Source organism: Schistocerca serialis, chromosome 2 (genome assembly GCF_023864345.2).
Source record: "Schistocerca serialis cubense isolate TAMUIC-IGC-003099 chromosome 2, iqSchSeri2.2, whole genome shotgun sequence".
Taxonomy (NCBI): domain Eukaryota; kingdom Metazoa; phylum Arthropoda; class Insecta; order Orthoptera; family Acrididae; genus Schistocerca; species Schistocerca serialis.
Genome location: NC_064639.1, coordinates 650,135,881 through 650,424,238, shown reverse-complemented (window position 1 = coordinate 650,424,238; position 288,358 = coordinate 650,135,881). Strand labels below are relative to the sequence as shown.

The 288,358-nt window shown below is 41.4% G+C and overlaps 1 protein-coding gene across 1 annotated transcript; it reads right to left on the bottom strand.

Annotated features, from left to right (window-relative positions):
• Positions 1-68,198: 68,198 nt before the first annotated feature.
• On the bottom strand, positions 68,199-192,867 carry LOC126456309 (NPC intracellular cholesterol transporter 1 homolog 1b-like). Its single transcript, XM_050092060.1, has 24 exons — positions 192,779-192,867; positions 185,786-185,974; positions 179,356-179,506; positions 172,996-173,122; positions 172,703-172,898; positions 167,076-167,171; positions 155,639-155,856; positions 155,452-155,550; positions 155,142-155,311; positions 154,861-155,055; positions 139,271-139,472; positions 138,855-138,971; positions 137,341-137,521; positions 134,666-134,793; positions 118,319-118,573; positions 110,713-110,876; positions 101,207-101,283; positions 97,355-97,485; positions 88,890-89,043; positions 88,769-88,823; positions 86,751-86,982; positions 76,410-76,523; positions 69,765-69,927; positions 68,199-68,251 (listed from the first exon to the last, which is right to left on the bottom strand). Exons 2-24 carry the CDS (start codon positions 185,952-185,954, stop codon positions 68,199-68,201), a joined length of 3,447 nt encoding a protein of 1,148 aa, XP_049948017.1. The 5' UTR covers positions 185,955-185,974; positions 192,779-192,867.
• Between the last annotated feature and the right edge of the window lie 95,491 nt (positions 192,868-288,358).

The window sequence follows — 288,358 nt, the reverse complement described above, 5'->3', positions numbered from 1 at the left end:
CATCACAATCCCGAGCCGCGACCACCGACAGCGGGTGAAAGTCAGCTTTATATCAACGCAGCATAATTCCAAAGCGCAGCCTCCATACGCTAGACACATCATAGCAGCACATGTGATTACCTCCTATGACAGTGTAGCACACTGCACATTGCTCCTCACACAACATTACCAGCCCTTTAACTAAACCTAACTACACATCCCTGCTCTCGTCTTGTCGCGTTACCAGCCATCTAAAACCTTTTCAATATTATTCTTACTTTACAACATTAAAAAAAAAAAGATGTAATTTACACCTCCCACCGCACCTAACCTCACACCCGTCCCATCATCACCATATGCAAACGTCCTCAACCCTATCTTGACACTCATATATCATCCCACAAACCAGCCCTTCAATCAATTTACCATTCTCATCCCCTCTTTTCGAATTACAAACGTAGCCCCTATCTAAACACAAATCAACTCATCTTTCTCGCACTTTCAACAGTAAAATTAATTTTACACACACCCAGAAGTACCAAACGCAATTAAAGAGTAAAACTTTTATACAGAGCATCAAGCACATACAACACCCACAACAATATTCAAAGCCTGGTCCATATTTACCACCTCCACCTTGAGTTACATATTATTACCATTGCCGCAACATATTGCCAGCGTTCGATTTGTACCTATTTTTCCGCTCTTAACTGTTGTCACTAGCGGTCGAATATCACTGTCTATAGATTGCATAAATTTCCACATAAAAAAAATCTCGCCCCGCCGTTTAGAGACTCCTATATCCGAACACATAGCATCATTCAACTATCACTTGCTCTTATCTAATAACTCATCCATCAGGTCTGGGGGCAAGGTCACCCCTTTCTTTCTTTCTTTCTTTCTTTCAGCAGCAGACAGCTATTTTTTTACAGTAGTAGCTAAACTGCGCCATCAACTTAACATCACCGTTCGCAAAACATATCTTCAAATACGTAAACACACTTACTCAATTACACAGCAGTCCCGCTGAGGACATGACCTTCAATATTACAGTTCTTAATCCAATAACCACCGAAACAAGTACTAAATGCTCAAACTAATCCCATAGCGCCTTACAAAGCGAGTGTCCGAGCGCCGCCGGCGGCATGTCGAAGCCACATAGCTGTCCATCTAAGCAGCCGTCCACTCAGCCCCAGGACCAGAATGCTGAAGTGGGCTCTCCCTTTACCCGCTCTCCAGCTATTGTCTAACGACATACAGTGCACAAATGGATTCCTGAATTGCGCAGATCTCTATCTCGCCCTTGCATCTCCAACAGGACATGTAAACAGTGTCTCCCCCAGCCAGCGAACCCGACGTCATTCACTCTTCGCTGACAATTTCCACTCGCATACATAAAACCATATTCACTCCTGCCAAAACTCACTTAATAATAAAAAAGCATTCTCCCTTTCTAAGCATAGATAAGTATGCATTTATCTTCACCCATCTGATCTCTGGAATTTAAGTCAAAGAAAGACATATCTGTTTCCTTCTGCAACCTGTCTATAAACAGAACAATCTCACTTACTACAACAGGACCTTGTTTTGACCATTCGCCGGAAATGCGTGCAATGTTGTTCGCCTCAAACTAGGTACAAGTACAGCAGATCCTCAACACCCTATCATCTTTATCCTCTATGATCAAACAGTGAAAAATTCACGAAGGCACCAATGCGATCCACCTCCAGCGCGGACAAATGGAATTCACAATACTCCCCCAAATAACTCAGAGTGCGACCATCCAAGAATTCCTAACAGCTCGCCAAGTCCGACACCTCGAACTACAGATGCCCATATGAACAAGATCATATTAAATATACACACGCTGCAGAGACCCCTTTAAAGTTTGATCACCCATACTCTAAGCGAATGAGAAGCTGCCTCTGGCCCTTGTTCAAAGTGTTTTCTAACACGCTTTTGCACATTGCCGAGCATTTCGTCTTTCTGCCGTGACTTCGATGTCATTGTCTGATTCTAAACAGACATTAACACGGACTGATGCACGGCCTCTCACAGGAAACTATACCTTGCACCTTGTAAATCATATTCTTACAGTCGATAGCATAACATTGAATGATTTTAAATAAAGGACAACCACAACACAAGGAAACTAGAAGAGCCTGCTGGCGTTGTAGCGACTTCCCTCGAAAGTGATTGACCACTTCTTTATTTAACTCATATGTCACAGTCACTGAATAGTTTATAACTCTGCATTCCATTTCTAGTGATTGGTCATTTTTGCACACAAGTACGGGATCACCGTTTCCGGTGCTAGCAACCCCGGAAGTTGCGGTCCATCAACCAAAATTTGTATCCCAACTCAAGCAAGCATTGTCAGTCAGTCATTATGTCATACCCAATGCACAGATGCGATGGATAAGAAGCCACCGATCTACTGTAATATTATCCATCACAGGTGATATCGCGAAAAATTTTACAGTAAGTCCAACACTGGCCAATCACGTGACAGCTTGTTTTCTTAATTTCAGTATCATAGCTAAACTGTACATCCTCTACTTTGCAAGTATCATTGCGAACATTCATAGATGACTGCTCAGCAAGTCCATTCACACTTAATTCTCGAACACATAAAGACGATCAAATTATACCAGACAACGCTGTACATATTTCTAAGACCTCGCGCATAGTACTTGATCAATCTCTCTGCGTGTGGCGGTCACAGAACTATCTAGACCTCTTACGTTAAAAGACCATCCTCACCCCGGCATTGACCAACCTACCCCGCAACATCACTACCCAATTATTCCTCAACCGAGCAGACGAATACAGCTACACTCCACCTCTCTTGACTGACTAGAGCTTTCCTAGTCCTAACCCCTCCAAGTGCAGCACATTTCTCGAAATGTAACCAAGTCTTGGAGCTTAGCACACCATATCGATCTATACTAACAGATCTCAAAGTGCCTTAGTTTAATAGCATACAGTTAAGAAGAACAAGAACGGAGCGATATTTATACACAACGTAGTTCGATAGATTTTTAAGTAAATCATCCAATCTATCATGTGTAAAGTATTGTTCTAGAGTCCATGATCGGTGCATCGAAGGTTCCGGTAGGAGAGAGAGAGAGAGAGAGAGAGAGAGAGAGAGAGAGAGAGAGAACATAAGCACACACACACTCCTAAGACTAGAACGTTCAGCACTTAAAAACGGGCAACAATCTTAGATCGCTTACTTTTCCGTCCTGTCAGACATACATCCTTCTCCCCGGTCACCCTACGCTGAGCTATCTCTACCCCAATCGTAAAACTTTTCCTTTCTATGATACGAGCCCAACATAGCCCTGCAGACACGTCTAGTGCCCAATGATCACACCAGATCACGAGTCAGAAATAATACTATTACCCCATCAGGTCTATATAAAAATGATTGTTATTAGCAGCCGGTACATCTTACAAGTAAACAGATACGCATAACAGCAGAGCCCAACATGTGAAAATTACAAGTCATCCCGTCACCAACTCTGTAAACACCCGTCTGTCGGGTAAGTGTGTACACAAGGAGTACAGCCCCTCACAAATACCCACAGCTAACTTAGTCATGACGCTGAAGTCTCGATTTTACATCAAGCATGCGACAGGTTGGGGTTCGCGTAATTCAAAGTGCGTTTAGAGGAATGTATCAACTTTCATCAGACATGAGATGGAAGTCCTCTGATGACCAACGGGTTCACCGTTAACGACCGCAAGTAGACAGTGCTTTAAACCACATACCGAACATGTAACCGCATACGACTAGAACGCTGGCTATATCACGTGACTAAAGCATCCAAATAAAATACTGGAAAAGAAATCTACCTTCAGCAACTTGTCCTTCTCTAGAAAAAATGAGTCAACCTTTGAATCGTACCTAGTTGTAGCTCTGTCTCAATCGATCATCCCGTACACCCTCTGGTATCATTTAACACAGATGTGAGTAAGTTTAGACGTGAATGATTCTCTGTCCTCCTGAAAAGTATCAAATACAGCATTCAACTCGCTTGTATCACTGCTAACTCAGTAGACATACACTATAATACGAACTCAACGCTTCGATGTCATAGTTTTCCTGCATTCCTCTTGTTGCCGCATACTTGACTCCATGTACAAATTCCCCCCTGCGAACCAGAAGATAAGCAAGTACGTTCTCATTTTCACCGCGTTTCGGTGTATATTAGGTTAGTTTATATCTATGCGCTAATCAGTTTTCGCATTTCTTTCGATATTATGTCAGATCCATCCATGCGACCGCGACATAAAGTATCGTTTTGTGTTCTAAAATACAAGATAAAGACATGTGCTACTGTGATGTGTATGGAGGCTGCGCTTTGGAATTATGCTACGTTGATATAAAGTTGACTTTCACTCGCTTTCGGTTTTCGCGGCTCGGGATTGTGATGGATCGCGGTCCTGGACGGTGCTTTGACCTCTGACGAGCGCGTTGACCGCGCCAACTCAAGCTTGCGGAAGCCGAGCAGGGGCTGTGCGAAGTCTGAAATCAGACGGTTGCGTGACTTCACGATCCTGTGGGCAGGGTGCGGAGTGAGGGATACCTGCGCACGTCTGCTGAGTTATTTTGCGAGCGGATCTGCAGGCTCTGCTATACGTTATTATGGCAGTTTATTTAGTAGCAGTTTGCTATAGTGTGTACTGAAATTATGATTGGGTGCGTGTCTGTGGGCTGTGCAACATGGCCCAGGGCACATCTGGGATTGGTGTTTTGTGATAGCATGATAGATATACTGTATGGTTAAATAAGTTGTTCGAAAAAATAAATAGAGTGTTCTCAATGATTACACGCGCCTGCAGCACAGATCAGAGTGATTGGCTTTCCGTCACCATCTAGGTTGCATCCTAGTAGTAAATGTTTTCCCGGCCGCATTAATCGTGTGTGTCAACGAGCTATGAGCTATTCTGACAATAGACGTGAAGGCAGGTCCAGAACTGAGACGCCGGCGGTATACATGAGAACAACAATTCAGCTTTCACACGTGCCGGCTGTCACGAGCGCCCGGAATCTGAACTTGGCTGGAGACTCTGGGACCCCCTTCCCCCCCGGCCGCACGCGCGTGCGGCCTGCCTTGGAGCGTAATCTAAGGCGCATAGGCGATATCAATATCTCCGGTGATAGGTGCGAATGCGACTGTGTTGAGGTCATGTTTGGGGGAGAACGAGCAGAGACTTTTGGTCGGTTTGGCAGCTGGGGGTGTTTGGGCGCGTCTGTTGCACTAATTTTGCGAGCATGTCTGTGCACTGTGCGGTGCTTTATTTGGAGAGTTTAAGAGTACAGAGCTCGTCTGCTGATATTGTGTACTGCACTATTTAAGAGCTGTTTGCTATTGTGTGGTGAAGTTAGCAGTTGTTTATCTGTTTGTGGCCTATGTCAGATGACCACATTAGAACCAGTGTGGGTGTTTTTTGACGAATATACTCCACGACTAAATAAAAGGGCTCCAAATAAATAAAGTGCAGCCCTTCCTTACTTCCCCGAGCAGCACAACGCTGTCTGAGTGGTTTTCGCGCAAAAACTACAATCTGGTCAGACTGTGAGTGAGTCAACAAATAATTGGACAAATTTATCTCTAAAGGAGTTAGAGGTCTGGATTGGAATGAATATCTTGGTGGATGTGGTTGTGTTGCCACGTGTAGTGCACTATTGGAGTTCAGAAACTGCCTCATGTCAGCCTTACATATCGAAACCTATAAGATGCAAAAGTTTGAAAAAGATATGTCCCAAATAAGTAAAGTACACTCTTTCCAGCTTCGGTCAGCCTATGGACTTAAATTATTTCCGAAAATTAGGAGTTGTTTGGCTATTTGGACGTAAATGTTTTGCATTATTTACGAGCAGTTCGCATTTCTGTAGGCTGTGCTATGATTTATTTTTAACCGTGTTACAATTAGCAATCGTGTGTCTAAAGCATTTAATCGAGTTACGTAGGAGTGTTTTGCAGGTCTGTATGGTGTGGAACATGTCGGTGTGATACATACACTCCATTCCTAAATGAAGTAAATAGGTTCCTCCATCCATGGGCCTGGTGCATGGTGAGTCCTTTTACCCGATACGTGTAGGAAGAGGTTGAGTGCTGGTGACTTAGTTTAGTGGTGATGAGCTTCGTTTGCAACAATTTTCTTAGGTTGGTGGGATGAGCGCAAGTGAGCTTTGTTTACTGGCAGATTTCAAACTTGGCGCTGGTTCCTAGGGAGAGGTGGCTGTATGGTCCTCGAAAAGTAGTTGAAATTAGATAGTTGAACACCTTTGCATACGTATATGAAATTGTAAATTGAATTATTTAATATGATTAAAAACGACATGGAATTAAGTACTTAGGTATTTACAGAAGACTATGTCCATCGCGTGTATGGAGGGTGTGTGACGTAAGCGGGGTGGTGGCGCAGCGATTGTACAGTTATTGGGCGCGCGCGAGAGAGAGTCAATTAGCGAGTGTTCTAGTGCAGACCAAACGTGCTGGTATATAGTCATGGCGGATTCCACTGTCGAGCAAACTTTGCCGCCAAAAGTGTAGCACTGCGTTCTCACTCGCACAAGGGCACGTGTTGGACGGTGAGCAGTCGGTATCGACAGGTTTGAACGTGCCCAGAGAAACCACTTTGGCTCCAAAAGTGTGGCAGGGAACGGCCGACCGTTGTGCGATTCAGCTCCGAGGCAAACAATTTTGGCGGGAAACATGCGGAGGCGACGACTACACGTGGTGAGCGGACAAGGGACCGCTGTGACGTCAAACACGGTAAGTTACAGCGTGTCCAGCGTAAACATGTTTACGACGTGGGAGCGATCGCTGGGTTCGCCCCCAGAGTACTGGCAGTCCAGCGCGAGTGGCCATCCGCCTCACGTGACAGGCGTCGGCAGTGTCTCCGTGCACTGCCCAGGGGGTGGCGAGGATTTGAACTAATTCAGTTGGAGCGCGGACGTCGTGGCGACTGCACTGCGATATGAAAGATGTGTGTGCTGACTGTGTTGGAGAACAAGTGATGACCGTACTGCTTGAAATAAAGGTTTCAGTCCCTTACCCCCTGCAAAATGGAAGGACGTGACTTACGTTACTATAAGTGCAGTTCAGTATTTGACGCGATTATGATAGGCTACCAGTGAAAAAAGATAAGTAACAGAGAAAGTTCGTAGGTGTGATCAATTATGGTGTTGGGATTTGAACTTGTGATAGATTTTTGTTATGGATGTCAGGAAAATGGCTTTTTCGCCGAGAAAATCGGACATCTTGAATAAATAATAAATGATAATAATAAATAGAAGTACAGTTTTTGAGACATTATCGTGTTGGAATTTGAATTTGGCGCAATTTTCAAGTGGAGGTAGGCGTATAATAAATAGTAATAATAATAATAATAAATGATAATGAATGATAATAATTGATAACGAATGATAATAAATGACAATGAATGAAATGAATGTTAATAAATAATAATGAATAATAATAAAGGAAAGTAAGGTTTTGCAGCCATTATCGTGTTGGAATTTGAGTTTGGAGGGAATTTTCTAGTGGAGGCAGGTCAATAATAATAAATGATAATAAATAATAATAAATGATAATGAATGTTAATAAGTGGTAATCAATAATAATAAAGACAAGTACGGTTTTTGTTTGCATTATCCTGTTGAAAATCAAACTGCCCGCCATTTTTTCTTCTGGAGGCTTAGGTTAGTGGACATAGCACTATTGGTCTATTTTCCCGCCACAATTTAAACTTCCCGCCATTTTTTCTGGAGGTTAGGTTAGTGGACGTAGCACTATTGGCCTATTTTCCCGCCAAAAGCCGCCATCTTGGATGCGCTGCTGCAAGTCTACATGCCGCTATCTTGAATGACGTCATCGCCGCCATCTTGAATAAATATGGCAACAATGGAGGGTGGGGTGACACAAACCTTGTCCCACTACTCGTCTTGTTTGTTGGATTGTTTTTTTTTTCACAATCTGTGCAATACCCCCTAACATGCAGTAGTGCCTAACTGTGCCTTGGAGAGGAGCATCATCATCATCTTAAGAAGATATATGATTCCACACAAAAGAAAATTTTACAGAATTTTCTGTATGTGTATTTACCCTCGTAGCAACCATGGAAAGAGGCAGTTGCTTCTTTTGTGACAGTCCATCACATGCCCTGGACCGTTGTTTCCAGTATTTTGCAGATGACGCACACGGCTTCCCTCCCTTAGTTTAACTGATGACTGTGACCACAGTTAGAACATCCCACCACGAAGTTAAAATGAAGAAAAATGAAACAAGTTTGCGAAATCATGAAAGCAGGGGATCCTCTACGGATGGATAAACGCTACTAAAGAGATAGTTGTCATTTTTATAGACGCATAAACTAGTACAATGTGAAACATCCTGTGTCGTCGTATATGATACATAACCTAACATGGTACAAACTGGCACAATATAACGATATGCAGTGATGTAGGTATGCTGCAGAAGTCGAGCAAGTTCTCGACTTCACATTGCATACGCACAAATAAACAAACATTCATATACATTAGACTTTGTTAGTTTTTGTCTGAAACATATCATCCCAAAATTAAATTAAAAGTAGTCCCTATCTCCAGGTTTTGTCCAGTGTTTTCGGGAGGTTTCCCTCGGTTGTAAGGTAAATTGCAGAATTGGAAATCCCCTCTAATTTGGACTACCACTGCCCCAATACTAGCTTTATTACTCGAACAGCCCTTTGTAACCAGAGACGAAAGTAATAAAATAAAATAAAAAATAAAAATAATTTACAACCTAACTCTCCGCATGCGTAAAAATGAATAATAAAAGTCAATTGTTTATCAAATGATAATGGTTAATAACAGTGTAAATCATGATTTTGTGAACGCTGAGGACACTGAGTAAAGAGTACACTTTGGAATGATGAATTTGCTATTTAGTACCTGTCACTATAAACTGAAAAGTAATGTACATAAAATAAAAAGAGGAGCCTTGTGAAGCAACCCGTGTTCATGTGTAAGACTTATTTAAGATATACATCGTAAAATCATTAAAACTGGGTGATATTCACCCTTAGATAAAATCCGCAGCTATATTGAAAGCAAAATATTAAACAGACGCGACATTGTTTGCTTATAACATACATGATGGACACTAACATAGTATAAGTCATGATATCATGAACTGTACGTTTCCGATAGTTGTGGACAAAACTATTTTTTTTCACCTATTTCATGTAGACCATTTCGTCTGCTAATTACACCGCCTGGCAAAAGAAGTAAGGCCTCCACAAGGGGAGTAGGAAACGAAATGAAACTTCGCGGGTGGAGATGGTATGTGATATTATTATTTACAAAGAACTTAGCAGTATGAGCCCACTTATCTGTATGACGTTGCACACTCTCTGTCTCGGATACATGCAGTGATGAGGTTGGCAGAGTGTCAGAAACTCATTACATCCTCTTCTGAGGCACCTTAGCCCACAATTGTTGTAACTGGTCCTTGATGTCGTGGATGCTGGCACTGGGACAGATCCGACGTCCAATCTGGTTCCACAAATGTACCATCGGAGCCAGATCGTGGTATGATGCAGGACGCGGGAGTATCACAACACCACGCAGAGAGTTCATAGAGACACGTGCTGTATGTAGACGAACATTGTCCTGTTGAAAAATGGGGCCATGAGAGGTAAAACATGAGGATGCGGTATGTCCGTAATGTATCGGGCCGTTAGAGATCTCTCTGACGCTACTAGCCGTGACCTCAACCCATACCTAATGGTTCCCCACATCCATGACACCAGGAGTAACATCGGGTGCCTCTCCGAAATAATGGAAGGATGGAACCTTCGCCACGTCATCGCCATGTTCACCGACAATGGTCATCCAAGGTAATGTAGACCTTGCGATTCAACGCTGAAGAATGCGATGGCACTGATGAGCAGTCCATGCTTCCCGGTCATGACACCACTGCAACGGCAGCTCATCTCTTTGTGTTGTGGTGATCATGGAAATGTGTGTGTGGGACGGTTATTCCCTAGTGCAGCTGCTGCTAGTCTCCGACCAATGGTATGGGATGACACAGAATGTTGCAGGGAGTCCATTAATTGTTCTTGGTTGGCAGGCACAGATGTGAAGAAGTTACAATGCGTGTGGCGCACAATATGGTGATTCCTCCCTCGCAAGGGCCAGATGGTGTTGACCAGAACCTTGACGACCAGTATTTCTGCCCTCACTTTCCAATGTAGTCCAACATCTAAACACTGTCACATCCAAATGCCCCACAAATATGGATATTGCACTATTCGACGAGCCGGCCAAATGGAGATCCACAATGAGGCCCTTCTTTAACTCTGTCAGATGCTGATAACGTTGTCTCACATAAGTATGTGGTATTTTCGTGTCCTTCACAGCTCTCACTCAACCTCTTACTCCATATAACCTACCAGGCCTGGTGTCAACACTAACACGAATAACACTAATGCACTCCAGTGGCCTTTCGACTTATTGAAAGGTATATGTGTGTCTCTCTCTCTGTCTCTCTCTCTCTCTCTCTCTCTCTATGTGTGTGTGTGAGAGAGAGAGAGAGAGAGAGAGAGGGAGAGAGAGAGAGAGAGAGAGAGAGTTTGTAAGAAACGTAGAATACTCCCAAAAGTAGTGACAAATGAGCCCCAATACCTTGAAGATATGCAGAATTTATATTCCTAATGCTCAAGAGAACAACTTAGGGACGTTATCTGATTCGAAAAAAGTAGAAAATAGCACACACTTTCATAAATTCAGCTCAACGAAAAAGATAGAGCATGCATATTTACTATGTACCAGTAGCACATAAATGAATATGTCTGTGAATACAATAGATTATTTTAAATCTGTGTTAGCTTTCCGCTTGTAGCGTCCAGTTGTGCCATGGGCGTTGTCTCCCTTTTCGCGTAGACACAAATTCAGATTTTAGAACATAATTAATTATCAAAACGATCAGTTGTAATCCCGATTCCCTTTGTACGTAACGTTGTATTAGATAAGCGAGGTGACACAGCACGACGCACATAGTGCCTCAGCAGTACATGATAAGATGACCTACTTCATATAAGCACCGAAACCTAATTACGATGTAGAGAATACTGTGATTTATAATTCCCAGTGCTAGCACTGCATTCGAGTGACTTCATCAGAATGACTGTGACTAGCATAGTTAACTTTCAGAAGACAAAAAGAAGACGGACCAGCAGCACGACAGTTTCAAATAGATTAAATATAAAGAGTGACACGATTCATAAGAAGTGAGTTTAACAAGTAATATAATGACTTGAAGGATAAGACAAGAATTTCATAGCCTTGTGGGGGTACTCCAAAGAACAATTTCAAGATTCAGCTTGATACACACATAAAAAAAAAAAATTTGCATCACCCCGGTTCCCAGAACTCCTGAAGATAGACATTGACTGTGGATACTGTATCACAGGCGCAGTCTCTCTGACTGTTCAGAGATGTCACTTGCTGCCCAAAGATGTAAACAACCAATATTAGACGGAGGGGGTCCAACAGCCGATCAGTTCCAGTCATTCCACCAGGAAGGAGATACACAGCTCGTGTTGTCTGTCGTCCAGCCGTGCCTAGACGGTCAATATCACAGTTCGATCGCTTCCACATTGTTACTTTGTGCCAGGAAGGGCTCTCAACAGGGAAAGTGTCCAGGCCTCTCGGAGTGAACCAAAGCGATGTTGTTCGGACATGGAGAAGATACACAGAGACAGGAACTGTCGATGATATGCCCCGCTCAGGCCGCCCAAAGGCTACTATTGCAGTGGATGACCACTATCTACAGATTATGGCTGGGAGAAACCCTGACAGTAATGCCACCATGTTGAATAATGATCTTCGTGCAGCCGCAAGACGTCCTGTTACAACTCAATGTGTACAATAGGCTGCATGATGCGCAACTTCACTCCTGACGTCCATGGCGAGGTCCATCTTTGCAACCACGACACCATGCAGCGCCGTACAGATGGGCCCAACAACATACCGAATGGACCGCTCAGGATCGGCATCACGTTCTCTTCACCGATGAGTGTGGCATATACCTTCAACCAGACAATCGTCGGAGACGTGTTTGGAGGCAACGTGGTCAACGCCTTAGACACGCTGTCCAGCGAGTGCAGAAAGGTGGAGGTTCCCTGCTGTTTTGGGGCCGACGTACGCCGTAGGTGGTCATGGAAGGCACCGTAGCAGCTGTAGGATACGTGAATGCCATCCTCCGATAGATAGTGCAACCATATCGGCAGCATATTGGCGAGGCATTCGCCTTCATGAACGACCACTCTGAGGGATCTACGTCGAATCGCCGTTGAGGAGTGGGACAATCTGGACCAACAGTGCCTTGATAAACTTGTGGATAGTATGTCACGACGAATACAGGCATGCATCAATGCAAGAGGACGTGCTACTGGGTATTAGAGTTACCGGTATGTACAGCAATCTGGACCACTACCTCTGAAGGTCTCGCTGTTTGGTGGTACAACATGCGATATGTGGTTTTCATGAGCAATAAAGAGGGCAGAAATGAAGTTTATGTTGATCTCTATTACAATTTTCTGTACAGGTTACGGAACTCTCGGAACTGATGTGATGCAAAACTTATTTTGATGTATATAAAATGATTTAGTCTCGCTCAATTCCTTAAACGTTGGGCGGATAGAAGCAGTTTCCTTCTCAACGTCAGAACTCAGAGAAAAGTGCCTCTTCGACTTCACCATTCCCAGCTTGAACAAGAAGTGACCAAGATTAATGACGAACTACTTTCAATCAAACAGGACCACATCTGCCACACGCGCGGACTTGCCAAAGACTTAAGTTTGTCAGATTGGTCAAGCAAAGAGATTGCTAAAGAGCTTGTATCGAGACTGGTTTAAGCTAGATCTTATATATTATAGAAAATATAAACCTCGCAATAGCAAAAGGGCAAAATATGCTGTGAGAAAATGAAAATGCTGAGTAATAAGCACCTTTCACTGTCGCAGAGAATTGCAGTTCTAGTCATTTATATATCTGTCTATGGTGTGGATGATTACGAAGTTACATCAATATCCGGCCACGTCTCGTTTTGTCAAGTGGTTTCTTTGGGATAAAAGATCTCCCTAGCTTGTAGGCATACATTGTTGTCTTCGTTTCTCTTATCTCATCTGTTTTAGAATCGCAGTTGGCTTTAGTATCGGGTACATGTACAGGAGATATTTTGTGTTGATTTGTGTCTGTGGTATTGTTATATCTTTTGGCATGTTTCAAGCTGGAATGATTGTTGTATGGTGGCTTTGTTAATTCACATTATGTTTTGTACCTCTGATTTGAAGACTGAGCACACCGAAACGTGTTATAACATGGAAGAAAAAAAAATTTGCTGCTGTCTAGTTGGAAAGTTTCATTAAGCGCTTAAAAAGATCCCAGATCTTTGTCACAAGTGATCAATGACAGAATTAGTCATTGCGTCGGAAGTAATTTCCGACGTCTGCCGATGTCTAGAAACGTGGTGGAAAGGAACAGCTTGGTTTGGTAGGGTACCTGTTTCGTTCAACTCGTCTGTGGAATGGAAAAAGCAGTGACTGCCTTCAAGCGTATCAAATGTTATCATTTGTACTGGTGGATATCGCACACTCATCAGCGTTTCATTGGTAAAGATTCAGGCCAACATGAAACCCTCGTCGTAAATGTGATGTGAAAAACAGGGACCACGGTGTGCATCGTGGTCCGTTATTTCACACAAGGCAGTGGGGCAGTAACTGTTGCAGGGTGTCATCGTAGTTACCAAACGAGCGTTATTCCAGGAACAGCCAGTACGCTTCTTGGTTTAAATATTACGGATACGCATTTAAGTAAAAAATTATTAATTTTGACTTAGTTCCCTTCAAAACTAAATGATTCAGAAATAGAAACGGAGGGCACAGCCACAGCCCTTCTCCTCTCAAATGAAACCAAGGCGGCCATAGAGCATGAATTACTAGACGAGAATTTCTTACTTTCATTTCCTTCCTTCCTAAGTGAATGCAAAAGTCTGTTTAGAATTATAGGCGATACTCAGAATATACACTGAAGCTCCATTAAACATGTAGGCATGCATATTCAAATACAGAGATATGTAAACAGGCAGGATACGGCGCTGAGGTCGGCGATGCCTATATAAGACGCGTGTCTGGCGCAGCTGTTAGATCGGTTACTGCTGCTACAATGGCAGGTTATCAAGATTTAAGTGAGTTTGAACGTGGTGGTGTAATCGGCGCACGAGGGATGGGACACAGCATCTCCAAGGTAGCGATGAAGGGATTTTCTCGTACGACCATTTCACGAGTGTACTGTGAATATCAGAAATCCGATAAAACATCAAATCTCCGACATCCCTGTGGCTGGAAAAAGATCTTGCAAGAACGTGACCAAAGACGATGAAGAGAATCGTTCAACGTGACAGAAATGCAACCCTTCTGCAGATTGCTGCAGATTTAAATGCTGGGCCATCAACAAGCATCAAAATGCGAACCATTCAACGAAACATCATCGATATGGGCTTTCGGAGCACGACACAAAGCTTTACGCCTCGCCTGGGTCCGTCACCACCGACACTGGACTGTTGATGACTGTAAATACGTTGCCTGATCGGACGAATCTCGTTTTAAATTGTATCGAGCGGATGGATGTGTACGGGTATGGAGACATCCTCATTAATCCATGAACCCTGCATGTCAGCAGGGGACTGTTCAAGGTGGTGGACGGTCTGTAATGGTGTGGTGCGTGTGCAGTTGGAGGGATATGGGACTCTTGATACGTCTAGATACAACTCTGACAGGTGACACGTACGAAAACACCATATCTGATCATCTGCATCTATTCATGTCCATTGTGCAGTCCGACGGACTTGGGCAATTACGGTAGGACAATGCGACACCCAACACGTCCAGAACAGCTACAGAGTGGCTACAGGAACGCTCTTCAGAGTGTGTACTCCCTGCCGCCGTTGGATCAGCAGCTGCCAGCAGCAAGTTGTATACTCCTAGCTTACTTATTTGTTACATAGCTTAATTCTTAATTTATTTGCGTGTTTTTGGGTACTTGCATTGTTTAATTCATAAATTTCGGCGTATTATAGTATTTGAGAGTTGTAGCATCGCGCTTTAGTACCTGAATAGTGTAAATTCGCGTAGTCGTCTGTCTTCTGTTTTTGTTTTGAACGGCCAGTGTCGGTTGGTCACAGTCAGTGTGCTCCCTGCCGCCGTTGGATCACAACGGGAATTCCATTGTTAAATGCAGAGGAGAGAGCAGATAGGTGGAAAGAATACATTGAAAGCCTCTATGAGGGTGAAGATTTGTCCGATGTGATAGAAGAAGAAACAGGAATCGATTTGGAAGAGATAGGGGATACAGTATTAGAATCGGAATTTAAAAGAGCTTTGGAGGACTTACGGTCAAATAAAGCAGAAGGGATAGATAACATTCCATCAGAATTTCTAAAATCATTGGGGGAAGTGGCAACAAAACGACTATTCACGTTGTTGTGTAGAATATATGCGTCTGGCTACATACCATCTGATTTTCGGAAAAGCATCATCCACACAATTCCGAAGACGGCAAGAGCTGACAAGTGCGAGAATTATCGCACAATTAGCTTAACAGCTCATGCATCGAAGCTGCTTACAAGAATAATATACAGAAGAATGGAAAAGAAAATTGAGAATGCGCTAGGTGACGATCAGTTTGGCTTTAGGAAAAGTAAAGGGACGAGAGAGGCAATTCTGACGTTACGGCTAATAATGGAAGCAAGGCTAAAGAAAAATCAAGACACTTTCATAGGATTTGTCGACCTGGAAAAAGCGTTCGACAATATAAAATGGTGCAAGCTGTTCGAGATTCTGAAAAAAGTAGGGGTAAGCTATAGGGAGAGACGGGTCATATACAATATGTACCACAACCAAAAGGGAGTAATAAGAGTGGACGATCAAGAACGAAGTGCTCGTATTAAGAAGGGTGTAAGACAAGGCTGTAGCCTTTCGCCCCTACTCTTCAATCTGTACATCGAGGAAGCAATGATGGAAATAAAAGAAAGGTTCAGGAGTGAAATTAAAATACAAGGTGAAAGGATATCAATGATACGATTCGCTGATGACATTGCTATCTTGAGTGAAAGTGAAGAACAATTAAATGATCTGCTGAACGGAATGAACAGTCTAATGAGTACACAGTATGGTTTGAGAGTAAATCGGAGAAAGACGAAGGTAATGAGAAGTAGTAGAAATGAGAACAGCGAGAAACTTAACATCAGGATTGATGGTCACGAAGTCAATGAAGTTAAGGAATTATGTTACCTAGGCAGTAAAATAACCAATGACGGACGGAGCAAGGAGGACATCAAAAGCAGACTCGCTATGGCAAAAAAGGCATTTCTGGCCAAGAGAAGTCTACTAATATCAAATACCGGCCTTAATTTGCGGAAGAAATTTCTGAGGATGTACGTCTGGAGTACAGCATTGTATGGTAGTGAAACATGGACTGTGGGAAAACCGGAACAGAAGAGAATCGAAGCATTTGAGATGTGGTGCTATAGACGAATGCTGAAAATTAGGTGGACTGATAAGGTAAGGAATGAGGAGGTTCTACGCAGAATCGGAGAGGAAAGGAATATGTGGAAAACACTGATAAGGAGAAGGGACAGGATGATAGGACATCTGCTAAGACATGAGGGAATGACTTCCATGGTACTAGAGGGAGCTGTAGAGGGCAAAAACTGTAGAGGAAGACAGAGATTGGAATACGTCAAGCAAATAATTGAGGACGTAGGTTGCAAGTGCTACTCTGAGATGAAGAGGTTAGCACAGGAAAGGAATTCATGGCGGGCCGCATCAAACCAGTCAGTAGACTGATGACAAAAAAAAAAAAGTTAATACATTCTTTGCGTGTTTCCCTTGCGTTATCTAGGCACGGACTTGTGTTTCAGTAACTGTTGTTCAACATCGACTAGAATGGACAGGGACTGTGATTGCTGTGTTCGGATGAGGGCTGAGTTGGCGTCCCTTCGCTCACAGCTACAGGCGGTGCTGACTTCAGTCGCGCAGCTTGTGGCTGTTGCCAATGGGCACCACTGTGGGGAGCCAGACTTTGGTGTCACGAGGATGTCAACCACGTCCCGTCTGCCCCAGATCGGTCTGCCGCTGTGGTTGCCCCGGTTGCTGCCCGCAGTGGGGCTGAGCCCTCGCCTGTGGTTGATTGGGAGGTCGTTCCAAGGCGTGGCAGGCAGCGAAAGACGCCCCTGGAGGCTGATCAGAAAGCCTCCCCGGTGCGTCTGACAAACAGGTTTCAGGCACTGTCTCTGGCTGAGCCAGATGCGGCTGCCTGCCCTGTTTCAGAGGATGATTCTCAGCCTTCAAGGTCCGGGCAATCACAGAGGGTGGGCTTATTGGTAGTTGGGAGCTCCAATGTTAGGCGCGTAATGGGGCCCTTAGGGGTATGGCGGCTAAGGAGGGGAAGGAATCCAGTGTGAACTCCGTGTGCATTCTGGGTGGAGCCATTCCTGATGCGGAAAGGGTCCTTCCGAATGCCATGAAGAGCACAGGATGCAGCCAGCTGCAGGTGGTGGCACATGTCGGCACTAATGACGTGTGTCGCTTTGGATCTGAGGAAATTCTCTCTGGATTCCAGCGGCTATCTGATTTGGTGAAGGCTGCCGGTCTTGCTTACGAGATGAAGGCAGAGCTCACCATCTGCAGCATCGTTGACAGAACCGACTGCGGACCTTTGGTGCAGAGCCGGGTGGAGGGTCTGAATCAGAGGCTCAGACGGTTTTGCGACCGTGTTGGCTGCAGATTCCTTGACTTGCGCCATAGAGTGGTGGGGTTTCGGGTTCCGCTGAATAAGTCAGGAGTTCACTACACTCAGCTGGCGGCTACACGGGTAGCGGAGGCTGTGTGGCGTGGACTGGGCGGTTTTTTAGGTTAGAAGGCCTCGGGAAAGTACGGGGTGGGCTGCAATCTCAAAGGGCGCATGGTAAATACAGGACGTGCTTGGATCAAGGAACAGTCGGAATTGTGGTTGTAAACTGTTGTAGTTGTGCTGGGAAAGTCCCTGAGCTTCAAGCGCTAATAGAAAGCACAGAAGCTGAAATCGTTATAGGTACAGAAAGCTGGCTAAAGCCTGAAATAAGTTCTGCAGAAATTTTTACGAAGTCTCAGACGGTGTTCAGGAAAGATAGATTAGGCAGAATTGGTGGTGGAGTGTTTGTGTCTGTCAGTAGTGGTTTACTTTGTAGTGAAGCCGAAGTAGATACTCCGTGCGAATTGGTATGGGTGGAGGTTATACTTAACAGCCGAACTAAGTTAATAATTGGCTCCTTCTACCGACCCCCAGACTCCGATGATATAGCTGCTGAACAGTTCAGAGAAAATTTGTGTCTCGTAACAAATAAATACCCCACTCATACGGTTATAGTTGGTGGAGACTTCAACCTTCCCTCAATAAGTTGGCAAAAATACTTGTTCAAAACCGGTGGTAGGCAGAAAACATCTTCCGGGATTGTCCTAAATGCTTTCTCCGAAAATTATTTCGAGCAGTTAGTCCACGAACCCACGCGAATTGTAAATGGTTGCGAAAACACACTTGACCTCTTAGCCACAAAGAATCCAGAGCTGATAGAGAGCATCATGACTGATACAGGGATTAGTGATCACAAGGTCGTTGTAGCTAGGCACAATACCGTTTCTTCCAAATCCACTAGAAACAAACGCAAAATAATTTTATTTAAAAAAGTGGATAAAGTGTCACTAGAAGCCTTTCTAAGAGACAATCTCCATACCTTCCGAACTGACTATGCAAATGTAGACGAGATGTGGCTTAAATTCAGAGATATAGTAGCAACAGCAATTGAGAGATTCATACCTCATAAATTGGTAAGAGATGGAACTGATCCCCCATGGTACACAAAACAGGTCCGAACGCTGTTGCAGAGGCAACGGAAAAAGCATGCGAAGTTCAGAAAACATCTTCCGAGATTGTCCTAAATGCTTTCTCCGAAAATTATTTCGAGCAGTTAGTCCACGAACCCACGCGAATTGTAAATGGTTGCGAAAACACACTTGACCTCTTAGCCACAAAGAATCCAGAGCTGATAGAGAGCATCATGACTGATACAGGGATTAGTGATCACAAGGTCGTTGTAGCTAGGCACAATACCGTTTCTTCCAAATCCACTAGAAACAAACGCAAAATAATTTTATTTAAAAAAGTGGATAAAGTGTCACTAGAAGCCTTTCTAAGAGACAATCTCCATACCTTCCGAACTGACTATGCAAATGTAGACGAGATGTGGCTTAAATTCAGAGATATAGTAGCAACAGCAATTGAGAGATTCATACCTCATAAATTGGTAAGAGATGGAACTGATCCCCCATGGTACACAAAACAGGTCCGAACGCTGTTGCAGAGGCAACGGAAAAAGCATGCGAAGTTCAGAAAACATCTTCCGAGATTGTCCTAAATGCTTTCTCCGAAAATTATTTCGAGCAGTTAGTCCACGAACCCACGCGAATTGTAAATGGTTGCGAAAACACACTTGACCTCTTAGCCACAAACAATCCAGAGCTGTTAGAGAGCATCATGACTGATACAGGGATTAGTGATCACAAGGTCGTTGTAGCTAGGCTCAATACCGTTTCTTCCAAATCCACCAGAAACAAACGCAAAATAATTTTATTTAAAAAAGTGGATAAAGTGACACTAGAAGCCTTTCTAAGAGACAATCTCCATTCCTTCCGAACTGACTATGCAAATGTAGACGAGATGTGGCTCAAATTCAAAGATATAGTAGCAACAGCAATTGAGAGATTCATACCTCATAAATTGGTAAGAGATGGAACTGATCCCCCATGGTACACAAAACAGGTCCGAACGCTGTTGCAGAGGCAACGGAAAAAGCATGCGAAGTTCAGAAGAACGCGAAATCCCGAAGAATGGCTAAAATTTACAGACGCGGGAAATTTGGCACGGACTTCAATGCGAGATGCCTTTAATAGGTTCCACAACGAAACATTGTCTCGAAATTTGGTAGAAAATCCGAAGAAATTCTGGTCGTATGTAAAGTACACAAGCGGCAAGACGCAGTCCATACCTTCGCTGCGCAGTGCCGATGGTACTGTTACCGACGACTGTGCCGCTAAAGCGGAGTTATTGAACGCTGTTTTCCGAAATTCCTTCACCAGGGAAGACGAATGGAATATTCCAGAATTTGAAACACGAACAGCTGCTAGCATGAGTTTCTTAGAAGTAGATACCTTAGGGGTTGCGAAGCAACTCAAATCGCTTGATACGGGCAAGTCTTCAGGTCCAGATTGTATACCGATTAGGTTCCTTTCAGAGTACGCTGATACAATAGCTCCCTACTTAGCAATCATATACAACCGCTCGCTCACCGATAGATCTGTACCTACAGATTGGAAAATTGCGCAGGTCGCACCAGTGTTTAAGAAGGGTAGTAGGAGTAATCCAACGAACTACAGACCTATATCATTGACGTCGGTTTGCTGTAGGGTTTTGGAGCATATACTGTACTCAAACATTATGAATCACCTCGAAGGGAACGATCTATTGATACGTAATCAGCATGGTTTCAGAAAACATCGTTCTTGTGCAACACAGCTAGCTCTTTATTCGCACGAAGTAATGGCCGCTATCGACAGGGGATCTCAAGTTGATTCCGTATTTCTAGATTTCAGGAAAGCTCTTGACACCGTTCCTCACAAGCGACTTCTAATCAAGCTGCAGGCCTATGGGGTATCGTCTCAGTTGTGCGACTGGATTCGTGACTTCCTATCAGGAAGGTCGCAGTTCGTAGTAATAGACGGCAAATCATCGAGTAAAACTGAAGTGATGTCAGGTGTTCCCCAGGGAAGCGTCCTGGGACCTCTGCTGTTCCTGATCTATATAAATGACCTGGGTGACAATCTGAGCAGTTCTCTTAAGTTGTTCGCAGATGATGCTGTAATTTTCCGTCTAGTAAGGTCATCCGAAGACCAGTATCAGTTGCAAAGCGATTTAGAAAAGGTTGCTGTATGGTGTGGCAGGTGGCAGTTGACGCTAAATAACAAAAAGTGTGAGGTGATCCACATCAGTTCCAAAAGAAATCCGTTGGAATTCGATTACTCGATAAATAGTACAATTCCTAAGTCTGTCAATTCAACTAAGTACCTGGGTGTTAAAATTACGAACAACTTCAGTTGGAAAGGCCACATAGATAATATTGTGGGGAAGGCGAGCCAAAAGTTGCGTTTCATTGGCAGGACACTTAGAAGATGCAACAAGTCTACTAAAGAGACAGCTTACACTACACTCGTTCGTCCTCTGTTAGAATATTGCTGCGCGGTGTGGGATCCTTACCAGGTGGGATTGACGGAGGACATCGAAAGGGTGTAAAAAAGGGCAGATCGTTTTGTATTATCACGTAATAGGGAAGAGAGTGTGGCAGATATGATACGCGAGTTGGAATGGAAGTCATTATAGCAAAGACGTTTTTCGTCGCGGCGAGATCTATTTACGAAATTTCAGTCACCAACTTTCTCTTCCGAATGCGAAAATATTTTGTTGAGCCCAACCTACATAGGTAGGAATGATCATCAAAATAAAATAAGATAAATCAGAGCTCGAACAGAAAGGTTTAGATGTTCGTTTTTCCCGCGCGCTGTTCGGGAGTGGAATGGTAGAGAGATAGTATGTTTGTGGTTCGATGAACCCTCTGCCAAGCACTTAAATGTGAATCGCAGAGTAGACATGTAGATGTAGATAAACACTTCCGCTGACCACCAAACATCCCAAACAGGGACGTTATTGGGCATATATGGGTTGTCTTGCAATGTGCTGTTAGAAGAGATCTCCACTCCCTGTACTCTTACGGATTTATGGACAGCGATGCAGGATTCATGGTGTCAGTTCCCTCCAGCACTATTTCAGACAGTAATCGAGTCCATGCCACGTCGTGTTGCGGTACTTCTGCGTGCTCACGTGGCATTATAAGGTATTAGACAGGTGTACCAGTTTCTTTGGCTCGTCAGTGTACTAGTTCTCATGGCGTACATAAGAATTTTGTTTAGCTTCGTACAACTATTTACAAGGTCTCAAATGAGAGGTAACTTCAGGTGTTGAAATTATCCGAATTGTAAATTATCTGCTTGAAAGTATTAATGGTTTTGGTGTGAATTAAATTTTCATGAAAAATTGCACGGTCTGGCACAGAACCGCAAGTTTAAAATACAGAGATTGTCTTGTTAATCAAAGATGTTACATTACTTTGAACGGTTGTTGAAAAAAGTGAACGGTGAACTTCGATTATTGAGGCTAGGACAGCATTGACGTCACTGCTGCATAGATACCTCCTTACCTGGAAGCAATAGTACACACGAATAAGAGGAGTGTTGTGTAAGGGATGTAATGGAAGCTCTACAAAGTCACTTCTGAGTTAACTGCAGTAAACTATTACAGGTAAGTCTTAATTTTTTCCTATCCGCGTAACACAATATTTACGGTCCCGTGCACCACGAACAAAACAGAATTGATGCAGTAAGAATACCTGTAGATGAAGGCGCCAGATAATACTTTAAAAAAATTCTCCTTTGTCTGTCAATCGCGATTATTTGAGTATTTCAGTTTTTCCCTGAACGATTGTTACTCGCATGTGCTCTTACCTGAATTTTCTTTGTGTGACAGTTCCCCTTCGCACCGAAATTGTGGGTTGATAAACCTATCGACGGTTATTGTAGCTGGTGGCAATTACTGATAAATTCACTCTCCTCTTGGCTTTCCATGAACTATTTATTTATTTGCCTACTTCGCTGTTTTGCGCAAAGATACAATGAGACATGGAATAAAACAGTTCTTTGTTCATAAGAATAATTTGCTAACATGTTTTAGAAGTTTTGATGAGAGCACATTGTAACCTATACCATAATATGGGCTGAAATTTCACAACACGTTGTGATGATCAAATTAGACATGACAGTGAACATAGTGATAATAACGAAAAAATGTTCAGTTATTTACGGTAAGTGTACGTTCTATTTGGATACAGAATCTCTTACTACAAACAATAGAAAATTTGTTTTTTTTCTCTATCAGAAGACAAAAAATGAAACACTGTATCACATATGGAAACAACTTACGATAATGTTTGTCCACAGTATAGTACACTTTATTTACATTGTATCTTCTAAGGAGTACTTAGGTAAATACTCTGCAAACCGCTACACAGTGCAGGGGGGAGGGTTCAACGTACAAATATTTTCTATTCCGTTAGCATACTGAGCGAGGGCAAAATGACTCGACTCTCCCTTGATTTTTTTTTCTCATCATCTCTACGTGAGATATATGTTGGTGCCAGCATATTGCTGATAGTCATCTCCCAATATAATTTGTCTAAATGTACTTAACAGCGTTTCGCGAAAACTACATCGTCTTTCTTCAAAGTATTCCCATTTAAATTTCCGAGCATTTCCGTTACACGTTCGTATATGGGCTATACCGACCTGTTATGAGTCTCTACCTGGTTCGATGCCTGTTGTCATGCCTACCTGATAAGGACCGTAAAGGCTGGAACACTACTCCAGGAGTGCTCACACTAGCGTCGTGTACGCTGTTTCCTTTACAGATGCACTGCATTCTCCCGGAAACATTCTAACGAATCTAAGTTTCCATTCACCTTCCCTAATATGGATTTGATGTGTTCGTCCCGTTCCATGAACCCCTAAGAACATTTTACTAAAAGCTTTCACTTTTTTCTTTTACATGTAGCAGTTACCAGTTTTCTCAGCTAACAGAAAGTAAGGACGTGTGTGAACTAAACGTCTCGAAAATGTCAAGGAATACTAGAAATTACAAGCTGTGTTTAACAAAGGATGCTTTTTAATTGCTCGCTTGAGTACTATCAACGTGCAGGTGCATCTGTACTGACTGTCTCCAGAGATAATCCCATCCACGTGATGGCATCCATTCAGTCGGCTGATCGTACTTATTGTGAACAACAACGATTCATGAGTCCACAGGCTGAACTGCAGAACACTGGAAGTTGAGTAAATCAAGACGGAAGGGGCAAGACAGCCGATAAGGAAAAAAGGAAAGACTAACTTTCTCGAACTGAAGTGGAAGCGACCGAAACAAACAGCGTTCCGCTCATTTACACGCTCGCATAGTCGTAGTCTGCAGACCTGTGTTGACAACCGCATTGCTAAACGAAGTACTGATGGCTGTTTCCTGAAGATGGCCCAGTAAGCCGAAAACTAGTTAGAAATAAACAAAAATAAGTAGCGCAGAAACAGCGTACTTGTTATTCAACCTACAATACGGAATTGTTCTACCAAGACGTAACGGAAGAATCCGTAAATAACATAACGGTGTGTGTACATTTTATCATTTTACAGCTTATAAATTATGACGTTGCCTAAATTGTGAAATTTAGTTGCTATTATAGTTGTTTAATGACTGCTTGACAAAAGAAATTCTAGATTTTCAAGCAGATGTTTTTAAAATGAAATTATTTTTGAATGACAATTTCTCACCAGTCAAACCAGAGCAATGTACTGAGCAGGAATGCATCTTTGGTGCGTCAAAAATAATGGTGACAGCAAATTACTTTGGTGACGGGGGGGGGGGGGGGTGAGGAAAGGAGGAGAACGCAATAAATTGTGACCGACCCCCCCCCCCCAAACCCTGCCCCGCCCCCCCAACACAATCCTGATTAACCGCCTGACCATGGTTCTTAAATAAATCGCACTACACATGTACGTCTCCAATATTAGGATAAATGCTTTATCAATGATGTGTACCTCTGAACTGCAATTTCTTGGCAGTTATACAACAGTGATTTACAAAGCACTGATGTAAACAAATTACTGCTGTTATATGAAAATTTTTAACCATTTTGTTGTTATCATTAATATTTAAATTCTACGAATCCTTGGGAAGCTCAAAATGGTGTTGACGACAAGTCAAGAACTTGGGGTGGGAAAGGGAGGGGGGAGGGCAGTAATAAACTTTGATTTCCCCCCCCCCCCTCTCCCTCCTAGAACCGAACCTTGGATCCACGCCTGTAGATTCGGTGGTCCGACAAGGAGTGTGGGGTTTCAATCTGTGAGCGACTGACTCATAAGAAAGTACACACAGTACGTTTGGTGAGGAGGTGGTGCTGAGTCATGTAGTCTACAGGGGGCCTACATATACATCTACATCCATACTCCGCAAGCCACCTGACGGTGTGTGGCGGAGGGTACCTTGAGTACCTCTATCGGTTCTCCCTTCTATTCCAGTCTCGTATTGTTCGTGGAAAGAAGGATTGTCGGTATGCTTCTGTGTGGGCTCTAATCTCTCTGTTTTTATCCTCATGGTCTCTTCACGAGATATACGTAGGAGAGAGCAATATACTGCTTGACTCTTCGGTGAAGGTATGTTCTCGAAACTTCAACAAAAGCCCGTACCGAGCTACTGAGCGTCTCTCCTGCAGAGTCTTCCACTTGGGTTTATCTATCATCTCCGTAACGCTTTCGCGATTACTAAATGATCCTGTAACGAAGGGCGGTGCTCTCCGTTGGATCTTCTCTATCTCTTCTATCAACCCTATCTGGTACGGATCCCACACTGCTGAGCAGTATTCAAGCAGTGGGCGAACAAGCGTACTGTAACCTACTTCCTTTGTTTTCGGATTGCATTTCCTTAGGATTCTTCCAATGAATCTCAGTCTGGCAACTGCTTTACCCATCTCAATCAACTTTATATGATCATTCCATTTTAAATCACTCCTAATGCGTACTGAAACACCCCCGTTTAAATTCCTTATTGGGTTTTGTGTAATTTACCGAAGGCGCCAAACAGTTAATTTATGATTAAATGACAGTGTGCGTAATGGATGAAAGGCTATCGGTTTTTCTGCTGTGGTTTCGGGGGTATTTCAACCGAGTGCGGCTGTTCTGAGACTGAATAGTTATTGATTGAAAGTTGTCTATTATCAAGGACCACAAAGGTTGCGATGTACAAACTGATATATATTTCCTACTAACACACAAATTCTGAGGCAGTTGCTACCTTCGCCTTACACGTCTAATTAGAATTATATCTTTTTATTGGTTGCTGATTTTCAGTACTTCGTCACACGCAATGATGATGGTTAACATTCACAACAACCCTCACTGCAATCCATGGTTGTTGCTGGCCGACGCGGTTTACGCGAAACACGTAATCCGGCACTTGTCACTTTCGGTTTCATATCACTCGCGAATCGGCATTAGTGAGGGTCAACCCCACGACGATCAGGGGGACGTGCTCACTCGTCATACTCCGGTGAATTTTACCGTTTACAACTCACTCGACCACCATTCTTGCCCGTCTCTCCCGCACTACGTCTCACTCGACACTCCAGTACTCCTCTCACTCGACACCAGTCTCACTGCCTTCTGCGGCGCTCGACAATCGACCCCTGTCTACTATCGACCTGGGCGTCGGATACTAGCATCTATGTTCGTAGGATCACGGATCCCTTACAGTACTCCCAGATAATTTATGGAATTAACTGCTTCCAGTTGCTGAGCTGCTATTTTGTAGCTAAATGATAAGGGATCTATCTTTCTATGTATTCGCAGCACATTACACTTGTCTACATTGAGACTCAATTGCCATTCCCTGCACCATGCGTCAATTCACTGCAGATCCTCTTGCATTTCAGTACAATTTTCCATTGTTACAACCTCTCGATATACCGCAGCATCATCCGCAAAAAGCCTCAGTGAACTTGCGATGTCATCCATAAGGTCATTTATGTATATTGTGAATAGCAACGGTCCTACGACTATTCCCTGCGGCACACCTGAAATTACTCTTACTTCGGAAGACTTCTCTCCATTGAGAATGACCTGATACGTTCTGTTATCTAGGAACTCTTCAATCCAATCACAAAATTGGTCTGATAGTCCATATGCTCTTTGTTCATTAAACGACTGTGGGGAACTGTATCGAACGCCTTGCGGAAGTCAAGAAACACGGCATCTACCTGGCAACCCGTGTCTATGGCCCTCTGAGTCTCGTGGACGAATTGCGATAGCTGGGTTTCACACGACCGTCTTTTTCGAAACCCATGCTAATTCCTACAGAGTAGATTTCTAGTCTCCAGAAAAGTCATTATACTCGAACATAATACGTGTTCCAAAATTCTACAACTGATCGACGTTAGAGATATAGGTCTATAGTTCTGCACATCTGTTCGACGTCCCTTCTTGAAAACGTGGATGACCTGTGCCTTTTTCCAATCCTTTGGAACGCTACGCTCTTCTGGAGACCTACGGTACACCGCTGCAAGAAGGGGGGCAAGTTCCTTCGCGTACTTTGTGTAAAATCGAACTGGTATCCCATCAGGTCCAGCGGTCTTTCCTCTTTTGAGCGATTTTAATTGTTTCTCTATCCCTCTGTCGTCTATTTCGATATCTACCATTTTGTCATCTGTGCGACAATCTAGAGAAGGAACTACAGTGCAGTCTTCCTCTGTGAAACAGCTTTGGAAAAAGACATTTAGTATTTCGGCCTTTAGTCTGTCATCCTCTGTTTCAGTACCATTTTGGTCACAGAGTGTCTGGACATTTTGTTTTGATCCACCTACCGCTTTGACATAAGACCAAAATTTCTTAGGATTTTCTGCCAAGTCAGTACATAGAACTTTACTTTCGAATTCATTGAACGCCTCTCGCATAGCCCTCCACACACTTCATTTCACTTCGCGTAATTTTGGTTTGTCTGCAAGGCTTTGGCTATGTTTGTGTTTGCTGTGAAGTTCCCTTTGCTTCCGCAGCAGTTTTCTAACTCGGTTGTTGTACCACGATGGTTCTTTTCCATCCCTTACGATCTTGCTTGGCACATACTCATCTAACGCATGTTGTACGATGGTTTTGAACTTTGTCCACTGATCCTCAACACTATCTGTACTTGAGACAAAACTTATGTGTTCAGCCGTCAGGTACTCTGTAATCTGCTTTTTGTCACTTTTGCTAAACAGAAAAATCTTCCTACCTTTTTTTAATATTTCTATTTACGGCTGAAATCATCGATGCAGTAACCGCTTTATGATCACTGCTTCCCTGTTCTGCGTTAACTGTTTAAAGTAGTTCGGGTCTGTTTGTCACCAGAAGGTCTAATACGTTATTGCCACGAGTCGGTTCTCTGTTTAACTGCTCAAGGTAGTTTTCAGATAAAGCACTTAAAAGAATTTCACTGGATTCTTTGTCCCTGCCACCCGTTATGAACGTTTGAGTCTCCCAGTATATACCCGGCAAATTAAAATCTCCACCCAGAACTATAACATGGTGGGGAAATCTACTCGAAATATTTTCCAAATTATCCTTCAGGTGCTCAGCCACAACAGTTGCTGAGCCAGGGGGCCTGTAGAGACATCCAATTACCATGTCTGAGCCTGCTTTAACCGTGACATTCACCCAAATTATTTCATATTTAGGATTTCCGTCAATTTCCTTCGATACTATTGCACTTCTTATCGCTATAAACACGCCTCCCCCTTCACTGTCCAGACTGTCTCTGCGGTATACATTCCAATCTGAGTTTAGGATTTCATTACTGTTTACGTCTGGTTTCAGCCAACTTTCTGTCCCTAGTACTATATGGGCATTGTGACCGTTTATTAATGAGAGCAGTTCTGGGACCTTTCTATAGACGCTCCTGCAGTTTACTATTAGCACATTAATATTGTTATACCCTGTCGCATTTTGCCTACTCCTACCTTGCCGCGTCTCAGGAGGCGTCTTGTCGGGCCTAGGGAGGGAATTCTCTAACCTAAAAAACCCACATGTGCACTCCACACGTACTCCGCTACCCTTGTAGCCGCTTCCGGAGTGTAGTGCACGCCTGACCTATTCAGGGGGACCCTACATTTCTCCACCCGATAGCGGAGGTCGAGACATTTGCAACCCAGATATCCGCAGAATCGTCTGAGCCTCTGGTTTAAGCCTTCTACTCGGCTCCAAATCAGAGAACCGCGATCGGTTCTGGGAACGATACTACAAATAGTTAGCTCTGATTCCACCCCAGGAGTGAGGCTTTCCGCCTTCACCAATTCCGCCAACCGCCTGTACGAACTGAGGATGACCTCTGAACCCAGACGGCAGGAGTCATTGGTGCCGACATGAGCAACAATTTTCAGTCGGGTGCACCCAGTGCTCTCTATCACCGCTGGCAGAGCCTCCTCCACATCTCGGATGAGACCCCCCGGCAAGTAGACAGAGTGAACGCTGGCCTTCTTCCCCGACCTTTCCGCTATTTCCCTAAGGGGCTCCATCACCCGTCTAACGTTGGAGCTCCCAATAACTAATAAACCCATTCCCCCATGTACCTGCTCAGACCTAGCTGAAGGAGCGGCCACATGGCCACTCACAGGCAGAGCGGGCGATGCCACACGGCCAGCTTCCACATTGACCCTCCGCCTCGTGCGCCCGAACGCCGCTGAACCCCCCAGTCCCCTTGGGGAGAGGGTGGCCCAACCGTGCCCGGTACCTGCGAAGATGTCTCGACAGCAGGGACAGTGGGTGAAGCATGTAACACCTGGGGTGTACCATGCGACGCACCAGACTCCCCACTGCCGCTACACTCCGAGGCAGCAGCCTGAAGACGGCTGACCGCGGCCATCAACACGTTCAGCTGTTCGCGAACAGTGGCCAGCTCCTCCTGCGTCCGTACACAGCAGTCACACATCCTGTCCATCCTAAGAAATCAATTTACTGTAGAGATTTAATCAACTTTTAACTAGACTGATAATTCACTAAAGGCGGCTGATAGTTGACTAAACTGTGATTGCTAGACACTTCTTGTAGAAAACAATGAAAATAGCACTACCTGTCTCTGGACTGTATTGAAAACAACCACTAGCACTACTGGCACTATGGTTGACTAAAGGGACTCTCTCTGACTGTATTCAAAACAAACACAGAAATCTGTGGAATAGTATTACTAGCACTCGACAATTAAAGCTTCCTAAAAGCAAAAATACACGGAAGAAGAAGTTACAAGTAAGAAAAATACAGTTAATACTTAAATTAACGTAACTCGCTGCACAGCAGACATGAAGCAGACGGCAGTTACGACGACACGAAATGCTTGTTTCTTTTGTGAGCTTTGCTCTTTGTGGGACTGGGGCAGGTGAAGGATCTTGGTATAAGGCGCCGTTTTGACGAGCATCTCCTATCAGCTTTCTCCGAAGTGACCGAGCGAGGTGGTGCGGTGGTTAGCACATTGAACTCGCATACGGGAGGGCGTCTTTTCAAACCCGCGTCCGGCCATCTTGATTTAGGTTTTCCGTGAATTCCCTATATTGCTTCAGGAAAATGCCGGCCTAGTTCCTTCGAAAGGGCATGGCCTGTTTCCCCATCCTACCCTAAACCGAGCTTGTGCCCCGTCTCTAATGACCCCGTTGTCGACAGGACGTCAAACACTAATTCCTTCCCTCCTTCTCCGAAATGAGTAGATATTGAAAAGTGTTAAAAGGAACGTGAACAAGTCTAATTACGGCCAGCTACAATACAAAACAGACGAGATGTCGGGTGATTTGAACGATAACAGCTGGCTCTTTTGGCAGTCCGTTTGAGTCTCTGCCTGTGCAATCATTCAAGGACTTCGTTATCATTAATGCTCTGCGTCATGAGTGAAGCAGATGAGATGAGGAGGAAAGGAAGCTAGAGAGGAGTAAACACTGGGAGTAGTAAGGAAAGGAGAAAAAAAAACTATCGGCAAGGGTAGTGGGAAACGACCTTGTGACTGGCGCACGGAAATGCAACGCGATGCGCCGTGATGCAAGTGCCGGTACGCACTGCTGTGTCGCAAGGTGACGGAAAGTGGAACAGTTACGCCAGCGCTGCCTCTCGGCCGATCAGCGAACCAGCACAGAGGTCCGCGGGAGTTTCAAATTCCATAATTGTTTCCCGCTTCACCCCATCTGTCACGTAAGCACCCAAACGCACAGAACAGAGATGTTGTCGTCACTGTAGACTGACTCCGAAAATCAAACGACTATGGTAAGCTTTACCAATACACACTCTGCAGATTTTAAAATTCATTGCATCTTTAGCATAGGTAGACGTCGAAAAAAGCATAATCGATTTTATACACACGTTTCATAATTATCTTAACATTTCGCATTCGGTATCTGGACTAAACTTGGCTGAAGCCTTTGAAGAGATAGTTGCAATGGCACTTCCCTTGTATGTGACAAGCGTCACATATTAGACGTCACTTTTTTTCTGTTTGTGATAGAAAAAAAAAGGCTAGCGATCACTTCCTTTCGCTGCTGTACTGCGCTTGATTGTAGAACCGAGCCTCTGATGCAAAAAAAAAATAAAAATAAATAAATAAATAATAAAATAAATAAATAAATAATAAAAAATAAAAAAAGAAGCTGCGACACCATCGCGTAGTGTCTTCCTAGTCAACATGAAAGTGTCCCGAACAAACATAAAATTTGGGGCTTCGACATACAGCATATTAGCGATTTGTGCCACACTGAACTATTTTTAGAGACGAATTTCTTCCGTTTTCATTTCTTATGTCATATGTTTATTCTTCGTTCACTTTTCGGCTACAAACTGCACACAGACCGAGCGAGATGGCGCAGTGGTTAACACACTGGTGTCTCATTCGGGAGGACGACGGTTCAATCCCGCGTGCGGCCATCCTGATTTAGGTTTTCCGTGATTTCCCTAAATCGCTCCAGACAAATGTCGGGAGAGTTCCTTTGAAAGGGCACGGTCGATTTCCTGCCCCAACCCAACAAACTGCACTTGTGTGCAAAACTTCAGGACGAAAGTAACTTTCGCATGATGTGTTACTGCGAACTAACATAGCTCGATGAAACTTGGATCGTACATAGAAAGAACTGCCATTGTATAGTACACGATTGAACCGAAAGAAATGAAACGAACATGTATGACACATTTATTCAAAGAAAATAATTAGATTGAAGCCACCGCGTTTAATGATGGTCATTTAGGGGTTGGGGGGGGGGGGGGGGAGAGGGGATTGGCAAGACCCGGGGGGTTATGGAGTATTTTTGATATTTTGGAAGACTAATGGTGACTTGCAAGTAGGCATAAAAAAGATCCAGTTCCGACCCTGCCAAAACCTTACGTAACACCGACTTTTAAATTATTTTCTTGAAAGAAAAACACCTAACTGCCCTATATTTTTCCCCTTCCTCAGAGCTCGGAGGGAGGGGGCGATCGCTTCGTCCCCCCCCCCCCCCCTCCCTCTCCCTTGCCCATGGATATGGGCGCCCTTGAAACATATCGGTAAAATAGTCACACACTACGAACATTTCCTACGCATACGATCCTAGATCACGACATAGTTGGACTGCTCTTGGTGGAATAACTACTAATCGGCGGATCCATATCAACCCACTGTACTACTGTGGTAGGGAAATGGATTTTGATAAGGTCTCAAGGTCTCTTGCCTCGTTTTGACTCAGATGGACAACAACTGAGAGTGGAGAAAGTCGCACTACATGATCAGAAGTAGTCGTCCATTAAACAAAGGGTCGTTTCTCTGTAGATCAAATATCTTGTTGATCGCCCATGAAAGCGATCGTTACTGGAATATGGTCCAGAAATGTTAACTTAGCAGGTCCTATGTGAAATTAAGTAAACATGTTCTAGGTTTTTAATTCAGTGGCTTAACTGAAGGACTTTGTGTGACACAGTTGGTATAATCATCTGTTCTGATTCATTTGACTGAATATAACACTTTTTTCTTCTTTCGAGAAAATGGTAAAGCAGCAGTTGATGATTTTGGAAGCAAACGTTCCCTAAACCAATTACCTGTTTAGAGGCCCTGTATGGTATTTAAATCACAGTACGCTTCTTCCCAACAAGAAACAGTGTGAGATTCCCTTACTTTTGTTACGACAAGGCACTTAACATTAGTACTGAAGTTGTAGGATGTGTAAGGAGCCTAGTCCTATATTGCCACATCAAAACAAATAGCATCTAATATTTCAACTAAACTGGTACCTTCCAAGTGATTTAGTCGTACCAGCACTGAGGCAGCACGTAGATCTTGAGCCTACGGCAAGTTGAAAAACAGTCCTACGTACCTCCTCTGTGTGACATGTCACTGATCTCATTTGTACTAAGATTGAGGTACAAGCGAGGTGCCTATTTGCTTTCACCGCCATGAGGGAATGCATAAGTTCAAATAATGTTCATCAACCTGCAGTGTTCTACAGTTGTTGTCCCCTGTGCAGAAAACAATACGAAGGCCGTGAATCCGTTATCTTGAGGCGGTAAGAAACTCTTAGCGAGGAACTGATTTTGTGTGAATAATTACATTTCCAATTAGTTTGTTTATATGGGATGTCACATTTTTTTTACTGGCAGAACACGAGAAACTGCACAGTTACATTCCACTTTATAGTCACAAATAATTTCCATCCTTCAACAAAATAATGAACAGCTTATTTCCGTAATTACTATCACCCTGTTCTTAACTACATGTCCATATAACCATATAATGCTAATAAAGTGTTAATCTCATGCCTACCGCGGCAGATAACATTTTAGATTAGATTAGATTTACTTTCATTCCAATTGATCCGTAGTGAGGAGGTCCTCCAGGATGTAGAACATGTCAGAAAAACAACAATACATGACAAATATTTACAACTCAAACAAATAAGCTAATGTACCATTCCACAGGTCACAAGTGGAATGATCGTCATTTTTTAATGAACACTATATGAAAGAATCATTTTACAAATACTAATGCACTGAATTTAAAATAAAAAAGTTTATTTATTTATTTATAAGGTGATAAACGTGTAATACAACTACTATAATACTTATTTATAATGAACACATTACTGCACTGAAATGGTGCAGAAGCTAGATTGTACTTACACACACACACACACACACACACACACACACACACACACACACATACACACTTATTTACAATGAACTCATTACTGCACTGAAATTGTGCAGAAGTTATATTGTACTTGCATATATACACACACAAATCAGTTGGTTCTACTGAGAAATTCATCAATGGAGTAGAAGGAGTTGGCCACCAATAAATCCTTTAGGCTTCTCTTAAACTGAATTTCATTGGTTGTTAAGCTTTTTATGGCTGCTGGCAAGTTATTGAAAATGTGTGTTCCTGAATAATGCACACCTTTCTGCACAAGACTAAGTGACTTTAAATCCTTGTGAAGATTATTTTTATATCTAGTATTGATCCCATGAATTGAGCTGTTGGTTTGAAAAAGTGATATATTTTTAATGACAGATTTCATTAAAGAATAAATATATTGGGAAGCAGTAGTTAGTATCCCTAGTTCCCTAAACAGACTTCTGCAGGATGTTCTTGAGTTCACACCACATATAACTCTTACTGCACGTTTTTGTGCTTGGAAAACTTTAGCTTGGCTTGATGAATTACCCCAAAAAATAATCCATTATGACATTACGGAATGAAATTAGGCATAGTATGCCAGCTTTTTCATTTTTATATCCCCTATGTCTGACACGATTCGCATTGCAAATAGAGATTTGTTAAGACGCTTCAGCAGTTCTGTGGTGTGCTTTTCCCAGTTGAATTTATTATCAAGCTGTAATCCCAAGAATTTAAAACTGTCCACTTCTTTTATCTGCTTGTCATCATATGTGTGTCCTCCGAGACTGTCGAACCAGCTATGATCCTTCCAACCGAACCACTCCGCCCGCCATCCAAGTTAGTCGCGATCAGAAGATCACCGAAGTACTTCGTCTGCCTTTCCGTTTAGCAATTTATTATTCTGCTGGTTGTTAATACTTGTGAAATAATGGAATGGCAGCACGCTATTGAGAGATATTTTAATATGAAATGCTGTTTAGTTTGTCCAGTATTAACAAAAGATTATCATTTTGGCGCGAAACTTCCGAATGCAGCCGCCAGTCCCGGAAAAGGACCACAATTTATGTGGTCTTTCTCACTATACCGGTACCGAACAAACCATCTGTCATCAGTACCTCACACCGCATAATGTCATTTGCCACTTCTGCATTCTCAATTGCTCTAAGAAGAACTTCCTGTATCTGAATATGATGCATGTAAAGCCAGACATATTACAAGCCCATTGCTTTTGCTGTGAGGCTTTAATGGGACTGCAAACAAACAGACTAAGGCTCTCGTCTCACATAAATAATGAGGTCTGTACTTCTTTTTTATGACGCAGATATTTCTTATTACAAGCAATTCATCACATAAAAAAGCATACTGAACAACAATGTTGTGTAACCACATGTGCGCCTACAAAACTAGCTCGCACTGTTAATTCATTCTCACTACACAAAATACAATTCTTTATCACTTTCCGAATCATTAACAAATATTATTAACGTATCACAAGCCAAATTGCACTTTCCTGAACTCATAGAACGATATGGATTGCTCCCAGATACCCGAACTTGGGCGCACACTTCATCCCATTCGTCTTTTAACACTCACAGTCAGCACTGAACTGAAATCATTTACCGCGAATCACTTCACTACTCGGTCATTCGCAACGTAGCCAATGACACAAAAAGTAATTCGGCTCTCTCTATTAAATCAGTTGTTCGCATAAAGTTGCCAATAAAATGATGTTTTAACTGTGTAATGACAGTGCAGTAACAGAGGTTCTCCGATACTGTTATGAACCAAATCTGAATATTAACTTATAATAACGTGAAACACGATTTTTGGCACACTGGCCAGAAGGCAATCCCTCCATCATTTACTACAGAAGTCAATCAGAACAGAAGTCGCTTCAGTTGGTGCAATTTTGCATGAATGCTTTATTCAAATAGCAGCATCTGTCGTCAAGGGCGTTGAGAGCCAGGACTAGGCCCATGGCAGGTTGTGCGACTGGGTCCCATCTCCAAGTATAGTAATCCAGTTTTATGGTTAGTTTATAGAAGGTTTGACGAGATTTAAACATAACACAGTTCGGGGAGATACATCAAAAAATACCCATTGAGATGAACTATAAAATAAATTTCTTATTAAACTCCAAACATATGTTCACAAATGCAGTTGGTGCCATGGTATCATACTATAGGTGCACTAGATACTGCCGGCGGAATTCGAACGAACTGAAACTTCCTGACAGATTAAAACTGTGTGCCGGACCGAGACTCGAACTCGGGACCTTTGCCTTTCGCGGGCAAGTGTTATACAATTTTTTGTTTTGTTTTTTTAATGAGTAGGTTGTGACAAGGCGGGCAGGGATCGGAACCCGAGGTCTGGCCGCGATGTCTTCCCCCTCCCGTCCCTGAATCACTCCCTCAAAGTAGTTTTTTGATTTATTTTTATTTTATTTTATTATTGTTATTTTTTATTTTACTAGGAACAGGGTAAATGAACAAAGGATCTTTATTGGTACAAACTTAAATACAACAGAAATGCCATCCCTCCGGCATTAAAGAACACAAGACATTACACTCGTACAAGGCGAGCAAGTTTTTTTTTTTTTGTATGAACTAAGGTGTAGGAAAAAAAGAATAATAATACTGATGTAGGCTAAGAGGTGTGAAGCAATATACAGTGGAGTGGGGGAAAAGCCTGTGTGTTCTGGAATAGTGCATAAAAGAAAGGAGGCGCGTGTCCACGCGCCTACTCCACTGTGGATTACAATATAGAAAGTAGTGCGGAGAGTCTCAGATGTCAGCAGGGGGGGGGGGGGGGGGGGGAGAGCTGTCGGCGTGTGGCACCAACCAACTGAGCGGGGGTGACGTAAAGATCCATGTAGGTAATTGGCGAAGAAGGCGCGGTAGTGCGGTCGGTGTTCGACTGCACTGTGGGCGGTTTGTAAGTACTGCCAGAAATCAAGGCGTGATTTGTCGCCAGCATTATACGTGTAGGTGATCGTCCATCCCTTGACCCATACAATCGCATGATTTTTGGTGGCGGGGAAATAAGTATCCTCAGGATGGATAAAAGTCCATGGGTCAATAGAGTCCGGCGGAACGGGGAGGTAACAGGCAACGAACTGTCGGGCAAGTTTCCAGACGCCACTGGTGGCAGCACAAGTCAGTTGATGGACATCGTTATCCATGAGGTGGCAAATGGGACAAAGTGGAGAGTCCGTTAGTCCGATGGCATGAAGACGTTGGTTTGTGGCGAATTTTGCATTTGCGACTTGGTACCATGTTGCCCGGACGTTGGAGGGAAGAAATGGTTGGTGGATATGACGCCAAACCATGGGCCACCGCGTGGACGGATGTGTCAGTTCGATATTGTTGCTGGATATGGAACGAAGCAGTGGGGTGTAAAAATCTTTAGGTCGAGGAGGACGCGTGGTCGGTAAATGTGTGTGAGCATAACTGAAGTCGACTATGAAATCAGAAATGTGTGTCAGATGGTGCTTGATGTGTCCGACTGGTACTGGTGGTGCTATGGTCGCGGGCACAAGAATTTCCAGCAAGCTGCGTGTAAGGGAGGTGCCTCCGTGCCACTGCTTGTGGATGGTGGACATGTACAAGGACGCCGCTCGGAGTCGCACATTGACAAGGCCGAGGCCTCCCGCTCGCGGGGGAAGGGTGAGCGTGTCGTAGCGGACCTTAAAGAGCGTACCGGCCGTAAGAAAGTATCCGAAGGCAGCCTGGAGGCTGCGTCCAATAGTTGATGGCAGCGGGAGGACCTGTGCGATGTGGACCATTCTGGACGCCACATGTTGATTGAGGTATTGGACACGTTGTAAAGAATAGAGTTGCCGGAGAAGATTTTGTCGCACCGTCGTGCGGATAGTTTAGAGTGCACGCCGAAAATTGATGGCAGCGGAGCGGCGCACGCTGGAAGTGAAAATGATACCAAGGTACCGTAGGTTTTGTACACACGGGAGAGGTGCTAAGTCGTCGTGTGAGAGGCCGCGTCATATGGGCATCGCGCGGATTTAGCCACATTCATGTTACTGCCCGCTGCAGTTCCGTACGTTGATGTCAAATCAAGTACCGTGTGTGTTTCACCCCGTGAGCGGATCAAGAGGAGGAGGTCATCCGCATACGAACGACATCGAAAACTGTGCTGTCGCAAAGTGAGACCAGAAAGGTGGTTCGTCAGACTCCCGATGAGTGGCTCCAGGCTTATGGCATAGAGTAGGGTCGAAAGTGGGCAGCCTTGCCGTACGGAACGCCGGATCGCCACTGGTCCCGCCACACGGCCATTAACCTGAATCAGCGATTCGGCGGTGCCGTACAGGCGCCGGATGACGTCGATAAAGGCTGGTGGAAAACCCATGCGGTTCATCACTGAGAACAGAAAAAAATGCCGCACTTTGTCGAATGCACTGTCAAAATCAATGGCAACCACCGCGGCGCGGAGTCTGGACGCCGCTGCCAGGGCAATTAAATCGCGACATTCTCCCGTGGCCGTTTGTATATTAACTGAGCCGCCCGGAGTTGTCTGTTCCGGGGATAGAATGCTAGGCAGGACCTTGCGGCATCGCGTTGCCAGTAGGCGTGTAAAAATTTTATAGTCTGCGTTAAGCAGAGTCAGGGGACGGTAATGGGCTGTCGTCACACCTGGTGTCGGTTTGTGGATGGGTATAATAATTCCCGTGACAAAGGACGGCGGTACGGCGTTTCCCATCGTCATCAGTTCATGAAACATCGTCGTCCACCGTGATGCCATTAGTGTGAGGAAAGCGCGATAAAATTCTATCGGAAATCCGTCGACACCAGGTGACTTATTCAGAGCACCTTTTTTGATTGTATCGTGGATTTCGTCACGCGTAATGGGCTCCGTCAGCTCGTTCGCTTCGTCGCTGGTGAGGGTGCGAGTTACGTGTGGTAACACAGACCCCTCAGAGTGGTTGTTGGTAGTCTCCTCCTGGTACATTGTGCGGTAGTGGTCGACAAAGGCACTGACGATTTCAGCTTGGAAAGTGACGTGCTGGCCGCGACAGGTGTTGATTTCGGTGATGAGTCGTTGTCGTCGATGTTTCCTGTCGGAGGCGATATGATGCATTGTGGGATGTTCTTGGCCCGCCGAATCTTGACATCGGGTTCGCACCATAGCTCCCTGCAGTCTGCGGCGTGTCAACGTTGCAATTTGAGCCTTAATCCTGCTGTGTTCCCTCTGGGTGTCGGGGGTGGGCGGTTGAGCGTCCAGGTCGCGGAGAACTGAGTAGAAATAGTCGGTAGTGTGCCGGCGCCACGTAGCAACTTCCTTTCCATGTCCAGGCGCGTCGCCGTGCCGAACTTCCCAAGTGTCGCGGAGCAACAGATCTCGGACGACAAGACGCAGTTCTTGACAGGTGTTGTAGTGGGGCACTTGATCTTTAGGATGCAAAACACAATTAAAATCACCCCCAAGCAAGTAATGGTCGCAGCGTCCAAGAAACAAAGGAGCGATTTCTTCTGAATAGAAGAGCGCCCTGTCGCGTCTGCGGGTGGAGCCTGACGGAGCGTAAATGTTGATAATACGCGTCCCCATAACGGTGACGGCCATGCATCTGGCAGATGGAAGGTATGTGATATCGGCCACTGGAATGCCTTCTCGGGCGTAGATGGCTACGCCGCGTCCCAGGTGGTCACCAGGAGAAGGATAAGTGTTATATCCCGCGACGTCTGGAAGTGTGGCCAAGTGTACTTCCTGTAGCAGTGCGATGTCGACGTCCGACGCCCAGTCGGCAGCAGTTAAAGTTTCACGGGTGAGCTAATGGTGTTAGTGTTGATGCTCGCTATTCGGTAGGTTTGGAGCCGTACCCCACCGTGGAGGGGAACTCCACCGCCGGAGGATGAAGAGGGCCGGGGCAGTACTTAGGTAAGCGACGTTCACATGTGGCCCATGTCTCGGTAACACGTTGAAGACATTCGGGATCATGAAGATGGGAGGTGTTTAGCTTCCACGGTGCACGACTACGCCAGACCACTTGCTTGGGGAAGAGAATGTTGCAGATGTAGGCACAGGCGCGTAATGGGGCCCCTTAGGGAAATGGCAGCAAGAGAGGGGAAGAAAACCAATGTGCACTCCGTGTGCATACCGGGGGGAGTCATTCCAGATGTGGAAAGGGTCCTTCCGGATGCCATGAAGGGTACAGGGTGCACCCATCTGCAGGTGGTCGCTCATGTCGGCACCAATGATGTGTGTCGCTATGCATCCGAGGAAATCCTCTCTGGCTTCCGGCGGCTATCTGATTTGGTGAAGACTGCCAGTCTCACTAGCGGGATGAAAGCAGAGCTCACCATCTGCAGCATCGTCGACAGGACTGACTGCGGACCTTTGGTACAGAGCCGAGTGGAGGGTCTGAATCAGAGGCTGAGACGGTTCTGCGACCGTGTGGGCTGCAGATTCCTCGACTTGCGCCATAGGGTGGTGGGGTTTCGGGTTCCGCTGGATAGGTCAGGAGTCCACTACACGCAACAAGCGGCTACACGGGTAGCAGGGGTTGTGTGGCGTGGGCTGGGCGGTTTTTTAGGTTAGATGGCCTTGGGCAAGTACAGAAAGGGCAACAGCCTCAACGGGTGCGGGGCAAAGTCAGGACATGCGGGGACCAAGCAGCAATCGGTATTGTAATTGTCAACTGTCGAAGCTGCGTTGGTAAAGTACCGGAACTTCAAGCGCTGATAGAAAGCACCGAAGCTGAAATCGTTATAGGTACAGAAAGCTGGCTTAAGCCAGAGACAAATTCTGCCGAAATTTTTACAAAGGTACAGACGGTGTTTAGAAAGGATAGATTGCATGCAACCGGTGGTGGAGTGTTCGTCGCTGTTAGTAGTAGTTTATCCTGTAGTGAAGTAGAAGTGGATAGTTCCTGTGAATTATTATGGGTGGAGGTTACACTAAACAACCGGTGGTGGAGTGTTCGTCGCTGTTAGTAGTAGTTTATCCTGTAGTGAAGTAGAAGTGGATAGTTCCTGTGAATTATTATGGGTGGAGGTTACACTAAACAACCGAACTAGGTTAATAATTGGCTCCTTTTACCGACCTCCCGACTCAGCAGCATTAGTGGCAGAACAACTGAGAGAAAATTTGGAATACATTTCACATAAATTTTCTCAGCATGTTATAGTCTTAGGTGGAGATTTCAAGTTACCAGATATAGACTGGGACACTCAGATGTTTAGGACGGGTGGTAGGGACAGAGCATCGAGTGACATTATACTGAGTGCACATCCGAAAATTACCTCGAGCAATTAAACAGAGAACCGACTCGTGGAGATAACATCTTGGACCTACTGATAACAAACAGACCCGAACTTTTCGACTCTGTATGTACAGAACAGGGAATCAGTGATCATAAGCCCGTTGCAGCATCCCTGAATATGGAAGTTAATAGGAATATAAAAAAACGGAGGAAGGTTTATCTGTTTAGCAAGAGTAATAGAAGGCAGATTTCAGACTACCTAACAGATCAAAACGAAAATTTCTGTCCCGACACTGACAATGTTGAGTGTTTATGGAAAAAGTTCAAGGCAATCGTAAAATGCGTTTTAGACAGTTACGTGCCGAGTAAAACTGTGAGGGACGGGAAAAACTCACCGTGGTACAACAACAAAGCTAGGAAACTACTGCGAAAGCAAAGAGAGCTCCACTCAAAGTTTAAACGCAGCCAAAACCTCTCAGACAAACAGAAGCTAAACGATGTCAACGTTAGCGTAAGGAGGGCTATGCGTGAAGCGTTCATTGAATTCGAAAGTAAAATTCTATGTACCGACTTGACAGAAAATCCTAGGAAGTTCTGGTCTTACGTTAAATCAGTAAGTGGCTCGAAACAGCACATCCAGACACTACGGGATGATGATGGCATTGAAACAGAGGATGACACGCGTAAAGCTGAAATACTAAACACCTTTTTCCAAAGCTGTTTCACAGAGGAAGACCGCACTGCAGTTCCTTCTCTAAATCCTCGCACAAACGAAAAAATGGCTGACATCGAAATAAGTGTCCAAGGAATAGAAAAGCAACTGGAATCACTCAATAGAGGAAAGTCCACTGGACTTGACGGGATACCAATTCGATTCTACACAGAGTACGCGAAAGAACTTGCCCCCCTTCTAACAGCCGTGTACCGCAAGTCTCTAGAGGAACGAAGGGTACCAAATGATTGGAAAAGAGCACAGATAGTCCCAGTCTTCAAGAAGGGTCGTCGAGCAGATGCGCAAAACTATAGACCTATATCTCTGACGTCGATCTCTTGTAGAATTTTAGAACATGTTTTTTGCTCGAGTATCATGTCATTTCTGGAAACCCAGAATCTACTATGTAGGAATCAACATGGATTCCGGAAACAGCGATCGTGTGAGACCCAACTCACTTTATTTGTTCATGAGACTCAGAAAATATTAGACACAGGCTCCCAGGTAGATGCTATTTTTCTTGACTTCCGGAAGGCGTTCGATACAGTTCCGCACTGTCGCCTGATAAACAAAGTAAGAGCCTACGGAATATCAGACCAGCTGTGTGGCTGGATTGAAGAGTTTTTAGCAAACAGAACACAGCATGTTGTTATCAATGGAGAGACGTCTACAGACGTTAAAGTAACCTCTGGCGTGCCACAGGGGAGTGTTATGGGACCATTGCTTTTCACAATATACACTCCTGGAAATGGAAAAAAGAACACATTGACACCGGTGTGTCAGACCCAACATACTTGCTTCGGACACTGCGAGAGGGCTGTACAAGCAATGATCACACGCACGGCACAGCGGACACACCAGGAACCGCGGTGTTGGCCGTCGAATGGCGCTAGCTGCGCAGCATTTGTGCACCGCCGCCGTCAGTGTCAGTCAGTTTGCCGTGGCATACGGAGCTCCATCGCAGTCTTTAACACTGGTAGCATGCCGCGACAGCGTGGACGTGAACCGTATGTGCAGTTGACGGACTTTGAGCGAGGGCGTATAGTGGGCATGCGGGAGGCCGGGTGGACGTACCGCCGGATTGCTCAACACGTGGGGCGTGAGGTCTCCACAGTACATCGATGTTGTCGCCAGTGGTCGGCGGAAGGTGCACGTGCCCGTCGACCTGGGACCGGACCGCAGCGACGCACGGATGCACGCCAAGACCGTAGGATCCTATGCAGTGCCGTAGGGGACCGCACCGCCACTTCCCAGCAAATTAGGGACACTGTTGCTCCTGGGGTATCGGCGAGGACCATTCGCAACCGTCTCCATGAAGCTGGGCTATGGTCCCGCACACCGTTAGGCCGTCTTCCGCTCACGCCCCAACATCGTGCAGCCCGCCTCCAGTGGTGTCGCGACAGGCGTGAATGGAGGGAGGAATGAAGACGTGTCGTCTTCAGCGATGAGAGTCGCTTCTGCCTTGGTGCCAATGACGGTCGTATGCGTCTTTGGCGCCGTGCAGGTGAGCGCCACAATCAGGACTGCATACGACCGAGGCACACAGGGCCAACACCCGGCATCATGGTGTGGGGAGCGATCTCCTACACTGGCCGTACACCACTGGTGATCGTCGAGGGGACACTGAATAGTGCACGGTACATCCAAACCGTCATCGAACCCATCGTTCTACCATTCCTAGACCGGCAAGGAAACTTGCTGTTCCAACAGGACAATGCACGTACGCATGTATCCCGTGCCACCCAACGTGCTCTAGAAGGTGTAAGTCAACTACCCTGGCCAGCAAGATCTCCGGATCTGTCCCCCATTGAGCATGTTTGGGACTGGATGAAGCGTCGTCTCACGCGGTCTGCACGTCCAGCACGAACGCTGGTCCAACTGAGGCGCCAGGTGGAAATGGCATGGCAAGCCGTTCCACAGGACTACATCCAGCATCTCTACGATCGTCTCCATGGGAGAATAGCAGCCTGCATTGCTGCGAAAGGTGGATATACACTGTACTAATGCCGACATTGTGCATGCTCTGTTGCCTGTGTCTATGTGCCTGTGGTTCTGTCAGTGTGATCATGTGATGTATCTGACCCCAGGAATGTGTCAATAAAGTTTCCCCTTCCTGGGACAATGAATTCACGGTGTTCTTATTTCAATTTCCAGGAGTGTATATAAATGACCTAGTAGATAGTGTCGGAAGTTCCATGCGGCTTTTCGCGGATGATGCTGTAGTATACAGAGAAGTTGCAGCATTAGAAAAGTGTAGCGAAATGCAGGAAGATCTGCAGCGGATAGGCACTTGGTGCAGGGAGTGGCAACTGACCCTTAACATAGACAAATGTAATGTATTGCGAATACATAGAAAGAAGGATCCTTTATTGTATGATTATATGATAGCGGACCCCCCCCCCCCCCCCCCCCACCCATGAACCATGGACCTTGCCGTTGGTGGGGAGGCTTGCGTGCCTCAGCGATACAGACAGCCGTACCGTAGGTGCAACCACAACGGAGGGGTATCTGTTGAGAGGCCAGACAAACGTGTGGTTCCTGAAGAGGGGCAGCAGCCTTTTCAGTAGTTGCAAGGGCAACAGTCTGAATGATTGACTGATCTGGCCTTGTAACAATAACCAAAACGGCCTTGCTGTGCTGGTACTGCGAACGGCTGAAAGCAAGGGGAAACTACAACCGTAATTTTTCCCGAGGGAATGCAGCTTTACTGTAGGATTACATGATGATGGCGTCCTCTTGGGTAAAATATTCCGGAGGTAAAATAGTCCCCCATTCGGATCTCCGGGCGGGGACTACTCAAGAGGATGTCGTTATCAGGAGAAAGAAAACTGGCGTTCTACGGATCGGAGCGTGGAATGTCAGATCCCTTAATCGGACAGGTAGGTAAGAAAATTTAAAAAGGGAAATGGATAGGTTGAAGTTAGATATAGTGGGAATTAGTGAAGTTCGGTGGCAGGAGGAACAAGACTTCTGGTCAGGTGACTACAGGGTTATAAACACAAAATCAAATAAAGGTAATGCAGGAGTAGGTTTAATAATGAATAGGAAAATAGGAATGCGGGTAAGCTACTACAAACAGCATAGTGAACGCATTATTGTGGCCAAGATAGATACGAAGCCCACACCTACTACAGTAGTACAAGTTTATATGCCAACTAGCTCTGCAGATGACGAAGAAATTGAAGAATGTATGATGAAATAAAAGAAATTATTCAGATTGTGAAGGGAGACGAAAATTTAATAGTCATGGGTGACTGGAATTCGAGTGTAGGAAAAGGGAGAGAAGGAAACATAGTAGGTGAATATGGATTGGGGGACAGAAATGAAAGAGGAAGCCGCCTGGTAGAATTTTGCACAGAGCACAACATAATCATAACTAACACTTGGTTTAAGAATCATGAAAGAAGGTTGTATACATGGAAGAACCCTGGAGATACTAAAAGGTATCAGATAGATTATATAATGGTAAGACAGAGATTTAGGAACCAGGTTTTAAATTGTAAGACGTTTCCAGGGGCAGATGTGGACTCTGACCACAATCTATTGGTTATGACCTGTAGATTAAAACTGAAGAAACTGCAAAAAGGTGGGAATTTAAGGAGATGGGACCTGGATAAACTAAAAGAACCAGAGGTTGTACAGAGATTCAGGGAGAGCATAAGGGAGCAATTGACAAGAATGGGGGAAATAAATATAGTAGAAGAAGAATGGGTAGCTTTGAGGGATGAAGTAGTGAAGGCAGCAGAGGATCAAGTAGGTAAAAAGACGAGGGCTAGTAGAAATCCTTGGGTAACACAAGAAATATTGAATTTAATTGATGAAAGGAGAAAATATAAAAATGCAGTAAGTGAAACAGGCAAAAAGGAATACAAACGTCTCAAAAATGAGATCGACAGGAAGTGCAAAATGGCTAAGCAGGGATGGCTAGAGGACAAATGTAAGGATGTAGAGGCCTATCTCACTAGGGGTAAGATAGATACCGCCTACAGGAAAATTAAAGAGACCTTTGGAGATAAGAGAACGACTTGTATGAATATCAAGAGCTCAGATGGAAACCCAGTTCTAAGCAAAGAAGGGAAAGCAGAAAGGTGGAAGGAGTATATAGAGGGTCTATACAAGGGCGATGTACTTGAGGACAATATTATGGAAATGGAAGAGGATGTAGATGAAGATGAAATGGGAGATATGATACTGCGTGAAGAGTTTGACAGAGCACTGAAAGACCTGAGTCGAAACAAGGCCCCCGGAGTAGACAACATTCCATTGGATCTACTGACGGCAGTGGGAGAGCCAGTCCTGACAAAACTCTACCATCTGGTGAGCAAGATGTATGAAACAGGCGAAATACCCTCAGACTTCAAGAAGAATATAATAATTCCAATCCCAAAGAAAGCAGGTGTTGACAGATGTGAAAATTACCGAACTATCAGCTTAATAAGTCACAGCTGCAAAATACTAACACGAATTCTTTACAGACGAATGGAAAAACTAGTAGAAGTCAACCTCGGGGAAGATCAGTTTGGATTCCGTAGAAACACTGGAACACGTGAGGCAATACTGACCTTACGACTTATCTTAGAAGAAAGATTAAGGAAAGGCAAACCTACGTTTCCAGCATTTGTAGACTTAGAGAAAGCTTTTGACAATGTTGACTGGAATACTCTCTTTCAAATTCTAAAGGTGGCAGGGGTAAAATACAGGGAGCGAAAGGCTATTTACAATTTGTACAGAAACCAGATGGCAGTTATAAGAGTCGAGGGACATGAAAGGGAAGCAATGGTTGGGAAGGGAGTAAGACAGGGTTGTAGCCTCTCCCCGATGTTGTTCAATCTGTATATTGAGCAAGCAGTAAAGGAAACAAAAGAAAAATTCGGAGTAGGTATTAAAATTCATGGAGAAGAAATTAAAACTTTGTGGTTCGCCGATGACATTGTAATTCTGTCAGAGACAGCAAAGGACTTGGAAGAGCAGTTGAATGGAATGGACAGTGTCTTGAAAGGAGGATATAAGATGAACATCAACAAAAGCAAAACAAGGATAATGGAATGTAGTCTAACTAAGTCGGGTGATGCTGAGGGAATTAGATTAGGAAATGAGGCACTTAAAGTAGTAAAGGAGTTTTGCTATTTGGGGAGCAAAATAACTGATGATGGTCGAAGTAGAGAGGATATAAAATGTAGGCTGGCAATGGCAAGGAAAGCGTTTCTGAAGAAGAAGAATTTGTTAACATCCAGTATTGATTTAAGTGTCAGGAAGTCATTTCTGAAAGTATTCGTATGGAGTGTAGCCATGTATGGAAGTGAAACATGGACGATAAATAGTTTGGACAAGAAGAGAATAGAAGCTTTCGAAATGTGGTGCTACAGAAGAATGCTGAAGATTAGATGGGTAGATCACATAGCAAATGAGGAAGTATTGAATAGGATTGGGGTGAAGAGAAGTTTGTGGCACAACTTGACCAGAAGAAGGGATCGGTTGGTAGGACATGTTCTGAGGCATCAAGGGATCACCAATTTAGTATTGGAGGGCAGCGTGGAGGGTAAAAATCGTAGAGGGAGACCAAGAGATGAATACACTAAGCAGATTCAGAGGGATGTAGGTTGCAGTAGGTACTGGGAGATGAAAAAGCTTGCACAGGATAGAGTAGCATGGAGAGCTGCATCAAACCAGTCTCAGGACTGAAGACCACAACAACAACAACATGATAGCGGAACAAACACTGGTAGCAGTTACTTCTGTAAAATGTCTGGGAGTATGCGTGCGGAACGATTTGAAGTGGAATGATCATATAAAATTAATTGTTGGTAAGGCGGGTACCAGGTTGAGATTCATTGGGAGAGTGCTTAGAAAATGTAGTCCATCAACAAAGGAGGTGGCTTACAAAACACTCGTTCGACCTATACTTGAGTAGTGCTCATCAGTGTGGGATCCGTACCAGATCGGTCTGTCGGAGGAGATAGAGAAGATCCAAAGAAGAGCGGCGCGTTTCGTCACAGGGTTTTTTGGTAACCGTGATAGCGTTACGGAGATGTTTAATAAACTCAAGTGGCAGACTCTGCAAGAGAGGCGCTCTGCATCGCGATGTAGCTTGCTCGCCAGTTTTCGAGAGGGTGCGTTTCTGGATGAGGTATCGAATATATTGCTTCCCCCTACTTATACCTCCCGAGGAGATCACGAATGTAAAATTAGAGAGATTAGAGCGCGCACGGAGGCTTTCAGACAGTCGTTCTTCCCGCGAACCATACGCGACTGGAACAGGAAAGGGAGGTAATGACAGTGGCACGTAAAGTGCCCTCCGCCACACACCGTTGGGTGGCTTGCGGAGTATCAATGTTGATGTAGATGTAGATGTAGATGTCGTGCTGTACACCACCTGACGGCGTTGTCAGCGGCGTAACGATGCTTCCGTCTGGGGTAACTCTGTCCCCAGCGTGTGGTCCGGGTTCTCATCGACGTCCTCACTCCACACCATTGAAGGAGGACGTCTCGTCGGCAGTCGCAGCGGTGGAGTCCATTGGTTCAGGAGCACCTGGGCGAGCCTGTAGAGTAGGCATCGACACAGCCGTAGTCGGCGTCATGGTGTCGTCATTCGTATCGTCATGCAGGTTCTCCATGGCCTCGTCTGGTCGGACGGACTCTGGAGCAACAGGGGGAGGCGATCCGTCTCGTTCCGAGACCGTACGGCGCCTCCTCTTGCGCCTCTTAGGTGAACGTTGTTTGCAGGTTCGTCCCTCTGTGTCTGAAGACGGAAGGGAGTCGCGTCGCTCTGGGAGGAAGGCCGTCGCGGGAACGTCAAATGAAGGGGCGTCCATATGTTCAGGCGGGTGGGTGTCGGAAGTCGTCGCTGTTGGGAGTGGCGCCGGAGTAGCGTCAGGCTTTGAGCGCGACGTGTCGGCCCCGGCGGTATCCGTAGCAGCTGGAAGGGTCACCGGTACATGTTCCGACGGGCGACGGCCGGTGGGAGGAGAAGAGAGCGCCGATGCATAGGTGATCGGTAAAACCGTCGTCGGGGCTGGAGGTGCCACGGTAGCGGCTGGCAATTGGGTGATTCGTCGCTGAAGACACTCAGATCTGAGGTGGCCTTCTTTGCCGCACCCGGAACAGGTCTTGGGTTGGCCGTCGTATATGACAACTGCGCGGCACCCGCTAATTTGCAGGTAAGATGGCACGTGGCGATTGAGATCGATGGTGATCTTCCGTACGCCGTTAAGATCGGGGTACGTTTGGAACTGCGCCCAGCGTTCGGCAGTGTGGCCATGTACAGTGCCATAGGGACGGATAGCCGCGATAACGTCTTCTGCCGGGAGCTCGAACGGGAGTTCTAAAACTCGTATGGTGCGCATTCCTAAGCCTGCATGGTTGACAGTGACCGCTCCGACATTGCCGTCGGCGTGGCAGAAGCGTAATCCATGGTTGGTGTCACGAAGTATTCTTTCACATACCGCGTCATTGACGACTTTGACGTACACCGTACTGCTTAATATGGACAAATGGATGCCCAAGATGTCGGAAGCTGGGATCTTAGCAAAGTCGCGTAGGAAGCGTTCTACTTCCAAGGCCTTTGGTCGTTCGTAGTCATTGCAAAAGGTGATCCGTAATGTGGATTTCCTAAAACGTTTGGCCATGGTTCTAGTGCACGTAAATGACGGCCGCTGGAATGTAAACAACAGCGAGCGCGCGCGGTCCGCAGGCGGAAACAACAACACGTCCGCACTGCACGGCGGCGAAAGCTGGACTGTCATCTGAGCTACCCAAGCACGACTCACGCCCTGTCCTCACAGCTTTACTTCTGCCAGTACCTCGCCTCCTACCTTCTCGGTCCGGCACACAGTTTTAATCTGCCAGGAAGTTTCATATCAGCGCACACTCCGCTGCAGAGTGAAAATCTCATTCTGGAAGCATCCTCCAGGCTGTGGCTATGCCATGTCTCCGGTACTTATCAGTAATACAGTGTCTACAAATGCTTCGTTTTCTGAACAAAAGTCAGTGTTCTACTTTCACAGTTATTCTTACCGTGTAAACAATGAACTATTTAAGTTAGTTTGTTATTTATTATAAGTCACAGAAAATATTCTCTGAGATTTGTTTACTTAGTTTAGGGTATGAAAATAAGTTACATTGTTTTTCTGTGAAAGCATGGAAAACAGGCTTCCTAATTACAGAAATGACACTGAAAGTTAAATTTCCTGCTTTCAGTAAGTAATTTTTTCCCGAGCATATTTTCTGCATTCACATTTTTGATTTCCACACACATTTTCAATCACAATTGCTATAGACTGCGGTAGCTAAAAATTCAAATAACATTTATAAGTAAATTTGCAATATTCGTTGTATTAAATTACAATAATTTCCCAGAAAGAAAGCCGTTTGTAGCAAAAACAGTTTGTAGCACACTTGTATGATGCGTCATTGCCAAGATTGTGTTGTAAATTTCACTTAACTTGACACCAGTACGACCATGTCTTCTGTTTTCCACTGCGGCTTTGAAACAACTAGTACTCCAGTCGGATGAATAATGGAATGAGTGTGCAAATGCCAAATATATCGAGGAAGAATACCAGCGTCATGACGCTTTCATGGAATAGAAGACTGAAAGAATAGTAATAAATATTGGTTTGAAAAATATTGGCAAAGAGAGTTATCAGAATCCCAAGACCGCCACACTAGGGAACTGGATGATAGCTCGACTGAGAATTGCTCTGTAACATATTTGGAGAAAAGCAAATCATTGGCCAAGCATTCCAAAATGCGTGACCACCAAGATCACGAAATTTGAATGCTTGTAATTTCTGGCCGTGGGTTACCTGAAAGACAGGGTTTATCAACAGGACACGAACACACATTGGAGTCTGAAGATGAGCATATCAAGGGAGGTAGCCAATATCCCAGCCATGATGTTTCAGGCAGCAGTGTATCAATTCTAGGGTAGTTTCAGGCTATCGTGGATGTAGATGGTTGTTACATTGAGCAACATTTGGAAGTTAAAAAGTGTTTCTTTGAATGGTTAATTCGTTATTCCGTTTCTGCATGTCTTTAAAAATGTTTCCACAAAGTTTCATTGTCCTATGTTCACTCGTTTTCAATGGGGGCGGGGGGTGCTCACGAGTAACAAAAGTTTAGTTACAAACAACTTGTATTCTGAGGTTCAAATGGTTCAAATGGCTCTGAGCACTATGGGACTTAACATATGTGGTCATCAGTCCCCTAGAACTTAGAGCTACTTAAACCCAACTAACCTAAGGACATCACACACATCCATGCCCGAGGCAGGATTCGAACCTGCGACCGTAGCAGTCGCGCGGTTCCAGACTGAGCGCCTAGAACTGCTAGACCACCGCGGCCGGCTGTATTCTGAGAAAATATCCATTATTTGGACAATCAGTATCCTGAGAAGAAACGATGAAACCCAAGCCTCTTTCACCAAGAGATAATGTTAAATCAAGTAACATGAGACTTCCCAGGTAAGTTGGTTATCCCACGCACGAGCAGAAGAAAAAAATTACCTCTATTCTTCCTAGCATCAGCATTGTGAATGTATCTCTTTCATGTCATTTCATTTTTTCACTTTTACAGGTCTTCCAGGGCAACTACTGAATATACAAGCAGATACATTTTCTTTTGTCTTTACTCTTGAATGCAAAGTATTTTCTGTATATTGCTTTTAAAATCACCTTGTGATGAAATCAGAAGTGCCTCATCTTTGAATATTGTTGGCAATCCTATGATATTATAACGACATTTTACAGCTGTTGCTGTGTACATTTGGCAGAGAAAGATTATAAAGAAAGCAAGTATTCGACTCCATGACAAGGTAGTTTTAGTGCACTATGTTGAACATTGAAGATTAAATGCAAAATAGAACTGCATGCATTTCACCTATAAGAATCATAGAAGTGAAGAACAGAAATGGAAAGCAAGAACTAGATTGTCTATGCTGGAGCTGGGAAATGTTTTTCTGTTTATTGTATGATACAAACTAGCTGAGTATCCAACATTGCCTGGCTACGTATTTATTTCGGCTTTATTAGCCTATTCTTTTCCACTCTCTTTGTCCATCTCATCCTCTTTCCTTTCTATGCCTCATCTCCTGTCCCCCCCTCCCCCCCCCCCCCGCCCCCGCCCACCCTCTTCTGCCAATTTCCTCCTCTTCACTTTCTCTGTCCATCTCTTCCTCTCCTTCTCTCTCTCTCCTCTCTCTCTGCCATACAATGATATAATGTTGCAGGTACATTCAGTGACGTATGTGGATACTGTCTGCTAAATATGTTGCGAATAAAGCTAGTATCAAAGAAGTAATAAATTTGAATGGCATACCAGATGTGACAGTTTTACTGCATGAACAGCGACAGTGTAATACCAGTAAGTAATAAACTTTATCCCTTTCATCGTTTTGTGGGGATGTAAGTGGGGAAAATTTTTGTGAAGATTCGAAATTATGTGTAAAATAATTTGTTATTGGATGAATAAAATCTCGGTATTTGAGAATCATGACATATGCTTTTTTCTCCTCCACCCTCATTCTTAGTCCCACAGCAATTGTTTCGAGACAGTAAGTGAGATGTGTACCAAGTTTGGGTGAAGTAGGTCAAGTAATTTTGGAGGAGATGTGGAACATTTATACATACATTTTTATAATATGTACAAATACCTTTCTTTCTGTGATATGATTTTAATGAGTATAGCCAACAGTGTGTCCTTAGCTACTCTGAAGCTACCAGTAAAAACCCTACAAAAATCAGTCTAGTAGTTTTGGACATTGGTGTGTTCACACAGCCAGCGGGAAAGTTCTAGTGAAACATTAAAATACAATATTCTTTTTTCTGTCATCTGATTTTGGTGGACTAAAGACTATACAGTGCCCCAAACTATGGTCAAGTTACCTGCAGAAATCCCATGAAAATTCGTCTAATAGTTTCAGAGATTAGTGTGTTTAGAGACAAACAGACAGACATAATGGTTTTATAGATTTGTGTTAGTATAGATAGCAGTCTGATATTTTCCATCTGAGCACCATGGGAGATCCAAACTCTTGAGAGACTTAGTAGGCCCCCCATGAGGCCTGGTATTTGGGAATTTTGCCCCTCCCCCCCCCCCCCCCCTATGCCTTGCTCCACCATATGATGTCATATGTCTGCTACTGTACCTTCTCTCAATTGAAATGTGATATGTGCGAATTAGCAATGGCCCCAAGAGCCAGAAGTGTTACACATGGCATGAAGATTATGGTGTGGTATTGTTTGTGGATTATACAAACCCCTGTGGGTAACAGAGGTCACCAAGCATGAAAAAGGAATCATGTTAAAATCAAGAGATGGAAAACCCATGATGGAATAATGACAATAATGTGAAAAGGGTAGTTGCTACTCACCATATAACGGAGATGCTGAGTCACAGTTAGGCACAAAAGAATGACTCTCAGAAAGTAAGCTTTTGTCAGAAATGGACAACACACACACACACACACACACACACACACATGCAAATGCAACTAACTTACATTTGCATTTCCTTGAGTGTGTGTGTGTATGCGTTGTCTTTTCTGACGAAGGCCTTGACGGCTAAAAGCTAACTTTCTGACAGTCTTTTTGTTGCATCTATCTACAACTCAGCATTTCCCCTATATGGTGAGAATGATGCTAATGTGTGTAATATGGGCAGTGTGGGGGTGGTAGAGACTCCTGCAGCCCCTGGATACCATTTTGTAACCCATATAGGTTTCCAGTTGTGTATGCCTCATAATGACTCTGCCTTAAACACTACTAGGAGTTTTTGAATATTAGCAGTCCATAGCATGAGCCAGCAGCAAGGACAGGTATTAGAGGTGACTCATGGAAGAGCATCACATAAATATTAAAAAATCTAATTTGCCAATTATCCTACTAAAACCTACTTACTGAGTTTCTAGAACCACTATCAAGTGAAGAATTTGAACATACTTTTCAACCTCCTAGGTATTGCTTCTGTGGTATTCTAAGGACAAGATTAGTCAAATTATAGCACATCCAGAGGAATTCAAGGAGCCATTCTTCCCACATTCCATTTGCAACTGAACTGGAAGAAATGCTAACAAGTGGAAGGGCCAGTTTATGGCTCAAGTGACACAAGTGGCTGCTTGGGACACTAAGCTGAGAAGGAAGTCATAGGAACCCAAATACAATATTTGCATACAGAAGGAATCATAATTAGTAGCAACAACTGACTCAGGAAAATGTATACAATAATAGAAGCAAAAAGTTCCACTAAATGTGGGTCTGTAAATGAGCCATTTGCGAAATAATTACAAATGTGTGGTTAAAAGCCATCCTTGATTTCAGAATGAAGTATTGTATTAATAGTACAAACATATTCGAAATGTAAGTTTTTTGCTCATGTCTTCATCTAATTGGGTTCAAATTACATCCAAGTCCAACCTTAACAAGAAACACAATTCTACTTCAACAGTTACATGTTACTATTTACTGTACACTCATACCAATTAACGGAAGTATTCCATATGCTGTCCTCACATTTGGATGCAACACTGGAGTCCTCTCTGCAGCGAGGTACAATTTTCAATTTTTTTTCAACCCCCCCCCCCCCCCATGGTCCCCCATTTCCCTCAGTATCATCTAATAAATTTTGTCAAGACTGTCAATTCTCTCATCCAGTTCTTCACCCATATCAACTGGAGCACTGTACACTTCACTTTTGAGCTGACCCCAGACAGAAAAATCCAAAGGATCAGATCAGGTACCCTGGGAACCAAGGCACCCTGGGAACCTATCCATCTAGCACCATATTGGTGCACTAGATGTTGTCTTACATCAGCAGCAAAATGCGCCAGTCAGTGCCCATCATGCTTGTACAATATTCTCCATTGTTCAGTCACTGTAAAGAAACTTCTAAGGGAGAACTGACAGAGGTACTCAGGGTACCCTCCACCACACACCGTCAGGTGGCTTGTGGAGTATGGATGTAGATGTAGATGTAGAAACAGAGATTACTGTATAATAGATGTAAAACAAAGTGTATGGCTATATATATATAGAGAGAGAGAGATGCCAAATGAAACACTTACCGCAGTCAAAATAGCAATACATGATGCTTTCAGTGACTACCAAAGCAGAATGTTGTCAAGTTATATTTCACAAAACACAAAGAAATTCTGGTCATATGTAAAGGCTGTTATTACCGTCAAACTTAGTATTCAGTTCCTAGGAAATGAGACAGGAACTGAAATTGAGGGTAGCAAAGCAGAAACTGAAATGCTCAAATCCATTTCTAAATGTTTCTTTACATAGGAAAATCCAGGAGAATTGCCCCAATTTAATGCTTGTACCACTGAAAAGATGAATGAAATAAGTAATAGTGTCAATGGAGTTCAGAAACTGCTGAAATCCGTAAAACTGAACAAAGCTCCAGGGCCTGATAGAATCTCTATCAGATTTTATACCAAATTTGTGGCTCAGTTAGCCCCTTTTCTAACTATAACTCATGTAGATCCTTTGCACAAAAAACCATGGTCAGTTCTTGGGAAAAGCACGGGTCACTCCTGTCTACAAGAACTGATCCACAAAACTACCATCCAATATTATTGACATTGATTTGTTGTCCTGGGCTCAAACATAATGAGCTATCTTGAACAGAATGACCTCCTCCATGCTAACCAGCATGGATTCCGAAAATGTCGATCGTATGTAATGCAACTCTCACTTTTCTTATATGACATACTGAAAGCTTTGGATCAAGGCAGTCAGGTAGGTGCAGTATTTCTTGATTTCTGAAAAGGATTTGACTCAGTACCACACCTACACTTATTCTCAGAAGTATGATCATGTTGTTGTTGTTGTGGTCTTCAGTCCTGAGACTGGTTTGATGCAGCTCTCCATGCTACTCTATCCTGTGCAAGCTTTTTCATCTCCCAGTACCTACTGCAACCTATATCCTTCTGAATCTGCTTAGTGTATTCATCTCTTGGTCTCCCTCTACGATTTTTACCCTCCACGCTGCCCTCCAATACTAAATTGGTGATCCCTTGATGCCTCAGAACATGTCCTACCAACCGATCCCTTCTTCTGGTCAAGTTGTGCCACAAACTTCTCTTCTCCCCAATCCTATTCAATACTTCCTCATTAGTTACGTGATCTACCCATCTAATCTTCAGCATTCTTCTGTAGCACCACATTTCGAAAGCCCAAACTATTTATCGTCCATGTTTCACTTCCATACATGGCTACACTCCATACGAATACTTTCAGAAATGACTTCCTGACACTTAAATCAATACTGGATGTTAACAAATTTCTCTTCTTCAGAAAAGCTTTCCTTGCCATTACCAGCCTACATTTTATATCCTCTCTACTTCGACCATCATCAGTTATTTTGCTCCCCAAATAGCAAAACTCCTTTACTACTTTAAGTGCCTCATTTCCTAATCTAATTCCCTCAGCATCACCCGACTTAATTAGACTACATTCCATTATCCTTGTTTTGCTTTTGTTGATGTTCATCTTATATCCTCTCTTCAAGACACTGTCCATTCCATTCAACTGCTCTTCCAAGTCCCTTGCTGTCTCTGACAGAATTACAATGTCATTGGCGAACCTCAAAGTTTTTATTTCCTCTCCATGAATTTTAATACCTACTCCGAATTTTTCTTTTGTTTCCTTTACTGCTTGCTCAATATACAGATTGAACAACATCGGGGAGAGGCTACAACCCTGTCTTACTCCCTTCCCAACCACTGCTTCCCTTTCATGTCCCTCGACTCTTATAACTGCCATCTGGTTTCTGTACAAATTGTAAATAGCCTTTCGCTCCCTGTATTTTACCCCTGCCACCTTTAGAATTTGAAAGAGAGTATTCCAGTCAACATTGTCAAAAGCTTTCTCTAAGTCTACAAATGCTAGAAACGTAGGTTTGCCTTTCCTTAATCTTTCTTCTAAGATAAGTCGTAAGGTCAGTATTGCCTCACGTGTTCCAGTGTTTCTACGGAATCAAAACTGATCTTCCCCGAGGTTGGCCTCTACCAGTTTTTCCATGCGTCTGTAAAGAATTCGTGTTAGTATTTTGCAGCTGTGACTTATTAAGCTGATAGTTCGGTAATTTTCACATCTGTCAACACCTGCTTTCTTTGGGATTGGAATTATTATATTCTTCTTGAAGTCTGAGGGTATTTCGCCTGTTTCATACATCTTGCTCACCAGATGGTAGAGTTTTGTCAGGACTGGCTCTCCCACAGCCGTCAGTAGTTCCAATGGAATATTGTCTACTCCGGGGGCCTTGTTTCGACTCAGGTCTTTCAGTGCTCTGTCAAACTCTTCACGCAGTATCATATCTCCCATTTCATCTTCATCTACATCCTCTTCCATTTCCATAATATTGTCCTCAAGTACATCGCCCTTGTATAGACCCTCTATATACTCCTTCCACCTTTCTGCTTTCCCTTCTTTGCTTGGAACTGGGTTTCCATCTGAGCTCTTGATATTCATACAAGTCGTTCTCTTATCTCCAAAGGTCTCTTTAATTTTCCTGTAGGCGGTATCTATCTTACCCCTAGTGAGATAGGCCTCTACATCCTTACATTTGTCCTCTAGCCATCCCTGCTTAGCCATTTTGCACTTCCTGTCGATCTCATTTTTGAGACGTTTGTATTCCTTTTTGCCTGTTTCACTTACTGCATTTTTATATTTTCTCCTTTCATCAATTAAATTCAATATTTCTTGTGTTACCCAAGGATTTCTACTAGCCCTCGTCTTTTTACCTACTTGATCCTCTGCTGCCTTCACTACTTCATCCCTCAAAGCTACCCATTCTTCTTCTACTGTATTTATTTCCCCCATTCCTGTCAATTGCTCCCTTATGCTCTCCCTGAATCTCTGTACAACCTCTGGTTCTTTTAGTTTATCCAGGTCCCATCTCCTTAAATTCCCTCCTTTTTGCAGTTTCTTCAGTTTTAATCTACAGGTCATAACCAATAGATTGTGGTCAGAGTCCACATCTGCCCCTGGAAATGTCTTACAATTTAAAACCTGGTTCCTAAATCTCTGTCTTACCATTATATAATCTATCTGATACCTTTTAGTATCTCCAGGGTTCTTCCATGTATACAACCTTCTTTCATGATTCTTAAACCAAGTGTTAGTTATGATTATGTTGTGCTCTGTGCAAAATTCTACCAGGCGGCTTCCTCTTTCATTTCTGTCCCCCAATCCATATTCACCTACTATGTTTCCTTCTCTCCCTTTTCCTACACTCGAATTCCAGTCACCCATGACTATTAAATTTTCGTCTCCCTTCACAATCTGAATAATTTCTTTTATTTCATCATACATTTCTTCAATTTCTTCGTCATCTGCAGAGCTAGTTGGCATATAAACTTGTACTACTGTAGTAGATGTGGGCTTCGTATCTATCTTGGCCACAATAATGCGTTCACTATGCTGTTTGTAGTAGCTTACCCGCATTCCTATTTTCCTATTCATTATTAAACCTACTCCTGCATTACCCCTATTTGATTTTGTGTTTATAACCCTGTAGTCACCTGACCAGAAGTCTTGTTCCTCCTGCCACCGAACTTCACTAATTCCCACTATATCTAACTTCAACCTATCCATTTCCCTTTTTAAATTTTCTAACCTACCTGCCCGATTAAGGGATCTGACATCCCACGCTCCGATCCGTAGAACGCCAGTTTTCTTTCTTCTGATAACGACATCCTCTTGAGTAGTCCCCACCCGGAGATCCGAATGGGGGACTATTTTACCTCCGGAATATTTTACCCAAGAGGACGCCATCATCATGTAATCCTACAGTAAAGCTGCATGCCCTCGGGAAAAATTACGGCTGTAGTTTCCCCTTGCTTTCAGCCGTTCGCAGTACCAGCACAGCAAGGCCGTTTTGGTTATTGTTACAAGGCTAGATCAGTCAATCATCCAGACTGTTGCCCTTGCAACTACTGAAAAGGCTGCTGCCCCTCTTCAGGAACCACACGTTTGTCTGGCCTCTCAACAGATACCCCTCCGTTGTGGTTGCACCTACGGTACGGCTATCTGTATTGCTGAGGCACGCAAGCCTCCCCACCAACGGCAAGGTCCATGGTTCATGGGGGGGAGTATGATCATATAGAGTATCAAGTGAAATTTGTGACTGGATTGAGGACTTTTCGGAAGGGAGGATACAGCATGTTACCTTGGATGGAGAGTCATCGTCAGATGTAGGAGTGACTTCAGATGTGCCCCAGGGAAGTGTGTTTGGATCCTTGCTGTTCATGTTGTATATCAATGACCTTGACCTCAGACTTTTTGCAGATGATGCAGTTATCTGTGATGAAGTACTATCTGAAAGAAGCTGCATAAATATTCAGCCAAATGATGTGTGGAAAAATGTTCTTGAATCAATCCTGAGAAATGGTAGCATGTTAAGTGTGATACCTTCTGCCATGCTTTTCACAATGGTTAATGGACAATCTATGTAGAAGTAGACATCTGTTGTTAGATCGTAAGCACTTGATCTGTAAATCTGCAGTATGTAACGAAATGGTGGTTCACTCATTTCCTTCCGTGTTCTGTTACTTTTAAAGAGGGAACAACAGTAACATATTGACGTGTTTATCCACACTATCAGCAGTGTGAATGCTGCTACTGAAATACTGTAAGAATATGCCCTGTTTCAGAAAGTCAGATTTAGTCTTCAAAACCCGCAGCAACATATTACTGTAGCTATGACCTGTGTGTCTGTTTGGTGCCTTACATCTCTTGCACCATGCCTCACTGTTATGTTCTACATCTTCTTCAGCATTTCAGCCTGATACCTCAAAGGGGGAAGCTGACAAGCTATTGTCTGAGCTGTCCACCATCCCTCATATGCTTTTATACTTTCTTTGATGGAAAGAGCTGTTCTATTCATGGACCTTATACAGTCACATTCCTTCATTATAGTTCTTAAATTTTCTATACTTTCATTACTTATTTTGTTATTTTGCTTACATCAATACATTCACATTCACTTTTGAAAAGCCCTCATCATGTTTCCGCCAATTAGTTACAGTTATTCCTTACCGTCTTATATGCTCCTGAAGCCAGCACATCGGCATAACTTAGATCAAGAATGTCAGTATGTACAACAAAACAAATCAGTTTTTAAGATACGGGACAACTGTTACATTATTTCCATGTCCAATGGCATTTGATGTACTTCTACCTGACTAGTGCACTCACTTATGTCCCTGCATGTAGTCTGACTGTATTTGTTGGCAAGTGATAGTTTTTATCTCTGATGATTACTGTAACACAATGTTGTCAAAGAAATTCTGGTCATATGTAAAGGCTATTATTGGCATCAAAGTTAGTGCCAAGTTTGCAGCAAATGACACATGAACTGAAACTGAGGGTTGCAAAGCAGAATCTGAAATGCTTAACTCTGTTTTCAAATATTCTTTTACAAAGGAAAACCTAGGAGAATGCTCCAATTTAATCTTTATACCACTGAAAAGGTAAATGAAATAAGTATAGGTGTCAGTGATGTTGAGAAACAGCAGAAATCATTAAAATTGAACAAAGCCCCAGGGCCCAATGGAATACCTATCAGATTCTATAATGAATTTGCAGCCGAGTTAGCCCCCCTCTTCTAACTATAATCTGTTTTAGATCCTTTGAACAAAATACCATGCTTGGGTCTTGGAAAAAAGCACAGGTCACACCAGTCTACAAGATGGATAGTAGAGGTGATCCGAAAAACTTCCACCCAATATCCTTGACATATATTTCTTGTAGAATCTTAGAACATATTATGAGCTCAAACATAATGAGGTATCTCAAACAGAATGAGCTCCTCAGCACCAAGCAGCATGGAATGAAAAGACATCAATCATGTGAAACCCCACTCACACTTTTCTCACATGACATACTGAATCGTTTGGACCAAGGCAGGCAGGTAGAAGCAGTAATTCTTGATTTTTGAAAAGCGTTTGACTCTTTATATTGCATATTAATGACCTTACATAAAATATTATTAGTAACATCAGACTTTTTGCTGATAACACAGTTTTCTGTAATGAGGTAATGTCTGAAAAAAGCTGCATAAGTATTCAGTCAGCTCTTGATAAGGTTTCAAAGTGGTGCAGAAGTTGGAAAAAAGCTTTAAATTTTCAAAACTGTAAAATTTTGCACTTCACAAAAAACTATAATATCAGTGAGGTACTGTGAAAATCGGCTCACTCATACAAAGACTTGGGCATAACACTTTGTAGGGATATGAAATGGAATGATCACATAGGCTTAGTCGTGGGTGAAGCAGGTGGCAGGTTTTCATTTATTGATAGAATATTGGGGAAGTGGAATCAATCTGCAAAGGAGATTGCTTACAAATCACTTATGTGACCAGTTCTAAGAGTATAGCTCAAGTGTGGGACCCATATCAAATAGGACTACCAGGGGATGCAGAATGTATACAGAGAAGGCCAGCACAAATGCTCATAGGTTTGTTTGATCCATGGGAGAGTGTCACAGAGGCACTGAAACAACTGAGCTGGCAGACTCTTGAAGATAGACGTAAACAATTATGATAAAGTTTATTAATAGAGTTCCAAGAACTGGTTTTAAATGATCACTCTAGGAATTTACTACAACCTCCTAGTATTGATCACATAGGGATCGTGAGGATAAGATTAGAATAATTAATGCATGCACAGAGGCATCCAAATGATCCTTCATCCTGCGCCCCATATGTGAATGGAATGGGAAGAAACCTTAATAACTGGTACTATGTGATATAACCTTTGCTATGCACTTCATTGTGGTTTGCAGAGTATAGATGTAGATGTAGCTACAAGTGGTAGCCATATAGATTTAACTACAAAGGGCATTCAAAAAGTTTTGCATAGTCGTCTCTAATTTTTTTATTTTTTGCAGGAGGAGAATGAAATTGTTTGTGGACATACTTGGAACATTTAGTTGTAAGTTGGTGTATAAAAGTATTTTCTTTTATTTACAGGTGAGCCATAATGGACCGTGAAGTAGATGTCAGGTTGCGACAACTGTCAGTGATGGAGTTCCTCTTCAAGACCGGCAGTGACTCTGCCACATCAATTCACAGGAAGTTGCTCCCTGTTTACGGGGAGGACACAGTGGATTACAGCAGTATACAGCAGTGGTTGCAGATGTTTAAATATGGTGATTTCTTTCTACTGGACAATCCACGATGCAGCAGACCATCGATGGCAGTGAGTGATGTGAATAAGGAGACCATTGATCAAATCATCCAAAATGACAGATATGTGATGACATGACAGCTTGCTGAAATGACTCGTTTGTCATTGGGTAGTGTTGTATCACTGGTACAGTCACTAGGGTACAGAAAAATCTGTGCTCGTTGGGTGCCTAGATTATTGACAAGAGAAATGAATACACATTCTTCCTCATTGTCGATGGTCTACCGCATCATGGATTGTCCAGTAGAGAGAAATCACCTTCTTTAAACCTCTGCAACCACCACTGAATACTGCTGCAATCCAATGTGTCCTCCCCATAAACAGGGAGCAACTTCCTGTGAATCCTTGTGGCAGTCATCGCCACTTTTGAAGAGGAACTCCTTCACCAACAGTTGTTGCAACCAGACATCTACTTCTCGGACCATTATGGCCCACCTGTAAATAAAAGAAAATACTTTTATGTACCAACTCATAGCTAAATGTTCCAAGCATGTTCATGAAAAATTTTATTCTCCTCCTGGGGGGGGAAAAAAAAAAAAAAAAAAAAAAAAAAAAAAAAAAAAAAAAAAAAAAAAAAATTTAGAGACGACGGTGCGACTTTTTGAACACCCTTTGTATTACATTGAAATAATAAAGTTACATAAATAATTTTTTGTTTGCAGACAGGCACAATTGAAAAACACTTACATATAGCTTTTGGTCACAGCCTTCATCAGTAAAAGAGAGACACACACCTTTCACACACGAAAGCAAGCACAACTCACGCACGCATGACTGCTAACTCCTGCATCTTGGGTCAGAATACTCTTGGAGAAAGGAATCTGGGGCATTAGGTGCAGCATCAACAATGCATGTGGTCATGAAGTCTGAATTGTGTGCAGACAATTATTGAAACAGTGTGGCTCCGAGGTAGATATGGTTTGGAAGGTAGTGAATAAACACAGGAAAGGAGAGGAAGAATGGACACTGAGAAGAGTAGTGCTATAGAGAAGAGTAACAAAGGAAAATATCACAGGGCTGTAGGATGGAAGAAAGGATTTTGGCAAATATTGAACAATGGAAAATTCAGGTAGGAATATCAACAATGTAGGAAAAGACAGATTGCTATTTACCCTAAAGAAGACATGTCAAGTTGCAGACAGACACAATTAAAAGACAATTACATATAGCTTTCAGCCACAGCCTTCATCAGTAAAAGAGAGATGTACACCATTCACACACAGAAGCAAGCATACCTCACGCACACATGACCACCAACTCCAGCTTCTCAGGCTGGAATGCTGGAGCTGGCGGTGATATTTGCATGATTTGTTTCCTTGTGTGTGTAAATGGTGTGTATCTCTCTTTTTACTGATGAAGGCTGTGGCCAAAAGCTATACGTAAGTGTCTTTTAATTGGCCTGTCTTCAACTTCATGTGTCTTATTTACAGTGAGTGGCAATCAATCTTTTTCTACATTGTTGATATTCCTAATTTGAGTTTCCAGTGTTTAATTTTTTTGTTTGGTTGCAGATACATATCTGCAGGCTTGGTAAACACTGAAATTCTGATGCCACAGTATCATATCATGCCACTGCAAACATGTTACAGCCCATAGACAAAGTGTCATATCATATGGTAATTAATTTTCTGCATTTTAAGGAGAAGAAAGTTGCAAAATTCCATGCTGAGTTGGTGGGACAGAGTTGTTAGGTGGTGTAAATGCTTCCATTATACTCAAGCAAGTCTGAATGATAAAGAACAAAGTGGCAGACCACCTCTCTGTGAAGAACTGTGAATTGCAATAGACATGGGGGCTATGGTGCTTGAAGACCAGCATATTGCAATTGAGGAAAAAATGAAAATTGTAAAATTCAGTCTTGGATTAGTTTACATGTTGCACAAGTCAGACCTGGTAGGAATGTCCTGGTGGTCTAGTGATACATAACATATATGGAAACTAAAGGACCAGGGACTGAATCCTGGTTGGACCATCTCTCAGTGATGTGAAAATCTGCAAGGGAGAACACGTTGTTCAGATTCCACATTAAACTGTAGTCCCCTTTCCCCATTACTATTACTAGAATAGGTTGGGGACAAGAAAGTTGGCGAAATGGTATCTGAAGCCAGATTTTGTTGGCTTGTGTCATTGCCTAGGAATGTTGATGTTCATCCTGCATATGGTCTCATCTTAATATTTATTCTTTCTACTGGCTAAATACTTTATATTATGTTGTTCTTACCATAGATCTATGAGACAAAGATATAAAGATTTACAACTGTCAATATTTTGATTTTAGTGAAGAAAGGGTGGCATGGTACTTTGGGGCCAACTTTAAATATTATCAATAGTACATCATTGATATGGAGATAATGATGGTAGTGTAGTCAAATTGCATGGTACAGCTACAGTCATAAGTTAATAACAGAATAACAGACAGTTGGTGTTCACATTTGCATCCTGGTGACAGGGTTGGGGAAGGGGGGGGGGGGGTATAACAGCCTAGCAACAGGAAGGGCATGTGGTCACCCCTTAAATTAATCATACCAAATCTACTAATAACCACATCAGTCCTCTGCCAATATGGGACAAAGGCACAAGAAGTCATTCTATTTCACATATTATTAACAAAATTGGAGTATTATGGTGGAATTATTAACATCGACATTGTACATACTGTAATCTGCCGAGCACTGTTGGCAAGCAGGGTGTGCTCAGCCCTTGTGAGGCAAACTGAGGAGCTACTTGATTGAGAATTAGCGGCTCCAGTCTTGTAAATTGACTTACGGCTGGGAGAGTGGTGTGCTGACCACATGCCCCTCCATATTTTCATCCTGTGGGCTGAGGATGACATGGTGACTGGTTGGTACCATTAGGCCTTCCAAGGTCTGTTCGGATGGAGTTTAGTTTTAGTCCATATCATAAAACTCTTATATTGTAACACGGGTGAAACTTGATATAAATTTTGAAGGCATTCACTTTATGGGAGTTTCGTGTTATCTTGGAATGTCAATGTCTACCTTATATCTGGTGTTGTGTTTTTGTTTATTGGTTTTTGGGACATGCCCATACAGCTGACTCAACAGTGGAAAGTCAATTATGATGATGCTAACATAAGGACAACACAACACTTCATCCCCGAGTAGAGAAAATTTCCGACCTGGTTGGGAATCAAACCTAGGCCCTTTCATTTAACAATCCATCACACTGACTTTGCAGCTACTTAGGGGGTTGTCAGTGTTGTGTTTGTGAATTGTTTCCCTGATGATATATTCTTTAATGTTGCTTCTGGTAGAGTGGAGACAAGTAGATATACAGATTCACAATTGTTAGTATCCTAAGGATGGAGGGCATCAGTGCTCTATAGGGTCAGCTTTGCATATTGCTTCAAAAAATTTTTTAAATTTTTTTATGTTATTGATATGAGTAGGTGATGTGAGATACATGACTGAAGGGGCATGAAATATGTCACATGGAGATTATTATTACTGGCCACATCTTTCAGTTTCCACATGAGGTCTGACATTTATGAGAACTTTTTAGAAACTTGATTGACATGCTCTTCCCAATTGAGTTTGTTGTTCATATGCATCCCAAAGAGTTTGACACATTTACTTTCCATATTCTCAGACAATCCTAACATAAGCTTTAGGTTTTGTTTGGATTACAAACAAGTTTATTGGCTGCAAACCAATTTAATGCAGAGGTAAAAGTTTCTTGCATTATCTTATCAAGAGTTGGGATGCTGTGATGGAAAGTAAGTAAAGTTATACCATCAGCATAGCAGATTACAATTGGTGAAACACTATGGGGGAGCTCATTGATAGTCACAATTAAAAAGAAGGGGCCTAGGACTGAGTCCTGTGAAGCACTCACAACATTTTTTACTAAGGAGGATGTCTATTTTTAATGGAGACAAACTGTCTTCTGTTGTTTAGATAGGAACAAATTACTGCTAACGTAGAGTTTTTACATGATAATACTCCAATTTGGTTAGTAATATCTTAAAAGGTATGCAATGTCACTGACATTGTCTTCTTTTTCTTGCATATTAGATCCACATTGGTACAGTGTCGATATGGCTACTAACAGATTTGACATGTTTAAGGGTTGGCTGCATGCCCTTCCTGTTGCCAACTTGTTACCCCTCCACCCCCCCCCCCCCCCTACACCCCCACCTCACCTACAGGATGAAAAATGTGCATCTAACCCAAACTGTCTGTGTATAGTGCTATTTATGTGGAAGTAAGCATAAGATTTATTTCTTTTTCTCTTTTTTATACTTTCCTTTCTTCACCTGCCCTAAATGTTTGGGAATCATGTAAGTGAGGTGGGTCTTCTCTTCCAGCCTGTTATTCACTTAAGAGGATGTGGAAAACTGCCTAAAAACCATCCAGGCTGGCCAACATACCAAACCTTGTTGTTAATCTGCTGGTCCCAGATTCAATCCACCATCTCCCCATCTTACAAGCAGCGCTTTAATATGCGTGGCTATCTGGGCAGGTTACATAATACAAGTAACATCAGCTTTTGAAAACTGTTGAAGTCTGGTCAGTAGTGTGTAGAAGAGCTGCAGTGGTATTTTTTACCTAGCTGAAATCCATTGATTAATTGAATGTACATGAGTGATTCAAATACTTCTGAGAACATTGGCACAACAGAAACTTGTTGAGAACACTGGCACAACGAAAACTGGTTGGTAGTTCCGAAGAGTTGCTTATCAACCTTTCTGAATACAGGGATAACTTTGAGACTTTGAGTGAATCCAGAAAAATTCCATACATTAAACATTTATTAAAAATAAAACATAGTGACTTATCAAATGAAGTATTCTTGTAACAACATAATTAGACATCCAGAAGCAGTCCATACTTTTGAAATTAGATAATTTAGAAACAGTTTTACAGCCTCCAAGTTCTGGACAAACTGCTTCATGTAAGGGTTGTCATACAACTCCAAGAGTAGGTTGGTCTTCACATTAGTGTGATAAGCATTCTCAGTCTAATACTTGATGATGTCATCAGTTGTCCAATTGTGGTTGTGGTCCGTACTGTTACATACTTCTCCATGCAAGAAAACTGAATTTTGAATGATTGATAAAGCTGTAGAAAATTGCCGAGAATATACTAAGGAATAAGTAACAAAAACTGAAGGTATTAAATGGTGTGTATAATAAATTTGTTCAGTGTCACATTTATTTATAGTTACTAGGAAATACTATCTCAAGTCTTCTTGAAGCATGCAACACTGTGCATGCATGCAGATGACTAGCACTGCATGAGATGTACAATGGTAGAGTCTTCCAATGAAGCAGCCAATCATAATGCAGGAATATATGTAGGGAAACTGATAATTAAAGATGTGAACTTCATTAACAGGTCAAAGGCTTTTATTAGGACCTTCGCTACAGTGTTGTCTTTCAGAAATTTCTTCCAACTTATTGATTTCCAATGTTCTCTCTGAGAAATAAAGAAAAGTTAATTACTATAACAATTCAGTCTTCTTACACCTCCAAGAGATGCAAGTGAAATACAGGAGCATATAGTCCTGAAGCATGCATGTAACTGTTCGTTTTTACAATAATACTTCAAATTCTGCTATTTTTTGTGGCATTAGCATGTGGAGCTTCTTCCAGTAGTTGTTTCTAATATCAGTGATAATGACACTGAAAGCTCTAGCTGTGATAATCACATAAAACAATTTCCACAGTGAAAATATTATTGGTTATATAAGTTGCTCTGAAGGAACATTTGATTCTTGTGAGCATGATTGTTAATGAGTATATAAATTAACAAAATAATTAATGCCAGCACATCAGATGCATTTTCATTTCAATTTTACAGATCACAGAATATACTGCATGCTGGTGCTGGTCAGATCACTTAAATGAGGTTAATGAGGTAGCTGCAGCACAGTATCGTGAGGAACAAAACACACACACACACACACACACACACACACACACACACAAATGTGACACCTCGGAAACCTTCAAAACATCTTGAAAACCTTCAAAAGTGCTACACAGATTTCATCAGTTCATTTGTTAAATGTGCTCCATCTTAGGAGTCTGGACACAGGTTATGCACATACAGATATCATATCCACAGCTGCCTCTTTATTTGTTCACTTTGCACCAGTTACATGTGGTATTTGTCGATTGATGATACCATTTCACTGGTTATGTAGATCTTGTAATGTCTTCTAATGTTGGATTGGTGTTCTTGTTTGGTCCTGAAACATCAAGAAGTGAAGAGACTTTATATGTTTAGCTGCTTCAGAAAAAAATCATGAACAAGCATGTTAGTGGAATAACACTTCTTCATACTATATTTCTATGTAATGTGACAGGAAGAGTGATAGAGAGAGAACACTGTCTCCATTTTAGTGTGAATGGGGGAAGATATACAGTGCGTTGAATCATTTTACAGTTGCCTAATCAGTACAATTCTATTATTGTATTTGTTTTACAATGTTTTGTACTGGAAATGATATTGTTTGCAGACATGAAACATTTCTAATGTTAGCAGGACCGGTAAATTACCAATGCATATAGCCTACGACTAAGACACCTTATACTTGTAACCTTGAACAATACTTACTATTTCTACGTTAATGGAAAGTTCTGACAGAATATAAATAATTTAGGAGTAAAGGTAACAAATCACCTAAAGTAGAGACATTGAGTCATTGACAGGCACATAAACAAGACATAAAACATGCTAGCTTTCAGATGAATCCTTTTCAAACTAGAGTACACATACATGATTGCTGCCCCTCCTCCTTGCCTCCCCCCTCAGACACACACAAACACACATGTATTTACAGCTACACTGCGCTGTCTGAACACACGAGACCAGTACTGCAGTTCTAGAGGCTGCCTGGGGTGAGTGGTTGTGTTGGATGGAGTGGAAACAAGGGGAAAGGTTCTGGGGAATGGGAGGGATGATTGGGGAAGGGTGGCTGACATCTTGGAGGGAGGCAGCAGATGTACAGGGCAGGAATGCAAGAGGGAGGAGAGGCAACTGGTGCAGGGGATAGAAGAGTGATGCGCAGGCACCGGTGTTGGTCAAGTTCTTGCAATGTATGATGATCAAGGCATGGGGAGTATGTTGGGAGATGGTTATAGAACAGAGGAAGGGGAGACTGGGAAGGAGGCTGCCTGAAGTGAGAGTCATGGGGCAGGGTGGAGGCATATGTGCCTCTCTCTCTCTGTGTGTGTGTGTGTGTGTGTGTGTGTGTGTGTGTGTGTGTGTGTGTGTTTCTCTTATTTTTAATGTATTAATCATTAACTTATGTACTTTTCACATTAAGGAACTACTTGACCATACATTGTGCTCTTACAAAGTAAATAACTAACAGTTAATACAATAAATATTACTACTGTGAATGTCGTTCTTTCATTAAGAACATTGATAAGGTGCATTTAGTCACAGGTGGCATTAAATAGAGTAGTCAACTGTACATTAACAACATATCAAAGTAATCTTATTTGTCACCGAGTTTCAACACTGAGGGCCTAGTATACTTATGTCATACCTGAGGTCAGTTGATGAGCTAGTAAAATAGTTTCATAACTTCAGAATGAAGTATTTATTTGATGACAGCAAGATGATGTAGAAAAAGAATGTGAAACTTCAATTGGGCAACATAAAACAATACAAAGTTCTGCTATCCATTACTTTTTGCGACAAATTGCATAAATTTTAAAACTATAAATAATAAAATTTTGAAAAAAATTCCTTACCAATATAGCTAAGCAACACTGGAAGAAAAATCAGCCCATGTGCTGCTCCTATCAGCACGATTCCAAGATACATTCGGAAATAGAAGATTTGGAAGATCTCAGTCTTAGCAAAAGCCAGCACAAAAATACCAACAATTTTTGTCAGCGTAATTCCTGACAGTACCTGCAACAGATATTTGATTGATTAATAACATATTATGTTACATTTTAACACATTTTAAATGATTTCCTACAGCTATGTCTGTACTTTCAATATCAATGGTGTACTGTCAGAAGGATTATTATTAATTTCTCTTATGCAAAGTGCACTCAACATAAAATTCACAATGGCTCTCGAATTAAGTAAAGTGCTACTATAGCCAATTAAGACATATATCTTACATATCTGGTAAGTATTTCAGAATAAGTTATACAGGTTATATGTACAGTGTGGTTTCAGTTGCCTGAGACTGCAGTCGAGTGTGTGAGTTGTGTACGTGTGTGTGTGTGTGTGTGTGTGTGTGTGTGTGTGTGTGTGTGTGTGTGTGTTTGCACGTGCACATGTGTCTATTGATGAAGGCCAATGGCTGAAAGCTTTCATTGTGAGAGTCTTTTTGTTGTGCCTATCTGCGACTCAGCATCTCCACTGTATGGTGAGTAGCAACTTTCCTTCTCATAATACTGTAAAATTAATTCAGCTGTCAGTTTTGTGCACAACAGAACAGGCTGACTTGTTCCACATCCCAGAAGGATCTCCTTCATGATGAGATTAATGGAATATGATGATGGAAGATGGGGAAGGAATCCAGTATGCACTCTTGTAGTGCCTCGAGAATTTTGGGGTAAATTCTAGAGACACTCAGTCATCCACCATCTTGAACACTCGATATTTTAAGTATGAGTGTGGGAGAGTGGAGACGTATCTACCATGCCACCAGTTTTTGTATGTGCAGGATGGACATATATATTGGGAGAATACTGCAATCGTGGCAGTCGATCAGTGCAGACAAGTGTTTGCCGCTTGCACAATAGGAACTGTATGTGCTGTACAAGAAGCAAACATGCATTATTCTTTGATGGTGTAATGATTGTAATTGTTATGAACAAATAAAATATGAATTGATTTGAGACTCTTAATTCGGGTGTTGGACATGCCACAAGCAAGAACTGTCTTTGAATTTCTGGTGGTTATTAAACTCACCACATTGTAAATATACTTAATTGTATCTGACAGTTAAAGATACAATTGACTTGCAAGAATTTGTATTCTTATGTGATACTTGTGGAAATGGAAATGTACCAGAAATGAATTGAAAGTATTATGAGTGTACATAGTAATTTCAAGATCAGAGAGGGAGAGGGTGAAGAATTTTTTTTTATCCCTCTAACCAGCATTATTCCTTCAGAGAAGAAGTTGTGGAGATCAATGCAGCCATGTATCCAGAGAAGAGGTTTGCCTGAATGTTTCAAGTAAGTCATTTGTAGTAAGAGAAGTGTGAAGTTCGCAATCCAGCTTTGCATCGCTTCTCTTGTTGCCAAACTCTTAGACTCCGTGTGCATACCAGGAGGAGTTATTCCAGATGCAGAATGGGTGCTTTTGGATGCTACAAAGAGCACAGGGTGCAGCCAACTGCAGTTGGTGGCTCATGTCATTATTAACTATGTGTGTTACTTTGGATCACAAGAGATTCTCTCTTTGGTTTCAAAGTACCTCAACTGATACTATTATAGTTGGTGGTGACTTCAATCTAACCTCAATATGTTGATGAAAATATATGTTTAAAGCCAGTGGTGCACATAAAAAGTCATCCAAAACATACTGAATGCTTTCTCCAAAAATTATTTTGAACAAAAATCAAACAATGGAAAATCCAGGATGAAATGTAACAATATTATGAGAAGGCAAGTTGCTGCTCAATATGTACTGGAGATGCTGAGTCACAGATAGGCACAACAAAAAGACTCTCACAATTAAAGCTTTCAGCTATTAAGGCCTTTATCAACAATAGACACACATACAGGCAGCACTCCGTGGTTTCAGTTGCCTGAGACTGCAGTCGTGTGTGTGAGTTGTGTGCATGTGTGTGTGTGTGTGTGTGTGTGTGTGTGTGTGTGTGTGTGTGCATTGTTGATGAAGACCTTAATAGCTGAAAGCTTTAAGTGTGAGTCTTTTTGTTGTGCCTATCTGCGACTCAGCATCTCCGTTATATGGTGCATTATTTTGAACAATTAGTTCAAGAACTTACTTGAAGTGTAAATGGTTGTGAAAACATATGTGGCCTGTTAACAACAAATAATCCCTGAGCAAATAGGGAGCATCATGATGGATACAGGTATTAGTAACCACAATGTTGTTGTAGTGAGACTGAACACCATAACATCTAAACCCACCAAAAATAAATACAAAATATATCTATTTCAAAAAATAAAAAGAAATAAATAAAAAAAAATAAATAAATAAAATAAAATTAAAAAATTGATGCCTTTCTAAGAGACAGGCACCATTGCTTCCAATCTGACTATTTAAGCATAGACCAGATGTGATTTGAATTCAAAAAATAGTATTGACTGCAGTTGAGAGATATATACCAAATAAATTAATAACAGGTGGTACTAATCCTCCATGGTACACAAAACAGGTCAGAACATTGTTAGAGAAACAATGAAAACATAATGCCAAATTTCAAAGCATGCATAATCTCCAAGGTTGATGAAGTTCTACAGAACCTCAAAATTTAGTGTGAACTTCAATACTTCAATGCAAGATGCTTTCAACAGTTTCCACAATAAAACTCTGTATCAAAATCTGGTAGAAAATGCAGAGATATTCTTGTTGTCTGTAAAGTACACCAGTGGCAAATGCAGTCAATCCCTTCACTGTCCAATAAAAATGGTCATGTTACTGATAAAAGTGCCACTAAAGCAGTCATTAAACACAGTTTTCTGAAATTCCTTCACCAGAGAAAAATAAATAAGTAATCAAGAACATCTGCCGACAAGAGTGACTTAAAAGTAGATATCCACAGTGTAGCAGAGCAGCTTAAATCAGTTATAAAGATACAGTCTCCAGTCCAGATTCGATACCAGTCCACTTTCTTTCAGTGTATGCTGAAACAATAGCTCCATACCTAGCAATAATATATAACTACTCGCTCACCTAAAAATCTGTACATAAAGACTGGAATGTCAAACCAACACCCAAGAAAGAAAATACAAATAATCTACAGAATTACAGACCCATACCACTAACATTTGAGAAATATTGAATTTAATTGATGAAAGGAGAAAATATAAAAATGCAGTAAATGAAGCAGGCAAAAAGGAATACAAACGTCTCAAAAATGAGATCGGCAGGAAGTGCAAAATGGCTAAGCAGGGATGGCTAGAGGACAAATGTAAGGATGTAGAGGCTTATCTCACTAGGGGTAAGATAGATACTGCCTACAGGAAAATTAAAGAGACTTTTGGAGACAAGAGAACCACTTCTATGAACATCAAGAGCTCAGATGGAAACTCAGTTCTAAGCAAAGAAGGGAAAGCAGAAAGGTTGAAGGATTATATAGAGGGTCTATACAAGGGTGATGTACTTGAGGACAGTATTATGGAAATGGAAGAGGATGTAGATGAAGATGAAATGGGAGATACGATACTGCGTGAAGAGTTTGACAGAGCACTGAAAGACCTGAGTCGAAACAAGGCCCCCGGAGTAGACAACATTCCATTGGAACTACTGACGGCTGTGGGAGAGCCAGTCCTGACAAAACTCTACCATCTGGTGAGCAAGATGTATGAAACAGGCGAAATACCCTCAGACTTCAACAAGAATATAATAATTCCAATCCCAAAGAAAGCAGGTGTTGACAGATGTGAAAATTACCGAACAGTCAGTTTAATAAGCCACAGCTGCAAAATACTAACACGAATTCTTTACAGACAATGGAAAAACTAGTAGAAGCCGACCTCGGGGCAGATCAGTTTGGATTCCATAGAAATACTGGAACACGTGAGGCAATACTGACCTTACGACTTATCTTAGAAGAAAGATTAAGGAAAGGCAAACCTCCGTTTCTAGCATTTGTAGACTTAGAGAAAGCTTTTGACAATGTTGACTGGAATACTCTCTTTCAGATTCTGAAGGTGGCAGGGGTAAAATACAGGGAGCGAAAGGCTATTTACAATTTGTACAGAAACCAGATGGCAGTTATAAGAGTCGAGGGGCATGAAAGGGAAGCAGTGGTTGGGAAAGGAGTGAGACAGGGTTGTAGCCTCTCCCTGATGTTATTCAATCTGTATATTGAGCAAGCAGTAAAGGAAACAAAAGAAAAATTCAGAGTAGGTATTAAAATCCATGGAGAAGAAATAAAAACTTTGAGGTTCGCCGATGACATTGTAATTCTGTCAGAGACAGCAAAGGACTTGGAAGAGCAGTTGAATGGAATGGATAGCATCTTGAAAGGAGGATATAAGATGAACATCAACAAAAGCAAAACGAGTATAATGGAATGTAGTCGAATTAAGTCGGGTGATGCTGAGGGAATTAGATTAGGAAATGAGACTCTTAAAGTAGTAAAGGAGGTTTGCTATTTGGGGAGCAAAATAACTGATGATGGTTGAAGTAGAGAGGATATAAAATGTAGACTGGTAATGGCAAGGAAAGCGTTTCTGTAGAAGAGAAATTTGTTAACATTGAGTATAGATTTAAGTGTCAGGAAGTCTTTTCTGAAAGTATTTGTATGGAGTGTAGCCATGTATGGAAATGAAACATGGACGATAAATAGTTTGGACATGAAGAGAATAGAAGCTTTCGAAATGTGGTGCTACAGAAGAATGCTGAAGATTAGATGGGTAGATCACATAGCTAATGGGGAAGTATTGAATAGGACTGGGGAGAAGAGAAGTTTATGGCACAACTTGACCAGAAGAAGGGATCGGTTGCTAGGACATGTTCTGAGGCATCAAGGGATCACCAATTTAGTATTGGAGGGCAGCGTGGAGGGTAAAAATCGTAGGGGGAGACCAAGAGATGAATACACTAAGCAGATTCAGAAGGATGTAGGTTGCAGTAGGTACTGGGAGATGAAGAAGCTTGCACAGGATAGAGTAGCATGGAGAGCTGCATCAAACCAGTCTCAGGACTGAAGACCACAACAACAACAACAACCACTAACATCAATTTGCAGTATGATTTTGAAACATATACTGAGTTCGAACATTATGAATTACCTTGAAGAAAATGATTTATTGACAAATAGCCTATTCGGATTCAGAATATATCATTCTTGTGAAACACAATTAATTTTTTACTGTCATGATGTAATGAGTACTATTGACTGGCAATGTCAAATTGATTCCAAATTTTTAGATTTCCAGAAGGCTTTTGACACTGTTCTTCACAGGTGACTTCTATTCACATTGTGTGTCTATGGAACGTAGTTATGTGACTGGGTTTGTGATTTCCTGTCAGAAAGGTCACAGTTTGTAGTAACTGAAAGAAAGTCATCAAGTAAAACAGAAGTAATATCTGACATTCCCCAGGGAAGTGTTACAGGCCCTCTGCTGTTCCTAATCTACATAAACAGTTTAGTAGACAATCTGAGCAACCCTCTTACATTGTTTGCAGGTGATGCTGTCATTTATCATCTTTTCAAGTCATCAGATGATCAAAATCAACTGCAAAACAATTTAGACAAGATATCTGTTTAGAGACTGCTAACACTATGCTTCTCTGCCAACTTCTAGAATATTGCCATGTGGTGTGGAATCTGCATTACTAGGACTGACAGAGGACATTTGAAAGGTTCAGAGAAGGGCAGCTCATTTTGTATTATCACAAAGTAGGGATGAGACTACCACAAATATGATACATGAACTGGGTTGGCAATCATTGAAACAAAAGTGTTTTTCATTGGGCAGGATTTTCTCATGGAATTTCAATCACCAACTTTCTCTTCAGAGCATGAAATTATTTTGTTGATGACCACGTACATAGGGAGAAATGACCATCATCATAAAATAAGAGAAATCAGAGCTTGCACAGAGAGATTTAAATGCTCATTTTTCCCATGAACTGTAAGAGCGTAGAACAGTAGAGAAACAGCTTGGAGGTGGTTCGATGAGGCATCTAACAGAAATTTGACTGTGTAATCATGTAGATGTAGATGTATGGTTTGAAGAATTTCCACCAGGCCCAGAGTCCTTTATGAGGATTGGTGAGTATGGAAAATTTTCAACACCACTAGTAATGTTGATAATACCATTAAATTTTACAAAGATACAACTGAGTGGAAGCAATTTGAAATGAATTTCCCCTGTAAAATTAGCATTTAAACCTTAATTTTTCTGTTTTTAATTTTAGTCTGAATGCCATCAACATTATTTCCTAGACACTAGCTTCAGTGCACTCACACTAAATTTTCTGGTTTTATTTTATTTTATATAACAACATACAGGTGAGAAACAGATTTCTGCAAGTGAAGGCATTGTAATGCTATGCAAGAACTACGACCATAAGATACTGAAATATTCTTCAAAAATGAGTAATAAAAACTACTTGTACGTTTAATGAAGTTTGTGGTCATGAATAATTAATCAAATGTTAAGCACACACATACAAGAATCTATTTAGTATTTAAGGGTCTCAACTTCTATGAGCCTGGTAACACTTACTGAGCTGCCAATCTTAGTAAGAGCATCTGCTGCTCGTTTATTGCTCCCTGAAAGAGTGGAAACAGTGTAAGCCCGTACAATGTGACTGCAGAATTCCACAGCTATACCAACACCCTGTGGGATAAAAAAATGTACATGTTGAGTAACAGAAATATAGCAAAATGTATGCATTTATCAACTGCCATACATCAATACTCTCAAAATGGAATAGGCAATTACATAAGGAGTGAGACAGTGGCTACACACAAATAAAATGGAATAAAGTCTTAGGCCATTGTCCTAAACGGGTACTGCATTTAACAGTTCTTCGACAGCTGTGCACCAGTAATATACTTGGGGATGTGCAAATTAGCAGTTCTGTAAGTTTGCAGGTCTGTAATATTAAATGTTGTACATTTAGAGAAGGCACTAATAAGACTTAGTAGAAATAACTGGTACGTCATTATAGTGTGGAATTTTTGATATTGGTTTCGTCCTGGTTAGCACTAATTAAGGGTAATTCAAACCCCCTCACAAGTTTCTCCTCTACAGTAACATTCTGATCAAGAGTGGATGGACATGCAGTGACATATAAATTCAGATCCATTTCTCCTGCATGAAACAAGTGTGACCACCATATGAACAGTAATAAACCAAACCTATCACCCAGTTTTAGCCAAGAAGGGAAAAGAATAGTTTTATACAATCAGAAATACTGACTCAGCTGCACTATTCAGATGTAATTTATTGGGGGAATAAGGGGGAGAAGTTTTCCAGGGACACACAGTTGGGAAGAAATTTAATTCTTTTCTGGAAGAAACTGGCTGATAAGGTCCATGTGCCATAGGCATTGGGGAGGAATGTCTTTGCTAGGATTGTGGATGGCGTCTACAAGCAGCTGATGATCAGTAAAGACAACAAACTCGAGATCTTCAATATTGTTGTGGAAGCATCTGGCTGCCTCATAGACCATGAGAAGTTCGCAGTTGAATGTAGACCACTTGTGTTGTGTCGACAAAAGTTTTTTGGAGAAAAAACTGAGAAGTTCAATGGAATTGCTGGTGTCCTGTTGCAAAACCGTGCCTACTGATGTATCATTCATGTTGGCAGTGATGGAGATATGGGCATTAGGTACGGGGATTGCCAGTGTGACAATGTGAGTGAGGACAAACTTGAGGACCTCGAATCTTTGGATTATGCCATCAGTTGGTAGAACTTTCCTCATTCCCAAGGTGCTTTTCCGATTAGGGTGTTGGTAAGCAGAGCCTTGATGGGGGCAGCATTAGGGAGGTGATGGTGATAGAAGTTTATAATGCCTAAGAATCTTTGCAGTTCACTGTAAACCATGGTAGAGGGAGGTTACACATAAACTTGACAACTTGTTGGTTGGATGCCCTCAGCCAGCACAGAATAGCCTAGGAAAGCTAATTGTGACTTCTTGTGGTTGATTTTTGACACCATAGCTACATAGTGGGGCCTGGACTTGAGACAAATGCTGTTCATGTTCCTCACGGGTGGAGGGAAAGATCAAAATCTCATTCAAACTGCAGGTTCAACAATAAAGAAACAATAAACAACTGCCAAGTCTAAGTAACATTTTGGAATCCATATGACATGAAACAGTACTCCCAAATGGGGTAATTAACACAGTCTTGGGGATGTTGTCCTTGAACATATGACTATGGTGGTACGCTTTGTGGCAATCAAGTACACTGAACACTTGTGCATCACTGAATATGTGGAATTGGATAATTGTCTATAATAGTGCAAGAGTTCAGAACTCTGTAGTCCCTGCGCAGACAGAAAGAACCATCTTTCTTCTGGATGAGCTGCATGGGGGATGAGCAATTTTTACCTGATGAGCATATAATGCCCACATCATTTGGTTCAATGACATATTTTTGATCGCTGCATTATTTTTTGGCTTTGAGGTGGCAAACCTTGTGTTCAAGAGGTGGGTGCACCAGGAGGAATCACTGGGGAGCAAAATGTCACTGATCTCAGAGTGCTGTGGATGTGCAGTGCCGGCAAGAGCATGGGCATAGTTGCTGGGTGTCATTGGAGTGTGGTAAGTGTGTGGTAGTGAGCTGATGTAGTGTCTGATGAGCTGGTGCCAGTTGCATGTGTGGTGTCACCGCCAGACACCACACTTGCTAGGTGGTAGCTTTAAATCGGCCGCGGTCCATTAGTACATGTCGGACCCGCGTGTCGCCACTGTGTGATCGCAGACCGAGCGCCACCACAAGGCAGGTCTCGAGATATGGACGAGCACTCACCCCAGTTGTATGGACGACATTGCTAGCGACTACACTGACGAAGCATCGCTCATTAGCCGATCTGATAGTTAGAATAGCCTTCAGCTAAGTCAAAGTCTACGACCTAGCAAGGAGCCATTAGCCTTACATAGTTTGATAGTTATCGTATGAAATGTCTCATCAAGAACACTGTATACAAATGGTGGATTAAAGTTAAGTATTCCAGCAGCTACATACTTTTCTTTATAGCTTTTATGAAGTATCCTGTTTCAGACCATCAAGTCCGACTGCTTGCTTAATGGCCGCCTCCCTTAAATAATGTGCGTAGTGTTGGCAATCTGTCAACACTACAGCATGGATGGTGCAGAGCTCAGCTGGTGAAGCACAGTGTTGTAAGCTCATGAGGCATTGGAAGTATAGTGCCTGGGGATGTAAGCTCAACAAATGATGCAGTGAGTTGAGTTGCTAAAGTGGAGCACTTGGAGGGAGGATTCCTTCGTGGGTAACAAAGGAGAACAACTGAATGAGCATATGATTAGGGAGTTGGAAGTGTGGTGGAGCAATGAGGCAGATTGCATATTTGGTGATAAACCAAAATGTTAAAGAAAGTCTGTGCAAAGTACAGATTCAAGATCTGTTGCATCAAGCACATTGACATCAGACTCGGCAGCACATAAGGTTAGCTTGGTTGGAGTTGTGCTAGTGGGGGCTAACACTGTAGAAATGTCGATAGTCTCTCTGCAAGTATCAATTATGAATCTTAAGCCTGTTGTGAGACCCACCACGTACAGACAACACAACATAGAGTTGACTGCCTGGAGTGGAGGTGGTGTTCGCCAACTGTTATTTCATAAAACACTATGTGGAAGCAGTGCAAAATGGGACACCTAAACGAGTCCATGAGTAGGGTTTGAAGTGTGTATGGAGGTCAGCGTGAGAAAGTAGTTGTGTTTGCTGCTCACACAGGAGCTTAATGACCCACAAAGTCCATAAAGTGATGTCAGGAAAGAATTCCACATCAACCAATGCCTGTGGGCAGCTCCAGAGTTCAGACGCAGTCTGAAATTCCAAGTTTTCTCCATGTATAATGTGGTGAACAACTTAGGATGGGAAGTGCACCAAATTCTCAGCTAACAAGGCTTTGGCAGCAGAATTCTTGTGGTGGGTAGGTGGGCGCAGAAGTAGGTCATTGATGAGGTTCGTGTGATCGTGCAGATTGCTGACAAGGCAGATAAAGTGTGAGTCCTTTTCCAAGATGCTGTGGAGGTCAGAGAGGTTGTTGGCCAAGATTAACCTGATCCATGGGTTGTTTTTTGAGAGGGACGGGGGGCAGTTTAAGTAACCTGCTTGTCAGAACATGCTGAGGTGTCGAGGGTGACGAGGCACTGTGAGTGGCTATATCTTGATTGAGATGTGGGTAGTGTCCCAGAGCAGCACCCAAGTTTGTCTCAGGAGAGGGGGTCAAGAAGATGGCCCCTCTTGATACTTGACCCAGTAAATATGAGAGCACAGTTGACCAATGTGTCAGGGAGGATCATGGTCATCGTATGCAGCAGTGGTGTGCTTTCTTGCAGAGTGGGATATGATGTGATGTGTAGCACCTGACTCCTCTGCCAGGAAAGGGGGGGGGGGAGAGGAGAAGGGGGTGGAGGCAACATTTTGCAACTCGGGGGGTGTGGAGGAGTGGTAGGTCATCACTGGTAGTACAGCCATGATCTGAAAGATGATAGTAGAAGATGCGTAGTATACAGAATCGGAGACTGTACAGCACCTTGAGTGGCATGTTGAGTGTAGAGGTTCAGTGGAACTTGTGGAGTGCTGAGATTAATGTGACTTTGCTTAAACACCGAAGACAATGCACTTGGTTTGTGCCTCTGTTGAGCTTGGATAGGTTAGAGAGCTCACTTGTGTAGCGTGATGAAGGAATTGTTCCTGTTCCATTTTAACAGTGGTATGAGGTATGTGGTACACCTGAGATGTGATGAGAGAACATGGAGTTTGACGAAAACAACACACTGTCACTGGAATAATGTGCAAAGTAGCAGATGCAAATAAGGAGTCACCAATGAGCTAAATTATGTCTCTTTGTTGTATGATGAAGGAATGGAAACCACCAACTCAATATATGCTGAAGACCAACTTTTACTACAGAACTGTAGAACACACCCACAAAGTACAAATGTCAGAGAAAAACTGTACAAAGATAAAGATGGCAAAGATCATACATCAAAGAGTTTACAAATCAAAACTCAAAGGTGCTGTTTTTGAGCTTGATAGTCACCACAAATTCAAACCAAAGCTGTATGAAAAGGAAGATGTAACAGTTTTCTATATGGTGTGTGTTTATAAAAAGATATCTTATAAAGACATGTTACACAGTTAAAAAGCTCATTCATTTAACAGACATTTGCATGTTTTCCTTAGAAATGAAATACCCAATTTGCTTGAAATATTGATGAGAAAATTTATTAGTGACTCAGTTATAGGTACTGAAATATCATTTTCTCAACTGCCCCCTTTGCATATGGTGGCAGCTTCATGAGAGAATAAATGTTGCGATGGGATACCAAGTTTATTGTATCATATGAATTATATAAAGAATTTGTATCTGGCAGTTGTAATGATAAAGAATGGTTTGAGGAAGCTGCATATTTTTTTGGAACTAAAGAGGCACAGAAAATGCTTTGAGGTGATGGCAAAGAAAAAAAAATGAACCACAGACAGAAATGCTAGCACTTTGTGTACTTTCACTCAATACTGTTATATAACATTTTCTTGTGGAACAATGCAGCTGAGGTCAAAGCAATATTTACTCCACAGAAACACAGATAAAAAATATTATGTAAAGTTGATCAATGAACATTTTTCAGATGCCTCTTCAGGGACCTTGGGATTCATACACTTACGTGCCAATACTAATGACATTTGTGGCTAATAACAAGTGTGAATGCAGGGTGAACTTAAAATTCATGACCACAATACTAGAAGTAAAATCAGTTTCCATAATGGCTATGCATCACTGTCTAGGGTTCAGAACAGAGTTTTTTACTCTGGTGCCAAAGGTTGCCAGTTGACATCAGGCAAGATATCGAAAATCCCCATATATTCAGAACTAAAATAAAAAATAGCTCATTAGCCATTGCTGCAGTTTATCAGGATATCTTGGCTTAGTGATGACTTTCTCAATAACTTTAATGTTTATGTTAAACAGCTATACTGACAGCTGATAGTGGTCTGTGTAAAATTATATACAGTGGAACCTCACAGCAAGCATAATTCATTCCAGAATCTTGCTCATAGTGCAAGGCACTTGTTAAGCAAAACAATTTATCCCATATAAATTAATGTAAAGTATGGTAATGCATTCCAAGCAGAAAAATCACTAAACGTTTTATGTTATTCATGCAATTAATTCAAAGAAAACTGTACATACAGTATTGTGCACTATATTCATAATATATAACTAATTCTTTTTTACTAGTAAGCTGTCTATAGTCATCTGTTTCTGCTGATGTTTCAATACTTGGGAAAAATGCAACACAGCATTATTGTCAAATAAATTGGTAGTGCGTGTAACCACTGATTTATTGGGATGATGATTTTCATTGTAGGATGCAATCGATTCCCATGCTTTCAGCATTTCTCATATTGTGTCAGGAGATTGCTGCTGCACTGTTACTGCCCCCTACTCCCCCTCTGAAGAACTCCTTTCCACAGTTTCCTGCTGTGAAACACACTGCAGTTCCATAAACTCTTTGGTGGTCATTTCTTGGCTGTAATCTTCCACATGCTCTTTCATATCATTGCTATCCACTCCTAGTCCCATGCTCTTGACCAAAGACACAATCTCCTTGACTACAGGCTCCACAGGCACTGACTTCAATGCCTTCAAGTCACATTTGACAACATACTTCTTCCAAGCAAAAGTGAGAGTTCTCTTGGCACAGGCAACAAAGTTGAAGTGATATTTCCAAAACTCTATGAGAGTGAGATAGGTAGTTCCAGTTAACTCAAAGCTGTGCTCAAAGAGTGCTTTAGTGTAGAGCTCCTTAAAGCTAGAAATAATCTGCTGGTCCATAGGCTGGAGTAACGGAATGGTTTTGGGAGGCAGAAATTGGATCTTGATGAATTGAAGTTCTTCAAGAAGGTGGTCTTGTAGGTCTGAAGAACGGGCACGAGTTTTGTCTGTAACAAGCAAGACATGGAGTGGCAGATTCATCTCAAGCAAATATTTTTTCTCCAAAGGGCCAAACACTTCATTGATCAAAAAAAAGATCATGTGTCACTCAAGCTTTGTTGTTGGACCTCCACATCACATTTCACCTTCTCTTCTGTACTTTACACTTCTTCAAGGCTCATGGAGTTTCTGAAGAGTAAACAAGCTCTGGTTTAGTTTTCAAATTGTCACTTGCATTGGCACAGAAGAGGAATGCGAGTAACCAGGCAATTCATTCTGCTCTGCTGTTATAAAGGTACACTTCAGCATCTTTTACCAGAATGGACCTGTCTCATCACAATGAACACCCTGTTGCAGCAGATAACCATCAGAATCTATGAGCATCTCAAAGTTGCTGATGAAGTTCTCTGCTGCCTTTGTGTCAGCTGTACCTCACAATTCTGTGGATGCCGGTTCTTCTCTTAAACTTCTCGAATCACCCACAGCTTCCCTTAAACACTTCTTTGACCACTGATGATCCTGTTATCTTCTTAACAAGATCACCAAAAATATTTCTCGCCTTCTCACAAATGATGTTCTTGTTAACAGTGTCACCTTGCAAATGTTTTTCATTTATCCATATAAGGAGCAATCTTTTGACATCATCCAGAATATGAAACCATTGTTTACATACTCTTTTCACTCCCATTGAAGCACCTATCTGCTTAATCTTGTCCTTGTTCTTGAGGATCGTGAAATACTTGATGTAGACCGACTGTATGTGCATGCTAAATCAGCAATATGCACACCACATTTGTATTTTTCAGTGATTTTATGTTTCATTTCTAAGGTAATTTTCTTTCTCTTGTGGTTGTCTTTTTGCAACTGTATCTTCAGGGACATTTCTATGAAGATTATTAAAACTTGCACATAAAAGAACACTTTGTAAACACAAGTTAAGAAAAATGTATGATCACAAGCTGCACTAAAATTGTAGCAGAAAGAGTGCTAAACCAAGACTGCAGTACATACTAAAGATATTGTTCATATGCTGCTGCTGACAATGAAAGGTGTTCATATTGCTGAACATTTTCGCTGCCGCTTGCGAATGCCCGGTGACATCACACAAAATAATTGTGCGAAACATCACTCATTAAGTGAGTCTTTTTTTACAATTTGATTTGCTCATTATGCAAATTGTGCATTATGGGAGGTGCTTGTTAAGTGAGGTTCTACTGTACATGCTTTGCTTGAAGTATTATAAAAGACAGAAGCTGGGTATAATAAGAGAATGAGCAGTGACCATTTTTCAAAGTAGCTCTTTCTCCTACTTCACATGTTCATTAATTCTCTCAATTATCAGTGTGAGTGAATTAGCACCAGTCATAAATGTTGTTTGTATACTTTATAGTAAATATCCTGTAGCAGTTACTTCTACCTGAATTGAATCAAGGAAATATTAATGCCATAAGGGAGGGTCTTAATGCACTGTTAAATAGAAGTGACTTAGTTAGCAACAAGGAATGAAGAGGAGGTAGAATGCTACAGAAATATATACCTAACTTGAGGCATCATTTAAAAAAGAACACACACATAAGAGTAAGATGAGAGGCTGACATGGACAAAATGAAAGAAAAAAGGATGAAATCTGAATTTTGCATAAGTTGTTGATACTCAGGAGAAGGGCACAGCTCCTGGATAAGTTACTCAAGGTAAATGAAATACTGACACTTTGAAATTGGTGTGTAAGAAAAACACAGCGGGGAAAAAAACATGTTTAGATTTTGTAGATAGTAATGTAATTATTAAATACTGATGACCCCTAGTATTACCCATTGAAGTGAACTGGAAAACTGGCCAGGGTGGCAGCACTGTTGTGATTACACCAGTGAAGCAGGGAGGGGATGTGATAGCATACACTTCCAATATTCTTGCTATTGGAATGCTGTCACATGCTATATGTCTGTATGCATCACTGAGTGAAACAACCATTTTGAATAGAAACAAAGTGGGATGTACAGTATATCTCACCTTTGCTGCTCATGATGCTTCACTGGCAGTATCTGCAAAACTGTTTTCCCTGGTTATGTCTTTACCTTCCTCAACTGTGTCTGCTGGTTTGCTGTTTTGTTCATAAAAGGTTATGTCAACATTTTGTTCAGATCCATGATGACTGATTTTTATTAAATTTTCAGGTTCCTTATCCATGAAACTCTGTCTCCTTCAGTAGTCGTAACACACTTTCTTGACACAACATATGGCTTTTCTAGTCTTCTAATTTCACAGCAATAAATGAAGGCTGCCCTTCATGGTATATTGGTTAGCGTTTGTGGCCAATATTGTGTAGGCCTGTGGTCCAATTCCCAGTGTGTAACAAGGTCCATTCAGCCTCATGAGGCCAAATGAGTAGCTACTTGAATATGAAAACACTGGAACTGATCTGCTAGTTGCCAAATTGGTGTCACATCGAAAGGCCTGCATCAGGCTAGGTAACATATGACATTTATTTATTAGGAGTGAAAGGTAATCAAGATGGTTGATGTATTACAACCGTGGTCTTTATCCTTTAGGTCTTTGTGGTATGAGGGAGGGGAACCATTTTCTTGCAAAATTTTGTCATTGGAGTAAACAGGAGGTTGGTCCATCATAATTAAAGCCAAGATATTTGGCTTTTCTTTTTTCAATGCAATTAAAAAAAAGTCTGTCCATTTCTGTAGGATAGTCCAAAGTTTTGCTGTTTTAGTCATACTACAGGATTTGCTGCCTAATAACACATTTATCCACATCACTAGTTAAATATTTACTGTGTGGATTTTGCTTCTTCTGCTGAATTCTGCTCTGTTAGGCATTGTGTCCCTCCTACCACAATCTGCACAAGTTTGATTTACGTAACTTTTGTTTGTAAACATTTGCTTGCACTTTCTGTTGCCTTCTCTGTCAGCGCACTGTCACATCTTTCAGCTTCTTGTTCTCATAAAATTAATGACATTAAAAGCAAGCCTGCGTGCAATGACAATTCCTACCACCACTTTCTCTGAAGTAAAAACATGGGCTACTTTGAACTGGAATGTAGCTGTACCTACTCATATAATTACTTTGGTTCCCACTACAGCCAGGTCAACAATTCACTTTGCTGAGTAATGTATTGTGCATATCTTTACCAATTGTTTACTAGGTTTAATGTTTGCATTATGCTGATATTAAGTACATAACTAATCATCAAATATGAACTTCCCAATGATCTTGGAATTATTTCAATTGAATGTCGTTAATTTATTCTTTAATAATGTTTGTAAATGACAATGAAAATTGGTTCTAGATAATTTATGAGGCAACCAAAGCCTCTATTCATACAGTAAATAGATAATTATTTAGTTTGATGAAATCATAGGTTGTTACTAATACAGAAACAGTAATTTGATGAAACTATTTCTCCAAAGTTGTGTTTTTCAGATTTGTCTCTCATCCCTGAAGAATTTTCTTAGTATTAGGGTTGATATACTATGGTGAGAAAGGGAATGATAAAATGAAATTTGGTGCTGATGTATCAGTGGATGATCTGAAGGTTTTTCCAGCTATCATAATGTTAATTACAATAAAAATACAATTCACTCAAATTAGAACTATGCAACAGAACTGAACTTTTATCATAAATTATACTATAAATACCTTTAATACACAGTATTAAGATTCCACATTAATATTTATTTAATAGTTCATTATGAACTGGCTTTCGGCTTCTTAGGCCATCGTCACATAACTGACCTGATGATGGCCTAAGAAGCCAAAAGACGATTCATAGCAAACTATCAAATAAATATTATTGTGGAACATTAATACTGTGTATTCACAGTATTAATATGTCTATATTTCTTCAAGAAATGACAGAATGTCCCATAAAAATTATAATACTAGTTAAAATTAACAAATGAGTTTATTCATTATACTTACAACAACAAGATTTACAAGGGAGACTGCATTTAGTGGTACATCCCACCATACCATGAAAGCAGCGAGGTTAGTCACAATCATGGTAACCATAATGAGTATGATGACAGATGAGAATATGTTAAAGCCCATGAGAATAAATGACACTATGAACACTGCCGATAAAGAGTAGCCAACAGAGTTTATTGTATCTCCTGTAATTGTGAGATACTGCTCATAAAACACATAGAAGACACTGAAAAAAATAAAAAAAATGCATGTAACAGTTAAAATATACGTTCGACTGAATACAAGCTAATGCACAAAAAAGTTAATATGCATATCAAATAATTGATCTCAAATGACTCCCCTGTTGAAAACTGATTTGTGCGGTACATTCTTTCAATATGCTTCAGTCCTTCTTTCCAATGCACTTTATACTAGTAATTCATAAATATTTGAGAAGAAATTGAAAATAGTTAAAAACTTGAATATTCATTACTGCAAAACAAAATAAAAAGAAAAATACATGTCTAGTCAAAATAATCATTAGTTTTAGAAACTACAGTACATCCAAGCGACAAAGCGACAACAATTTCAAATATCATTTCAAACAATAGAAAATCCAGGATGGAATGTAACAGTATTATGGAAAGGATAGTTGCTACTCACCATATAGAGGAGATGATGAGTCGCAGATAGATGCAACAAAAAGATTGTCACAAAATAAGCTTTCAGCCAACAAGGCTTTTGTCAAAAATAAATCACACACACACACACACACACACACACACACACACACAGAAACAAACAAACATAACTCACACACACATGGCCACAGTCTCTGGCAGCTGAAGCCAGACTACGAGCAGAAGCAGCAGTGCATGATGTTAGAGGCAAATGGTTGGGGGGTAAGGAGGAGGCTGGGTCAGAGAGGGTGAGGTATAGCAGGGTAGGGGTGGGGGACAGTGAAGGGCTGCTGGGGGGCATGCGAGGACAAGGTGCAGAAAGGGTAGGGCAGCTAGGTGTAGTTGGGAGGCAGAGGGCGGAGGAGAGGGGGGTTGGCAGAAAAGGAGAGAAGTAAAAAGATTGGTTGCGTTGGTGGCATTTGGGCTGTGTAGTGCTGGAATGGGAACAGGGAAGGGGCTAGATGGGCTTAATTCAGAAAAGCTGGTGTAGATGGGAAGGATCCATATGGTACAGGCTTTTTAGCAGTCACTGAAGTGAAGACTGTCATGTTGGGCAGCTTGCTCAGCAACAGGGTGGTTCAGTTGTTTCTTGGTCTCCAGTCCGCATGTGTGTGTGTGTGTGTGTGTGTGTGTGTGTGTGTTGTCTATTTTTGACAAAGATCTTGTTGACCGAAAGCTTATTTTGTGACAGTCTTTTTTGTTGTGCCTATCTGTGACTCAGCATATCCACCATCTAATATCATTTCACTTGTTTATTCATTCCAAAAGTCTTTGGTTGCGGGACATATTATTTTATTATAATAAATGGCATTTGCATGCACATGGACATACCATTCTGCGAGTCAGTATAATATTATACTCTCATTGATAAGCCAACAAATTTATTTCCTTACAGTTATAAATGCAGAAGTCTTTCCTTTTCTTTCATTCAACTTACTTTAATTTTGTACTTGGATGTACTTCTAGCAAAGATATCATTAATAACAAATTTGTGAAGCAAAACAAAATTTCTTTTTTCCCATGTTTTCCATACTTATTTTGGCACTATTACACTTTTTCACAAGTGTGTATTGCATATATTTGTGATAATGCAGAACTAGTACAAACAACAACAGAAATACACTTTTGCAAAAAATTACAAAATCTAGATCAAAAGTATATGTATTAAAAAAGTACACTTCTTTATAACAGGAATTTGGCAGAAGAATTGCAGGTTAAGCCAGAATCCTCTAACAAACTTATTCTTAATAAAATATGGATGTAAATAATTAGCATAAAAAAGTAACCTGAATGCTATAATATTGTTAATACATTTAACTAAACATAGATAGATATAATGAAAGATTATTTTACCTGTATGGAAACACTTCAACATTTGAAACATTTGATATATACGTGTCATTGTCAACTTCAAACCAATTAGTCGAATCTGTATCATTTCCTGTAGTTACATTCACAGTGGGTCTTAGATAACTCTGTAACATTGTAGTAATACTACTAGCTATTTCTCTTGCTGATCTCAGAGCATTTGTGTACTCCTCAGAAGTTCTCAGAACAGTGTGATAAGTCATGAAGTAGCTGTCCATGGCAATTGCCAGACCATCTTTATTCAAAACATAATTCAAGCCCTGTAACAAAAGTATATTTTATTACTGAGTGCAAAACATTACATGCAACATTATTCCTAATATAACAACCACATGAACCATACATGTGTATCAAAAATGAGATGATCACTGTCCTTACCCAATTGATCAGTGTAATATTAACATTTAAAGTTAAAAAAGGTACTTACATAAATTTTTAAGTTGTGTTGCATATCTGCACATACACATTTAAAAACTAAAATATTTAGTGATATGTTTTCTTCGACTACTAATTTTAAAATCATTTATTAGTCAACATAAATTAAGAGGAAGGGTTATTTAATCAAACAGTCTGCTCTTTATACCAATTTCAGTTTGTCTAGTCATCACATTTTATAAAATATAGCAGAATGTTCCCCCTCAAACTTCCAGGAGTTCTTTTTCTCTTTGTCTAAGGCCCCTTCTTAGTTTTAAAATTTTATTTTTGTTATAAATGAGCTAATGCACACGTTGTGGATACCAAGGCTTGTATTGTGGTCTCAGCTGTCAGTACATTTTGAAATTTATAATATGATTATTACACTATAATGTCCAATAATAATACTAATAATATCAATAACAACAAAAAATGAATGAAATGATGCAGTATTTATTTTAAACTGGGTCTTAAAAGTTTTTCTTTTACTATCCCAAATGATCAGAAGTCTTCTCTATCATGAGCATTCACTTACTGCGGATTTTGTGTCTATTTCCACATCCAGATGACACGTTAAACACAGTCAAGTGAATAACTGCTAATAACAAAAACAGTCACTGAAGAGTTAATGTTTCCTTAACTGTTTGCTTTGTCAGGACAAAAAGATAGGCAATCCCCGCACAGTTCATGAGAGAGTGAGTGTATAAATGATTATGACATTTATTTAATTCAGGAATATAAATAACAATTCACTCAATAGTAGAGGCATTAAGTAGTTGACAGGCATGATTAGATTGGGTGAGAAGTTTTTGTTGGATGGGGAAGAGGAGAAAAGAGATGGGGAGTAGGAGGGAGGATTGGGGAAGAAGGGTGGCTAATGGCTCAGAGGGAGGCAGCAGGCGAATGAGATAGGAAAGCAGGTGGATGAGGCAGCAGGTGCACAGGGTTGGAATGTGACATGCAAGCATTGATACTGATGTGCAGCACACAGTGTAGTGATGTGGGGAATTAAATTGGGAGGAAGTTCAGAGGGTCAATAGAGATTGAGGCCATGAGAATTATGGGAATGATATGTTGCCAGAACAGCTTCCAGCCATGTAGTTAATATAAGCTAGTGACCTGCGGGGATGGGGGATGGGGGGAAAGGGGGGGGGGGCGGGGGAGGGATACAGATGGCACAGAAGTATCCATTGAAATCAAACATGTTGTGCTCAGCTGTGTATTCTGTCACTTGGCCATAGTTTGGCAGTGGCCATACATTTGGGTGGACAGTTGGTTGTTGGTCATGCCCACATAAAACATTGTGTATAAATTACTCAGAGTTGTAATGTGACATGCCTGCTTTCACAGATGGCCATGCCTATGATGGATAGAATATGCCTATGATGGTACAGGAGTAGGATGTGCTGAGTGAGTAAGTCAGACAGGTCTTGCACTTGGGTTTTCTTCAGGAGTATGACCCATATGGCAAGGGATTTGAAGTGGATGTGGCATAGGGATGAGTCAGAATATTATGTAGATTGGTTGGGTGAATACCATTTTGGGAAGGGTGGGAAGGATTGTCAGTAATATTTCCTTCGGTTCTGGGCACAATTATAGATAGTGGAAACCCTGATAAAGGAAATGATTCAACTGTTCCAGTCCAGCATGATATTGGGTGATGGGAGTGCTCCTTTGCAGATGGTTGTTTGGAATGAAGGGAGGATTAGGGGTGTGTGGGGATGTGGTGCAGGAATAATCTGAATTTGGAGTCTGCCACCCACCCCCAACCGTACAAGCTTTTCTGAACTACTTAGATGGGAGTTATCCTTGCAACACACCCTTTGTTCCCATAATCCTCTTAGTCTCAGTCTCCATTAACCCCTTGTATCAACATGCTCTTCCCTACATTGTCCCTATCCTCTGTTCTGTAACTTCCTCCAAATCCACTGCCCCACACCATCATCATCGTGTACTGTATGAATTCACTGGCTCCATTTCCCACCCGTGTGGCTTGTCCTACCCATGTACCTTGCAACAATCTTAGGGTGATACTCTCTTATTTAAACTGAATCTATTGATACCTCTCTCCACATGAATATCCCCACATCACTTTTGGTCGAACTTTTGTGATTCTCAGTTTTTACTCGGGACTGGGGAGCTTGGCATTTTAACATATTTTTGCACTTGTAACAATTTCTTTACCTTTTTGAGACTAAATTATCAGAATATGAGGACACAAAAATTTCAAAAATTAATCATCCTGAAACTTTTGCGCAAGTTTTAAATAAAACTAAATAAAATCATCAATTGAGATAAATTTAATTTTGCATCACATATTGATGCACAAGTTTTAATTTTACTGTATACTGTGAATAACACAGTAAATATTTATATCTTTTAAATACTTCGACATACATCTTTGCTGCCAGAGCAGTATATGCAGTAAAATGCTAGAGAGTCAGTCATGTTATAGACATACAGGTGAAAGTTGTATGCTGCGTCATGTAACTGATGAAGTCTGGGAAAGAAATGTGATATTTGTGAATCTTTTATTTATGAATCATTGGATATGTGTACATGGCTTTTAGTGAAAACATAATATTAAATTAAAAAAAAAAAGCCAAGAGTAAAAGCTGTGTTCCAGTCTTATGTTAAAGAGGGGGCTCAGCCAGGATCTGAAAATCAGAAACTGAAATGCTAATGATTTTTGCATTTTTTCAGCAGCATATGAAATTTCTAAAATATATACAATGTAGTGGGAGATGACTATAGAAGACTGACATACATGGAATATGAAGTATTCTGAAAAAACTAGGAGGAACTGGACCATATTGTTGAAAACAGTTGGTGAAATGGACTACAGGCAGAAAGATAAGAGACTTTAAACATTAATTTTTTGGAGAAATTTAATCACCATGATGAATTCTGAGGTGAAAAAACTCTCTATGATCATGGGGTTGCTTGTGATGCATTAGATGAGCTGGTGGATAATCTGGAAGAACTAAAGCAGTGGTTGTCAGAACTGCGGCCCAAGGGCCACATGCAGTCTGAATCAAATGTTCATGCAGCCCTTGGATCTCAGCTGTATTTAACAATAATATGAGTTTAGCAACTAATATTTGAATCAAAAACATTAACTGATGTTAAGAGCATGTTAAGAATGCAGTTTTCCTGGCCAGTAACAAACAAAAATATTTACAGAGGTAGTGATATTTTAGTTTGTGCTTAATTTTAGTTGACATGTGTGAATTTGGTATTGAGCTAATTATTCTTTATCTTCCAGTACTGATAACTCATGAGTATTTGTAACTTGTACCAATCAGCTGATTTGATTTAAATTTCAAATGGAAGTAAGATGGTGGATTGATGAATGCATGTTATAGTGGCTGTCAGCTTCAAATGTGGTAGCAAGGAATATGAAATTAAGTTAAGGATATTGTAATACAATGCAATGCATACAATGAAATTGACATTCAAACCATTCAGTAAAAATTTATGATTGTGTCTCATACTGCATAATGCATTTAAATGTACGTACAATTACTGTTATTAGTCAAACAATAATCCACTTACACAAACAACACTTAATCAGGTAATTACAGGGTCACAACTTTAGGATTACTGAGGATGATTGCAGTCTAAAACAGAGATCATATTGGAGTGTTCAGAATTTTGCTGCCTTTCAATGATCAGTGCTTGGGGGTTATCATGCTCTTACTATTGCTAGTCAATTCAGGACTCATAACATACTCATTTGTGTAGGTTACCAATGAGTAGTGAGATCGGTATATATGTGGCACAGGTTGCTGCCCCCACAAAGTAGGATTGGCTCTTGAGCAAAAACGTTTGATGGCAACTGAAGTAAGGAATATAAATCGAGCAGAAGTGGTACAAATAATGACAAATCAGTTTACATATGCAGCTAAAAATTTAATGGTGAACAGCTATACACAAAGCTTAAAGCAAACAGTGATTAAATGAAACTATGCAACAAACAGTTGAAATCAGAAATAAGATTTAACAACGAGCAACTAGAATCATGATTCCCCCCCCAGCACACCTACCTCACCTCAGTCTACCTACCAATCTACCTACCAATCTCTAACCTGGCACTGGGTATTTTTGTGGCAAAATGTAGCTGTACAGGTGTGTATGTGTGTGTCTGTGTTTGTGTGTGTGTGTGTGGGGTGGGGTGGGGGGTGGGGGGGCGTTAGGAAGGGGGCAGTATGCATTCACATGATGTATGTGTACTCTGGCTCAAAAAATGATTCATCCAAAAGCTAGCAACGTTTTCAGTCTTATTTGTGCCTGTCAACAACTAAACACCTCTCCCATTTAGTGAATTGTTACTTTTATTCCTAAATTATTTACATTCTGTCAGAACTTTCCATGCCATGGGTATGACATTTTATTTTTCAAAGTTGGGTTGTAACAGATTTGGTTTTATCAACTGAATTATATCCAGTTAAATGAAATACAAGAAATCAGAATGAAATACAAGCAATCAGAGGGGAAAGAAATCAGTGGAGGAAAATGTGATGCTGAATGTTTGGGTTGGTGCCAATGGAGTGCTTGTTTAGCCTAATCAATTAAGATGATTTTCTTGCAATAAACAGGAGATATGTGAATTCCACACTAGGCACAAATTTTTATTTGTCCAATCTGCCTGAACCACAGTTATAGCTAGTTTGTCATACATTGAGTTCTGCACATCACATTAACTGTTGATTGTATTAGCTGTTAATTTTATTGTATTTGTGATGTGATTAGAAAAGCAGTAAATGGTTGTATAATATATAATACAACTAGTTAAAAAAGTCTTACTGGCAGATTAAAATTACTAAAGAAGCTGGTACCACATCCAAAAATATCTTTATTTCCAAGGATATATTCTTCGATAGTTTCACCAGGGAAACTATTGGCCACATGACACCTGGTGAAATGTTTCACCAGGCATATGATTCAAGAAAAGTATCTGTCACCACTTTCAGTATGTGTATTTAACTGCTATGGTGGGGTATAGTATGTATGAGAATATTCAAGTTGTGTTACATTTTCAGCATGTATCTCACAGTTCATACCTATCATCCTGTTTCATCCATAGTTTACAGACTAAAAAAAAAAAACAGCATTTATGCATAGTGAACATTTGGACCAAGTCAAAACTGTACACTGAATCTTTAACTTGAATCTTTAACTGTACACTAAAACTTTAACTTGGATACTTGTCTTTCATAAGCACTGTAGTTGGAAGAATGCACAGGTCATACCCATCTACAAGAAGGATAGCAGCCTTCCAATATCCTTGGTATCCCTTTGTTGTGGTTTCTTAGAACATATTCTGAGATCAAACATAATGAGCTACCTCAAACAGAATAACCTCCTCCATGCCAACTAGCATGGTTTTTGAGAACAGTTGGCATGTGAAACCCACCTCTGTATGTTTCCCACATGGCATACTGAAAGCCCTGAATTAAGGCAGACAGATAGGTGCAGTATTTCTTGATTTCCGGAAAGCATTTGACTCAGTGCTGCACCTACACTTACTATCAAAAGTGTGATCATGTGGGATACCATGGGAAATTTGTTACTGAACTGGCACAGCAAGTTATGTTGAATGGAGAGTCATTGACAAATGTAGAAGTAACTTTAGGCATATCCCAGGGACATGTGTTGTGTCCCTTGCTATTATTGCTGTGTAACATGCAGACAACGGTAATTTTTGTATATGCAGTTATCTATAAAGAAGTACAGCCAAAAAGAAGTTGCACAAATATTCAGTCAGATTTTGATAAGATATCAAAGTGATGCAAAGACTGGCAACTTGCTCTAAAAGTTGAGAAATGTAAAATTGTGCACTGAACTAAATGAAAAAAGTTGTATCCTGTGATTATAACAGTGAATCACAACTGAAATCTGTAAACTCACGCAAATACCTGGGTGTGACACTTTGTAGGGACACAAAATGGAATGATCACATAGGCTCAGTCTAAAGCAGGTAGCAGAATTCAGTTCGTAGGTAGAATACTAGGGAAATCAATAAGACCACAAAGACAATCAATTAAAAATAATTCATGCAACCCATCCTAGAATATTGCTCAAGTTGTTGGGATTGGTGCTGTGTATTTTGACTGACAGGGAATGCTGAACATGTATAGTGTCAGAGAGATTTTGAAAGAACTGAACTTGGCAGACTCTTGAAGAAAGACTTAAAATATTCTGAGAAAGCCTACATACAGAGTTTCAGGAACTGGTTTTGAATGAGTTTCAGGAACTGGTTTTGAATGATGACTCTAAAAATATACAAGGAACTGGTTTTGAATGTGACTCTAAAAATGTACTACAACCCCCTACATATCACTCCCATGAGGGTTGTGAGGACAAAATCAGATTAACAACAGTTGCAGAGAGGTATTTCAACAGTCATTCTTCCTCTGCTCCATACATGAATGAACAGGAAAAAGCCGTAATAACTGGTATAATGGGACATACCTTCTAAGAAGCACTTTACAGCAATTTGCATCATATGGATATAGATGTAGTGTGCTATCAATTGTGCTACCTGAACATGCCTCATGAGTTGACTGAAAGCTTTAATTTGCCACTAGTTCAGATGCCTGCATCCCAACTTCGCTAAAGAATAAAAATTTGTCATATCAGATCCATGTACATAATTATCTTTCTGAAAATATATGTAACTGTGCATGTACTTGTCTCAACAGCCTGAGGAAATAAGTGAAGATGAAACTGATCACTTTGTGTACTAGTGAAATAAACATCTTGGACTACTATGGGAATTTCTTTAGAGATAACAAGTCTTTATTTTCAATTTTTATGAGCATCTTGTTATTTGTGGGCTGTCCAAGATACTAGCCAAATATTGAAGTGAAACTTGTTACTTTGAAAAGGAATAATATTAAAGTCTTGGCTCTGGAAGATTATGATTTGTGGTTTGAGATACACCAACAACTTGACAGTTTTAATATTTTCATGAAATTTCTGTATTTGGAAAGGATTGAGGTCTTTAATTTGAGGCAGATGTGATAACAACTGTGGTCAGTCATACAAAGGAATTAAAAATTCTATTAAAGATACAGAAATTGTGTGATTTCTGTTCAGTTGTGACCCATTTGTCATGAATATTCTGACTTCAATGTTGAATTGCTAAAATTCGTAGTTATCATTAATAACACTTGCTGCTAATGGAAAGCATTTCATGTATTTTTATGTAAGCTTGTGCTGAGTGGTCTACAATTACTTCTAGATAACATTTCCATTTGAGGAATAACCTTTCTGGAGATGCCTTCCATATAGATATCATTGATGATGATCATATTTGCCAACAGTCTCTGGCAAAATCATTTTGAGGTAATAGTGCCGTGAGAGGAGATACAAATGATGTGGCAGAAGATGGAGATATTCAACAATGAAATGAAACAAAAATGGGACAAACAGCAATAAAAATAATAAATAAATAAACTGTAATGAATCCTCTCAGATATTTTCAGTTTCAGTGACACTACACAGTGCTTGGATGAAAGTAGCTGCAGAGTTTCAAATTATTTCAATTGGGCTCCACAGTTTGAAGTATTTCTGAAAGACTGTGTGAGTCATCTCATACACATTTACCATGATTAACAATGTATGATACTATGAAATGACTAGAAAGTTAAAAGGACCAATTTTTAAAAAAAATTTCAGTTAACCATTTAATCTGCAATGATTGGTATAAAGATAGGGCTATTCTCCCACATACTTTTCTACCCAGTACTTGTAGTGACTCTACACATAAAATGTCGCAAGACTATCATTTCCTCGCAACTTCATGGAAAGTGGTCTCTCAGATATGGAGGTGTAACTGTGAACAATAAGAATAAACTGAATGTTGGGAAGATTACAATAAGAAAATCCAAAACAAGTGGTTAGGTTAAAAATGAGGGTAGTATTCATACATAATTAAATACTTTTGAAGCTAGTATAATTTGGTGCATAAAAAAAAAAAAAAAAAAAAGATAACAGATTTCCTTATTTTAAGTAATCGACTCTTTCTTTAGCACTAAATGTGCCAAAAACGAAGGCAATGACATGGCATCTCTGACATTTTTGTACATGTAATATGTATACATAACATAAAACACCTTCTAAGCATGAGTCTGCTGATTTTAGAAATCTTACCTCTGCATATGCTGCGTGTCCTCCCTTAGAACATTCTTGTGAAGGATTTGCTAGCAAAAACTGTGGTAAATACGTTTCAAAATCCTTCGGTGTTGGTCTTGGTGTTTCAGAACATTCTGTGCCTTTATCATCTGAAATGAATTACACATATAGAGATAGACATGCTTAAGATATTCCATGTCTATAAATTGAAAAGTGAAGAAAACATTGCCATTGGGTGTACGTTGATCAAAATCTTTGTGATTGGCATATTAGTGAACTGAACTGAACTGAACTGAACAATCAAATAAAACTATTATTTTATTATGGATAGGTAGGCAACACTAACCCTGTGATTTATCTTAGAAGATAGGTTAAAGAAAGGCAAACATACATTTATAACATTTGTAGATTTATAGAAAGCTTTTGAGAGTCTTAACTGGAATAAACTCTTTAAAGTTCTGAAGATAGCAGGGGTAAAATGCAGGGACAAGTGTTTATTCACAAGTTGTACAGAAACCAGAATGCAATTATGAGACCCAAAGCACATGAAAGAGAAACAGGGGTGGAGAATGGAGTGGCACAGGATTATTACCTATCCTCAATGTTATTCAATCTGTGCATTCAGCAAGGAGTAAAAGAAACCAAAGAAAAATTTGGAAAGGGAAATAAAGTTCAGTGAGAATAAATAAAAACTTTGAAGTTTGCTGATGCCATAGTAATTCTAGCAGAGACAGCAAAATACTTGGAAGATCAGTTGAACAGAATACGTAGTGTCTTGAAAAGAGGTTATAAGATGCACATCAACAAAAGACCACTATCCTTGAGTTGATAAGTTGTAGAATTTAGATTATATTCTGAGCTCAAATGTAATAAGGTATCTCAAACAGAGTGGCCTCCTCCATGCCAACCAGCAAAGCATTTGACTCAGTACCACATGTAGCTTATTATTAAAAGTATGATCACATGGGGTATCAATCGATATTTGTGAGTGGACTGAGGATTTTTTGATAGGGAGAATGTAGCATGTTATCTTGGATGGAGAGTCATTAACAGATGTAGAAGTAACTTTGGGTGTGCCCCAGGGAAGTGTGCTGGAACCCTTGCTGTTCATGTTGTATGTTAATGGCTTTGCAGATCTCAGGCTTTTGCAATAATAATAATAATAATATTTTATTCAATGTCGAATGATTAATTGCATTGTACATGGTGTACAAGTTTGGGCCAGCTGTTTTTCCCCAACATTTGAGGCTGTAATGAAACAAACTGGTTACACATGTATCATTCAAAGTATTTGCCATCACTGGTCACTACTTTTTCCTATCTTTCGGGCAGTGTATGAATCCCTTATCGAAAAAATTGTTCATCTTTTGAAGTGATCCATGAATCGATCCAATTTGTGACTTCTTCATGAGATCAGAGGTGTTGCTCAGCCAGGCCATGCGCCATTGATCTAAACAGGTGATAGTGAGAGGGAGCAATGTCTGGAGAATGTGGTGGGTGGGGTGGGACTTCCCACTTTAACGTTTCCACGTACGTTTTGATCTCTTTTGCAACGTGGGGTCGAGCATTGTCATGTTGCAAAATCGTTTTACCATGTCTCTTGCTGCACTGTGGCCATTTGTCTTTTAATGCTCTGCTCAAACACATTAATTGCATTCAATAAGGAGCACCTGTGATTTTTTCACTTGGTTCTAACACCTCATAGTATATGATGCTGAGCTGGTCCCACCAAATGCAGAGCATAATCTTGGAGCCATGAATATTTGGTTTGGCTGTCAACTTGGAAGTATGGCTGGGATATCCACATGATTTTTTGCATTTAGGGTTATCATAATGTACCCATTTTTTGTCCCTGGTCACAATGCGATGCAGAAATCCCTTCCATTTTTGCCTCTGAAGCAACTATTGACAAACACCGTTCAACGTCTCTTGGTTTCAGCTCACACGGGACCCAAGTTCTTTCTTTCTGAATCACGCCCATAGTCTTGAGGCATTTTGAAATGGCTTGCTGTGTCACTCCCACGAATCGTCCAATTCTTCTTGAGTTTGACATGAGTCTTCACTCAGCAATGTCTCCAATTCTGCATGTTTGAAAACATTCTTTCTTCCACCACTATGTCAGTCTATGATGTTAAAATCACAGTTATTGAAGTGCTGAAACCACTCACAACATGTTCTTTCACTATAGTGTCCTTACCATATGTATTTGAGAGCATTCAATGAGAGTCAGCTGCTGTTTTCTTCATACTGAAACAAACAAAACAGTAACATCTCTACAAATGACAAGAATTAGGCTCGTAAACTGACATTTTCAATCAAGAACAACTTTATGATGCAGACACAAATTGACTAATGTTTGAATAAGGTTGTGTTGACCGAGGTCCAAGCTAACTGCCTGACATCTGCGATCTGTTTCTTTCTGCCGCTACTTACGGTTGTTGCTGCCTACTGGCAAACAGTGGGAGCAAAGTTGTACACCTTTTATAAAAACAGGTTACAATTCTTGATGCATAGCACAATAATACATTCTTCTGAATATGTCATTGATTAACAAAATGATAGAATTACAAATAAAATGGTTTGCTTAACACTATTTACATATTTTTTTGAAGCACTTCTTATACTGCATGTAAGTATGGTATTCTTCTAATGTGTAAAATGGATTTAGTAACAGGAATTTTTTTAGCTGAAATTTAAGCTTCATTATGGGTAGGGTCATAACTTTATTGGGCAGTGCATTGGCTAACTTTAAATCTACATGTTGTGGACCCTTTTCATAGAGTGCTGTTCTGTGATTGCTGATGTAAAATTTTTCTTTATTTCTGGTATCATGCTGATAGATATGGTGAGGACAAGATTAGATTAATTACAGCATGCACAGAAGCATTCTTCCCATGCCCATACTGAATGGAACAGGAAAAAACTCTAACAACTGAAAGAGTGGGATACACCCTCTGCATATGCTTTGCAGTGGTTTGCAAAGTTCTGCTGTGACATCATTAATTGCTACGTGAAGTAAATTTTGCACATCGCTCATTAGGACTGTGGAATTTTCAGATGCAACCTTTCCTTTCACTATTGCCCACACATTTTCTATCAGGCTGTATTGGCAGTGGTGAGAAGACAGCCTCACAACATGGCTCTTTTCTGTTGCTAAGATGTGAAGTTATTATTAAAAAATCTACTACCTGTGAATTATAATTTATAACTGTTCCATTTGAAACAATGAAGATGTTATCTTGTTCTGTGATCTGTTGTCTTGCCTCTTGTTTTAGCATGTTTAACATAAACTGAATTCTGTAGCAGAATTGTTAATTTCAGAGATCTCTCCTGGACTTTTTAATCACTTATTGTAATAACACAGAGTATTTTTTAGTAATTTTAGAAACTGAAGAAGGGTTTTTACCTATTCTTGGTAACTAATAAATTTCCCTTTTGTGTATGAAACTGAATCAAATGCCCCTCTAGCCCACCCATCTGCTCTCTCTCTCTCTCTCACACACCCACCCACCCACCCACCCACCACACACACACACACACACACACACACACACACACACACACACACACACACACACACAGCTACTCACGCTGCTAGCAGTATTGTTTTACACACATATATTGCTACTAACCCTCCTAGCACTATGGCTTAACTGAATCAAAGTACCACGAGAATGAGTGGCCACATGTTTTGAGATCTGTGTATTTCTGTGTTCTGCGGTAAATGCCTTTGTTCAAATGCTCAACTGATGATCAAAACCTCTTCTCATCCACACTGCCTTCATTTTGTGAATAGGGGAATGTTCTAATATAACAATGTATATTCTACCTTTGATTTTCTGTAAATGTAATTAGAAGGTGACACAGTACCTTGACAGCAGTTGCCAGAGTTTATCCAGTCAAAATAATCATCAAGCCATGATGACGCACTTGTAGTTATGTATGATCTGCAAACAGACATACGTAAATAGCTAAAAAATCAACATGGTAATTAAATAGTCACTTCATATTACATTTTAAAGAATACTGAGAAATTTTATAAATGTGTTGATTTGCTTTTTAAAGTTATCTGAAAAATTTCCTTCTTCTGGGAAAAAATTTCCAAATTTGGATATAAATAGTACTGCTTTCATGAATATATGTCATTCACATGATTACAATGAAATGAAAACAGGAAACAAACAATTTTTGACTGTGGACTCCTTTGTTTTATCAAATATAATCATTCAAATGAGAAATATATAAAAGGAGAACTTACACACAGAAGTCTGGAATTATGTCTTTTGTTATCATTTACACAGAGGTGAAAAAGAAAGTTATCCTCATCTGTAGTAACCAGGCATGTTATAGCCACCTACTCTCTTACAGGCTATTTGAGAATGAGATCTGATCAAAACTGGCCTCCTTTTAGTCTCTTTTCGCAACAAATGAAACATGTTCAACTAGTCTGTTCTCCTTTCAGGGTTATAAAAGCATTATGTACAGGCTATCATGACCATTGTCATTAAAGGTAAAGTCTTCTAGGTTGTTAGATCACGTCATGCTTTTCTTCCACTTCATCCACACAACTGACATTTCAACCAGTCTTCAGAGGTCTTCTTCAGGGTCTTCTGATGTGCACAGTTAGCTGAACACCAGAAGATTCTGAAGAAGATTACAGTACAGGGGTCAAAATATCAATGTGGTAGAAAAAATTGAAGAGGCCTAACACCCTAGAAGATTTTATCTATATAAGCCTTGTAACTGATCATCCCATGCTCAGTGAATCAAGGGTGATGTACAGCATAACACAAAATTATTGGATGTCACTACCAGCCACTTCAAACATAGTGCAACAAAGGCAATTAAAAACAGTGCACATTGTGAAAATGATTTAGACCAGTTCTTCTGTAATACTATAAAATGCTTGTTCCAAGCCATAGGGTATTCTGTTCCATTCTACATCCACAGGTTTTAGCAAATAACTTATAAGCAGTGCTATTCTTCAGAAACAGAATTAAATAATATTATGTACACCATGAAAAAAATAAGTCTTCTTTTATGGGCTAAATGAAGCAGAACTTAGCAGCCTAATAATAAGAGACTATTATTTGATTAATTATTTCTGTAGATCAAAACATAAAGGTGGAGGTGTTGCTATCTACAAGAAGAAAATTGGAAGTCTACGAGATACTGAATATATTGAAAAAGATTTTGAAATTACTGGCGTAATGATTGAAGAGAAGAGCTCAGAATTATCTGTGTATATGGGTCCACAAGTGGTAATATTACAACATTTCTGAAAAAACTAGAAAAATTATCAATGAAGACAAAATGAAAGATGACGTAATATGTGGAGACTATAACATAGATATAGGTAAAGAATGAAAAACAAAACAAAAATTGAAAGAGACATTATTACAGTGTAACATGAAAACCATAATAGAGGTACCGGTACCTACAAGAGTGACCGATCATATTCAGACCATCATTGACAACATAATCACAAATATCGAAAATAGTAAATGTGAAGTGAAAGTTCTACAGACAGCAATCTCTGACCATCATGGGTTAATAATAACACATAAATAGCAGCTCAAAAACAGAAGAAATGTAAGATAAGAAAAAAGTCAGGATTATCAATGTACAAAACACGAACATTTTCAAAACAACACCAAGGAATACAGAATGGGCTGAAACAATGCAACCACAAGGTACAAAAGAGAAGTATGATGCATTTCTTAACATACTAATACATCACTTTCATGTAGTCTTCCCCAAAGCAGCCTCTCAGAAAAAGCAGGGTTACAGTAAGGAATGGATTACGAAAGAAATAATTGAACTCAGGACTAGAGTGAAGGAACCCAGACAAGCAGGGAATATGGAGACATATAAACAACATCAGAAGAAGTACAGGCAATTAATAAGAGAAGCAAAAGCCATTTCAATAAACAGAGCCATAGCAAATTTAAATCAAAAAGTAAAACAACATGGGATAAAATCAACAGTAAAAGATATAAGTCAATGAGAATTGATGACAGCATAGTTACAGATGGAACAAAAATTGCTAATATACTAAGCAACAACTTTTTAGGTGCTGTACATAATTTAAAAGGGGAAACAAATCATCAGTGGTCAAAGCAGGCTAAAACACTTGGCCAACCATGCCACTCAATGTTCCTGGAACCAGTGGCAAAAACAGAACTCATAAAAATAATCCATAAATTAAAACCCAAAAAGTCTGCAGGAGATGATGAAGTATCAAATTATTTAATAAAACATGTGAATGAAGAAATAATCAAACCTCTTTTGGATATTGCAAACTGCTCATTTAGAGGAGGAGTATTCCCAAAAAATTAAAAATAAGCCAAATAATACCAATATTTAAGAAAGGAGACAAAAATGATCCAAATAACTACAGACCAGTGTCTTTAATTTATGGTTTCTCAAAAATACTAGAGACACTCATGCATAGAAGGTTGATCACATTCCTGGAGAAACATAGTATTCTGATTCCAGCACAACACGGTTTCCAAAAAGGGAAATCTACAGAACTCTCCATCTCAAGCCTCACAGAATCCATTATAGATGCATTGACAAAAGAAGACTTGAAAGCTATGGTATTCATGGACATGTAGCCAAATGGATAAACACCGAGCGAGGTGGCGCAGTGGTTAGCACACTGGACTCGCATTCGGGAGGACGACGGTTCAATCCCGTCTCCAGCCATCCTGATTTAGGTTTTCTGTGATTTCCCTAAATCGTTTCAGGCAAATGCTGGGATGGTTCCTTTGAAAGGGCTCGGCCGATTTCCTTCCCAATCCTTCCCTAACCCGAGCTTGCGCTCTGTCTCTAATGACCTCGTTGTCGACGGGACGTTAAACACTAACCACCACCACCACCAAATGGATAAAATTATACATCAGCAACAGAAAGCAGTATGCGGAAACAGAAACTGGATGCACATCTGAAATCAGAAATATTAAGTACAGAGTGCCTCAAGGATCTGTACTTGATCCACTTCTGTTCTACCTATTTGTAAACAATATTGATGTCAGTGAGAACCCGCCAGGATAGCCGAGAGCACTAACATGCTACTTCCTGGACTCGAGTAGGCGCGCCGGGCCTGGATCAAATCTGTCTGGCGGATTAACGATGACAGCCGGTGTGCCAGCCAGCCTGGATGTGGTTTTTAGGCGGTTTTCCACATCCTACTAGGTGAATACCAGGCTGGTCCCCAAGTCCCGCCTCAGTTACACAACTCGCAGACATTTGTAACACATTCACACTATTTCACGATTTACACTAGGCGCAGACAGCTGGGGTACACTAATTTCATCCCGGGGGTTTGGGGTGGCAGCAGGAGGGGCATCCGGCCACTCCTAACAATTACCCATGCCAATTCCATACTTAACCTTGCCAACCCTGCGTACAATGTGGGATAAAGGCAGTAGCAAAAGAAAGATTGATTTCAGTGAGAAAGATAAAAAACATTATATGCAGATGATATGATACTAATGAATTTGGAAACTATCTGAAAACACTGGAAAGAAGTGTGTTTATGTCAATAAATAACACAGCACAGTGGCTTATACAAAATAACCTAATTTTAAATCTAAAACAGACAATGTTCATGATGTCCACAAATAGGGAAAAGGAAGAATACGTATATATATATACTCATAGATGAAACAAGACTGGAAGAAGTTACCACTATTAAATTTTTGGGGATCTCAGTCGACAATGAGCTCTAGTGGAGTCAACATATAGATAATGTTTGCTGTAAATTAAGCACTGCAATATTTGTTACGTAACAGCTTATACATTATGCCAACAAGGAGCTTCTATGTACAGTGTACCATGCTCTATTTGAGCCGTACCTACAATATGGGATTACTGTTTTGGGAAATTCCAGCAGCAAAAATACAAAAAGAATATTTACATTGCAAAAAAAGTTGTTAGGACCATCTTGAACAAGAAACAAAGAGACTCATGAACTGTTTCCCATAGTGTAAAAATACTGACACTTCCATCTCTGTACATTTACAAAACAATAATATCATTAATAAAAGGAAATGGGGTACTAGAAAGAAATGCAGACATTCATACATATGAAACAAGAAATAAAGGCCAGCTGAGAAGTACACAACACCAAATGAGAGTTGCTGAAAAATGCCTTCCAAAGGGTTTGCAGGACAAGGTGGGCAAAAAGACATTCCAAAAACTTTTAAAGGCTTATTTAAAGGAAAAAGAATTTTATAGTGTCAAAGACTATATGTATCAATGAATGAAAAATGCTACTATTACTGTTATAGAGGTACTGTGACTAATTGAATATATTGTAATATGTAAATAACATGAGAACATGAATAGGGAGAGAAAAATGTGAATATGAGTGTAATGTAGTATTTAAATAATTTTCAGGACCTGAAAAATGGGTGAAAAATGTTTCAATGTTATTATAAGTATTGCCACTTTCACATAAGTATTGCCACTGTGATGTATTAAATTGTAATAAATAGGTTAAATATTGTAAGAAAATAGGTTTAAGTTGACTTGTCCTATATTACAAGTACACACTTTGTTCAAAATGTAATCAAATGGAACCAAATAAAAATCAGTCCATCAGTCAATCACAACATAACTTGTGATTCACTTCCAGAATCAAGTACATCTACATCTGCATCTAAATTTATACTTCACAAACAACCTTATGGTGTGTTGTGGAGGCTTCTTGTGGGGACTACTTTGTGTACCACTGTCTTCTCCCTACCCAGTTCCAGTCACTGGAAAAACAATTGTTGGTAAGCCTATATGTGATATTGAATCTCTCTAATTTTAGCTTCATGGCCTTTGTGCCAGATATACATAGGAGGAAGCAACATATTAGTTGATTCTTCTAGAGATGTACACTCTCAAAAATTTGAAAGTAAACCATACCCTGATGCAGAATGCTCTCTTGAAGTGTCTGCCATTGGAGTTGGCTGAGCATCTCTGTAATGCTCTTGCACTTACTAAATGAACCTAAAATGAAACATGCTGCTCTTCTTTGGAACTTTTCTATTTCCCCTATTGATCCTATCTGGTACAGATCCCAGACTCCTTCTTTATGGGTGGACTACACTTCCTGAGGTTTCTTCAAATGACTCTCAGTTTGGCATCTGCCTTGCCTACAGTTAGTTTTATATGGTCATTCCACTTTAAATCACTCCATACATATATACACTCCTAGTTATTTCATGGATGTCAATGCTTCCAGTGATTCTTCTGCAGTTGTGTAATCATACTTTAATGGGTCTGTCTGCTTACTTATGTGCAATACATTACATTTGTATATGCTCAGGGTCAATTGCAAATACCTGCAACAAGCATCAATCCTCTGCAGATTCTCCTACATTTCGCTAGAGTTTTCTAGCATTGCAACTTAACTGTATACAACACCATCATCCGCAAAATGTCTCATGGAACTTCTGATTCTATCTACTAGCTTATTTATATTTACATATTGTGAAAAGTAATGGCTCTGTAACACTCCCTTGGGTATGCCCAAAGTTGATTTTATGTTTCTCTCCAATGAAAATGATATTCTGTCTCAAGTTTGCTAGAAACTCTTCAATTCAGTCACACAGCTGATCTGATATTCTGTATGCTTATATTTTTTTTCAGTGGATTCCAGTTTGAAACTGTATTGAATGCTTCTGGAAAACTAGTAACATTGTATCAACCTGGCCACTGGTTTTTTCTGCTTTCTGTGTCTCGTGGATGAAAGAGTGAGCTGAGTTTCACATGTTCATTGTTTTCAGAGCCCTAGTTGATTCCCACAGAGAAGATTATCTGTCCTCAGATGTGTCATAATTCATAGGCAGAAAATATGTTCCAAAATTCTACAAAAGACTGATGTAAGAGATATAGCCTTATAGAAATGAGCTGTGATTTTTCCCAATCATCAGGAATGCTTCACTCCTCCAGCAACCTACGGTGCACTGCTGTTAGAAGATCAATTCCTTTTGCATGCTCTATGTAGAATCATACTGGAATTCTGTCTAGTCCAGTGCCCTTTCCCCTGGTGAGCAATTTCAGTTGCTTTTCTATCCCATGTTCACTTATTTCAGTATTTGCAATTTTGACATTTCCGTGACAATTTTAGGGAAGAACTACAGTATGATTTCCCTCAGTGAAACAGTTTTGGGAAAAGATATGAAGTATTTATGCCTTCTATTTGTCATCCTCTGTTTTAGGGTCATTATGGTCACAGAATGTCTGGACAGATGTCTTTGATCCATTTACTGATTTAACAGAAGACGAGAACTACTTAGGATTTTTTGTCAAGTTGGTAGATCTAATTTTGCTTTGAAATCAGATGAACACTTCACAAATGGCTCTCCTTAGGCTAATTTTGGCTTCATTCAGTTGCTGTTTGTCTATGATGCTTTGGCTATAGTTCAATCTGCAGTGAAGCTCTCCTTGCTTTCATAGCAACTCTGCTCTGCACATGCCTATCCAAAGCAAATTGTACAATGCTTTTGAACTTTTGCCATTGCTGCTCAACACTGTAAGTGGTGGAGATGAAATTTTCAGTTTGACTGTTCAGGTGATCTAAGATATGTTTTTCATTACTCTTACTATGTAGAAATATCTTCCAACCTTTCTTTATATTCTTATTTACAGCCATGTTCAGTGATGCTGTAATGACACTATGATTATTGATCCCTGACCTACCTGAGTCAAAAAGTTTGGGCCTGTTGGTGACCAAGAGATCTAATATTTTATTTTATCAAGTTGGTTCTCTGATCAGCTGTTCAATTTTCAGATGCACTTGGAAGAATTTTACATGATTTCCTGTCCTTGAGGCCAGAAAACTTACACAAAATATTCTCCAGATTTCCTCTCAAATGTTCCACCACTACTGCTCTTGAGGCAGGAAGTTTATAAAAGCAACTGATGGCCATGTTTGATACACATTTAACACTTATCTCTGCTCAAATTATTTTGAATTTGGTATCTGTCCCGACCTAAGTAGATATTATCATATTTTTTATGGCTAGAAACACACCTCTGACCCTGGTGTTCGATCTTACCTTCCACTGTATGTTCCAAATGGAATTTAAAATTTCATTGCTATTAACATCTGTTAACAGTCAGTTTCCTGTCCCTAACACAATGTAGGCATTGTGAGATTTAAAACTTTCCCAGTGTACATGCCGGCTATGGAGGACACGAAGTTTTTCAACGAGTGGACTCCATGTGGTATTCAATTGAAAACCGCTGTCTCAGTTAATGAGAGGCTCATTGTGGCCCATATATCTAACTTTTGGAGTTTTATTGTTAATGAATCCATGGAAATACGACTGTCCGACAGTGAGTCTCTCATTAGTAGACATGGCGGTTTTAATACAGTCATTGAAAAATTTCATTTCCTTTGTAGCCGGCACAGTTATGTGATTGAACCACAGGAAGACAATCAAACTGATAAAGATGCAGCAAGTTTTCACCATGGAGGTGATGTGGCACTGCAGGATCGAACGCGCTCAAGTAGTGCACGTGCAACGCCAAGTGAATCCACCACGCATGTGCTGGCGGGGCCTTAAATATCAGAGCTCAGTGCAGTTTTGCCAGTATCAGCTGAAGATGGCCAGAAGACTCTGCGGCAAAATATTGGGGCAGGAAGTTACAAACATCTGGCAGTTCTCCCAAAATTTTGTGGAACACTGTAGACATTGTTACTATTTACAAGTGAGAGTTGTTCCGGGATGTCATTACAGATGCACCTGCAGTTAATCAATACTATATTGACATTTTCTTTTTTCAGCCTGCCATGACGAATGCTACTCTCTTTTTTAATGGGGATAATATTCTTCCCTCCCTGAAATCAGAATGTATCTAAACAGGCCTGTGGAGTGACATCTCTATCCTAAGAAACCAGGTGTGCGTGCCACCTTCAATTGCTGCTTCCTGCATGTAGTGCATATGTGACTTACTAATGGTGTCTTACAATTCTCCACCTAATAGTGGAGGTTGAGATATCTGCACCTAAGGTAATTGCAGAATCATTTGACCCTCTAGTTTAAGCCTATCACTCATCTCAAAATAAGAGGACCACAGTCATGAGGACGATGCTGCAAAACATTAGCTCTGCTTCCACCACAAAAGTAAGGCTAGCTACTTTCACCAAAGCAGCCAGCCACTTGTAGAAACTGAGAATAGCCTCTCAACACACAGGTGGCAGGAATAATTCACACCGCATGAGCCACGATTTGCAGATGGGTGCACCCAGTCCACTCAATCAATGCTGGCAGAGCCAACTCCATATTTAGGATGTGACCCCCTGCCCCCTCCCCCCCCCCCCCCCTCCCAGCAAGCAAACAGAGTGGACACTGGCCTTCTTTCTCAACTAGATCATTATTTACTAAGAGGCTCCATCACCCTCCTGATGTTGGAGATCCTACCGACAAGCAATCCCACCCTCCAATTGTACAGATCGTTCAAGATGATCAGTCCCAGACCCAGTTCATGAGGCGTTCCATGCTAGCTGAGATATACTTTCAGCAATGGGCAATACCTCATGCCTGTTTTTGAGGCCTAGTGGGACAGCAGTGTGGCCAGTACCCACTTTCGCCTCCTGTCCAAAGATTCATGTTCCCACCACTGAACATTTTTCACCATCAAGTGTCAGCCAGCCAGAATGAGCAAAGCAGAAAGCGTTGCATCATCAGGGATCCCAGGTGACACTTTAGGCTCCAGAGGCGCCAAAGTATCCATCTCAGGTGCCTGAACCACACTGCAGCCCAGGACCAACACAGCTTCCATCTGTTTACAATTGCCTGCACTGGGTGTAGTACCCACCTCCAAATTGTACACAATAGGTACAGTCCCCATCCATTGAATTGTAAAACTATATGACAAGCAGTCACCCTGTTCAGCTGCTATGCTACTTCTTGTTCTTACTACACTCCAAAATCAGCTCACACAACAAAAATGCTCTCAAAATGTATGCAGAAACTTAGACTAAGTTATTATACACCAGTCAACACAGTAAGATACACAGTACAATGCACGTCTACACATAAGCACTTGAGAACAAAACCTAAGCTAAATCATGCATACAAACTGAAACTGATACAGCTGCTGGCACATTTACTCTATGTCACAGCTGCAACTACACTCAATTCAAATAAGAATAATATCATTATTAGATAATGGGCACTAGATACTTGGAGGCAGACTGTATTAAAAAGAAAATGTGATCTTACTTTCAAAAACTAATAGCTGGTTCATCAACTGAGTTAACATTGACTGATTATCCCTATATTATTAGGAAACCTCACTGTTGCATTATTGAATTAAATGCTGTATCTACAAACACACAAACACAAACCAGTTCTTTCCATTTTAATTACCTGTCTGGTAACTTTGAAGCACGAGTAATTTGAGTTGTTAGGGAGTCAGCATAGCAGTTCAGGCCACCACAGAACAAATTTTGAACATTTTCATTACTGTAGTTCAGACCACTTTTAACTACAAAATATACATTTGGACCCATGGAGAGAACATCTTTCATGTACTGGAATTAATAAGGAAAAACAAAAAAAATTAACAAAAGAGAAATTTAAATTATTGTGAAATATTTATAAATCAGTATAAGTGTTGGAAAGATATGGAGCTTTGTAGTTAATTATAGCATAAATAAGAAGCACAAGAATTTCTTTTAATGAGAGTGGTTCATTAATTTGAGAACAAAATTTATATGCCCTGCTGTTTCTACTATCTTGCGTGGTACAATAAAGTTTTGATATTAATTATCTTGACTCATCTTCATGATGATGGGATTCAAGGAAGGCATTTTTAAGTGTGTATTTTGTTTTCAGAGATCTTCATCATTAATACATATGTTGCATTTCTTAAATCAGTCAGTGAGGATATCTGCAAGGATGTGTGGGAATAATCAATCAAGCAATTGACTGTAGTGTGTGTTACTGTTGGTATGAAGTTTATTTTTTAAAATTTATTGCTTATTTAGCATATCCATATTGGGGCCTTAAGGCCCTCTCTCACATCTGGCCAGAAACAAACATACAAAAAAGTATATATATTGCATAACAATCACAATAATAATGATTTCTGAAGTTTCTCTCAGTTGAGTTGTCCTATGTTCTTTATAAGCTTTTATATCTGCTGTCAGTAATAAGAGCTACTTTTGTACACTTCAGTGCTGGACACTTTATTTTGTGGATGGTTAAGTATGGTGCTATGACAATGCAAGACACTCAAAATCAGTAGTGTGTCATCAATGATGAGATTCAAGAAATTTGTCATGAAATCGAGATTATGGAGCCCTCTTTGCCTGCAAAGCAAAAACTGAACACAGTGCAGTGCAAAGAACCAAAGGCTAAAACAATGCAAAACCCTGCATTGGTTTAACAGATGCAAACAGCAATGCCAACTACACACCATGATGCATCTGATCTTTCTGCTATGCCAGGTGGTGATGTTAACCCAAATTGAAAATGTTGACTGTTCCGGTGATATGTTCCCACATTGAGACCTTACTCTGGAGCGATGAATTGTCCATCCATCAGCTCCAGCATTTGTTCCTTGCTTTATATGTAGTTACAAGACCTGGAATTTATGCCCAACTAACCAAAATTTTGGTTTCCTGTCACGAAAATACTTTTCCACACCAACAAGTTACTGTTGATCATGAATAACCTACGCTACTGATTAGCAATTTAGACCAGCAGGTGACAACATTGGTGTCATAAGTTATTGTAGACCTGCCATGTCATCAAGATTCCTATGCTTTAAAAATTCAATTAACTGCTCATTGCACCAAATTATGAGACCCAAGGCTCAGAAAAGTGGTTTGTCAAGAAAAATGAGGCACCAAAATCCCTTTGTAATCTTGGTGGCCCGTATTACATATAACAGACACAATTATAGCTTTGAACAATTTGTTGTTTGATGGCCCAGTAACAATGTGGTCAAGTTCTAGACTATAAATACAAAGGTGTAGGGCTCAACCCCATGTTATTCCTAGGATTTTTATAATATCACATGGCAGTAAAAAATTGCACAGTAGTTGGTACATCCATGACAGCAGTATGACTTCTACACTAGGCCCACAAATACTACTGCTGCCAGTCCACCCTGCTGTGTCACAACAGTCGTATGTGTCAGACAGGCATATGACCATGACCTTCCTGGGCAACAATGGCTTGGATGTCAGCACATTCCCAGCCCGGTGTTCTCCTAACAATAAGGCAGATGAACATTCACACCTGAAAGCACCAAACAACTTGGCGATAGATACCTACAGTTGCAAATTTCTCATTCTTGATGCAGGCCTTGTCTCTCCCTCCATGTAGACCTTTGTAGTCACTTATGTTACCAAACCTATGTTAGGCACTGGTCTCCTTGCTCATTATGCATTCATGGCAGATTTGAGAAAAGCATGATTTTAGGATACAGTTGATAGCAGCACAGTAATCGGTGTACAGTAAAGCTCTGCTTGTAGCACCATACAAAGAATAAATTAACTCCAGTGCCTGTGACAACTCACAGCAGGCACCAGTTATGAGCAAGAAGAAAGAAAACATAGACACAAGTTGTGTCACAGTTGCAAAAACGTTTTCAACACTCCAGGAAAATACTTATCTTATTATAATTCCAGTCTTGGATCACAATGTTTATTTGCAATCAGGTATTTAATTTTGGTGTGGTAATGACTATCTTTAGTCCTGAGTAGGAATGTGTTGCATTATATGTAGCATGCCATTACATGTGTTGTCGCAGACAAAGTCATTTTGGCTTTGGTTATCTTTCTCTTACATTTGAAGGGTGTGCTTTATACACCAAAATTTTATTTGTCTGATGAAGCCGAAATGGCTAATGATTTTGATTGCACCATCACATGTAATGGTATTGTATGTATAACACAACACATTTCTCCTCAGGTCTGAAGATGGTCATTACCAAAACAACATTAATTAGCTAATTACAAATAAACATTGTGATCCAAAACTGGAATTACAATAAAGCAAAACACTGTCACCTCATCCATGAGATTACATTCAAATATACTGAAGCTAAACACGCTCAAGATGAAATCTGTACATTCAAAATATGATCTAGAAGAACTTATTTGATAAAAACCAAGATTCGTAATCCAACGTGTCTTCCAAGAAAAGGGAATTGGAATCTGCTAAAATGTAAAGAGAAAAATTTGCAAAAGATTTTGCTCAGCACTGAAAACCATTTGAGGATCACAAAGAGGAGTCTCTGACTGAGTTATGACTACCATCACAGCATAGCAACATCAGACACAACACTGTGCATCATATCCATAGCACACCTGACCAACAATTTTTTCAATATGCCCACAGAATTGCCCCAGAGCCCCTAAGTGAGACAAAGGAGAAGAAATGCTCCAAGCTATGATAATCTGTGATTCCAATTGCCAATTCACAAGGAAGATGGCTCATGGTGTCCCTATGGTGATTATTGTGCTTTAAACACCAGGTCAGTCCCAGATGGGTACCCTATACCAGACATTCAAGATTTTACATGTGAATTAGCAAGCACAGAAGTTTTAAGCATTATAGACTACTGTAAAATATACAACCAAATACCTCTGATGCCTTTTAACTCCAAAAGATTACAGTAATTATGCTCTTCAGTATGTCTGAATTTTTATTTATGCCATTTGGTCACAAAATGGCCATGTTTTGTGGATGAAGTGCTAAAGGGGTTTCTATTTTGTTTTGTATACCTTGATGACATTATATCTTTTTACCAGATGCCTAGTTACAAAGAAAACACACATGGGGAGTGCGTCAGTGGCACCATAACCCTGGCATAGTGTAGAATAAAGAGAAGTGCGTCATTGGCAAAGCAGAAGTGACTTTCCTAGGACATATGGTTTTGGCAGATGGGATTTATCTGTTACCAGAGAAGATAGCAGCCCTACAAGCCCTTCCAATGCCAATAGACTATCAACAATTTTGACATTTCCTGGGAATGGTCAATGTTTATCATCACCACCTCTTGGCAATAGGCGCTGTATAAACACAGATCACAGGTGCATTCACAGGACACAACACTATGGGCCGGCAGTCCCTCAGATCAACCCCAGAGATGGTAAAAGCTTTCAGCAAAATCTTAGTACAGTGCTCCTTACTCATTCACTGCCATCTGCTTCCCTAGCAATAGTCACAGATGCTGGCAAAACAGCAACAGAGCAGCCCCAAACCAACAGAATGACCAAATTTGACGAATGTTAATTTTCTCCAAAAAGTTGCAACCATTTCAGCAGTGGTGGAGTATGTATTACAGAGAATTGCTCGCAATTTATGAAGCTGTTAAATGCCTCTGCCCACAAATTGAAGCTCACCCTATGGCAATGTACTCTGATGAGAAACTGATAGTTTCTGCGTCCTGGAACATCAGTGACAAATGTTCACCCTGGCAGTTCAGACATATAAAGTTTGTCAGACAGTTTACAATGGATGTATGCTACACAAAAGGAACAGAAAACATCATTATCAATCACTTTTTTTGATTGTGCGACTGGCAGATACAATGGGCTAAAAAAAACTCACCACCACTCACACATAAAAATGCACAAATACAGCACTTATTGACCAACCCCTCTATAAGGTCTGCAACTTGGGCAAAGTTGATATCATGATGTGATGTCTCCAGGTAGATGCTGAAGCCCTAAATATTACTGAAATTTTGAGGTCTACGCATGCAACTACATTTAGAGGTACAATTTTTTTAATTTTTTTACCCGTTCTGAAACAGAAACTTGTCCATGGAATAGAATGGTTGTCCAAAAGAAATGATTTTAAGCTAGATTTAAAACTTGATCTGCTACCTGCCAGACACTTTCTGTTGTTGGGCAAATGAACAAAGATTTTTGTTGCTGAATAATGCACTACTTTTTGACCAACTGACAGCGTCAATAACAGATAGGAAAGGTCATTTTTTCCTTTAATGTTGTACATATGAACATCACTGTTTTTTTTGCGAATTGAGATGGATTATTTATAATGAATTTCATTAACGAATATATGTACTCTGATTGTGCAGTTAAAAAAACCTCACTTCTTGAATAGGTGCCTACATGATGTCCTTGGGTGAACACCACTAATTATTCTCACTGATCCCTTTTGTGCAATCAATACTTTATGTCTAAGTGGTGAGCTACCTCAGAAAACTATTCCATAAGACATTATTGAGTGGAAATATGCAAAGTATGGTAGGAGGCTGATCTGTTAATTACCAAGACTAGTGATTATACAAAGAGCGAAAGAAGCTGATCTTAATTGTTTTAGAAGCTCAGTAATATGCTTCTTCCAGTTCAAGTTGTCATCAATGTGAACACCCAAAAATTTGGGGAACTCTACCCTGTTAACTGAGCCCTGTTGATATACTACATCAATTGTCGATATGACTGTATTCGGTGTACAGAACTGGATGTAGTGAGATTTTTTCGAAATTAAGGGGGAGTCCATTTTATGAGAACCACTTAATAACTCTTTGAAAGACATCCTTAACAATATCTTCAGCTCCTTTTTTTGGAATGGAATTTATTATAACTCTCTTGTAATCTGCAAAAAGTACTAGTTCTGCTTGTTGAACGTTAAGTGAGAGGTCATTCACATGAATAAAGAAGAGCAGAGGACCCAATCAGCAATGCAAAGTGGGATGACATGTACATGCTGACATCAGGCAGTTTTAAAGCTCTCTAGTGTGACTCGCCCACAATCAAATTGATCTCACAGAACCCCTTCCATCATCAGCAAACTGCAGATACATTTTCATTGCAGTGGACAGAAACAGTTGATGGACAGAAGCTACACACATCATGGACATTTCTGCTGAAACAGCAGCAAAGGCCTTCATCATCACCTGGATGTAACAATTTGGTTGCCACTTCCACAGCACTACAGATCATGCCCGGCAATTCACATCCATTTTGTTACAAAATTCAGCTCCCATGTGTCACAATGAAAAACCGATGAAGGCTCTTACCTTGGTCTTTTTAGGTCTTCACATAGTGTAAAAACCAGATATTGGGGGATTGTTAGCAGAACTGGTGTATGGGGAGCATTCCAGCGAAGTTTCTTTCACCTGCACTGCTGTCATCCCCATCAGAACTGCCACAGTTTGTGCAACAGCTCAGACAGATGCCCACCTGCTTAGCACCACAGAGAACACCCCATTTTTATCCATGCGGCTTTGCACATATCTCATCAAATCACCACTCCGACAACTATACGCTGGCCGCTTTCCAGTGTTGTGATGGGGAGACCACATTGTGGAGATCTTGCCAAATGGCAAAACCACAAATGTCTCCATGAAGCGAATCAAACCAGCATGGGTCCTGCCTACTGCAGCTAGCAACTGCACCAATGCCACATCCAGCAGTCAGTACAAGAGCCGGCTGCCAAGTAAAGCTTAAATTTTCTTACATTCCAAGTGTGCCCCAGAATAATGGGGGGTTATGGGAATAATCAGTCTAGCAATTGATTGTAGTGTGTGTTACCGTTAGTGCAAAGTTTATCTCAAGAGTTACTCTCAGTGTTGTATTATTCTATGTTGTTTATAAACGTTTATTTATGTTTTTAGAAATGAAAGGTAATTCTGTACACTTAATTGCAGTGCAGTGTATGTTACCCAGAGATATGTTTAACTGGGTGAACACACAGCGGAGAAATATAATTGGATAGAATAATACCATGTTGTTTCTCTACCTGGGTGCCACCCTGGGGAGGACAAGGCTACCCTGTGTCCAGAAATAGTGCTACTATTTTTTTTATATTTCCAGATTATTGACTTGAAAAATGAAGGCTGAAAAAAACATAACCAAAAAGAAGATTTTGGCCATGTTACTAAATGTATGAAAATATAAATTTAACAGAGGCCCAGGGAGTTTATGTAAGACCACACCACTATCATTTAAATCTGGTTGGCAGCAATTTAGTAAGGGAATATGCTGAAAAAGCCGTAAGAAATCTCTCTTCTTTAGAGCTATGATAGCAAGAGCACTCTTTTCTGTAGCCTTAGGATTGTTAATCAACAGCTGACAGTTCACTGTGAAAGTCTCTTATTGGTTACCACACTGATAAGGAAGATTCTTTGTGTCAAATAAATGAATGTTCGCATACATAGCAATAAACTTCTTTGACACATCAAAAAACTTAGTACTATACTCATTTGCTATGCTGAAGTACTAAGAGACATATTTGCCACTTTGATCTTTTATAAGTGCCTGGTAAGTGAAGAAGAGTAAATTGAGAAAAGTGTCCACATGCAGTAAGGGTGATATTGCATCTCCTTCAGCTTTTCAGTGATGCAACCCTATTTACAGGAACATCCACATGCAGGTACCCAAGGCATATTGGAGACCAGTAAATGGATGGCCATGCTGCACATTGACACACTGGTTTTATCTGTCAGGATGTTTCATAATGGCATGAGCTCTACTGCAGAAAGAAAGATTCGTTCTGTGAAGCTCTTTTCATTCCAAACCATACAATCAGGTTCCCAGAAAGCTCTTCAGTATGTTTCTGTTACTTAAAACAGTTGATATACTGCATTATACTGACATGTGGTTCTTTTGTGTCATTAATAAATAACAGTTTTGTTTTTGTATTCCTTAATAGCATTGTATTTTGGTCTATTGTTAAAGACTGTTTGCAAAACATTTACAAGTAAATCATTCTCAAAATCATACATTTATATTCATTTTATTATGTTTGTCTATTTTGGTTTATTAATTTCTAAGTTTCTTTTAGTTTTATATATGTTTTCATTAACCTATGAATTTTTTTGATACATCAGTTGGCCAATGATGTACTTTTTTTTAATTTTTATTTTCTATGTTTCCCTGAACCTTTTACCATGGATATTTTTTTCAGACTGAATAAAGATGTTTCACAATATTAAGTGTAGAGCACTATAAGTGAGTGGATGAAGGAGGATGTAGCATAGCCTACTTACCTCAAAATATGATCGGACATATGAATCTGTTGGCACTGCAATTTCTTGGTCTAATCCAGCCTCAATGTGTGGTATTAGCACTAAACTTGAACACAGCCAGAATGAAAATAGGAGAACAACCACTATTTTTATAAAGCGATTGAGGAGAAATTTACTGTAATATGACTTGAATAACAGGTACAGAAAGTCTTCAGAAGGTGTATCATCAACTGCCTTTTCTGACTTAACACAGCAGCAAACATCATATCTGTTATCCTGTAACATAAAACCACACATATGTGTTATATCCAGCAACAAAAGAGTGTAGTTAAATTTTAATATAGTGTGCACATAATCATAACCTTGCAGTTAAAGTGAAAGTCAGGTAAAATGGCCACTTTCATTAGGATAAGCACAGGAAAATAGCTACTGCTACATGTATTAATGAAGATGATGACAGTAAATTTCTAAATGAGGAGTGTATGAAACATTGTATGTATTTATTTGTTGGTATTCCAGGCAAATACTGTGAAATGTATCAATTCATTCACATTCGTTACTCAAACATTTTCAGTCTGTTATTTTGTTGTGATTTCTTTGCGCTATAGTTCTTGCAAGTAATTTTATTCTATGTCAAATGACATAGTTACTGCAATGCATTTGTAGTTATGCACAGCAGACTGAATCTATTGTGATAATTGGCTAGGGATCAAGATATATGCAGTCTTTGTTTGGATAGATTGAAAGAAATTCACTGAAAGACATACAATGCCACATTGCCTTTTTAGAGAAGAGTGTATGTGTTAAATAGTTTTAACCGATGATTAATGGTAATCAGCCAATGATAGGTTCATAAATTTAGCCAATAATAAAAGTAAAGCTACATGGGCTGTAGTGAAACAAGAAACAGGAACTGTGAAGCAGAGAGGTACAAACACACAAATCAGGAACAAGGAAAACTTAGAAAGTAACCCAAAAGAATTAGCAAATTATGTGAATACCTACTTTAGCAGCAATGCAACGAACTTATAGAAAATTTTTTCAAAAGATGCTAATCAACCAATACAGAAGCATATAGCAAACTCAATGGTATTGCTTCCAACTACTGTGGAGGAAGTATGCAATGTTGTAAGGCAATAAAAGAACAAAAACTCGGCAGGTTTAGATGAAATCCCAATGTGCGTGCTGAAAAAATGCATAAACGCTATCAAAGCTCCACTAACAGAAATCATAAATGAATCCTTCAAAACTGGTTGCTTCCCTGACTATCTGAAGCATGCCAAAATTTTACCAGTTCACAAGAAAGGTGGCGTAGAAAACATTAAGAGCTACAGACCAATAGCCGTATTGTCATGCTTTTCCAAAGTGATAGAAACAATAATGAAAAACAGGCTTTTGAGCTATCTAAGTAAATTCAACCTCCTCTGCAATGACCAGTATGGTTTCAGGCCTGGTAGAGGTACAGAATCTGCAATAGCACAATTTACAAAAACTGTTTTAGAAGCACTAGATGAGGACAGCTATGTAACTGGCCTTTTCCTAGACCTGTCTAAGGCATTTCGTACAGTTGACCACCAGAAGCTGTCGCATAAATTAGAGGTGCTAGGAGTAAGGGGAGTGGTTCTCAAATGGTTTCGTTCATATCTAGAAAACAGAAGAGTACAGTCAGTAGAGATCACACATGTTGCCAATGGATCAAAATACATTGAGAAACATATCTGATTCACAATATATAATTTGGGGTCCCTCAAGGAAGTGTACTAGGCCCTGTATTATTTACGGTGTATATACCGTATTTACTCGAATCTAAGCCGCACTTTTTTTCTGGTTTTTGTAATCCAAAAAACCGCCTGCAGCTTAGAATCGAGTGCAAAGCAAGCGGAAGTCCTGAAAAACGTTGGTAGGTGCGGCCACAACTAACTTCTGCCGTCGAATATATGTAGCGCTACACAGGCATGCTTTGTAGGCACAAAGATAAATACTGGCGCCAAAACCTCTGCATCAGTAAATAAATTTAAAAAAAAGGGTGGAAGATGAGCTTTTCTTTCTCCGCCCCAAGTTTCGACCACTGCAGTTTCATACATTATCCAACAAAGTAAATACAAATTCCGAATTGTTCATCTTCAAATGTAGCAGAATTTCAATTTACTATGAAAATCCGACTGGCAAGACTGTTTGGGATGTTTGTCAATATGGCCAACTCTACGTTCTGAATTTTTTCCTACCTTTGAGAAGAGATGAAATGTGAATCACATGCAGTATTCCCTTCACCATAAGAATAATACGAATATAAACATTTTGTCATGTATTCTTTCGTGTTTGCTGCTATTTCATTTAAATCCTGTCTGCCTAATAAACTACGAAACTAGAGTGACACAACAGCAAACGCGGAAGAATATACGTATCGTGTCATGCTTATATTCGTATTATTCTTATGCCTAATAGTGATACGGTCAGAAACGAAGCACGGCAACTGACTAGATTTTTAAATCTAAGATGACTCTAATTTATGTGCAGAATTTGATGTACTAAAGAAGTGGCCGCAAAGATTTTCAAACGGAGAAAAATTTTCGCCTAACTCTCATTCAAAACATGTTCTATCATACACAATCTATTATTTGGTTCTTGTTGATCATTATCAGAGAAGGCAGCAGTGTAAGTAACAACAAATAGCAGTCTCTTGCCATTGTTTCGCTAATGAGACGATTCCTCTCTCTCTCTCTCTCTCTCTCTTTATTTTATTTAAAAAAGTGGGTAAGCGCGCACAAAAGCAATCCATGCTGCGAGCGGCGACAGGTCGTAAACACTCATTATCAGATTGCGACAAACATTGCATGACACAGTACAGTAATGCATTTTCAGCTTAGAGTGACGTAAACACCTATAACAAAGAAAACGGCACTTATCAGATCAAAGCAAAATAAGCAATGGATTCAAACCAGACGAAGCATGTGAAAAAGGAAGGGTACCCATATAAATACGGACGGAGCACCTGACGCATAGCAATGGCTACCTGGTAAAGCTTAACTGCTAAGCTTACGACTCAAACCAAACTACTGTAGCTGTATCGTCATTCATTCGACCTAAATTGTGTCTCATATTACAATGGACCAACTTTTTTTTGATTTGGAGGTGCGGCCTAAAACTTTTCTCTCCCCTTGAATTTCGAGTCTCAAATTTCAGGTGTGGCTTAGATTCGTAAATTTTTTTTTCCTTTATTTCAAGTCTCATTTTTCAGGTGCGGCTTAGATTTGAGTGTGGCTTAGATTCGAGTAAATACGGTAAATGATTTCCTGCGACATATCAGCCATGGAGAGAAGATATTGTTTGCGGATAGCAGCAACATAGTTATCACCAGTAAGACACCATTACAAATGTTGGAAAATTCTACTGCAGTACTGTGGGATGTTCACAAATGGCCTCAGGAAAACAAAGTAACTCAATGTAAAGAAAACAAATACAATATGCATTAGAATGAATAGAAAACAGAGTCCCTTAAATTTAAAACTAGATGACATCTCCTTAAATGATGTACTTACAACAAAATTCTTAGGGTTGCACATTGACAGCCAAATGAAGTGGAATGAACATGGTACGAAACTCTCGAAAAAGATATCCACAACAGGTAAAGCAGTTAAGAGTCCTTGTATCTGCATGCAGTAATGAATGCTTGAGAACTGTATACTTAAGTTATGTTCATTCAGTAATCAGTTATGGTATTATTTTTTGGGGAAACAGTGCTCAGAATTTACAAACAGTATTTAAAATGCAAAAGAGAGCAGTAAGAATTATAACAAAAAACAGTAAGTGGGCCCACTGCAGAGAACTTCTCAAAATGTTAGAAATTCTAACTGTTCCTTGTGAATTTATATTCCAAACCATAGTGTACATCAAGAAAAATATAGAAAATTGTAGCACAAATAGCAGTTTTCATAACTATAGTACAAGAACAAGTCACTGTCTTCAACTAGACAGGAAGAATAAACATAAGATTCAAAATAGCTTCTTGTATGAAGGTGTACAACTGTATAATAAAAGAAGCAGATAACATGTACCACTTGAGGAAAAATGTTAAATTGTTTTTGCAGGAACACTGCTTTTACACTTTAAGTGAATTCCTTAGAACAAAATGATTGTAAGTAGCTTTTGTTTCACAATATTTTGATAAGGAGCAAAAATAATTGTAAATAACTTACACGTCACAATGTTTAACTAAATGTAACAATAAACTGTATAAATATATGAATGTACACAACTGAAAACATCCATACATTTTAAAATGTCCACGGATGGCTAAATAAATAAATAAATAAATGTAGGCCATATACTGTTTGGTTTTCATTTTGACATTTTACAGTGATTTTCATTTTTGTCTGTTTTTAGCCCTTCTGTCTCCATGTCAACCCCACTCAGCCAATATATTATAAACATATTCGGATGCGAACAGAAGCAGCATCCTGTGACAATAGTATTTTTCTCCACTCAATCATACTGAAAAATGGCATTCAGTATAATTGGAAATTGTAGAAATATTCATTTGATTTGGAAGGCACTTGATAATTTTGACTATGGTTTGTTTGACTGCATACAGATGACATCACAAATCACGCCTGCTACTTTGAGCCAACCAACAACCACAAGGTGCGTATAAATAATTTATTAACAATACAACAAAATATAGGTAGACCACAACCTTTTGCTCCATGTATTTTATGCGTGCTATCTTCAGCATTTAAAGGAGTGTATTTCATTCAACATTGTCAAAAACTTTCTCTAACTCCACATTTGCTCTAAACTTAGGTTTGCCTTTCTTCTAAGGTAAGATGTAGGGTGATTATTGCTCCAGACATTCCTACATTTCTCCAGATTCCTACACCAAACTGAATTTCCTCAAAGGTCATATTCCACCAATTTTTACATGCTTCTGTAAATAATTCACATCAGTATTCTGCAACTGTGACTTATTGAAATGATGGATCAGTTGCATTCATGCCAATCAGCACTTGTCTGATTTGGAATTCGAATTATTACATTATTCTTAAAGTCTGAGAGTCCTTTTGCCTGTCTCATATATCTTGCATACCAGAGGGAATAGTTTTATCATGGCTGACTCTCCCAATGACCTGTCATTCTGAATGAATAGTACCTGCTCCAGGTGCCATGTTCCAGCTTAGGTCTTTTAGTGATGTGTCAGATTCTTCTGACAGTATTGTGTGTTCCATCTAATCTACTATCTCTTCCCTTTTTATACTACCGTCTTTGAGTTTGTTGCCTTGTATAGCCCTTCTGCATATTACTTCCACCTTTTACCCTGTGTGTGTTTGATTAGTACTAGCTTCTCATCTGAGTTCTTAATATTCGTACAGGTGCTTCTCTGTTCTCCATAGGTATCTTTAATTTTGCATAGTCATGCCAGCTGCTTGCATCTTTGCATTTCTCCACTAGCCACTGCTGTGCTTTCTGCTTTGCTGTTTTGCACTTTTTGTCATCATGTTTGTCAGACATTTGTTTTCCCTTTTGCTTGTTTTGTTTGCTGTAGTTTTATATTTCCTCATTTCATCACTGGAATTAAATATATTGTGCGCTCTCTAAGGATTTCTGCTGTATCTTGTCTTTTTGCTTATTTGATCCTTTGCTGCCTTTACTAATTCATCTATTAAAGCTACTTATTTATTTTCTTTATTATAATTTTTTCCCATTTCAGTCCAGTGTTGCCTACTGCTTCCTCTGAGATGCTCAACAGCCCATGGTTCCTTCAATTTATCCAGGTCCCATCTCCTTAACTTTTTACCTTTTCACAATTTTTTCAATTTTAATTTGCAGTTCACAACCAATAAATTATGGTCAGAGTCCACAGCTACTCTTGGAAATGTTTTTCCATTTGAAATCTGTTTTCGAACTCACTGTGTTACCATTACATGATCTACCTGAAAGCTTCTAGTGCCTCCAGAGCTCTTCCACAAATATAATGTTCCTTCATGATTCTTAAACCAAGTTTCAGTGGTGATTATAGTATTCTCTGTGCAAAATTCTACCATTTAGCTTCCCTAATGATTCCTTTTCTCCAGTCCATGTTCCTCTAGCATTTTTCCTTGCCTTCCTTTACCTAGTGATTGTTCCAATCTGCCATCTGAATTAAACTTTCATCTCCCTTAATGATCTAAATAATCTTTTCTTATATCATCATAGATTCTATCAATCTCTTCACTATTTGTGGAGCTAGTAGGCATATAAACTTTTATTATTGTTGAAGGTGCTGATCTTGTACCTTTTTGGCTATAATAATGCAGTAACTGTTCTGTTCACTGAAAATTACTCACATTTCTATTGTCTTATTTGTTATTATGGTTACTCCTCATTATATTTTATTCAATTTTGTGTTGATAACTCTGCACTGACTTGGCCACAAATCCAGTACTTCTTGCCTCTGAACTTCGCTAATTCTCACTACATCTAACTTCAAATTCTCTGGCCTACCTACCTGGTTAAGGGATCTAAATACTTTTGGATTAAAGGAGACCACTCACCATAAAGCTGAAACATTGAGTTGTCAACAGACACACACAAAAGGAAAGAATGCTTGCTAGCTTTCAGAGTTATCCTTTCATGAAATAGAGTAAAATACACAGAAAACATGAACGCGTTTGCACGCTCGCCCCGCCCCCCCCCCCCCCCCTCCCCTTCCGCACACACACACACATACACACACACACACACACACACACACACACACACACACACACACCTATGCTCCTACATTGTACTGGCTGGAGTCCACCATGTAGGGGCATCGGTATATGTATGCACTATTGCCAGTTTTCAGGAAACACTATTTGCCCGACCTCCCAACAGATACCCCTCTGATGTGGTCGAACCTGCAGTATCTGTACCACAGAGGCACACAAGCCATTCCACTGTGGCAAGGTCATTGATGAGGGGGATATATATCTACAACTTGAAAAAATATACTGTTATCATCAGAAGCCCCTAGCATCTTTACAGATGTGGTGGGGGTGTGTAGGGGTGACAATCAAACTATTAGTGTTGAATATACAATTTTCAGAGATGCTATGGTGATTATGACAGTCCCTGTAACAACCACTAACGTTGTGGATAAAATAAATATGGTGTTGTTGGGAAGGTGAACATGTAAAGCATAACACTGGAATGCTTGGAGTAGTTTCAACCAAACTTGATACAAATATGATTTTCTGGTAGGAAAAAAATACTAGCAACTCCATATTACTCTTAGAGATTTGAAGGAAGTGGGGAAAGAAAGGGAGTGATATGTTAGCATTATTCTGAAGCACAAGAACAAATTTCACTTAATCGTAGTACATATATAGCTTACAACAGTTTTTCCCAACAGGGGTGGTACCACCAACAGGAGGGATTTGAAGGGCTCTAAGTGAGTGTTCCTAGGGCATGGCAAATTTGGAGGGCACTGGGAATCAAATGACAAAGATTACAGTGGTTTACTATTGCACACAGAAGTTTTTGTCTGTCCAAGGATATCTGCGTAAGAAATTTTTATGACCTCTTTGACTCAGTTATGACATTTTTCAAAAACAAAGATGGGACTTTAAGAGGCAGCTTACTGATATTTCAGAATGATACAACTTATTTAACTGTATTGTACACTGAAGTGCCAAAGAAACTGGTATACACATGTATATTCAAATACAGAGATATGTAAACATGCAGAATATGGCACTACGGATGGCAACGCCTAAGTAAGACAAGTGTCTGGCGCAGTTCTTACTGCTGCTACAATGGCAGGTTATAAAGACTTAAGTGAGTTTGAATGTGGTTTTATAGTCAGCACAAGATCGATGGGATGCTGCATCGCCGAGGTAGTGATGAAGTGGGGATTTTCCCATATGACTATTTCATGAGTGTACTGTGAATATCAGGAATCCAGTAAAATATCAAATCTCCAACATCACTGTGGCCAGAAAAGGGTCCTTGAAGAATGGGACCAACAACAACTGAAGAGAATCATTCAACATGACAGAAGTGCAATCCTTCCACAGATTGCCGCAGATTTCAACCCTGGGCCATCAACAAGTGTTGGCGTGTGAACCATTCAACAAAACATCATCAATATGGGCTTTTGGAACTGAGGGCCCACTTATGTACCCTTGATGACTGCACAGCACAAAGCTTTACACCTCACCTGGGCTCATCAACACCAACATTGGACTGTTAATGACTGGAAACATGATGCCTGGTCAGATGAGTGTCATTTCAAATTGTATTGAGTGGATGGAAGTGTAAGTGTATGGAGACAACCTCATGAATCCATGGACCCTGCATGTCAGCAGAGGACTACTGAAGCTCATGCAGGCTCTGTAATGGAGTGGGGAGTGTGCAGTTGGAGTGATATGGGACTCCTGATATGTCTAGATATGACTCTGACAGGTGACACATACATAAGCATCCCGTCTGATCACCTTCATCCATCCATGTCTATTTTGCATTCTGACAGACTTTGGCAATTCCAGCAGGACACTGTGACACCCCACACACCCAGAATTGCTACAGAGTGGCTCCAGGAACACTCTTCTGAGTTCAAACACTTCCGCTGGCCACCAATCTCCCCAGACATAAATATTATTGAGCATATCTGGGATATGTGAATTAGGCTTTCCCGGTGTATACTGCTGATGCAATCTTCTTGGGCTGCCATCTGGTTAGCTGTGTCAAAAATCCGTGACATTTTGATGAGTGTCATTCTCATCATCTTTGCCAGGAGATTTATGGACAGCTCTGCAGGATTCATGGGGTCAGTTCCCTCCAGCACTACTTTAGACATTAGTTGAGTCCATGCCACATTGTGTTGCAGCACTTCTGGGTGCTCACAGCGTCCTACACAGTATTAGGCAGGTGTACCAGTTGCTTTGGCTCTTCAGTGTCTTCATTTAATGAAATGAATGTGATTGCAAGGAGATGATATGAATTTAATTAAAGCAAAAGCAACTGTACCCACATCCATGTCAACACTTACCCTGCACAAACAAAATATACTTCAAATACAATTCTCTCGTTTTCCAAATCTTTTCTCTGTGGAAACAAATGATGATGGCATTCTGGTATATTCCCAGGATTTAGAAACACTTAAAGCAGACTGTAAAGCAGACTGTGCAAATATATTTCAGATTGTCTTTCAAACACTCATTCCAGACAAGGTATCAGAAACTTTGTCAAATGTACAAACATCAGAATTATTACTACAGGAGGAGTTATATAACTGTCAGAAAATGAAGAATTAAAAGTGAAATTAAAAATAGACATCAAGAATTGCAGCTTCAAAGGCGAAGTCCAATGTCATAACCAGCTTTATTGTGCGCAACATGAAAGTTTTTCATTGCATTTCTGTCATTATATTTGGTCAAAAGAGGATTTAGAGTAGTTAGCAATTTACTGACAAAGAAAAGAAACAGATTGTCAGTAGTCAAATGTGGTGATTTAAGGTGGGTGATGACAAATATGCCACCAAATATGGAATAATGAGTATCACTGCATCAAGCTCAGGCATCTCATAAATAATATTATATTATATTTTAAATAATATGTAGAGAGAATCAACTGAAACACTTCAAATATTGCAGAAATGGAAAGTGCTATTGATGTGTGGTTTTCATAGAATGGATTGGTAGTCAGGGGCTTGTATAGTCACCCAATAAAAATATTGTAATAATACTTAGAAAGTGTATTTTTTGTGCAAACATGCAAGTTTTAGAATGGAAAAATGCCTATTGACATTAATAAACTACAAGCGGGGTAAATCAGAATACTAGTAGTGTTCGTTGCAGGATTCTAATTAAGCCATTTACAAGATTCCATATTTTGAAAAGTTTCCACACTGACACTTGCTTGTGTCATTCAACATGTGTTATTGCATGGTACAATGTTGTTACATTTGCTTACAGTGTGCTTGTGTGTTCCTTGAGTGCATTGTGTCTTGCTAGTTAGTTTTTATGTGACAGTCCAAGCAATAAGTTATGAGTGGACAATGTTTTTTTTAACACAGGAAAAGCCAATATGCTCATGGTGTATAGAGAGTGTAGGAAGAATGTAGTTTGTTCTAGTATGGTGTATGTGGCAAGATATCTCAACTGATGTTTACCATCTTGGCAATTATTTATGAACCCCTTCATCCAGTTATGTGAAAGTGGTCGTGTAACACCTAGACCAAGTAACAAAAGGAAACAAGTGATGATAGAAGAGGTATGAAATTAATGTTCTTTCTGCTGTTGCAGTTGATCTGCATGTTAGCTTCCATGCTATTGCATGGGGCAATGGCATGAATCAGGCAAGTGTTCTAAGCTTTGTCCATTGGTATCGGTTCCATCTATATCACATCTCTCTCTGTCAGAGCTGCCTGGAAATGATTATGAGAATCTTGTTAACTTATGTACGTGGGCATTAAGATAGGATACTTGAGACCTACCATGTATCTTGTTTAGTGACGAAGCCTCATTTACCAGTTATCATAACTGAAACATGCACTAATGGTCTGTTGACAGTCCTTGTTGACTTCATCAAGTGGAACATCAGTGTCCATGGAGTGTGGAAATGTGGTGTGGGATAATGGACCACCAGTCTCATAGATGGAACACTGAATGCATGCAAGTATCACAACCTCACACCTGACCATCTTCCACATATGTTATAATCCATTCCTTTGAAGACTAGGAGGATCCTGTGGAACCAACATGATGGCTGCCCAGCCCACAGTGCACAAAGTACTGCAGAATGTCTTCACTTCACAAATTATTTCCAAATTGTTTGATTTGTCAAAGAGGATCTACGCCTTGTCCAACTCATTCCCTGGATTTGACATTTGTAAAACGACTGACAAGAATGGGGGAAAGAAATACAGTAGAAGAAGAATTGGTAGCTTTGAGAGATGAAATAGGGAAGGCAGCACAGGATCAAGCAGGTAAAAAGACAAGGGCTACTAGAAATCCTTGGATAACAGAAGAGATACTGAATTTAGTTGATGAAAGGAGAAAATACAAAAATGCAGTAAAATAAGCAGGCAAAAAGGAATATAAATTCTCAAAAATGAGATCGACAGGAAGTGCAAAATAGCTAAGCAGGGACGGCTAGAGGACAAATGTAAGGATGTAGAGGCGTATACCACTAGGGGTAAGATAGATACTGCCTACAGGAAAATTAAAGAGACCTTTGGAGAAAAGAGAACCACTTGTATGAATATCAAGAGCTCAGATGGAAACCCAGCTCTAAGCAAAGAAGAGAAAGCAGAAAGATGGAAGGAGTATATAGAGGGTCTATACAAGGGTGATGTTCTTGAGGACAAGATTATAGAAATGGAAGAGAATGTAGACAAGGATGAAATAGGAGATATGATACTGCGTGAAGAGTTCGACAGAGCACTGAAAGACCTGAGTCGAAACATGGCCCTGGGAATTGGCAACATTCCATTAGAACTACTGACAGCCTTGGGAGAGCCAGGCCTAACAAAACTCTACCATCTAGTGAGCAAGATGTATGAGACAGGCGAAATACCCTCAGACTTCAAGAAGAATATGATAATCCCGATCCCAAAGAAAGCAGATGTTGACAGATGTGAAAATTACCAAACTATCAGTTTAATAAGCCATGGCTGCAAAATACTAACATGATTTCTTTACAGACAAATGGAAAAACTGGTAGAAGCTGACCTCGGGGAAGATCAGTTTGGATTCCGTAGAAATGTCGGAACCCGTGAGGCAATACTGATCCTACAACTTATCTTAGAAAGTAGATTAAGGAAAGGCAAATCTACATTTCTAGCATTTGTAGACTTAGAGAAAGCTTTTGACAATGTTGAGTGGAATACTCTCTTTCAAATTCTGAAGGTGGCAGGGGTAAAATACAGGGAGCGAAAGGCTATTTACAATTTGTACAGAAACCAGATGGCAGTTATAAGAGTCGAGGGGCATGAAAGGAAGCAATGGTTGGGAAGGGAGTGAGACAGGGTTGTAGCCTCTCCCTGATGTTATTAAATCTGTATATTGAGCAAGCAGTAAAGGAAACAAAAGAAAAATTCGGAGTAGGAATTAAAATCCAAGGAGAAGAAATTAAAACTTGAGGTTCGCCGATGACATTGTAATTCTGTCAGAGACAGCAAAGGACCTGGAAGAGCAGCTGAATGGAATGGACAGTGTCTTGAAAGGAGGATGTAAGATGAACATAAATGAAAGCAAAATGAGGATAATGCAATGTAGTCAAATTAAATCAGGTGATGCTGAGGGAATTAGATTACGAAATGAGACACTTAAAGTAGTAAAGGAGGTTTGCTATTAGGGGAGCAAAATAACTGATGATGGTCGAAGTAGAGACTGGCAATGACAAGGAAAACATTTCTGAAGAAGAGAAATTTGTTAACATTGAGTATAGATTTAAGTGTCAGGAAGTCGTTTCTGAAAGTATTTGTATGGAGTGTAGCCATGTATGGAAGTGAAATAGTTTATGCAAAAAGAGAATAGAAGCTTTCAAAATGTGGTGCTACAGAAGAATGCTGAAGGTTATATGGGCAGATCACATAACTAATGAGAAGGTATTAAATAGAATTGGAGAGTAGGGAAATTTGTGGCACAACTTGACTAGAAGAAGAGATGGGTTGGTAGGACATATTCTGAGGCATCAAGGGATCACCAATTTAGTATTGGAGGGCATTGCAGAGGGTAAAATCGTAGAGGGAGACGAAGAGATGAATACACTAAACAGATTCCGAAGGATGTAGGTTGTAGTAGGTACTGGGAGATGAAGAAGCTTGGACAGGATAGAGTAGCGTGGAGAGCTGCATCAAACCAGTCTCTGGACTGAAGACCACAACAACAACATCATCAATAATATTCGTGATATAAGCAACTATATTTAAAGCATTGTTATCCAACATATTTTATTAATTTCAGTACTATAATCTAAAAGTCACCTACAACTTTATGTTACAATGTGAGAGCAGCTAACTAACATGTAATTCTGTGATATGAGAGTGTATATACAGCAACTTTTTGATTGTAATCCATAAACTCTCCGTTTCTAATAACGGATGACATAACAAGTAATTTTTAAAATAATGTGAATCGCCCATCAGGGTCTCAGATTGCCGACAGTTTTTGTGAGCAAGTTTTGTTACATTTTTTAACATTGCTACGCAACAAATACGTAATTCCAAAATACAGTACATACCTACTATAACTGGTGATATGCAACAATGTATTACTGCAGCCTGCTCAGATATTTGCACTGAAATGCTAGCATGTGTGCAGTAGTCATTCCATACCAGACTGGAAGCATGTATTGTCACTGCCTGTGTTCATTTTAAACACAACCTGTTATGGTCAATTGCCTCGTTGCTGGTCAGAATCCACATAACTAGTGTATGTACTTGTGTTATTTTTTACTCTCTGCTACCACAGGTAGTGTCATTGTGGGAACTTTTCAAAATACAGCATCTCATAAATGATTCACACTAGAATACTGCAACAAACACCACTGGCATACTAATTTATCCCAGATTTAGTTTGTTAATGTCAATAGGTATTGCTCCATGTAAAAAAGTGTATGTTTGCACAAAAAATAAACTTTCTAAGTATTTTTACACTCTGCTGATTGGTTAACAATATGAGCCCCTGCCTACCAATCAATTCTGTGAAAACTGCACATCAATAGCGCTTTCCATTTCTGCAATATTGATGGTGTAAGTTTTAGGTGATTCACGCTGTATATTTGTTAATCATGTTCAAGTAATACAAAAGTATTGTTAATATCCTTTGATGAAGTTATTTCAAAAGTTGTACCTTTTTTCCAATATCTTTAATATCTTTCACCCAAGAGAAATGCAATTGAACCACTGTAGGGAAATGCACTAAACCCATAAAAGCTGGAGAACTGTGAACCGCCTTATTGATTTCAAGAATAGAAGTCTGTGTTTTTTTATCATAAAATGGATCACTAAATAATTATGTTTTGGAAAAGGGGATGGCAGACCACAAAATGCTGGGAACCAATGACTTACAACATTAAAAAAAAATGTTGGGGAGTGAGAAATGGTTAGCAACCTAATTTTTGAGGATGGATGCAAGGTGGTATGGTAAAGTAATAAGAAAAAAACCCATATTTGTGTGGAATCTTATAGTTTTTGGTTTTGCCAACTAATAGGTGACAGTTCTGGTGGCATTTCACCCACAAGGTTTTGGTGTTGATGTTGATATGAGGGAGTGGGGAGGAGGTGACATAAAAAGTACTCTAAAATGAGGAATATTAATGTCATATTTAATCTCCTGCCTTGCAAGAATCTGATTTTGAGTTTTAGTCAGGCACACAGTTTTAATCTGCCAGAAAATTTTGCAACAGTGCACATACTGTTGCAGAAGGAAAGATTAACTATGAAAGTAAATTATGGGACTACAGTATTACTTGATACATACAGTGCCAATAACTGGACAAATATGAACAATATATGGTGCCAGAAGATCCTTCTCTAGGTTAGAAGTTTCAACAGAGCCATGGGAGACACTTGTTAATTGGTAGCTTGTAGTATAAATAAATTTTAATACATTTCATGAATTAAACAGAGGTAGCTGCATGAAAATGGAGCAGGCATGTTTGCTGTATGGTTCACTTTCACTGGTAAAGTTGTATAAAGTACTTTCAAAAGCCCACATGGAATTTATTAATAGACAGTAAAGTATAGCTCTATACATATTTGTCTAAATTAAGGCCTGGTTCTATAGCTTAATCACATAGTACACTAGTTTACAAACTAGGTAATTTATCCATATTTGGATTAAATATGTGTGGTGAATTAACAACTGCTAGCTTAGTACATCAACCAGCCTGCATGTGCTTTTTAGGAGGTTTTCTGCACTCATTTAAGCAAATGCTGGGCTGGTCCCCAGTTTCTGCCTCGTAAAATATGATGTTCATCAGAGACAAGAGTATAATCAGGAGTGCCCCAGGGAAGTGTGACAGGACCGCTGCTGTTCTCTATATACATAAATAATTTGGCAGACAGGGTCGGCAGCAGTCTGTGGTTGTTTGCTGACAATGTCATGGTGCACAGTAAGGTGTCAAAATTGAGGGACTATAGGAAGATACAAGATGAATTAGACACAATTTCCAGTTGGCCTGATGAATGGCAGCTAGTCTTAAATGTGGAAAAATGTAGGTTAATGTGGATGAGTAGGAACCAAAAACCTGCAATGTTTGGATACAGTATTACTAGTGTCCAGCTTGACACAGACACTTCCTTTAAATATCTGGGTGTAACTTCAAAGATATATGAGGTGAATGAGCATGTGAAAACTGTGGTAGGGAAGGCAAATGGTGAACTTTGTTATATTGGGAGAATTTTAGAAAAGAGCGGTTCACCTGTAAAAGAGACTGCTAATAGGACACTGGTGTGACTACTATCTGAGTACTATCTGAGTATTTAGGGTCCATACTAGGTCACTCCTGCCAACATACATCACGCACATCATGCATAAGGACCACAAAGATAGAATACAAGAAATTGGGGCTCATATGGAGGTGTACAGACATTCGTTTTCCCCTCGCTCTATTTGTGAGTGGAACAGGAGGGGAAATGACAAGTAGTGGTACAGGACACCCTCCGCCATGCACCTTATGGTGGCTTGCAGAGTATCTATATTGCAGATGTAGATACACAAATAGTTAAAATAGAATAACACACAGGACAAAATATACACAATTCACTGGCAGGTGGCATAAATGTCATCCTTGCCTTAGGTCAACTGACAACTATGGTGACAGGACATCCTGTCATAAAGTGGAAACAATAGCAAACTTGCCAAAATGAAAACAAACAGAGAACCCCATACAAGGCTGTCTATATCAGCCCCCCCCCCCCCTCCCCACCCGCCTCCTCCAGCTCTCAAGGAAAGGAAAATCCAATCATATGTTTTATGTTTTTCTTTCAAAGAAATAGTTTAAAAGCTGATATTATGCAGTTTTTAAAAGGGTGAGAATCGGAATTTTTTATGGCTACTTACAAGTTGCCATTCATCTTCTAAAATATTAACAATATTTCAAACCCTACAGTTTCTCCCACCCCATATGGGTACCCTTGCCACCACATGATTTGATAAGTGCTAGGAAAAAGAGAGATTTGTCTAAATCAGCTGCAAGTCTACACAAATTCTCAAGAAGTTATAACCTTTCTAGAATAGTTCTTTGGCAGAGGTGTTAACTTATTTATTGCATGATTCAGTATTGGAACAATTTAGTGAAGTTTCTAAAGAAGCAAAAAGTTTTTCATGAGCTTAGCCACTGCTTGTGTCAAGATTTTTTCCCAGAACATCATAAAATTTAAAGAAATAAAGGTTAACTTACTGACTGTCGTTTATCATCCAAAGTCATAATGCTTACAAAGCATGTTATTTGGAAAATGAAATTTAGTATTGTAGCTACAGATGCATAAAGAGCAAACGTATTGACTGCAGGCATGTTTGACAGAGCACCTGAAAAAAAGATCATAATTATCATATAGATTAAGCAGCTAAACTTACTGAAATTGACAATAAAATCAAAAGTAGCCAGTTATACACTTTAAACACCAAGAACCAGTTTTGAGCCCTGAAAAAAATGTTAATTGCTTTCCTCTGGTTTGCATTGAAAGAATAGTTGCGCTTGATACATTGCAGGGCTTAGTAGGAGTTGGATTGGAAGGAAGCAGAGAAAGAGATGGGTGGTGAGATGAATGGAAAAAAGAGGTGGGGGAGTGAGAAAGGTTAGATGTGAAACTGCCACAGTGCCTTTGTTGTATCTTATGTTAGAGTTTGTCACCTATAATTTAAACACAGGCCAGATTTGTCCTTACTTGATGATTATTCTTAATACTCAATATTAGTTTCTAAACATACACCAGACTGTGTTACACTGATAAATGAAGCAGCTACTAGCCTGCAAATGACTCCTCAGTGAAGAAGGCTCACTGTCAACGGTGATGGTGGACTCTTCTTTCAAAGCACAATGTATAGATATGAGGGTTGGAACTTTAATAGTGGCAACTATTTATTTACAGCTTGTACAAAATAGATACGTGTGCTGCAAAATGATGGTCATGTTCTGCTGAAAGTGTCATCATTTTTGTTCATTTTTGGAACACAACCTATGATAAGCTTAGAGACAGAAGTGATGACACTTTCTGCAGGACCTGACCATCATTTTGCAGGACAATGCTCAAGCATGTACAGTGCAAGTTGTTACTGATTTGTTTGACTGATGGGGCTGCTAAGTGCTATACTACCTACTACACTCCCCTGACTTAAGACCTTGTGAGTTCTACTTGATTTCTAAACCAGAGAAAACACTTCACGGCATTTGCTTCAGAATGGTACAAATTTATTGGGCAATAGACCGCCCCACTCGAACTGTCAACACAACTGGCACTGCTAAGAGTATCCTACAACTTTCACATCGCTGGCAATGGGTTACACACAATGCTGGTGACTACTTTTAAGGTCAGTGAAACTTTGAAGCATGTATCTATTTTGTAGGAGCTGTAAATAAATAGTTGCCACTATTTAAGTTCCAACCCTTGTATAAGGGCTGTACTTTGTGATGACAGTAGGTGCCTGCTTCTTTCCAGCTCTCTTTGTGGAAGTCTATGTATGCAGAGGCAGTTGCTTTGTCTACTCCCTGTATCCAAATTTAATGCTGGTGAAGGAAATTTGTGCACATAATGCCACATCCTCTTCCAGGTCTTACATTCGGTAGTTATTTGAGGCTTAATTATTTCAACATCATACAATATGAGAATGAAGCTTTCACTTGCAACAGAGTGTGCACTAATATGAAATTATGCACCAGCCTAGGGCTCAAACCTGGAACCTTGCTTTTCGTTGTTCAACTTTTGGACAGCTATCTTCTTCTGCAGACTTTCTGCACACAATTGCTTTTTTATCTAGTTTCAATGACTTCTACAGGAACAGTTTCTTCTCCTGGCAATTCTCCTTTTTTGTACCTTGAATGGCACTGCACATCTCATTTGTGATTACTTCCAGGATGTAATTGTTTTTGTTAGTAACTATAGGTGTTTGTGATTCATCTCTTGAAATTCACAAACATTTAAAGAACTCTTGTTCAATTTAGTTACTGTGCATTGTAATGAAATCTGAAGTCTACCCAACATAAGATTTCGTTTTATGTCATCATACTCTTATTGTTTTCTGTAGTTTCTCTAATCAAACTTCCATCATATCTTGTCAGATTCTCTCAAAGACATTTATAAATAGTCCTGTACAATTCAGCATATTCTATAACATTCCAGTTATCACTTACTCAAAACTTTCTTTAATAGGTGCCTTGTCCCATTTGAGAATTTTTTCATTTTGTGTTCTTCATACCTATAATATCTTTGGTTGCCTACTTAAATACCATTTTTAAATAATTACCCCTTTCGTCTATGTCAGTCAAAGTGTTTAATATGCCCAACACATTGCTGAGTTTGATATGATATACCACCTCATTTTTAAATAAATTATTAATCTACATTTCTGGTTTTGTCTCATCAGTTAGAATTTCTTTAGTGTTTGTGTCTGTTTTTTACCTATAACCTCTCTAGTCTATGATCATCTGAAATTCTAAAGTGTTTTGTGACCATCACAGTCAATATATTTCCTTATTTTTGATGAGATACAGCCAGCTATATTGTTAGCTCTATTTGGTTCTTGACAAGTCCATTTTCTATTTGCTTTCTTCTCAATTTAGTTTGTTACTTTCATGTTCCACAGATCACTTTGTACAACAGATTAGAGAGGTGTGGAATGAGTCATTTTACATTCACCTCACAAATTAATTTCTACACATGGTTACATTCTGAACATTTATAAGGTGTCTACATGTTAATAAACGTACAGAATATTAAAGTTTTGTCCTCACATATTCTAATTTATATCTGAGGGTATAAAAACATCAAAATATTAGACACTGCCATGGAGGTATGTATTACTGAATATAATATGAGCTGGAAAGCTTTAGAGGAACTGAGGAACATAAAGTCTTACCTATAAGAAAGCAGCATGTCTCTGATAAACTTGTGAGTAGCATACTGGGTCCAACTGTACCCAGTGTCCGTGCAACATGTTCCTCATGGCTTTCAGTTTTTTGTCTCGGATTACGCTGATGTGTCTGTACTAGGATGAATATGTTGTCAACTCCAATGGCCAGTACAAGGAAAGGAATGACCTGAAATAAAAAGAGAGCACTGAAGAAACATGGTAAAATAATGGAAGAAAGAATTAATATTATTCTTGTAACTTGTTAAAATATTTGTTTCATAATCATAATTTTTTCAACTCCTTTGATGCTGGTCCCCATCCTTCATTGTCCTCTGCTGGTCTAATAATTTTTGTTTCCGTTTTTTTATGCAGCATTGTCAAAAATCTCAGTTACATATTTCAGTCTCCTCAACAATTTAGCTCCCCTGGAACACCAAATATTGGCAAATGAACTAGTCTTCAATGTCACAGCACATATTTCACCAACATTTTTATTTCTATGATAAGCATTCCTAGAACTATGTTCCCCTAGCATCTAGTCTCACACATACCTCTTCATGCCATGTTCTGTTTTTCAGCTTTGCTGCTTAACACATCTTTATTCAGTTCTCAGTCACTCTTTACCACTACCATGATCATTATTTCTTTAACAGATATTTAATTAGTTTTCTGTTACTCTTCGTCACCCCTGCAACCACCACCACTTTCTTTTTCTTTCTTTATTTTTTTCATTAGCATACAATCATAATGATTCCTTACTACAGTTCTGAACTTTTTTTAGTTTCCCTACCCACTAAAGCACAAGAAGCACATTACATGCAAAACCCAAAGTGCTGCCTTGAATGGCAATATATACCCTGTGTAGGAGGGAAATATGTATATAAGAACACCATTATCATGAACTGTCTTCTTCACTTCTTAAGTTTGGATTTCCACTCCACAAGCATTGGAGTTTCAATTCAGCCCTATAAAGTACCTAATTTTCAATATTTATTTATTCAGTAACAGTCTTCAAGGAGTGCATTTAATGGATAAATAATACATTGGCACATAAACAGGCTACTGGCAATTACCTTTGTGGATTTTTTAAAAAAAATTCCTGAACAGAACTGGGATAAAATGCAGGAACAGATGTGTAATTTACTGTAATTTACATCTCATTGAGGGAACCATTCCTGCATTTGATAAGTGATTTATAAAAGCCACAGTACAACAGACTCTGGATGGATGCAAAACTATTGTATTCCAAACACAAGATTACTGCTTTAAGCATGATCTTAGGTGTAGTAAGTGCACAGAGATGAAGAGTCTTGTATAGGATGTTAAGTATTAAATCAATGGAAAAACTGTTGACAACAAGCAACAATACAAATCTTCATGGAATAAATCAGATGGTACTTACAAAACTGAAACTTTCAAGCATTGATTATAAGCTGTTAAAGAACTAAACAGCAACTTAAAGTTGTGGTAATGGCTAGCTGTGGAAAAAGAGAAATTGTGCTTGTGGATACAGATCATACCTCAATTGTTAACAATGTTGTTGCAACTCCGGCATATCCAAATATCCCAAGAGATGATAATACTGACATAAGTACTACGACTATTCCGCTTACTCCCAGAGTAAATTTTCCATCAATCTGTGAAGCAAAAATACGATTAATTTGTTTCTGGAAGAACTTTAGTAGGAAATAGATGTAATAATTGATACATAATGTGATCTTTTTGTAGAAGTGTACACTACATAATTTACTGGAACATAAAATATCAAAAATGTTTGTTCAAAATTGCTTTGCTCTATCACATTTAAGTAAGGCAGATGCAGCAAAGTAAGGGTCAACTTCACATTGTTGTGCTGCATCTTCTACGTGCTACTGCATGAACAGTAGCACATTTTATGAAAAATTATAAAGTACTAAGTTACGTATAATTATCTTACCAGTATTGTTTTGAAAGATCTATATCGTCCAATAGCAAGTGTGATATACAAAAACATCACAGCATAGCTGATGACAACAGTTGCTATTTCTGCTTCAGATTCACGTGCGAGCTCGTCTTCTATTGACCGTTCAGCCGAAAAAGCAATTGACATGAAGGAGGGCATCTTTGTCTCCGACCATTCTTTCAAAAACTGGATGAACCTGTGGAGGGAATTCATAAAACAGTGCAGCCATTTATTCATATATAGATGGTAATCCCTGTCTCTGAGGGGGATTTTTGTGGATGGAAACATGACAAAAAATTCATTAGTAAAGGGAAGTTGCTGTCATTTCTGCATGCTGTGTGAACGATTATCTACCATTGGTCTGCTACAAAATTTATTAATTTGATAGATAACAGTGATTCATAATTGTCTTTGTCAGGTGTCAACCACTGGTTTTGTTGCTTGCTGTTTGGATTCCAATCAAACTGTGAATAGTACATGCTGCAAGCAACCCTAGTGATTGTTTCTGAGTGCCATTAAACACTTCATTCTTTCATTCATCATGTTCTGTAGATCCCACAAAGAAAGAGAATCTTCAGGTTTTTGGAATGAGTAAAAGTATACATTAATAAAAGACAAGCTAATAATTGAAACTACTCTGTACAGTAGCACTGTATTAATACTAAACTATCACCATGTTGTTTCAAGCATTTCATGCTTATGTTAGATAAATTTAATCGAATAAATTAGAAAAAAGGCTGCCACTTTAAATAATATCAGCTGATTCTTCAGTTACACTTTACAACTCTGTTTATAAAACAGTCAACATGTAAAGCAACAGAATAATACAGCACATAACAAAGAATGTGATACAGACAATATTTTAGTAACTGATACTAACTCCCAATGTATATGTGAATTTACATAACTTAATGAATGCACATTGTAAAAGTAATAGATCACTGAATTAGGTATTAGAATCTAAATAGTTTATATTTGAAAATAAGTGTAAGAAATGTAAGAAAATGTTAAAACTTGTATTTACAAAATTTGTTCACAGAAAACCAATTGTAATTATGTTTCATATATGTGTAAAGATCCAGAATTTGTATTAGTATCAAAATCAAATCTGTATTTTAAAAGTTACAAACATTTTTAAATCAAACACTATTGTGGAAAGGTATTTCACGTAGTTTGGCAATGATAACTGTATTATTTTACCATGTTTATTATTCTGAATAGATCACAACAAACTGTAAATCCAAACTCTGTAACTTATTCTGGAAAGCCATTCAACTTTTATTTGTAAATTTTAAAAATACTGTTTTAAACAATGAATGTATTTACATTTCAGTTATTGAAAGGTATATAAGGACAAGTGGCAGCAGCCCTAGCATGGCTGGTACTGTCTCAGATTTTGTTGGGTCAACAGAAGTGACAAACAAAAACATACAAATAATACTGAGCTCAGTCCTTCAGTTCACCTGATGATGGCGACATGTATGATCGCCGAAATATTGTGCCCGTTTGACGCTGTAGACCGGCAGTACACCTGTGGATATTTTGATTATCAAATACGCTGGGAGAAACTCAAGAATCGCAAAAACATACGAATGTTGTAAAGAAAATGCAGTAAAACAATGTCCTGTACTGAAAAACATGTTAATTATCCAAGAAATAGTTTGTAATTTATAAACTGACATATCCAGAAGAATAATTTGTATGATGTCCTGAAACTGTATTATTTCTAGGGATTGTATTTGATTATTCGATGTTGAATAAATATTATTATTATTATTGTTATTATTAAATTTGTTGCCTTCACCACAATGCTAGAGTCTTTGTATTTTATTTCACACTCATGGGGAAGAATATGTTCTGCGGCAGGTGATATGGTTACTTGCTTGATTTGGGTGTATACTTGTATTCTACACATCTTTACTCAACAGTTATTTTAGTGTGCCTGACATATTACATGCCACATTGCAAAATGTGAGGTCTACATCCAGTTTTTGGATCATTGCATTATCTTTCACTTAACTTATCAGACCTTTTAATTCCATTGGAGAGACCTACATACATAATAGGCCTTATGTCTGAAGTATTCCCCCATGCTTACTGGAACACTTCTTCATTGGTATCAGTTCCTTCTGCAGGTGGTGTTGATTTGCATTGTGGTGCACATTTGATCTACTGTTATGACTACCCATACTTTTTGTAAACTTCCCTCAGTTGTCTTAGTTCTTTCGCAATACATTTTTGTGTGACAACATGTGCTTTGCAGACTAAAATAGAAGCTTTCAAAATGTGGTGCTACAGAAGAACGCTGAAGATTAGATGGGTAGATCACATAACTGACGAGGAGGTATTGAGTAGAATTGGAGAGAAGAGAAATTTGTGGCACAACTTGACTAGAAGAAGGGATAGGTTGGTAGGGCATATTCTAAGGCATCAAGGGATCACCAATTTAGTATTGGAGGGCAGCATGGAGGGTAAAAATCATAGAGGGAGGCCAAGAGACAAATACATTAAACAGATTCAGAAGGATGTAGGTTGCAGTAAGTACTGGGAGATGAAGAAGCTTGCACAGGATAGAGTAGCATGGAGAGATGCATCAAACCAGTCTCTGAACTGAAGACCACAACAACAACAATCTTCATTTTGCAATTTCAGTTTGATAACACCTTTTCCAGACTTCTTCTGCATAAAACACATATTTACATGGAATATTACTTCATGGACTGTGACCGTTTATTAGAGTAGTTTATGATTTATTTTCTGTTACTGAGGTAGAATTAAATGTGGGACATTTGCAAGTCTCTAATTCCATTACACAACACCACAGATGCACCAGTAGCATTTTGTGGTTTACAGAATCAAGTGACCAATGTGATCTAGTAGGTTGAGCACTAGACTTTGGCTCTGGGAGTCCTGGGTTCAGTCTTGGATGGGGATGGGGATCTTTCCTCATTTGAGTCCCTCCAGGATGGCCTCTTATCCACTCTGCCTGCAGTCAAATGAGTACTGGAGATCTTTCTTGGGGTAAAAGGTGGCTGAGGTGATACCTATACAGAGTGATCAAATATCTTGTAGTTTGTCTTCAACTTGATGGGTATATGACATGATTTTGCAAATCTTCAGAGCTATGAAACAGTCATATTGTCCAAAGGGCAACTGCTACTCTCATTCCAAAAAGGAGGAATTGAGAAAATTACAATTTTGTTGGTGGTTGGTGTGACAAGACATCCTGTGAAATATTACTACACGCCTTCTCTGAAAATTACTTACAACAACTAGTTTGGAACCCCACTCATGATATATTAGAACTAATGGCAACAAATATACCTGACCTCTTATGGGTGTCCACATTGAAACAAGTATCAGTGACTCTGAGGCAATTCTGGCAACAATAGTTATCCAAATTCGAAGGGCACTTAAAAAAGTAGAAAGTTTATGTGTTCAGTTATCTAGATCAAAAAGCAGTTGTGTCATACTTCAGTGAGGTACTGAAAACTGCTAGCACAGGACAGGAGCATGTACAGGACCTGTGGCTCAAGTTTAAAAGACCAGTTGACGGCACACTGCAGAGATATGTACCTAGCAGAACAGTTCATGGTGGGAGGGAATTTGTGTGTGTGTGTGTGTGTGTGTGTGTGTGTGTGTAGTATATGCAAGATAAGTTGAGCTTTGTTTAGAGGTTGTGATTAGAACACATCCCCTTTTGTTTACAACTGCCAGCATGCTCAACAATTTAGTAGCATGGCAATACATGTTTCAATGAGAAATAAAAAGGGTAAAGAGTGTTTGAACATTTGAACATGAGCATTTGTATAATGCGCTTTCACAAAATTTTGTTTCTTTGTCATAATTTATGCCACAGCTGCTGATCAATTGTGCACACATAGCGCATGCATGTCTAAAAGTTGGCAGCCTTTTGCACCAATATGTAAACATCCTACCCCTCATACCCCTTTGCCCAAGGAAATCGTGATCTTTTCCCCTTTGCCAGCCCCACACCCTTGTTGGAACACAGATCGATGCTCAACTTTGAAAAATCAACACTTGTGATTTTTATGAATTGTGGGGGGTGTGGGTGGGAAGGATGGTGGGGGAGAGAAGGTTGTTGTATGTTAAAGAAATGCATTCTGACATTTAACTTCATTTTCAAATGTTCCTTTACAATGGAAATCAGGGGAATTGCCCCAATTTAATCCTCATACACGCTAAAAAGACAAGTGAATAAGGTATTAGTTTCCATGACTTTGAAAAACAGCTGAAATTGTCAAAACTGAAAAAAGCTCCTGGGCCCGATGGAAACTCTATCAGTTTCTATACCAAATTTGCAGCTTAGTTAGGCCCCCTTTTAACATACTATATTGTAGATTTCTCAAACAAAAAACCATGCACAGTAGTTAAAAGAAAGCACAGGTCACACCAATCTACAAGAGGGGTAGTGGAAGTGAATCACAAAACCACCACCCAGTATCCTTGACATTGACTTGTAGAATTTTAGAACATGTTCTCGGCTCAAACATAATGACCTCCTTATTGTAGATTTCTCAAACAAAAAACCATGCACAGTAGTTAAAAGAAAGCACAGATCACACCAGTCTACAAGAGGGGTAGTGGAAGTGAATCACAAAACCACCATCCAGTATCCTTGACATTGACTTGTTGTAGAATTTTAGAACATGTTCTCAGCTCAAACATAATGACCTTCTTCATGGCAACCAGCATGGATTTCGAAGACCTGTATCATGTGAATCTCCTCAGGAGACATCGCCTTAGCGTAGCACTGTCCCTGCGTGCGAGGAGGTTTGCATGCTCTGGATCCAGAGGGCTATGCCGGTGGTAGCGTAGCTACCATCAGGGCCAGCCATGCTGGATGGGCCAATGGGGAGGATCCAAACAAAGTGTGTCCCACAACGACTTATCTCCTGTCTCCTATCTGATCCTATCTTAAGCCCACCCTTTCCTTTATAATTCTTAACATCCTACAGCACAGGGCAGGGAGGACTCTAAAGGCATGGTGAAGCCAGTCTCCTTAAGGGAGTAAACCTGATACAAATCACCTGCTGCCTTGCAGTTAGTAGAGGGATCTACAAAGGCTAAGGATGCTGCCCTGAACATGGAGCCAACTAGCCTGTGAGCTGTAAAGGGCAACCCCCCAAATGGTTGGGCAGAAGATTAACAATCTCCCCCTGTAAAACATCAATTGTTGCAAATGCTAGCAAAGGAATAAGCTGGACAGATATTTCGATGATGACCCTAGCAAACAAAAAAAGGATAAGAGATATGTTCATAGGAACATGGAATGTGCGGAGCAGATACCAAGCTGGAGTCCTACATCAGCTGCTACTGCAAGTAAACAACTCCAGTTAAAAATATTGGTTCTCCAGGAAATAAGGTGGAAGTGGAGTGACATAATGGGAGCAGGATATTTCACTATCTTCTATAGTGGCGAGAGGATGAATCCCTTTGGAACAGGTTTTGTGGTCCCTAAAGAACTGAAACATGGGGCAATGTGCTTCCAACCAATCAATGAACGGATGTCCATATTAAGATTAAGGGGAAAATTTTTCAACATTACAGTGATAAATGTATATGCACCCACAGAGGAGGCAGATGAACAACAAAAGGACGAGTTTTATAGCAAGGTAGAACAAATGTATCATCAGGCTCCCAAACATGATGTCAAGATATTAATAGGAGACCTGAATGCAAAAATAGAAAAGAAGAGCCCTTTCAGCCAACCACAGGAAGACATAGCCTCCATGAAACATCAAACGACAATGGATTTAGGGCTGTAGATTTTGCTGTAAGCAAAAACATGACTGTTGGCAGTACATGTTTCCCACACAGAAAAATACACAAAGAAACATGGGTTTCACAAGATGGACAAACCAGAAATAAGATAGAGCATATGTTGATTGATCGGAGACACGGACTGGATATAATGGAAGTTAGGAGCCAGCGTGGAGATGACTGCAATTCAGACCACCGTCTAGTGAGAATTAAATATAGACAAAGGATCTCACTATTGAGTAATCAAAAAGGCCACAAACAAAAGAGGTTTGACATTAAGAAACTGAAGTTAGAAGAAATATGGAAAGCATGTCAGATGAAAATAGAAGAGAGGATTAAGAATGATATCGACACATCAAATGAACATATAGAAGTAATGTGAAAACAATGTAAGACTGCAATCCTCGAGGCACCTGGAGAGGTTTTAGAACATGAACGGGCTGAAAGGAAGGAAGATGCTTTGATGAAGAATGTACGAGAAGAATTGAGGAATGTAATATGGCACAAATGAAATTATTACAGAGAAGAACTCGATCAAATCTGAATGAATATAATAAAAAGCGCCATATAGCGAAGAGGGTCTGCAGACAGAAGAAAAGAGCACTAGAAAAGAAAAAACTGGAAGAAATTGAACAGCTATGAGAAGAGAAGCAAAGTCGTGAAATGTACCAAAAGATTAAAGAAGGAAAGACCGGGTTCCAAGCCAGAACAAATATGTGTAGGAACAAAGAAGGGGATTTGATAGGGGAGAGTAATAAAATGCTTGACAGGTGGGCAAAATACTTCCAAGAGTTACTGAATCCAGAAGTAGAAGAGTTAGAGCGAGAGGAACTGGTGGAACTAACTTACTATGGACCAGAGGTTTTAACACCAGAACCTACATTGGGGAAAAGTGATGCAAGCCATTAAGACCTTAAAACAATACGGCACCACGCCGTACTTCTCAAATATGGTGGGGAAATGCTGTGGAAAACAATTCATAAAATAATGCTGAATATCTGGCAAGAGGAGAGCATGCCAAAGGAGTGGAAAACAGCTATAATGTGCCCCATACATAAAAAGGAGATAAATTAAACTGCCAGAACTATCGAGGAATCTCCCTACTAAATACCACATATAAAGTTTTCTCCAAGATTATAACCAACAGGATTACTCCATATGTGTAAGAGAGAGTTGGAGGTTATCAGAGTGGTTTTAGAAGAAATAGGTCAACAACTGACCAGATATTCACATTGCACATACTACTTGAAAAATGTTACAAACATCAAATTAACATACACCAGCTTTATATCGACTTTAGTGGCGTTGTGGAATGTAATGGAAGAGGCTGGAATACCTAAGAAGCTCATTAAACTTTCTATGATGACCCTCAGCGAAACCAACTGTAAAGTAAAAATACATGACGAAATCTCCAGAGAAGTGGAAGTGAAGAAGGGACTTAGACAGGGTGACAATATCTCCTCATTGTTATACAACCTTTGTGCAGAAAAAGTTATAAGTCAGATAGAGTTAAATAAAGGAGAAACCTCATTAAATCGTTCACTACAGTACCTAGCCGATGCTGACAATGTGGCATTACTTGCATGAAACACTGCTGTGCGAGGCAAAGCTTATCAACTGGAGAAAAGTGCAAGAGAACTTGGCCTGACAGTCAGTGTCGAAAAGACCAACTATATGGCAAATGACCAACCAACAAAACCTACCAAATCTCAGGATAGCTGACAGGGAGTTTGAAAGGGTGAGTGACTTCAAGTACCATGGGTCGACTATCACTGAGACAAATGACAATGACAGTGAGGTGAAATCCATAATAGCAGCAGGTAGCAGATGCTACTTTGTCGCATTACCCATTCTTAGGAGTTTGCTTCTATCACAAAAATCCAAATCCTCATTTACAAAACCATTATAAGACTAGTTGTTATGTATGGTGCCGAAATGTGGACCATGACTGTAAATGAGGAAAGGATCCTTAGCATTTGGGAAAGAAAGGTGCTACATAAAATATACGGCCCAATATACACACCTTTTAGAAGAACCTGACATTGTCACTACCATTAAAATAAGAAGACTGTGATTGGCAGGGCACATGGTTAGCATGGAAGAAGACAGAGCATGTAAGAGGATTTTTAATGGCAAAGCCGGAGGCAGATGGCGGAGGGGATGCCCCAGAAAGAGATGGGTGGATAGAGGTGAAGAAGACATGAAAAAGCTGGGTGTCAGAGGATGGAGATGGAAAGCCGTGCATTGGACAGAGTGTCAGGATATTGTGATGCAGGCTAAGGTCCTTCAAGAGCTGTAGAGCTAAGGAGTACATGAGGTACGGAAAGCCTTGGATCAAGGTAATCCTGTAGATGCAGTATTTCTTGACCTCTGAACAGCATTTGACTCAGTTCACATCTGTACTTATTATTGGAAGTACAGTCATATGGGGTATCAACTGGAATTTGTGACTGGATTGAGAATTTTATGTCAGGGAGGATGCAGCAAGTTATCTTGGATGGAGAGTTATCAAGAGATGTAGATGTAACTTTGGGTGCGCCTCAGGGAAGTGTATTGAGACCCTAGTGTTCATAATGTATATTAATGACCTTGTGGATGATATTAGTAGTAATCTCAGACTTTTTACAGATGATGCAGTTATCTATAAAGAAGTACTGTCTGAAAGACAGACTGCATAAATATTCTGTCATATCTTGATAAGAATTCAAAGTGGTGCAAAGACTGGCAACTTGTTTTAAATATTCAGAAATTTAAAATTGTGTACTTCACAAAATGAAAAAAATGCAGTATCCTGTGGCTATAATATTAATGAATCACAATTTGATTTATTCAGCACATACAAATACTTGAGTGTAATGTGTAATGTGTAATGGAACAATGACATAGGCTCAGCCCTGAGTAATGCTTCCATTTACTGACAGAATATTAGGCAAATGCAATCAGTCTACAAAGGAGTTTGTTTGCCAATCACTTGTGTGATTCATCCAAGAATATTGCCGAAGTGTGTGGAACCCATACGAGAAAGGACTAACAGGAGGTACTGAACATGTGCAGATAATGGCACCACAAATGGTCTTAGATTTGTCTGACCTGCGGACAAGTGTCAGAGAGATGCTGAAGAAACTGAATAGGCAGACTCTTGAAGACAGACATAAACTACCCCGAGAAAGCCTACTTGCAAAGTATCAAGAACCAGCTTAAATGATGTCTCTAGGAATATGCTATAATCTCATATGTATTGCTCCCATAGGAGTTGTGAGGAAAAAATTAGATTAATTACAGCATCCATGAAGGCATTTAAGCAATCTTCTTTTTGCACTCCTTATGGGAATGGAATAGGAAAAACTGTAGTAATTCATATGCAACAGTGTATGCCTTTCATTATAAACTATTCGAATTTTGTGTAGTGACTTACTCACTTTCTAAATATCACAATAACTATGACAGTTAATGAAATGATGGACACCTCATCATGAAGCTGATAGATGAGGCTATGAGATTATTTTTTTATGCAATAGTTTCTTTAAAATCACTGAGAAAGATAGCAGATATTCTGCTGTGCTCATTTCTTTGAGATCCCACATTCCAGGCAGTGACATCAAGCAGCAGCAGGACTCTTCATTAGCGAACACAGGTAGCATTCAGAGAATCCTACAAGGGAAAGCACCAGAACCATCACAGAAAATATGTCAAGCTCCTGTAACACCATAGCTCTAATACTCTACAGATTTCTTTTGCTTTTGTTTCATTTAATGTTACATCATTGAGCTTCTGTAAATGTGTTTGATTGAATAGATAACACAGAATTCTATACTACTTTCTTTGTACAAACTTTGATGTCATGGTTTGGTTCAGTGCAAAGTAGTGTATCTTTCATTTAAACTCTTTGCCCCATTTGGAGGGAACAAAACTTACTGTATATAATTGTAATTTTGTGATAATAATTTTTTGTAGAGATGTCAATATGTGTAAATGTTTTGTTTTATTTAATGCATTTGGTTGCTGTTATGTAAATTGCTGATCCTCACTTAGGGTTCTTAGTTAGTTTGTCTGTAAATGGTGTAGTGGTTCCCCTCGGGAACGGAACTGTGTAGCGCGCGCAAATTGTGGTTGGCCTATGTAGAAGAGGTGGAACTGATAGTCAGTCGGAGACGAGCTACGAGTCGGAGACGAGCTACCAAACTGTGCACTGTCATGTAAATGTTGCATATTGTGCTGGTTCTGAGAGAGTTAAGGCTTTTCTTGCTGCTTTCCAATGCCTCGGATGGATGGCTAAATAGCTGGAACGATTCTGGATTTGGTATTCATCATCGCCACCAAGAAGGGCCAGAGTCCAGCAATTCTGCCTGCGAATCCACCTACCAACATGCAGTTGCCACCACGTTGCGTAATCACTGTAACGTAAAACTATAATGATGTACAGTGAAGGATCAGCTTACTGGATGTTTTAGTGTGCACAAATATAAGGTAATTTATACCTGAATTTATGTACCTACCTTAATTTTTTCCTTATCATAACACCTCTCAGGTTCCTTTCCATCTGAACTAAAGTAATTACCGAGTGTCCCTACTGAAAGAAATTAAAGCCTAGAATTTTGCTAATTGATGCCTCTTGAACGTAGTAAAAAGAAAGTTAATGTGGCAAGAAAGTGGGTTAAAGTTAATGATGCTTGCTGAAAATAATTTTCCTAGTAAAACTGCTTATTAATGTGTTGTTGCCTACTTCAAAATTAAAAGTTCTTAAGATTGAGCCTTATAAAGTTTTGCTTAGTGAATGATCACATTACTGCCTGTTGTAAATCGCAGAAGGTGAGTCAGTATCCTACGTATATGTTAATTTTGTGTTTTCGCTGTAGTAAAAATGGAAAACCGCAGTTGTGAAACGTTATATACTCATGTTTGCTAAGTGTATGTTTCTCTTGTATATAGGAAGTGCATATTAATAACATAACAGGATCCACAGTTTGTCTATTGTATTAATGCTGGGTAATTAGTAACGGAGAGACCACTAATTTAAAAAAAACCATAATTTCTTTAAAGCCTGAAAGTAATAGGGTGTTTCGGTATCTCTTATAATTTTGCAAATAGTTTCTGCAGCTCTAACTGCTAGCTTCATTCTTAACGTAAACAAATGTATGTGTCAGAGTTCACTGCACTCCCGTGTGACAAAGTATAGGTTGTGTTTATCCACTAAAATTACTAATAACTATTTTCTTGAACGAGAATGTTAATCATTCTCTTGCCTAGTGAGACTGGCGACCGTTTTCTTTACCCATTAAACAGTCCAGATAGGCAAACTTTCGTTTGTTACTGTTCAAATATTTACGTAATTCTGACTTTCATTTCCGATAAGCCACCTCCGTTAGGTACAACACGGTCAACATAACAAAATTCCTCTCAGAGGGTAGCACTGCTCTGTTGCTTTATACCATAATTGCTTTAACAAAATAATTATATTTCACGACCTGCCTCCTACTTTAAGGTTATGGTATAGCAGTAGCAGACGGGAGTGTTATACTCCCTGCAGGGGAGCAACCTAGTGATCGACGGGGCCATTGCGCAAGCCAACAAGTAAGCTTACAGAAAATCTTACTCGTGTGGGAAAGAGTTTAAATTGTTAGATTTTAGAAAATTTGGCATGAAAGTAGGTCTAATAAGGCCACGTGAGGGCGACACGTGGAACACGAACTGTAGCATGTAATGTGCTGAAGCAGGAAGCTATTTAATTTATCATTAATGGTAGGCGGTGGGTGAAATTTGAGCCGTATTAGACGAGGACTTAAAAGAAAAGTTTACGTTTCAAATACACTCATACCAATCAGGGCAATATTTGATACAGAAGTCAGCGACTGCTCATAACTACATATTCGTAGTTATCTCGCAACTGGCTCGTTTGCGTACCTTTGTTTAATAGAACGTTTGCGCTTCTATTATCATATGCTTTCACCCGTGTCAGTTTTCGCAACCTGCATATACATGTTTTGCACTTTGGACGTTCCATTCAGCATGGTGCCCTTAGCGGCCACTTGCACCGCTTTTGCCTTAAATCGGCTCTGCTTCGGTTCTACTGTCTATTCTGGTCTTTTCTGTTCATTTTGCGAATGGCGCGTGGGAAGAATGACCGTCGGTAGCCTCTGTATTAGCTCTGATTTCTCGGATTTTCTTATTGTGGTCATTTCAGATGTAGGAGAACGTAATATATTTCCCGACTCTGGACGGAAAGGAAACCTCTCAGTAATCCACAAAACCTCTCCTGCAGGGTCTGCCACCGGAGTTTGTAAAGCATTACCGTAATGCTCTCGTACCGACTAGTGGATCCCGTGATGAAATGCGCGGCGCATTAGTGAATCTCTATCTGTTCTATTTATCTAAAACTATACAGTTCTACAAGTGCTCAGTATATCAAAGAATCAGTGTCCACAAACACTGAATAACCAATTAAAACTGCATGCCTGATTAGTTATTTCTCCAACTGCCTGATGAAGCTGTCAGTTCTCCCCGAAATATCTTAAAGAAGTCAGTGACATGTACATTGATCTGACTTTCGAACAGCAAGCTGATGAACAGTTGTCAAATTGTCACGATTGATGCTATTTGTCAAAATATCACTATTGATCAAGGTTGATCAATTTTGGGCTGAAATTTTTCAGTTATATATATAGGTCTATACTAGAAATTAACCACAAAAATCTATGTTTGCACAAGTTGTAAGCATTGTGTTTAATATCTTCGACCTGAATATTTAATGAGTTAATCAGCAGAATAATTTTGTTTGGGTTCTGAAGATTACAAATTCATTTGTTGAATCCGTTATAGCGAAACTAAAATATATTTGGAATTTCCGACTGAATTATGTTGTGAAATAATTTTTCTTTCTTCATTTTCTGTAGATTATTTTAGCACTTTGAGCAGTGCATTTCATATAAGATATAATTTCATCTGCTTTGTTGAGAACATCCAAAGTTACTTGATTTTCTTCGGTTCACTGTGGGACATTTGTATCCGTGATATGTTGAACGGAAAGTTTCGCGTTCTGAAGTCATTTCTGCATAAGGTTTCGCAAGTGAGTTGCAACAAAGAGTACTAAGACGGGTTCACACACGTAAACATTGGTATCGCCACAGTTAGTGGTGTATTTATTTAGTTATTAATTCGTGTTCCGTTGAGATAATTAAATGCGTATGGAACGAATCATATATGAGAATAATACTTGCAGATGCTAATAGATACCAATTGTAATATGTGTATAGGAAGAAAATATGCTAATAATTACAAGCTTATGCATTTCTTACGGTGCACAGTTGCACTGAAGTTGCGTTGTGAACTCCCAGTTTTCAGTGGCGCAACTTTCGTCTTGTCACAAAACGGTCAACTTGGCTGTACTTTGTTACGCCACTTTCCTTCCACCACTACTCTGTGGTGGCTGCCAGTGTTACCAATTCTCCAAAACGAAAAAAGCTAAATGTTTCTACAGAAAAGTCAGAAAAAAGAGGAAATAAAACAGCGTGTATTACTGCGCAGTTTTATTTTTGCAATAATCATACTGTTTAAAATTTTTACCGGGGGGGGGGGGGGGGGGCAGGGGAGTATACGAAAATGCGGTAAGGTAGATATTGTTGGATAACTTCAACTGTATGAAGAACAGTTTGATCAAATTTTATATACAGACAAGTCAAAATGTAAGCAACACTTACGTCAAAACATTGGAATCAGGTTCTTGAAAAATAATTTACTCATATTTACGTCAGGAAAAAAATGTTCCATAAGTTATTGCATCATATCTTAAATTCACATACAACATTTAATTTTATTGGTTTCAATAGCCAGAGAGAAAATGTATAGATATTAAAAATGTGTAGCTTCTGGGAAGCAAATTTACAAGTGTGCCTTGTTTATCCCTTTAGAGAAATGATTTTTGGATTCACTTGTACTTCGAATGCATTACAACAATTTGAGATTTTATTTCTATGATATGCATATAAAATATCGGCCCATTTTTAAAACCTTGAAATTTTGAGGCAAAGATTTATTTAAATAAACATCTTCATGTCAATTTATTTTGCACAATTTTCTTTTTCTCATAATAAAAATCTAAATACTGTTTCTACTATGAATTACAGGGCTAATTTCACAATATCTGCACTTTAGTGTTACATTATTTCTTGCACTTCAACAAAACACTACAATGAATAGAAGTTCTCTGCTCCCTCTCCTCATTAGTTAATGACACATAGTTTGTTACAACTGCTAAGCAGATGACTTCCTATATCATTTTTACGGAATACCGGTGGGTGTTTTGAAATCTTAGTTCAGTACAAATAAATTGCCCTTAATCAACATGGATTTTAATGCTTTCCCATGCTCAAGGAAAAAAAGCAAGGAAATAAGCCGAAAGATTGTGAAAAAAGCCATACTTCCAGGTCTCAGCCATATCACTCATTTGCCAACTAAATGGTATCAAAAAGAAGCCAAAGTCAGCTCTAAAAAGCTGATTTCTATTTCGAAACAGGAACATTCTGTCGCAGTTATAGTGGAGTAATTGCCGCTGCACTCCATTCGAGTTCAGTGTGTTTTCATTGTATTACTGAAAAAGTCAAAACAGTGGTCGCCAGGTACACTTTCGCAGCTTCTGTAACTACAAGCAATTTATGTTTAACCTTCTGTAGCAGTGTGTGTGTGTTGCATGGAGGGGGAGGGGGGGGCGAGGAGAGGGGGAGAGCGCTACAAGTACTGTATAAATTTTGGATTATACGTGGAAAATAACCCCCGAGCGTGATGTGATAGTCTTTAACTAAAAATCGGTTATTCGTAATACAAGGATCAATACGATTCAAAAGTCCTGGAAGAGTGGCAGGCTGCAGATGATATTTATACGTACCAGCTGTTGGTTAGTTCGCCAGATTAAAACAGCATTTCTGTCTTCGAGTGTTATTCTTAATATGTTTTTGGTCCCTGATTTATCCTCGTGTGTAATCTATTTAGGATCTAACACCTGGGTTCCTTCCTTGCGTTTAACTCCTGTCACAGCTCTAATGCCATAACCTCTACCGTAACATTAAAACCTGATTGCAGTTACCCTGTTTAGAGATGTGTAACTTCTTAGATTTGTACGACTCTATGAGAATTGTGTCAACGAGCTTGCTGCAGTGGTAACACCGGTTCCCGTCAGATCACTGAAGTAAAGGGCTGTCGTGATTGGCTAGAACTTGGATGGCTGATCGGCCGGTTCCGTCGAGCGCTGTCGGCAAGAAATGTGCACTCAGCCTTTGTGAGGCCAGTTGAGAAGCTCATTAGTGAGACATAGCGGCTCCGGTCACGAAACCCGACAACTGTCGGGAGAACGGTGGGCTGACCATATGCCCCTCCATATCCGCATCCAGTGACGCCTATCGTATGAGGATGACACGGCGGTCGGTCGGTGCAGTTGGGCATTCCGAGACCTGCTCGGACGGGGCATGTGAACGGGAGCTCAAAGTGCAGCTACAGCCACATGTTGTGGCGTCACATCAGTTGCGTGTGTGAACACAGCTTTACGTAGTTGTACATCCTGTTAGCCGAAACAGGAATCTACTGCATCCTCGTTTCTGCGATTTAATATACTTTCTTCTCTTGAGTTCGTGATGCTTACAAGGTCGTCTAGATTCTGTTGAGATCGCTTACTGACTATCCTTAAGCGCAAGCAGAAATAAATGACTTCGCTAAAGTTGTAATTACACTACATACAGTTCTTCTCTATGAACTTATCAACAACTGACATGACCACTAATTAAGTCTATACAAATCGGCAGGCCTAAACTTACCTAGATTCCCATTCAAGAGCCGGTTGTAGATCTGTCTTATCCAAGTGATTGTTGACCAAAAATGTCAGTGAGAGACCTGTTGACAACGCATACTTTGAGTAATTAACGTTTGCATCTTCCGGAAAACCGCCAAGTGCCAAACCAGCGAAAATGGGCCCGCCGAAAGGGCCCAAACAGCTAAAATCAACGTTGTTCCTGCAGAAGTACACAAATTTGCGTTAATTACTTATCGAAACTGATAATATTCACAAGCAGAACCTACTTGTGGAAAAGATACTTACTGCATGCACGTTAACAATATGCTCAAGTAGGAATCATCTTCTAACAAACTTGCATTGTTTTTCAGATAGCCCCAAATACTTTGCACAAGGCAGTCTTCTGTTTTCACTTCACCCGTCGCCAGTGGTGCATTACAGATATTCTTCAGCTCGTAGCTTTCTCCAGCTCCGATCTGTAATTAAAGTAAAGTGAGAAGACGGTTCGCGATCATAAGATAGTAGTCAAAGTAGACTTCTTTCTAACTTTGAGATGCTTTGATTTGTCAGACTGACGAATAACAATTGTTTGTATTAACTGCATCCAGTACCGTACCTGAATTATCTGTTGTTGCAAATCGAGGACAGTTAACAGAAAAGTTTTATTGAAAACTGGCCCGAATTCCACAGGTTGCATACCGCTTTCGTACATAATCTGGAAAAAAAGTTCATTTACTCTTCTACAGATGAATGTCAGAAATGAAAACTATGTAGAAGAAAAAAAGTGTTGTTGGTTTACATACATTGTCCAGACCGTGAGCCTTGATGAACACTTGTTCAGTTCTGTAGAAGGGCCCGAAATGAGTGTCAAAGTAATCTTTTTCGATCCTCGATTGACTTGTCGGAGAAGCCCATAGCTCTATGCGGTCAGTCGTGACGATCAACGACAATGCGCCATAGCTCATGCCAACAACTGCCCAGGATGTTAAGCATATTGTTGCTCCTGGATATGAGGCAAATACTGCAAAAACAAACCAGATACAACATTTGAAGAATCAGGGAAAGAAATAACAGGTAAGTCACTTTTTTCTAGAAATTGAGTTACTGCTACAGCTGGATTCAGACTGATCGTACGAATCTGTTAAGAGGCTTCGAATGTTAAAAATGCGAGATTTTTGCATTCAAAATTTTGCTGTAAGGGGAAGGAACCAGGTAGATCAGTTTTTCAGGGGAAAGAAGCAGCAAAGCCGGCCGGAGTGGCCAGGCGGCTCTAGGCGCTACAGTCTGGAACCGCGTGACCACTACGGTCGCAGGTTCGAATCCTGCCTCGGGCATGGATGTGTGTGATGTCCTTAGGTTAGTTAGGTTTAAGTAGTTCTAAGTTCTAGGGGACTGATGACCTCAGCAGTTAAGTCCCATAGTGCTCAGAGCCATTTTTTTTTAGAAGCAGCAAGTCAATGAGACTCATCCGCCCAGAATTCTGATGCACCCTCTTCCAATAAACTGGAGGCGAGGAAAAGCACAAAAGGAAGTGGCTATTTGCACAGACTTTGCAAAAAGGTGTAACCTTGCCAGATTTGGCAACCAATGACATTGAAATTAAGTGGTGACTTTCGATAGATTATTTCAGTATCCATGTTCTTGCAACAGGCGATTTTTTATGTTTATCATGAATGCACTGCGGAAAAGGGTGCAAATGAAGTGACATCGTTCCTTTTTCGCTTCACCACTTATGCCTTGGATGAGAACGTAAGATAACGACGATCAACACTGTCGCCCATGCCACCTCCAATCTGGAATTTGGCCGGAGATGGACAGGAAATCGATAAAGTTCCGCTGCCACCCCCATCTTCTGCCGCCCCCCTCGTCCCCCCCCCCCCTCCGCAGTGTCTGATGCTGTACCACTTGTACAGAATATCTACAAGAAACTTCCGGTATGTCTCGCCCACGCACCTGCCACGGCACGATCAGTCATGGTCATCTGAGCATGTCGGTGTCCGCTGATCCACGCTTCCCACACCTCGTACTACAGATGGGAGGGCCCTGTGGGGATATCGATCTCTACGTGGGACTTTAATGTCTCTGACCGACACGAAGTGGACAGTGTTTGGACTGTGAGGAAGGAGAGACAGTGTGTTCTGAGTTATTGTTCGATGCAGACGTATGTAAAGTGGTTCTCCTGAATAAAGTATTCGTTACCTTAACCGCATCATCTGTGGTCGGGAGGACTTGGGCTTTAATAACTTGAAAACTACCGGTGTATTAGACAAGCATTTGGGTTTCAACATGTGACACGATAACTCACAGTGTCTTATTTTCCAGGTGCCTCAGATTTGACGAAAAATCATGGGGACCAAATGCGATACCCAAGTGCAACGAAACTTTCGAATACAGTATGGACAGGAGCCATTCCAAGTATTGTGGTCTGGCGTGCGTAATTTATGGAAACGGGCAGTGTTTCCCATAAAGTATTTCCCCGTAGCCGTGCGGGATTAGCCAAGTAATGTCCAGAAAGTGTAGCTGGAAGGCTAGTCAACTTTATTATATATCTCCTTTCCGCCATTCTCAAGTATTTCAGAAATTGCCTAATATGATTATTAAATTGTTTTTTAATTAAAATTATCCCACGAACTTGCTGATATCCATCATAAAGAAATTATGCTTCTGTAAAGATTGCAGCTCATGTAATTCAAAGTGCAGATTTTACTTCTTCAGGTTGAAGTTTGAATGCCTTTAAAAAAATTTTCTTGATGTTTAACCTAATTCTTGCTGGTAATTTAGTCAGTAACACAATCTTCTGTTGTCTTTCCTTAACGTCAGCGTAATTGAATGGATCAAACCGTTTTGTTTAAATAACTTCATGTATGTATAACTTAGTATGTATTTGGAATGTATAACATTGTTTTTTAATAAATGTTTTTATGGAGAAAAAAAAGCGGTCTAAGGCGCTGCAGTCATGGACTGTGCGGCTGGTCCCGGCGGAGGTTCGAGTCCTCCCTCGGGCATGGGTGTGTGTGTTAGTCCTTAGGATAAATTAGGTTAAGTAGTGTGTAAGCTTAGGGACTGATGACCTTAGCAGTTAAGTCCCATAAGATTTCACACACACTTAATTTTTTTATTTCCCCGTAAACAGCCAGTCGCCCATGTGTTTCAGACGCTAGAGCGGACCTTTTACGACAAGCGTTTGCAACGAATCCGACAAAATTGGTGCGAGCAGCAGCCTGCGAGTAGGAAATACCACTACCAACAGCGTACAAAATCTTACATAGGAGATTATGTTTTATGCCTATAAGGCTCAGCTGCTTCAGCCACTAAAGCCGAGGACAAATCTCAACGTGAATACTTTGCATTGGATATGCTAGCCAAGAATGATGGAAACAATAACCTTTTAAAAAAGATTTGTTACTCCTATGAGTAAAATTGTCACGTATTTGGCAAACTGAACCACAGCAATGTTCGTATATGGGGATCAGAGTGTTCTCATTTTATATGTGAAATGGAGACAGTTCCAAGATATATCTGTGATGCACACTTATGCACAGTTACATCAGTGGTCCACTTTTTTTCTATGAGCCTACTGTCAACATGATGTTTATCTGGCCATATTACAGAAAACTTGTTGTGCCAAGGCTGAAACATCTGCAAGCTGGCGTTACGTTCCAACAGCATAGGGCACGGCCTCAGCGGTCCCTAATTCTTCATCAAATTTTGGATGAAAAGTTTCCAGATTAGGTGAATTTGACGAGATGGTTCGAATTCGGTGGTCGCCACAATCACCAGACCCCACACCACTAGACTTCTATGTATGGGATTTTGTAAAGGCGTATATATGCAGACTGTAGCGACGAATGAAATTTGTACCAAGACCGCGATTCAAACCCAGGTCTTCTGCTCACTAGGCAGAAGCGCTAACCATTACGACCTCCTGGAACAGCGTCTCTGCACAATTGCACGGATTACTGTAGCATGCCTTCCTCCTCAATCCAAATTCTTAGTCACGCCTCAGTCCACTTGCTACTCCCCCTAAATTCGAACAGCATTGCAGAAGCTCTCCAACTATCTTGGATTAGCATCTCAGCACCGAACGAAACGAGGGATTCTGCCTGAAACCCTGGTATAGGTGTTTTAATCAATTGAAACTATCCAGAGTACTGAACCAATGTTATAGATCTACAGGACTTGAAGATAAGCATTAGCAATGTATTTGAACTTGTCGCCGTGGACTTTCTACAACGTATACAGGGAGAAATTTAATACTGACTGGACGTTGACCGTGCCACTAGGAGTGCTCACATTGACGTATGTTAATGACGAAACAAACTTATGACTGATATTGTCACATGATGGAAACCAGTTGCTATTATGTTGTATGACGCTTCTAGTTCGTGGTCTAGTGTGTAGCATCACCGCCACTAGATCCGTGGGGACCTGGGTTCGATTCCTATCCAGGTTGTAGATTGTCTTATTTCATTAACCCGGAGGCGATCTCCCGGCCAATAATATATGATATGATATTATTTCATTTCATTTCGAGTTGTCAAACTCTAGCAAATGAAAGAAAACGGATCACTAAAACAGAAGAAAAGGATATTAAAGAAGTGAGAATTACACAAGAAAACGATAAGCGCTGGAGGATAAAACGTCATAAAAAAGTACACTGAAACGGAAACACGTGGAAAAGAGGAAAGGAAATAAATGGTCGGTAGAATGCAAGAGAGGACACAGCGAACGTATGAAGAGAATTTGGGAAGAATTAAGGAACAAGAAAAAATAATGACCACGCTGTTAAATGGGGATATTCTGAAATTACATTTATAATGAACCAGAACGCCATCGACAAACTTTCAAAGGTTGTTAAGACATACCTTCTGAATATTTTGGTATAAGGGGCCACAAGTCTCCGGTGGCTTATTACAGAGATATATTTGGTTTGGTTTCTTGCCCCAGCTGGCTCTGAACCAGAATATTGTGCAGAACAGTCTAAATGTCGACGGTATGCGCTGTGTGTTTTGTTTCCATTCGCTCATGGTACCTACTGTTGACAATGGCAGTATCCATTTTACTCTTCATCTTCAAGCTTGCATTTAGTACTGTCTAGGTTTTGTTTTTCCAGGAGTGTTGGTTGTACTATATGGTTATAATTAACGTACAGCTTCTCACAGAGGTCCAGTATGGGCTGTAATTACCGTATACAAATGAAACTTGGTACATATTCTCATGCGTAGGTTGGAACCGATATATGCCGAAAAAAGTAGTTCCAATTTTTGCCACCAGGTGCAGATCTGACACTGTGAATGTAAGAAAGAAGTATACAAATATTTCCTTATGTAACTGGTTAGGAACAGGACGTGGGCAGAAAAGTTCCAGTGGAATCGGGGCAACGTGTTCCTGTATACTGGCCTTCAGATCCGGTAGTGACCGAACGTGTCCATGGTAAACGCGTTCTCTTAGATATCCGCAGAGCCAAAAGTCACATGTATTCCGATCAGGTGATCTTGGAGGTCAAGCATCTGGAAAACCTCTGAGATATTACGTTCGTCGAACGTTGCATTTAGCAGATCTTTCACTGGGCGAGCAACATGATGCGTTGCCCCATCTTGCATGGAAAAAGTGGTTTCCACGCAGTTGCGCTCTTCCATAGCCGGAGTTACGTGCTGTACGAGTTCTCGATAACGTGCAGGCGTCACAGTACACCTGACAGGCGCCCTGGGTGTATCCCCTTCAAACAAGAACGCACAGAGAATAAAGTTGCTTTTTAATCCACACCACATAGTCACATACAATGGGTTTAATGGCTCTTTGACCACAACACGTGTTTTAACAGTAATGCAAATTCGGCAATTCCGTGTGTTCACTGTACTCTACAGTGTAAAATGCGTGTCGTCAGTCCATAGCATGTTGCCCGGCCACTTCGATCTGTGCCAGAAACCGCAGACCAAATTCAGGACGTTGCTGCGGATCATGAGGTTCACGTTGTTGCACCGTCTGGATCTTGGACGTGAACCAGTATAAAATAATCCTCAAAACTTCCCTTACTGTTGACCATGGGATGGACAATCCTCGTGACACTGCACGAGGACGTGGTCTGTTGTCAGTTACGGCACCAGTTACCTCTTTAATAACTTCCACCGGGATAGGACGTCTTTCTTTACCGGGTAACACACCAAGTTCACATGTGTGTTCGAATTTCATTATTATCTTCCTGAAACCATTTAATGACATCGGGCTTCTCATCAGGCCTTTCGGTCAGCGAAACTCTCCCAATGCAGCACTGTAATTGCTGCAGTTCATATAAAACAGTTTCACCAACAGTGCACAATCTCTCTTCTGTTCACTCACCCCAGCCCCCCTTACGACTTGTCAAATGACAGCGTGGATGTCATACCGTCATACAAACAGTATACGGTGCCAGATTCGCACCTGGTGGCCAAAACTGGAACAACTTTTTTCCATCGTAAAACTGTTCCGCCCTAACGCCTTAGCATATGCACCAAGTTTCGCTGCCGTAGGACAATTACAGTCCACGCTGGACTTCCGTGGGTAGATGCATTTTCATTATAACCACCCGGTACGTCAATAACGATACACAGCTGTATAGATAGGTTTACTGATGTGAAGTTGGCCGATATGCACGTCGAGTATAGATTCATTGAATGCAATGAATCGGTGGCACAACGACGCTATTCGAAGCTGTTTCTGCACCGACGGCAACCGCGCTACAGTACAGTGTTTCGTCTGAGGGTTGTTACATCATTCCGTGTGGTGTAGTGTACGTTTTGGTTACTGTGTGTTTCAGACCTCTTGACTTTTGCCAATGTATTTTCACAGAAACGACGGTGATTACTGTAACAAACCGTCTAAATCATACCTTATACCAAAATACTCAAAATATCCCTGAATAACCTGTGAAAGTTTGTCGGTGGAGCCAAAGAAACTGTTACACCTGCCTAATATCGTGTTGGGTCCCCGCGACCGCGCAAAAGTGCTGCAACACAACGTGACGTGGACTTGACTAATGTCTGAAGTAGTGCTGGAGGGAATTGACACCATGAATCCTGCAGGGCTGTCCATAAATCCGTGAGAGTACGAGTGGTTGGACGTCTCTTCTGAACAGCGCATTGCAAGGCATCCCAGAAATTCACAATAATGTTCACGTCTGGGGGGTTTGGTGGCCAGCGGAAGTGTTAAAACTCAGAAGAGTGTCCCTGGAGCCACTCTGTAGCAATTCTGTCCGTGTGGGGTGTCGCATTGTCCTGCTGGAATTGCCCAAGTCCGTCGGAATGCACAATGTACATGAATGGATGCAGGTGATCAGACAGGATGCTTACGTACGTTTCACCTGTCAGAGTCGTTTCTAGACGTATCAGGGGTCCCATATCACTCCAACTGCACACGCATCACACCATCACAGAGCCTCCACTATCTTGAACAGTCCCCTGCTGACATGCAGGGTCTTTGGATTCGTGAGGTTGTCTCCATACCCGTACACGTCCATCCGCTCGATGCAGTTTGAAATGACACTCGTCCGTCCAGGCAACATGTTTCCAGTCATCAACAGTCCAAAGTCGGAGTTGTCGGGCTCAGGCGAGGCGTAAAGCTTTATGCCGTGCAGATATCAAGGGTACACGAGTGAACCTTCGGATGCGAAAGACTGTGTCGATGATGTTCCGTTGAATGTTTCGCCCGCTGAACTTGTTGATGGCCCGGCACTGACATCTGCAGAAATTTGCGGATGGGCTGCTCTTCTGTCATGTTGAACGGTTCTCTTCAGTCGTCGTTGTTCTTGCAGAAGCTTTTTACGGCCGCAGCGATGTCAGAGATTTGATGTTTTACCGGATTCCTGTTATTCACGGTACACTTGTGAAATGGTCGTACGGGAAAATCCCCAATTCATCGCTACCCCGGAGATGCTGTGTCCGATTGCTCGTTTAAAATTACTTAAATCTTGATAACCTGTCATTGTAGCAGCAGTAACCGATCTAACAACTGCGCCAGACACTTGTCTTATATAGGCGTTTCCAATCGCAGCGCCGTATCTCCACATTTGAATACGCGTGCCTTTACCAGTTACCTTGGTGCTTCGGTGTGTATAATTTTCGTATATTCCATTCTCAGAGAGCGTTTTTAGTAGTCACGAGTTTTTCTTGTTCTTTCGTTCTTCCCAAATTCTGTTCATACGCTCGCTGTGTTATCTCTTGCGTTCTTCCGACTATTTATTTCCCGTTCTCTTTCGTGTGTGTTTTTAAGTATATGTTTTTATGACTGTTCTGACTATTCTTTATTGCTTACGTTATCTTGTCTGGTTTTCTTTTTTAGTGTATTTTTCTTCTGTTTCAGTGATCCATTTTATTTTATTTATGCTAGTATTTGCTATCTCGAAATGAAATACAACGATCGTATGGCATTTTAGGTTTTCGGCCGCCTGGTGCATGTCCTTCTGTTTGACTGTACTTTGGCGATTTGTGCATCGATAAAGATGAGACGATATGGCGAGGACTACATAAATACCCAGTCTTCGCGCGAAGATAATCTCAGACTGACCGGGAATCGAACCCGAGTTCCCGCGCGGACCGGTACATTGAAGATGTGCTTTGGGAGACTGTCGTCGTTCGTCCTATAGATATAACCATAAAATTTCACATTTTCTTTTCTAGACATGTCCACCATTGTTTCTGCCAATTAATAGATCTCTCTCGATGGCCGCTTTCGCAAATTCCTTCGCAAAAAACTGGTCTGAATATTTTCCTGAGAATTTTCCTTGATGACAACACTAATGTGATTCAAAATGACACTGTTTTTGACTTAGCAGCGTTCTGGTTAATTGGGAAAGTGTTGTACTTCAAATCTGAAAGGCCGCAGCACAATTCACAGTTAGTAGTAAGATTTTTTTCTGTCGCTTACGGCTTATATACCCCAAAAACGCTAAGTTACACGGTTGTTCGGAGTACATCTTAATTCAAGGTCCCTCATAACTGACTGGATCAGTCGGAGAAAGGCAACGGCGTACCATCCGCAAAAGCGCCATTCCGAGATATGTCAGCATCACACATCCGTCAGGATGAGGACAGATTTACCTTATAGTGTGGACACCATATAGGCCGACGAAGTGTGATTGCCATAACGGAGTATACTCAACGAATTGAAGCCTTAATACAAGTATACAGAGGGACAGCTAAAGCCATTGCTCTTTGTTATTCAGTACGACATGATCGATAATGGAAGTAAGACTACAGAAAATTAAAGACTCGTTCGTAGGATACATCGACCTCGATAAAGCGTCGACAATGTCGACTGGTGCTAGATGTTCGAAATTGTTCCGGCGTAAAGCCAGGCGCCTGTACGACGGCCAAGAGCGGAAGACCAGAGAGGGCTGTGAGACGACCTCAGGCTATAGTTCGCTGACAGACCCCTCCCTAGGACGACGTCGAGACAGAAGCGGAATCTAGGCCAAGAGAATATAAGCGCCGCTCCGCCTTGCCGCGGCCCGAGTTGAAGTCGAGCCGTCCCCCGAACGCTACAGCAGTGACTTATGAACTGTATTGGTTCATTTAGATTACGAATTGTATATACTGAAGAGCTTGCTTATGTTTGTCTGTCGCTCCTTGCTTGCGACAAGTCTATATTTCACAAAGTTAAGTATTGTAATAATTTCCCTTTGTAATAAACTTCATTAATACGATTTGCTTGAATTGTTGTCTAGTGATCCGAAAAGCAGGTTTCCTAGGCACCCTATACCAGACGAGTGGGCAGAACACAACGGAAATGGCGAGGAAAACGGAGGTAAGTTACAAGGAAAATCAGGTAATATACAACATGCACAAGAGCCAAGAGGGACCAATATGACTGAAGACCAAGAACGAAGTGATCGGATTAAAAAATGGCTCTGAGCACTATGGGACTTAACATCTGTGGTCATCAGTCCCTTAGAACTTAGAACTACGTAAACCGAACTAACCTGAGGACATCACACACATTCATGCCCGAGGCAGGATTCGAACCTGCGACCGTAGCGGTCACGCGGTTCCAGACTAAAGCGCCTAGAACCGCTCGGCCACACCGGCCGGCCTCGGATTAAAAAAGGTGTAAGACACGGATGTAGTCTTTCGCCCTTACTGTTCAATCTATTCGTCAAAGAAGCCATTATGGAACTATAAGAGAGATTCTAGAGTGGAATTAAAATTAAAGGTGAATGGATATCAATAATACGATTCGCTGATGACATTGCCGCCGGCCGCTGTGGCCGAGCGGTTCTAGACGCTTCAGTCCGGAAACGCGCGACTGCTATGGTCACAGGTTCGAATCCTGCCTTGGGCATGGATGTGTGTGATGTCCTTAGGTTCGTTAGGTTTAAGTAGTTCTAAATTCTAGGGGAGTGATAACCTCAGATGTTAAGTCCCATAGTGCTCAGAGCTATTTGAACCATTTGATGACATTGCCATCCTCAGTAAAAGTGAAGAAGAATTACAGGATTTTCTGAATGAAATGAACAGTCTAATGAGTACAGAACATGAACTGGGACTATAAGAACGACGAAAGTATTGAGAAGTAGCTGAAATGAGAAAAGCGAGAAACCTAACATCAGGATTGGTGATCACGAAGTAGATCAAGTTAAGGAATTCTACTACCTAGGCAGCACAATATACCCAGTGATGGTCGGAGCAAGGAGGATATCAAAAGCAGGCGAGCACAGAGAAAAAGGGCATTTACGTCTAAGAGAAGTCTACTAGTATCTAACATACGTCTTAATTTGGGGGAGAAATTTTTGAGAATGTACGTTTAGAGCACATCATTGGATGGTAGTGAAACATGGACTGTAGGAAAACTGTAAAACAGTCGAAGCATTTGAGATGTGGTGTTACAGAAGAACGTTGAAAATCAGATCGCTAGGATAAGGAACGAGGAGGCTCTCTGGAGAATCGGCGAGGAAAGGAATATATGGAAAACAGTGACAGGGACAGGATGGTAGGACATCTGTTAAGACATCACGGAATAACTTTCATTGTATTAGAGAGAGCAGTAGGGGATAAAAACTGTAGAGGAAAACATAGATTGGATTACATCCAGCAAATAAATGAGGACGTAGGTTGCAAGTGCTATTCGGAGATGAGGAGGTTGGCACAGGAGAGGAATTCTTGGCGGGCCGCATCAAACCAATTAGAAGACTGACGATTAAAAAGAAAAAAATGAATGCGTTAATGTATGGGTGCCACATATACTAGTCCAACAACCAGTTTTCGCATTAAAAGATAAAAAACGCTAACACTGTGAAGGAGACGATATGTGGATCTGAATCTATATTTACATACCGACAGTATCGTGCATACCACAGGGTACTTTGTACCCCTACTAGTCATTACCTTTCCTGTTCCACTCAAAAATAGAACGAGGGAAAGATGACTGCCTATAAGCCTCCGTACGAATTCTAATTTCTCGTATCTTACCTTCGTGGTCCTTACACGAAATGTACGTTGGTGGCAGTGGAATCGTTGTGCAGTCAGCTTCAAATGCCGTGCTCTAAATTTTCTCAACAGTGTTTCGCAGAAAGAACGTCGTCTTCCCTCCAGGGATTCTCATCTGAGTTCACGAAGCATCTACGTAACACTCGTGTACTGATCGAAGATACTTGTAACAAATCTAGCAGCACGCCTCTGAATTGCTGTGATGTCTTCCTCACAGCTAATGAGTTCTTGGTCGGTGTCGATTTCTGCTGTAACGTTTTCACAAATTTAGGACATTCCGGCATAGAGCTTTTACCTCCTGCAGGAGTAACATGTACCCAGGTCCGTTGTTAGCGAGGTTGTCGTAAGTTGAAACGCCAGAGGAAAGTCCTAAACGCAGTTATCGCTTTCGTAGGCCAAAGAAATTATACTGATGCAAATGGATAGCGTTACACTATGCACATCAAGACCCCGCTGCATTTGAGTTACGGAATTTTTTGACTTAACAAATGGTTCAAATGGCTTTGAGCACTATGGGACTTAACATCTGATGTCATCAGTCCCCTAGAACTTACAACTACTTAAACCTAACAAACCTAAGGACATCACACACATCCATGCCCGAGACGGGATTCGAAACTGCGACCGTAGCGGTCGTGCGGTTCCAGACTGAAGAGCCTAGAACTGCTCGGCCACTGCATCCGGCGTGACTTAACAGTCCCGCAAAACGCTACAGAACTAAACTTGCATAAACGTACTGCTGCAACATAATTATACGTCCTATATAGGTCTCTTGACTTACCTAAGCCCAGTTTTCTAAACAGCTTGCTTAACGTCGTCTGGAATAATGGGATGCCTCCGAAGAAAAGCTTGTAGATGAGTGATGGAGGTAAATCACCTGTTCAAATAAATGAATATCAGTACAAGAAATACAGAGGTTATTGTAACACATTTTTCCTATCATAGTTAAAGAAACAACGAATTTTGTTTACGTCATGGTTCTTTAATTAGAGCTATCTTCGGTACGAGTGATCACTGCGCTGAAGTATAACGTAAAATTCTATTCACCGATCTGGGAAAAAAAGAGAAACTGGGCGTACAGCCCATCACCAGGAGCATATATTAAGCTCGCCTACATCAGATGACTTGCTTGTCGGGTGTGTTAAATCATTTTGACGATTATAAATGATGTCAGTCTCTGCGATACATCAAGATCTCCTTCTCACTCAGAAGCTGTGGAGCATCGAACATACCAGATTTTCACCTGCTACTCCGTCAGGGAAATGAAAATCTTAGTCATGGGGGAATGGAATGCGGCTGTAGGGGAAGGAGTAGAAGGTAGGGTTACTGAAGAATATGAGCTTGGTACTGGAAATGAGAGAGGAGAAAAATTAATTGAGTTCTATAGTGAATTCCAACTTTAAGTAACGAATACTCTGCTCAAGAATCACAAGAAGAGGAGGTATACTTGGAAAATGCCCGGAGATACAGGAAGATTTCAGTTAGATTACATCATCGTAAGATAGGGATTGAGAAATCAGATTCCGCATTGTAAGAAACCCAGGAGCAAATATAGATTCAGATCACAATGTAGTAGTGACGAAGAATAGTCTGACGTTTAAGAGACTTCTCAGCAAGAGGCAATGGGCGAAGAAGAGAGGAGATACGCTTGAAGTTCACTAAGGCTATAGATACCGAAATAAGGTCTACCTCAGTAGGCAGTACAGTTTAAGAGGAATGGACAGCTCTAAAAAGAGCAATCACAGAAGTTGCAAAGAAAAACATAAATACAATGAAGGTAACTGCGAAGGAACTATGGGTAACAGAAGAAATGCTTCAGTTAATCGATGGAAGGAGGAAGTACAAAAATGTTCAGGGAAATACAGGAATACAGAAATACAAGTCGCTGAGTAATAAAATAAATAGGATGCGCAGGGAAGCTAAGACGAAATGACTGCATGAAAAATGTGAAGAAATCGAAAAAGAAATGATTGTCGGAAGGACTGACTCAGCATAAAGGAAAGACAAAACATCTTTCCGTGAAATAAAAAGCAACGGTGGTAACGTTAAGAGTGCAACGGAATTCCACTGTTAAATGCAGAGGAGAAGGCGGATAGGTGGAAAGAGTACAATGAAGACCTCTACGACGTGGAAGATTTGTCTGATGTGAAAGAAGAAGAAACAAGAGTCGATTTAGAAGAGATAGGGGACCCAGTACTAGAATCAGAATTTAAAAGAGCTTTGGAGGACTTAAATAAGGCAGGAGGGATAGATAACATTCCATCATTGAGGAAGTGGCAACAAAACGACTATTCACGTTGGTGTGCAGAATGTATGAGTCTGGCGACATACCATCTGACTTTCGGAAAAATATCATCGATACAATTCCGAAGACTGTAAGAGCTGACAAGTGCGAGATTTATCGGACATTAAACTTAGCAGTTCATGCATCCAAGTTGCTGACAAGAATAATAAACAGAAGAATGGAAAAGAAAATGGATCATGCGTTAGATAACAATCACTTTGGCTTTAGGAAAGATAAAGGCACCACAGAGGCAATTTTGATGTTGCGACTAATGAAAAATCAAGACACATTCGTAGGATTTCTTGACCTGAAAAAAGCGTTCGGCCATGTCAATATGTTCCAAATTATGAGGAAAATACGGATAAGCTATAGGGAGAGACGTATATTATACAACGTGTACAAGAGCCAAGAGGAAATAATAAGAGTGGAAGACCAACAACGATGTACTGAAATTGGAAAGGGTGTAAGACAGAGATGTAGTCTTTCACCCCTACTGTTAAATCTATACATCTCAGAAGCAATGATGGAAATAAGAGAAATCGTCAGGACTGGAATTAAAATTCAAGGTGAAATGATATCAATCATAAGATTCGCTGATGACATTACTGTCCTCAGTGAATGTGAAGAAGAATTACATGATCTACTGAAAAGAATGAACAGCCTAATGAGTGCAGAATATGGACTGAGAGTAAATCGAGGAAAGACGAAAGTAATGAGAAGTAGCAGAAATGAGAACAGCGAGAAACTTAACGTCAGAATTGGTGGCCACGAAGTAGATGAAGTTAAGGAAATCTATCTAAGCAGCAAAATGACCAATGACGGACGGTGCAAGGAGGACGTCAAAAGCAGACTAGCACTGGCAAAAAGAGAAATCTACTAATATCAATCATATGCCTTAATTTGAGGAAGAAATTTCTGATCATGTATGTTTGGAGTACAGCATTATATAGAAGCGAAATATGGACAGTGGGAAAACTGGAACAGAAGCGAATCGAAGCATTTTAGATGCACTACTACGGACGAATGCTGAAAATTAGGTGGACTAATAAGGCAAGGAATTATGACCTTCTGCGCAGAGTCGGAGAGGTAAGGAATATGTGGAAAACATTGGCAAGAAGGTGGGACAGGATGATAGGCCATCTGTTAAGACATCAGGGAATAACTACCATGGTACTAAAGGGAGCTATAAGTGAAAAACAAAACGGTGCAGGAAGACAGAGATTGGACAATATGCAGCAAGTAATTGAGTACGTAGGTTGCAATAAATAAATAAATAAATAAAACAATAAAATAAAAAAATATCGATCAGAGAATTTTGGAGTTCCGCGGTTGGTGTGCTCAGTGCGTAGTGGAAGGGTTATGGGACCACAGTACCCAATCACCGCTCTTATGAGCCAAAGAAATTAACTGAAGGTGCCGCTGAACTTTAAAGATTATTTTGCCAAATAATCAGAGGACTTTTTGGAACTCAGATGAAGAGCTGAGTTACAGAACGATCCGTCGAGAAGGTATAACTCGGTTTTCGTGGTCACGCTATTGGATCAAGGCCACTGATCGCAAAAAGGAACACCCATGGTGGATATGAATGGCGCAGACGAGGGTGTCATTGGACTGTCGAGTAGTATTAGTAGGTTTTGTGGATTGATGAGTCATTCAAATCTGCGTTTGTGCAACTAGTGCATACGTGGGAAAGATTAGCAAAATGAACATTGATTTCTATGAAAACTTGTTAGATGCAACGCACATCGTAGTAGTTCCTTGTTTTCTGTATGAGGATAATTATGCACCTGGTCACGAAGCGAGTACTTTTCAGTGTTCTTGGAAGATAAACTTTTGGGCAGCGTGAAAGGTAATCTCGGACTTCGTAAACATGTGATCTATCACGTTCCGTGCAAATTTGGAAAGTCCTACATTTGACAACCATACCGCCGTGTCTCCCTACGTTGCAGCACATATACACGCAACGTAACGTAAGCCAGGAAAATAAATCTTCTCTGGCTGAGCACAGCTTAAAGTACGTATTCGATAATCCGCTTCTGAAGCAATAAAAAGGGAAACGCAGCAGTTTGCATCGCGTAGAGGAGCAGATGCGTGCGGTCGCTACATGCATAATTATTTTATTTCGTTTTCTTTTATAGTATTATTATTATTATTATTATTTTGAAGCACGTGCTGCGGATTTAAACTCACGCCGCCAATGTCTATACAGGATGGTCCATTGATAGTGACCGGGCCAAATATCTCACGAAATAAGAATCAAACGAAAAAACTACAAAGAACGAAACTCGTCTAGCTTGAAGGGGGAAACCAGATGGCGATATGGTTGGCCCGCTAGATGGCGCTGCCATAGGTCAGACGGATATCAACGGCGTTTTTTTTAAAATAGGAACCCCCAATTTTTATTACATATTCGTGTAGTACGTAAAGAAATACACTACTGGCCTTTAAAATTGCTACACCAAGAACAAACGCAAATGATAAATGGGTATTCATTGGACAAATATATTATACTGGAACTGACATTACATTTTCACGCAATTTGGGTGCATAGATCCCGAGAAATCAGTACCCAGAACAACCACCTCTGGCTGTAATAACGGCCTTGATACGCCTGGGCATTGAGTCAAAAAGAGCTTGGATGGCGAGTACAGGTACAGCTGCCAATACGGCTTCAACACGATACCACAGTTCATCAACAGTAGTGATTGGCGTATTGTGACGACGAGTCAGTTGCTCGGCTACCATTGACCAGACGTTTTCAGTTGGTGAGGGATCTGGAGAATGTGCTGGCCAGGGCAGCAGTCGAACGTTTTCTGTATCCAGAAAGGCCCGTACAGGACCTGAAACATGCAGTCTTGCATTATCCTGCTGAAATGTAGGGTTTCGCAGGGATCGAATGAAGGGTAGAGCCACGGGTCGTAACACATCTGAAATGTAACGTCCACTGTTGAAAGTGCCGTCAGTGCGAACAAGAGGTAACCAATGGCACCCCATACCATCACACCGGGCGATACGCCAATATGGCGATGACGAATACACGCTACCAATGTGCGTTCACCGCGATGTCGCCAAACACGGATGTGACCATCATGATGCTGTAAACAGAACCTGGATTCATCCGAAAAAATGACGCTTTGGCATTCGTGCACCCAGGTTCGTCGTTGAGTACACAATCGCACGCGCTCCTGTCTGTGATGCAGCGTCAAGGGTAACCACAGCCATGGTCTCCGAGCTGATAGTCCATGCTGCTGCAAACGTCGTCGAACTGTTTGTGCAGACGGTTGTTGTCTTGCAAACGTCCCCATCTGTTGACTCAGGGATCGAGAGGTGGCTGCACGATCTGTTACAGCCATGCAGATAGGATGCCTGTCATCTCGACTGCTAGTGATACGAGGCCGTTGGGATCCAGCACGGCGTTCCTTATTACCCTCCTGAACCCACCGATTCCATATTCTGCTAACAGTCATTGGATCTTGACCACGCGAGCAGCAATGTCGCGATACGATAAACCGCAATCGCAGTAGTCTACAATCCGACCTTTATCAAAGTCGGAAACGTGAAGGTACGCATTTCTCCTCCTCACGAGAGGCATCACAACAACGTTTCACCAGGCAACGCCGGTCAACTGCTGTTTGTGTGTGAGAAATCGGTTGGAAACTTTCCTCATGTGAGCACGTTGTAGGTGTCGCCACCGGTGCCAACCTTGTGTGAATGCTCTGAAAAGTTAATCATTTGCATATCACAGCATCTTCTTCCTGTCGATTAAATTTCACGTCATCTTCGTGGTGTAGCAATTTTATTGGCTAGTAGTGTGTGAATGTTTTAGTTGGATCACTTTTTTCGCTTTGTGATAGATGGCGCTGTGATCTTTTTAAGATTATACTCCATTTTCTGTTAATTGTAATGTTTCTATCAACTGAAAACAAAACAAACTTGGCACCTGGTAATGTTATAGATGAAATGTCTTTGATACACAGAAGAAAACTGCAGTAGAAGCAAAGTGAAGTTATACAGGTGCTTGGAAAGAACGTTAATGAGTTGTATACAGGCCTTTTGTCAAATGGTGAATTTATGAGGTTCACATAACGTTACAGATATTTGATGTATGCCGATCTGGATCTTACCTGTGTCACTTTGAGGAACAAAAATCACAGAGATGAGAAAACCAATTGCGAAAATTCCATATATTATTGCCATTATAACGAGGACGCCATCGGCTTCTCCAATTTTGAATTCCTCATTCGTCTCTCCTGTGTCTATAACAGTTATGTCTGCGGGACAGCTCTCCTCACAGTCGGCGCAGCTGCAGGCGTAGTTGTTCTACATGAACATAGGGATATGAAGTGTTACAAGAAATACAACACGGAGTAAGCGTATTTGCTTCAGTTCTTTTGTAAGTTTAAAGAGCAATAAATACCTCATACGACTGATTGCACGGAAGTACGTCTGGATTATATAGTTCCATTCCATCTGGTGCAGCCTCGTTATAAACGATCGGGAAAGGTACTAGTGGAGTGTCTTCATCTCCCATGTATGCGAACCATCTGGAAAATAATTATTTCGTGGTAAATATCTAGTACCCACAATGAGAAGGAAAGACATAAAACTTTTATACATACATTGACAGTCTATTTGATTTTGGTTTCAGGACAATAGTGGTAAAAAACTCTGAAACTGTGAGACGATAATATTCTCTAACCGTCTGGAGATTTCATTTTACGTTACGTTACATTAGTCGAATTTCTGGATCTGGCGACTACTAGCCTCTGCTATATTGGAGAAGTCGACGACGTACTTTCTATTTAAGTACAATGCAATGAAATAACCTAAAAGTATGAAATAGTGAAGTATCAAAGTGCTAACATTCGTTATATTATAACCCAGAAAATTAATTTAAAGAGCTTCTTTGAAGGTACTCGTCAGCTTAAAAGAAGGAGCTGTCCAACAGGAAATTCATTAATTCAGTCTTAAACTGCACTAAATTCACCACAAAACATGTAATATGCTCTGACAGGTTGCAGAGAACATGTGTACCTATGTGTCAGATTCCTTTCTGTGCTAATATTAAACCCTTGAAATCTTTGCAGAGCTCGTTTTTGGCCCCAGTACTATACTCTATGTATACATATAATGTAAGAATATTCTCACTAAACCACATATAGTCTCTTCATCAGCTGCAGAGATTTCACTATCAGCTGCAATTTTTCACATGGAACTACGTGGTATACCACCTCAAATATATTTTTGTCCAGAACCAGAATAAAAAATGTATCAGTCAAATGTTTTTCACCTACTAAGGGGATATTGAACAGCATGACTTTCTCCTCTTAAGGCCCGTTCAAATATGTATCATAGTGTAGCATCACGTAAACATTTAGTTATTAAAACCGTAATACGCAGGCTTGGACTCCCTTGTCCTAGCAAACAGGCAGGTATCCGAATTAGTGTGACACGTCCACTTGCTAGAATTGATAGTAAATAATTGGAAATACAAGGCAAATGCGCAATGATCATTCAGTCTGAGTAGTATTTTTACCTTCTCTTCGTCAGTGCAGATTGTGCTCACAAAAACCTTCAAAGGAAGATTATGCTCCATTTTAGGGCTGATGAAAATTTTTTTCAATTTTGTTTTGATGGAATATGACTGTACAAGACGGTGGCACATAGGCTTTTTTTTGTGGCGTTGGTGGAATGCCCAGATTGGAGAATGTTTCGAACCCACTGGCTGGCGGAGGCAGCGAGGAGCCATATTTTAAATTTGGAATAAAGTTTACAGAGAATATAAAAATGGCTTAGAAGAGGCGATCCAAAAAGCAAATTAAAAGGAGCCTCTCAAATTACACATATTACATGTGTGTGAAGAAGATTAGAAGAATACAGAACGATATACAAGGTGCACATTAATAAAACCGACAAACTGCGCTGACGGATTCCTCACTGGAAATGGAGGAAAAACAAGGTTCTATGCACATGCGTCCAGAAAGGCATCGTTGCTGTGATAGATGGCGCTGACGAATGGTAGTTCCTCTGACCATGCGTCTTGTGTTCCTTGCGTGTTGCAGGCTGTGTGATTGAAGCAGCATACAGTAAGCAGCAGAATGGTGCGGTATTCATATCGGGAACAGGCCGAGATTATGTCTGTATACGGCCAAGCACATGGAAACGGTCGTGAGGCAGCATATCCTGTAGAACCCGGTTCTCCAAATCCAGCGTACGCACAGTCTGCCGCCTCCGTGCACGTTTGTCTGTCTGAAAGGACCCATTATCACACAAACGACCAAAAAGACCTTTAAATGTTGTGTGATGTGGCTGGTGTCTGTCAGGGTAATTGTTTCGGTGCAACCATGCTGCCTCTCGACCGTTTCCGTCTGCTTGGCCGTACGCGAACACCATCTCGGCTTGTTCCTGACATGAATATCGGACCGTTCTGCTGCTTACAGTACGCTACAGTACAGCTTGCAACATAAGACGGTCACCCCAAAAGAAATGCACACTATTTTTGTAAAAATACAGTTTTCATTCTGCATGTGTGAAAGTTTTACAGTGTGTAGATAGATCCTTCCCGCTTGTTTTCAAACTTAGTTCAACCTGTTCCCGTGAGTGGCGCCGTCACAGCATGTCTTCAAGATGGCTGCTACACTTGACGTTCGTCAGAAGCAACGTGCTGTCATAGAATTCCTGCGCTGTGAAAACGAAACAGTGGGAAACATCCACAAGAGGTTAAAATGTGTGTGGAGATGCTGCTGTCGATCGCAGTACAGTTAGTCGGTGGGCAAGCAGGTTATGTGATGAAAGTGGGCACGGCAATATTGAGGATTGTCCTCGCAGTGGCAGGCCTCGTACTGCACACATTCCAGACAATGTGCAGAGAGTTAACGAATTGGTGACTGCTGACAGACGCATAACAGTGAACGAATTGTCATGCTACGTTGGTATAGGGGAAGGAAGTGTTTGCAGAATACTGTGTGCCAGTGGGTTCCCAGGATGTTGACAGTGGTTCACAAATAAAGAAGAAAAACGGTATGCAGCGAACTTTTGGAACAGTACGAGAATGGTGGAGATGAATTTGTTGGAAGAATTGTGACAGGTGATGAAACATGGCTCCATTTTTCACCAGAGACGAAGAGGCCATCAATGGAGTGACATCATGCAAATTTACCCAAGAAAAAAAAAAAAAATTCAAAACCACACCTTCTGCTGGAAAAGTTATGGCTACGGTGTTCGTCGATTCCGAAGGACTCTTGCTTTTGGACATCATGCCATGTGGAATGGGCATAAATTCTGATGCATATGTGACGACACTGAAGAAACTTCAAGCTCGACTGAGTCGTGTTCGACCACATCGGCAAAAGCAGGCTGTCTTGTAGTTGCACGATAATGCACGGTCACATGTCAGTCAAAAAACCGTGGAAGCGATCACAAAACTCGGATGGACAACACACTGAAACACCCGCCTTACAGTCCTGACCTGGCTCCATGTGACTATCGTCTCTTTGGGAAACTGAAAGACTCTCTTCGTGGAACAAGATGATGACTCCCTTGTGCACGCTGCCAAACAGAGGCTCCAACAGGTTGGTCCAGAATTTTATCATACGGGTATACAGGCGCTGGTTGCAAGATGGCGTAAGGCAGTTGAGAGGGATGGAAATTATGTGGAGAAATGAAAATATTTTTCCTAAAGGATGTGTCTACACACTGTAAAACTTTCAAACATGTAGAGTAAAAGATGGATTAAAAAAAATAGTGTGCATTTCTTTTGGAGTGACAAGGAACGCGCGGCACGTAATCAGACGAACTTTCATTCGCCAGCGCTATCTACCGTGGCAACGATGCATTTCCGGACATATGTTCAAAGGAACTTGTTTTCTCCATTTCCAGTCAGGAATCTGTCACTACAAATTGTCAGTTTTATTTATGTTAACCCGGTATATTGAAAGAAAAGTGTAGAACGAGCCAGGACCGGTGAAAGGAACGGCCAACAGTCGAAGGGTCTTGCTGTGTAGTGAACGGAACAGCTGACAACGTGTCAAGAGAGAAGGTGGCGGGCCACAGCGAGTGTCAGATGTCTTGACACTCCAGGGTGTGAAATTGTCTCGTGGTATGAACTTTATTAATTTTACGGTCGAGGTCTGAGTTGGTACAAGTAATTCGCTAACGTGCACGCTACGAATTTTCAAAAACTGGAGAAAAATGGTGAATTGTGGATAATGACCAACGAACCATTAAGTCCGTTACACAACTTTAGACCAGTAACTGACGCACATGGTATCTAATCCTGAAGGTGAATAACGAAGTGTTGCAGTTTTATGAGTGCAGAGGAAACATACTGGATTCACATATAGGCGGAATGGATATAACAAGAACGGGTTTGAGTCCTTATTACGATAGCGGTGAACTTTTTCGCGACCGTGTTATGTGGCAGACACTTACACGAAGGCATTCGATAAAAATAAAGTGCGGCTTGCTTCGTTACATCGATCAATAGATATCGTTTCTGTGTTGATGGTGAACTGTACGAGTGAAATAATATATTTAATTCAAGACACTGAATTCAGTCTCTACTTGTCACAAATGTTACTCCTGAGTCATCCAAGAATATCCAAGTATTTTTACGTTCTTCAAACTAGCTCAAAGAGTTTTTCTAATAAGCAAATGGTGTGAAAGACGAAGGGTAACGCGTTCGACTTGCGCTGCCTGTTGTAGCTGCCGACGTTGGGAAGATGACACGTGCGAGGTCATTTAGCCTCCAAGTGACTGTTCAGTGCCCAGTGAACCCAAAATAGTGCATCAGATCATTAAGAATTAATTAAAAATTGGAATTTCAGTAACAGCAATCTAATTTCCATTTTTAAAACCTCAACGGCCTTGGGTTTCAAAACCCGTGATTTAATTTCCATACTAAAAATTTGACTTTAATAGACTGGAAGTTCAGTAACAATGGTCCAAGCTTCACTCTAAAAGACGCTCTCAGCTATTACTGCTATTTGTGGAATCTGATGACCACTGATGTACTTCGTTGTTTACTGTGATGTTTTAATCGTGGAGTCGATCTTCCGGCGTCGATACTACTCATGTGAACGTCAGCGTTCACATGAGTAGTATCGACGCCGGAAGATCGACTCCACGATTAAAACATCAGCACTATTCTCTCTAAGTATGGAAGAGTATTAACTGTAGATAATCACGCGCCTAGAGAGTAAGCCCTGCCCACAGGTTCGTGTGAAGTGTCAGGTCCGTGTACGAAAAACTACGACGCAAGCCAGTGGTTGCACGAGGTTAGGTTGTATCCCAGAGTAGCGAAAGTAAGAGGGCCAGCCGTAAAAGACCGCAAGACGACAACTCTCTGGCAATAGTGCAAAAGAATGTCAAAGGAGTTACCACCCATCTGACCGGATCTGGATCTGTTATTCTCAAGACTGAAGGAAACACTCTAAAACTGAGGTGTTTTAAAGACATACAGTGGAAGTGGGAGTAACATGCGAACAACAGTTACAAAAGCAATGCTCACCCACACAAAATTTCGCCCGGATATTACGTACATGCTGCTGAACCCTAAATTTAATTCCGTGCACATAAACATCTCTAGAAATGGTGTTGTGAAAGAAACAGGAAAATTAGTAATAAGCTGAATATTAACGTTACATTATTTACTTGGCTAGTGTTTCATTTGTTCTTTGTAAAGATCGGGAAATAGCTGGAGTGAAAATAGAAATTTTAATAGCTCCTTAGCTGTGTCTTTCTTCTCCTTATCCCAGCCAACACACAGAACGCTACTTTGACTGTGTCTAATCTTCTTCTACTAACGGCTTCAGTCAAAATCGCAACACTGTGCTTAAGCTAATGAGAAATAGTGGATCATATGGTAAAGTGCTCACTTTGACCTAAATTCGGGAGGTACTCTATGCATAACTTCTTCGACCAGTAATTCATATTGTTAACTCGAAAATTCAACGTTTTATCCCCATAAAATTAACAGACTCTAAGCTAATGCTCCTACATGTATCTCACATTTCAGTTTTAGATTCATCCACAGACGTTCCTCCGTTCCTCTTCATACTTCACGTCCTTTCCTTCCCCCAAGAGTTACGTAGAACATCTTTTGTATTCTCTTTAAGACTCAGAAGAACCGTTGAGTGAAATGGAGTACTTGGGATAGACTTTGAGTAAATGAGAGATTAAGGAAAAATGTAACGCATAGGATATAGTGAAATGGGAGAAGCAACTAGCTAAACCTAAAGAAGACACCAGGTAAGAGGTAAAAGATTCTGCCATCTTTGTATCAATGTTACACAAAATGGCCTAAGGAAGACGGAACAGCTGAGGAAGACCAGCGGTGGTGACGAAAGAGGTTTACTGATATCAGGCATTGACGAATTGATGAAAAATTACTAAAATTGTAGATATGCAGTTTAGTATAACGTGGGCTAGAGGAAATCCGGGGAAAAAGGAGTTGGAAGCATGTGAAGCATTACGTTACAGAAGAATTCCAAAATTTAAGTGAACAGGAGAAGTGCGAAATGACGTGATACTAGGGGAGAGAGAGAGAGAGAGAGAGAGAGAGAGAGAGAGAGAGAGTAAAAGTAAATCCAATACAATTGGTATTCAGAATGCAGATGATTTGTTTTAAGAAGTGAGACACCGATTTTACACCAGAGGCCTAATATGTACGCATCACACTACTGATGGCCAGTTACCAGTAAATACTGTTTTGTTGTTTATTGTCTAGTGTTTGCCCACCATACATGAAGTGTTAAAATATTTTAAGAATTTCACTTACCTATCGTAAGTACATCCAGCGGCACCGAAACTACCACACATGGCTTCAAGTGCGGGAACACCACTCGAAGGCATCAAAACTTGACGGCAAGAGTTAAACGTTCCTTCCATGTAATCTTTTGAGAGGTATACAATCAGTTTGTCGATGTACTCTGTAAGAAAAAACTTTTTTCACTGTGATGTAACGTTGGTTTATTTTTATTGAAGTGTACTAGTCGGTTTGTTCATAGTAAGCAGTAAGAGTCTGAATCAAGTGCAACTTTCTGCGTGGATAAGTACTGATTCTGTAAAACGTAAGTTTTCTGCTTTCAGGCTAAACAGACCACTCACGCAGCATTCATGGTTATAAGACAATATGGAGCCGCATGTGGTCAGTAACTCCCTCCTTATTCTCACTAATATTGGCGCTGTTATTCGTCTTGTGTTTAAGATGTTAAGTGAAAACCACTTCGCTTCTCTTACAGAGAATAGTTCTCTATCAATAGCCGTTAGGCTATGGAGATGGACTTAGCTAAGTAGCAGTAGTTACTATTAGAGTTTACATCACTGTTATGTAAATAAACGAAGTTGCAAGTGGGCAGCGAAACGAAATAAACGAACAGTGAATTTTTTTCTGCTGTAATGGCCTCTTTATCGAGCAAATGTTAAACTGTGATCTTACTTAAAACTTCCTGGCAGATTAAAACTGTATGCCGGTCCGAGACTCGAACTCGGGACGCAGAAGACCTTCTGTGAAGTTTGGAAGGTAGGAGACTTGGTACTGGCAGATTTGAAGCTCTGAGGACGGGTCGTGAGTCATGCTTGTGTAGCTCAGTTGGCTCGAAGTTCGTTTAGCGTAATGAGTAGCGTGACTGTCCTCTAATAGGATGTTGCTTCGGGCGGTGGTTCGCGCCAAAAAAGCCGGCACGGTAACTCAGCGTGTTCGGTCAGAGGGTTAACTGCCCTCTGTAAAAAAAAAAAAAAAAAAAAAAAAAAAAAAAAAAAAAAAAAAAAAAAAAAAAAACAAAAACTGAGTTAATGAATCAACGACGAACTGAAACGGGTATCTTGCGACGTCCGCACCGAGCAGATGGAAAAAAAAAATCTCATTCTAATTTTACTTGCTTTCTTCCCAATAGTGAATTATTGTTTTCCTGATTTCAGGTCACAAGTTGTCGTTAACTAATTAAGAGGAGCACGAAAATGATAACACATTTTCTGTTTCAGTTTAACTTTCTTAATTGGCCGTACCACACAATCCTCGTCAGAGTGCTCGGGAGCATGGTATAAAATTAGATGTTGCTCTAACAATATTAGCGTCTCACTGACAATACGTAGGCACTGAGTATGATACGATGTGACAGAAAGTTTTACCTGCTTAGCTGGAAAGACTATAATAGCTGACACTGTGTATCAGTATTCTTGGTTTGGAAATGGAAAACAATCTATTCTGCAAAAATTTTGTCACTTGCAGACTGGAGGCATAGCTACAAGGTCAGAAAACTATACCTCACTCAATGAAACAGCTGTGGAGTGCGTTTCACGTATTATGATGACAGAACTGTTTTTAATACCGACTTTGGACTGGTATTGTGACATATAGTTAAGAAACAGTTCGCCGGCAAGACGAGAAAACAGTAGTATTTTTTTTCTGTTGAGATGGGCTATAGTAATGGAAGAGCATGCAATCACTCTTTACAACTCATTTTCAGTCTGCCATTAACTTCCTTTGGCTGATTTTATCTGTTTTCGTACGAGATGCATAACTTAGGTACTCCTGATTTTATACTTTAATCTTGGATTGAAAGTTGTATGGGATGAGTGGCTGGGAGTCCCCGAAGAACAGATTCAAACGACAAATTGTAAAGGTTTTTCTCCTTTCACTCACAGAGGGACGTCTCCTTCGCGAGGTGTGAAAGTCATGAACTCGTGTATCTGCTGGATGTAGGTGACTATTAATAGGTATTTGTGGTGTCATGTTTGTGTTGTATTATGATGAGAGCAGGTAGAGGATGAAGCCTGTTACCGGTGCGTAACGTATTCCTCTCGATTAGCAACAAGGGGGCCGTCGGGTTTGTCCACATCTGACAGACGGATCCTCATCAACGGCATCTACATGTACATTTATACTCCGCAAGCCACCCAACGGTGTGTGGCGGAGGGCACTTTACGTGCCACTGTCATTAGCTCCCTTTTCTGTTCCACTTGCGTATGGTTCGCGGGAAGAATGACTGTCTGAAAGCCTCCGTGCGCGCTCGAATCTCTCTAATTTTACATTCGTGATCTCTTCGGGAGGTATAAGTAGGGGGAATCAATATATTCGATACCTCATCCAGAAACGCACCCTCTTGAAACCTGGCGAGCAAGCTACACCGCGATGCAGAGCGCCTCTCTTGCAGAGTCTGCCACTTGAGTTTGCTAAACATCTCCGTAACGCTATCACGGTTATCAAATAACCCTGTAACGAAACGAGCCGCTCTTCTTTGGATCTTCTCTATCTCCTCCGTCAACATCGCATGTGATCACTTCGTTAGACACCGTGAAGAGGTTTGGAATTAAATCCTGGACATTGCTACGAGTTCTGGTGATCAATAACTTCGCGCCACCATCTCTCCTCCCCTTGCCGGCCAAATACTGATGGTATAAATTTCTTTCACTACCAACTTTCGAACCACCCTCTGACTTAGGCGCCAGTGCGCCAATGGATCTCTCAGCCACATAGGTGCAAACGGACCTTAGTCGGCTGGTACTTCCTGGTACGCACAGCAGCTCCGTGAACATGTTCCACATGTTATTAAGTAAGCACTGGTCTGAAGGTGATCGATTGTACTGAAAACGGTTACCGAAATTAATTAAAAAATAATTTTTAAATGAAAACACCGCCATTAGACTGTATAGTTGTTTATTGAATTACGACTCAGGTTTCATCCTTTTATGACATTTTCAAGTGACTGAGTTTATGTCATTAACAAATATTGCAGGGGATCAAGCTCATATTGTCCTCCAGTATGAGTTAAGGACAAACTTAGTCTCTCGAAAATAGCATAAAAGGCCGAAACATGGGTCGTAATCGAATAAACATTTATACAATCAAAGGGCGGTGTGTTCATTTAAAAATTAATGTATGACTGTTGCTCAGCAACATCAAAAACTGTTTAGTAAATAATTGTTGCCATCTGGACTGACTTTTTCTGTTATAAATACTTTTTTAATGTTTTTCTAATGGTCTAAACTCTAAATCAAGGGTGGGCAATCGCCTCTGGCGCGCGTTTGGTTTCATTCCGGCCCCCGGAGGAAATTCCAGTTGAACATAAAATACAATACTCTCAAAAACACCTGTTCTGTGGCATAATTTGTTGGCATGACGTGTGGGGAAATGGGAGCCATCCGTATCGGTCCGTTATCGCATCAACATTAACGTCACAGTCTACATCTGCATCTACATGGATACTCTGAAAATCAAATTTAAGTGCCTGGCAGAGGGTTCATCGAACTACCTTCACAATTCTCTATTATTCCAACCTCGTATAGCACGCGGAAAGAATGAACACCTATATCTTTCCGTACGAGCTCTGATTTCCCTTATTTTATCGTGGTGATCGTTCCTCCCTATGTAGGTCGGAGTCAACAAAATATTTTCGCATTCGGAGGAGGAAGTTCGTGATTAGAATTTCGTGTGAAGATTCCGTCGCAACGAATAACGACTTTCTTTCAATGATTTCCAACCAAAATCGTGTATCATTTCTGTGGCACTCTCCCTCATATTTCGCTATAATACAAAACGTGCTGCCTTCTTCAAATTCTGACGGCGGTTGTCTTATGGCTATAAATCACTTCGTACACTTTCGCAGACACTCTAAGTAGCTCATATTATAGCCAGTAGCCTCAGCAAGTAAGACAGAACCAGTCCTACTCCATCTGGATGCTAAAAACTGAGTCATAATATATTCCATTGGAACAATAACTGATAAAAATTCTAAAGCAGGAAAAAAATTGCATCAATGTGAAGTATCGGATGTAGCGCATACCATATTGCATAAAATAGTGGCTGACATGTGACGTGTAAGAACCCCAAACAAGAAACCGATGACGTTACAAAATAGAAAATTTAAAAAAATACAATAAACCTCCTAGCTACGAAATATTACAAAAATGTCAGGCAGCACAAAATGAGAACACGAGTCCGGATGGAGTACTAAAATATCTTGATTTGCTGTTACGTCTAGTAGATAAGAAAATCCATCCGAGTGATTCCATTATTCCAGCGTAGTCTGGCCAACCTTAGCAATAAAAGCTTAATTGCCCAGACGATAGAGCTGCCTCTTTGTGTCTCAGCGATCAATGTAGAGATTGAAAACCTTACATACATTGCTGTTATGAATGGCAAACACTCTTTACGAGATTGACTTGTCTAAAAGTCTGTTATCTCTCTTAGCTGCATTTCCGATACGGAAAATAATTATGCACGTTTGCCCTTCGCCGGCCGGTGTGACCGAGCGGTTCTAGGCGCTTAAGTCTGGGACCGCGCGACCGCTACGGACGCAGGTTCGAATCCTGCCTCGGGCATGGATGTGTATGATGTCCTTAGGTTAGTTAGGTTTAAGTAGTTCTAAGTTCTAGGGGACTGATGACCTCAGATGTTAAGTCCCATAGTCCTAAGAGCCATTTGAACCATTTTGATGAAAGGACGAACAGCAACAAATCACCAAATTCACAACAAAAGGATTATTACGTAGTAATAAGTTATACTGTCGGTGGAAGACAACACTCAGAGCGCATTACGTAACACGTGAATGCTGTGATTTTGGTGTATTCTTTAGCATTGTTCACTATTACCACATTAGTTGACCGATTGTAAACGTAACTGCCAGAATAAAAGTAAGTAACCATAACTCTTTCAGCTGGCGGACTCACGGGAGTGAAATCCGTTACTTGAATTCGGAATAAAGAATTTACAGACATGATAGTAAAAACCGGGAATACCATTCCAGTAATCTCTTTCGCTAAAGTGGAAAATGGTTAAGCATTACATTTGCTTGATACTTGTTCTTGGAGCAAGGTGGTGGATGTTGAATAAAGCATTAGAAGATATACGTCCTCGTTAAAATTCTGCGGATTTCTGGAAACATTACATGCTGAATGAAGAAGTAACCTGACATGACAGAGTACAGACACAACGTAATATAAAAATACTATGTCAGATATTAGCATCCAACTGAGTTATGATTGATTCTCTCTTACTTTCTGAGGTTATTGGCTATAACACGACGCTATTTAGCGCGCCTGTGGTCTAATTTTCACTGAAGTGGATAAAAGTCTACAAAATGATTTATACCCATAAGACTGTCTGGCTCACTGAGAAAGTAGTTCTCTTGATTCTCTTGTGGAGGTTTTATTGGTCTGTGCCAAACCAGTATATATTTTTAATACTTTCCGATTTTCTATACTTTATTATCTCCATTTAGTACACGGCTGCGTTTACTACCCGTGTACTTCTTGTACGCAGCATGAGCAACTCCGCCTCCTACGTTTTTACTGTATGATGCATGTATGTGGGTTTCATCCAGTTTCAGCGGATGTGGATGGCGCCGCGTATTTGACAATGGAGTCTGCTGTCTATTTACACAGATGTACGTACTTCTTGTGAGACTAAGCCAATTATTAGTTTTTGAATACTTCTTGTCTGTTGTCGAGGTGAGGTGTTTTACAGGACACCGTGCGAGTCTCTTTAAAAAAAAAAATTGACAAGGGCAACTACCTGCTGGGGCATTCATGTTTTTTTTGGCGCTGTTTCGCGTATGTTTAACATCTTCTTTATCAGTTAAGTTGCTTTTTTAATACATGTTTTACACATTGAGTGTGTTTTGAGCATTTAGTGCATAAACTGTTTACTGGCTTCTGAACACTTTATCGGCCATGTTTCTATATGTTTTACTCGTATCTTTTAAGACGCCGCACAATGTTTCTACAAACTCTGACGAGGGCGTTTTCCCGCTGCGACATTTGTATGAGCGGAATCCTGTGAGTTTAACACCATATTTGCCAGTAAATGTTTGTATTTTTCTTGTTAGTCCAGTTTTGCTAAATCGGAATCATTTTTTTTCTCGTTGGGCAATTTGAAGATGCCTTGTATAAGGCGAAATGCATCACTGGATTATAAATAAAATAAAAAAAATCACTTTTACAACCAAGGCTGTTTGTTCTTTCATATTGTTACCACTGGTTGGTGTACGACACTACCAAGGATTGGAATACGTTTCGTATTTCAATATTTTAAGGATGTTATGTGGCGGCAGTACTTTCATAATTTTTTCAAAGAGGTTTCGTCCAATTTGCGTTAAGTTAGGGACCCAGTGTGTACACTTTCAAAGCTAATTGCTAGTATTTGTTGCTGGGGAGGCAGAACTGAGTATTACATTGCAGCACAATAATTTTCGGCACGGAATACGAACCTTGTTGAGTTTCTTCATTTATTTTCGTAGACGCTGGTTCCATAAAGCGGCTCTGATGTGGATCGCACGTCAATCCACACAGGTGCTTGCGGAAGTTGTTCAAGCACGTAGGACAGCGCTTCAGCAGGCCCTCAGCCACGCTCAGCTTCGCTTGCATCGAAACGAGCATGGGCCCATCGCAGCACAGAGCTGGAAGAAGGGAGATTAAGCTTTAACATCACGTCCTGTTTCTTGACACTAAAAAAAGAACTGTGAGCCGTAACTTAAGTAAGAAGGAGAAAAAATACAGACAACTGAAAAGATCTGTGGAAAAATATGGTATCTTATAAGCAAACACAAATGAAGAATGGAAAATACATTTTGTAACATTGTTTCCATACAAGGATATTCGGCATTCAAAACCCTTTCTAGGGTGATCCCCTGTTCTTGTCTGCTCCGCTTGCATCCCTTTGTTACCGCGTCACGTGCCCGCAACATCAGGCGGCATCCAAGGTCGCGGTGGGCAGAGGTCATAGTGTTAGGGTGATTAATGTATCTATTCCTGTTTTATGGCGTGTTCTACACGGAATGGTGATCTGCTGCTGGGGATCTTGCCACTATAGATTTACTGAATAAATATAGGCCTAATCTAATGTAATGGACTGTAAACAAATATTTTACCGATGAATGGCCTCGATGGGTCGTAGATCGGACACTCTATGTATATTTAAATCATTTTTATTCGCTCTTAACCTTCAGGCCAGATGGCAGTTATAAGAGTCGAGGGACATGAAAGGGAAGCAGTGGTTGGGAAGGGAGTGAGACATAGTTGTAGCCTCTCACCGATGTTATTCAATCTGTATATTGAGCGAGCAATAAAGGAAACAAAAGAAAAGTTCGGAGTAGGCATTAAAATCCACGGAGAATAAATAAAAACTTTGAGGTTTGCCGATGACATTGTAATTCTGTCAGAGACAGCAAAGGACTTGGAAGAGCAGTTGAACGGAATGGACTGTGTCTTGACTTTTGATATTTGGGGAGCAAAATAACTGATGATGGTCGAAGTAGAGAGGATATAAAATGTAGACTGACAATGGCAAGTTAAGCGTTTCTGAAGAAGAGAAATTTGTTAACATCAAGTATTGATTTAAGTGTCAGGAAGTCGTTTCTGAAAGTTTTTGTATGGAGTATAGCCGTGTATGGAAGTGAAACGTGGACGATAAATAGTTTAGACAAGGAGAGCTAGAAGCTTTCGAAATGTGGTGCTACAGAAGAATGCTGAACATTGGATGGGTAGATCACATAACTACTGAGGAGGTATTGAATAGAATCGGGGAGAAGAGGAGTTTGTGGCTCAACTTGACTAGAAGAAGGGATCGGTTGGTAGGACATGTTCTGAGGCATCAAGGGATCACCAATTTGGTACTGGAGGGCAGCGTGGAAGGTAAAAATCGGAGGGAGACCAAGAGATGAATACACTAAGCAGATTCAGAAGGATGTAGGCTGCAGTAGGTACTGGGAGATGAAGAAGCTTGAACAGGATAGAGTAGCATGGAGAGCTGCATCAAACCAGTCTCAGGACTGGAGACCACAACAACAACAGCTGTTCAGGCTGGAGTAAAGCCTTTGTCAGAAAACCTCCTTTGTTAGGTGAGGCATTGGCATTTCTACCACCAGTCTAACCTACTGAACAGGGCGTCGAACTGTCGATACATACTGGACTATACCTATCTGCCGTGTGCCAGCCTGCACCGCACAGATGGTCTCAGACAGTCCATTATGACAATAAAGGTAAGATGATGGTCTCTCCATCCTCTGGACACACTGCATGGTCTGGGAGCCCTAAATCACTGTGTATATTTACGTTTATACTCCGCAAGTCACCGCACGGAATGTAGCAGAGGGTACTTCTGGTAATAGTATTGTTTTCCCAATTGCTTAATCCATTCAAGAATGGTGTGAGGGTAGAAAGACAATATACAGACGGCCGTGTGCTGCCTAATTTCTCTGATTTTGCTCAAATGGTTCAAATGGCATTGAGCACTATGGGACTTAACTTCTGAGGTCATCAGTCCCCTAGAACTTAGAACTACTTAAACCTAGCTAACCTAAGGACATCACACACATCCACGCCCAAGGCAGGATTCGAACCTGTGAACGTAGCGGTCGCTCAGTTCCAGACTGTAGCGCCTAGAACCGCTCGGCCACCCAGGCCGGGTCTGATTTTGTCGTTGTGCTCATTTCGCGAGACGTTTGTGGGAGGAAGTAATATATTGCTCAATTGTTGTTGGAACGTTCAATTTCGGAATTTCGGTGGTCACTCTTTCCTACATGCCAAACGCCTCTCATGTAGCGTCTGCCACTGGAATAGCGTCTGAACATATTGGAAGTGCTATCGCGCTCGTTAGACTATCCTTTGACGAAACATGCCCTCTTTCCTCTATTTCTTCTGTTAATCCAGCATCGTAACGGTACCACACTGACGAGAAGCACTCAAGAGTCAGTTTCACAAGCGTTTTATAAGCTACCTCTTTCAGGGATGAATTACACACATCAAACAAAGTTTTGCATCACCTCGATTCCGAGAGTTCCGGAACCTGTACAGAAAATTGGAATAGAGATCAACATAAGCATCATTTCCGCCCTTTACATTGCTCAAGAAAACCACATATTGCATGTTGTACCAACATACAGCGAGACCTTCAGAGGTGGTGGTCCAGACTGCTGTACACCGGTACCCCTAATATCCAGTAGCACGTCCTCTTACATTGATGCATGCCTGTATTCGTCGTGGAATACTATCCACAAGTTTATCAACACACAGTTGGTCCAGATTGTCCCGCTCCTCAACGGTGGTTCGGTGTAGATCCCTCAGAAGAGGTTGGTGGGTCACATTGTCCATAAACAGTCCTTTTCAGTCTATCCCAGTCATGTTCGACAGGGTTCATGTCTGGAGAACATGCTGGCCACTCTAGTCGAGCGATGTCGTTATCCTGAAGGAAGTCATTCACAAGATATGCACGATGGGGGGCGAGGGGGAGGGGGGCGAATTGTCGTCCATGAAGACGAATGCCTCGTCAATATGCTGCCGATATGGTTGTACTACAGGCCGGAGGATGGCATTCACGTACCGGATAGCCGTTACCGTGCCTTCCATGACCACCAGCGGCGTACGTCGGCCCCACATAATGCCACCCCAAAACATCAGGTAACCTCCACCTTGCTGCACTCGTTGGGCAGTGCGTCGAACGCGTTCAGCTTGTCCGTGTTGCCTCCACACACGTCTCAGACGACTGTCTGGTTGAAGGCATATGCGAAACTCATCGTTGAAGAGAACGTGATGCCAACCCTGAGCGGCCCATTCGGCATGTTGTTCGGCCCATCTGTAACGCGCTGCGTGGTGTCGTGCTTGCAAACATGGACCTCGCCATGGACGTCGGGAGTGAAGTTGCACATCATGCAGCCTATTGTACACAGTGAGTCTTAACACGACGTCCTGTGGCTGCACGAAAAGGATTGTTCAACATGGTGGCATTGCTGTCAGGGTTCCTCCGAGCCATAATCTGTAGGTAGTGGTCATCCACTGCAATAGTAGCCCCTGGGCGGCCTGAGCGAGGCATGTCATCGACAGTTCCAGTCTCTCTGCATCTCCTCCATCTCCGAACGACATCGCTTTGGTTTCCTCCGAGACGCCTGGACACTCCCCTTGTTTTGAGCCCTTCCTGGCACAAAGTAACAATGCGGACGCGATCGAACCGCGGTATTGACCGTCTAGGAATGGTTGAACTACAGACAACATGAGCCGTGTACCTTCTTTCTGATGGAATGACTGGAACTGATCTGCAGTCGGGCCCCCTCCGCCTAATAGGCTCTTCTCATGCATGGTTGTTTACATCTTTGGGCGGGTTTAGTGACATCTCTGAACAGTCAAAGGGATTGTGTCTGTGATACGAGAACCACAGTCAACGTCTATCTTCAGGAGTTCTGGGAACCGTGTTGATGCAAAACTTTTTTTGATGTTTGTATATTTTCTCTAGATACTTCCTATGAATTTCAGTTTAGCACCTGTTTTTCGTACCACTTGTTTCATTTGGTAATGCAACTTTAGGTTACTCTGGATGTACCAATCCCTACAGCTGTGCCACGGATTTGTAATTCGAGACAGTTTTGTGCCCGGCCGCGTTAGTGCTGCTCTCGTACTAGCACCTAGGTAGAAAGCGCCGTCGGTGGCATGAGTGATGTAAGGGAAACACGGTGCCGAAACCGTGAAGGGTGGACTATGGAGCAATGGAAGAAAGGCATTTGGTCAGATGGGTCTTGTTTCCAATTTAAGACCGAGTTAACGTCCCAAGAGTGAATGAAAAATGGCGGAGGTTTTCTAATGGCTTGGTCAGCAGTGTCGTGGTACTCCGCATGATTGCATTACTTGCATTGCTGCCAAGGTTTGTATTATCGTTTTGTCTGGTCAGGTCCTTCCCACGGTACACAGTTTGTTCCTCAACGGTGATACTGCGTTCCAAGACGATAGGGCTTCTGTACACATATCTCGAGTCATCCAGGACGTGTTTTGCGAGCAGGAGGATAAACTGGCACACCATAGTCAGCAGATCTCAGTATTACTGAGCCTTTGTGGTCTACTCTGGAGAGAAGGGTGCGTGATCGCTGCCCACCTCCACCATCGTTGCCTGAACGTGCCGCTATCTTGCGGGAAGAACGGTATAAGAGTCCCATGAAAACCATACAGGACCTGTGTTTATCCATTATGAGCCGACTGTAATCTATTCTGAATGCCAACTGTTTTCCTAGCCATGATATTCGATTGTGTTTTTGGCGTGCCCATATTTCTGTCCAACCCTGTATTTCCAGGAGACCAGTCGTTCTATCCTATTCACATGCTGACACTGAGCCCTTTGAAGCCACGAGGCTCAAGGCGTTTGCTTAGGCGTATGACTGCTGTCTGGTCACAAAATCTTACTTTTTCGTGTTCACCGTATCTCTCTGCATACAGGGTGTTACAAAAAGGTACGGTCAAACTTTCAGGAAACATTCCTCACACACAAAGAAAGAAAATATATTACGTGGTCATGTGTCCGGAAACGCTTACTTTCCATGTTAGAGCTCATTTTATTACTTCTCTTCAAATCACATCAACCGTGGAATGGAAACACACAGCAACAGAACGTACCGGCGTGACTTCAAACACTTTGTTACAGGAAATGCTCAAAATGTCCTCCGTTAGCGAGGATACATGCATCCACCCTCCGTCGCATGGAATCCCTGACGCGCTGATGCAGCCCTGGAGAGTGGCGTATTGTATCACAGCCGTCCACAATACGAGCACGAAGAGTCTCTACATTTGGTACCGGGGTTGCGTAGGCAAGAACTTTCAAATGCCCCCATAAATGAAAGTCTAGAGGGTTGAGGTCAGGAGAGCGTGGAGGCCATGGAATTGGTCCGCCTCCACCAATCCATCGGTCACCGAATCTGTTGTTGAGAAGCGTACGAACACTTCCACTGAAATGTGCAGGAGCTCCATCGTGCATGAACCACATGTTGTGTCGTACTTGTAAAGGCACATGTTCTAGCAGCACAGGTAGAGTATCCCGTATGAAATCATGACAACGTGCTCCATTGAGCGTAGGTGGAAGAACATGGGGCCCAATCAAGACATCACCAACAATGCCTGCCCAAACGTTCACAGAAAATCTGTGTTGATGTGACTGCAATATTTGCGTGCGGATTCTCGTCAGCCCACACATGTTGATTGTGAAAATTTACAATTTGATCACGTTGGACTGAAGCCTCATCCGTAAAGAGAACATTTGCACTGAAATGAGGATTGACACATTGTTGGATGAACCATTGGCAGAAGTGTACCCGTGGAGGCCAATCAGCTGCTGATAGTGCCTGCACACGCTGTACATGGTACGGAAACAACTGGTTCTCCCGTAGCATTCTCCATACAGTGACGTGGTCAACGTTACCTTGTACAGCAGCAACTTCTCTGACGCTGACATTAGGGTTATCGTCAACTGCAAGAAGAATTGCCTCGTCCATTGCAGGTGTCCTCGTCGTTCTAGGTCTTCCCCAGTCGCGAGTCATAGGCTGCAATGTTCCGTGCTCCCTAAGACGCCGATCAATTGCTTCGAACGTCTTCCTGTCGGGACACCTTCGTTCTGGAAATCTGTCTCGATACAAACGTACCGCGCCACTGCTATTGCCCCGTGCTAATCCATAAATCAAATGGGCATCTGCCAACTCCGCATTTGTAAACATTGCACTGACTGCAAAACCACGTTCGTGATGAACACTAACCTGTTGATGCTACGTACTAATGTGCTTGATGCTAGTACTGTAGATCAATGAGTCGCATGTCAACACAAGCACCGAAGTCAACATTACCTTCTTTCAATTCGGCCAACTGGTGGTGAATCTAGGAAGTACAGTACATACTGACGAAACTAAAATGAGCTGTAACATGGAAATTAAGCGTTTCCGGACACATGTCCACATAACATCTTTTCTTTATTTATGTGTGAGGAATGCATAGTAAGCAAGAGACCTGGGTTCGGTTCCTGACCTTGGTACAAATTTTCACCCGCCGCTTCAGCCTACATACATAAAATAACTTACGTATATATGCGTCGGAAGTTTGCGAAAGAATAAAGACAGGAAATTTTTAACTGCTATCCATGGAAACGAAGAGCTGAAAGGTGGAGAATCAAGGTTAGACAGCAATGAAGAGATCAGAAAAATCGTGGAAATGGGAGGGAACTAATTGGAAGCTATTGAGAGGAATAGTTTTTATGGTGTGATCATTAATAACGAATGGATAACGACAGGTTTCCGACGAAGTTATAGAGATGGATTGCAGAGGAAAAAGGAAACAAGATCGACAGCTTACCATTTCGAAGGCGTGGACTGTTAAGTCCGCAATATTCGGAGGTTCAACAAACAGTGCTGGTTAGGCAGATATAATACGATTGGCTCGTATGCACAGCAGGTGTTACTTACTAGCATATTTTGCTTCTTGGTCCACCAGAAAGGGACACGTTTGCTTTAAGTACTCAAGTGAGTCTTTGTCGGTCAAGTTCTGTGCTGTTATGTTGGTATAGCAGTTGAACTTGTTGCCTGCGCCGTCATCGTAACATTCACCGTACCATACGCAGTGACCCTCACTCTCTTCTTGCTGAAAGCAGAAATGTAGTTTAGTTCTAAAGCAACTGGAGACGTATTCAGGAATTTTATTAAAGAAACGGAAAAGCAAATGATGAAAAGAGAGCAATGAATGTGGACTCAGTATGTTCCTATTTTCAAAATTGGCACCACGAACGGAAAATATCTGGAAACTATACAAATCTACAGCATTTCTTGGTGTCATACAACGTATATAACAGTTACTGTGGTAGAACAACAACACGTCTATAGTAAAAATGCGAAAATAAGGCAACCAGTCATAATTTCGCTGAATAAACTATTATTTAGGCTTAACTATTTTCGGAATAAGGTAATCAGCCCCGTGGATCGATATGGTGCGCTTGCTGCTTACATTACTAAGGAATTATTGATCGTGTCGTATTAGTTCAAACGATTCAAATGGCTCTGAGCACTATGGGACTTAACTTCTGAGGTCATCAGTCCCCTAGAACTTAGAACTACTTAAACCTAACTAACCTAAGGACATCACACACATCCATGCCCGAGGCAGGATTGGAACCTGCGACCATAGCGGTCCCGCAGTTCCAGACTGTAGCGCCTAGAACCGCTCGGCCACCCCGGCCGGCTCGTATTAGTGAGTGACTGTCTTTAGACGTGTTATTCCCTAAGGCTGTGACGAGTTCTGTTAAAACTGATGACCTCAGTGGCAGTGGACTGGCAGATTACTACAGACGAACTCTTGTGCATTAAGGATAGGCAAAGTACGCAGGACTGCAGCGCAATCTCACGGAAGATGTCATGCATTAATGTTTTGAGAATCGGAGGGAATGAGTTTAGTCCTGCTTGGAAGGTGATTACCAGCAAAGGAACATATTTGATGTGTTCATGAATTTGCAACATTAGGCTACTTCGAATGTATCGTATACTACACGCGATAATTTTCGGCGGAGTACAAAATGCTAATTGTCGTAAATAGCACTCTCACTGGCACTTATTTGTTTGATTTTCATGTAACTTGATACTGTGCAAGGACGCAGTTCACGTCGAAAAAACACCGCGCCCTACTATGTAGTTTCTTAGTAAAGTCTTGGTTCTCTTGCACAGAGGTAGTATGCTACACTTTTAAGAAGAAAAGGGCTTGCTCTGCATGAAAAACGAGGGTGTAATTGGCACAAACTTGTAGTTTCAAACTGCAATTCGCTCCAAACAAGTGACTACATAATCTTCGTCTGCTTACTCTTCGCTAGAATTATGTGTTCGCAAATTTATAGAATCCGATGGTGAATGAACGAGGGTGCTACGGCAGTCGGTCGACTGTCGTGTGGTCTCCGGTGCCAAATCAGGGTTCAGACTTACAAACTGCAGATGGACATCTTTCAGGTTTTTTTACCTTGATGAATTATTGGTTTATAGTTTTTTATTTGGGACAAAGTAACAATAGAAACATATTACGCTATCTACGTCTACACTCCGCAAGAAACTTCACGGTCTATGGCGGAGAGTGCATCTGGTACCACTACTTTTTTCCATTTTCTTTTCGTATGACTTCTGTTTTCTCTGATCGTCGTGTTCATTTCGCGAGGCGTGTGTGGAAGGGGCTCTTGCTCCGAGGTGCACCCAGCTTCAATCTTAAGATAAAGAATATTGCTTTCTGTTTATGCAGCGCGAGGAACTCTGATACGATAGAATACTGTACATGTCAAGAGCATCTTTATAGGTGCTTGTAACAAGGCAGTATTATCAAAGATAGTAGAGTAATAACAGAGATGTAAAATCACTGATGAGAGAAAACTAGCGGAAAACTTGAATGGCATGTCACGATATTGCATCTGTTTACTTCGTCTAGCCACTGGCCTATACACTGCCGGCAAAAAATTAGTACACCCTTTTAGAATTTTTTAGTGCACTCAAGATTATTTGTTGCAGCAGCGCTTATGGAGTACATTAAATTATTACATTTACAGATCAAGAGCGCAAGCGGTTCTGAGATACCAAGTATCGATCCGCGCTGAAACTCCCGTATTAGTACGTGGTGTAGCCTCTATAGGCAGTAATGCAGGGTCTGACTCTGAGACCCAGTCGATCAAATAGATAGAGAATACTGTCATTGGGTACTTTGTGCCAAAACTGCTCGATCTGTTCACATACACTCCTGGAAATGGAAAAAAGAACACATTGACACTGGTGTGTCAGACCCACCATACTTGCTCCGGACACTGCGAGAGGGCTGTACAAGCAATGATCACACGCACGGCACAGCGGACACACCAGGAACCGCGGTGTTGGCCGTCGAATGGCGCTAGCAGTGCAGCATTTGTGCACCGCCGCCGTCAGTGTCAGCCAGTTTGCCGTGGCATACGGAGCTCCATCGCAGTCTTTAACACTGGTAGCATGCCGCGACAGCGTGGACGTGAAACGTATGTGCAGTTGACGGACTTTGAGCGAGGGCGTATAGTGGGCATGCGGGAGGCCGAGTGGACGTACCGCCGAATTGCTCAACACGTGGGGCGTGAGGTCTCCACAGTACATCGATGTTGTCGCCAGTGGTCGGCGGAAGGTGCACGTGCCCGTCGACCTGGGACCGGACCGCAGCGACGCACGGATGCACGCCAAGACCGTAGGATCCTACGCAGTGCCGTAGGGGACCGCACCGCCACTTCCCAGCAAATTAGGGACACTGTTGCTCCTGGGGTATCGGCGAGGACCATTCGCAACCGTCTCCATGAAGCTGGGCTACGGTCCGGCACACCGTTAGGCCGTCTTCCGCTCACGCCCCAACATCGTGCAGCCCGCCTCCAGTGGTGTCGCGACTGGCGTGAATGGAGGGACGAATGGAGACGTGTCGTCTTCAGCGATGAGAGTCGCTTCTGCCTTGGTGCCAATGATGGTCGTATGCGTGTTTAGCGCCGTGCAGGTGAGCGCCACAATCAGGACTGCATACGACTGAGGCACACAGGGCCAACACCCGGCATCATGGTGTGGGGAGTGATCTCCTACACTGGCCGTACACCACTGGTGATCGTCGAGGGGACACTGAATAGTGCACGGTACATCCAAACCGTCATCGAACCCATCGTTCTACCATTCCTAGACCGGCAAGGGAACTTGCTGTTCCAACAGGACAATGCACGTCCGCATGTATCCCGTGATACCCAACGTGCTCTAGAAGGTGTAAGTCAATTATCCTGGCCAGCAAGATCTCCGGATCTGTCCCCCATTGAGCATGTTTGGGACTGGATGAAGCGTCGTCTCACGCGGTCTGCACGTCCAGCACGAACGCTGGTCCAACTGAGGCGTCAGGTGGAAATGGCATGGCAGGCCGTTCCACAGGACTACATCCAGCATCTCTACGATCGTCTCCATGGGAGAATAGCAGCCTGCATTGCTGCGAAAGGTGGATATACACTGTACTAGTGCCGACATTGTGCATGCTCTGTTGCCTGTGTCTATGTGCCTGTGGTTCTGTCAGTGTGATCATGTGATGTATCTGACCCCAGGAATGTGTCAATAAAGTTTCCCCTTCCTGGGACAATGAATTCACGGTGTTCTTATTTCAATTTCCAGGAGTGTACTTCTGTAAGAGATGTCGGCTGACGGGTTGCGCGAGTCACTTCTCGTCCCATCATATCCCACACGTGCTCGGTTGGAGATCGTGCTGGCCAGTGGTGTTGCTGCACGTCTTGCAGAGCAAGTTGAGTTTTACGGGCAGTGTGTGGGCGAGCGTTATCTTGTTGGGGCAACACATCACCTTCCTGTTGCAAGAACGACGATAGAACAGGTCTAACAACATTCTGCACGTACCGAGTGCTGGTTAGCGTACCTCCAGTAACACCAAAGGTTCAACGAGAGTTGTAACTCACCAAACCTCACGCCGTAAGGTTCTGGATGGGGCCAGTGTGCCTTGGACAAATTCGCTCTACGAAACAACGCTCACCAGGTCTATGTAATATGCGCAAATAACCATCACGTGCGTGCAGGCAGAATCTTCTGTCATCGCTGAACGCCACGGCGCACCATTCCATCTTCCAAGTGATCTTCTGACGTCGTCAGTCGAGCCGTCCACGTCGACGCTGTGATGTGAGCGGGAGACGGGCTAGAAGTGTGCCTGTCTGTTTTCCCACTGCTAATAGCACGCCTGGGCTCAGAAACCCTCTAATCTGTGCTTTGGAAGCGGCAGTCCCGGCGGGCGTCTGTGTCGTATGGACATCCAGAATGAGAATGTTCGCATGACCACTGAAATCAGCATCGTCGCACAACTGACGCAGTACGTTCAACTTGTGAGGAAATTCTCTGAAAGGACCATCCTGCCATTCGGAAGGCCACAGCTTGACCTTAAACTCGCTCAGTTGGAAGCACGAGTGCATCTCTGTGGCATAGTTGCTGCTTGCTTCACATGTTTGCACCACATTGAGCCTTCTGGCTATGAGCATTCCCTATCAAAGGGTAGACACAGATGGCACTCCGGTAGATATGGCACTATGCTATCAGTTGGCGGAAGACGTTGAAACCATTATCAGCACATATACTATCTACGAGGTGGCATATGCGACTACTGAATCAAAGTTAACGTCGTCTTTCCGTGTACTCATTTTTTTTCCCGCCGTGTGTGATGGGCTGTCACATTTTAATGTATCCTCCATGTTCTGTCGAGTGAGACGCCACTTTCTGTTTCTGGAACCATTGCTAATTTGTCTACAGATAGAGTTTTCATTCTACAGTGGAGTGTGCGCTGCTTTAAAACTTTTCGAAACAGATTTATTATCCACCTTGATTGCATTAATCTTTTAAAATGACCGTTTCCACTTGAAAGCTTCTCAGACCTGTAGGAAAAATAAAATAATACTCTACGAAATACAAATGTTATTATGCCATGCCATCATCAAACATCAAATGCACGGAAACGTACCTGACTGTGTCGGCTATAAGAGTAATCCGTCCAACTATTAGTAAAATTTACATGCTACTTCACGTAATAAAACAGTGGTTTGGTAGACTCCACGTTATTAATATAGCCCATAGAGTTACTGTTAGCCAGTGGCGACTGGTACACTTGTAACATTCGAATAAAACATTCAGAGGGGTCCAAAAAATTTATCCACTTATTTAAAAGTCCATAACTTGCAAACTAATTGACGGAGTCGTCTCATCTTTGGTAGTCTAATACTTTGTAGTTTCAGCAATCGCCACAAAAGCGTTGTATTGCGTTGTTTTGTTTTGTCAGATGACAGTCGCCAGATAGTCAGTGTTTTGTTCTTAGTTGCACCTAGTTACTCGAATAAACATGGCTGGCGCAAGGCTTACATTCGATGAAAGGAAATCAGTTTTGAAGTGGTATTTTAAGTATGAAAACATTAATGAGGTTCAACAGCAATGGCGAAATGAGTATCAAACAGAGCCACCTACACGTTTAACGATTCGTCGTATTCGAGACAAATTTGCCGTGAATTTGCCAGGAGTAAATGTGTGGTGTGGGTTGTTTTACCGGGGCTTGATTGGGCCATTCTTCTTTGACGGCACAGTTACCGGTGAGATGTGCTTTCCGAAGCTTCAGACATCCATTTTACCTGCCATCCGAGACTTGTCTGGAGACGGAAGAGTTTACTTTCAACAAGATGGTGCCCCAGCCCACTACCAAAATCGTGTTAGGGCGTATCTCGACGAAAATCTACCAGGAAGATGGATAGGCCGTAGAGGTGCTGTGGAGTATCCACCACGTTCCCCAGACCTAACTCCTCTGGACTTTTGTCTGTGGGGAACATAAAGGACGTCGTTTATCGACAAAAGCCAAGCACATTGGATGAACTTCGAGAATCCATTATACATTCATGTGCAAATACCCAACCGAACACGTTGTAGTTAGTAATTCTTGCTGCAGTTCGGCGGCATCGATTGTGTGTGGATGGTAATGGTGACCATTTCGAACACCTACAGCGATATCTTTAAGTTGGACTTTAAGCTATATTTCCACCAAAAATGAGACAACTCTGTCAATTAGTTTGCAAGTTATGGACTTTTAAACAGTGGATACATTTTTTGGACCCCTCTGTATATACCTACACTGAATTAATATTAATTTTTGTTTGTTTTTTGAGAATACTGTTCTTAGAGGTACTTAATTGAAATCTGTGATTTGTCAAGGTGATAGACATTATAAAAAACATCATAAAACACACTTTAATTTAAAAGTCGAAGGCGCCCATGTCCATGGCGTTGGTGCAGGCCTGTCTTCATCGTTGCTCGATTCTTCAGGTGATCGCTGTTTTGTGTTGTGACGCGAGCGACCATCGTCTGCTGACCGCAACCGTGGGCACAGCGATGCGCAGGAGGGCCTCTTACCAGGGCCCGGCGCAACATACTTGATTCAGATTTTACACCGTACACGTTCTCCCACCTATCGTCATTAGTCATCTATATGCAACTGTCACCACTTTAGGAAGTCGACATAAATATTGAAGAAGTCATTATGGTTGAATTTGTTCTTCTGTTTCGGACTAAGGTTTGGATCTCGCTTTTGTGAGTGTAAATTGCAAGTTCCTCCGAGACGTTAAGGAATCATTCTATTCCAGCTCTCTGTGGGGTGTCCAAATTTTGCTCAGTGTTCGTGACTGAGTTGCCACATACGATGCCCAAACCTCTGTTTTGTTCTGTGAGTATATGTGGCTCCTAAATCTAGTTTTCGTGCTCATTCCGTTTGTCCCATGCACTGTTTACAAGGGTCATTGTTTTTGATTCTGTACACACCTGAGTCCTGAAATTTATTCCTGCTATTACAGACTTTGTGGCAGAGCATAAATTTTAACACGTTATTTGTACGGAAACCTATTTTAACATGTACTTTACGAAAACATTTCCCAGTGTGGTTGGCTGTCTTTCCATGGCAAGTAAAAACTACATATTTTTTGTTGTTGTTATTCTTAGCTGCAATATGACGTCTACTTATTTATTTTAATTGTTTCTTCTATATCTTACTATATATTTTCACCAAATCCTTGTTTCTGTATTCATTCGCCACAGCCACTTGCTTTAAATCACTCAGTTCTTTTTATTCACCCTGCTGTCTTAGCGGCAACCTTAATTACCTGTTCAGCATTGCATTAAAATATGCGCACTTGTATCCTGGAGGGTGGTATGAGCCCTCATTAACAAATGCATGTGTCCAGAATAAGCTAAATTCGTGTTTTCCGCATTTATTTATTAGTAGAAACCCCAATAGTTTATGCAGTTGTCTTCCTCACAGTCCATAGCGAACTTAATCCTTTGGTGCTGAGATCAGATTTTATTTGTTACATTTTCAATGTCATTTTTGTCTTCTTTGTATAATACTATCGAATCATTTACATATTTCAAAGAATTTGTTTTCCAAGTAATTTATGAAAATACCCGACAAGGTTCCGTGTAAATCATAACCCATTGCCACCCATCTTTCTGTTGATAAATTTTGTCAGTCAGTGTAAAATAATTGAAGAATAACACCACTTGCAACGTTTCCACTGAGTGCTTGTAGGTACTTCCTGTTCTCACGATCAAAGTGTAGTTCACTTGCTAATGACTCCCTTGCTTTAAATGCCATGTAGGTTTATTCTTAATTCATTTTTGCGAAATCACGTGCTACGTTCAATTCCAAGGTAGTCTCATTTGTTGGGTTAGAGTGAACTGTGGGATTCAAGTTTTATTTCAGCCCTTTGTTTGAAAGATTCTGCTTATCTGTCAGTTCTATCTTAGTTAAATTCAGATCTTTTTCATAAAGTTTATGCACTTTTTCTTATATCACTTCGTTTAGAACTTTAGAATGTAGAGCTAAATTAAAAAGTTTCTTTTGATGTCTGTTTATAATTATTTCTTGCTTCTTCTTTATTCTGTTTGCAATCTCTCTCACAAGGGGAGACCGCCAATTGTGAAATTCAGATTCGATTCATACTGCGCATAATAAAAGCTCATGGCCAGAGGTGTAATGTGGCAAAGCACGAAGATGCACTTCTCAGCCGCTGTCGAGAAAATCGACAGTTAAAAGAAACCGTTGCGGTGAAATACTCTCGACGATTAATAATTTTCTACAGCGTCGTGGCGCAGCGGTAAGCGCTCTGGTTCATAATCCGAAGGTCGCCGGATCGAATCTCACGCCATGAAATTTTTTTTATTATTAGTTTTTTGTAATTCAAATATATATATATATATATATATATATATATATATATATATATATATATATATATATATAAAGTATTAATGAATTGCTTATGCATGTTGGTGAAGGCGGATCGGTCTCCAATTGTACCGCCTCCATTTTTCCGTTTTTTTTTTAACAAGGTGTACCAAAGCTCTCCCGTCCGCACTGATTTTCGACAATGTTATAAGTTGCGCTAGGGACCGCATCTACCTTCTTTCGAAGTTAGCAGGCAACTACGCTGTTATGCGGCGGCTCGTTTCGGCCCATTCGACATCTGTCATTCAAGTGTAACGAGCGAGTAACGGAGTTTATATTTCATACCTGCCACCGCAAATTTGTGTTCATGGGGTCTCTATTCTAATTCGAACGTTTGACTTACGCTATACGTATTCGTTTCGGAATATCGTTTCTACGTCTTCCGTTAACTATACGTGGTTAACATTATGAAGACAATTAATAACATTTGTGAAATACAACTTTGTTTGCGGAAAACATAATGATGTTCGAAGTCGCCAGTTTTTCCACGACAAACGACTTTCAACAATTTATTATATGCATAATTGTTGCAACTGATTGCCGGGAATTATATATATATATATATATATATATATATATATATATATATATATATATATATATATATATTTGAATTATGAAAAACAAATACTAAAAAAAAAGAAAAAAAGGAAGGTTGTATAGGGCGAGATTCGATCCGGCGACCTTCGGATTACGAACCCGAGCGTTTACCGCCGCGCCACGACGCTGTTTAGAATTATTAATCGTAGAGAGTATTTCACCGCAACGGTTTCTTTTAACTGTCGATTTTCTCGACAACGGCTGAGAAGTGCATCTTGGTGCTTTGCCACATTACACCTCTGGCCATGAGCTTTTATTATGCGCAGTATGAATTGAATCTGAATTTCACAACTGGCGGCCTCCCCTTGTCAGTGGAAACTTGAGCTGTAGTAGCGATCAAAAGTTGCCTTTCACCAAATGCAAATTAAGTGTCCCTATTCAATTGATCTTCCATTTGATATGCTTCTCTAATCTAAGTTTTTGTCTAGTGTATTTCACTTTTCCGTTTTACTACTTGCACTACGTTTGACATGATCCAAAGTTTTATCTTTACGCATTTGTGAGTAATCCTTGGGGGCTAAACAACTTTTGTTAAATTTCACTTTTATATTTTCTTTCATTATCTTCTGCCTAGTACTTAAGAACTTGCTAACGTCTCCAAGGACATTGTCAATTGCTGCGTTTTTTAAAAACCTTTCAGGCAGATTTAAACTGTGTTCCGGGCAGGGACTCGATCGTTGAACAATTGCCTTTGGGGGGCAGTTATTTTACAGGCTAAGATGTCTGAGCACTTCTCACAACCCACCCTCACAGCTTTACTTCTGACAGCAACTCTCTCTCTCTCCTGCCTTCCAGGAGTTAAAAAATAAAAAAAATACATATTTGTCTATTTTTCAGTTGCACATTTTTTGCAATATGACCAGTTTCGATTCCCCTGGATCATCTTCAGATCTACGTAGTTACGTAAGTAGCCCGTCGTGTCTGAATTGCAGCTGCATATCAAAATACTGTTTATTTCCGATACATGCACCAAATGTCAGGAGACATTTATCTCTTTATGGTGAGCAGAGAGACAGTTTGGAGGATAATTAAATTTTATGGGAAGCCTCTTCTTGTTCCGCTTAATGTAAGTAGGCGTAGGGTAGAATAAGTAGTACTTTTCGTAACTTGTCTCAGAGTACATCACTGTAAAATGAACCAATGATTTTGATACCATCAGCAAGAAGAATAAAGCTAATAACACATTTCTTTCTTTCTCTTTCTGTTTCTTTCTTTGTTTCCTTACTCATACAAGTACACACACACACACACACACACACACACACACACACAGACGGACAGACATGAACAGTGTAACGAAATAAAGCTTCTGAGTTCTCTTACCGCAATGGTTGTTCCTGGGCAGAGAAGCAAAACTAGTCCTATCCACTGCCTGGCGGAGTTCATGATGCTGCTGTAACAGAAGAAATATTTAGATGTCAATGACTGTTTCCTCCTTCAGAGTGTCTAAAAAACTTGTTAACCAGATATTTACACCAGGAAGTGTAAAATTACTGAAAAAGTAGACGCCTACTGAGCTGGATTAAAAAAATTTACCAAGTGCGAAAAACAACGCCATTTTTAGTCGCTTCTATCAGATCCTCAGCTTAGACGAACCCCTAATTTTTGGCTTGTGAGTCGAGATGTCTCAACGTCGCCTAATCTCAGTGAAGTGGGAATCTTTTGTCATGCAACATCTGTTTTTCAGAACACGTCTCTCTAGACTGCGTCTTGCCACTGTTCGCGCGGCTTCCCCAGACGGCGGTTCGAGTTCTGGCCTCGGGTATTGTCCTTAGCGTAAGTTAGTTTAAGTAATGTGTAAGCCTAGGGACCGATAACCTCAGCAGTTTGGTCCCACAGCAACTTACCACAAATTTCCAAATTTTTCTAGATTGCGAGCATGGAAGTTTTATGTGCTGCGAGAAGAGAACGGTGTGTACCTTCAACTACGTGTTGTGTGTTGTTCGGGAAAACTATATGAAAGCTAGCTCTTGATATTTCCAAGCTCTTCAAGTAACCTTTCATCCAATACTAATAAAGCAGGAGCGTGTGTCTTATCCTATGGGCTTAGGATGACACGGCGACAGTGGGTACTATTAAGCTTTCCGAGTCCTGATTGGATGGAGTGTGTCTTTTGTTCGTATGGGCTGCCGTTTAACTTACAGAATATTAAACTTTGAATATGACAGAGAGTACAGCATGATGGGAAGATTACACGTAAAACTGAACGCTGTAAGCGAGTGGTTCCCAACCTTGGGGTATTTACCTCCTGAGGGGTAAAATGAGAGTTTCTAAGGGCCAAAAAGCAAATGGGTGTCACTGTGTTTCTATCATGAAACTAAATTCCTTTTAAAACATTATTTACTATAACCACAATTTTGTAAGAATTTAATACTGATTTTATAATTTACCAATCATTACTTTTCCCTCATTTACTAGCATTAACACATGACACCATGCGATAGATGTCACAGGCACCTCACACAGACCACCGATTATGAATGTACTTCGTACCTTGAGCCGTACATCTATGACAGTAAAAGTTAGACATACGTATGTCATGAAAATGTCTTCTGCAAAATGTAGATCGTTCCGGCAGTAGACCACAAATTGGTTCGTTACTTACTTTGAAACAGCTATATGAGCTAATTGGCAGCACAACAAATTTCGCGTAAGGACGAAGAAGATTAGACGGGAGAAATTAGCGCTCGTGTGGTGAATCGTAGGTAGTCGTTTTTCCGTCGTTCTCTTTACGAATGGAACAGGAAAGGAAATAATTAGTAGTGGTACGCAGTACCCTACTCCATGCACCGTATGGTGGCCTGCGGAGTACGAATGTAGACATAGATTTCCATATTTGTGGAGCCCTGAGGAGCACATTCGTGGCCGACGTTTTACATCTGGTGAAGAGCTAGACGTATGGGTACATCATGGTCCAGCAGGCAAGTGCAAACATATTGCCATGAAGGCATTGACTGTCTAATCTCAATGAGATAAATGTATTAACAATTATGGCGATTACTTTTGAAATAAACAGTTTACTTACTTTTTTCCATCTGTTTGCCCCTTTTATTAGTGTCTAGGTTTGCAGCTTACCGCAGACTTTCATAAGCGTGGACTGCGGTAGTTCCCCCGCGTTACCTTTAGGTTAGTTGTGTTGCATATCTATCGGGCGTTACCTCATGACAATCGCTTTCTTTACGTATGCGATCGGTGGCTCTCTTGATACTGCTAAGAACCGGAAGCGATGAACTGTCTGGAAACTGAGTGAGGGTTGGATAACCACAGGACCATTTTTGTTCACATAGCTATCCTCCTGTCTGTTACTTAAAAGTGAACGGTATTTATAGCAAAACTGAAACTGTCAATGTTTAATTCCGGTTTTATTCAATAATTGCTGATTTGTAACGTGAATCGGTGTGATGGTATAGCAAAAATAAAGAAAACAATACAGATTTACCACATAGCGCTAGAAAACGCAATTACCACGACAAAACGATAAAAGAAAAGAAAAACGCAACACAAGGATATATCAAACATTGCTTCAATACTTCGTCGAACCCACATGAAACATGTTTCAGTTATTCATATCCAATTTTCGTATTTCCAGGATGAGGTTTTCAGCCTGCAGCGGAGCGTGCTCTGAAACGAAACTTCCTGGCAGATTAAAACTGTGTTCCGGACCGCGACTCGAACTCGGGACCTTTGCCTTTCGCAGGCAAGTGCTCTACCATCTGAGCTACCCAAGCACGACTCACGACTTTTCCTCACAGCTTTAGTTCTGCCAGTGCGTCGTCTCCTACCTTACAAAATTCACAGAAGCTCTTCCGGGAAACTTTGCAGAACTAGCACTCCTGGAAGAAAGGATATTGCAGAACAGCTTCTGCTCTACCGAATAGCAGTTTTGGTATAGCGCAAATCTACTAGTCTCTCATTTCCGAACGTAATCTCATCAGCATTGCCTGATTTAAGTCAGCTACGTTCCATACCTCCTTTTGTTACTGCTGTTAACGTTTGTCTTATAACTTCTTTTCAAGACACTATAAATTCCATTTATTTGCTTTTTCAATTCCTCTGCCGATACCTAGAGAATTAAAATGTCTTAGGCAAACATCAAAGGGTTTACTTCTCACTCGAACTTTAATTCCGTCTCTATACTTCTCGTCTGCTTCCTTTACTGCATGCTGACTGTACAGACTGACAAATATCAGGGATAGGCTATAATCCTGTCTGACTCCACTCTGAAACACTGCTTCCCCTTCATGCTCTTCAACTCTGATAATTTCATTCTGGTAAAAAAAAATGGAAATGTCGTGTGACGAGGGTCTCCCGTCGGGTAGACCGTACGCCTGGAGCAAGTCTTTCGATTTGACGCCAATTCGGCGACTTGCGCGTCGATGTGGATGAACTGATGATGATTGGGACAACACAACACCCAGTCCCTGATCGGAGAAAATCTCCGGCCCAGCCGGGAATCGAACCCGGGCCCTTTGGGTTGACATTCCGTCACGCTGACCATTCAGTTACCGGGGGGGACTTCATTCTGGTTGTAGATAAGCTTTCGCACTATGTATTTCGCGCATTCTGCATTCTAAATTTCAAGACGTATTTTCCAGTCAAAATCTTCAAACGCCTTCTCTAAATCAACGAATTCTGTGGTAAGACCCACAAATTTATATTATGAAGAACATGGAGTTCATGAGCATTTATTTGAAGATGTTTACCACATTTCACCCCGACTGAAAAAAAAAAAGTTATGTACAGTGAGGCGATATCGTGCAGTAATCATTCGGTAACATATACTGACTTATTTGATCCCTAAAAAACAGTCACAGAAAATAGTGTCGAGCCCCATAGTTGTTATCAAAAGGATAAATGGTTCAAATGGCTCTGAGCACTATGCGACTTAACTTCTGAGGTCATCAGTCGCCTAGGACTTAGAACTAATTAAACCTAACTAACCTAAGCACATCACACATCCATGCCCGAGGCAGGATTCGAAACTGTGACCGTAGCGTCAAAAGACAAAGCTGCCACCAACGCGAAGATGGGTTTGAACACCACAGTGCCTTATAGGGCATCTACATCAACATCTGTATACATGTACATATCTACTCCGTAAGCCACCGTGTGGTACCTGGCGGAGGGTACCCTGCCACTACTAATCATTTGCTTTTCGACTCGCAAATAGACAATCTATAAGCCTTCGTAGGAGCCCTAATTTCTCGTATCTAATCTTCGTGGTCCTTATGCGGCAGAAGAATAATCCTGCAGTCAGCTTCAAATGCCGGTACTCTAAATTTTCTCTGTAGTGTTCCTCGAAAAGAATGTCGTCTCCCTTTCAGGGATTCTCGTTTGAGTTCCCGAAACACCTCCGTAACAACTGCGTGTTGTTCTAACCTACCTGTAACAAATCTAGAATCCTGCCTCTGAATCGCTTCGATGTCTTCCTTTAATTCGACCTGGAGCAGATCATAGACACCCGAGCAGTACTCAAGAATAGGTAGCACTAGTGTCCTATATGCGGTCTCCTTTGCAGATGAACGACACTTCCTTAAAATTCTCCCAACAAACCGAAGTCGACAATTCGCCTTCCCTATGACAATCATGACATGCTCGTTGCATTTCAAATCGCTTTGCAACGTTACGCCCAGGTATTTAAAAGACGTGACTGTGTGAAGCATGACGCTACCAATGCTGTATCGGAACTAAACGGCTCTGTTTTTCAAAATCAAATGGCTCTGAGCACTATGGGACTTAACATCTGAGGTCATCAGTCCCCTAGAACTTAGAACTACTTAAACCTAACTAACCTAAGGACATCACACACATCAATGCCCGAGGCAGGATTCGAACCTGCGACCGTAGCAGTCGCGCGGTTCCGGACTACAGCGCCTAGAACCGCATAGCCACCGCCGCCGGCGCTCTGTTTTTCCTACTCATCAACATTGACTTAAATTTTTTCTATAGCCAGAGCTACCAATTACAAATTTGTGTAATAATGAAATAATAAGCAACCAGCTGCAAAGAGGAAATTTAATTTCTTGGCCGATTTCGGGCACGTAGTACCCTTCATCAGAAACTTATGTCTATTGCATAATCTTCTGAAGAAGGGCACTAAGTGCCCGAAACCGGTCAAGAATTTAAATTTCTTATATGCAACTTGTTGCGTATCATTTCATTATATATGACTACAGCTGCTGAAGTTGAACAAAATACTATCGAAATTTTAAACATTTTTATTGGCTGCGATCCAGCAATCGTATGTTATTTAATTACAACATGTATGTGTAGCCACCTCGGTTTTGTGCAACCGAAGTGGCTACACATACATCATGTAACAAAATACTATATACATTTTGTCGACGACATCTTATCTCTTCCTACAGTCACTCAACGTCGACACCTTCCTTACATCACAGCATCATCAGCAAACAATCACAGATTGCTGTCCATCCTGCCAACCAAATAATTTACTAATGTATATGGAGAACAACTGCGGTCCTATCACACTTCCCTGGGCCACTCCTAACGGTAGTGTTGTCTTTGATGAAGACTCGGCGTCGAGGACAGCATACTGGGTTCTGTTACTTAACAAGTCTTCGAGCCACTCACATATCTGAGAACCTACCCGACATGTTAGTAATTTCGTTAAGTCTGCAGTGGGGTACCATCTCAAATGCTTTTCAGAAATCTGAAAATATTGAATTTGCCTGTTGACATTCATCTACAGTTCACAGTATATCATGTAAGAAAAAGGTAAGCTGAGTTTTGCACGAGCGTGTTTCCTGAAACCATGCCGATTCGTGGACATAAGCTTTTCGGGTTCAAGGAAATTTATTAAATTCCAACTGAGAATATGTTCAACAATTCTGCTGCAAACCGATGTTAAGTATATTGGTCTGTAATTTTGCGGGTCCGTTCTTTTTACCCTTCTTATATGCAGTAGTCACCTGTGCGTTTTCCCAGTCGGTTGGGACTTTACACTGGGCGAGAGATTCACTGTAAATCTATGCTAAGTAGGGGGCCAATGCTGTGGAGCAGTTTTCGTAAAACCGAATTGGGATTACATGCGGACCTGGAAACTTTGTTGTTTCCAATTCTTTTCAGTTGTTTTTCTACACACAGGAATAGTTATTACTATGTTGTTCGTACGGGAGTCTGTTCCATGGCCGAAGGACAGTATGTTTGTACGATTCTCCTGGGTGAACGATTTCTTAAAAGCGAAATTTAAAGCTTTCATTTTGATATATTCAGCCTCCACACCAGACTGGGCAACGTGTGGCTGGATGGAAGACTTAGACCCGTTTAGTGATCATATAACAGAATATTCTGGGTTTCGCAGCCAGATCTTTTCCTAAGGTATGACAGTGGTTCATAGATCTTTTTACAGCCACCACACGGAGTGGCCGCGCGGTTTGAGGCGTCATGTCACGGACTGCGCGGCCCCTCCCGCTGGAGGTTCGAGTCCTCCCGCGGGCATGGGTGTTATTCTTAGCATAAGTTAGTTTAAGTTAGTGTAAATAATGTGTAAGTCTACGGACCGATGAGTTAAGCAGTTTGGTCCCTTAGGTACGCACACACACCTGAACTTTTTTTTTTTTTTTTTTTTTTCACAGACGCACGAATCTCTAATAAACTTTGCCTGTCGTCATTCGGGCGTTCTCTTCTGATTCGAGAGTGCAACAGCCTTTGTTTCCTCAATATTTTCCAAAATTCCTTGTTAAATCATTGTGGGTCTTTTCTATCCTTAATCCAGCTATTAGGCACATAGTTCTCCAGGCCACGATTTACAATCTGTTTAAGCTTTGCCCGTAATTCCTCTACCACCATCTCACTGGAACTAAACAATTTCAGTTCACTGTCTAAGTAGGATGCTAAGAACCGCTTGTCTGCTCTTTCTAACAAAAACATTCTCCTAGCTTTCTTGACTAATTTATTGGTTTTCGTAGCCGTAGTTGATATAATGACATCGTGATCACTAGTTCCCATTTCGATACTGAAACCATCGATAAGGTCCATCTGTTTGTAGCTACGAAGTCTAAGATATTTCCATTGCGTGGGGGCTGTCGAACTATGTCCATTGTTCTACTGGAGGTGGTATGTCGCTGCTTTCCTCCGACATTGGATCTACTTAACCCTGTTCACTATAGTTAGAGGTCTGCGCGGATGCGGATATCCGCGGATATATCCGCGGATATCCGCGGTATTTGTTACTTGGCGGATAAAATCGCGACCGGCGCGGATATCCGCGGGTCATTTGCGGATAATGAGCAAGGCATCTGCCCATTACGTATGTTGCAATGTTAGTTCAAAACTTCAAGTCTGTTGACATTCTTGGAATCTTGCAGGGCCCGGGTAGAGCGGATGTCTGTTGTCCTTAGCCCCTGGCTACGACCGACGTAGCTGTACCCAAGAGACCTGCGCCTAATCCGCTTCGCGACCGTGTCTTTTCTGTGGCCTGTGAAGTGCTCTCTGGGTGGCAAACCTGCCCACTGTCTACCAGACAGATGCCCGTTGCAATTTTCCGCTGACTTCAGTTAGCACTTTGTAGTGACCGAGTGACAACGTGCATCGTAGCAAATATCAGTGAGAGTTCTTTCTTCAAATGAACACCATATCGATGGATACAATTTCGTGTAAGGTGAAAAAAGGTGATTTTACATTAGTGAAGGAAAACAAATTGAAATTGCCAATTTGAGAAAAATTCGCATACGTATTTGATGGCAACGAAAAGATAAAATATATAGTGGCTTGTTTTGCATGTAAAAAAGTATATTCCTACAGTGGACACAAAAGTGGAACTTCAAATTTGCTAAAACATTCGTGTGAGGCTCGACAAAGTAGCATAATTACTTATTTAAATACCAAGAGAGACGTGAAAGTTCCTGAAGTTCCGCCAAATTTGAAGACAGCCGCGACAGAAAAACTTATCAATCTTGTCAGCAAAGACATTTTACCATTCGAAGTTGCGTGTGGATCTGGGTTTCTCTAGACGGCAAAGTTTGTTATTGATGTGGGGGCCAAGTACGGTGCAGTGAGTGCTAAGGAACTGCTACCTCATTCAACGACTCGTAATTTCTATAACCACTGATTTTGTTGTCACTCTGCGGAAGACGAGTTATTTCTTCCAGACAACGTCAATTATTGCTGGCAGTTTAACTTTTTCACAGGTGCGCCAGCGTTTTGCAGTGTAGGCCTAATACTGTAAATATTTTCACCTGGAAATGACGAGGACTGAACGCGTAAGCTATAGTATAATCATCAGCTGACATGAATGGCTTCAAAATTTGACACATCCAAGCAGTGAGTACAAAAAAACTGTCGGTAAATGATGCAATGTGCTAGTAACAGTTCAAAACCATCGTCATTTTCAGCTGCCTTGGCACAAGAGCAGCGAAATATAATTGTTTCTATACACGTATTTTCATCATTTAATACTATTAAATTGAATTTTATTTTTATAAATAGCGTTTCCAATCTCACGAGATTCGAGCCGCTACTGTGTGTGCTCCGGAGCGCCAATGCTTTCCTGTTTGGAATGGTCTGCTTTAGAGTAGGTATAGAGCATTTCCTGTGATTTAAGAAGTCAAAAGTAGTTAAGTTCTCGCAGAAATGGCACCCTAACAATAACTATGTCATTACATACCATAATTCTAAGTACTACTGTCTATTACTATCAATTACTCATTCAAAACTTAAATATATGCGGATGGGGATTAGGACCTTGCGGATGCGGTGCGGATGCGGATTGCAGTTTTCTTATCCGCGCAGACCTCTAACTATAGGGGAACCTACTGTTGATATTGGACTCCGGAAGAGGCTAAAACTTTACATGTTGGACTTTGCAGAGCTGAAAGACGATAGTTTTTGTAATAATAATAATAATAATAATACGTGCTATGTAATTCTACTTCAGAATAGTACACCACGAAGTATGCCACGATACTTATAAAAAGTCTCGCTACCGATCCTGGTACTGATAGTGAACGGACTGTTTATTTACATATTGGGCAACATACTGAAGAATTGGTATCCATTCGTCGACGTAGTGAAAATTAATGTATCGTCAAACATCGGTGAAGATGTAATATTCTGTAATGTAAAGTTAATCTTTAAGTGAAATTTTCTGAGAGCTTCATAAAGCCACATAAACACGGTTAAACCTCAATTGCACATCAACCAGTTAACAATTCCTTTGTTAGCAAAAAGTATGAAAAAGCGGGAAAGTGCTGTAAATTAGAGTGCTTCCACAAGAAAAGATATAAATAGCAACAGTAGAGGAAGCTTAACATTTGAGGCAGGATAGCTTTTATGTTATCTAACGCCACAGTTTCAATATATCCATGTAGGCTGTTGTAAAGAACTTTAATAAAAAAAGAATATTAATGTCCCGCAGACAACGACGTCATTGGAAACGGGATACCAGCTCGGATTAGGAAGGATATTGAAGGAAATTAGCCGTGATTTTTTCCAAATGAACCTCACGGAATTTTCCTTAAGCGATTTAGGGAAACCTAAGTATGAATGGCCGAACGGGGATTTCAATCGTCGTTCACGCGAATGCGTCTCTAGAGTGCTAAACAATGCGACACCTCGCTTCGTATAACTTTAAGATACCTTAACAGCTCTTGCCGGTTGAAATATGGCATTTTTCAGAAAGTTTAGATTTGCTCAGTGAAGTCAGAAGAAAAGAAGTAAGCAAGTACAGACCCTAATGCGATTGGATAAAATAAATAATACCCTGCTATTACGCGTATTCAGGACCCTTGCGGTTCGATAACATCACTTCCTGGAAGTGCTTTGAACACACATGGGAACTCGCTGACGTATTATTGAGCTCAGCGCCTTGTAGTCACGCCATCTCACATGGTTCTCCCGATAGACTACACGTCATTGCCCAGACTGCTGCGAAGAGGACGTCACGTATGAGGAACAGAAAACGATGGCATCTTCTAGCGGGGCGGTCTGTAGTGAGCGTCCTTTCGTAGCTGCATTATTGTGATGATCAGCTGGAGATATCTCGGTCGAAACACATAGGTGAACAATATTTTCTTCGCCGGGAATCTTATACTGTTCCTGATGCCTCGGTTTTAATTCAAAGCTACTCTCGGGCTTAGAGCAGGTATCACAGTTGATGGTAATCGATACATCGGATTGGAATGTTAAGCCCGGTGGAAGCACTGTACATTAAATACTAAGCGATCATAATCAGGTGTCTTGTTATCGTTAGACATAATGTTGATTTCCATTAGTTACCTGCAATGTCGATATTAGACTAAACCAGAGATATTTTTTACGAGCTCTATGTTTAGCTTGCAGCGAGGAACTGTTGAAACAAAACTGGTAATTATACATGTGTAAACGTCTGGCATGTTGTAATGTTTGAAGTACGAGTATTTTCGCTCTTGGAGGACCTTGTCACTTATCAGAATTCTAATTTGTTCCGATTTTGTTGAGGCACATTGCAGATAACGCTCAACTACAGTGTCAGCTGTTTGTGGTACGTTTTCTGTTGTTCTCTGTTGTGTTTCGTTGCCCAGTACCATTCATACTTCCAATTACAAGGATGTTGACTTGTCTGTAAGTGTAAGAGACGCTCTTTCTATAAATCTGCCGTGTACGTAGTGCGGTAACCTTACTTTCTTAATAAATAAGTTGTATCCTTCTCGGGTATCATTTGGGACAAGGATGTCGTCTGTCTCTAAAAGGCAAATGATTTATAAGCGTCTTACAAAAGAAATGGATGAGCGATATACGAGAACATAATAATGGATTGTTCTGCATATTTACAAAATTATTCAGTACATCTTATGGCTCGACGTCGAGCTAACAAAGACAAGAAGTAATTATTTTAATTTGGTAAAAACGTGAAGGCTAAACACTGAATCTCCTGAAAGTAAGAAATGAGACACAGAGAATGCGAAACTAAAGGAAAAACCATGACTTTTTTCTGTTTACAAATTTCAATACTTAATTTTCCAATAACTACGATAAGAAAATGTTAAAGAACTACATTCGCGTAAATGGTATTCCATTGCTAGTTGACGACGTAGTACTAATAATTTAAGCTGCCGTTAACCAAAAAGCAAAGACATACAGTGTTTTTCGGTTACGATCTATTTAGAGATGATTTTTTTGGAAATAAAATGGACATTGCAAACTGAGCCGAAGCGGAGACATTCGACCGGCAGACAATCTATAGGCGCAGAGAGAGTCATCATCGAATGTCGTCATGACGTCATCTAACCAATCAGAGGTCGACCCGTATATCTCACAGTAGTCATGGCGAACCTCTCAGCTATCTAAAATGAAATCTGGTGTTTTTGTTTATGAAATAAAATACGCAGCTACCTCAGCGAGAAGGGTGGAGAACTTCTGTATACGAGCATAGTCATGTGATTGCAGTAGGCAGGGAACGTGATGGAGTTTCTTGTCAGTTTCAAACCAGCTGTGAAGGCATACTCCGTTTATTATGGTGCGTTATTATGCTGGAACACTACAGCCTAGCTAGGAGAGATTATATGTACGATATGATGAACAGTATTATGTAATATCTTTGCAGATCCATTGACATAAATTTGATAAAAGTAATATACGAGAGTGACTTACAAAACACCATGACGCAGCCCCCCAAATCACCAGAAATGCATAAGTCCGTTTGTATTCTATTCACTAGCCTAGGGAAAATTTTGTTTTTATGTATAGCTTCCCACGCCCGGGTTCCCGGGTTCGATTCCCCGCGGGGTCAGGGATTTTCTCTGCCTCGTGATGACTGGGTGTTGTGTGATGTCCTTAGGTTAGTTAGGTTGAAGTAGTTCTAAGTTCTAGGGGACATATGACCATAGATGTTAAGTCTCATCGTGCTCACAGCCATTTGAACCATTTTTTTATGTATAGCTCCAATGAAGCTCTTGGTAGGCCGTTCCCCGACAACACATTTAGATGGTCTTTCGCACCATGAGTCCGCAGTTTACCTCAGGATTGATTCCCGCCCCCTAGTTGGTAGGAACCACCAGACAAATGGTACACAACGAGGACGTTCTCGACATTACAATTTTCTACAAAAAATATGAGCACGCACAAGCACTAAAGCTTCATTTTTTGAAAACTGTATCAGTGTTATCGCAGAAAAAAGTTTAAATGGAGCGAATGTCCAGACTGTCTGCAAAATTTGCTGGTGATTTTCTTGGTCGTAAATGAACATCGGCCCTGGTACTAACTTTCCAATTGGCAGCATTGTTGTGCCGCTCTCAACTCAGTGAAGCTAAAAAGGGCCAGAAGGTCAACAAAGATTAAAGACGTGAGTAGGACCTTGAGTAAGGAACACTGCTGGTAGTGAGCAGCTGAGACGCGTTCTATGGCGGCGTAGTTCGCAGAGCCTTGCTTTTGAAGCTTAGGAGAATCAACGCGGACGAAGGCTTTGCTAAAGAGCCCAAGATTTATTCTAGACTAATGATTATTTTGATATAAACTGTTCTTGAACACAATATTTTTTTCGCCCAGAGGAACTAGTTCCTCTGAATCGTGAAATAAATGGTATCGTATTAGAAATTGTAAGACAAAAAAAAAAAAACAGTGAGCTACTTCAACTATAGGCAGGCCTTGAGGATAGCCTGGATGGCTTCACTGCTAAGGAACGTCGGAAATCGGGGCTCGAGTCCCAGTGCGACAAACACCTTCACTGTGCCACTTGGGCTAACACTGGCTATTGGTATCATGTCTTGATCTGTGCAAAACACCGTAGGTTTAAGCACTGTCCCAGTGATGCACGAAACAACAAAAAAGATTTTACAAGCTTAAAGAAATATTTGGAGGCTCACAAAGCTATGTAGAACGCCGTGTACACGATATTTGACGTACGTTGCGCACACTGCTGCTACTATACGACGAAAACCATGGTAAAAAAATTCTCAAGAAATAGTCGTCTGTTTGTGCGTTTGTGGGCAAAAGTGTAGTCAGTGTGTCTCAAACAAGCTATGAGCAGAACAGTTAGAAAATAGGTTTCAATTGTTGAACAACCATATTCAGAACATAGCTCCTAATGCTACTGTTTTCCAGTAGTACACTGTTTCCAAATCAACATTACATTCCCACGAAAGAGTATTTGATTATTTTGCCCGTCGTAACTGAGGTACAGAAGACTACGACAATAGCAACACGTGACGGCTTCTTTTACGAATGTGATGAGGATGATACAAAGTAGGAAGCTGAGACTGCGGTGGCACTCACCTGGCCTGCGCGGCTCCTCCCAGGCGACTGGACAGCCGCAGAACTTGCGGGCCGAGTTAAGGTGCTATCAGGTCGCGCGATATCTGCAGGTGTCTCACACCTGCTATGCGTTTGACCCGGCGCCGCCGCCCTTATCTTGGCGAGCATGTTGCCGGAAACACGTGTCGCCAATACGTCCCAGATGCGCTCTTTCGTTTGTACACCTGTTGCTCTCATACAGACAACAATAACCAGCGAATTTTCAGGTGGAAATCCTTAAAAAATTAAAAAAAAACAAGCTCAGGAAACGTTCTGTGGCTTCAGAAGCACCTGGTTCCACGTAGTGAGCACCTTATCAAAGCGATATTGTTTCCAGAGTACCAAACATCCGTCATGCGTTTGTGGGCAAAAGTGTAGTCAGTGTCTCTCAAACAAGCTATGAGCAGAACAATTAGAAAATAGGTTTCAGTTGTTGAACAACCATATTCAGATCATAGCTCCTAATGCTACTAGTATCATAAATCACGTGGTGAAATATAACTGGCGAGGGCGCAATTCAGTGTTTGTAATGCGATATAGGAGTGACGTGGTAAACAGAGCAATGAAAAGAGAAGGGGCAGCTGCGCAGAAAGAAAAGCTGTCCTTTACGTCACATGGAGGTGTTAGGAAGTATTGAATGTTTATTTACCATGTAACTCGCCAGGGATTATCCGTTGGATGGAAGGTGTCATTCCAAGTCCTCTGAGATATCCATTTATTCCATCAGGCCCATCTGGAGTCTTGGCTGGCGGCTTCGTCAGTGAAGAACCATCATTTGTGGTATAATTTTGTTAAGCGGTAGTTTTATTGTTACACTGTCGTGAAGCCTATTTTTTAATTTTTAATGTGCAGGTGCCGATAGTCACTCATGTAAAATCACTAATACTGCATGAAAACTGCAAGGATTATTCACTGTTGCCAACGATTGTATTTCTAATTAATTCTACACCTCCTTTCCACTAACCACACTGAGGGAGTCTAGTTATGACGGCAGCATCGGGGTTCTTCGCTGCCTCATCAAATAGAAGAATCATTTAGGGCAACGTGACAGTCATAACACTGTTTTTTGCTGACAGACGTTCTCCGTGCACGTATAGAGCAGACGAGGGCAGTCTGCTGTCTCAGCACAGCACCGTCGGATGAGACGGGGTGGCATGCCACAGATGGAGTTGTGTGAGAAGCGGAAGCAATCCTTTTTAGCTAAGATAAGAATCTGAAAGACAGGAGAGGATGTGAATCTACTAAGGGTGAGTGCAGCCATTAAGCCCAGTGTTCAAATATTAATAAGAGGCTTTCTAGTTGGCTCGAAGTCATTATTTCACTGGTGGAGACGAGTTCGAACACATGTGTACATGCATGTCTCCTGGTTGTCCATGACTAGAAAATCTGTCTTTGGGTGGAAGAAATTTTCCGGCTCTTACCTCTGCGACCGGAGAAGTATATGTTATTGCTTAGTCACAGCAGAAACTGCAAGATTAGGAAATTGTTCAACTTGTTTATTAAATTATCATTGGTCAGAACTTGTAAGGTCTGCTGCAATTGGCCGGCAAGATTCTGATGCTGGCAGGACCAGCTAAGTTTTACAGAGGAAAGTTCGAACACAATTCTCTTTAGGCCACCGCAGAATATAGCTCCAGGTCGTTGCAGAGAGCTGCAGAGAAAGCTCTCGAACTTAGAGCAGAACATAGAGGCCGAGATGAACTTAGAATCTGTGCCACTACTGCATCCGTTCTCTTGCACGGGTTAAAAGTGGTAAGCATTGGCCATCACTGCTGCCACCAAAATGGAGCGACCGCGAAGTTGTTTAATTTTCATCAACGTTTCGCAGATCTAATTTTTACAGCCAGCAAGCTGCAATCATCACGTGCTTAGGTAATGGTACTGGTGCTTTTCAAAGACCATTCTTTAAATCATTAACCTTTTTTCACAATCAATGACCATATTCACGACAAAGTTTTATGTGCATGGAATGTATTCGCAGTTGCGAATATGAAGAACCATCAGGTGTATAATGAAATGACAATGAAAATTTGTGCCGGATCGGGACTCTCACGGCCAAGACCCAAACTTCCATATGTCGTCAACCCATTATCAAAATGGTTCAAATGGCTCTGAGCACTATGGGACTTAACTTCTAAGGTCATCAGTCCCCTAGAACTTAGAACTACTTAAACCTAACTAACCTAAGGACATCACACACATCCATGCCCAAGGCAGGATTCGAACCTGCGACCGCAGCGTCACGCGGTTCCAGACTGTAGCGCCTAGAACCGCTCGGCCACTCCTGCCGGCCAACCCATTATCGATCCGTGTAGTAAGCCTGTAGCGATTATTCCCGGGTTTTCTTAATATATTAGGCTCTGCGTTGTTTTGCTTAGATAGAACGAAAACTTTACCAGTCCGATCCCTGATATAATATTATAGAAACTTCTGTAGTAGTACATTGTAAATAGCACAATCAATGTACTCGCACATCCATTATATATATATATATATATATATATATATATATATATATATATATATATATATATATTCTCGTACAGACGAGGTATTATACATGGAAGTGACGCCGGATAAATATGGTATTATAAGCCTGTGTTATTCCGAATTATGATGCAATATTGCGTAGTTTTATATCATTCTTTTGTGTATCTACCCACCTCCGCCTTTCCATAGTTCATATCTGCAATCCCTCGTCCACTTGTTTACGTTTGTATTCCTGTATTTAGTGGGTAAATCGCATTTTTTCTGTCTTTTGGCACTAAACCATAGTGCTGTAGTGACATCAGTTTCCTTTTGTAGTCCGATTGATCAATATGGGCCACTTCTAGTCATGCCCAGTAAATAAGCCATTATTCGTTGTCCGACACTGTTTATATTATATTTGCATGATCTTATGGGGAGCTGCCGATCCCTGTAGCCCACAGAGGACAGGAGCTGTAGCTCAGCCGACACCTCACAATTTCCTGAGTGGATGTGTGTCCTTTTGGTCAGGAGCAAACGTGAGTGTTCTGAACAACGGGATATCTATTTTACGTGAAACTCAAGACTGATTTTCTTTTTCCTGTGAGACACATAAGTGTAGATTGGCGCTTGAGGTGGCAGGTGGGATCCGTAGGCAGGAAATGACCACTCTGCTGGCAGAGCACTAGAGGAGAGGACATTCAGATTACAGAAATACTGCACTCCATAGACGGATGTTTACTACACAATTGCTGCAATTCGAGATCATGAAGGAAAAACACATTGTGAATCTAACTGTCAGTCAGCGAATTACCTCCAGAGCACGACATTTTAATGGTGTTCGAAAAATCTTTTTGAATATAAGATGAAATACTAACTCATAATAATGATGAAAATTTAGAAAGCCATGGATTAAAAAAGGAATCAAAATAGATGTCCAAGAAAAAGGAAATTATAAAATGGTAAGGAAAAACAGACAGGTAGGACTGATTTCATATTGCGAGAAATACTGTGCTGTGTCAAAGTAATTAAAAGTTTTATAAGCATCTGTGTGTAATACCTGAAATTAACAACTCAGATAATGGATACAATCTAAGTGGTGTCTATTTAAGAGAAAAATTATTTAATAGAAACTCCGTAAGTCAGTCAAGACATGTAAGCATTTAGTTACTGAAGAAGACAGACGAATAAAAAATGGTAGTAATAAGATAATTCATCTATCTAAAAACCACTACCTAAAAGCACAAGTACCTATGAAGACTGGCGTGGACAGCTGAGGAGATAACGTAATAGAACACATGCAAGAAGTCATGCCACATAATACAGTAAAATCACAATTACTCCGTACTCTGCCAAATCAACTGAAGATGTTATTAACTTTCTCAAAACGAAATGCTCCCACAGAATTAATAATATCTCAAATGCGTCACTAAAATCCTGTTCTTCACATACGTGTCATCTTTTCTTTGACATATGCAATACATGTCTTGAAATATATCTCTAGAAAGGCTGAAATGTGAAATTTTTGACTCCTTTACAAGACAGGTATAGAGACAGATGCCCTTCTCTAAGGTAGCGTAAGAGCTTATGTACACTAGAGAAACAACATACTCGTCCCAAAATACGATGCACAGTTAATCTCAGTTTGGTCTTCGTGTGCTCTTTCCACAGAACACCCGATTTTGTATTTCACTGTCCAGTTAATGCAAAATTTATTTGGCAAAATATCGTCAAAAATCAATTGATTGTACTATTTATAATGTACTACTACAGAAGTTGCTATAATATTATATCAGGGGTCGGCTGGTAAAGTTTTTATGCTATCTAAGTATAACAACAACAGCCTAATATATTAGGAAAACCCGGGAATAATCGCTACAGGCTTACTACACGGATAGACAATGGGTCCAGTCTAATTCTTATTTTATATAAAGAGCCATCAAGCTGAAACGGATCCGTTTGGTGCAACTATCATAACTGATGCTAGTGGTGAAACTACAAAAGCTGAAAATGTAAGTAAAGTTTTTTGACAATTAGTAATGCTTCTCTGCAAATAAAGTGTCGCTGAACTCAAATGAAACATATACAAGATGTCATTTACTGCACAAGACTTGATCACAAAGTTAAAAATAAGACTTGAGGAAAAATCAATAAATTAAATTGGGTGGTCATACACGGTCCATTCTCATTATTGCGATGAGGGCCAATTTTCGAGCCAGCCGCGGTGGCCGAGCGGTTCTAGGCGCTTCAGTCCGGAACCGCGCGGCTGCTACGGTCGCAGGTTCGAATCCTGCCTCGGGCATGGATGTGTGTGATGTCCTTAGGTTAGTTAAGTTTACGTAGTTCTAAGTCTAGGGGACTGATGACCTCAGATGTTAAGTCCCATAGTGCTTAGAGCCATTTGAACCAGGCAATTTTCGACGTCAGGGTTCAATAACCTGAAACACGGACGGCAGGCAGCAGTACTAGCAGTGGAAGGTATATAAAGTGTGTCATGGGGAGGGGGAAGGATGCGGAAAACAGTGCAGCCGGTGTCGTAATACGAAAACAGAGCGATTTATCTGATATAAAAAAGGGGACGATCATTGGCATTTGGTCATAGAGTGGAGGCATTTCCGAACCGGCTAAGTTTGTAAACGGTTTGCATGCCGCTGTGGTTAAAGTATACCGTGCACGGCAAAATAGAACTGTCCAAAACCGGCACCAAGGCAACAGTGGTTTACCACGGGCCATAGATGACAAGGGTGAACGACGGCTGCGGAGATGTACATGTGCGAATGTACGTGCAGTTGCTGAGCAACTGACCATCCATATGAACTAAGGTGCTACTAATAGTGTCTTCTCAACGAGGGGTCAGCGAACATTGCTGCTCACGGGTATTGCGCTCCGCGGCAGGTAACTGGTACACGCACCCATGCTGACTGCTGTTCATCTTCGACGAAGGCTGGAATTTGTACGCCAGTACCGTAACTGGGTTTCCACTGGGTGGCGACAGGTGCCTTTTCCAATGAAGCACATTTTATGCTCCATCGGAGAAATGGCGATTACGCCTGAAAGCAAACACCCTACAACAATCGTCGGAAGAGTCCAGCCTGGAGGAGTGACCGTTACGGCCTGGGGAATATTTTCGTGGCATTCCCTGGTTGATCTCGTCGTTGTTAAAGGCGCAATTGCAACACAGCTATGCATTTATTCTTGCGGACCGTGTCCACCCTTACACGCAGTTTGTTTCTCCTACGCACGATAGGATCTACTAGCAGGACAATGGACGCCTCACATAGCTCGCAGCGTACGTGCATTATCCTAAGAGCACCTTTGTGAGTTTACGATACTCGCCTGTCGATCGAACTCCTCGGGTTTAAACCCAATCGGTAATCTGTGGAAAAACCTACATCGAGGTGCAGAAGCCATGGATCCTCAACCGAGAAACCTAACGCACTGGAGTCGGCATGGCTCCACAACTTTATCGGTACCTTCCAGGAATTCACTGACTCTCTTCCTGCACGGCTCGCAGCGGTCAACGTTGTAAGACTGGTTATTCAGGCTTTTGACAGGTGGCCACTTTAATGTGACTGGGCAGTGTATTAATAACAGTCTGTACGGCATCAGCTCTGGAATTTGGTCGGAGGGATGATATTACAGAGAAATACTGATTCCGGTCACTTGCATACGTTTCTCGGAAAGCACCGGATGGCTATAATTGAACTTTTCCTCCTTGAGCCAGTGCAAACGGAAAACTATTTATCATACCGATAGAAAGCTTTATAGGGTTCATGTTCAGCCTATGCGCTGTAGGATTTGCGTTGTTAATAATGTTAGTGTCATGATTTGCCGTTATGCGCCGGTGTGGGTACGGAACTCGGAACCCGAGGACGAAACTAAAGCAATCTCTAGGGCGGTTCCAGGCTGTCATGGATTCAGATTGTCGTCACAGTAAGCAACGTTTGTAACCTAGAACGTAAACATGGTACACAATTAACAAGTGATACCCAATCATGTGAAAATTAAAATGTATTTCTTTCAGTGGTTTGCTCGTCATTCCTTTCGGCACGTCCTTACAATTTTTTTCACTGTTTCATTGTCCTACGACCATTCGTTTTGCATTGGAGCCCTCTTAAATAGCGAAAGTTAAATTATTAGGTTGGTGCATAAATTCGTAGCGTTTTTGTTTTGTATGTTGGTACTCCGGTTGCTGTAGGTTTATTTATAGACTGTCATTTTGTTATTTGTAGTTCACTGTCGCTATTTGTGTTTACATATTTTCATTTTGTCAATTTGTTATTTGGAGTTAGTGAGAGGATCTGTGGGCCCTGGAAAGGTGAGTGCCAAGTGGGGAAATCGGAACACTTCTCACACGTTCTTCTGTTTGAGTTCAGTAGATGGGTGACAGCGACGTAGGCAGCCAGACTCATTCGCGCCGTGTATGGGGATAATGCCACTGGACAGATCACGGCGAAAAAACGGTTTTCTTGTTTTAAGGAGGACCGTTTCGACGCTAGTGATTCTTCATCGGCCACCGTTAGAAAAGCACTTTTTTCCAGTGGTTCACTCGTTATTTATCAGCTGGCCGAAGTGGCCGTGCGGTTAAAGGCGCTGCAGTGTGGAACCGCAAGACCGCTACGGTTACAGGTTCGAATCCTGCCTCGGGCATCGATGTTTGTGATGTCCTTAGGTTAGTTAGGTTTAATTAGTTCTAAGTTCTAGGGGACTAATGACCTCAGCAGTTGAGTCCCATAGTGCTCAGAGCCATTTGAACCAATTTCGTTATTTATCTTCCTCATGTTCTTGCAAATGTTTCCACAAAGTTTTATTGTTCTACGATCACTAGATTTTCATGGGAGTCCTCTAAAGTAGCAAAAGTTTATTTATAATCAACCAGTAAAACTAAATAAAGTTTCAAAGCTGGTTAGAAATTCTGATTCACTTTCTGAGTTATGCAGCACAGTTTACCACCTCTTTTTACAGCTGTAGAATGCAGTTGGGTTTATTTGAGTATAAATACATGGTAAAGCACCAACCTAACTTCTGCCTCAACCACCCACCCACACGCATCCTGAATGTCAAAAGTATTTAGCAATTTGAGTTTGAACTCCCTAGAATTGTCGCTGAAGGATGCCGAATACGAGAGTAGGGACAATCGACAGACATACACAGTAGTAATATTTTCTTAAACTTTGGAGTATCTCTTGGACGTTTGTTAGTTTTGTACTTGTTTCCCTTGTACTGTAATTATTCTGTATCTCGTAATGTGCAAAACACATGTCTGTACAATGGCTGTGTTGAAGTTTTTCTCAGAATTGATACGAACATAGGTACATGTCTGGGAGCCGTAGTGCCAACAAATCCTTTCCGAAACACAATGGTAAGTTCTGGTTGTAACAGAGACTCTAAAAATAAAATTAATATCAAGATAACTAAAGGCATTTTAAAGCAAAGGTATTATAAAGCAACTATGGGAACTATGGCCATAAAAATGAAAAACATTTAGAAATTATACTGTGTTTTAAAAACTCAAAAGAAATAGAACGGAGGCCTGAAAAAGAAAAGAGGAGATGGTGTGAAGGTCCTGTCTACGTGGAAGTAACACATGTTCAGTCGTAAAATTACGGTCTCGAAAAGCTAACCCATGAAAATTGCTTTCGGTACCAGCTCATGACTGTGGTAAATGTTTAGCTCATGACTTAGACATTCTCAATGTTATCCTGTCTCTCAGCGGATGGGTTCACAGGAAAGCTTCAAAGGACTTGAAACCCGTATGCGAGGGGTGCTATTAGAAAATTTGAATCGGTACGGCAAAAAACCGAAATTTTCTTGCTCCTGCACTGACAAACCGATAAAAAATATTTGTTTTCCAGTACACTCTCCTTTTAGGTCAGTGCACTTTGCACAACATTTTTTCATTGCACAGGTTCCATTCATGAAGTGCAATTTTGGAAAGTACGGAAAGTAATCATCCGCTGTTGTTTGTTAGTGAGTTTCATGTTCCATGGATCATTTTGCACGATGAATCATAATGATATGAAATGAGTAATTTTACAATCACAACGCAAATTAATTTGTAAATGTGGCTACATGCTGAACATTTATAAAGTTTTATTTTTTCTTTTTCTTTTTGATATGCAAATGCCAGTTAGTAATTCCTACCCACCACCTTTTACACGTTACTATAACAGAAATTCTTCTACGGAACAGAAGTTGTGAAGGAGAGAATTTTTCATTTTCTTTTCAAATTTTACTTTGCTTGCTGTCGGGTGTCTTATATCACGGGGAAAGTGATGAACGTTTTGTTGCAGCGTTATGAACACCTTTTCGTGTTACAGATAACATTCACATAGACTAATGAGTGTCATTTTTCCGTGTGACTTTGGCATTATGCACATCATTGTTCCTTTTGAAGTGCACTGGATTATTTAAAACGAACTTCATGAGTGGATAGACATTATGTGAAGCAGTAGTGCCGGCCGAAGTGGCCGTGCGGTTAAAGGCGCTGCAGTCTGGAACCGCAAGACCGCTACGGTCGCAGGTTCGAATCCTGCCTCGGGCATGGATGTGTGTTATGTCCTTAGGTTAGTTAGGTTTAACTAGTTCTAAGTTCTAGGGGACTAATGACCTCAGCAGTTGAGTCCCATAGTGCTCAGAGCCATTTTTTTGAAGCAGTAGTCACAATGCTCAACTCCTTAAACAGATGTCTAAAAGATGATCGCAGGTGAGCACCACGTATTATTCTTACAGTACGTTTTGAGCCCTGAAGACTTTCTTTCTTAAAGATGATTTGTCCAGAACTTCATTCCATGTGACATTATTGCATGAAAGCTGTTGACTTCAAAGTGAATACTGGTCTATCGCGGGCAAGCCTCTTCATCTTAGCATAACTACTGGAACCCACAAGCCGGTCGCTGTGACCAAGCGGTTCTAGGCCCTTCAGTACGGAACCGTGCTGTGGCTACGGTCGCAGGTTCGAATCCTGCCTCGGGCATGTACGTGTGTGATGTCCTTAGGTTAGTTAGGTTTAAGTAGTTCTAAGTCTAGAGGACTGATGACCTCAGATATTAAGCTTAGAGCCATTTGAACCATTTTGGAACCTACATCCCTTTGAACTTGTTTACTGCACTGAAGAGTTGGGCTCCCTCTACATTTTATACACCTCATATCCTCTCTCCCCCATTATCAAATTAACCATTCTTTGATATTTGAGGATGTGCCTATCAATCGACACCATAAATTTCTTTTCTACTCAATTCGATTCAGCTCTTCCTGTCTTTCCTGAACGCATTTTTCTGGAGAGCATACTTGCATGGAAGTGAAACGTGGGCGATAGGTAGTTCAGACGACAATAGGAGCTTTTGAAACATGACGCTATAGAAGAAAGCTGAAGATTAGATGGGTGGATCAAATAAGAAACGAGAAGATACTGAATAGGATTGGGAGGAAATAATATTGATAGCACAACTTGACTAAAAGAAGGTATAGGTTGAGAGGACACATCCTGGTAATGGAAGGAAGTGTGGTAAGTGAAAATTGTGAAGGGAGACCAGATTTCAATACGGTAAGCAGTTTTAAATGGTTTCAGTTGCAGCATGATATACAATGACCAGACCATCAGGACGCTGGAGGAGCATCAGCGTCACAAACGTTTACAAAGGCCGAAAAAACCTGCTATTGTGGCACTGGGCATCCTATCGATAACACTAACACAGAGAATTTGGCCTACACTTGGCTGTTGTAATGGCGTTATTAAGGAAGCACTTGAGGTTAAATTAACAAGTGCCCTTACAGATGGAGTCTAAAATTCTTGCTTGCTTGATTTATACTTAGAATCCTGCTCTCTCCCTAGTCAAACAACTGAGAGACATAGTTAATGCTACCTCCACCGTTGGTAATTAATGTTCACGTTCGATAAATTATGACGTTTGTCATCAGTATCTGATTCTCATCTACGATACTCTGGAATCCCAGCTCCTCCATCACAATTGAAATATAACAGGATGCATCAATTAATAGCAAATACTCACCTTCGTTTCTCGGCGATCTCCGATGCTGCTTTGACTGTAAAAGAATTTTCGAGTATGTGCTCCGACAAAATTTGCTGCAGCTTGCTGAACTCTTGACAGTGTAGCTAATGATATGGTAATGCCTAGTGAAATATCAAGAAATTCATCTTCTCTTTCGGAATTACATATTTGTTGCGTAGCAATGTTAAAAAAAAAATGTAACAAAACTTGCTCATAAAAACTGTCGGCAATCTGAGACCCTGATGGGCGATTCACAACTCCTTATACATTATTTTAAAAATTACTTGTTACGTCATCCGTTATTAGAAACAGAGAGTTTATGGATTACAATCAAAACGGTGTTGTATATACACGCTCGTATCACAGAATTACGTGTTAGTTAGCTGCTCTCACATTGTAACATAAAGATGTAGACGGCTTTTAGATTATAGTACTGAAATTCATAAAATATGTTGGATACCAATGCTTTAAACAAAGTTGAATATATCAGGAATTATTGTTGTTGTTGTTGTCTTCAGTCCTGAGACTGGTTTGATGCAGCTCTCCATGCTACTCTATCCTGTGCAAGCTTCTTCATCTCCCAGTACGTACTGCAGCCTACATCCTTCTGAATCTGCTTAGTGTATTCATCTCTTGGTCTCCCTCTACGATTTTTACCCTCCACGCTGCCCTCCAATACTAAATTGGTGATCCCTTGATGCCTCAGATCATGTCCTACAAACCGGTCCCTTCTTCTTGTCAAGTTGTGCCACAAACTCCCCTTCTCCCCAATTCTATTCAATACCTCCTCAATAGTTATGTAGTCTACCCATCTAATCTTCAGCATTCTTCTGTAGCACCACATTTCGAAAGCTTCTATTCTCTTCTTGTCCAAACTATTTATCGTACATGTTTCACTTGCATACATGGCAACACTCCATACAAATACTTTCAGAACGGCTTCCTGACACTTAAACCTATACTCGATGTTAGCAAATTTCTCTTCTTCAGAAACGCTTTCCTTGCCATTGCCAGTCTACATTTTATATCCTCTCTACTTCGACCATCATCAGTTATTTTGCTCCCCAAATAGCAAAACTCCTTTACTACTTTAAGTGTCTCATTTCCTAATCTAATTCCCTCAGCATCACCAGACTTAATTCGACTACATTCCATTATCCTCGAAACGCCCGCATCTCGTGGTCGTGCGGTAGCGTTCTCGCTTCCCACGCCCGGGTTCCCGGGTTCGATTCCCGGCGGGGTCAGGGATTTTCTCTGCCTCGTGATGGCTGGGTGTTGTGTGCTGTCCTTAGGTTAGTTAGTTTTAAGTAGTTCTAAGTTCTAGGGGACTGATGACCATAGATGTTAAGTCCCATAGTGCTCAGAGCCATTTGAACCATTATCCTCGTTTTACTTTTGTTGGTGTTCATCTTATATCCTCCTTTCAAGATAATGTCCATTCCGTTAAACTGCTCTTCCAAGTCCTTTGCTGTCTCTGACAGAATTACAATGTCATCGGTGAACCTCGAAGTTTTTGTTTATTCTCCATGGATTTTAATACCTACTCCGAATTTTTCTTTTGTTTCCTTTACTTCTTGCTCAATATACACATTGAATAACATCGGGGAGAGGCTACAACCCTGTCTCCCTTCCTTCCCAACCACTGGTTCCCTTTCATGCCCCTCGACTCTTATAACTGGCATCTGGTTTCTGTAAAAATTGTAAATAGCCTTTCGCTCCCTGTGTTTTACCCCTGCCACCTCCAGCATTTGAAAGAGAAAATTCCAGTCAACATTGTCAAAAGCTTTCACCAAGTCTACAAATGCTAGAAACGTAGGTTTGCCTTTTCTTAATCTAGCTTCTAAGATAAGTCGTAGGGTCAGTATTGACTCACGTGTTCCAACATTTCCACGCAATCCAAACTGATCTTCTCCGAGGTCGGCTTCTACCAGTTTTTCCATTGGTCTGTAAAGAATTCGCGTTAGTATTTTTCAGCCGTAACTTATTAAACTGAAAGTTCGGTAATTTTCGCATCTGTCAACGCCTGGTTTCTTTGTGGTTGGAATTATTATATTCTTCTCGAAGTCTGAGGGTATTTCACCTGTCTCATACATTTTGCTCACCAGATGGTTGAGTTTTGTCAGAACTGGCTCTCCCAAGGCTGTCAGTAGTTCTCATGGAATGTTGTCTAATCCCGGGGCCTTGTTTCGACTTAGGTCTTTGAGTTCTCTATCAAACTCTTCACGCAGTATCATATCTCCCATTTCATCTTCATCTACATCCTCTTCCCTTTCTATAACATAGCCCTCAAGTACATCGCCCTTGTATAGTCTCTCTATTTACTCCTTCCACCTTTCTGCTTTCCCTTCTTTGCTTAGAACTGGGTTTCCATCTGAGCTCTTGATAGTCATACAAGTGGTTCTCTTTTCTCCAAAGGTCTCTTTAATTTTCCTGTAGGCAGATCTATCTTACCCCTAGTGAGATAAGCCTCTATATCCTTAAATTAGTCCTCTAGCCATGCCTGCATAGCCATTTCGCACTTCCTGTCGATCTCATTTTTGAGACGTTTGTATTCCTTTTTGCCTGCTTCATTTACTGCATTTTTATATTTTCTACTTCATCAGTTAAGTTCAGTATTTCTTTTGTCACCCAAGGATTTCTACTAGCCCTCGTCTTTTTACCTACTTGATCGTCTGCTGCCTTCACTACTTCATCCCTCAGAGTTACCCATTCTTCTTCTACTGAATTTCTTTCCCCCATTCCTGGCAGTTGTTCCCTTATGCTCTCCCTGAAACTCTGTACAACCTCTGGTTTAGTCGGTTTATCCAGGTCCCATCTCCTTAAATTCCCTGCTCAGAGTCCACATCTGCCCCTGGAAATGTCTTACAATTTAAAACCTGGTTCCTAAATCTCTGTCTTACCATGATATAATCTATCTGAAACCAGTCAGTATCTCCAGGCTTGTTCCATGTATACAACCTCCTTTTATGATTCTTGAACCAAGTGTTAGCTATGATTGAGTTGAGCTCTGTGCAAAATTCCACCATGCGGCTTCCTCTCTCATTTCTTAACCCCAATCCATATTCACCTACTACTTTTCCTTCTCTCCCTTCTCCTACTATCGAATTCCAGTCACCCATGACTATTAAATATTCGTATCCCTTCACTATCTGAATAATTTCTTTTATCTCATCATACATTTCATCAATTTCTTCGTCATCTGCAGAGCTAGTTGGCATATAGCCTTGCACTACTGTCGTAGACGTGGGATTCGTGTCTATCTTGGCCACAATAATACGTTCACTATGTTGTTTGTAGTAGCTTACCCGAATTCCTATTTTTTTATTGATTATTAAACGTACTTCTGCATTACCCCTATTTGATTATATTTATAACCCTCTATTCAACTGACCAAAAGTATTGTTCCTCCTGCCATCGAACTACGCTAATTCCCACTATATCTAAATTTAACCTATCCATTTCCCTTTTTAAATGTTCTAATCTACCTGCCCGATTAAGGGATCTGACATTCCACGCTCCGATCCGTAGAACGCCAGTTTTCTTTCTCCTGATAACGACGTCCTCTATAGTAGTCCCCGCCCGGAGATCCGAATGGGGGACTATTTTACCACCGGAATATTTTACCCAAGGGGACGCTATCATCATTTATCCATACAGTAAAGCTGCATACCCTCGGGAAAAATTACTGCCGTACTTTACCCTTGTTTTCAGCCGTTCGCAGTACCAGTACAGCAAGGCCGTTTTGGTTAGTGTTACAAGGCCAGATCAGTCAATCATCCAGACTGTTGCCCCTGCCACTAGTGAAAAGGCTGCTGCCCCTCTTCAGGAACCATACGTTTGTTTGGCCTCTCAAAAGATCCTCTTCCGTTGTGGTTGCACCTACGGTACGGCTATCTGTATCGCTGAGGCACGCAAGCCTCCAGATCAACGGCAAGGTCTATGGTTAATGGGGGGCGGAAAATATTCCTAATATTTCCATGTGTTCATTCCATAAAGTTAAGGAAAAGCTAGTCTTCTTCTGAAAGGTATTCTGGATTTACAAAATGAGGATTATTTATGTTTTATGTTCAACTGTAGAGTAGTAACAGTCGAACCAGCACAGAGACGTTTGTATGTTCCCTAAGGTCGGAACGAAACTAATGGCAGAATATGGATCAGCGTAATAGATTGAGTTCTAGAATGACCAGATAAATGCAATAAGATAGTTACAGAATTTATGTAAGCCTGCAAATGTGGCAGCCTGACACTTGAGTTCAACACTTCATGTCATACTTATCCTAATGGTCATATGTTTGTACGATTCATATGTTTGCTTGTGTGGTGGCATTGTGTATATATGTTGTGTTTCGGCATATGTCCTGCGTACCTAAATTTTAAATTTGCTTGCATGGCGCTCTCTCTTTGCATTTCTACCTTGAAAATGACAGGTTGTGCATCTGTCGAAATATCGGTGGTTATCAAAGTCGACATTAGTCACACAATATTTAAGAAACACGTCAAAAGTATTTATAATTCGTTCTTTGATTTAGGGAAGGTATTGCTTTAGTTCTGGGTAACGCAAGGAGCACTAATTTTTCTTTTTTTGGCAGTAGTGCAGTTGTATTTGCCCGAAAACCTATTCGTTTAATAATGACTTTTAGCTCTTGTAGCACGTTTTGCGCTTTTGTGATCTTTCCTGTTCTTATTTATGTTATTTAATTAAATAATGTATAATAAAATAACTAGTTTCTGTTTATACGTTCTTACCCAGCGTTGCATTGATCTAAAAAAGTAAACATCAGCGGGGACGAATGATTTCAATTTCCCGTTTGTATGAACTTCAGACCTAGCTACCGAACACCTGGTGTTTTAAGGCACGTTGGCCATTTAAGATTACATTGCTGAATAAGCTTTTCGCAGGTGGGAGCCAACTATCAACCAGATGCGGTTTAATGCGGCAGATTAGATATGATACACTCTCAACGATTGCTTTTGTGGAGTTACATGGAAAAGTATTACATTGTAGCCGCTCAGGTGTGTGATTATCATCAGCGTCTTGACCCGATGTGTTAATACTTATTCCCTGTGAAAGAATAAGTTTTCTAAGCACGATATTTTTTAAGGGAGCATGAATTATGGTACAGAATGTGAAAGCTTTCATGGAAAAAGAAAGAACATAGTGAAGCACCGTATGCGTCAGACACAAAGTAATTTGCTTTTAAATTTGCATAGTAAAAAAAGTAACTAAACATTTATCGCCTTGATGAAGTCTCATTTCAACATCAGGAAATCTATATAGCCTCTGGGAAATGCCCTATTTCATAAAAATACCGGGCGAACCAACTTAATGATTCAAAAGCGGAAACGTATCAAGGGCGATGTTAGTACAGTTTATAGTCTTCTGAAACTATTTGTTGTCTAATTAATCTCAGGTTTTGTTTCGTGGTGGATATTTTGGAAACGTCAAGTTCTATTCCTCCACAGTCCTTCCTTATCAATCCTCGTTTACCAGTATATGTTAGATAGCACATCATAATTGACGTACTGCAGACGTGGGTAGACGTTGACTAGGTTAGGTTAAAGCAGCAAACACAATGCTTGAAAATTAGCAGACAATATAAGAATCTATAGAGCTTACCACATTAGTTTTGGGACTCATGCTTCCAACCACTGTAACTATACAGTTATAGACTTTTCCGCCAAATCGAACACTTGTGTTCCCTGCAACTTGCCGCATAAAATATAGTCACTGGACAAAATATTAGTCATCCCCTTGAAAGGGCACAAAGGTCACTCTGGAGCCAGCCCTGTAGATGGTCACATGACTCTCGATTGCTGACGTAAGTCATGGCAGTGAAGTGGAGTGTATGTGTCCATCGGTTGTACGTTACCATTGAAGTAAGGTGGGTCGACGTGCAGCTATGAGACAATGACTGAAAGACATGCTTACGACCACGTTGTGAATGAAGTTGATCAGTTTATTAATATATCAACGTCGACTGCTCGGCACGTCTACGAGGAAGGCTGCACCATGCCCAGCAATAAATACGGCGTAAGAACGGTGCCCATAAGAATATCTTAACCAACAGGAACTGAAAACGAGGTCACGCCTTAACTACAATCGGTTGAAAACCCGACAAGAATTGCTGGTTTCGGTGAGTAGTACATCTATGAGGCTTTCAGCCCACTTTCCGGTGTATTACAGGGTCAACCACTTAAACGTTTCGAAGCAAATATCTCTGGAACAGCTACATATATTGAAAACCGACTTTTAGGGATATGAATGTAACACAGGGGCTCATGAAAGTAAATACTATGAGACACTATAAGACGTAAGCAAATATTATTTTCAATACAAACTTACGTCTTTTAAATGGACAGCCCCTGTTATTTATTACGCAATAAATAACATGAAAAATTACAAAACGTCAATTACATGCCGGGAAATTGCAAAGTGAAGTTGATGCTTGAGATAAACGAAACGCACCGCTATTGCACATCCCGAGATGCAAGCCTGAGTCCCACGTTGCTCGTATTCGCGATGTACACTCCTGGAAATTGAAATAAGAACACCGTGAATTCATTGTCCCAGGAAGGGGAAACTTTATTGACACATTCCTGGGGTCAGATACATCACATGATCACACTGACAGAACCACAGGCACATAGACACAGGCAACAGAGCATGCACAATGTCGGCACTAGTACAGTGTATATCCACCTTTCGCAGCAATGCAGGCTGCTATTCTCCCATGGAGACGATCGTAGAGATGCTGGATGTAGTCCTGTGGAACGGCTTGCCATGCCATTTCCACCTGGCGCCTCAGTTGGACCAGCGTTCGTGCTGGACGTGCAGACCGCGTGAGACGACGCTTCATCCAGTACCAAACATGCTCAATGGGGGACAGATCCGGAGATCTTGCTGGCCAGGGTAGTTGACTTACACCTTCTAGAGCACGTTGGGTGGCACGGGATACATGCGGACGTGCATTGTCCTGTTGGAACAACAAGTTCCCTTGCCGGTCTAGGAATGGTAGAACGATGGGTTCGATGACGGTTTGGATGTACCGTGCACTATTCAGTGTCCCCTCGACGCTCACCAGTGGTGTACGGCCAGTGTAGGAGATCGCTCCCCACACCATGATGCCGGGTGTTGGCCCTGTGTGCCTCGGTCGTATGCAGTCCTGATTGTGGCGCTCACCTGCACGGCGCCAAACACGCATACGACCGTCATTGGCACCAAGGCAGAAGCGACTCTCATCGCTGAAGACGACACGTCTCCATTCGTCCCTCCATTCACGCCTGTCGCGACACCACTGGAGGCGGGCTGCACGATGTTGGGGCGTGAGCGGAAGACGGCCTAACGGTGTGCGGGACCGTAGCCCAGCTTCATGGAGACGGTTGCGAATGGTCCTCGCCGATACCCCAGGAGCAACAGTGTCCCTAATTTGCTGGGAAGTGGCGGTGCGGTCCCCTACGGCACTGCGTAGGATCCTACGGTCTTGGCGTGCATCCGTGCGTCGCTGCGGTCCGGTCCCAGGTCGACGGGCACGTGCACCTTCCGCCGACCACTGGCGACAACATCGATGTACTGTGGAGACCTCACGCCCCACGTGTTGAGCAATTCGGCGGTACGTCCACCCGGCCTCCCGCATGCCCACTATACGCCCTCGCTCAAAGTCCGTCAACTGCACATACGGTTCACGTCCACTCTGTCGCGGCATGCTACCAGTGTTAAAGACTGCGATGGAGCTCCGTATGCCACGGCAAACTGGCTGACACTGACGGCGGCGGTGCACAAATGCTGCGCAGCTAGCGCCATTCGACGGCCAAGACCGCGGTTCCTGGTGTGTCCGCTGTGCCGTGCGTGTGATCATTGCTTGTACAGCCCTCTCGCAGTGTCCGGAGCAAGTATGGTGGGTCTGACACACCGGTGTCAATGTGTTCTTTTTTCCATTTCCAGGAGTGTATTTGACCTACTCAAATGCAAGGCACTTACTGCTATTTGCGATGTTATTAAGTGGACTGGAAACGATACAGATATCCTGTCACACATTGAAAAATAAGGAAAGGGTTTACTCGTTCGTGCCTTATTGATCTTTACTAAGCCAGTCGATGTGGCCGAGCGGTTCTAGGCGCTTCAGTCTGGAACCGTACGACCGCTACAGTAGCAGGTTCGAATCCTACCTCGGGCATGAATGTGTGTGATGTCCTTAGGTTAGTTAGGTTTAAGTGGTTCTAAGTTCTAGGGGACTGATGACCGCAAATGTTAAGTCCCATAGCGCTCAGAGCCATTTGAACCATCTGATCGCTACTACAGTACTGGAATGGAGATAACGGTAACGAAAATACCACCGCCCATGTTAACATAATTAATGGCTGACCAAGGATCTGACAGAGGGGTAAATGGTAGTTGTACGTAGTTTCGTGACTACGGCATCTGTATGGTTTCCAGTCCACTCAATAATAGTGTAAATAGCAATAAGTATAGCGTTTCTTGCATCGTAATAAGTCAATCACATCGTGATTATGTGCAACTTGGGGTTCGCGTTTGCATCTCGGGATGTGCAACAACGGTGTTTTTCGTTTATTTCAAGTGCCAACTTGGCTTTGCAATTTTTCGGGATATAATTGGTGTGTTGCGATGCAACCAACGCCATTCTTTTTGTGATCTTTCATGTTATTGATTGCGTAAGAAATAATAGGGGGTGCCCCTTAAAAACATGTTTGTGCTGAAAATAATATTTGGTGACGTTTTATAGGGTCTCATAGTATTTTCTTTCATGAGCCCTGCCGTACACTCACACCCATGAAAATCGTTTTTCAATATCTATTGTTGTTCCAGAGATATTTGCGCTGAAACGTTTAAGTGGGACACCCTGCATTTCTTGAAATAATTGAATAATATTATACTGAAAATTGAAATAAAGATAAATGTTGTTCCATTAAATAATTTTGGTCCTAATAAGGTTTTAAATTCATTAAGTAAGGTTAAATTTAATTTAACCTTGAAGTCATAGGTGCAGGTTCCCTATATGCTGGAGCGGGAGTCAGGTGGGATGCTACGTCAGTGGAAACTTGACAAAGCGCGACTGCACATACACAAACAAACGCACACACACACACACACACACACACACACAAAGACACACACACACACATACACACACACACACACACACACACACACACACACACACACACACACACCTAGGATCAAAAATATGTAAAGATACTGTCAATACAGTAATTCCACATCTAAAATGTCTATATTATTTATAAAAAATGCATCAGCTTCAACTTCACCAGAAACGCAAGCACACACACACACACACACACACACACACACACACACAAACAATGTTTCAAATTGCACAAAAATAAAACAGCACTTAAAACTTTCTGTATTATTTATCAAAAACTTGTAAGCCCTGGAAGAGAGCAGTTATTGTGTATCTTACAGATTGAGATGCACTTGGAGCCTAAAACTTGACGGTGAGCTTTCAAACTAAGAATGAAAATTCTATTTCCACTCCTAAATTGTCTGTATTACTGTTCTATAACAGAACAAAACACATGTGGCTAAAATAACATGCTAAGCAGACAACGCAGTTGTCTTAGCCTTAATGAGACTATGTTACTGGTGATACGAGAACGAACCTTCACTATCTGATCAAGCACTATTTTGGGGGTGAAAAAGATAATGTGTTCTACATTTCAAAAATATGACATTATTGATTGGCTAATACAGATTTTCTTATCAGTTTTGATCGGAGACCGGCCAGTGGTTATGCTCCACTTGTGTCCTGTCAGGGAAGGCTGCGACATTCACCGATCTATAGCATGTTTCTGCAATGACATCACATTTTCTATCTTAAGGATAACACACCGTACTAAAAATGATGTACTTTGGCAAGATTTTTAATGCAATATACAAGTATAACGTCGAAAAGCACCAAATACGACGTGTTAGTTTCGTAAAAACTGCTGTTTGTTTATATGAAAGACAATGGGTGGATACGGTTCCGTACAGTTTCTTATACTAGGTTCCGTACAGTTTCTTATACTCTTAGACTGTGGTTTTTTATCGTATTAGACTGTGGTTTTTTTATACTTTCAGACTGTGCTGCATTTCTTTTCAAATATATCAACAGTACTATGGCCATTTTGGCATCAGCACTCGCATTCTTTTGTAAGTTCCTCCCATGTATTTTTGAACTTCTTCAGTGTCCATTTAAACTGTTACCTCTAACACTTCATAGGGACTCCATGGGGTTTGAAGCGTGACATGGGTTACTGTGAAGTCCTTGGTCAGAAAACCTGGCATCACTGATTCCACAAACATTTTCATCTCACTAGATGCTTAATGTTGCTAGTGCTCTTTCCGGAACTTACGTGTTGATACCATAATGGAGGCCTTCAATTTTTTTGATATCTCGATGCTAAAGGTACAACCATACTGGCGGTTTTATTTGCCAATATTGGTATGGCTGATGTACGACCTAGTTTGTTGGCTTGACTCGTTGTAATATCATAGGGGGCAGTCGCGCACCACCTCTCTGAAGCGCACACATTTATTATAGAATTAATGCTTAACCCTTGCAAGTAAGTAGGCAAGTTCCCAATGATCCACGAGTCAACTGCGTGCATAATCAGTGACTAATTTTTCGCACGATTATGAACTGACCAACCTCTCATGGGTCTCACGACTCTCATGAAAACGTGTCCGGAGAGCAGAGGATCACAAGCTATTGCAGCACCTCCTTCCTCTCCTGTGCATCAACTCCTCATCTCTGACTATCCTCGCTTCTCTTTCTTTCTTTCTCATGGTGGCAGCCTTTGACATTGACCGAGCTATTCCATAAGTTCTGCCTTTCTTTCTTGGAATATTCTTTCATTCATCATCTTCTGTCTGAAGCAGTTTGTGGTCTCATTCAGGTTTTGAGACTCATTTTCCAAAATTTTCTGTAGTGTGGGCTGACAGGGGAGGAACACATTAAATAGCGCCTACTGCATGCAGTGTTAAGGATCATCTCTGCAAAATACCTGCATGGGCTCTTGCTTGTGTTTCAAAGCCGGTGTGGTAATCAATCCGACGTGGTGGGGTGTGGGGTGGTACTGTTCTCGTTCGGTTGAGCCCCCCAACAACATAGGGATCACACTGCTAATGCTAGCTCTCCACACATGCAAAAGAGTAGCTGCACATGCCAAATAGCAGATGTCCATCTTCATGGAGCACCAGGGCTCCCAGTAACAGCCCTTGTCCTTTTCTGCAGCTGGGTAGAGCCCTTGATCAGAGAAGGTAGCATCAGAGCACATGAAACATATTAATTACATCAAATAATGGCTGTTTTGATCCGGCTGTTTCTTCGGACAGGAATCAAACTTTAATGTGGACAGTTATAACGCTACTGCTTTCACTACTCTGGCTTCTCCATGCGAAGAGGCATATGCTAGACGTGCACGAGTGAAACAATGTATCCAATATTTAGTATGTACTCCAACTGATGGGACACTTTTACTGCGACAAAGCCATTACTTTTTGTGAAACATATTTAAGATAAATTTCGAGATGCTTAGTCATTGGGAAAAATGTACAATAGATCACTATTGGTTAAAGCTTCCTCTGCTGCACAGTCTACAGCTCTTCAGGTATGTGAAAGTCCGGGTGACATACCAGTAACCATTGACCGACACAAGACTTTACGTTTGGTCCAAGGAATCATCTTCCACCGAGACCTTGCACTCCAGATAGATGAGGAACTATGGGCTAATCTTGAGTGGCGAAGCGTGCATTTTGCTCCATGCGTCCAAAAAAGTCCAAGGGATAACATAGTAGATACAAGCGCGTTTATCTTAGCTTTTCAGTGTAACGTCATCCCGGAAAAATTTAGTCGTGATGTACAAGTGTGACGTGACACAATAAGTTCCAATGCCCATGAGGTGTCTCCGATGCTTGTGCTTTGGTCATATGTCATCCGGTTGTACGGCAGACACAAAAGGTGGTAAATGTGGACAATCATTCCACGGAGATAGTACTTGGAACAAGCACCTTTGTGCCAAAAGCATGTAACACCACATTCCACGTTAATCAGTTTGGCCATTCTTCAAGAAAGAAACGAAAATAAGGAATACAAACGTACTGACCGCCTGTCTTATACTGACGCATGTGAAAAATATGAACTCCTACATCCTGTTGATATTACATCCAACCATCACTCCCTTTTTTCGAAACCAGTTTTGCCACTGCCATCCTCTCCTTTGGTTCCCGTGACACCGTTTTCGGGAACCGCTTCCTCCACCTGGCTGCAGGAGCAGCTTCCTCCTCTCGTGTCTACTGGTGATAGGGCTCCATCACGGAACCCCTCACCCCAGAAACCTACTGATCAGAGGCCTATAGCCAGCCAGTGACTGAAGGAACTGCGACCTGTGGCTGCCCACTCTTCATCCGTCCCCACACTCGCCGCAGACAGGCGCTCACAAGAATCACGAAACAGCTCTCTAGAAGGGGGGGTGGGGGGTGGGGGTAGCCCCGGTTCAGAGGCATTGCGAATACGGATAAAAAACACTCAATAACCTTTCAAATGATCATAAAAATTACAGCTAAAAAAGTCAAGAATGATGAGGCGTTTCCCAAATCCACGTAGCTGTACCAAGGTGCTTTATTCGCAGCTACTGGTTTAGCGTCAGTATAAACGTATCTTCAGACTTGTATCGGTTATATTCTCATAATGTAGAAGGACAGTTACGAAGTACCAGGATTCGGGAAGTTATCCACGTTAAGAGTCAAACCACATGAGTGGACTGTCATAATGAATAAAGCTTAAACATGCTTCTCAGAATGTAAAATGCATGACTGCTGAATGAGCCAGTGTATTGCTAGCCACTATAGGCAACTTACATCAAAAAAATTGTTCAAATGGCTCTGAGCACAATGGGACTTAACATCTGCGGTCACCAGTCCCCTAGAACTTAGAACTGCTTAAACCTAACTAACCTAAGGACATCACACAACACCCAGTCATCACGAGGCAGAGAAAATCCCTCACCCCGCCGGGAATCAAACCCGGGAACCCGGGCGCGGGAAGCGAGAACGCTACCGCACGACCACGAGCTGCGGAAAAAACTTACATCACAGTGGTCTGTTAGCAATAAGGCGGAAGTACGCCCATCACGGGCCGGCCGGTGTGACCGTGCGGTTCTAGGCGCTTCAGTCTGGAACCGCGCGACCGATACGGTCGCAGGTTCGAATCCTGCCTCGAGCATGGATGTGTGTGATGTCCTTAGGTTAGTTAGGTTTAAGTAGTTCTAAGTTCTAGGGGACTGATGACCACAGATGTTAAGTCCCATAGTGCTCAGAGCCATTTTAACGCCCATCACGCATGATTTTAAGTTTTACTTACATCAGCTTTATACAGCTGATGTCTAACGAAATCTTGCAGTATATCCTACCTGATGTTATCCGGCCTGGATCATTCAGCAGTCATGCTGTATACACTGTGACAAGCATCTTTTGACTGTGCTTGAACAGTCCGACTCTATTAGCACAAACTTTAGAACTTAAACTTTAATAAGTAAATGTCAGGTAGCAAGCATTTAAACCTCACAATCATACATTAAAAAAAGAGAAGATAATAACAGAAGAGTAGCAAAGGCACTCCGTCTTCAGGTCACAAGTGGCCCATCGGGACCATCCGACCGCCGTGTCATCTTCAGATGAGGATGCGGATAGGAGGGGCGTGTGGTCAGTACACCGCTCTCCCGGTCGTTATGATGGTTTTCTTTGACCGAAGCCACTACTATTCGGTCGAGTAGCTCCTCAATTGACATCCCGAGGCTGAGTGTTCCCCAAAAAATGGCAACAGCACAAGGCGGCTGGATGCTCACCCATCCAAGTGCCGGCCACGCCCAACAGCGCTTAACTTCGGTGATGTCACGGGAACCGATGTATCCATTGCGGCAAGGCCGTTGCCAAACAGAAGATTAGGAATGACAATTTACGTTCAAGTTTAGAAGCTAACTAATCCCTGGAGGCCGTAAGTTTTAGAAACTGACATTTTATTATAACTAAAAATTCACAACAAATAGTCAAAATATTCTATAATTCAGACCAGTATTCACACTGATCACAAGCGGGTTACATAAGCCCCGTAAACACGACGCCGATAGCGGCCGGGCATAAGACGGAGATGTAGTCTTTCGACCCTACTGTTCAATCTGTACATCGAAGAAGCAATGATGGAAATAAAAGAAAGGTTCAGGAGTGGAATTAAAATTCAGGGTGAAACGATATCAATGACACGATCGCTGATGACATTGCCATGCTGAGTGAAAGTGAAGAAGAATTACATGATCTGCTGAATGGAATGAACAGTCTAATGAGTACAGAATCTGGATTGAGAGTAAATCGGAGAAAGACGAAAGTAATGAGCAGTAGCAGAAATGAGAACAGCGAGAAACTTAACATCAGGATTGATGGTCACAAAGTAGATGAAGTTAAGAAATTCTGCTACCTAGGCAGTGAAATAACCAATGACGGACAGAGCAAGGAGTACATCAAAAACAGACTAGCAATGGCAAAAAGGGTATTCTTGGCCAAGAGAAGTTTAGTAATATCAAACATCGGCCTTAATTTGACGAAGAAATTTCAGAGAATGTACGTATGAAGCACAGCATCATGTGGTAGTGAAACGTAGACTGTGGGAAAACCGGGATAGAACAGAATCTAAGCATTTGAGATGTGGTGCTAAAGACAAATGTTGAAAATTAGGTGGACTGAAATGTAAGGAACGAGGTGGTTCTGCGCAGAATCGAAGAGGAAAGAAAATGTGGAAAACACTGATAAGGAGAGGAGACAGGATGATAGGACATCCGTTAAGACATGAGGGAATGACTACCATGGTACTACAGGGAGATGCAGAGGACAAAAACTGTCAACTTGTAATGAATCCTTGTGTTTATATATCATCAAATATGCAGAATGTCCATAAAAGAACGTCCTAGTTATAAGTTATAATACTATCAACTGCAGCAAGTTCTGTAGAATGTTGATTCAAGGTCACAATTGTGGAATAATTCAGACAACCGCATGTGCAAGTATTGCTTTGATGTTTTCCTGCATGCAGCACCACATACGCTGTTTCTTGTATTATGTTTTCCATATTATATTCTAATATTTTTCTGTTCATGTCGTTTTTGCATTACCGACCAATGACTGTGTCGATACTCGTGTGTATCGTCATATATTGTGAAATATCGAACATCTGCGAATACCGCTGTAAACTCGTACTATTATCTGCAGTTGTAGACCTAAACTTAAATTGTGTTCTTTTAGAAATTTTTACAGCAGTACGCCTATCATTGCTCATAAATACAGGATCCCTGATTTCGTAACAGCGTCAGAAATACGTTTATTTTTGGAAATTTCCGGAAGTTGTGTATACAAGCTATTTCACCGTATAAAATCTAGTTACTGTAGCACATTGCATAACTAACATATCGTGTTACATTATTGCTGTTTTGGAGATTGTTAGCTACTACAACCTCAAAAATTTTTAGCAAACTGGTAACTTTTACCCTAAGTTTTACTTTAATAGAAATATTGTTTTGTATACCAGTTGCTTCAGTTCCTTAAGACAATCAACAGGCTTAGTTTAAAGTTATACACTGAGTAGCCAAAGAAACTGGTACACCTGCGTAATATCGCTTAGGGCCTCCGCGAGCACGCAGAAGTGCCGAAACACGACGTGGCACGGACTCTACTAATGTCTGAAGTCGTGCTGAAGGGAACTGACACCATGAATCCTGCAGGGCTGTCCAGGCTGTCCACACATCCGTAAGATTTCGAGGAAGTGGAGATCCCTTCTGAATAGCACGTTGCAAGGCATCCCACGTATGCGCAATAATGTTTATGTCTGGGGAGTTTCGTGGGCATCAGAAGCGTTTAAACTCAGGAAAGTGTTCCAGGAGCCATTCTGTAGCAGAGCCATTCTGTAGCAATTGCGGACGTATAGGGTGTCACATCGTTCTACTACAATTGCCAAGTCCGTCGGAATGCACAATGGACATGAGTGGAAGCAGGTGATCGGACAGGATGCGTACGTACGTGTCACCTGTCAGAGTCGTATCTCGACTATCAGGAGTCCCATATCACACCAACTGCACACGCCCCATACCATTACAGAGCCTCCACCAGCTTGAACAGTCCCTTGCTGACATGCAGGGTTAATGGATTCATGAGGTTGTCTCCATACACTTTCACGTCCATCCGCTCGATACAATTTGAAAAGAGACTCGCCCGACCAGGCACCAATGTCGGTGTTGACGGATCCTGGCGAGGCGTAAAGCTTTGTATTGTACAGTCAGTAAGGGTAAATGAGTAGGCCTTCCGCTCCGTAAGCCCATATCGATGATGTTTCGTTGAATGGTTGACACGCTGACATTTGTTGATGGCTCAGCATTGTAATCTACAGCAATTTGTGGAAGGGTTGCACTTCTGTCATGTTGAACGATTCTCTTGTGTCGCTGTTGGTCCCGCTCTTGCAGGATCTTTTTCCGGCCGCAGTGATGTTGGAGATTTGACGTTTTTCCGGATTCCTGATATTCACGGTACACTTGTGAAATAGTCATACGGAATAATCCCCACTTCATCTCTGTGTCCCACGGCTCGTGCACCGGCTATAACGCCACGTTCAACCTCACTTAAATCTCGATAACTGCCATTGTAGCAGCAATAACCGATCTAACAACTGCGCCAGATATTTATCTTGTATAGGCTTTACCGACCGCAGCGCCGTATTCCGCCTGCTTACATATTTCTGTCTTTGAATACACATACCTATACCAGTTTTTTTGGCGCTTAATTGTATATTCAGTGTCCTGTAACACATTGCACTTCATCATGACTGCTGTTCTCGGACGTTGCTGGACCCACCCATGTCGCAGCCTTCTGCATCTGGGTATGGGCCTCAGGAGGTGGGCGCTTATCCTTCTTGAAATTTGGGTGTTTCCACCAGAGCGAAGACCGATGGCAGGGTTCGACCCTGCAGCCACAGCCACCAGTCCATCAGAGCGATCACGCTCCTGGCTCCTCCCTCCCCTCCCCTCCTCTCCCTCGCAATCCCATTACTTGTGCTCCATATATAAAACAGTCTATCGCTTTAGGGGGGGGGGGGGGAGGAAAGGAGGAATGGTACGTCGTAGCGCCAGTTGTGAATGACAGGGAAGAGACGGATGTGAGAAGAGGTCAGCCAATCGCAAGTTGACCGACCTCCCTCCAGGACGACAATGCGACAGCAGCGGCCCCTTGTGAAGAGGCCGTATGCGCCGCGCCCGACTGGTGGCGCCCACTTCGATAGCAGCTTCAACGTTAGCCATTTGTTAGCCGACACATCGTAACCTCTATCATTAGTACTCTCTACACAGCACAGACTTGTGTTTGTCTATTCTGAAGAAGATTGATTACATTGTATGTCGCCCTTTGCTTGCGACAAAATGGTTCAAATGGCTCTAAGCACAATGGGACTTAACATCTGAGGTCATCAGTCCCCTAGACTTAGAACTATTTAAACCTAACTAATCTAAGGACATCACACACATCCATGCCTGAGGCAGGATTCGAACCTCCGACCTTAGCAGCAGCGCTGTTCCGGACTGAAGCGCCTAGAACCGCTCGGCTACAACGCCGGCTGCTTGCGACACATCTGTCAGAGTTAAGTATATGTACTTGTCTTGTTATGATAAAACTCTTAAGAAGCAATTGTAACTTTCTTAGTCTTTATTTATGAATCATACTTGATAAATGAAAAGTGGTAGTTTGCTTTTGTTCTACAGAATTACGTTTATTGTGTTAACCCGTTTTCGGCTTACAAGGCCATCTTCAGACATTTACTGACTATTGTTGCCGAAGAAGTTACATTGTTTGTGAACGACATTGGGAAAAAATTATACATCTAGATTTAAGCAGAAACGTAAAACAAAATGACATCTTTGACAGTGTGGTGGAAATGCAATGTAAAAAGTAAAACTGTTGAACAGTAAATATATATAAACTGAGTAAACAGGAAAAACTTTAACACCAACTGGAAAGCAAGGCTACATAACAGTTTATATTAATAAACAAAAGCAATGAAATAAAATAAAATTAGTATTTGACAAGGCTACTTCAGGAGGTATAAAACATGAAGAGCGAAACACAAACCTATTGAACGAAGAAAGAATTATCAGTATAACTACAGAATTTATGAGAAATTAAGCAATATTAATAAGGTAGAGAAATGAATAAATGCAGGAAAATGGAGAAGTGTGAGGGAACATACAGTAAATGCCATCTCTGAGAGTGTGGTGGTACTGCATTTTAAAAAGTAAAAAGTTGAACAACATACAAATATAAAAGAAACAAATAGGAAAAATCATTAACCCTCTACTCAAAACTGAGCGAATGTAACAGTCTGAATTAAATAAATGAACCAACTAAAATAAAAGCATTACTTCATGAGACAACTACAAGAGATATTAAAATGGAAAGTAATAAACGACATTACAGGTGTACCAAAGTCTATATGGACTACACAGACAATTTAAATAAAATTAAAGAACTCAATGTATACAGTAAAATGTGGGAACATATAGGAACATACAGTCTGGGAAGTAATGAAAAACAAAGAGGATTATGTGAAGTCTAGGAGAGGGGAAGAACTAAGTTGTGTCTAGTCATTTAAGATTAGATCTGAACTGTGAGCTAGATGTCTGTTAATTTCCAGGGCTTCCAGTAGGTTGAGTTTTTGGCGTTTGTTTGCTTAGTGAAGGACAAGGGGATAGCCGGCCGAAGTGGCCGTGCGGTTAAAGGCGCTGCAGTCTGGAACGGCAAGACCGCTACGGTCGCAGGTTCGAATCCTGCCTCGGGCATGGATGTTTGTGATGTCCTTAGGTTAGTTAGGTTTAACTAGTTCTAAGTTCTAGGGGACTAATGACCTCAGCAGTTGAGTCCCATAGTGCTCAGAGCCATTTGAACCATTTTTGACAAGGGGCCCTGCATGGTAGTTGTGACCCTCATTCAGTACATGCTCAGCAAACGAGGGGCCAGAAGTCTGCAACCTCCAGCTGCATTCATGTTCAGCCAGCCTAGTTGCTAAGTGTCTGCCTGACTGACGAATGTGCAACTTGTCACAGTCAGAAGAGGTAATTTTATGTACTGCACTGTTGGATAATGAATGGATCTTATCTTCGCTATTGAAAATACACTGGGCTGTGGTGTTCTTAACATAGTAGGAAAGGCTATACTTGCAGGATTTCAAGGTGTTTGCTACAATCTGTGATACCTCTCCTAGCTATGGTAATGTACACCACTTCTTGCAGATACTGGAAGGGAAAGCAGATGGGGCATAGATGAGGGGAATAATTTTCAATTTTTGTTTTCTATGCAAGATGTGGTTAGTCAGGACTGGAGTGTAACCACTGATTGATGCAATAAATTTTAATGTACCTAACTCTGCTTTAAAATCATTTATGGAAATGGTGATAGAAATGAGACAGCGAACCATTGAGTGGAAAGCTGCATGTTTGTGAGATGTGGGGTGTGGTGAGGAAGAAGGTGTTTCTGTATCAGTAGTTGTAGTTATTCTATAAATTTGAAACAAAGTGTTTTGTATTGATGTCAGTGATGAGATTCAAGAAGTTTGTGGATTTGTTGCCAATCTAGATTGTGAACTGAATATTTTTATCTTGACTGTTTGGCTTTCGCAAAAATGTGTTGAGCTGTCTTGTAGTGCCAGTCCACATTCATAGCACATCGTCTACATATCTAAACCAGTATTTAATATTTGTACCCAAAGGTTCGTTTTTCAGAAAATGTTGTTCAAAATGGTCCATGAATATGAAACTGCAAAGAGCTCGTGCCATCACCTAGATTTTAATGGTGTACTCGGTGTTGCTGTATCGTGTTTCTAGGGTCTGTGACATAGTATTGTTGAAAATACAATATTCGGTTTTCGTCTGATCCAGTTTAACGGCGCTTCAGCCAAACGCTCAGGCTCTGGCTTTGGGAAAATCCTGGCGTCCTGTGTCCAACCACTAACCTGTCAGCTCTCCTCGCCTCGTCGGTTGACCGCGGTAACCCCTAGGGATTGTCTGTGGAGGTCCACTTTGAATTATGTGTGATGCGCAATGCACTCCGAAACAACTGTGCCTGCACCAATATTCTATTATGAAATTTGCCACAGATCGAGGTCTATCCTGCATTACACAGCGGGCAAATCTACTATCTACGTTCTCTGATGAGGTGTGGATGTCAAAGCCCTAGTCGCCTACTAATGGTTTCATAGTGCTGCAACCACATCCCAGCTGACCCGACGACGTCGTCGTCAATTACGATTACAGTGGGCACGGGATCATCGGAATTAGAACGCGGAACAATGGAAACCTGTCGTTTAGTCTGTTGAATTACATTTCTTGTTCACCAGCGTGTGAGTTGTCAAACTATGCCGTCATCCTGGCGAACGGCTGCTGGAAACGAACATCGTGCCATGGATGTAAGCTGGTGGGAACATGCACTACTGGCCATTAAAACTGCTACACCACGAAGATGACGTGCTACAGACGCGAAATTTAACCGACAGGAAGAAGATGCTGTGATATGCAAATGATTAGCTTTTCAGAGTATTCACACAAGGCGACACCTACAATGTGCTGGCATGAGGAAAGTTTCCAACCGATTTCTCACACACAAACAGCAGTTGACGGCGTTGCCTGGTGAAACGTTGTTGTGATGCCTCGTGTAAGGAGGAGAAATGCGTACCATCAAGTTTCCGACTTTGATAAAGGTCGGATTTTATCGTATCGCGACATTGCTGCTCGCGTTGGTCGAGATCCAATGACTGTTCGCAGAATATGGAATCGGTGGATTTAGGAGGGTAATACGGAACGCCGTGCTGGATCCCAACGGCCTCGTATCACTAGCAGTCGAGATGACAAGCATCTTATCCGCATGGCTGTAACGGATCGTGCAGCCACGTCTCGATCCCGGAGTCAACAGATGGGGACGTTTGCAAGACAACAACCATCTGCACGAACAGTTCGATGACGGTTGCAGCAACATGGACTATCAGCTCTGAGACCATGGCTGCAGTTACCCTTGACGGTGCATCACAGACAGGAGTGCCTGCGATGGTGTACTCAACGACGAACCTGGGTGCACGAATGGCAAAACGTCATTTTTTCGGATGAAGCCAGGTTCTGTTTACAGCATCATGATGGTCGCATCCGTCTTTGGTGGCATCGCGGTGAACGCACATTGGAAGCGTGTATTCGTCATCGCCATACCGGCGTATCACCCGGCCTGATGGCATGGGGTGCCATTGGTTACTCATCTCGGTCACCTCTTGTTCGCATTGACGTCACTTTGAACAGTGGACGTTACATTTCAGATGTGTTACGATCCGTGGCTCTACCCTTCATTCGATCCCTGCAAAACCCTATATTTCAGCAGGATAATGCACGACCTCATGTTTCAGGTCCTGTACGGACCTTTCTGGATACAGAAAAGGTTCGACTGCTGCCCTGGACAGCACATTCTCCAGATCTCTCACCAATTGAAAATGTCTGGTCAATGGTGGCCGAGCAACTGGCTCGTCACAATACGCCAGTCACTACCCTTGATGAACTGTGGTATCGTGTTGAAGCTGCATGGGCGGCTGTACCTGTACACGCCATCCAAGCTCTGTTTGACTCAACGCCCAGGCGTATCAAGGCCGCTATTACGGCCAGAGGTGGTTGTTCTGGGCACTGATTTCTCAGGATCTGCACTCAAATTGCGTGAAAATGTAATCACTTGTCAGTTATAGTATAATATATTTGTCCAATGAATACCCGCTTATCATCTGTATTTCTTCTTGGTGTAGCAATTTTAATGGCCAGTAGTGTATTATGCTATGGGGAACACTTATGCAGCGTTCCATGGGAAGCACCGAAAGGCTGTGAACTACGTGCCCGTTGTGGTTCACTTGCATCGCTTCGTGTCTGATGTCGTCACCAGCGGCGATGGCTTATGGCAGCAGAATAACTGTCCTTGTTACTAGGAGCTATATTCCTTTAAGGATCGCGGAAGTGAACTCATCAAATTTGACTGTTCTGGAGCCGCCGAAACAGATCTCTGACACTATCTGTGCCGAAAAACCACAGAACCGTAATTTACGGGAATAGCGCGACAAGTTCGTAGACATAAGGTGCTACATACCACCAGAAACCTACCAAGGACTTCATGCCACTCACAGTCACTGACGTGTAGCTTTCTAAAGGTGAACAAAAACGCTATTTAGCTGGTGATCAGAATATTTTGGTTCATTAGTTAATTTACAAGGGACCACCAGAAAGTTTCCGTTCGAAGGCCACACTAACCACTTGCCTTAATGTCGGTGCTTACATTCCTGCACTGGAGCCGCGCTGGGTTGCATGCTGAACATCAATAAAACCGACAAATAGGAGGGATGGACTAATTTCTGACTGGATTCGGAGGAAAAAAGGTCTTATGAACATCTGTCCAAAAATGCGTCGTTTCTACAGTAGGTGGCGCTGATAAAGAAAGTTCCTATGACCACGTGCCGTGTGTCTCTTATGTGTTACAGGCGGTGTGATTGATGAAGCGCACTGTAAGCAACAGAATAGTCGGTATTCATACCAGGAACAAGTCGATATGATGTTTGTATACGGCCTAGCAAATGGAAACGGTCGAGAGGCAGAACGGCTAAACCAAAATAAGTACCCCTCAGACACCAACCACATCACACAACATTTCAAGCTCTTTCTGGGCGTTTACACAAGTTCCAAGCGAATCGCCCGCCAACATATCGTAAGCCGAAATATCCTTCATGACAACCACTACTAATCTTATCACCTGCAACGAGTGCAAGGGGTTCAGAGAAAATTCCATTCGTCAGCGCCATCTACCACGGCATTGATGCATTTCCGGACACATGCTCATAGCTTCATTTTTCCTCGGTTTTCAGTCAGTAATGCATCCCTGCAGTCTGTCGGTTTTATTAATGTTCACCCAGTATAAACTGCACCAATGCACTCAGCCGGCCGGGGTGGCCGAGCGGTTCTACTTGCTACAGCCTGGAACTGGGCGACCGCTACGGTCGCAGGTTCGAATCCTGCCTCGGGCATGGATGTGTGTGATGTCCTTAGGTTAGTTACGTTTACGTAGTTCTAAGATCTAGGGGACTGATGACCTTAGAAGTTAAGTCCCATAGTGCTCCGAGCCATTTGAACCAATGCACTCAAACAGAAACATTTTGATCTCTCCTTATAATTGTGAAGACCTGCTGCGCCAATTTTGTAGAGGATTTATGAACTGCACAGAACATCTCTTCCATGTCTTGTGCACAGGTATATTGCTTAAAGGTATTATTGGGAGTAGAAGGTAATCAACCTGCTCCAGTGCTGTATATGTGATGTAGATGTAGTAATCTGAGAGGATTAGTGAGGATTAGCCGAGATAGTGGTATCTTGGTTCTATGAGCACTAACTGTTAGATTTGTTTTTGCTTCATCTTTAGAGTCGGTAGCGGGCACACATTCAACGACTGTTATCAGTGTTTTGCTCTGTCGTCACTGATTTGTAGTGGCTACAGTGGGAGATATCGATGCGCCAGTGACCGTGTAAGATAAAATGATATTCGGCGGCCCAGATCAGGTGACCTCGTACGCCTCACGCAATTGGCAGCGCGATACCAAAACAGTTTAATGTGTAGGTTAGATATGTCTTCATGTCTCACCTGCAGAATTTGTTGGTGGACTGAGGGACACGTAGCAGTGAGTTCTGTAAATCACGACAGAAAACACTTATACATTTATATCTACTCTGCTTATACTGAGCAGTGTGACGAAGCATTATATACCATGGTTATATTATAATTATTGGAGCTGAGTAGGTCGCCTCAGAAAAGTCATGCAAAATGGTTCAAATGGCTCTGAGCACTATGAACTTAGAACTACTTAAATCTAACAAACCTAAGGACACCACACACATCCATGCCTGAGGCAGGATTCGAACCTGTGACCGTAGCGGTCGCGCGGTTCCAGACTGAAGCACCTAGAACCGCTCGGCCACACCGGCCAGCAAAGTCATACAACTGGTGAAAAATAGCTTCATTGCTCAAACTGCTTACTTGACGCGTTTCGGATCTATTTCCTTTATGGGATATCTCCAAGGTAAAATAAGGACGAATTTATACATGAAATATGAAAAAAAATATGACAGGCATTTAAAAAGTACAAAATTCAAACCATGAAAACCTCCAAATTGCGCAGAGGTTCACAGGATAAGAGCGTTACTAGATGTATATGTAACATACGTCGAAGAACTACCAGCTATTGGAGGGAGACGGAGGGGAAAGGAAAACAACGTTAGCCACCAGAGGGCATGGGTTACAAGATGGCACCATAGGCATAATATCAGACGTGTGGTATACAAAAATGTCAAACTATTTGTACAAAGATTATGGACTGTATAGTGACAATTTTCAATTGATATTTGTACGTTTAGTACTTATTGTTGCTACTAAGTCTGCAACCCTAGTAAAAATAGTTTGAAAATTTTGTGTACAAAACGTCGGATATTAAGCCCATGTAACTCCTGCCCTCGGGGGGCCAATCTTGTCTTCCTTTGCCCTACGTCTCCAAACGATAGTTAGTAGTCTGTCAGCTTATGTTGCTTATGCATCTAGCAAGTTTGTATTGTGTGATCATCTGTGGACTTGGGTTGGTTATTACGTATTGAATTTTTTATTTTGTTAATGCCTTCTGTATTTTTTCATATTTTATTTACAAATTTGTTCTCATCTTACTTTTCAGATATCTGATGATGGAAAGAAATCCGAAAAGCGTCGAGTGAAGTAAACGGTTTGAATAATAAAGTCATTTTTCACTGGTTGAATGACTTTTTTGAAGCGACCTTTTCAACTTCATCACAGTACCACATTATAAGACTGATCCGGGTTCTCAGGATTTCAGCTTATACATGAATAAGGATACAAGTTTTGAACGAATCTTACGTTACTAATCGTTACTAAAAGCGTACCATGGCGCCACTTGAAGTTACCGCTAGGGGTATCCCTAACTGGCTAGCTCGGCTACTCGTTCATTACACACCTGGGAGAACGGAATGAAAATTTTATTTTTCAACTAGCCTGATTACCGTCGCACTGGTACCTGCACCTGTACCCCAATGAGATGCCTCAACCATCGATGGAGCTGGATCTTGCGCTGGACCTCTGGCGTCCAGTGTCGCTTGACCTTATTTAATTTTTTGTTTTTTAAGGTATTTGAAAGACTCCGTCTACGTTACACCCATTTCAAATTTGGGTGAACTGCGATGTCGCAAGCAACAACAATGAATGCAGTAACTCTGGACCTGCTTACGAAAGTACAGAACGACTGTGATTATCTTCTGGATGCCTGTCATGGGTATGGATGGCACATTGATTATTTGTGAAATAAAAGTGAACACTTTGATCCTACATGTATTTGTAAAAGATACCTCACGGTTGTATGCACGTTACAGATACAGCCTTGTATAATGCCTTGATTCATTTAAACATAAAAACTTCACTGCCTCAGAGGTATAATTACAGGAGCTATTCCTGAATTCTACAATAGTGTTACGTCTTTCACAATTTTTGTGTTAACCTAGTAGCTATTCTTTTTCTTACCATTAAATATCACCGTCATCTCCCCCTTTTTTAACTCTTGCCCACGTTCTGTGTTAATAAAGTTACCTTTTCTGTTTAACATATTTTAAGTCTTCCTTGATTAGAAGAGCAATATCGTCTGTTAATCTTATCGCTGGGATCTATTCCTGTTGTACTACTTGTTTGTATTCTAAGATTTTCTATGAGTTTATTCCTTGATTATTTGAGACACAGCCGGCCGCTGTGGCCGAGCAGTTCTAGGCGCTTCCGTCCGGTACCGCGCACCTGCTACGGTCGCAGGTTAAAACCCTGCCTCGGGCATGGATGTGTGTGGTGTCCTTAGGTTAGTTAGGTTTAAGTAGTTCTAAGTCTAGGGGACTGATGACCTCAGATGTTATGTCCCATAGTGTTTAGAGCCATTTGAACCATTTTTTATTCGAGACACAATTTAAACAACAGTGGCTGTAAGCTGCAGCCTTGCACCTTTCTTGCATAAAATTTTGTTGATCCTCCACGTATCTGACTCCCACTTGGTATTTGTAGATACCGAACAGGATGTGCCAGGAAAAATGGTCAGTATTCAGGGATATGACAGGAACGATTACTCGAAGCAAAAAACTCGAGTAAACATCAGTTCAAAAATGCATATCTTAAAAGCTATGAGCACTTCTTCATCTTCGCTGCTGTGAAACACATCTCTTGTACTGAACTAGTGCTCATATCTCTGCTTTGCTTCGAATGATCGTTCCTGTCATGTTTCGGAATACAGACTATTTCTCCTGGCATTTATCTGTACAGCAGATTACATGGCTGAGTGTACTTCGTGCCAATACTAACCACTTTCTGTTTTATATTCACGAGTTAAACGGGGAAAAGTGACTGATTCCTCTTATCTTACTCTCTTAATTCTTATGCGAGAACATACGATAGTAGCTAAAGAACTGTTGCACAGTCTGCCTCCAATAGAGATTCTCTAAATTTACCCAATAGGAACTTCCAAGCACTAATCGCTTTTCTTCAAAAGATTCTCGTTTCAGTTTCCCGAACACGTCTGGTTGTAGTTTGAAATGGGCTATACCTACCTGTTACAATCTTGAAAGTGTGTCCGTGAATTCGTTCGACATCTGCTATCATGCCTACTTGATAAGGAAATCAAACGCTGCAGCTGTCCTCTAGAACTGGTTTCACTAGTGTCCTGTTTGCAACTCCCTCTACATATACAATGTATTTCTCGCGAGCCCTTCCATCAGCCATGTCTTTTATTCGTCCTCGCTACTACTGAGTTTACGTGTACTACCCACTTCATATCGCTTTATCCCAGTACTGTACATATTTAAGCGACGTTTACCGAAATCCTTTAATCGCAAACTATCGAGCTCTTTTTGGAAATTTGGCTCTTCTTTATTAGCTCGAATTTTGGGTCATTATTCGTTACCGCCATGTTACAAGGTGGCCATACCTAGGTGTGTTTTGCAGTTCGGTTCGTTTTTATATCTGTGCCTCGTCATCACGTTATCCAGCTCTTTTCTTTATAGCTACTACCCCTAAAAATACCTACCGTAGAACCTTAGAAGTTTCTCTCCAATTACACATTGTTAAATAAATCTACCTTCTTTCTTTCCTACTACCAGATTCTAATGACACATGCTTATCACGTACTCATTGGACTTTACATATTTTGGTTAGTTCCTCAACACTATCATATATAAAAAAATTGCTGTATATACTAGAAAGAACTGTCCAGCAGAAACCACGAAAATTACTTTAGCATTTTAATATACTGGGAGGCTGTGAAAAAATTTGATTCCATAATTAGCCCTTGTCTGCAAGAGTAATGCTCATTCGTGGATAACGTAAGGCCTTTTTTTCGGTGTTGATATATTTCTGAATGTCACTGTAGCTTTAAGATTATGAGAGATTTTTAATCTGTGAAGATGTAGAGCGGCTAACTGAGAGTGAGAAATTCCAACAGCTATACACCGAAGAGCATGTGGTATTGTAAACAAACGGAGGCAAAATAAATGATTAACCGACAAAATTGGTTTCAACCGATTACCATGTTTTTATCGATCTGTAAGTTAAGCACTAAAATCAATAAATTTGAAAATATATGTGTCCAGAAAAACTATTGTTTTTGATTCAGTTGTACACGGCAGGATTGAAACGTTACATAAGAGCGTAGCTGATGCATACTTTGCTTCTTCATTAGTGTGGTATCACTTGCTCCATATACAGCTGAGGCGCTAAGAGACCGTTTTGGCAGGGGTTCAAAGACCACTGGAATGGAAACCAATATTCTCCTATGTCACAGGCAAGCGATCAGCCAAGATCAGTAGACAGTTGATGCGTGTTGCTTGAATGTTGAATAATAAAGGCAATCTTCTGTGCATAATACCACGATATGTACAAACAGTCCACAGTCCAACAACAGAAGAGAAGGGATCCCTGTCCTTTATGGCGTTCAAAGAAATGTCTTATAATTACTCGTATATGATATTACTCGATGAAAAATCGAGGCGTTATGTACTTGGGAATATATGGGTAATCTCAACAGCTTCTTAAAGTAACGACATTTAAATCTTAAGAAGGTTGTTCATCATATCATAATCTAGATATAGTGGTGGTTATCGGAGTGAAATGGAAAGAAAACACGCATTTCTGGTCAGACTGGTATAGGGTAATATCAACAGCCGCAGAAAATGGTATAAAGGGAGTAGGAGTCCTTACGAATAGAAATACAGTGCAGAGACTGGGTTACTGTGAATATTTCAATGATAAGGTTGCTACCAGAATCGACAGCAAACCAATACCGTCAACGATAGTTCAGATACACATGCAGACATCGCAAAATGAAGAGGAAGAGATAGAGAAAGTTTATGAGAATACTGAAAGGATAACGCAATACGTAAGGCGAGATGAAAATCTAATAGTCATGGGGGACTGGAACGCAGTTGTAGGGGAAGGAGTAGAAGAAAAAATTACAGAGCAATGTGGGCTTGGGGCAAGGAATGAGGGAGGAGAAGGGCTAATTGAGTCCAGCAATAAATTTCAGCTACTAAGAGCGAAAAGCAAGAGGATTAGGTATACTTGGGAAAGGCCGGGAGATATGGGAAGATTTCAGTTAGATTACGTCATGATGAGGCAAAGATTGCGAATCAGATACTGGATTGTAAGGCGTACTCATAAGCAGATACAGACTGAGGTCACAACTTCGTGATGATGAACAGGTTTCAGTTTAAGAGATTAGTGAGGAAGAATCATTGCTCAAAGAAGTGAGATGTGGAAATACTAAGGAAGGAAGAGATATGCTTGAACTGCGATAATGAATAGCTCAGTAGGCAATTCAATTGAAGAGGAGTGGACATCTCTGAAAAGGGTAATCACAGAAGTTGGGAAGAATAATATACGTACAAGGAAGGTAACTGCGTAGAAACCATAGCTAACAGAAGAATACTCATACTTAAAATGATCGACGAAAGAAGGAAGTACAGTAATATTCAGGGAAATTCAGGAATACAGAAATACACTTCATTTAGGAATGAAATAAATATGAAGTGCAAGGAAGCTATGGCTAAATGGCTACATGAAAAATGTGATGAAAAATTGAAAAAGAAATGTTTTTCAGAAGGACGACTCACCATATAGAAAAGTCAAAACAATCTTTGATTAAATTAAAGGCATGGGCGGTAACATTAAGAGAGCAGTGGAAATTCCACTATTAAATGTAGAGGAAATAGCGGATCGGTGGAAAGGGCACACTGAAGGCCTGTATGAGTGAGAATACTTATCTGACGACCTGATAGAAGAAGAAACAGAAGCCCGTAGGCAAAGAGTGGATACAATTTTAGAATCAGAATTTAAAAGAGCTTTAGATGACTTAAGATAGAATAGGGTAGAAGGGATGGATAACATTCCACCAGAATTTCTAAAATCATTGGAGGAAGTGGCAACAGAACGATTATTCACGTTGGTGTGTAGGATCTATGAGACTGGCGACTTACCACTTGACTTTCGGAAAATCATCATCCACTCGCTTCCGAGGACAGCGAGAGCAGAATAGTGCGAGAATTATCACACAATCAGATTAACAGCTCACAAACAAGTTGCTGACAAGAATAATATACGGAAGAATGGAAAAGAAAACTAGGGATGTGTTAGATGACGATCAGTTTGTCTTTAGGAAAGATAAAGGCACCAGAGAAACAGTTCTGACATTGTGGTTGATAATGGAAGCAAGACAAAAAAAAAATCAAGACGCAATCATAGGATATGCCAACCTGAAAGAAGCTCTCGACAATATAAAATTGTGCAAAATGTTGGAAATTCTGAGAAAAATAGGAATAAGCTATAGGGAAAGACGGGTAATAAACAAATGTACAAAAGCAAGAGGGGAAAGTAAGAGTGTACGGCTAAGAATAAAGTGTCTGGATTAAAACAGATGTCAGACAGGTTCAAATGGTTCAAATGGCTCTGAGCACTATGCGACTTAAATTCTGAGGGCATCAGTCGCCTAGAACTTAGAACTAATTAAACCTAATTAACCTAAGGACATCACCCACATCGTTGCCCGAGGCAGGATTCGAACCTGCGACCGTAGCTGTCCCTCGGTTCCAGACTGTAGCGCCTAGAACCGCACGGCCACTCCTGCCGGCTGTCAGACAGGGATGAAGTCTTTATCCTCTAATGTTCAACATATGCACCGCAGAGGCAATGACGAAAATAAAATAAAAGTTCAAGAGTATAATTAAAATTTAACGTGAAAGGATATCAATGATAAAGTTCGCCGATTACATTGCTATCCTCAGTAAATGAGAAGAATTATAGGATGTACTGAATAGAATAAACAGCCTAATGAGTACAGAACATGGACTGAAACAAAATCGAAGAAAGATGAAAGTAATGAGACGGAGCAGAAATTAGAACAGCGAGAAACCTAACATCAGAATTCGGGAATACGAAGCAGACGTAGTTATGGAAGTCCCTGACATTCACAGCAAAATAACCCATTGCGGACAAAGCAAGGACGACATAAAAAGCAGACTAGCACTGGCAAAAAGGACATTCCTGGCCAAGAGAAATTCTCTACGGCTATACTCGTAGATACAGCAAAAAGGAATAGTTCAGTAGGCAGTACAGTTGAAGAGGAATGCACACCCTTATAAAGGGCAATCGCAGAAGCTGGAAAGAAAAACGTGGATACAAAGAAGGTGACCATGAAGAAACCACGGGTAGCAGAAGAAATACTTCAGCTGATCGATGAAAGAAGGAAGTACAAAAATGTTCAAGGAAATTCAGGAATATAGAAGCACAAGACGCTGAGGAATGAAATAAATAGGAAGTGCAGGGAAGCTAAGTCGAAATGACAGCATGAAAAATACGAAGAAATCAAAAAAGATTTGATTATCTCAAAGGACTGACTCAGCATGTAGGAAAGTCAAAACAACCTTCGGTGAAATTAAAAGCAAGGGTGGTAACATTAAGACTGTGACGGGAATTTCACTGTTATGCAAAGGAGAGAGCGGATAGGTGGAAAGAGTACACTGAAGGCCTCTATGAGGGGTAAGTTTTGTCTGACATGATAGAAGAAGAAACAAGAGTCGATTTACAAGAGATAGGGGATCCAGTTTTAGAATAAGAATTTAAGTGAGTTTTGGAGGACTTACATAATACAGAACGAGTAGATAACATTCCATCATAATTTCTAAAATCATTGAAGCAAGTGGCAACAATACAACTATTCACGTTGGTGTGTAGAATGTATACGTCTGGCGACATACCATCTGATTTTTGGAAAAATATCATCTACACAATTCCGAAGACTGCAAGAGCTGACAAGTGCGAGAATTATCGGACAATCAGACTAACTGCTCATGCATCCAACTTGCTGGCAAGAATAATATACAGAGGAAAGAAATAGAAAACTGAGGATGAGTTAGGTGACGATCAGTTTGGCTTTGGAAAAGGTAAAGTCACAAGAGAGGCAATTCTGACGACGTGGCTGACAATGGAAGCAAGACTAAAGAAAAATCAAGCACGCTCATAGGGTTTATCTGCCTAGAAAAAGCGTTCGACAATGTAAAATGGTCAAGATGTTCGAAATCTGACATAAAGGAGTAAGCTATAGGGAGAGACGGGTAATATACAATAATCGCTCGTATTAAAAGAGATGTAAGACGGGGATGTAGTCTTCCCCCCCTCCTCCCCCCCCCCCCCCCAAGTGTTCAATATGAGCATCGAAGAAACAATGATGGAAATAAAATACAGGTTCAGGAGTGGAATTAAAATCCAAGGTGAAAGGATATGAATGATACGATTCGCTGATGACATTGCTATCCTGTGTAATAGTGAAGAAGAATTACGTGATATGCTGAATGGAATGAACAATCTAATGTGTACAGAATATGGGCTGAGAGTAAATCGAAGAAAGACGAAAATAATGAGAAACACCAGAAAAGAGAACAGCGAGAAACTTAATATCAGAATTGATTGTCACGAAATAGATGAAGTTAAGGAATTCTGCTATATAGGCAGCAATATAATCCATGACGGATAGAGCAAGGAGGACATCAAAAGGAGGACAGCACTGGCAAACGGGCATTCCTGGGCAAGAGAAATGTACTAGTATCATACATAGGCCTTAATTTGAGCAAGAAATTTCTCAGAATGTACATCTAGAGCACAGCACTATACGGTAATGAAACATGGACTGAGGGCAAACCGGAGCAGAAGAGAATCGAAGCATTTGGGATGTGGTGCCACCGGCTAATGTTGAAAATTAAGTGAACTGACAAGGTAAGGAATGAGTAGGTTCTGTGTATAATAGGAGCGGAAAGGAACATGTGGGAAACACTGATAAGGAGAAGGGACAGCATGATAGGACATCTGTTAAGACATCAGGTAATGACTTCCATGGCACTAGAGGGAGTTGTAGACGGCAAAAACTGTAGAGGAAGACAGACATTGGAATACATCGAGCAAATCGTTGAGGACGTAGGTTGCAAGTGCTACTCTGAAATGAAGAGGTTAGCACAGGAGAAGAACTCGTGTCGGGCCGCGTCAAACCAGCCAGAGAAATGGTGATCTAAAAAATAAAAATAAAAAAAAATGGTCGAACCGACTGACCGTCAAGCGGGTTCCAATAGCTGAGGAATCGTGCTTAGAGTGAACTAGTGCAGCTCCGCACATGCGTCTGCTGACAGCTACCCAGTAAAGTGCCGGGATGCTGTCTCTTCTTCTCTCTCGCACTATTTTTATTTCCTAATTTTTGCGGGTGATTTTGTTAGGGGTTGTGTCCTGTGGACATTTAGTCGTAATGTTTGACCGATGAGTGTTTTTTGTTTTGTAGCTTGGCATTTGGGTTGGTCTTTGCTATTGGTGCACCGTGATGCGCCACTTCTTAGCCCATCTTTCTGTTGCGATCTTCAACTGACCAGATCTCGGCTTGCGTTTTGCGTAAAGAACGCAGTGTCGCATATTGCACCGTCTTGACCTAAGGCGCTGTGGGTGTTGTTGAGACTGTATCAGGTGGGCCCTAGCACCGAACCTTGTGGTTCTCCAGGACGTATGCGTCTCCTTGTGGAAAGGGAGGAAAAGTTCTACCGGTAAGATACTTTCACTCTCCACTTGGGGAAGCTTTGAGTGTGTAACTTGTAAAGAAACCTAACGTACCATACTGTGTCGAAGGCTCTGACTACACCGAGTACCACTATCCAACAGCAGTTTCTGCGGTTGAAGGTTTCCGTAGCGGCCTGCTGTGGGGCTAAATGTTGTTGTCTAAATCCGAAGTGGAAATCCTGGAGTATATGCTCCATTGCTGTGCTGCTCGATAGGTATGAGTAAGAGGCGCTCGTAGATCTTGCTAAGGGTTGGCAGAAGACTAATCGGTCTGTACTGCTGTGGGAACAATGGGTCGTCTCATGGTTTTCCTATCGCGACCACTTCCGCGCGTTTCCAGCTTGTTGGAAACACGCGGGAGCGTGTTATCTCATTGAAGACGTTCGCGATATGCGTGACTGCCTTTGGCGAGAGTTTCTTTATCAATTGATTTGTGAGCTGGTCGTTGCCTGGTTCCTTTCTTCTTCTTTTTCTTTGGAGAGACTTTATTACTTTTGCCACGTCTTCAAGAGGCGAAAAGTAATGGGTTGTCATTTCCGTCTTCCCCTGCTGCGAGGAAGGTAGCAAGCTGACGATTGGACTGTGTCCTCGTGGTCCCCGTCCTACGCCTCTGCTGGTTGGAACAGCTTTTCAAACACGTCGGCGACAGCGCTGGCCTTGTCAGCTGCGATGTAGACCAGTCTGCGCTCGCTGTACAGAAGTGGCATTCTCGCGCGTCTTTTAGTGAACCGCTGCGTAGCCTGCAATAGCTGCAATAGGCTGTTATCTTCTAATTTGAGGGCTGAAATGGGCACAGACCATTGCTGTGTGCTCAGTGAGTGCTGCTGTCAGCTTTCTCTGCAGATGGTTGAGCAGCCTGGTGATCCTCCAATCTTTCGCGACCCTGATTTGGGCAAGCAGGTCTTGGGGGAGTTGTGTCTTAAGCCGTCGGCACACGGACCGTGCATCCGGACGTTGAACGTTGAGCGTGCCGAGTTTCTGACGTCATAGCGTGGAATAGCACGTTCGGGAGTCTTTCCGAACGTGCAGAGCAATATCTGGCATGTCCGATATTCTGAGCGTGCGTCTGAGCGTTGACCAGTGAGATGGCACAACGCCACCTATGTCACATGCACGCCGTCTCCCTTCAGTACAGAGTTGTGAGGCGCCATATTGGCATTCATTTCAAGCCTATATGTATATATGCCGTTTTCTGAGCACCAGCAAATTGAGAATCACTGGAAAACCCGTTGTTAGTTGTGTGATTCGTTTCCAATAAAATAATGAGAAACACCATATTCATGGCAAAGTATTATTGTAACTTGCGTATTATGAGAGTAGGCTATTTGAAGCCAGCGACACAAAGAAGGTCCACCCAAAGCGCATAATTCTTGGTACAATTTGTTATAATTAAATTTCAATTAGTAACATAATTATCTACTATTAACGTTTTTAGCAAGGGGAAGCACAATGTGATTAATCACAAGTAGTACGTTGTTGGTTTAGGGCCATGAGTAGTGCCGGCACGGTAGCTTAGTGTGTTTGCCGGCACGGTAGCTCAGCGTGTTCGGTCAGAGGGTTAGCTGCTCTCTGTAATATAAAAACTGGGTTAATGGAGCAACGACGAACTAAAACGGGTGTCTTCCGACGTCCGCCCCGAGAAGATACAACGAACGAAATCGAATAAAATGAGATTTAAAAAAAAAAAAAGCGTGTTCGGTCAGAGGGTTCGCTGCCATCTGTAATAAAACAACTGAGTTAATCGATCAACAAAGAACTTAAACGGATGTTTTACGACGTCCGCCCCGAGAAGTTGCAACGAACGAAAGCGAACAAAATGAGATTTTTTTTTAAAAAAAGTTGCGCCACTGTCCATTAATGAGCTTTTTGTTGAGGCGGCAGTTCTAGTCTGAATACTTCCAATTTTTTTCCCTAACATTCGCGTTTTTATTGGGTTCTGATACTTTATTATTAGTTTAATATAAGGCTCTGAGCACTATGGGACTTAACATCTATGGTCATCAGACCAGTTTAATATAAGTATATGCTATAATATTTGATGTTATGTAAACATAAGTTCATCTTTTTTTAAGGGGTGACTTTGTTCGATTGGCTTAATCTACATGACACCTTACGCTACTTGTATAAAGATCTGCCTCCGTTTTCCGGAGAGTGAGTGAACTCGACCGGGCCCCACACGTCGAATTGGTTGTCGTGCGCGTGTCGTTGCAGGTGATGACTCGCTGTGGCAGTGACTCTAGAACGCCAGTCTGCGTGCTTGGCACTGAGGTCGCCTCCTAGTAGGAGCTTGCCTCTGATTTGCGCTAGTGAGGGGATGTCGACTTCGTGTAGTACACGGAACAGTGGCGCTATACTGCAACGATTTTTAGGGGTCCCGTGGCTGTGGTTACTTCTACTGCCACTGTCTCCAGCTGGCGGGCAAAACCTGATGCTAGGGATCCCTCTTTTAATGTATATGGCCATCCGCGTCCTCCGGTTGGCCTGTCTTTCCGAGAACAGCAGTAGTTGCGTACTGACGCTCTTGCTCCCTGTTTGAGATTTTTTCGGAGTCATGCATATGTCGATGTTCTTTTCATTTACGAGCTCTCGGTGCTCCATGACCTGATTGACGATTACATCTGCGTTGAAGATGCGCATTGTCAGACCTTGTATGTGTGGGCGTCTTTCCATGGTGTGCTATGGAAACTACTGACTAGGGAACCTCCCCATCGCACCCCCCTCAGATTTAGTTATAAGTTGGCACAGTGGACAGGCCTTGAAAAACTAAACACAGATCAATCGAGAAAACAGGAAGAAGTTGTGTGGAACTATGAAAAAAAACCAAAATCTACAAACAGAGTAGTCCACGCACAGGACAGGCAACATCAAGGCTAATGCGAGCTCAGGAGCGCCGCGGTCCAGTGGCGCCGGCATGGTAGCTCAGCGTGTTGAGGGTTAGCTGCCCTCTGTAATAAAAAAAACTGAGTTAGTAGATCAACAACGAACTGAAATGGGTGTCTTTCGACGTCCGCTCAGAGCAGATACAACGAACGAAAACGAACAAAATAAGATTAAAAAAAAAGTGGTTAGCGTGAGCAGCTGCCGAATGAGAGGTCCTTGGTTCAAGTCTTCTCCGAGTGGAAAGTTTAATTTTTTATTTTCAGACAATTATTATCTGTCCGTCCGATGCGATCACTTTTTTTGGGAGTGATTATCACATCCACAAGATAATCTAAATAGGGCAAGGTAGAAGAATCTTTTTACCCATTCGCCAAGTGTACAAGTTAGGTGGGTCGACAACATATTCCCGTCATGTGACGCACATGCCGTCACCAGTGTCGAATAGAATACATCAGACGTGTTTTCCTGTGGAGGAATCGGTTGACCTATGACTTATTACAGTGAACAGAGACGTCAATGAACGAACGGACAGATCATAACTTTGCGAAAATAAAAAAAGTAAACTTTTCACTCGATGGAAGACTTGAACCAAGGACTTCTCGTTTCACAGCTGCTCACGCTAATCACGGGACCACGGCGCTCCTGAGCTCACATTAGCCTTGATGTAGCCTATCTTGCACATCGACTACTCAGTTTGTATATTTTGATAATTTTTTCATAGTTCCACACAACTTCTTCCTGTTTTCTGGATTGATCTATGTTCAGTTTTTCAAGATCTATCCACTGTGCCAACTTATAACTAAATCTGAGGGGGGTGCGATGGGGAGGTTCCCTTGTGAGCATGTCGCAGAGGGCTGTGACCGCTTTACTTCCGTTTGCAAGATGGTGAGAATCTGTCCATTTTGCCGCTGAATGTCTCAGGTCGCATGCGTTAGGAGACTGAATATTTGGGAAATTAGTCCCAGCACAGGGTCGGTGGGAGCAGCGTCGCTCGCATTTTGAGCAATCGGTTGATTGTCGTTTGGCCGGCATTCTTCCACCGCTGCGCCCTGCAAACTGGTCTTTTTTTTTGGGGGGGGGGAGGGGGGTTTGGGGGTTGAATGCTTCCTTAGTACTTTTTCCGTTAGTCTGTCTGTGGGGTGACTTTGACAGGGATGGCTGTGAGTTTCCTGCCATGACGTTCGCAAAGGTCGTGTTTGTGTCGACCTCTCCGCTACTCGTTCTGCATGCCAGCCTTCACCGCCTTGTCGGGTTTTCAGGTCACCTTGCAGGCTTTGTGCGAGATTCTTGTGACGCCCTGGTGGGGTTAGTTTTCAAGCCTTTGGCGCGCTGCACGTAATTTTTGTGAAAGCAGTACCCTGGTTGCTGCAATGAGGACCTCTCCGCAGAGTGCAGCTTGACATTGGGGTCTCCTTTCTTTACTGCGCAGGTCCTGGAATCACGTGCCCCAGTGAACGTCATGCATTTTGGTGGCATGTCATAGTGGGAGGCTACTTGTCCCAGAATCTGGCAATTAAAGCGTTTGGACGACTTTCTCTTACTGCGGAGAATTTCCGTCTCTATTATGACTCACAGGACGGTTTTCAGGTTTTTTTTTGTGATGTCTGGCATTGGTGCCAGAAATAGTTTTCTGATGCAAGGGGCTTTACCTGGGTGACTGAATGTACTTCAGAGTCCGGACGCAACAGATCTTCTTTAAGTGCATTTGGGAAAATCTTCTTAGGCAATTTTATTATAACAATTTTTAACATCCGCATTTTGGCTGTTGGAAAGGTGTAGTGTCGTATCTTGTGCTCGATTAACATTTGCTTGGCCTCTTTATAGTCGTTTACCTCAGAGGGCATATGTTTAATTTTGTCGCCTCCTGCTTCCACTAAGCCATGGAGTCCCTCGGTGGGAGGTGGTCGCTTTTGTGTGTCCCTGACTGTTGCTTTTGCGGTGCTTCTACCTTCTGTGTTCGTAGCGCATGACTATCTGTAGGCCGCTCAGTAATCGGCAAGAAGCGGTTGCTGACTGGTGTGACTACGAGACCTGGTGAGGGGGTTGGTTGGCGCATGGTGTTTCATGCCAATTCAAAACCATCCTCCTCCTGAATGGTTGCGTGTTCAACAGTGCCGCTGTCTTGCTGTGGGTCTGACTCGTCTATTACGAGCAGGCTTTGAATCAGAGCCCGCGACAACAAGGAGACGACACCGTTACCTCCAGCAGCAAACTGCTGGGGCCCAAATCGTCACAAAAACCTGGCATCGTACACGACGATTTTTCACGCTGCAACTTCGCTGTTAGTGCTAGTCTGGGCTTTAATAAAAGCGCAGCTGAAGCCACTCCTGGTTGTTCTCCCATACAAGTGGGGTCTATGGCTTTGTGAAACAATCCGACGGAATTCCACGCTGTAGGTACAGATGCCACTCAGCGAATGTTAGAGTACTGACGCTAAATTGGCAGGATGCTGGGCATGTTGAGCAGTGTAAGCGTAAAAGTACTGTTACTGCTCTTCCTGTAGGGAAGAAACGAAAAACCATACCTCTACGAATTGTCCTTATGTGATATGGTGGTGATATCCTTTGTCTTCTGCAATAAAACTACACTCGCAGCAGGTCAGGCCAACATGTCGTTGGCCTGTGGTGTTGTTGGTGGCCCTGTTCACGGACGAGCCGGTTGCAGGGTCCTTCTCGTAGAAGGATCTCGAGATGATCCTGTATCTGTCCTGCTGGGGTAGGATGCCTGAGTGCTCATGCAGCAGACTAGTGGAGTATTCCGTCAGAAGACGCAGAGCGGTCCTCAGAGATCGGTTCTTAATCCCGTAGCTGGTGGCCAGACGAGCATCCTTGTTTGTCTTCGGTATTGCGACGACTTGCGCGTGCTTCCGGAAGACTCCAGACCAAAAGTTGTTGTTGAAAATGGTTGTCAGCGGGAGATGGACTCCCGCCGGCAGGTTACATAGGAGGAGATTGTCACTCACTTTGGGAAATTGTGTGGCAGAGTGTGTAGTCTGTTGGCTTTTACTCCAGTGTTTACTGGTGTGTGTGTGTGTGTGATTTTTCTTTCTATGATTTTAGGATGTCTGTGTGCTGTGATGAATGTTCTGTGTGTGTCTGGTACTTGCCTGAGGTTGGCGGGTTGTTGAGTTTTTAAGGGTGAAGGAACGGAATTAGGAATTGGAGATTGGGATTTTTCCCTTCGACGTAGTCAACGGAGATAGTCATGGGACGTTTGTGCTTATCGTGGGACGTGTCATAACGACCTAGGGAGTTGATGAGGTCGTTTGCAGATCTCGAAGAGTTCTTACAGAAGGTTCTTTCTAGATCTTGGAACCGATCTTTAAGGAAGGAGATTTCAGCAGCGGCGTGAAAATCATCCATGGAAAACCCAAATAGGTGCAGAGCTCTTCTGGGGGGTAGTTCTGCAATTACTGGAGTTTGTACAGATGCTGCTTGGGCGCATACACCCAAAGAGGGCATGCATATTCCATTATTGGTCGTATAAGAGACTGGTAGACGTTTACCCCTATGGAGCAGAGGAGGGAGCTGGTTATGTTGAGGATAGGGTATAGAACAGACATTCTATCACAGACCTTTCTGTGGACCTCATGTGTGTGGGGCTCCCGAGTAAGGCGAGAATCCAGGTTTACGCCAAGGTACCTGGCGCCAGGGGAGCTGGGTTCCGTGGAGGTGGAGGTGGAGGGGGGGGGGGCGTTGAGGGGCTCAACGTCTCCTGAGCCTCCGAGTGATCAGCATAGCTTGTGTCTTTTCAGAGTTGATGTTGATATGCCGGCGACAGGCCCAAGTTTCCATGTCGTCTAAAATCCTGTGGGGGTGTCTGCAGTGTACAAACTATATACACTCCTGGAAATTGAAATAAGAACACCGTGAATTCATTGTCCAAGGAAGGGGAAACTTTATTGACACTTTCCTGGGGTCAGATACATCACATGATCACACTGACAGAACCACAGGCACATAGACACAGGCAACAGAGCATGCACAATGTCGGCACTAGTACAGTGTATATCCACCTTTCGCAGCAATGCAGGCTGCTATTCTCCCATGGAGACGATCGTAGAGATGCTGGATGTAGTGCTGTGGAACGGCTTGCCATGCCATTTCCACCTGGCGCCTCAGTTGGACCAGCGTTCGTGCTGGACGTGCAGACCGCGTGAGACGACGCTTCATCCAGTCCCAAACATGCTCAATGGGGGACAGATCCGGAGATCTTGCTGGCCAGGGTAGTTGACTTACACCTTCTAGAGCACGTTGGGTGGCACGGGATACATGCGGACGTGCATTGTCCTGTTGGAACAGCAAGTTCCCTTGCCGGTCTAGGAATGGTAGAACGATGGGTTCGATGACGGTTTGGATGTACCATGCACTATTCAGTGTCCCCTCGACGATCACCAGTGGTGTACGGCCAGTGTAGGAGATCGCTCCCCACACCATGATGCCGGGTGTTGGCCCTGTGTGCCTCGGTCGTATGCAGTCCTGATTGTGGCGCTCACCTGCACGGCGCCAAACACGCATACGACCATCATTGGCACCAAGGCAGAAGCGACTCTCATCGCTGAAGACGACACGTCTCCATTCGTCCCTCCATTCACGCATGTCGCAACACCACTGGAGGCGGGCTGCACGATGTTGGGGCGTGAGCGGAAGACGGCCTAACGGTGTGCGGGACCGTAGCCCAGCTTCATGGAGACGGTTGCGAATGGTCCTCGCCGATACCCCAGGAGCAACAGTGTCCCTAAGTTGTTGGGAAGTGGCGGTGCGGTCCCCTACGGCACTGCGTAGGATCCTTCGGTCTTGGCGTGCATCCGTGCGTCGCTGCGGTCCGGTCCCAGATCGACGGGCACGTGCACCTTCCGCCGACCACTGGCGACAACATCGATGTACTGTGGAGACCTCACGCCCCACGTGTTGAGCAATTCGGCGGTACGTCCACCCGGCCTCCCGCATGCCCACTATACGCCCTCGCTCAAAGTCCGTCAACTGCACATACGGTTCACGTCCACGCTGTCGCGGCATGCTACCAGTGTTAAAGACTGCGATGGAGCTCCGTATGCCACGGCAAACTGGCTGACACTGACGGCGGCGGTGCACAAATGCTGCGCAGCTAGCGCCATTCGACGGCCAACACCGCGGTTCCTGGTGTGTCCGCTGTGCCGTGCGTGTGATCATTGCTTGTACAGCCCTCTCGCAGTGTCCGGAGCAAGTATGGTGGGTCTGTCACACCGGTGTCAATGTGTTCTTTTTTCTATTTCCAGGAGTGTAATATGGGTCCCAGGACCGATCCCTGTGGCACCCTGTCGCAGATACGTATTTTGGTGGAAGTGACAGTTTCTACTTTAACGGAGAAAGCTCTGTTCGTGTGATAGCTTTGGATTAACCCTTGTGAGTATAACTTGTATAATAATCATTCATGCCATACCGATCCTGTTGATGCCGAAGGCTTTGGCTTCATCAAGTAGGACTATCCCATAGTAGCTTCTGTGATTGAAGCCCTCTGTGGCTGCTTTAATCACTCTCATGATTTGTTGTGGGGCGGAGTGTTTCTGCCGGAATCTGAATTGGAAATCCGTCAGAAGTTGCTCGCTGGTAATATGCTCTTGTATGGGTAGTAGCAGGACGCACCCATAGATCTTGCTGATCGGCCTGTAATGCTGCGGGAATAAAGGGTATTTCCCTGGTTTGTGTATCGTGACCACTTCTGCGTGTTTCCAGCAAGCTGGGAACTCGAGGAAAAGAGTAATTTCGTTGAAGACGTTCGCGAGTGTATGGTTGCCGAGGGTTGATTGGTGACACTGTAGTGTCCTGGCGCCTTTTTTGTTGGAAGGGATCTGATTACTTTCACCACGTCTTCGGTGGCGTAAAGTGGAAATTCGTCCTCTGGTTCCTCCTCAGCAGTGAGGAAGACAGCCAGTTGACAATGAACTCCATCCTGATGCTCCTCATCCTGGGGTTCTGTCGCCTGGAATTGATTCTCGAAAGCATGGGCGGCATCCTAGCACTCCTTTCAGAGAATTATCTGGTAGCTTGGCAGAGTGTGTGATCGTCTGTCTTGAGAACCGAGAGGAGATTTGCCATTGTTGGTTTCTGTGGTCATTGAGCTCTGCCTTCAGCTTTCTCTGGAGACGATTGAGCAACCTCCTAGTTGCCTGATCTCTGGTGATCTTCCAGTCCTTTGCTACTCCGTTTTGTGTCGAATTTGAGCTTACAGATGTCCTGGAAGTTGTATTTTCAGGGGAGGTCCGTCCCTTTTTGGGGGTCGGGCCGCCTACGCTGTCTGCAAGATGCTACCTGCCAGGTCTTGTAGAGCTTGCTCTGCTGTTTAGGCAATAGGTGGCAGAACGCGAGCGATATCTAAGGTGACAGTTTCTCCGCATCGATCCCAGTCTGTGCATTTGTAGGACATTTGGTACCATGGGAGTGCTACCCATACTCTCACGTCGACCTCGAAAGTGACATGATTGTGGTCAGAGGTCATTCTGTTGACTGTCCTCGCAGCCACGAACTCTATGATTGTTGATGTCCGTAAAGTCACGCTAGTAAGTTCTGTTGACTGTGGTTCCTCAGATTTGTGGTGCCAACATTCGCTTTTCTTGAGTTGTAATAGTGAATCTTGTTGGTAGAATTGGTTAATATTGATATTAATAAATTGCTGTATTGGGGTTTTTAGTAAGTACTGCCACAAGTAGCCTTTCATAAAGTCATAGTAGTAAATTCTGATGCTACGTGTTGTTCTTAGCTCATGTGTTTCAAGCTTGACTCAGGGTTTGTTTTAGTGGGAAATTTTTGCTTGTTTAAATAAAGTGATTTGTTTAAATTTTGATAACTTATTGTGGTCCGGTTCCTTACGACTCAACACCACTTCCCTACCGCTTTCAATAACAGTTAACAGTCATTCATTTGCAGAGGGTGTGAACTTAAATGTCTACAAAGAAATTCCGCAAGAATGTGGGACAGAACAGTTACCAACTTAGACCCACGAAGGTATGGACTGATTTAACAATGTGTAACTCTGAAGATAAAGGACAAAATTATAGTTCCACAATGCTCTTGGTTAGAACAACTGGAACAAGGAAAGGAGCTGATCGTTAAAGCCATAAAAGAGGTAGGGTACAGGGAAAAAAATTAGTTATGTTTTAGAATTTGACAATATACCATCTTTGATATTTATAATATTCCTGGTTGGAAAAAGAAATAGATGATTCAGATGTGGATTTAAATTACAAATTAAGAATTAAGCTGGTTGTTATAAAAGTTATGCCTACGAGAAGCAAAGAGCTATTTTCTTTGAGTATTGTATGTGCAAACGAAAGTAATGAGTGCTAAAATAATTTACTAATTACAACACGGTCGTTGTCTCACTAATTTTTATGAAGTGCTCTGATATTCACCTTTTCTACTGAATTATGTTGTGTTATTATACTCGGAGCAACGATTTTATAACAACAGTAATTGACGTTACACAGACAACATGCCTGCATTCCATGATATATGATCACTCGTGTGATAGGAAAAGATCATTTTGCTTAGTGGCAGGCGTAGAAATAGTTCCTGCACCTCTCGATGCTGGAATAGGCACGGTTGACTGATGGAGAGATGACACATCTAGACGTGGTGTGGTTGTTGGTGTGGTACTAGCTGCAATGATTGCATGTATTGTTGTAGATGTCTTAGCGGTCTGTAGACATTTGTGAAATTGAAGTAAAACATCTGAATAAATAAAACAATACCCAGATTCTAGAATAACACAACAACTCACTTTTTTATTCTACCATACACAGCAGTGGCAGCACGTTGTATGTTTTTGAAGAAATGAGAAATAAAAAAAAAAAGAAGCGAGAAACGTACATTCAGCACTATGTAAGGATTTTACTTATCTTATACATGTTCTGATATGGATCTGCCTAACTAAAACAAACAGTATAAGCTGCTATTTATAGCTCCGTGGCGGTGCAATGCATTTTTTTCACACTGCTATACACTCTCTTGCCACAAATGTCTCTATTCTGGTGTAAACTGCTGAACTGTGTATTACATTTAATAGCTATTGGTTTGCTAAGAGTGGTAGAAACTTTAGTTCTGTGCGAAAAAAATATGCTGGGGAAGTGTTGTTGATGTGTATCAAATAAGATGCATGTTCTATTCGCTGCAGCAAGGAGAGAATCGTAGAAATTAGAGGTAACATGGAGGTTTATGGTTGTTTTACATTAAAATTTAGTAGAAATTATTTCAGACAAGAGATACTGTGCTGGAGCGTATCGTTGTCGTGTGAGGGACGCTTCATTCGACTATGGAGGCAAGGAAAATGCACTCTGACAGGCATGGGGCAGAGTAAATAAAACAGATTTTTTGCGGCCATCTTGCTGCTTTCGTGACTGATTGGTGGCTCCACAGGGTGCAAGCTGGAATTCTCCATCGAAGAGCCGTTGCATTTAGTCTATACTGGTGGCACCCAGCCGATGGGGAAGATTCCGTCAGTGCTTGACCAATAGACCAGTATTTTGCTCTATGGAAAACAAACCTACCTTCCCATCGCATCTCTCTACACACTTTCAGCAGCAATTGCTAAAACATTAAAGGTCTAGTAATTTCAATTAGGAGTGTTCCTTCGGATGACGATCTTGAAAATCAGCTGTGTGACACTGAAACGACGTTGCAAGTGGCTAGTATCTTGTTTCATACCTATATGAATAATGATAGAGAGAGAAGTGGATTAATACTTACAAATCAGAGTTCCTCTCTTATTCTTGGTGGCTGAACTCTGCTGACATTTCATGTAGATCCACTCGCTACAGTGTACAGAACACAGCTGATGCGCAATTGACTTCTAGAAAGAGATGGGAAGGGGATGCATGATGTGAGGGCAAGTGGAGAGGGGGGCAGGATGACTTTGGGCAAGGAAGGCTCTGACCCCTAACCTTGGAGGAGGATAATTGCCTTAGGATGGTGGACATTGACCTTGACCTTAGGTCTTGACTCTAGAATGGTAACTGCCCCAAGCCCCACTACTTACAGACTCCTTGCCTTTGAGTATTACAGCCATAAGTTGGTGACTGGCTTTAATGGCATGCTGACAGTGTAGCACTTTGGAACAGCAGAATCAATACAGCTTTAACGATTACGATGACCCCGGTAAAGTTCAATCAGAGTGAGTGCCTGAAAACACATTTATCAGTTTCGAACTGTGATGACGTTTTCGCCAGAAGAAAGTGAGGGATGTGATGTCAATTAACAGCGCCAACAATTTCGGTATGTACACCATTCTCAAGTAGTTTTGTAGCGCTTTAACCGAAATGTGATTCCAGCGGTCATATAATTTATTTGACTAATCGAGTTATTTTTTGGGCTTAACTTACTTACAGTTTATAAGGAATTGAACGCCATTTTCTATCCTCCTTGTAAGAAGGAACTAGTCATACAGCATTTTTTGACTGGACATATCCAAAAAAGATGAGATGAAGATGACACTGTCACTGAGGAGTTGTAAAAAACAATTAATTACGGATAATTTTTTGCTGACTGGATCCATATGAATTAATTGTTTGTGTTAAATGTAGAATTCAATTAGTCTTGAATAATTACATAGTTGAGTAAAATGTTCTCGGGTTCCAGCCAAGTTAAGTGATTAAAGTTACACGAGCTTTCGACCAAGCACTCCTTGGCCATTGTCATATCACTTAAAAATGGACAAGGAATGCTAGGCCGAAACTCATGTAACTTTAATCACTTGACATGATTGGAACCTAAGCACTTTTATTCAATGTTATCGCTGTGAAGATCTGCATTCTTACAATTTCTTCGTTGTTAAAATACGATTTTGCTGCTTTTTGTTTCATACAGAAAGCTGAAGATTGTAGTAAATTATTCCTCATTTACTGTACGATCGTCTCATGCAAACGGTTGCATGATATTACTTACGCTTTGTGATGTCATTATTTTAATTAAAATGGCTGTCAATCGTTAAAACAGACTGTGCGTACAGTACCATTCACTTGGACGCTTGGATATACCTTGCTTAAAGATTCTTGCGGCAACATAACACAATGGTCCACAACTTTCTATCGCTTTCGTTTAAAATAAAAGCTCTGGACCAAGCAAGAACGCTGCACCTGAGGTAGATCCTCTTCTCGTTGGTAAAGAAAAATTTAAAGCACTCTAAAATAAGAAACTCTGAAATACACATTGAAATGCATCAGGCTGGCTGCCTGATTAAGTGACGCAAACTGGGACAGGGACCAAGATGATTGAAAAGATCGTATCATACCACTAATAATGTCATTTAGATTAGTTTGGGAGTGGGTTTGCATGTTGTATTAGCCTGGTAAATCGACAGTCAAAGTGAGCTTTCGCAGCATCCGGATGTTGACTGGAAGATGCAGCCCCATTTGGGGAGCTTTCCCATAGCAGAGGGTGGCTCCTCTGTCTACTGTGCCAGGGACAGTCACGTGTTCACTGAACTCTGTGTGCAGGTCGCCGCTTTGGCGAGGCAGGCAGATTTTTTCGCAGAAAGTGAGTCTGGCAGACGGTCCGCACAAAATAGGTCACGGCAGTGTGAAGTGAAGGAATCGCTGGAACAGCAGGATATCTGTGTATTTGTTGCGGTTTATTCTATTCATCCAGATTGCCCCCCTGCAGTGCTTGCTGGCCATAGGACGGACACTAATCATACACGCACAGATTATGGATGGTCGACTCTCGAGATCATCAGGTCCAATGAAACGTTAAACTAGAGGGACTTTGGGCCCCTTGTTTGAAGAAGGGCCATTGCGCCTTTCTGTAGCCAGAACTTGAACCATCTCACGTCCTACTGAGTGGGGGACTGTACGATTGGTCGATGCCTAAAAAAATAGACAGTGTGGGAGACAGGCTCTTTCTTTCCAGGAAAACGAAGCGTGAGTTTGCTCGCATTGGTCTGAGAAGTAACATTTCTCGCGAGTGGATGTCTGTATCAAATTGTGACCATTTTGTTTTAACGGGAAAAATTTAAAAATTGGCTAGCGAATAAATAAAGTTTCAAAGAACGGAGGGCAAGGTTTGTTATGCAACACCCCACTTGGAGCTCGTCAACGACAATACCGTCTAGAAAAAAGACAGTTTTTGCGGCTTCTCCACGTAGCGTCATTAGTGGTCATTCTCGTACTGATCGCTCTTTTGGAGACTCTCCTTCGAGATTCCTGTACACATTTCTTCTGAGGCACTTCGATTGCAGAAAACTTTGACTTCGACCTCTGAAACTACTTGGATTTCTGTCTACATTCTTGTACTGCAGCATCATAATAAGTTCACGCTACCGGCCTTATTGCGGATTGATACTGGAGAGTCAGTTTTAGAAGCGTTCTTTTAAAGTTGATAAGTTGATAGAATCTTGTCTCGATTACGCTGCGCACGATGGTTCGCTCATGACTACAGTACATGGGTTCCTGCATGTGTGTTCGTTGACTGATGCAGTCTTAATGTTCGAATCGGGATCGTGAGCTTAATTCTTTCCGGTTAAATGCAAGTTTAGTATCAGGTACTTTCTCCTTCCCTTTTCCCGCGGACTTTGCTTGTCAGTGTTGTTTTATATTTATTAAATATCACCAATTTAGTATTGGAGGGCAGCGTGGAGGGTAAAAATCGTAGAGGGAGACCAAGAGATGAATACACTAAGCAGATTCAGAAGGATGTAGGTTGCAGTAGGTACTGGGAGATGAAAAAGCTTGCACAGGATAGAGTAGCATGGAGAGCTGCATCAAACCAGTCTCAGGACTGAGGACCACAACAACAACAACAACAACAACAATGTATTGTACGGACGGTTTTGTCCAAATTTCCTTTTTTTTTTTTTTTTTTTGAGTTGGGAGAGGTTATTATTTCCTTCTTGAATTATGTTTCCGGTTCTTATCTTGTATTTTGTAGTAATAAATGTTGGTCAGACTGGACCCATCTTTCATTTCAGCACTTAGATGAACCCTTAATTTCTATAATTGTTATTGATTTCGGCAAGGACTACATCTACGACATATTCGTCAGGACCAGGAATTTCCCAGCAGTTCCCGTTGCACACAGACAGCCACTTCACATATGAATCGTTGGGAGGCGATCAGCATGTCCAGAAGGTTCACTCGACTTAGGTCACAGGTATAGCTTCTTTCTAGACATACCCCAGTGGGGCGTTGAATTCCCACGCTCCACTCATGTCCGCGTCTTGCAACATATCATACTTACACTGTAAGGCATTGAGAGACGTCGAAGAATAAGTGATTTCAATCACTTTCGGATGTATTTGAAGGGAATAAACTGTTGTTAACTGCAGTGGAGACCAGTAAGGCCTGTTTACAGAGTAGAGTCACTGTCATGCGTGCAGGTTCGAGTCACAGCTTATGGAAATTTTTTTGCCCCAGTGGGGCAGAATTTAAAGGTCGAACAGAGGGGCCTTGAATTCCCACGCTCCACTCACGTCCGTGTCTTGCAACATATCACACTTACACTGTAAGGCATTCAGAGACATCGAAGAATAAGTGATTTCAATCACTTTCGGATGTATTTGAGGGGAATAAACTGTTAACTGCAGTGGAGACCAGTAAGGCCTGTTTACAGAGTAGAGTCACTGTCATGCGTGCAGATTCGAGTCACAGCTTATGGAAATTTTCTTGCCCCAAGGTAAGAGAATGAATGTTGTCGTGAAATTCGTAAATAATCTGAATGTAATTGAGAACAAGAAATGGACCAGTAACTTGATTAGAATTGGTCACGTAGTACTTTTTGAAAAAGAAAGTTTTCGTTTAGTTTCATTAGCCGCGATTGCAATGTTAATTTTAAGCTCATTCTGAAGTGGAATATTTCGTGCCTATGCTTACATTAAATGTAGTAACCGTCTTCCGGCACACATAAGTCTTTCATTACATTGTTAAACAAGTTTAAAGCAGTGGAAACCAACAACATTTAACCGAAACGCACTACTGGGAACTATGTTAAATGTCGTTTCATGTTGTTACGTGTTTCTATGTAGGGATATTTCAGTTTAGCCTCACTCTATTTTCCTACTCTTTTAGTTTTACTTCGTAAATTCGTGGTGCCAGACAAATTAACTCTATGATACACCTCTTCAAAATATTACACAAAACCTGTTTAACGGCTTTGTTAAACATATGCTTGTAAGCTTATTTATATGTGTGCCATAACACCATTGTTAGCAATTAACATTGTTATATTGTTCTCTTGTCTTTTGCTTTAAATCATCAGAAGCTATTGTTCAATATTTTCCATGCGTGTCAATCAATAACAGGCTCCTAAACCCCTTTGTTAAACTTGTATTTGTGTACCTTCATATTATGTCATAAATTTATATTTTGTACTGTATGTCAGTGATTTACCGTATCTATTAGCTGGCTAAATAGGCGGTAGATGCCGAAAGCCAAATTAAGAAAACAAGAAAAAAATAGAGCGGATGAGAGAGAGAGAGAGAGAGAGAGAGAGAGAGAGAGAGAGAGAGAGAGAGAGAGAGAGAGAGAGGGGGGGGGGAGAGAGGGGGGGGGGGAGAGAGAGAGAGGGACGAAGGAGGGGGAGAAATTGCACTGAGGACGAAACACTTGTCAAAGTTTTTGGGTCCGTTCACTAATCACTTTTTTCGTTTGTTCAGAATGAAATGTATTTCATTTGCAATAACTATGTATCTGTTTTCATACTCTCTTTCGTTCTTTTGATAAACGGTAAAAAAAATGCTGAAAGGGATGTGATTCAATCCCAGTCGCCTGGAGACTGATTGCTGCTTACACATACCTGGTACCAATTGGTCACAGCCTCAACCAGCAACGGAATTTCTCTGTAAGTATATCTGCAACGGACAGAAAAGAAATATTACATGTATCTGAGGTTGCAGACTTCATACATAGAAGTAAAGTTTCCTAATCTTCGAGTGTTCTAACGGTTCTAACTGGTCCGTAAAAGGATTCTGCTTCGTGACTTTCGACGTTGACTTTTTCGAAAAAGGAACTGTAGTATCCTAAACAAATACACAAGAGCATAAGAGTTATTTCTGGGTGCCTTCGACTTGCACGCCGAAGCTCATCATATTTGTTGGAGACAGGGTCCGACACTTATCCCTCACTTCCCCCCCCCCCCCCCCCCCCCCCCCCCGTTTTAAGTAAATATGTCAATGAATATAACACTTTTTCTCTAAAACCAGATAAACTGGCCTGACAGTAAAGTACAAGACTTACTAAGGATAGATCCATGGATTTCCTCATAGACTCATGACAAGCAACTAGCAATTTCTTCCAAGACACGGAGGCCTTAACTCAGCTTTGCCGAAATTGACATATATCTCCAGCACTAGTCATCCCGCTTCCAGCTTGTGGTTCAACTCTGCCCTCGAGTTTCTGTATATATTTCCCCGTCACTTCTTGAGGCAGTATATGAAAGTCATAGAGCAACTAAGAAGGACATATGTGAAGAGAACTACGGACATAAAAAAATCTACTATGTAGAGGATTTGCATTTCATTATCTTCGTAAGACAACTTCACTGTCTTAATTGTTGCTCCTTCTCGTTCAGTACCTCTACACTACAACACATTAAACAGAATAAACAAATATCCTCTGGGTTTAGATGGCGACGATCCACAATCACAGTTAGTTACGTAGCTTACTCCAATAACTGTATATTTGCTGCTGATCCCAGCTGACTCACAGCCGATAAGGCAAGATAAATACAGAGGAAATCGGCAAAATATAGCGGACGGACAAGAAATCAGCCAGGTGTTTCGAGGTATTACAGTGATTACGAATAAGATTTTCGAGATATGCGTCACTTTCAAATGATCTGCAAATTCTCAGAGGTTATTTAGGATGTTCAGGCTTTTCATGATGTAATCTGTGGGACACAATGCCAGTTTCCATATTCACATGGTTATTCGTGTCGAGAAATAAACAATACCATATGGCTTCCGTAATTCATTCCGCTTCGTGAAGACTGCAGTGAATTGCTACTGAGATGCTACGTCAGAGTTTACATACTTGAAAGGAACACTAGACGAAACAATTCTGAGGACTCTTCAAGCTAGTGAATCGACGTTAAAGATGCCATGAAATAATAAGCGAGTTGGCCAACTGAGGAGCAAAAGGGCGCAGATGGAATTCATGAGCCAGTGAAAAGGATCTTTCTCTAATTGACTCATATACTGACATAGGTGATTTTTATTTGCTTATTTTTGTACTATTTGACTTCTGTGTGCATTATACAAGATTAGTCATAACTTTCGGAACATCCAGTGTAATAAAACGTTGATCTATGAAATACTAACTTCGGTAGCAGAATATAAAGCGTTGAATTCATTTGATTTTGTAGTAATGTTCCGTCAGTAAGAATTTTCCTGAAAGACAAGATTGTAGAAGCCCTCAGAGGAACGATCACATATTCTCCTATAAAACAAATTTTTATCGTAACTCGGAACTTGATGGTAATGAAATTGATTTGAATTGAATCCAGTTTATCCGACACGCTTTCTCATTTTAGTGCACAAAGCTTATAACATGAATAATTCTTTATTGAGGGTTGAAAAGTAAAAAAATTGCTGTCTGAATAATGACTTTTATGGAGGAGACGGAATTTAGATTGAGGAAGAATGTATTTTAATTGTTGTTATACGCTGGAGAGGAGTTTATTAGACGTACAAGGTTGGTGAATTATTTAGGTATATGAAAAGAACTTTAAGAGATGTGAATTGTACTGAAAGTTTTTGAAACATCTATAGATGATATTTAAAGAATGCTGTTAATGGCAAGTAGATGTTTATCAGAATCGTCGTTCCTGCTAGAGTATCCTATTTTGTTCTCACGATATGCAAAGCTGAACCTGCAACTTTGTACACAGTGGAGAACTTAGACGTTGGACTGAGATTCTCTGGGGTTTGAGATGTTATGTGGTATTCAGCAAACTTGGAGGAGATGAAATGTAATAATTAAAAACTAGAACTCGACGATGACTCCACGCTATATTCTGATTTTCACTCTCTCTTCTATTAATTAAACCTTGAAAATTTGAGCAGTGTTAAGAACTGGTTTTGAAAGCCACTTTTTTTCGTGGATGACGATCAAAAAGTTCCCGTTGGAAGCCCGTACAGTCCAGAATCGGTATGCCAATCACGCAAAATCATCGTAAGCATTGAGGCAATCATCCCATCGACGTACCAGATTGAACGTACTCATGTGGCGAAACACTGTGTTCTGCTGCGTGAAGAAGTCCGTAACTGCCTGCTGCACATCCTCGTCCAACAGGAACGGAGACCCTTGGAAGGTTTCTTTTAAGGCACCAAAGGCGCGCTAATCCAAGGTGAGGGATTAGGACTGTAGGGCGGGTGCTCAAGTGTCTCCCCCGTGAGTTGGCATAATTTCTGCGTTCCGACATTGGCGATATGGGAACATGCGTTAACATGAAGCATCAGCAACCCTTGGCGCATTATTCCACAATGGCGGTCTTCGACAGATGTGCTGCACGATACACATTCTCCATTCTCCGAAGGATATCTACCGGTGTTTGTCGTTCAGCAGCCAAGAAAAGTATGCCAGCGCGCTGGTTCTGTTTGGACGCATTTGGTAACAATAGTTCACGTTTCCTCATTTACCGCAAGCAGCTCGGAAAGACACTAATGCCACACTAACCCCTTGCCTCCATGTCTGTGTTTATATACGTACCTGCACCGGAGTCGCGCTGCGTTGCTTATACACTGCAGCAACGTCTCAGTCTGAAACCTTTTGATCGTCCCTTATACTTAACTCTTCAAACATTCTCAGTCGGGTATATGCTTTTCTCGGAATTAGTTTTACGTCGCCATTCATGTTTGCGTTGCTTTGGATGGTTACTGTTAGATATTTCAAGGTAGTTAGTGTCACCAGGGATTTATCGCCAATAGTGTAACAGGACAGTAACGTAGGTCTTCGTGTATTAATGTGCGGGACATTTCATGTATTTGCGTTTGCGGTCAACTGACAATTCCTGCACCAATCGTCGTTGACCTGCACGTCTTCATGCGTTTAGTTACACATTTTTGTCGTCACAACTTTTCCATGTCCATGAATACCCTCACTGAGCTACCGACGTTATCCACTGGACAATGGATATGTATACACAACCCTACGACGTTTTCTTGGGGTACTCTATAAGTTATGTGTGAATCTATCCGTCTCGTTAAGATCTACGCTCTGAGCTCCATCTCTCAGAAAACCCTGAATACGCTCATAAATGTAATCCCATATTCAATAAGACTGCATTTCTTTCGCTAAACGATAGTGCGAAACTGCATCAAATGCTTCCGGAAGTCGAGGAACACTGCGAACAGAGTGAGCTGAGATTCGTACTACCTCTGCCTGCAGAATCTATGTTGATTTTAGTAGAGGAGACTAGCTGCGAACCCGGCGTTGGTTGCTCATGTATTTATTCCAAGTCTTCTATTTGTCTGCGTCCTCCTCCCCCCTCTAATTGCTTCTCCCTCCTGCCTTTATCCATCTTCTCATCACCCTCTCTCTGTTCATCTCCTACTCCCTCCTCTCCCTGTTACTCTCCTCCACTTTCCTTTCGCTCTCCACTCCTGAACCAATCATCGTTGCCCAGCAGGTTTTCCGCCTCACCCCTCTCTCTCTCCATCTCCCCCTTTTTATTTTCTATGTCTGTCTCCTCTGTCTGCGTCTGTCTCCTCCTTCCCCATCTTTGTCTCCTCCTTCCCCTTCTCTCTCCACGTTATCATGCTCACCACAATTGCAGGCTCGTGGTTCTTACTCCCATTGTATTTCTTTCCATGTCGTAACTAATATGTGAATCAGATTTAACTGAAAACTTTACAGGGATTTAGGGTGAGCTCTTTATCGGTAACATCGCCCACGTAGATACATGTCAAATATATTCCACAGATATTTGTCATGTTTCAGACGTATTTGTACACACACTTCACCTGTATCTCTAACGAATTTCGTCCTGCAGTTTCATTTTCACGCAGCTCAGTTTATGACGTATCTACTGAACTACGTACTGTTTGCAAAAAGTGTTGCGAATAGAGCTAATAGTGAAGAAGAAATGAGATAAAACATCATACTTCATGTTGCAGTTTTACTGACGAATGTAGTAAGCGACAAACTTTTTTCCTTTCACCATCTCGTGGGGGTTGTCAGCGATAATAATGCTTTCGTAAAGATTTGAAATCATGAGTAAAGTTAGTTGCAAGTCACCAAGTGTTCTAATACTCAAACACTAGAGTATGGGTTTTCGCACGCCGAGGGGTCCACTCCTTTTTCACTCCTACCCGCATCCCTTTGAAAGATAGGTGGTTCTTACCTCCACAGCGAGTTTTCCCAGACAGTAAGGGGTATAAGTACCGAGTAAGGTTGAAATCGGTCCAGTGGTTCATTAGGAGATGTGGAACATACATGCATTTATACATACATGCATACATACATTGATAAGCTAAAGCATAAAGACCACTACCCACAGCGATGCTTGATGCTGCCTGGTGATGTCGCGGGCACGTACGCGGTAGCAAAAATATGTAAGCGGAGCAGAGACGGACGTGGAAGCACCCTACCGACGATAAGGGCTGCAAATCGGGAAATCCATTGAGATAAGCGACTTTAACAAAGGGTAGATTATTATTACTCACAACCTGTGGACAAGTATCTGTGAACGGCGAAGCTGGTTGAATGTTCACGTGCTACTGTCGTGAGCACCTACGAAAGGAGGTAGAATGACAGTGAAACTACCACTAGGCGCTAAATGGTTATTGGACGTCCACGATTGTTCACAAAACGTGGGGTTCGCAGGCGTGTCTGCTCGGTGAGGTAGGATAGATGATTATCTCTGACATCTCTGCCGAAAGAGAACAATGCTGGTGCACCCACAAGTGTTTCGGAACACACCGTTCATCGTACATTGTTGAACATGGAGCTCCGCAAGAGACCACCCATACGTGTTCACATATTGACCCAATGACATCGTCAGTTACGATTGCAGTGGGCGCAGGCCCATCGGAATTCGACCGTCGATCAATAGAAACATGTCGACTCTTCTGGTGACGAACAGTTTTGCTGCACTATGTCGATAGTCGTCTCCACCAACGCCGTCATCGAGGTCTATGGCGGATCGAAACGTACAGCTCGCCACGGATGCAGGCTAGTGAGAGTAGTTTTTTTCTATGGGAGACACTCTCCTGCGCTTGCATGGGACCTGAGGTGGCAAACGGAGACATACCGACAGCTGCGAACCAGTTGCATCGCTTCATGTCTTCCCCAACGGCGATGTCATCTTTCAGAAGTATAACTGTCCGTTGTATCGGAGCCAGAACCGTGCTCAAGTGGTTTGAGGATCGTTATAGTGAACTCATGTTGATGTCTTGGCGACCAAATTTGCCTGGTGTAAGTCCTAAGGACCCATCGCTAACAGGCACCAACACTGCATACGCAAATCGGCCGCCCATTACTTATGCGAATTACGTGACCTAACCCTAGACACCTAGTGCCACGTACCTGTGAAATCCCTGATACGCAGAATGAGTGATGTATTTCGTTCCAAAGACGACCAAACAAGTTATTAAGCTGTTGGTCATAATGTTTTGACTCATCGGTGTATATGTACATCAATTTTTATAACATGTATGGATTCTCGTTCTCCAAAAACGTCGTAATATGTTAGCATAAAACTTGTACCATAATTCTACAACAGACTAAAGTCAGTGTTATAATCCTATAATTATGTGAGTCTGTCCGACATTACTTCGTGAAAATGGGAATGATACGCACTTGTTCCACTCTCCTGGGACCCTTCTCTGTTCGTCGGATTATCTTCACAGTAACCAACACAGAGGACTCTGGAGCCTGAATTTGATACATGATTTTTTTTACTTTTCTATTAAGTTTTATGAGTTACAGTTAACACAGTATAATAAAGCGCATGTGAAATATTCGAGTATGAACAGTATTGCCTAATTTTCCATCCATTTCTGGGAATTACATCCTCAGGACAAAATGAATCAGGTCGAAAGTATTTCTGAATGGAATGTGTTTGCATAGATAAAGTATTTTAACTGCAGTTTGAAACCCTTATTTTCTAATAGTGTTTAATTTCTGTGCCATCTTAAGAGCATTATGTTTTGGAAAGCGATGCATATTTTTCCAGTGCTACTTAAGGATGTGTTCATAAGCTGAGGACCGTTTCTTTGTCCTGTATTAATTTCTATTTCTTTTACACAAGCCTGTATTGTGAACCACAAATCTCATGCAGGTGGTTGTGGTGTGATGTCAAAATGAGCATCGTCAAATCGTTCGTTCACGAATTATAAACTGCTATTGCTCTTACTTATTGCTTTTCGGCTAAAAATATTCCTGATGTCTAAAATGAGTTGCCTAAAAACATCGGAAACAATATTTTTGCGACAACGCTCACTACAGAGGGATAGACAGTAAACATTGAATGATTTTTATGAAAATCAAAGCTCCATCGAAGCACCATACAGATGGATTGAAGCACGCAGAACTTCCAAATCTGGAACTGACATGTGAATTACAAGACTTAGAGAGCGAGAGTACTTTGAATTGCGTTGTTTGCTCTGTGTGAAGATCATGTCTTGTCAACGTGAAACACGATCAAGTTCTGGAATCTTAACAGGCGTGAATTTTTGGACTCTGAATTAACTCCCTCATTATCAAAATGCAGCTCGTAATGATTGTATTAATACTACAGAGTTGCAGGACGAGGAAGAAGTCGCTGAAAAGTACACAGTAACCTTTAACACCAGGAACGAACTATGAAATGTGATGTCATATTGGGACAACAGATTCCTCACCTACATACTAGTATAAGAGTATAATCAATCAGAGACTTTGAGAGAGGACTACTCTCCCACCTATTTTTCGTATAGGGAAAATTATTAAAGATTTTGTTACAACATGACGCACCTTGAACAAGACTCTAGAAAGTTAGCGGTCTGAGCAGACGTTAATGGAGCCTGGTAGGACGCTGAATGCTTGAGGTATTTTTATGGTTCTAAGCTCATAGAAACGGCATGTTGAAAGCAATTGGTGCAAGCCCATTCTTAAGTAAATCTTGCCAGGCAGGCTCACAGCCATACAGGGCAGACAGGGCAGCCCCTTGTCGAGACAGGTCTCCAGCAGAACAATTCCACGATACCTGCTGTGGCGCCAGCGGAAACCTGGGCTGGGGGCAACAGTCTGAAGGAATGCCTCTACACAGTGGAGTTGTAAACTGGGCATTGTATGCAGAGCCACACGTAATAAAAATTCACCTGTTTTCATATTCGCCGATAGTGAAAACAGGCCAGTGAACCACTTCGCGGCCGCCTCAGTTGTATAAGAAGAAATCTGGCGTCTGAGAAACAATTGGAGATAGAATCTTTATTACACATCATAGCTAGAACTAACAAGCTCCAAGGCACAGGCGATGTGGATAAAGATCTTTGAGAGTGAATGTGTTCGCTTGTTGCAGCGGGAAGCGACACAGCTTCGAACAACCATCTCTTCCCCCTCTGCGAAAACTCAAAAAAGGCAGTAGTTGGCGGTTTCTTTTTTTCCAGAGACGTAGGTTTCTTAACTCTTGCCCTGGTTCGACATGAGTTTGTGCTGTCATGTGGGAGGGGAGATTTTGCGCCTCTAGAGCCCTGTGATTGGCTCAAGATAGGGTGAAGGCGGTGTTGTTGGTGCACTTTGTGGGAAAACTTTTTTTTTCTTGAATAATAGGAGTTTATAACTCCACCACTGCTGGTCCCAAGTCTGGGGCCTCATTTCGCAAGTGATGAGGAAGGAGGAGAGGGAGGAGTAACACCTCGTTAAAAAACCTAGGTCCATCTGGCTCCGGATGGTAGCACCCTGTAAGGGCCCCTGCCGAGGGTTACTAGGTGAAACCTGGTCAACGGTCTCAAAGGCGGAAGAGGAAGTTCAGATTCCCAATGGCGGAGAAAGCGGAAGAACTACCTCCAGGACTCACAATCTTGGTTGTATATTTTGTGGCCTTTGGACCACATCCAAAATAACTTTCATCAATCATGTAAGTGTGTGATGTAAACTTTTTTACCCCAGGTGGACGATCCACCGTATGCCAGTACATCAGCAGACATTCGGATTCTGGGGAGTCTGCAACACTGCACAAAGACAAGTCGAAGTGTCTTGGAATCTCATCCAAATTTCAACACAGGCAATCAACGTACGTAGCAACTTTCAATGAAAACTCATTGTTGAAAACCGGAAAATTAAAACATCTAACAGATACGCTAAAGAACCACAACGTACTCATAACAGCCATTCAAGAAACACGATACATGGATACAGATACCTTCGATTCCGAAGGTTTTAGGATATACAAAGGGAAAGTGGGACTGAGAGTAATGAAAAATGTACCACATCTTGGGACAGCCTTTATAATCTGCAAACAAATCTTGAACTCAATAGTTGGCTTTGATTCCCAATCAGAAAGAATCTCAAGTCTTACATTCACGAGCACAAACAAAATCTATACAATTATCAATGCACATGCCCCTATAAACGAGGATAACAGGAAAAACAAAGAAAAAGTGGAGGCCTTTTGGAATCATCTACATGACATTATTCAGAGAATTCCAGACAAAAACATCATCATTCTTCTTGGAGTTTTTAATGCACAGATTGGTAAAGAAAAAAGATATAAGAAAATAGTTGGAAACTATCCTGCACGCAAGAGAACAAACAGAAATGGTGTGAGACTAGTAGAACTTTGCCAAGCACACAATTTAATTCTTAAATCCACAGCTTTCAAGAAACTACCACGAAGACAAAAGACATGGGTATCCCCAAATCCTAGCCTTGGGGAATTTCAACTTGATCATGTGGCAATCAAGAAGATTTCTAACAAAGAAATCATGAATGTTAGGGTACTCAGGGGTGCAAACTTGGATTCAGACCACAACTTTTCTAAAATTAAGTTCAAAGTCATCCCAAACAGGAAACGCAGCATGAAACAAATTGAGGGTCGGATGTATAGCACAGAAAAGATATTAAAAATCAGATGAATTCACAAAAGCAACAGAAACCATTCAGACACAAAGCTGGGGGGATATCAAGGAAAACCTCATTACTACAGCTGAACGGATAGCACCTAACAAAAAAAGTAAAAAAAAAAACATGCCTGGTGGTCGCTGGAATGTGATGCCCTCATTGAAACGAGAAAACAGGCATGGCAAAATTGGCAATCACAGAAAACAGAAGAAAGTAGACTGAATTTCATTACAGTTAGAAAACTGGTAGATAAAAATATACAATGGATTAAGAAGACTGATGAAAACAAAACTCTCCTCCAAATTGATGAAGAATTCGCTAAAAACAACAGAAGAAGATTTACAGAACCTTCAAACAAAGGTTATCAAGATACAAAGCACCCACCCTCCCTCACAACAACTCGGAAAACTGCAAAATACTAGCAGGCTACTTTGAGAAACTCTTGAATTGTAAACCCATCCTTGAAAAATTTGAAACCATCCCAAACAACCGTGAGAAGCCGGATTCAGAACCACCGACGACTGAAGAACTACAGAAGGTCATTTCAGAACTTAAAAACAACAAGGCGTCCGGAGAAAATCAAATACTGGCCGAACTACGGAAAAAGGCTGCCAAAAATGCAGTTACATCCCTAAAGTGTGTTTTCGATCAAATCTGGAAAGAAGAAGAGATCCCCGAAGAATAGAGAACAGCTCTCATCCACCCTATCCACAAGAAAGGTTTGAAGACAGACCCCAACAATTACAGAGGAATATCACTGCTGGATATAACGTACAAGATTCTTTCTAAAGTACTTTTGAACAGGGCAGAGCAGCAATTGGATCCGCAAATCGGGGAATACCAGGGAGGTTTTAGAAGGGGTAGATCATGTTCGGAACAAATACTAAACCTCAAAAACATTATGGCATACCAAAAATCAAGGGCAAAGACATACGTAATCTCCTTCATTGATTTCAAAAAAGCATATGATTCGATTGATAGAGAATCTCTGTTATTATTCCTGGAAGAAATGGGTCTGGATAAGAAAACAACTAATATTATAAAAGCGACCCTTACAAATACATTTTCGAAAGTTAAATTTATGGGCGAACTATCGGAACCCTTTGAAATAAAAACGGGAGTGCGACAGGGCGATGGGCTCTCACCATTGCTGTTCAATTGTGCGCTTGAGAAAGTAGTCAGAGAATGGAACACAAATATTAAGAGTGGTATAAGACTGGGTTGAAAAAGGAAGAACCTTAAAGTAAATTGCATTGCTTTTGCAGATGATATGGCCCTGTTTGCTGAAACAATGGAAGAAGCACGGGAGCAAATCCTTGAACTAAAGAAACAAGCAGCTAAAATTGGTCTTCACATCTCCTTTGAAAAAACTAAGATACTGACAAACATCTAGCACTCATGTAAATACCTCAAAGTTCAAGAACAGAAGATTGAAATAGTAAAAGAATTCAAATATCTCGGAGAATGGATTAGTTGGAATGCTGGGGAAAGCAAAGTAATGGAATCCAGAAAAAATAAACTTGAATTGGCCTTCCAATTAACAAAAAATACATACAACAAAAAATCCCTTTCATGGGGGTCCAAAACTACACATTACAAGACAGTGATTAAGCCAGAAGCACTGTATGCAGCAGAAACACTTAACATGAATTTCAAAGGCCAAATGGAGAAACTTGAGCTAAAGGAAAGAAAAATTTTAAGAAAAATCATTGGGCCAAAATTTCAAGACAATAAGATTATATACATCAAAAATGAAGCTCTCTACAAGAAAATTGAAAAACTTTCAGATTCTATGCGAAAAAGGAGAATAAATTATTATGGTCATCTTCTCAGAAGGAATTCCAACAGATTAACTAAACAAATCTTTGACTTCTTCCGTAACCGAAAAACGAAGCCCAACTGGTTTAAAGAAACTGAGAAAGACCTAGTGGAATTAAAGATTTCAGAAAATTCACTTATTGATCGAACTGCTAAATTAATTACTAAAGATGAAAACATAAGGCTCCAAGGCAAATCCACACAAAAGTCCAAACCCTTCATCTCGGATGAAGAGAGGAGAAGAAGATCAGAAAGAATGAAGAAATACTGGGCCCTAAGAAAAGAACAACGCACAAAGAAATGATTGATCCAGCGTACCCCAAAGAGGGTGAAACGAAAGAAGAAGAACAAGAAGTAAGAGTTTATATCCTTTTTTTAATTAATAAATGTCTGTTCTCCAATGTTTGCAAACATTATTAACTAATGGACGATTTAAGCTTCAAAACTGTTATTGTGCCAATTTATTAAGGGAGTGAAGACAAAAAGCTGAGTGTATGTGCACTAGATATGAGTATATAGTGAATGTAGGACATCTGAATTGATGGCAAATAATAATTTAACGCATTAAAACATGTAAAATGGCCACCTACTAAAAGGAAAAATAAGTGACAGTACTATTAAGTGTAAAATCGAGAAGCAATGTATGAATAAACGTGTTTTTCATTGATAGTCACCAATTCGTAATCCAAGACATAGAACTTATAATACGGATTAAATTAGGTACGACCTAGGTATTTAGTAATTCCCCGATTTAAAAAAAAGTTGTTATCATTTCAGGAGACTATTACTCAAAAAGGGAAATTATAATATATGTATACTAAAATACCTACAAATTTTTAATATTTCATTTGCGGCATTTCGTACAATGTAGACGCACGTAATAAACAAAATAAATAACCATGAAAATTGGTCGTTGAACGATGAGAGAGAAGAAAAATACAGGAAA

Coding starts and splice junctions, on each gene's coding strand:
- LOC126456309 (XM_050092060.1), bottom strand. CDS start 185,954: ATGCTCGTTTCGATGCAAGCGAAGCTGAGCGTGGCTGAGGGCCTGCTG. Junction 179,507..185,785: donor AAATGAAGAAACTCAACAAG/GTTCGTATTCCG, acceptor TTTTTCTTACAG/AGTACATCGACAAACTGATT. Junction 69,928..76,409: donor TTACTAAGATTGGCAGCTCA/GTAAGTGTTACC, acceptor TATCTGTTGCAG/GTACTGTCAGGAATTACGCT.